Below are 257,834 nucleotides of genomic sequence, written 5' to 3' on the forward strand. Positions count from 1 at the left end.
TTAGAGGGGCTCATCTTCCAGCGTCATAACTTTTATATGCCTGTTGTCTTTGTCCATGGAGTTTTATTGGCAGGGATACTGGAGTGGCTTGCCAGTTCCTTCTCCAGGTGGAGCACGTTTAGTCAAAACTCTCCACTATGACCTGTCCATCTTGGGTGGCCCTGCATGGCATAGCTCATAGCTTCTCTGAGTTATTCAAGCCCCTTCGCCACGACAAGGCATTGATCCATGAAGGGGCACAAGGAGAAGGGGACGACAGAGGACGAGATGGTTGGACAGTGTTCTCGAAGCTACCAACATGAGTTTGACCAAACTGCGTGAGGCAGTGCAAGACAGGAGTGCCTGGCGTGCTATGGTCCATGGGGTCACGAAGAGTCGGACACGACTAAATGACTAAACAACAACAAGAAGCATAGTTAGAAATGTAAGTTAATTCCCCAATTCCATACTTGATTCCCCGAGTTCCAATATGCGTCTGCAGCATTGAAACCATGAAGATCTACATCCCTTTCCTGCCAGAGCATTAAAAAAAAAAAAGCAGGCAGTGTATGCAGTCATTAGATTCCATATGGCAAGAAGCAGCGGTGGGAGTCTCTTTAATATAAAAATTAGGGTTACAAACAGAAGGTGCTCAAAATGTTGCTTGTGCAAGCTGTCTGCTGTAACAAAAATGACCTCGTCTCCTCCACCGTGATCCATCTCACGGGTTTACTGCAGAGAAAGCTTAAAGGATTTTGTATGCTTCCCTTCCGATTTTTGCCACTACTGAAATGAAGCTGCAGGGGGACTGCATGGGGCAATTAATCAAACCCTGTGCCCAGAATCCCACAGATTTAAACTGGAGATCAGCAACTAGGAATCCCCGAGCCAAATCTGTCTTTCTCCTACTCTACAGTTGTAGAGCTAGATAAAGGTCAGAAAAGGGCTGCCCAAAGGATGAAGGGGATGGAGAGGCTCCCCTTTGAAGGAACGTTGCAGTGTTTGGGACTTAATGGTTCAGGGGAAAAGGGAGGCAAGAGGCGACATGCCGGAAGTTTATAAAAATTATGCATTGCACGAAGGAAGTGAATAAATACAAGTTTTACTTCTCTCGTAAAAGCAGAAGTCGTGGACATCCAATGAATGTTGGGAGAGCCAGGGCAGACAAAATACTTCTTCATGCAGGACAGAGTTAAACTATGGAACTCACCTACACAGGAGGCAGTGGGGCCATCTACTTAGATGGCTTTAAAAGAGGATTCGAGTTTAGACAAATTGGTGGCGGAGAAGACTCTCCATGGCCACTAGGCACAATGGCTCTGCTCTGCCTCCACAGCTGGAGATGGTAACACCAGACCCTCCAATAGGAATGTCCTTTTCCGTAATAATATTAAGAAGAATTTTATTATTTACACCCCACCCGTTTGACTGGGTTGCCACGCTGGGCGACTTCCAAGACATAGAAAAACATAACAAAACCCCATACCCTCCAACATTTCTCCAATGAAAATAGAGACGTCCTAAGGAAAAGCGGGACATTCTGGGATCAAATCAGAAACCATGATGGCTTCCGTAAATCTGGGATGTCCCTGGAAAACAGAGGCACTTGGAAGGTCTGTAACACGTCTGAATACCGGTTGCTGGAAGACAGGAAGAGAGAGTTTATATGAGAACAGGATCCTAGAGTCATGGGCCTTTGCCTGATCCAGCAGGCCTTTCTTATGCATTTGTCTAATCCTCTTTTAAAGTCATTCAAGCTGGCGACCATCACGGCCTCCCCATGGGAGCAACTTCCACAGTTTAACTACAGGCTGTGTGAAGAAGTGCTGTCTTTTGTCTGTCCCAAATGTTCCAACATTCAGATTCATCTGCCATGGACCCATTGACAAGAGCGCTGCCGCCCCCCTGGACCTGCCGTCCCTCATAACCAGGGGTCAGCAAACATTTTCAGCAGGGGTTAGTCCACTGTCCCTCAGACCTATATTTTGGGGACAAAAGGAGGAGGAGGAATTCCTATGCCCCACAAATAACCCAGAGATGCATTTTAAATAAAAGGACACTGATTCTCATATCGTCCGCAGGCCAGATTGAGGTGATTGGGCCGGATCCAGCCCCCGGGCCTTAGTTTGCTTTCCCATGCTCATAACCATTGCAACCTGCTCACCTCTTGCTCTAGCCCAGACAACAGCAAAGGCAAAAAGGAGGAGGAGTAGATGCTACTGACCGCTTGCTCATTGGCACCAGGCATGCCAACTCTAGGGGGCCAAGGTGCCTTTGGTCCCCTCAATATTTGTTTGAATGGGGCCCAGGCTCTTCAATGTTGAGGGGGCCCAGTGTGTGTCGCCTGGCGCTAAGTCCATACCCTCCAACATTTCTCCAGTGAAAATAGGGACGTCCTGTTCCATGATGATAATGTTGCTATTTATAGCCCACACATCTTCCTGGGTTCCCCTGGAGCCACTCTGGGAAGGTTCCAATGTATATAAAAACATAATAAAACATTAAACATTTAAAAACTTCCCTTTACAGGATTGCCTTCAGACAGCTTGGGGAACTCCATACCCTCCAACATTTGTCCGATGAAAATAGGGACAGCTATACTTTCAGGGATCATTTCTATAGTTTGTAACTAGAGAAGTGTGCAGGGATGCGGGTGGTGCTGTGGGTTAAACCACAGAGCCTAGGGCTTGCCAATCAGAAGGTCGGCGGTTCGAATCCCCGCGACGGGGTGAGCTCCTGTTGCTCGGTCCCAGCTCCTGCCAACCTAGCAGTGTGAAAGCACATCAAAGTGCAAGTAGATAAATAGGAACCGCTACAGCGGGAAGGTAACCGGCGTTTCCGTGTGCTGCTCTGGTTTGCCAGAAGCGGCTTTGTCATGCTGGCCACATGACCTGGAAGCTGTACTCGGGCAATAAAGCGAGATGAGCGCCGCAACCCCAGAGTCGGTCACAACTGGACCTAATGGTCAGGGGTCCCTTTACCTTTAAGGAAAAGAGAGACATTCCAGGATCAAATCAGAAACTGGGAAATAGGGACACTTGGAGGGCCTGAAAGTTGCATCGGGCTGCTCAGTGTTGGGAGATCGGTGTGATGGCACATGTGGTCCCCCTTCAACCTTGGGGGCACTCTGCCTGGCAGTAAAGATTGAGGAAAAGGAGAAGCAGCAGCAGTAGCAGCAGCAGCAGCTGGCAACAATGGCACCTGGAGCCAACACTGCACTTGGACATTATGGAGGGAATATGGATCTCTCCCAGTTTTGCACTGGACTGGGGAGCAGGGGTGTTTGTGTATTAGATGCTGCTGATTACTTCTCAGTACAAACTCTTGTTTCCCCCTCTAAGCAAACTTGGCAGACAACTAGGAAAATGAGGAGACTGGAGAGAAATGAATCAAGAAGATTGTAAGAGGTTAATTTGCAGGGAAATGAAGGTTAATGCTTCTGGAGAGAGAGAAAATATCTAACAAATGGGCTGCATCCCTTTGGCGTAGCGGCTTGGAAAAGGCTGGAACAGTGTTGAAATAGCATAACTAACAGCATAGCAGCCAAGGCAGAAGCGAAAAAGGAAAAGGAAAAAAAGGCAATTGCCAGACGTATAGTAGGGGTTACCTTGAACCTGCATTGTAGTCTAGCAGCTCTCATTAAAACAGAAGGCAAAACATTTACCAAGGCACATTGTCACATTTCTCCTGCAGTCCCTGATCAACAAAAAAATCCACTTCTACAAATGGCATCACATAAACAGCTTTCTAATCACATGAGCAAAGAAAATGAATTGCCATCATGCTCATTTGAAGATAGTTTAGCACACATCTTTAAGAGATGTTCAGTACAGGGCTGAGGTTGGGCTGGGGTGGGAAGCTTGCATACCTGCCTACCCTCCAACAGCACATAGCCCAAAACAGGGACATGCTTGTAACACCCATATTTTCATAACTAGGGAAATTGCCTAAGCTTTCCCCATTTTGACACACTGCCGGACCTCTATAGCATCTTCCCCAGCAGAAAATTATAGTGTAGAGAGAAGGGAGAGAGACTGGTCTCTTTTTCCATGGTAGCTGCAAAACTAGTGGCCAGTGAAATTTAGTTGGCACTGCCCCAGGTTCAGAACAAAGCACCTCTACACCAAATGCAGAATTAGGGATAGCCTCTTGTGCCCTTAGGTGGCTGTTTAAAAGAGGGTTAGACACACACGAAAGCTCATACCAATGACAAACTTAGTTGGTCTCTTAGGTGCTAGTGGAAGGAATTTTTTTATTTTGTTTCGACTACGGCAGATCAACATGGCTACCTACCTGTAACTAGAATTGTGGTAATTAGACATTCATGTCTAAGAATGAAACCTCTGTGTTCAGAAAGCATCTCTTTCCTTACAAAGATGATGCTGGAAGGAAGACAATGGGATGGCTAATGCTTGTGTCCGGCATGTAAGCTTCCTAGAGGCATCTATCTGCCTGTGCATTGTTAGAAATGGAACAAATGAGATTTGGAACTATTTCTTGCAGGTGGGTGGAGTGTTCCTGATCAAAGCCATGTCCTCTTCTGGGAAAATCCATTCCAGCCAATTCCCCTCTCCCATTCATTAGTATTAAGTGTTCTGTGGCCACTGCACACATTCGTTTCTCATCGGGCGGTTTGTACAGAAACAGAAAACAGAAATCCTGTCCCCAGAGGACAGGATCACACTTCAAAATGACCTTAACAGATTAGACAACTGGGCCAAAGCAAACAAGATGAATTTTAACAGGGAGAAATGTAAAGTACTACACTTGGGCAAAAAGAAAAAAGAAAAGGCACAAATACAGGATGGGTGACACCTGGCTTGAGAGCAGTACATGTGAAAAGGATCTAGGAGTCTTGGTAGACCACAAACTTGACATGAGTCAACAGTGTGATGCAGCAGCTTAAAAAGCCAATGCAATTCTGGGCTGCATCAATAGGAGTATAGCATCTAGATCAAGGGAAGTAAGAGTACCACTGTATTCTGCTCTAGTCAGACCTCACCTGGAGTACTGTGTTCAGTTCTGGGCACCACAGTTCAAGGAGGATACTGACAAGCTGGAATGTGTGCAGAGGAGGGCAACCAAAATGGTCAAAGGCCTGGAAACAATGCCTTATGAGGAACGGCTTAGGGAGCTGGGTAAGTTTAGCCTGGAGAAGAGAAGGTTAAGGGGTGATATGATAGCCATGTTCAAATATATAAAAGGCTGTCATATAGAAGAGGGTGAAAGGTTGCTTTCTGCTGCTCCAGAGAAGCGGACATGGAGCAATGGATTTAAGCTACAAGAAAGAAGATTCCACCTAAACATTAGGAAGAACTTCCTGACAGTAAGAGCTGTTCGACAGTGGAATTTGCTGCCAAGGAGTGTGGTGGAGTCTCCTTCTTTGGAGGTCTTTAAGCAGAGGCTTGACAGGCATATGTCAAGAATGCTTTGATGGTGTTTCCTGCTTGTCAGGGGGTTGGACTGGATGGCCCTTGTGGTCTCTTCCAACTCTATGATTCTATTAAAAACTCAACCCCATGATTTACATAAGAGAGAAAGAATGAGTTCACTATTAGTATATCAGAAGCTGGTGGTCTGATCAAGCAAAGTATGTCTTCTGCTGTGGTTGGCGACTGGCTGTGGTTGTACACCGATAAGGGAAATGTAATTGGATGCATTCTCTTTTTTATAATTAATACACACAAACATGCATACCCTGTGACTAGACTCTGACATTTCAACCTGGGCTGCGTGTTGCACCAGATTGCACCAGCAAAGCAGATTCCCTCCTCCTTTCCCTTTTAAAAAATGCAATTTCTTTCTGTCCCACTCAGTCTGGAGCCCATCCCAGAGTACTGTGGCTTTGCATCTTAACAGAACAATACTTCTTGTCAAACTCTCAGTCCTGAATCAATTATCCACCTAGGAGAGATGTGAGACTCTCTGCAGGTTGGGGAAATGTAATAACAAGGCTCAGATGCACACAGGAGAGCTGTGAAGAACACGTGTTGAGAACCCAATTAATTTTCAGCAAAGAGATTTTTAAATCGCACAGACTGGCCGGGGGGGGCGGGGCGGGGAAGGCTGCTAAGGATAATCCAATAAAAATGGCCACAAAGTTCCCCGCTTGTTAGGAGCCGGCAGGGAGGTGAAGTTCTGCAGCACATCTGTCAATCAGGTCCGGCTGAAAAGGATACAGGATGAAGCCATTCCCATTGTAGTGCCAACTCTTTCCCAGTAGCTCTCATCCTGAATGAAAGGGACCTATGCCAGCAGTCAGCCAGCAGGATTTAAGCTGGTAGAATTTAGCCTGGTGTAAATTCCCCCCCCCCCAAAAAAAGGATGGGGCAAAGAAAGACATCGGTTACAAACCGTTTGGCTCAGCCCCATAACCTGGCAAAAGTTACACCAGCAAAAAGGATGGTGCTAAAGTCTACATTAATGGCTTGTTTTCTCTTTGCCAGGCTCAGTCTGGCTCCCGAACAGAGTATGGAACAGGAGTAACTTACACCATCTTACCTTAAACTGGTTTCCTGTACTCAGGATTGTACTATAAGTCTCTGCCTACCTCTGAGGCTGGAGACAGGAGGGTGGTGGATTTGAGAAGATGAACGGATGCGAATGGTATGTGTATGCCCATCCCACTTTTGCCTCTGGTATGTAGAATTTGCTGGTTTAATTGTATTCTTTCAAAAATATGCAAAACCATGAACAGCACACAAAATGTGTCTAAACACTATAGGAGGAGTGGCCACCTTCATTGAGGTTTAGAATCATAAAATCATAGAATCGTAGAGTTGGAAGAGACCACAAGGGCCATCCAGTCCAACCCCCTGCCGAGCAGGAAACACCATCAGAGCATTCTTGACATATGCCTGTCAAACCTCTGCTTAAAAACCTCCAAAGGAGGAGACTCCATCACACTCCTTGGTAGCAAATTCCACTGCCGAACAGCTCTTACTGTCAGGAAGTTCTTTCTAATGTTTAGAACTACTAGCCATTGTGGCAATATACTGCTTCCAGGATGAAAGGCAGAATGACTGATAGTGTAGCTGGGGGGAAACAAGCAAGAGTGCACTGTTGCAGTCAGGTCTTGCTTGCGGGATTCGCAGAAGTACCTGGTTGACTATTGCGGGAGCAGCAGTATGAGATAAGACTTTGATCTGTTTCAGTAGGGTTCTCTCCATGTGCCTCCAAAACTGCTGCGTTTCCAGCCTAGAAGACATTTAAAAGTTTTTGCAGCAGATTCTTGGCTGTGAGCTGGTATGCTACCATACATTTCAAACTCTGATACTAACCATTTGTGCTGCGGTTCCATGAAGATGTGTTTTGCTGCATTGGATTGTGCAATGGTTGCATTTGGTTTTATGTGGTCATGGACAATGTTTGGTTTGGGGATTGTTGGGTGTGTGTTTTTTTTGGGGGGGGTAGCTGATCTCCGTATAAAAATCAGACATTGCAAAAGACAAGAGGTAGATTCTGCAGCAGAAATAATTCCTGTAACAGAGGGACCCCCCCCCCGATGACTCAAGTCATCTAACTTCAGAAATCTAAAGCCTGATTCATATTGGAGTACTGTGTCCAGTTCTGGGCACCACAGTTGAAGAAGGATACTGATAAGCTGGAACGTGTCCAGAAGAGGGCAACTAAAATGGTCAAAGGCCTGGAAACGATGCCTTATGAGGAACGGCTGAGGGAGCTGGGTATGTTTAGCCTGGAGAAGAGAAGGTTAAGGGGTGATATGATAGCCATGTTCAAATATATAAAAGGATGTCATATAGAGGAGGGAGAAAGGTTGTTTTCTGCTGCTCCAGAGAAGCGGACACGGAGCAATGGATTCAAACTACAAGAAAGAAGATTCCACCTAAACATTAGGAAGAACTTCCTGACAGTAAGAGCTGTTCAGCAGTGGAATTTGCTACCAAGGAGTGTGGTGGAGTCTCCTTCTTTGGAGGTCTTTAAGCAGAGGCTTGACAGGCATATGTCAAGAATGCTTTGATGGTGTTTCCTGCTTGGCAGGGGGTTGGACTGGATGGCCCTTGTGGTCTCTTCCAACTCTATGATTCTATGATTCTATATTGTTCCCTTAATAAAGGACTAGGTGCAACCAGTCCACCTGCCACTGCTTGCAGTGACCACTGAAAAAGGCATCAATAGCCAAGACAGGTGAGAGAGTTTGGGTTCAGTACGAACTCTGGTTGGTCGTTCTTTCTTGGGAGTGTCCAAGTGTTGCTGCCAACACCCCTTCTCTTGTACAATGGAAGAAATCACGTGCCGTTGCCAGCAATCAAGATATGCAAGAGAGAAGAACAGATTAGGAACTGAAGAACAGCCCTGCAGGATCAGGCCCAAGGCCTATTTACGGTAGCTCAGTATCGTGTTTCCCAAAGCTCACAAGCAGGACATAAATGCAGCATCCCTTTCCTGCTCTTGCTTCCCAGTGCCTGGAATCCAGAGCCATGCTGCCTCTGATGCTGGGGGTTGTATGCAGCTATCCTGATAGTCTTATATCCTTCATGAATTTCTCTTATCGCTTTTCTAAGCTGCTGGCCATCACCAGAGTTTGTGACAGCAAATCTCTCCGAGCAATGTGAAGTATTTCCTTTTGTTCGCCCGGAATCTCCCACCATTCAGAGCTTCCTCGGATGGTCCAGCATTCCTAGTATTACGAGAAGATAAAAAAACCTCTCCATATCCATGTTTTTTATTCTGAGCATGATTTTAAACAGCTCTATGATGTCCCTCCTTACTTGCCTTGATCACCCAAATGAAAAAGTGTGAAATTTCTGGCACTTGTGCCTTCCTCCTGGGGAGAAATCAAGAGAGCCTTATCACAGATTCGGTCTATGTACCTACTGCACAAATGTTTGCTTTATACTAGATTACTTGCCATGGCTTTCCCCAAAGAATTCTCAGAACTGTAGTTTGAGGAGGCTACTTAGAATTCTGTTATATCTCTGTTCATCCCTCCCCAAACCAGAGTTCCCAGTGGTCTTTGCAGAGGGAAGGACCGCAAAGAATTGAAACGTAAAGTGTAGATACAGCTGTAACAACAGACCATGAGATTAAAAGCCACAAATCAGAAAATAAGATTCAGGGTCATGCTATCAAAACCTTTAGGGAAAATTCAACTATATAAAGCCTTTCTTGTCTTGGAGAAACAGGTTGTTCACAAGCACCACCTTCATTACCAAGTAGCATTAATGTCTCACGCAACTGGGAATCATGGTGGAAGTCAGATTTTCTCAGTTTAAGAATTATTTAAATCATAATTGACACAGATAAGTATGAAATTAATCAAATTGTAAAAAGGTAGCCAGTGTGTAAACACTAGCTTCCATTTTTAACCCAAATAAGTAACTGAAGTTTTGAGACTAGGATGAAGCCTATTTTTTAGCAACTGCATTTAGAAGCAGGGTATATATCACGACCACAGACAGTTCATCACAGTTACTAGGGAGGAAATCACAGATAAGGGTTCTGTGGTACTGTAATTGAACTAGAGACATTCTGTTTGTTCTCTATAAAAGTAACTGAACTATTTGCCAGTGACTAATTTGTGCTATTTTAACTCAAGGGTATGATTTTGGGATTTGTAGATGAGTTTGCCGCAGAAGTAGCAAGGCCTGATCTACCATCTCAGAAGAGATAGTTAAACATGTAAGTGTGCCTAGTAAGCCAATACAATTAACTGCAAACTGCAGATCAGTCTTCCTCCTCGAAAGAACTGCAAACGCTCTTCACCAATTGGGTGAGGTAGACAAGGACTGATTCAGAAAACAATTACAAATAAGTAAATGTTAGGCGGCAAGCATTCTGCAGTTATTTGATCAAAGTCTATCAAAGAATAAAATCCATGTGGCAGAGAAAACAGGAGAAGGCAAGCAAAAAAGAGCAAGCTGGAACTTGGAAGAGTCCCGGTTTTTGTTATCTGGGGTGTGATAAACTGAAAATCCGACAAGCACTTTTCACACTTGGTCAGTGGCAGCTGAACAAAGGAACTGCATTATTTTTGAGCATGGAAAGGTGACTTAAGAGTGCTCTATAGAATGCCTGGTTCTGTGATGGCTTCTTCACACATCAAGTGATGAACATAACTTATGAACATACCTACATGTCATGATGAAAAAAATGAAGGAACAAAGATGTGTGTGCACCTGAACCCCTTGGCTGCTGTTTGTGTTTTGGTCCCTTTGTTCCATCCAGTGTTCTTGCAATGTGATTAATGTGCTCATCACACGTGTGTAAAGGTAAAGGTAAAGGGACCCCTGACCATTAGGTCCAGTCGTAACCGACTCTGGGGTTGTGGTGCTCATCTCGCATTATTGGCCAAGGGAGCCGGCATACAGCTTCCAGGTCATGTGGCCAGCATGACAAAGCCGCTTCTGGCAAACCAGAGCAGCACACGGAAACGCTGTTTACCTTCCCGCTGGAGTGGTACCTATTTATCTACTTGCACTTTGACGTGCATTCGAACGGCTAGGTTGGCAGGAGCTGGGACCGAGCAACGCGAGCTCACCACGTCACGGGTGTACACACACACACACACACACACACAATCTTCTCAGCATAGTTGTGAATATCCGTATACACCCACCTAACTTTAAGGCATTGTCCATTACACCAGGGTTTTCTAGAGGCACTGTGGGTGAAGAGGCCAACTGCTGCCTTGCATCACAGATAAGCCCACAGAGTACAATGCTTGGCTGGGAATGCAATGCATAAATTAAGCAGGGTCAAAGCTACTGCATGTAGCCTCTCTTCCTCCTTGCCCCCATGCTTTTTTTCAGTCCATGGGGTCCTGCTAGCATTTTGGGATGTCAACCTCTTCACGGACACAGAAGAAAACAAAGCAGGTCATATGTTTGGGTAATAAAAGTAGCAAGAAAGCAAAAGGGATGAGCTTCTGATCTCCCCGCCCAAAATTGTGTAATTTTGATACTGGGTTAAATTGGTCAATGGGACATTTGAGACAGGCAGCTTTGAGGCACCAGAGTGGCCTTGGCTGGCTGAAAGCCTCATTTAATAAGGGTGACGACGAAGCCCAATTTTATCTTAAATAATGTGGAGCATTTATATAACACTTTAGAATATATGAAACACTTCACTTCTCCTTACGACATCTCCGTAAGGCAGGCAAGTAATACTCCTGAATTTCAGGTGGGGGCTGAAGCTGAGAAGTTTGCTTAAAGTCATCCAGCAAGTCCATGGTCAAAGGAAGATTTGAGCAGGTGGCTTCCCAGTGCATGCCATTAGCCACAAAGTGAGACCAGTTCTCTAACTTCAGGCTCAGTTTGCGATCTCCAGACCCTGTGCCCCCATCACTCACCCTCCAGCCATACAAAAAGCACTGACACACAAGGCTACCAAAGTTTAGCTTCCCCGCCCCCCCGTATTTATAAATTCAGAGGTGCTGCTTGTACACATGAAACTGGGCAGCAGCATTTCAGATCTTGCATTGACCTCTCCTGCAACAGGCACAGAAAAGTCTCTGTTCTACTCAGTCTTACGAGATGTTGGATGGCCACTCCTTGCCTAGCTGGGCAGAGTTGTCATTGTTTTCCCCTCCTCTTCCAAGCAAAGAGTCTGACCTCACAGAAGTCCACACTACTGTAAAGGCAGCGAGTGCTTGATTATCACATATACATATACATATATATATATATGGAATTCCCCTGGATGCCCAATGGTGAAGGGCAAACCCAGTCAAATTTCAAAATATGTAAGACGAGGCATGCTTTTCTGCGCTCACAGCAGAGCAGAGAAAATGGCTTAAGACAGGGCACCCGGTTCAGCCCTTGGATTAATGGTGAGGGCCAGGCACTCAAAATGGCTAGGGACGTAGAGAAGTTGGGTCTTGGTAAGTCCTTGCTTGGTTTGCCTTTGATTCTAGACTTATGCGAAGCACATGCTGGCCTTACACCAGTTAGTCCTGAGTTTCTTTTGTTCCTATTGTTCAAGTTGTACTACCGCCATAGGGAGATGTAAGCTGTAGCGTCCAGCAGCAGGAGCAGGAACACACCCGCACTGCTTCTCTGTAGAGCGCACTGTCCAATTCTGCATGCATGCTGCCTTTAAGGCGAGGTCTCGGCAAAGTTGCAGCTGGAGAGGTGTGGCAGCAGGGTGGGCAAGTAGAGCCCTCCTAGCGCTGGACTACAAAGAAATCTCTTATGTGGCGGTGAAGCAGTGCCCCTTTCCTGAATAGGCTAAACATTCATGCACAGTGAAGGAGACAGTGGATGATGTCTGCAAGGCAGGGGGCCGAGGGTAGCTGGGAGGGGGAGCAGGAGACCAGATTATCCATGAGAGGAGAAGATGGGTCGGCTGATGTTGCTGTTTGTCGTCATTGCTGCAAGCTCCCACCTGCAGAGACAATGGGCTAGAATTAAACACAGGTACAATAAAACAATATGTTTCAGCTACTAAACATGGTGGTTGGATGGTGCCGTGTACGCCTCCTTCCGGCAACTCCGGCAGCCAAGCTGGTGCCAAATGTATTGCTCTGCTTTCCTTTGGAACACATCAGTGAGGCTGGGAGAGGGGGTCTTGTTGTCTGGGCAGCCCAGGACCTCCCACTTCGGTGCTGCTAATGCAGCGGTTTGACTTCACCCCTGGAGACGCACTCCATTGCCTTTCGAGACAGACAGATGCCATCAATGACGACAAACATGAAATGGGAAGGCTGGGGGAAGAGAAATCAATGGCACGGTGTGTGCTTTATGTGCCGAAAGTCCTAGGTTTGAACCCTGGCATCTCCAATTAAAAAGATCAGGCAGCAGGTGGTGGGAAATATTCCTAATGGAGACCTGGTACCAGTCAGACAATATTGGGTAGAGGGGGAAATAGTCTGCCCTGGTAAAAGGCTGTCTCTTGTGTAGTATAGAACAAGTGGTTTAGATATATTGAACATCCCTGCATGGGGATAAGTAACTTACCTGATGTCATGAGGGAGGCAGGACTGGTCGAGGTTATACTGTATCACTGCCAGTTTACAGAGTGTTTTTAAGCTGGGACCTGAAGAAAAAGAAGCATACAGTATGATGATAAAACTGCCCTTCTTGGAAGCAGCCCATGAGAAGCATAAAAGGTAAGCCAAATTCATTGTACTAGGCAGCTCTTTCAATGGGACAAGGAGACAGTACAACTATTGCAGCTACTCTGACCAGGCGTTTTAATATGAAGAAAACACACCAGGGGAAAACAACCTAGGGGAAGCAGTTACTAAAGGCAACATAAGGAGGAAATGTTCACATACTGAAGTCTAAGATGTACAGGTCCGAGTGATCCATCAGGTCAAATTCATCTCCCATGCCTTCCTCTGGGGATGGGCTGTGGAAAACAAAGAGAACCCCATCAATCACTGCAATTCACTTCAAATTAAGGCTCTGTTTCGGATTCTTCCAGAGTTCTGAACTATTCCACAGGGCTTCCCTGAATTCAGCGCTACCTAACAAAGTGCAGCTGCTGATAGCAAAGACTCTCTTTAATAACCTCTGTGTTTATTGCTGGCCAAGCCAACGCTGTTTGTTTTCAGTTCCTACTCCCTTTACTACCTTATGTCTAATGCGGTCATCTATTCCTTTAACCTTCAATATTATTTCCTTTACCTCTGCCCTATCCTCTGCAATTCAAAAGGATTCTATCGTAGATGTGGCAGGATGGAAATAGTCTCTTTGCAGCGAAGTCTTATGTGACAAATTGAAGCACTTTTAAAATGTTTATTCCTGCCCGGCTGGCAAAGAGTTAACCCACCTCCAGCCTGACTGGCATAGAACTCTGATGGGGGCGGGACTGTGCCCGGTTTTAAAAAAGGAGGGAGAGTCGGTTTGGTCTGTTAGGAGGGAGAGGGAGGAAGGTGTGGTGTGGTGTTATGTGGTGGCTTGTATGAAGACAGTTAAGAGGCTAGGAAAACTTAAAGTTAAATGTTTGACTGAGTTTATTTTGTACAACTGGAACAAAGCTAATTAATAAATGACACGTTAAAGAATCACTTATGTTTTTAACACAATAAAACTTCATCTCTGTTTTTGCCAACAAGAGGTCCGTCTGTATTTTTCCAGCGAGGTACCAGGACTCACAGCCGTGGTGACTCAAGAGAGGGCCAAACTCACCTCAGGCAGGGAGGTGGTGGTTTGTGTCCTGAAGTTACACGGAGGAGGCTTAGAAGGGTAACCTGAGGTGCCAAGAAGTTGCCAGAGTGCCTAGGGCAAACTCCTACAGTGGGGGAATCCAACTGAGGGAGACCCTTTACTGGAGGCAAAGGGGTTATTCCGTGGGACAGCCTAGAGTTTCTTAAGGTACCAGGTCACGCAAGCTGGAAGGCTCTCCTTACTAAGAAACCCATCAGTAAAAGGGGTTGATTTTTGAGGCGGCAGGAGCAGAGGGTGGGTGTTTTCCCCTCTGGATTCCTGTGTCGCAGTGATAGTAAGGTAGAGTGGGGACCAGGGTTGTCACATTTTTGGTGGCAGCGTCGTGATCGAAATTCAAAGCTCACGCGCCTAGTTTGGTTTGAGTCTGTCAGGATTTTCCTGTGAGGAAAATGACTCACGTAAGAAAACCCAGAGAGGCAAAAGGAGATGAAAGAACGGAAGGGGCTGAGGGAAGCCCAGGTTCTGAGGTAGAACTGATGAAACTACGAATTGAGATGGCCCGAATTGAAGCTGAAAGTGAGAGGGAAAAAGCTAGAATTGAAAGTGAGAGAGAAAGAGCTAGGATTGAAGCTGAAAGTGAGAGAGAAAAAGCTAGGATTGAAGCTGAAAGTGAGAGAGAAAAAGCTAGAATTGAAGCTGAGGAGAGAATGCAGTCCGAGAGGTTAAGGGTTCAATTAGAACAGGACAGAATGAAGCTTGAGGAGATACGTTTGCGATCAGAATTAACTAGTAGCCCAGTTAACAATGATAGTACCGCAATTAATTTAAAAAGGTTCCCCAAATTTGGAAAAGACGATAATGTCGAATCGTTTCTATTTACCTTCGAACGCGTTTGTGTGGAATTTCAAATACCTGAGGAGAACTGGATGCTTTATTTAAGACCTCAAATTTGTGGGATACTAAGTGAAATTTATGCTGACCTGAGGGAAGAAGAGCTGTCAAGTTACCAAGTATTTAAGCAAAGGGTCAGGGTTCGATGTGGACTCACGGCTGAACAAAGCAGAAAGGCTTTTCGTGAGGCAAAAAAGGAACATAAAGAGACTTATGCCCAACTAGCTAGCCGCTTAGATAAATTACTTGACAGATGGATTCAAGGGAGTGGAGTGAAGGACTTTGATGAGTTAAAACAATTAATTTGTTTAGAACAATTTTTTAAGCAAATCCCTAGCAATTTACGTTGGTTCTTGAGGGATAAAAAACTGAAAACTGTGGCACAGGTTGCTGAGGTCTTAGACGAACTACAAGGAGATTTCAATGAAATAGCATTCCCAAAACACTCACAGAAGGGTAATCCATGGAGAAACAGAGAAAATAAAGACAGGCAAGAAAATTTTCCTGTCAGGGAATCAGTTTCTGACAAGACAGGGTCTAAGAAAATCACTTGTTTTTTCTGTAATCGTGAGGGCCATGTACGTGCCAGGTGCCCCCTGCTGGTTAAGTCGCAAACTACACCTTCTGCAGCTAAACAAGTAAAACTGGTAATGCAGTCACAGGAAAATAGCTCGCCTCAGACAGAAGGCTCAGAGAAAGCAGACAGTTCAGCTGAGACTACTTCTAAGGTCTTACAGGTCTGGAGGGCTGAGCAGGAGTGCAACCAAGATTACATGGAGCCAATTGAATTAAATGGTCAGTCTTTTTTTGGTTTGAGGGACACAGGAACAGAAGTCTCACTTGTTAAATCACAATTTGTTCCAAAGGAGCAGTACCTCAAGGGTCAGTCCTATAGTTTAAAAGGCATATGGGGCCCACATTTTGAAGTACCATTAGCTGAAGTTGATATTACCTACAAAGGATTTTGTGGCAAATGGAGAGTTGGAATCCTAAATGAATTGGAGGTACCCTTTTTAATAGGGAATGACCTAGCTAGTCAGAAGCACCGTATTCAAGTGATAACTAGGTCACAGTCTCAAGTCACTGAGAGTAATCCTCCTGCAGTTATAGAGTCACCCATAGATCCTAGTGAGGATGAAGGGCTGATTAGCGTGCCAGTGGTCCAGGAGCACGGTGCCCAATTCTTGAGTGATCAAAAAGAGGATGAAACTATAAAAGAGCTGTGGGGTAAAGCACAAAGTCCTACTGCAGAAGTAACTGTGGAGAACCCCTGCTTATTTACCACCATTGAGGGAAGATTGTATAGAATTTCTAGGAGGAGGAAAACTGCTGCTGTTTGGGAAAGGAAGAAACAGTTAGTGTTGCCAAGAACTTACCGGTTGCAAGTGCTACAAATGGCACACGACGCACCCTCAGCAGCGCATCTAGGCATTAGAAAGACTAGTGATAGAATCCAAGCAAGATTTTACTGGCCTGGGATGGGCAAAGACATCAAAGAGTATTGCAAGTCCTGTGTGATCTGCCAAAAAGCAGGCAAAAGAGCGGACAAAACGCGAGGCTTGTTACAGTCTATTCCCGTAATTACTGAGCCCTTTTCCAGAGTAGGAGTGGACATCCTCGGGCCTATCTCCAGAGTTACAAAAGGGGGGAATAAGTTTATTTTATGCCTCGTGGATTATGCTACGCGCTATCCAGAAGCAATACCTCTAAAGGACATTGACTCAAAGACTGTAGCAAAAGCCCTCATGTCGGTGTTCCTAAGGCTGGGATTCCCCAAAGAAATTATAACAGATTTAGGGACATCCTTCACGTCCAAGACCATGGAAGAGCTTTTAACTCTTTGTGGGATTAAGCATGTTAAAACTACGGCTTATCATCCACAGTCGAATGGCTTGACGGAGAAATTTAATTCGACCCTGAGCCGGATGCTAAAAACCTATTCCATCAATCATCCTAACGACTGGGATGAGAGGCTGCAACACTTCCTATTTGGTTATCGCGAAGTGCCGCAGGAGAGCACAGGGTTCAGTCCTTTTGAACTCCTATTTGGACGACAGCCACGAGGACCCCTAGACTTGATGAAAGCAGCGTGGTCAGGGGAGGAGCAGATCGACAGCCCTGATGTTGTGACGTATCTACAGGAGCTGCAGAGCGACCTTCAAGAGCTACGGGAGCAAGCTGCTCACAACCTGCAGCAGGCACAGCGTCGACAGAAGCAGTGGTATGATGCACACGCAAGAGACAGATCTTTTCAGCCCGGTGACAGTGTGCTCGTGTTAAGAACAAGACGTCGAAAGAAGTTGGAGATGTCGTGGGACGGTCCCTTCAAAGTGGTCGAGAGGATTTCTGCGGTGAACTATTTGGTAGAGTTAGATGGGGAAGGGAACCGATGTAAAAACTTTCATGTAAATTTACTTAAGCCTTATTTTGACAGAAATAAGTTGGTGTTACAAGTAAAGGGGAAGGTGACCCAAGGGATTCATTTAACTGGGTGGGGAGAGCTAAGTAAGGGCACAACTCTAGCAGAGGTGTCATTCGACGAAGGTCTGACCCCAGAGCAAAAGGAGCAGTTAAAAATAGTCCTTGCTCAGTTTGCTCAGATCTTCTCAAACATCCCAGGGAGGACCAACCTAGCAACTCATAAAATAGATACAGGGGAAGCAAGACCCATAGCTACCCCTCCTTACAGAGTGACGGGGGAGCACGCCGACTTGGTCTCTTCAGAGATCAGGGAGATGCTTGCACTGGGATTGATTGAGCCCTCTTACAGCCCCTGGTCATCGCCCCTGCTCTTGGTCAGGAAGCCAGACAATACCTTTCGTCCCTGTGTAGACTTCAGAAAGTTGAACCAGGTGACTGTGCCGGACGTTTACCCCATGCCACGGGTGGACGACTTGGTTGAGACCATAGGAAAAGCGAATTATATATCTACACTTGACTTAACAAAAGGGTACTGGCAAGTGGAAATGGATCCCTTAGACAAGCCCAAAACCGCTTTCATCACTAGAGATGGGTTGTTTGAATTTAAAGTGTTGCCTTTTGGATTAAAGAACGCGGCAGCCACGTTCCAGCGACTCATCGATAGGATGCTAAGGGGTCTGCAAACGTTCGCCCTTGCTTACATTGACGACATAGCGGTATTTAGCCCATCGTGGAGAGATCACTTACAACACCTAAGTGTGGTTTTCCAGAGGATAAAAGCGGCAGGTTTAACAGTAAAAGCGGCTAAGTGTCAGATGGGGAAAAGACAGGTTAAATACTTAGGCCATGTTCTCGGAGGGGGAGTGATCAGGCCAGATACTAACAAAGTGGAAGCCATCAGAAGCTGGCCGGCTCCCAAAACTAAGAAGCAGGTGCGTGCCTTTATAGGAGCTATAGGTTATTATAGGCGTTTTATCCCCCAGTTCAGCACTCACGCGGCTGTGTTGAGTGACTGCACGAAGAAAAGCCGCCCGGATAAGATTATCTGGACCACACAGTGTCAACAAGCTTTTGAACTTTTAAAGGCTGCTCTGATGACAGAGCCCATTTTAAAAGCACCTTATTTCTTTTGCCCTTTTAATTTAATGACGGACGCATCAGGTGTTGGTTTAGGTGCAGTACTGGCACAGGAGGGAGAAGGAGGGTTTTTACACCCGGTGTTATATATCAGCCGGAAGCTATTGGAGAGGGAAAAGCACCTCTCTACCATAGAACTCGAATGCCTAGCGATTTTGTGGTCCGTAGGTAAACTGAAGCCTTACCTGTGGGGCCGAAAGTTTACCCTATATACCGATCACTCACCGCTGAAATGGCTAAACCAAATGAAGGGTAACAACAGCAAGTTAATCAGGTGGAGCATGCAGTTACAGGATTACACATTTGATGTCAAGCACATAAGTGGGAAAGAAAACATCATAGCGGACGCTTTATCCAGGTATTTTTGAGAGGTATAGAATGGTGCAAATTATTATATGAAATGGTGGGAACCCTAGCAAGACATTTGTGCTAAGGAGTTATAATCTAACACATGCCAAACATGATTTATCTGTGTACAAGTTTATGAGATGTGAATTTAGTTGACTTTGTAGTATGGATGTTATAGAATGCATTGATGTATTTTTAACCCCAAGCCCATTGTTTTGGCATTGCTCTAGTTAATTAAGAGCAAGCCGACACAATGTCTTTGTGGTGGGGGGAGATATGTGACAAATTGAAGCACTTTTAAAATGTTTATTCCTGCCCGGCTGGCAAAGAGTTAACCCACCTCCAGCCTGACTGGCATAGAACTCTGATGGGGGCGGGACTGTGCCCGGTTTTAAAAAAGGAGGGAGAGTCGGTTTGGTCTGTTAGGAGGGAGAGGGAGGAAGGTGTGGTGTGGTGTTATGTGGTGGCTTGTATGAAGACAGTTAAGAGGCTAGGAAAACTTAAAGTTAAATGTTTGACTGAGTTTATTTTGTACAACTGGAACAAAGCTAATTAATAAATGACACGTTAAAGAATCACTTATGTTTTTAACACAATAAAACTTCATCTCTGTTTTTGCCAACAAGAGGTCCGTCTGTATTTTTCCAGCGAGGTACCAGGACTCACAGCCGTGGTGACTCAAGAGAGGGCCAAACTCACCTCAGGCAGGGAGGTGGTGGTTTGTGTCCTGAAGTTACACGGAGGAGGCTTAGAAGGGTAACCTGAGGTGCCAAGAAGTTGCCAGAGTGCCTAGGGCAAACTCCTACAGTGGGGGAATCCAACTGAGGGAGACCCTTTACTGGAGGCAAAGGGGTTATTCCGTGGGACAGCCTAGAGTTTCTTAAGGTACCAGGTCACGCAAGCTGGAAGGCTCTCCTTACTAAGAAACCCATCAGTAAAAGGGGTTGATTTTTGAGGCGGCAGGAGCAGAGGGTGGGTGTTTTCCCCTCTGGATTCCTGTGTCGCAGTGATAGTAAGGTAGAGTGGGACCAGGGTCGTCACATCTTCCCTTCCCCACTTTGCTATTCCTGCATTAGCAATGAGACTGTGATATGTATTTATTTCAGTCCATGAAATTTATTTGAAACACTTTTACCTTGCACTCCTACGTACCCTGGCAGGTTACCAAAATTAAAATCAGCACTGGATTCTATCCATACAACTTCCTTGCAGTAGTTCCCCCCTCTCTGCCTCTGCCCAAGACATACAAACTCCCCACTCAGTGTTACTCTGCATCAGTGGTTCCTTATATTTCCCCTGCATGAATTGCTGAGAGTCTTGGAGGACCTCTTAATGACTTTTCTGCCTGTTGTAGCCATTGTAATGCACTGTGCCAGATGCTGTATGATTTTGAATAGTATTTTTACAGACACATTGCAGACTACCTTAATGAAGCTCACAAACTGCTCATTGTCTGCAGACCATAGCTTGGGAATCCCAACTCTACATTAGCTTTGCAATTCCCTCCCATCTTATATGAACTCTATTCAAAGACACACTAGACTCCCTCGGTTCTCCTCTCAGCATTGCCGTTCAGAATCCCGCCATCAAGGCAACAGGTTTGCCTTAATCACTTTGCTTAGTACCAGGAATAATTGTGGTAGCAAATCTCTGCATGCTGCACACAAAGAAATACCCAAGATGAGCATGGAATTGTAGCAGATCTGTCAGCCGTGGTTTAAGAAAGGAGAAACCTGAGCATGTTAGAAAGGGGATACTTTTGGGGGCATGGGCTTGACCTGTTTGTACAAGCTTCTGCCCAGTTGCTTCATTTTTTCCAGCCTCTCTTCTTCCCTAGCAAACAAACAAGGCTTCTTGCTCTGCCCTCGCAACAGCCAGGGCAGGATGTTCCTGCACCATCTGGAAATTTCATTATCACAGAAGGTCACAGAGACCCCTAGCAAGCAGCCAACTTGGGAGCAGTGGGGGAGGAATCAGATTTAGGTTGTGTATTTGATCACTCCACAACACCAGTGACGTCTGAGTTCTTCTCTAAAGTTGAAAGGATTCTTTCTTGCTAGAGGTGTGTTTTTTTTAACCCACCAAATCAACTCGAATAACAGATACCGGGGGTTGGCAGACTCTTAAACAGAATAATAGGCAAGCGACTGGGAGAGAAGCAGATTCTGTGCAAAAAATAAACAAACATTAAGCCAGTCTCTCCCCTTGCTGCCTTACACTAAGGGAGACTCTAGACTGTCAGTATGTCAGTATTTCGTGGAAGGGATTCAAGTGCATCCTTGGAAAGATAGGTTTGGACAAAGTGGATTAAAGCACTCTGTTGACTTAGCACAGCAAATTCATTTTTAAATAGAAATAAGTTCGACAGTGACAAGGAAGTGCATTGAAAAGTGTGGAAAGAATGAGCGATTAATGGGGAGATGCATAAACACCCCACAAGCAAATCAGGATAAATGCTCACTGTTGTGTTGAAATCTAAATTCTCAATAAAGACTGAACATAATCTAGTCTCCATGTAAACCTTATGCAAGCAAGGAAATCTTTTGTAAACCGCTTTGAGGTTGTTGTTGTTTTTTACAATCAAGTGGTGTATAAATGTTATTGAATAAATGAAAAATAAATAAATAAATAAAAACAAATTGGTGGAATGGAAGAGCCATAGAATCAGAGTGGATTATACTATGCTTCATCTGCCTATGGGTACATCACTGATATTACATAACTGTGTAAATGACTGCTTTGTGAAGACCTCACTCAAATCACCAATATTTGGAGATAAATAGGAGGTTTCATCTTTCTGCCTCATACAGCTACCATTTTATGCACTAATGGCCGACTCATTCTCCAAAAGCAGATTCTTATGTAGCTCATCTGGCACCACCCACAAACTAATGGGTGGTATCAGCAAGTGCAGGAATACCTAAATGTTGTTATTCCTGCAGAATGCCCTCCCATCAGGTGTTAAGGAGATAAATAACTATACAACGTTTAGAAGGCAGCCTTGTTTTAGAAGGTTTTTAATGTCTGATGTTTTATGTTTTTGTGTGCATTGGAATCAACCCAGGGTGCCTGGGGAAATGAAGCCAGATATGTGGGGTATAAATAAAATTACTACTACATTTGAGAGAAAGAAAAACCTCTAAGCGGGCGCTCCTCCCCCAAAATCAGCTAATAAGAACTGAGCATTTTCAGTGACCACAGAACACTGACTGTTGGGTGGAAAAAAATTATATGTATTAAAAAATTTGGTGATAGAATGGAATATCCTGTAAGCTGGCACATCTGGCTAGAATCCTGAACTGAAGCATTACACATGGCAACATTTCGTTGAAGGTCCCACTTGTATCTGTGAGTGTTCCTGCTATCTATTCACAATCTTCTCTGGAATCTCTGCTTCCAATCTAATGGCCTGGCATGTATTGATTAAAATACTTTTTCTGCCTGGCCCCAGTGAAATAACACAAATCCCTATCTCTTTATAGAGTTTTCTACATGCTTAATCATTTGGTTTCTCTGCTTCCCCTCAGCCTGTCAACTAATATATATAAAAAAATCACTTTAGGTATGGAACCAAAATATGAAACCATTCTTAATCATCAGAATATCTGACCTTCTGCCATGGTTTTCCACACTTGGTCTTGAAGGGTTTGCTTTGGCAAAATGACAGCACACTGAGAACAGAGCCATTAACTCGGCTTTCCCCAGATACATAGCAGCCTTCTCAAGTAATTGCTAGATTACAGTCTGTAAAGGATGTGAGTAATTCTAAAGTTCCTTGGTACTACATTTTACTGACTATGCAACTGCATTAAATTTCATCTACTTTTGATATTTCATTCATCATGCTAGTGCCAATATTTCCTTTTAGTTATGGGTTGCAGATGTCCGTTGTCTTACAATCCACAGCCAGGATGGCCAACTAGCAGCAGTTGGTCTCCTGAAGCAATTTTATCAAATTTCAAATTAAGCTGTGGTAAAAAGAAGCAGCATTCACAAAGAAAATAAATATTTTCAACTGGCGTTTATGTGGGTGAGAGGAAGCAAGTGTCTTCACACTTCAGTGCCACATCTCTTTGGATTTTTAGAAATGGATATGTCTGAGCATGCATGTGCCCCAACTCATAGAGCACTTCCATCCAATTCCTTTTTATTTTATATATTTAAAATTTTAGCCGTCTCCTTTGTGCTCAGAATGATTAAAAACATTAGTACAATCAACATCATGCAGTAAAATATACTTCTAGCCTTCGCACCTCTATGTCTACTATATATTTTGGGAAGTGGTTCATCTGTCCGTCCGTTTTCTATGGATTTGGACACCTCTTAAGATATCTTTGCCAAATTTGGCACAAGTGTTTCTAAGATGGAAGAACCAGTTTTTGTCTACATTTGGATAGATACCATCAGACACCACTTTGAACCAAGATGACGGACCAAACCATTCCAAACTGCACTGATTTGGACACTCCTGAAGATATCGTCACCCAATTTGGCATGAAAGTTTCTGAGACTGAGGAGCATGTTTTGGTCTATGTTTGGAAACTGTCAAATACCATTTTGAATTAAGATGCTGAACCAACCTGTTCCGAACTGCTGCAGGGGGACCTTTTGCCAGCATGCTACTCAAAGGGAACACGCTGAGGAAGCAAACACCAGGGGCAGGTGTGAGGCTGCAGAGGTCCCAAGGATGGAAGAGGAGACCTAACCCTAGGACCAGTGGGGGGGGGGAGAAGAGAAGAACCAGCTACCAACAATGTGTTGGGCCAAGACCAGGGGTCAGTTGGTAGTTCACCATTGGTTATTGCACCCATGAAGATGGAGTTGGTTGGTGCAGGAATCAGTTTGTAGGGGGTGGCGGTGAGTGAGGTGGGTCCAGCTCAGACAACTGCTTCTCATATTGCATGCTCGGGCTGGTGGAAGCAGCAGCGATAGCAGCTGGATAAGTGCCAGCCATGGAGTGGTAGGAGGTGGCGTTGTTGCCAGTGGCAGGAAGAATGGCTAGGGCATGAACTACACTGAGGGGCAATGACACAGAGGAGTGGGCAAGCAGGCCTGGCATAGTAGCTGAGGATGTGCAGTAGCACTGCAGTTGTGACCTTGTCAAGGATGCAATCCTGCTGGCTGAAGGGGTCTGCTCCACCAACTTGTTCCCCATGAGGAACACACTAGTGAAACAGCACTCAACTGGACTGAACCCTCTGGCCACTTTGGTTGGTATTGGGGGGGGGGGGAGGGCTGGAGATCAGGGACCTGTGCACAGCCCTAGAATCTACCACATTATATTCTATTATTAATTTATAAATTGGTTCCTTAGAATTCCTGAGCAACGCTGGTTATTTTCCACCAGTAGTGAATAAGAACACAGAATATGGTTATCCTTGACCTATTGTTTCTATAGAATCATTCAATTCAACACTGGGTCTACTACAGAGCCTTGAGTATGTCACTGGTGGGTTTTAACAAGATAAATAGCATACTATTCATTTTTACTCTTTAGTTCCCTTTCTTCCTGACAGCTTTTAAATATGAAACAGCACTCTGCCTTGGCTTCTTCAGCAACCAGGAGATATTTTAGTTCCTATTTATATAGTGCTTAATAGATATATTCAAGTAAATTCAATAAAGCTAGGACAGAGGATTCATGTTTTATGTTCTTCGGGACCCAAAGGAATCATTCTTAAAAGAACAAGGTCCTGTTACCTGCCCATCAAAAAACTATTAGCTAAATCAAGGAAGAGTACAATGAAGGAGCTGTGTGTGTGTGTGTGTGTGTGTGTGTGTGTGTGTGTGTGTGTGTGTGTGTATCTGAGGAATGCAAATCAAAGTCACAGAAATATGATCAAGAAACCTACCAGTTCAATGCCAGAGTAAGGGTCTCATGTTGGCTTAAGATACACAAAGCCAGGAAATGAGAAGATAATGCTGATGCCGTAACAGACATGCTCTGTCATTAGTAATGATGTGCAATGTCTCAAACTGTGCTTGCCTATAACTTGCCCTCCATGTACCCACACTTGGTCCTAGTCTTTCAGGTCCAAATCCAGGTGGGGGAAATGAAGTGTCTGGGACCAGTAAAGATGCTCCACATTGTCCTGGTCCTGTATTGCTTTATTAAATGTCTGGAGCTTATTGTATTTCTAGAAAAATCCTCCTGTGAGTTGCTCCATGCCTGTTGCTTAACTGCATGAGGAAGACACTGAGCCCTCTTCTAGTGCCCTTCATCATCTTTAGGCTGGCTAAGCCCAAAGTAGGTCTTTGTGCGGCAGTATAGCAAGACTGAATGACCTGGGAGTTCAAATACCTTATTCTGGATTTGGAACTGCAACATGATGACAGAGATAAAAAATACTCATTCAGAACCTTTTTGAGATTTTCTCCAGCAGGCTTGCCACAAGACATCTGGGACTGCTTTGGAACCTGAGATGCTAGGTGGGGATAAAACAGGCTGGGTGGTATGGTGCTGCAGTTGAAAATAAGTGGTAAGGAGAAGGGTTAAGCAGCCTCTTCCAGCACACCACTTCTTTTCTTCAAATTGTACCTTCCCAACAATGTTATTAACAAACAAGGATGGGTGAAGTCAAAGGAAATCTTTTAAGGTCAACTAGACTGTCCCTGTCCCCCCCAAATTCACTTCCATACCAATAGGTTCCTGGTAGCATGCAAAAAAAAATTAAATAAATGAAAAGACACTAGAGAGAGATGAAACACCACAGGACAACATAATTCTTGAGGATGCAGTATGAAGTTGGTTCAGGTTTGCACAAATATTTCAAACACCACCTAGGGTCCACACAGCCACTCCATTACCACAGGAGGGTTAAGACGGATGCATAACAGCATGTGATACTTTAAAATCAAATCAAATTAAGCTACAATTTCATCCACAAGCTAACAATTTTGTGTCAATGGGATATTCTCACTTACATTTCTTGTTAGAAGAGATAACCTCGTAAACTCACCATCTTCAGAGGCTAGATTAGTTATGTTCCGGGATTTGATCTTGTCCCTACAACCTTATTTGACCCTTAAAAAAACGCCACGCCAATCTCTATTCCCTAATAAATCTAAACCCTGGTTTGACCGGGAATGTATCGCTACGAAGCACCTCCTGATGGATAAGTACAGGAACTATAGATCAGTGAACTTACCCTCGCTCCCGATAGATTGATTTGAGATAAAACATAGTTATAAAGCTCTGATTAAAAAGAAAAAGCTCCGGGCCCAAAGGGAGGAGTGGCAGTGCCTAATAGAGGCCTCCCGAAGGAAAGATTCTGCCACGTTTTGGAAAATAATTGCAAAAAGTTGGAAAGACTCCCCGATTGAAATTGAATATTCTATACCCGCTGGAGCATGGGAGACCCACTTTCTTTCATTATACTCATCAAATCAACAGGCCCCGGCCCGGCTTCCTGCTCCGAGTGATATCGGCACTGAATGGCCCCCTGAAACCACTGAAGAAATTTTTAGACTTATCCAATCACTTAAATCTGGAAAAGCCCCAGGTGCAGATAACATCTCACCAGAACTTCTTAAGACAAATGCTGAATGGTGGGCCCCTGTGCTAGCCGCCCTGTTTACTACCGTAGTATAAATCAAGCAGCTACTATCCCTGAGGACTGGGGTCTAGCAATTATTATTCCAATATTCAAGAAAGGAAATAGAACCGAGCCGGCTAACTACAGGCCAATCAGTCTTTTAAGTATTATTAGCAAACTGTACGCCGCCCATTTATGTGACAAATTAGTTGAGTGGATGGAACGAGATCACATCCTATCAGAAGTACAAGCCGGTTTCAGAGCAAAGCAGTCAACTATAGACCAAGCCCTGATCCTTCAACATCTGGCGGAAAAATACTCAAGGAAAGAGGGCTCCTTATATGCAGCTTTTATAGATTTTAAATCTGCTTTTGATTCAATACCAAGGGATAGACTTTGGGAAAAGCTTGGCACCACAAGTATAGACGCTTATTGCGCCTTATCCGTAGTCTATATGAAAATACTAGGGTCAGGGTAAGATGTGATCGACAGGGACACTTAACTAAAGAAATTCAAACTTATCACGGGGGTCAAACAAGGGTGTGTCCTTGCGCCAACATTATTTAATTTCTATATTAATTCTTTAGCAGAAAATATGGCGAAAGAAAATGCCCACCCACCCAAATTAGCAGGTATGCCCCTCCCGGTTCTCTTGTATGCGGACGACGCAGTCCTACTTTCTTTTTCCTGTGTTGGTTTAAGGAAACTTTTGAGATTACTTGCTAATTATTGCCAAGCTGAACAATTATCAATTAATTATAGCAAATCTAAAATTATGGAGTTTTCAAAAAAAAAGAAGAAAACATAAATGGAAAACTGATAGTCAACCAACTGATCAGGTAGCAACCTTCAAATACCTGGGAATAACTTTTCAGGAAAGGGGCTCCTGGCATTATCAGATGAAAAACACCATCGCCAACGCAGGAAGAGCAACCAAAGCTCTAACAAGATTTTATTGCGGAAAAGGGGGCCAATATATTCCGGCAACCTCCCAGGTTTTCGCTGCAAAAATATTTCTGCAACTCACTTATGGATCCCAGGTTTGCAGTTTCAAAAACTTCGCTCCCCTGGAGGCATTTCAAACTAATTTTTTTCTTTGCCTATTAGGGATCCCCCGTGTGTATCCAATATAGCTGTCCGCTTAGAAGTTGGACAAATACCCGTCAGTGCACGGCTGTGGATTCTAAAGATACACTATTGGTTAAAACTTATTTTTCCCCCGGTCGGGTTGGCACCTCTAACATTGCTAGATACCTATTATTCCAATTAGAAAGACACTTTGTATGAAAAGTTAAGAAGTTTGGGGTTTTCTCCGCAGACCTTGATAGCGGCAGGATATGAGAGAGCTAGAAACCAAGTGCACCAATGTATCTGGGACGTGGAGCTGCAATGTCATATGGGCAAAATGGACAAACATGCTGCAATGAGAGATTATGGGAGAGGGTTCTCTCCTGCAAATTATCTGACAAAATTACAAACACCCAAGTACAGACATTCCTTCACCATGGCCAGATTTAATGTGCTCCCCTCTGCCTTGTTGCAAGGCAGGTATGAGGGTAAACCGCATGAGACACGTGTTTGCCCATGTGGCTCATCGGAAGTAGAAACAAATTTACATGTATTGTTATACTGTAGTTTCTACGAGGATTTACGTTTGACCTTTATTACCCCAGCTGTACAAAAGCTTAAGAACGAACCAGAATCCCAACGTCTGAGAGCCTTGGTAGAAGATAAGGACCCCAAAATTACGACCAATGTTGCTAAATATTGTGTATCTGCTATTAGACGTAGGAAACAAGAGCTTCCCAATGGCAATTCGCAGGGGAATGCTAACACTTAATTTCATTAATGTTTTTTAACTTTAAAGCGTTGTTGTTGTTTTATTTGCATTGAAATTGTCCTTTGTATCTTTCTATGTTATGCTCTGCTGACTCGTTGCATGAGTCGAATTGATCTGTGACCGTTTAATAAATTTGATTTGATTTGATATTCTCACTTTTCTACCAGAAAATGGAAGAATAGTTGCCATTATTAATTTTTGCCCTGAGAAAAGTGCACATAAGGGCAAATATATTCTTCCAATAGCTTCAACCTTAGCAGGGACACCACCTGTTGTAGAGCAGCACTGTCTATCTGAGCTCACGATAAAGCTCTTTCAAGCACCACAGCTCTGCAGTTTCCCAGCCAGGATAATCTAACCTTATTTCACATCCGTCAGGAAACCCTAATGCACCCCTTATCTTTGTGAGGGAGAAAAAAGCAGTGTCTACTGCATTACAGACAAGTCTTAAGGGCTAAAAGATGTCCGAGTTCAAGGCCAAAATGATTGTAGACATGTAAGGCCAGACATGGGGGTGAATGGCTCCCATGAAGGGATAACCTGGGGCACCTACTACTCTGTTATCAGCCAGGCACTGGGGCCAGTCAAGCTGGTAGGTCAGCTTGACTGTTTCACACTGGATGATCTGAGCATCAGTTTATGCTCCCTTAAGAACTTTCCATACACTTTACTCAGCTGAACTTAGGTAGGAGGAGTATTGGCAAGAACAGACAATAACATCTCTCACAGAGCTCCCTAGACAGTAAATGCAAGACCAATAAATTAATTTGAATTCAAATCAAATTTATTTGTCAGCCACCACTGCATATCCTACACACAAAAAGTACATGCAGCACTCCCAGGCATCTAGAAATTTGGAAATGGAGAGCTTAAGAGCATCCAATTACATTCAGAATTCCTTCGGGAAGCATCAAATAAGCAGTAATACAGTTCTTCTAGCAACCTCCATCCATCAACACTATGCTGTACATGTGCAATACAAGTGCCTTTTGCTGAAGTCCTACCAAGCGCTGTTTAGTATTGCATATGGTACAGAACAAATGAAATAGGGAACTTCAGTCCCAAGATATCACACATAGTAATCTCACTGTTTAGGAAGTAAATGCTTATGATGCGGTACCTATTTATCTACTTGCACTGGCATGCTTTCAAACTGCTAGGTTGGGGGAAGCTGGGACAGAGCAATGGGAGCTCATTCCACTGCAGGGATCTGAACTGCCGACTTTCTAATTGGCAAGCCCAAGAGGCTCAGTAGATTAGACCCGCGTCTCTTTTTTAAATCTTTTTTTGCTAATGTTGTTAGCTCATGTTTGGCTAATTTAATCAAAATTATCCTGACCCTATTCTATTTTGTTAGTGTGAAGCTGTGCACTCTCTTCTTCTTCTTTGGGCAAGAGGAGCTGCAGAGGGTCAGCTCCTCCAGGATAGGATCTATTTTAAGAGTTGATTAGCTAAACATTCAACATCCAGCTATGAAGTTTGTATATATGTCTGAATCAAAGTATACATCTGCTAACATGTTTGTGTTTGGTCACTGTAATTATTTTTACACTTAAGCTGTGTTTCCTGCCTTTCCATTTCCCTCTTATCTTACTGCTAACATATTTTTCTCTCTCTCTTTCCACCCATGTGTATGACTATATATCCCTGCCAACTCAAGACAGCATTCCATGCATCAGACAAAGTGGACTCTGGTCCACAAAAGCTTATGCCCTAATAAATTTGCTAGTCTTTAAGATGCCACAAGACTCTCTGTTGTTTTTGCTGAACAGGCTAAAATAACTACCCCTCAGGAAATGGGATAGATATTTATTTAACAGAGCCTGCAGCAGATCTGAGAACACTGATTTGTGGCCTGCAGATAAACTGTTGAGATCTCCTCACTATACTGTATACCAACAGAAAACACCACAGAAACATCTGAAAACAGAAGGAAGTAATTTCTCACCACAGAACTGAAGATGAGAAGAGAGCAGAACAATTTCCGACTGTGTACATTTATCCCACTATTATCTCCAGTAAGTGGCTTTTGTACTGCTTATGCAAAATGCATCTGTCCAGAAAGAACAGAAGAAATGTGTGGGTGCAGTGTGGCAAACTTATCACTCTCACCTCTTTTAAAAGCTTATGTCTATCTTCAGTGGAAGACTGCAAACTAAATGTGAAATACAGGCTATGCAAAAAGCAGGGAGGCAAGGGCTCCTGTGGGTCTGAATAAGAGACAGATAAGATTTAGCTCTCCCTATTTGATGCCTCCTGTCCCATTTTTCCAATGGATCCAGAGACTTGCTGGCTGTTATTTTTCCACTTATGTTCTCTCTAATCCTTGCCCTGTGCTGAAATTTTATCTCTTCCCTCCCCCCTCCTCACCCCCACTTCCTGGTGACCTGTCACCTTCAGGACAATACAAGATGCAGGAACCTCTTCATTTACAACAACTTCCTGGAAAAACGTCTTATCAAGCCAGCCAGCTCCAGAGCGTACCTGATAGCTACTCAGAGGAAGTGAACCAAGCTCCCTCTCCACCCCAACCCCCCTTTCTGGCCTTCTTATCCTCTCCCGACACTATAAACAGAGTCTTATCAAACCAGCCAAAGATGTGGGGAAACTAACATGCAATAAAAGTCCACCCCCCCAAAAAAAATCGGACACAGAATAGGCACTTCAAATGCACTTTTATTGTGACACTCCCAACAGTGAAGAATGAAGGTTGGGAAACCACACTGAAGAAGCTATTGGAACTGTTATTTCATTGCTTTAATATGCTTATAGTAACATGTTACCTTTTCACTTAAGGTGATAAAAATTTGGCAGCATAATTTTGAGAAAAAGTGACTTTTCTAAAGTTTTGAAATGGTGCATACTATCATGATAGACAATCACACTCATTGTTTACAATAATTAGACCTCTCTCTATTTAGATCTAAATGTATTGTACTTAATATAAAATATGTATAAATAGGATACGCATATCCTTCTCTTTTCTGTAGACCTATATTTATAATGGGACGTGGGTGGCGCTGTGGGTTAAACCACAGAGCCTAGGGCTTGCTGATCAGAAGATCAGCAGTTTGAATCCCTGCAATGGGGTGAGCTGCCGTTGCTCGGTCCCAGCTCCTACCAACCTAGCAGTTTGAAAGCACGTCAAAGTGCAAGTAGATAAATAGGTACCGCTACAGCAGGAAGGTAAATGGCGTTTCCGTGTGCTGCTCTGGTTCGCCAGAAGCGGCTTTGTCATGCTGGCCACATGACCTGGAAGCTGTATGCCGGCTCCAATAGCACAAGATGAGTGCCACAACCCCAGAGTCGGTCACGACTGGACCTAATGGTCAGGGGTCCCTTTACCTTTACCTTATATTTATAATAATTAAAAGTAGTGCTATCATTATTTTGTTCAGTAGTGTAAAAACAATGCTGGAAGTTCCCCACATCTTTCCTATATCAAAAGTGACTTCTGTACTATCCTTAGTCCCCCTAGCTCACAGGCAGGGTGTAAGGAAGAAGCATGCGAAGACAAGTAAAACGTTTTTAGATCAAATGACCTAATTAATAATCATTATTAAACATATTTACAGGCAGTCTTGTAGGGTTAGAAACCCTCCCAAGGTAGGTTGCAACAATCAATATACAATATACAATATAATTAGCAGTAAGATTCAAGGATAATAAATAACTGTAATACACAAAGCTAGGAACAGATAAGGACCAGCAATAACACTAAAAACATACCCACCCTGGTAAATAAATAACGATAACTTTAACAAATTTTAAAATCCAAGAAATATTCAAGGTATGAAGGGGGGCATGATGTAGCCCCACTGGCAAGCATTCCACAAGTGAGACCACTGCCAAAAAACGTTCTCTTTCCTTCCTTCATTTGTTAGGCACTTTATTTTGCCCAGGGCAACGCAAAGCAACTTAAAACCAAGCTTCCTTGAGTCTACTAAACTCAGAATACTGGATCAAGCCAAAGGCCTGTTTAAGCATCTTGTACTCACAGTGGTCAACGAGATACCTATGGGAAGCCTGCAAGTAGGACCTGAGTGCAACAGCACACTCCCCACTTCTGTTTGCCAGCAACCAATGTACAAAAGCATGCTCCCTCCAACCATGCAGGTAGAACTTAATTATCACGGTTAGTAGCATTAATAGCCCTATTTTCCATGATTCTGTCTAATTCTTTTTTAAAGCCATCTAAGCTGGTGTTCATCACTATCTACTGGAAGCAAATTCCATAGTTCAGTTATGTGCTGTGTGAAGAAGTACTTTGTCTGTCCTGAGTTTTCCAACATTCAGCTTCACTGTGTGTTCTAGTATCCATAATGGAAATAGGTGTGCAAGCAAGGCTTCGGATGATGATCAGTGTGTAGGCTGAGATATGTGAAGGTAAGGCTGCACATAACTTCATTCCAAACCATTTATGAGGAACTAGACTGAGGAATCTGAAACCCAGAGGTGAAATACAGCCCCACCAGGCCTCCGTGTCTGATCCTTGGGACTTTCTCGGGCCATGCCTCCTCCCCAGCTGTGCTCAGCTTCCTCCTTGAGTACTTTGTGCCTTGCTGGAATGTGTGCTTCGATTCTGAAAATGCCACTTGCTTGCCTGGATGGGGAGAGGTGTATGTAGGTGCAGAAATCAAATTTTGTGGGGCTGGAGTGTAGACTACTGTGCAAAGCTAAGTGTCACATTCATTGCCACACCCAATTTTGCCTTTGGCAATGCCCACTACTGGCATACACACACCAAAGGTTGCCTATGAGGGGATGCAGCCCTCGGACTTTAAATTGGGCTTGAAACAGCATTGGCAACTACTGCATCAGTACAGAATCTGATTGCCTAGCCTCAACATCCAGCTGGCTGCATTCTGTACTAGATGAAGTTTCCAAATCATTAAAGGCAGCCCCACATGGAGGGGCTACTCCAGACATCTGATTAATATTGTGCTACACTAGAGTGGCGCTGTGGGTTAAACCACAGAGCCTAGGGCTTGCTGATCAGAGGGTTGGCAATTCGAATCCCTGCGACGGGGTGAGCTCCCGTTGCTCGGTCCCAGCTCCTGCCAACCTAGCAGGTTGAAAGCACATCAAAATGCAAGTAGATAAATAGGGACCACTACAGCGGGAAGGTAAACGGCATTTCCATGTGCTGCTCTGGTTCTCCAGAAGCGGCTTTGTCATGCTGGCCACATGACCTGGAAGCTATACGCCGGCTCCCTCGGCTAATAATGCGAGATGAGCATGCAACCCCAGAGTCGGTCACGACTGCACCTAATGGTCAGGGTTCCCTTTACCTTACACTAGAGTTCACTCTCAGTGAGTGACTGACTGTGTCAGGCATGGCTAACATATGGCCCTCTAAATGTTGCTGAACTACAACTCCCATTATCTCTCACTATTGGCCATGCTGGCTCTGGCAGGTGGGAGTTGGGAGTCCCAACAACATCTGACAATCCACAAGTTATCCACCTCTGCTGCAGGGCAAGAAAAATTATGGATGTTATCAGAGACTGACACAACTTGACTGGATGGTTTGTGACACAGATGACACTTTGATAGGGAGTGTGCATCTCTGTGTGACAGAGGGAGAGCGAATGAGAAAGATAGATGTGGTGCAATAGCTGGAAGATTGTGCTTCAGGGGGAGGTGTTTGACTTTATGACCTTCTGGTTCTTCCCAATCTCATGAGTTAATGGGGCTGTCTAAATAACATATCAGATAAGTCTTACTGGATCAGATCAATAGCCCAGTCCATCATCCGAGATATCCTGCCTTCAAGAACGGAATGTATAGTTTGCTATACGGGAAGGAAACCGCCAGCCCAAGGCAATGATATGGAAAATTGGTTTGTCATTGCTGGTCTCAAGTTTCTGATATTCTCAATTTTGATGTACGTCTTCAACAGGGTGATGCCTAACAAAGTGGATATTCCTGGCTTCTGAAGCTTTTAAGCTTATGAATCCAGTCAGGCTACTGAGTCCTGTCATAACAACATTAATGAGATGCTTATAAAAAAATTAGGTTATGTTATTATTGACGCTCACTGCAAAGGAAGTTTAAATATTTATAGCCTCTTACAAGGGGGCTTGCAGAGTCTTCTCATGCAGGTCTGATCATATCAACACTTCTGTAGTGGTAGAAGTATTGCAGCTTCAGATACTCCCAAACCATTCATCAAACACTTGTCTGAGCCTCTCGCTCCGCTCTTCTTTTTCTTTAAGACAGACCAGTAGGCGAGACAGTATTTTGTCCTGAAGTTATGTCTGTTGGTTGTTAAATCTGTTTATGGGTTTCTTGAGAACACTCATTTTAGTTTTAGGAGCACCCTAATCTCATCTTGCCTGTCTTTAAATATTGCAAGTTTATTACTATAGAAGGTGTCACAGTGGAAAGAGCTTAGTAGGTTGTGCTTAAAACTTACTTTGAAACTTTCAAAGTAAAACAGGTGAGAAAATAAATTAATTTATAATAAACATTTACTTTGTCTATATTTATAGATTCGTATACTTAACATATGGTTACCGTCAAGAAAAACCTCAGATGCCAAAAGTTCTGCTGCACTCACATACTTCCTGGCTCATAGCAGCTGGTAAGTATATAGATCACTTCTAGCCAACTTGTATCTTGCTGAGGTCACTGCCAATGTTTGACAACTCAATCCCCAACTCCAGCATCTTTCCTAGTTAGTAAACCCTTCAGCTAAATTCAGCTTTGAAGACAGAGGTAATTCTATGACTAATTTAGCTTTCACTGTCACAGACAAGTCCCAAGTTGCTTCCTGGTTTTACATGCCTTTTTGGATTGTTTACGGCGCCCCAAATGTACATTTGTTTCCTCATCTGCAAAGCACTGCCCACACCTTTTCCTTCCAAGCAGTAGTATTTTGTTACTGAGAAAAATGTAATTTTCCTGTAGAGAAATGAACACATTATCAGGCAGCTGTGTGAATGTCAGCAACTGGCTGTTGTTGACAATGTGAAGAGGAATGAGTGGTGTTGTGCAAGGAAACTGCTGCTACGATGCATGAGATTTTCCTCCCTGTCTTGCCTCCCCTGTACAATGATTACATCAGGCCACAACCATTGAATAAAAGTCCAGGGCACCAGACCAAACTGGCAGGTGGGCTCCCAAACACACAGGGGTGGCTTACCACATTCTGAAGTGTACTACACAGTTCCAGCTTATTAGGGCCCCCACTGCATGGCCCTTAAGTCCAGAGTCCAAAATTACCTAATTGTGCTACTGCCCCTGGATGAAATCCAAAGTGGGATCAACACCCCCCCCCAAAAAAAAATCAGCAGACATCCACAGCATAACCCACTGAGATCTCTCTGATTAGATTCATTGATAGGCATAATGGCAGGGAAGTAAAAGTTGAATGGGAAAAATAGGGAAGCGGCACACAAAACCTTTTGGCATCATCACTTAGCACCAATAGACTCACGGGAGCAGTTAATTAAGAGATTACAACAATAAAAATAACATTTTAAGGAGCTGGTTGTCAATGTCAGGGGAAAGCAAATACATTTTGTTGTCTTGAATTTGCAGTTAATGCATGTGTTACTTTAAACCACACAAAGCCACTGTTCTGTCAAGCAATCTAGCCTGCACTTATTTGCAAGCTTCTATGTCTAAGTTAACTCTACCCCAAAGCTTAAGCCATTTTGTTTGCTGTTCTCTCCAGACAATACTTCTGTGGTTTTTCTCTCTCATCACTATTCAGTCTGTAAAGACCTCCTGCATGCATAAAGCCTTTGAACTCCAGAAACTGCAAAGTCATTATTGCAATCTAATTCACCCAAGCTGCAAGGTCTGCCAACAGTCACTATCCTTGCTAAATGTTGCTGCATTTTTCTGAAGCAAGGACTAACATGGAACTCCAGGAAATGGGAGGATATATCCCTTTTGGTTCTTTATGACATTAACTTGCAATGGAATGGAAACTTACAAACCTACAAACAACAAACAGCATAATTTTCATATTTTACGGTATGTTTAATGTACAGTTTTTTAAAACAAACATACTTGTCTCATGATTTTTTGTTATAAAGTAGGGCATTGAATAATTCTATGTTGCAGATGGGGATCCAAATCTAAGACAGTGTGACTTGCATGAAACTACTCAGACTGCCTACAGCTAAGGTGTAATTTGATTTTTTTTTTTTTACCAAGTCCATTACTCTCTGCACTGAACTCAGTGGTTCACGATGCTAGATACAATATAAAACACATCATGCAACCTATGAATCGGGTGAAAATTCTACAAGAGTTCATTACTATTGTACTCTCCAATTGGGAAAGGAGGAAAGGAGAAGCAAAATATAAAATATTAAAAAATCACAAAATGGCAGTAGTAGGCTTCGGAATAGCAGAAGGAAACTCTGGCCTGCATACCTAGTTAGGCTCACTAGGCCTCTGATTTTGGCCTGCAAAGCCATTCTGGGCAAACCACATCCACTTGTCAGTCACCTGACATATGACATTGGGCATGGAGATCTGCTATCTCTGATCAAAACATTGCATGTTAAGATCTCTTATATTCAGTGTTAGTGCTAAGCACCAAAGTGTTAAAACTGGAAATAAGCTTAGCTCCAATTTTAGCACTGTGGTGCTTAGCGCTATTACCAGAGATTTTAAAAATGGCTTTTTTAAACAGCAGGGAGAATTTCTCTTATCTCCAATCTTACAGCAATGGCATTTGGACTACAACTCCCAGTCTTTATGACCAATGGTCAGGGACAATGTAGGCTGGCTTAAGAAATTGGCCTACAGGAGAGACTTGAGGGCTCAGAAGCAATCTCGTACACTAGAAATAGACTGAGCACAGCCTGCGGAATGATCAATGGTGTGTTTGTGGTAGGGCTTGCTTTTGGTTCTTTGTCATTGCTTAAGAACTGAACAGTGAATTTTCAAATCCAAAGTCAAGGCACCAAGAAAGCCAATCTGATATACCACTCACCTTGTGCCTCCAAAGAGGATGATCTTGTCCCCTACTCTACAACAGCACTGCCTGCGGCGAGGACATGGCCCTTTCCCTTTGGGATCAATTTTCTTCCAGGTAAAAGAAACTGGAGAAAACACATACACCATGAAAGCTGAATATTTCACGCAATCCTGGTAAAGACAAGCCACACGAACAAGCTCTAGTTCTAAGAAGTTTACAAATTTAACACATAGAAACAAACCTTTTGCTTTTCAGCACAAACACTTGAGGTTTTTTGCTTGCAAGTGAAAAAGATGTTCAGGTTTTAAATATCACAGTCTTTTCTTTATTAAAAAAAATCTGTTTGCACTCTTGATAGTTTATTCCCAATGGAGCAGGGATCTTCTGGTTAAACAGAAAAACCCTGGGACAGCTCCCTGAAATGCCTGTTAAGGCTATACATTCCTTTTCACCAATAATCCCAAACATGAAATGTATGCAAAGCTGTATGTTTCATTGTACAAGCTGAACATTTCCAGAAGTTAAGGAGGAAGATACAGATTTCACACCTTCAAGTCACACAGGACTGTGTGAAGCAAGAAAATGCTACATTACACCACAACTCCTCAAATAAAGGGAACTCTTCCAAATTCTCTTGGAAGACTAAGGATAGTATAGTTCAAAGCATTCAGCTGTTCCAGTTTGCACTTCACTTAAAAAAAACCGGATATTTATTGCATAAGGACCCTTGAAAAAGCAATTGCTTTAGAGGGCAAATGAGAAGAAGGTGACAACCGTAGAACTCAGAATTAAGAAACCACACAGCATCTTCTGAAAACATTCTGCAGATTGAACTATGCATTAACTTTCTTTTTGGAGAGTACATGTGGGTGCACTGCCATCTATTGGTAACTGCATGAAGTACAGATGCCATAACCACTGAGACATCCCCACAGAGATGCCTGCTACCCTCTCTCCTTTAGAGAGTGGAGATTGGCAAGTTAGTTGTATGAATGTAATAAAGGCAGGACGTACGGTAGTTACTCTCTGGAGCATACACTGCTCCATGAGCATCATACTAAGGTGTGGTGAGATAACTGGAACTGTGTGGCAGTAAACTGAGGACATACATAAGCATCACTTCACATCATTTATGGTGGGGCCTTGCAATCCCCAGGCTGGTGTCTGGATGCATGAGTGGGCAGGTTGAGAGCCAGTAAGGTGAAGCTAAATACTAGGACTCCTGTGCACAAGTGATTCCCAGGAACTAGAGCATATACCTGTTTTGGATGGGGTTGCATTCCTTCTGAGGGAACAGGTACCAGTACAAATTCTGGGAGTTCTCCTTGATCCATCTTTGTCACTGGAGGCAAAAATGACCTCAGTGGCTAGGAGTGCCTTTTGCTATCCTTGGCTGGTTTGCAAGATATGACTGTTCCTAGACTAGGATAGCCTTGCCTAAAAAAAATTGGATCAGGTTTTCTGGAAGAATGCCTTCTCCCACACAGGCCTGCTGCCCACTTATGAAAATATTCAGAGGCGGCCATATTCATTTCATGGCAGCTTTGAGGAGGGCCCCTGCTCTGTAGAATGAGCTCCCTACTCATGTAGTATACACCTACTACAGTGAACTTCCACCCGCTGTTAAAATACATCCATTTGCTCAAGCTTTCTCCAGCCTCTGCCATCAGTTGAACAATTCCTGCCGTACTGTAACTGCCATCTTCTTTTTATTGGATCGTTTTTACTGTATACTGAATTATTTAATTGTACACTGTCTTGTTATTATTGTAATGAGAGACAGTAAATAAATATTTTATACTAATGACATACCTACATATAATTAGTGTAAGGAATTCACTTCCACAAGCTGCAGTGATCAGACAATGGATGTGTTCCAGACAACCATGTCTTCTTCCAGGGTACTCCCATCCTACAGCTCCTAGTTTTTCATGCTCAGTCCTCACTGAGTTGGTGGGTGTTTTATTCCTCCTCTTAGTTCCCCACCTGCTGATTTCCCCCCTACTTCTACAGACCCTGTGTTTCCTTGGGCATGCCGCTTACTTACTGGCTGAGCCCACAGCAATAACATTCAATCAATCCATACAAGCTGAGCAGGGGTAGCGGCGGCGGCATTAGCTTGGAGCTTACAGGTCAACTGCGGCATGGGAAAAGCCAAAGTGAAGGTGGCAGACAGGGGCTGAAACAGCTAGCGGGAACAATCTGAAGTGGTCTCAGCTGCTTTTCAGAAGAGAGAATTTGTCGGCTCTTTGGATGTATGTGCAGAATACAAGGGAAATTTAAAATTCTTTTCTCATTCATTTTTAAACTCGGCCCTCTGAGGTTGAAGAGTAATCTTATGATCTAAAGCAGAGCTTAGCAAGTCTTTGGCTAAGCAGGGATTTGAAGCTAGATCTCCTAGGACTATCTAGTACTCTAGTCTGTAAAATCTCACTGAAGGGTTGCCATTCTTTCTAGTGCTGAAGAAAAGGATGCCCAAGAGGTTTCTGCACCGTTATGGAGGCCTTTGCTATATCCTGCCCTTTCACACCGAGAAGTGGCAGAGCAAACATGTCCATGCACACACAGGAAGGTGGTGGTGGTCATGGCGATGTGTGCACATGTGCATGTGTGCGTCCAGTTCCTGAGAAGCCTGGCCAGGGAGCATCAGCCTGCTGGAGAACAGCAGCTGGCCATAAAACATTTTCTTGAAGAAGCTACACTCTTCTGAATCTCTCATTTGAGAACTCATTAGCAGTGAGCCATATCAGTACCACACAGCCACATTACCAACAGAGAGATGCAAATAAAAGGGCGGAGGGTTTGAAGCTCCTAATGGATATACTCATCCATCAAAGGCATGATCCAAAAGTCTACTGTGCAGTACTGCACAGTCAACCCCTGGCCGCCACAATCCTGAACAGGTACTGATATTGCTGTTGCTGTTGGCAGAGACAGCAACAGTTCATAGCCAAAAGCTGCAGGTCAGGGAGACTCACTCCAGGCTCAGATTCAGGAACCAGTATTTGTTGCATTACCCGGGTCCCATGTGGTGCCCCTGAGATATGCCTGGAGCTTTATGGAGTGTGGCTGTTTAGCTTTCCCTTCCTCATGAGTACAATGTGGCCATTAGTGCATTGAGCTCCAAATCAATATAGCAACTACCACTTCAGCTAATATTGTTCACTGGGTCCAAGACCTCACCACTCCTTACTGATGGAATCTCTATGTGTCTGTGAACACACGCTACGTGCATCTGTTGAACATATACATCCTACAAAACATACGGTGGCATGGAGGAAATGTGATTAATGCATAGCTGTAGCCCTGATCACAGCAGAGATTCTTGGAGGTTCCTGTAATAACAGTAATAAGAAGGAATGTCAATTAAAAATACCTGGATCAAATTTCCAGAGATCGTGAAAGTGTCTGTTCAGACGTGCATTGTAGCCACCAAATATATACAACTCTCCATTGTAGCCAACTGTAGAGAATAGAGAAATTACGAAGCTCAGTTTCATATCAGTTACAACTGAAAAGTTTTTGTGCTGTTCCCCTTCACAGTTTGCAATGAAGCTGAATGTTGGAACATTCAGAACAGGCAAAAGGAGGTACTTCTTCGTACAGTGAATAGTTAAACTATGGAATTCAATACTACTGTATAAGATGCAGCAATGGTCACCTAATAGGATGGAAATTAGACAAATTGTAGAGGATAAGGCTATCAATGGTTACTCAAGTGATGGAGGCAGTATACCTATGAACACCAGTTGTTAGGAATCACAAGTGGGGAGAATGCTGTTGCACTCCTGTTTATGATTTTCCCATAAGCAATCTGGGTGGTCGGTACAGGAACAGGGTGCTGGACAAGATGGGCGTTTGGTCTGATCCACCAGGACTCGGATGTTATTGCATGCCACATTCAGAGCTAAGGTTGTCCATTTACATTAGATCAGGGGTCAGCAAACTTTTTCAGCAGGGGGCCGGTCCACTGTCCCTCAGACCTTGTGGGGGGGGGGGGCAGACTATATTTTGAAGGGGGGAAATGAACAAATTCCTATGCCCCACAAATAACCCAGAGATGCATTTTAACTAAAAGTATACATTCTACTCAGGTAAAAACACGCTGATTCCTGGACTGTCCACGGGCCAGATTTAGAAGGTGATTGGGCCCGATCCAGCCCCCGGGCCTTAGTTTGCCTGCCCATGTATTTAGATTAAGAACCATTTCATATTTGGAGGAACGAGGGAGGTAAGCAACTGACTCCAAATTCTTGTTCTCTGTTTTTCCATCTTGTCCAAAATTGATAATGGGCACCTCTCTCAATGGGAGATGCACAAGACTGATTTAGATGAAAGAAAAGCATGGTGAATGGAAGTACAAGTCAATTACACTTGCTGATTCACTGTTTATTGTTGCTTTCTAAAAACAACAAAGGCCACTTACTTGATCTTTTGAAGACTTGTGCCTGATTGGCTAACTACAACTTTCTCTTTAACCTTAATTAGACTTCTCACACTCGATGGAGTGTAATGATGACTTACATGCTGAGTGGCTCCTTCTGCCTTCAGGAAGGAGGGGAGTGGGAGGCGAGTCCAGCCAAGAGTTTGTGTCTGTGTCAAATACTTTGATTCGGTTACAGTAGATCTCATTGTTGGAGTGGAATGGCCCAAAGCGGTCTGCTCTTCCCCCAAACACATACATCTTTGTCCCAATTATTGTGGCTGAGTGAAAGTCTCTCCATCGAGCTGGTGTGCCCTGAAACAAGAGACTCCTGTTAAGTAAGTCAAAGGGAAATGGAAGTTACTTTAGGACTAAAAGATATGAAAGGGGATGTAGGTGAAAGGGGATTTTGGGTGCTCAAAATTCTGTTGACTACAAACTAAAGCAGACAAAAGTTAAACGGTAAACAGGGTCACATGCGGGACCCAAAGACACACTAACACCAATACTGACCTTTGTACAGATCAGACTCCAAATCATGTTGCTGCTATCCAATTTGTGGATGTCATTTGAAAAACAATCAGCCTGAAAGAAAGAGAACTTATTAAACTAGTGGGGATGTTGGAACGAGCACTGCCAACTAAATCCAGGCATTCTAAAGGCCCTTGGTTATTTTGCTCTCTAAAGATAAAATCAGAGTTTAATTCTTCAGCATTTCCCTGTGGAGCTGAAATATATTACGGGAACTGAAATAGGTGGGTCAGAAAGCAAAGCAGCTGTTCAGACTGACTCACATCAGTGCACACTATCTAAACAACACATTGAATATACATATGCTGTGAAAAAACATCTCCAGTTTATATACAGAAAAAAGTAGTAATGTGGGAGATTAAAACCATGATTTACAGTACACTGGTTCTGAGTGTCTGGTGTGAGATGGCAAAGGCTGCCCTTTGCCCTTCTTTTAAATAAGTGCTAAACATCAGTAGCTCTCATTAACCTCAGCTGGAGTTGTTAGAGAGTCACTAAGTCAGACCAGACAAGCCTTAAGCTAAATGTTCTGAACGGAATGCATAATTAGTAGCAACCTGTAAAAGATACTAGATTGCTGGGTTTGCCAATGTTTTGTAAGACTTGAACCTAAAATGGAGAGAGATAAAATCTTTGGAGTTGCTGGTGAGTCCCTTAAATCCCATCACCATATTTTCGTTTGCTTCAGTACCCTGCCACACAGACTTTAATTAATGCTGTAAATCCACTGAAAACAAACACATTTGCCATAAGATCTCCTCCAGGCTTCCTCAACGAGGCCGAGGTTGAGGAAGCCTGATCTAGTCACTGAAAAAGCCAGTGAGATCCAGCTGCTTGTGGACTGGAAACAGGTTAAATCTCTGCTCAGCCACAAATCAATGAATGGCTTTTGGACACCATCTGTTCCAAATAACTCAGTCCCCACCAGAAAACAGAGGTGATCTATTATCTATTTTACAGTAATTGCAAGAATAAGCAGGAAGGGAAAACATTCTGCACATCTTACAAGCACAATTATGATTGTCTTAGGAACTTGTGGAATCTCTCTCTAGGGATGGTGAAGACAAGACTAGAAAGTCATCTAGGAAGACAACACTTAGAAAGTCTGTCTGCTTCCATGCATAAATTAACATCTGCTCATACTTCTGATGCAACACATCTCTTAGGAAGTTTGAAATTTTTAGTCATCTGATAGGTCAGGGACTTGAACTAGACTCGCTTCGGACTGTTTCTGTGCATATTATTATTATTAATTTATACACCGCCCTATACTAAATTAACATCTATTCATAATTTACCGTCTATTCATCTTTCTGATGCAATCCAACTTTTAAGAGGTTTGACAATTTTATCTAAGATATTTGTTTACTGCCCTTCATATAAATAACCCAGGATAGCATTCAGAACTGCAACCTGACATAAAAAGAAAGAGGAAAATACAAATTTAGTGGCTTGACAACAAAGGCAATAATGCCTGAAATGTCAATAGTCTAAATTGAGTTTTGCTTTTTACTTACCAGTCAACAGTACAGCAGCTTGCTCTCTAAGAGGCAAGGAGCTCAGAGATGCATAAGCAGCAAGCAGACTTTAGCTCTAAATACATCTAGCCCTTTAAACCTAGGTGTAGACTAAGGCTACAGTCTAATACTCTTGGGAGGTAAATCCTACTGAACACAGTGAGAATTACTTCTGAATAAATATGCATAGGACATGGCCTCATGCTTGGAGTTCATAAGCTAAGATGAAAGTTTGGCATTATTATCAGTATGTGACAGTATGGGGTTACAAGAGACAACATTTCAGTAATCTTTAACTTAATTCACAAATGTCTTTAAATATAGTTGTTGGTAAATGAAAGAAAGAAAAAAAGAGGGGGGAAAGTGAAGTGGGAGCAGAGGGACCACTCAGAATTCTCTTTGAATAACTCGATTTGGAAGCAGCATTTCTCATGCAGACCTAAACACCAGAAGCAGAGATCATAGGATAACTTACCAATTGTTCATATCCCCCAAAGATATACATGCTCTTTCCCAAGACGCAAGCCGAATGTCCATCTCTTGCTCCCGGAACCATTCCAGAAACTTTTGGTGTGAACCATTTGTGAGTGCCTAATACATTAAAAACAAAAACAGAGAGATGAGCCATTACCAGCAGACACAGAATGTCATGTTCAGGAATGAATGAATGAAAAATGGCATGGCCCTTGGGGGAAAAATCCGAAGCAAACACATATCTCTCCTTTTAAGGAAGGAACCACTTATACAATCTCTTCCACACAAAGCAGTGGAACAGCAGCTGCCTCTCTAGAAGCTATCTTACAGTTCCTGAAAAACTGTGTAAAGCCACCACTCACATTTTGTGAGATTTCACTATTATCCTACTGTGTATTGCAAAGTAAGAAACAGTTGCAATACTTTGGGAAGCAATTCAATTGTAGGAGAGTATTTTTCTGTACCTGCAAAATATTTTTAATGCAAGGCTGCCTGGTTATCTGTAAAGTTAAAGCAAGCACCTGTCTCAGAAGTCCATAAAAAGAAGCACAGATAATCCTCAGAGAAGCAAGAGATTGCCTAACCACAGTTGGCAGTCAGCTTCAGTGCTTATTCCAGGAAGCAGAATAGAGTGGCCTGTTCATAATCCTCTAGCACCCAAGAATCTCTCACAACCTGGCTTTCATCCACAGCCACCCACCTAGATTAACTGGAGAAGTATTCCAGCCCAACACAAGGTCAATGTAAACTCTGTTGAGATTATTAGCACAAAGGGAAAGTGAGCCTTGCTCCTAGTGGGATGTGTGCCATGCTTGGATTTCTAAATCCAGTCATGTGCTACCCCTAAAGACCTCGGCCAAGAGCTACATATGAAACTAGAGACTGGAGCAGGCTGTGACATCTAATACAGATAGCATTTGCAAGCCAACTAAGGACAATGCCTTGCAGAATAGCTTCAGAGCTTTGTCTAGCCTGAAGTGACTCATGCAAGAGGGTTTCCACCTTTTCCCATGAGAAGGGAAGGATTAGTAGACTTGCTTTCCAGGGATGGTAGGAAATTGCACAAGCAAGTGCATCCAAGGCTGCCTAGGACTCTGGACAGCAACAGTTCCTTTCAGCTTTTTCCACCACTCCTCAAACACAGAATCAGTTTGGCAGCTGTGTGATGCCCGTATGTACAATGGAATTCTATGGATATCTATCTAGTTTTGCTCCCTAGAATGAACTCAAAGATACCGAGAAAGCAAATTTGTTAGAGAATTAGCTAGACCTGGAAAGAGAGCCCAAGAACTGAGAGCCCATCTTCATTGCATGGAGAGTTTGTAAGATACTGGTTCTCTCATTATTTCCTTCCGATTAGTTTCCTTCTTTCCTGTTGAACACTTTCCTCTTTCAACAAACCTTTTAAGTGAAGAGTTCAGATCAGTATCTGAACTGAGCTGCAACTTACACATGCAACTGTTTAGCTGGTTTTATATATACAATTGTTTTGCACATGGCTTCTATTTTATTGAAAATTCACTTCAAAATGCTTCATAGGAAGTGGTTAATAAATGAAATAAAAATATACCAACACCTTCCCTTGATGCAGCATACCCTTTTCCTGCTACTGTACACAGTCCCCCTGCATTGTGTGCTGCCCACAGTAGTGAGAGCATAATTTCCATGAAGCACTGAAGACTGTACAGTGGGTCTCCAACAATTCCCACGTTCTTTGAAAATATTAATCATGTCTCTATAAAAGTTATAATCAACAAGATTAAGTACTTTCACACCTGCTGTTCCCAGTTTAAACCTGGAGAGAAACTGCAATTTTTTAGAATATACACTTTCAGCAACATGTGACAGCCAGAGATATGGGGAACAGCAAACAACACTTACTGACGTCAAAGGCGTATAGGACATTGCAGGCTCCCTCAGTGTCATTGCGGCCTCCCCAAATGTATATGGTGTCCTCAATAAGCACTGCAGAGTGTCCATATCTCATGTATGGAACTTCCCTCACATGGTCCCTGCTGTTTGTCCACACTGGTGGTAGTTTGGTCCAGCGCAGAGAGACTAAAAGGAAAAAGCCCAGAGTGTTACTTGACTGGCTTGCTCTTATGCATCAGGCTGCTATGCACAGATCCTAACTGACAAACAATTCAATTGCTTGGATTAACAAGTCATAATTGTTGGAGGAAATCCAATGCTGCCATGCAGTACTCCCTCTCTCCCTCTCTCTATCTCTGTGTGTTGAGATTGCAAAACATTACTTTACTCGGGGAAAATAAAAAGGAAAGAGAGAACAATGAAAAGTTGCTAAAAAGGTTATACCACTAAGCGAATGTGAAAGATGTTCACCTAGTAGTAATAACAACAATAATATATTATTTATACCCCGCCCATCTGGCTGGGTTTCCCCAGCCACTCTGGGCGGCTTCCAACAAAATATTTAAATACAATAGTCCTTAGATATTAAAAGCTTCCCTAAACAGGGCTGCCTTCAGATGTCTTCTAAAAGTCTGGTAGTTGTTTTTTCCTTTGACATCTGATGGGAGGGTGTTCCACAGGGCGGGAGCCACTACTGAGAAGGCCCCCTCCCTGGTTCCCTGTAACTTCGCTTCTTGCAGTGAGGGAACCGCCAAAAGGCCCTTGGCGCTAGACCTCAGTGTCCAGGCAGAACAATGGAGGTGGAGACGCTCCTTCAGGTATACTGGACCGAGGCCATTAGGGCTTTAAAGGTCAGCACCAACACTTTGAACAATCTGTTGCAAATGTGTTACACTATAGATGCTGGTGCCAGATAAAGCACACCTGATGAAAATAGTATTTTCAACCGTTGCTCCATTAGAAGACATATATTCAAGAGTTCTAAAAGAATTAACACACACGAGTACAATGCAGAGAAAATTAAGTGCTTTGAAGGCCCATTTAGGGTAATGGTTAAACAATGTTAAAAGCACACAGTTTAACAGCTTAAAATAGGGAAATGGGTAGCCAAATGGCAGATTAGAATATGTAAGACAGCGCACACTAGAAAAAGTAAAAATATTCAACTCTTATTAATCATTTAAAAACAGCAGTAATAAAATGTACAATTCTATTGTCTATTTTCACAACAATGTTCTTGGGAATATTGGGCTAAGAATGCTTCATTGCTGAGTATTTGAGCCTGGGTCTCTCATAACTGAAGCTACTACTCTGTCCTGTTGAAACTTACTCTGCCCTACCAGACTCCTGTTTGCTTCCCCTCTTCTGACTCTCCACTGGAATCTGCATATTACACATATATTGGTCTCACCTTTTAAGTTGCATTACTGAAATAAATGCACTTTTTGACGATATTCTAATTTTCTACGTTTCACCTGTACATTATATATCAACCGGCTAGTGTCAGACTGCTATATTATTTTCATATGGTAACAGCAGTAAAAAAAAAAATCAATTTAATAACAGAGTGAAAGATGTATTCATGTCACACAGTATTGAAAACTAAAATATGGTAACAGTTGCTCCATGAATTATATAATAAAAAATGTTTTCAGTTATGAAAGCTATCTATAGATTCTTACTAAATAATCAATAAGGGAAACTTTGACCATCTTGTAATTTCAGCAGATATATACTCCAGTTCAGAATGGTAATTATAGGGAAAGCCCTTACAATTTAAGATGCCATATTTATAGTGTTATTGAAGCTCTACCACTTATTCCAGTGTTCACTGTATAAAGAAAACAAAGCACTGAATACTTGAATGGCTTGTTTTTGGAAAGGGATATTGATCTAAAAAATAAATAAATAAAAATAAATGAAGTTCTGTTAGCCATCAGAAAAATAAATCTAATTTAAAAAGTAATCCCCTTTGCTTTTTTTGCAAATATTTTGATTTTTAATACGGTATAACTTCTGGCTTAAACAAGTAAATAATGTTCCATTTCATATAACTTCTGGCTTAAACAAGTAAATAATGTTGCATTTCTTTCCACAGCAGCAAATTATTTCCCAACCAATGACACATTTTAAGGATTATTCCTTCTCCACGGCAACCTAAAGGTTATAAAAATATCTTGGGAAGGGAAATCATAAATCAGGGAGTTTTTCCTCCCTTAGCACTTCCTACAATGAAGCTTTGCTCCAACATTTGTTCCCCAAGCTTGTCCTGATGATATACTAAAGGTCACTTCATACACAATACTTTTCCTAGACAGCAAATAGCTCCCAAAGAAGTAAAATTTCAGCAAGAGGCATACATGTATGTTTTTAATATAAAAATATTATGCATTGATGTTGATATATAAATGATAAACAACAAATAAATATAATGTTCATGTTGTGTGAAATGGCTGATTCCCATGCTCCTTAAGAACAATTCCAGCTTTTGATACTTTTAAATTCTCATAGACATCATCTATGTTTAACAGCTAACTGAACACTACTGAATAAGTAAGGCAGCTGGGTTTGTTTGCAACAGCACGTGTACCTTGGATTTAAAGATCTCAAAATCTGGAAAACATGCTTTCACAACATTCTAAAAACATAACCATTCAATCATATGAAAGTGCTAGCTGTTCAGCCAGACTCATCTTACCTGCATTGAATACATGAACGTCGATCTGTCGCAGTGTCTCATAGTCTTCCCCAGAACAGTAACCGCCAAAAGAGTAGACTTTGTGTCCAACAGCCACAGCAGCGTGGTTTACTCTCCGGGGCCCACCTTCTAAATGCACTGTCCACCGTAACATTCCCTTTTGCAAGTGCTCAGTCCCTCCAAGAAGGGGGTTGGGGCATTAGAGTTTCATGCCAACAGGGCTACCAACCATGCTGGTATGTAGCCACAGAGCTCTGAAAAAGACAAATTTACAAATCTTCAAAATGCAACTGATTATGCCCACTGTAAAATGAATATGAGTCTTCCTCTATGCAACAGCTTTCCCACTGGACACGGTTTTAACTGCCTCTTTGAATATTGCATTACATTGTTCCTCTTGGGTGGGAGAAAGCAATTGGTTTTTTCTTGTTAGCCTGCTACATATCTAAGATAGGGAATAGTATTTATTGAATCAGAAAAGGTGAACCATGTAATCATTAAAAAAATGGCAAAACAGGAGTGTTAACTATGTCTCAGCAGTTTAGGAGGGCAGCAAGAATAAGCATTTCTCTCAAGTCATCATTTCACAGAATGCTCCCAGTACGTTTCCGAGCACAATTCAAAGTGTTGGTGCTGACCTTTAAAGCCCTAAACAGCCTCGGTCCAGTTTACCTGAAGGAGGGTCCCCTCCCCCATCATTCTGCCTGGACACTGAGGTCCAGCGCCGAGGGCCTTCTGGCAGTTCCCTCGCTACGAGAAGCCAAGTTACAGGGAACCAGGCAGAGGGCCTTCTCGGTAGTGGCACCCACCCTGTGGAATGCCCTCCCACCAGAGGTCAAAGAGAACAACAATTACCAGACCTTTAGAAGGCATCTCAAGGCAGCCCTGTTTAGGGAAGCTTTTAATGTTTGATGGATTTCTGTATTTTAATATTTTGTTGGAAGCCGCCCAGAGTGGCTGGGGGAACCCGGCCAGATGGGCGGGGTATAAATAAATTATTATTATTATTATTATTATTACTATGCCTGCTCAACAACAGTAATGGTAAGAGAAAAGATGTTCCCATCAGGTTGTACAGCAATTATTTGTTCTAACAGAAAACAAAGAGAATGTTCATGGCAAATTAATCGCATCAAATGAATTTACAATTCAAGTCTTTTTTCTCTGTGTGGGGCAGTTCCCAGTCAAGTCACTACAATGCCCCATCCTATATTTGTACATCTGATTATTCCCAAATATAGAACTTTACATTTGTCCATATTGAAATTCATTTTGCTAGTTTTGGCCCAGTTCTCCAATCTGTAAAGGTAATATTGAATCCTGATTCTATCTTCTGAGGTATTAACTACCCCTCCCAATGTGATAACATCTACAGGTTTGATGAGCATCCCCTCTATTTCTTCACACAAGTCATTTATAAAGATAGTTACAGGTAGGTAGCCGTGTTGGTCTGACGCAGTCAAAACAAAATAAAAAAATCCTTCCAGTAGCACCTTAGAGACCAACTAAGTTTGTCATAGGTATGAGCTTTCGTGTGCATGCACACTTCTTCAGATACAGACTTCTGTTTCAGTGTATCTGAAGAAATGTGCATGCACACAAAAGCTCATACCTATGACAAACTTAGTTGGTCTCTAAGGTGCTACTGGAAGGATTTATAAAGATGTTGAAAAACACTGGGCCCAGGACAGAACCCTGCAGTACCCCACTTATTTAATGCCTTAACCAAAGAGAGTTCTAGAACCTGGCATCATCCAATGAAACTGAATGTTGAAAGATTCAAAACAGACAAAAGTGCAGTTTCACACAGTACATAATTAAACTATGAAAAAGGCTACCACAAGATGTAGTGATGGCCAGCACTGGGACGGCTTTAAAATGGGATTAGAAAAATTCATGGAGGATATAGTTAACAAAAGCTACAAGTTATGATGGTTGTGTGCTACTTCCAGTATTGGAGGCGGTACCTTTGAATACCAGTTGCTGTAAGTACAAATGGGGAGACTGCTGTTGCACACACGTCCTGCTTGGGGACTCCCCAAAAGTATTGGGTTGGTCACTCTGAGAAAAGAATGGTAGACTAGATGGGCCTCTGATCCAACCCAGCAAGGCTCTTATGTAATAGGCATCCTCGTAATATTCATATAGTTTTACTTGAAGGGTAAAGATCCTCTTTAATGATTTAGAGTTTCGTGTCTGGCTTTTCATCAAACACAAGCAAGAAAAAAGCAGGTTGCTTATTAAAGAAGCATTTTCAAAAGTCAATCCCTGGGAGAAAATCAGTGGTTAGAGATTTAAACCCACACACGTCTCTCTAGCTACGTGTCCAAAATAGAAGGAAAATCAAGACCTGTCTTCTGCTGTGTGATGACTGTAGTGGGAGTTCTTGAAACCTTGTCAAAAGCCTTCGTGAAGTTGGAATCTTAGAGTACTTAGAGAGAGCTTTTCTCATCAGGTGTTTGAGATGTAGGAGTTTTAAAACCAAGGAACAGAATATTCTCTACTTGGTTAACTGTTCATCTCCTGTCTGTGGCAACAAACTCAGCACCAGTCCAGTCAACTGGAAATATCCATAGGAAAGCAAAATGTTTTCTTTAAGCAGAGGGTCTGCAATGAAGGCCAATTAACTGCCTTCAAAGCAACTGAAATCAATTTTCCAAAAAAATGAAATCAATTAGCATCAGCCAAATATAGTTTAGAGTAGCATTCCACCCCAAACACATAGACCAGATGTTAACACTTGAAAACTTTCCCTTTGTCTAGTGCACTAAAATATATAAATTGATAAAAGAAAAGAGGTGAAAATTCTAGGATAAAATGCATGATGAAAGAAGGTAACATAGTTAAGAAAGAGGCAGAGATCCAACATGTGAGTCTATGATTTTATGTTATATATATTATATGGGACATGGGTGGCACTGTGGTCTAAACCACTGAGCCTAGGCTTGCCGATCGGAAGGTCGGCAGTTTGAATCCCCGCAACGGGGTGAGCTCCTGTTGCTTGGTCCCTGCTCCTGCCAACCTAGCAGTTTGAAAGCACGTCAAAGTGCAAGTAGATAAATAGGTACTGCTCCGGCGGGAAGGTAAACGGCATTTCCATGCACTGCTCTGGTTTCGCCAGAAGTGGCTTAGTCATGCTGGCCACATGACCCAGAAAAACTGTCTGCAGTCAAACATCGGCTCCCTCGGCCAGTAAAGCGAGATGAGCGCCACAACCCCAGAGTCGTTCGTGGCTGGACTTAACTGTCAGGGGTCCTTTACCTTTTTATGGTATATAGGTAAAGGTAAAGGAACCCCTGACCATTAGGTCCAGTCGTGACCGACTCTGGGGTTGCGCGCTCATCTCGCATTATTGGCAGAGGGAGCCGGCGTATAGCTTCCAGGTCATGTGGCCAGCATGACAAAGCCGCTTCTGGCAAACCAGAGCAGCACACGGAAACGCCGTTTACCTTCCCGCTGTAGCGGTTCCTATTTATCTACTTGCATTTTGACACGCTTTCGAACTGCTAGGTTGGCAGTATATGGTATATACAGTATGTTAAAAACACTGACAAAGTGTAACAGAAAAGAAAAAAGTGTGAGGGATGAAGGTGCCTACAATATATATATTTATTTCAAGAGAGACAAATATTGGCTGAAAGTATAAAGTTAGGAACACAACAATGGCTATATAAGATCCAAAGAGGAAAAGCTAGTTTATCCTAGTGCATACAAAAGCCATTTCTAAATAATGATAACATCTATTTTCCATATGCATTTTATAAGCTTCACTATAGTGGAAAATAAAGAATAGGTCAGTTTCCCAAACAAGCAATTGGGGCCTTAGTGGGAGAGCTCCTTCATGGAAAAATTCTACATAAGCATCCATCATAGTTGCCTTTCAAGCATTGAGCACATCACATGCACATCTTTTAACATGCATGCAATTTGGAAATGCAATTTGGGATTTCTGCAGGTAGGGAGAGGTACTGATAATGCATTATCCCAAAAGTTTTAGGTACATGTTAAATTTTAAGGTATATGTGCCTGTGGCCAGGGGTCAAAGACTCTGAATTTTCTTTTTTCTTTTTTAAATAAGTCTCTAGCCCACCTAGAAAGAAAGTTATGGGGCAAAGAATTCAGGTACCATCTAAACAATTACTGTGAAATGAGAGTGAGTGTAACTACCATATATTTCTTCTGGTACTTAGGAATGCTCCCTGTAGACTTGATAGCGTGATTTGGAGCAATGCTGTTATTGTTTAGAGGTTACTTTTTGATAGGTTAAGTGATTGTGACTGACTGCAACTGGAGGTAGGACAGGAGGAAACCTAAGGCAGTGAAGGGTATTATGCAGCCCTCCAGATATTTTCCAACTCTCAACAGCACCAGTCAGAATGGTCATTAGTCAGGGATTATGAGAGTTGTGATAAACTGTTTTAAACTACATTTTAAATTGTTGTAATCTGCCCAGGGACCTTAGGGTATAGGACAGGTGATAAATGAAAATAATAATGGGTGGGATTCAGCTAATGAATCCCATCAATAGAAGGCCTGCAAAAGAACTTCCTCTTGTGCAGCAGGGCTCCCCCCCCCACATGCCCCCCAAAATTGGCTCAAGGAGGTAGGGAGAACCCTTGGACCAATGCCTGGGGAGAGGAGGGGGGGACTGTTCTGTCTGTCAATCCCAAATGCTTGCCCTGATAAAACAATCACCTTAGCATGACACTGAATTCCTCCCAATAATCCAGCAAGATCTGGAGGGTCATAGGTTCCCCACTCCTGCTCCAGGGTAAATAAGAACCTAACCATTTGATTAAACTGAAGTCAGCATCTTGAATCTGTGCCAGAAGACAAAGGATCCGAATGCAAGTGCTGGCACAAGCTCTAACCTAGTATTCCTTTTATTCAATATTTTAAAATGGTTAAAAATTTGCTTGTATTCAAGAGAAAACTCTTTTAAGATGAGTATGTGGCATATCACTTTAGCCCAGATACAAATATTAACAAAAATTATCCTATCACATGTTAGAAATGCCAAAAACAGAGAGGTGATTCCCACCCCCATATGTGGTGCAAATGTGATTTGTCAAAAAACTACTAGAATAAAATTTAAAATTGTATTAAAAAGATCTTAGATGATAAAACTCCTCTCCATCCAGTTTTTTTTGTAAACTGAATTATGCGGAAAGCTGCAGGCATCAGAACTTAACAAATTTGTCTCTTTCATAAAAAAATTCCTTCAGTAGCACCTTAAAGACCAACTAAGTTTATATTTTGGTATAGTGTGCATGCACACGAAAGCTCATACCAAAATATAAACTTAGTTGGTCTTTAAGGTGCTACTGAAGGAATTTTTTTATTTTACTTCGACTCAGACCAACACAGCTACCTACCTGTAACTTGTCTCTTTCATGTTAGCCATACCAATAATATTTTTGGTAAGACATGGGATCAGTTAACACACTATCCAGTAATGAATGTGTGGAGAAACTTCAGGGATTTGCTGCTATGGCCAAACTAACCCATTATCTCAGATTTACATGAAAAGACAAAAATATGATAGCAGTCAGATAGTTTTGTTGACTATAGAAACAATAAACAATTGTGGCCAAATGTAATATATCAGTTTTTACTGTACTAAGAATGATACAAATAGTGTTAATATAAATTATTGCTTTTGTGCCTTCAGCAAAAAAAAAAATTTGATAAAGGTAGCACTGTACACAAGTTTTCAATATTTTAAAAACAGTCTTGAACAGTGAATGGATGTCCCAGAAATCTACAACCAGGAAAGGAACACACCACCACCAAACCCTGCCCAAAACTCATACATATGTTATACTAGAAAGTATAAGATGACAAATCCTTACCCCAAGGAGCTTGCAATGTAAAATATACTAAGAGGGAGACAACCAAGAAAGGGAGAGGGCAATTGAGGCAAGGTAAACAGAGGAAGATTTTGCACTAAGGTATTGCTCCAAAAAGAGCAGAAACACCAGTCCTAAAAGAAACAGACCAAAGTTAGCTTTTTAAGTAAAGCAGTTTTAAATTTTAAGAAATATATGGGTCAAAATATATTTTATGTTTCAGAACAAATGAGCCCAGCAAGAAGCAAACAAAATCTTCATTCATCTTCACACACTGTAATGAAGCTCTCTTCCCCCAAACACCGAAGCAATCTTGCACCCACTATTTCTCAAGTGCATACAAAAGACGTGTCCCTACCATGCTGTTGTCTCAGTCCTTGAGAATATGTAACCTGAAAAGCTGTGTTTCCAGCTACGTGGTTTAGTAGTGCTTAAAAATAGATCCAGTCAGCTTGAGGCAGGCCATATAGACTGTTCTATTTCAGGCACATCCCAACTCACTGTTACATCCAGCAGAATAACAATCCAGCAACTTTTCTCACTCCTGACATTTATGCACTCCATTGGCTATTCATTCCAAGACAGCAGGAAATGAAAGCCAGTGTCAACACAGGCATGGTTAGTGGCCTTTCATAATGAGCAGCAGCAATGCTCACACTTGCGTAATTACTAGGGAGACTAAGTTACTCATGCTGTTGCTAAAATAAGACAAGAAACTTGTGAATTCCTATGATCTCCAAGACTCACAATTTGTGAAACAGTCGGAAACCCAGGGATCATTCTCATGTCACTGTTTTCAGATTGAGGATGCCTTCTGAAAGTCACTGGTATGCCGCCACATGTTCTCAAATGTGAAAGAACAATAATTTTGTCCATGTACAGCAAAAATCTCAGAGCAGTCAGCTTCTCAAAGGGCGATCCAACATCTTAAACTTTAAACAAGGTCAATATGGACTGTACACAGCCAAATTACTTGCTGCAAAAGCAAACTTCTAGAATCTAGTTTGCCCTTATTCACTTTTGGGAGACAGCATAGTACATAAGGGACAAGAAGAACCACCATGGAATAGCACCCAGAAGACAAATGAGAGGTACAAAGTAGTGGAATGTGTCCACAGATGTGAAGCCACTTCATGGTTAGTTTCTCAAAATAAAACGTAAGAGAAGTTTCCTATCAATAGCATAATAACAGGGTAAGGTATGGCATGCCAGAAAAATGCAGAGCAGCCACAAGCCTAAGAAGGGCTTGCTGAAAACAGATTTTCCGAAGGCTGAATGTACTAATCAAGCTCATTCCATGTCTCAAGTAGTGAGCCATTTCCCATTTTTAATGGAAATGGAAATTGCAGGGAAAGTGAGGGGGTAACAACTGCAGAGAGGATATTGCACTGTTAAACCACTGAACTGCCAGAGCAAAACCCAAGCTATTTCTAGCAAAACCTTTATGCATATCATATAGGGGTCGGGGCGACAGCTGAGCTGCTATCCTGTAGCCTCAGCTGTAACTACTGAACCTGCTACCCTTGTAAGCCCCTCGACTTCATTTTCTCTTTGCTATTGGCCAAGGAACAACAGATTTCCTTATGTTTGACAACACACTGCAAGTGTTTTAATCCTTTCTGATTCAGTACGTCCTTTTTAGCAAGACTGAAGTGAGATGCCACAAGAAAGGGATACTGTCCATACCCATTAGTAGGAATACCAGCTGTGAAAAGACTGACATAGAAAAGGTCATACATCTGATCACTTATGTAAGCTGACTTAATAAGATACAGTCCACGCTAAAATCAAAAGGAACCAACCTCTACAGCAAGCTACATTTACACACCACCCACACCGTCTACCCAGTCCCAACCACTTTCCAGCTCATGAATTTAATCTAGCTTCCCATCTCAGCACCTGCCAGTCAAGTACTCATCCTCCTCCTCAGCTGAGTACCTGCAGGTGCCTTGGAACCTTGGATTTTTTTTTTCTCTCTCTCTCTTTTCCTTGGCCTCCTTCCGTTATGCTGTATGGCCATTCTGACATCAGAGATAAGCAAACACTATAGAATTTCAAAAATTTCCAGATTAACATCCAGACTTGATTGCTGCAATACAGTATGTTGTACATGTGCTTGTCCTTGATTGATTTACAGTATTTTTTTGAAACTTCAGTTGTTTCAGAATACAGTATAACAGCCAGATTACCGACTAATATTAGCCATTCAGAAGAACTCATCAGCTTAAAAATATCTTCACCGGCTTCCAATTTGTTTCCGGGTTCAATTCAAGGTGTTTAAGTGATTTTGACCTATAATGACCTATACAGTTTGGCATCAAGTTATCTGAAGGGCTGTCTACTGCTACACAGACCTGCTCACTCATTAAGACCTGTGACAGAGTCTCTGTGTGTCAACTTTAGAAGTTAGGTAGGTGACTACTAGAGATAGGGGTTTTCATTGGTAGTGCCCTAAGTGTGGAATGCTCTCCTTCCAGTGCCACTTTATTGGCACATACTAAATTTGGACATCAGGTGAAGGCAACAATGCTTGCAGATCTTTGGAGATCATTTTGGTTTTGCTGTTCCTTGCAGTCTTAGCTATTATTTTTACTACTGGTATGAGTTTTAATTGGCTTCTGATGTCAACTGCTATATTTTATTTTTTTGTATTATATTGTAAGTTACTGTATTAGATGCTTCAGCTGAGAGGTGACAGAGCTCATTTAGACACACAAAAGATGCCTTCTCCATAGCCTTCAGAGATTAGCCTCCCACTCCATGACATTATGCTGATTTATAGATCCCTCTTATTAAATTACTAATCAGAAGACCACAATGTCAAGATTCCATCACCAAAACCCCAAGAGACCCAATTTGACAGTCATTTGATTCCTCAAGGAAAGATCCTAGGAATCTTAGAGGGATGTGTGTTAGATGCACGTCTCCAGGAGAATCTTGCTATAAACAGAAGTCATGAAGCAAGCCAAAAATTCCATAAACACCATTAGTCATCTGAACAGCAGAGAGAAGGAACTGCTATATTCAAACAGAAGGGCAGCTCGTTTGACAGAAGCACCTGTTCAATCTCAATGCACCCTTTACCTTTTCAACTTGCTCGCACCCCATCGCCATTACCATGATCTTGCCACATAGAAAAAATAAGCCAGGTTATAGGGTTGCATAGACTTCAAGCAATAACCTGAGTAAGGGGGAGCCACAGGAAAAGTTCAGACTCCAGGCATAGAAGGTTGTGGACAAAGAAACAAAGCCTGAGTATTTTCGGCTTCTCTAATGTGGGGGAGGGGCGCTGTGGGCCTCCAGCTGTTGTTGGACTTCCAACAATCTGCCCCAGCCACTATGGACAATGATCAGAGATTGTGGGAGGTGGAATCTAGCAACATCTGGAAGGCCAGAGGTTCTTCACCCCTGCTCTAAAGAGACTTTCCATGAAAATTATCTATGGAAATTCTGTTCTAGTTATCCTGGAAGAAAATCAAACACATTAACTATCACAGAGACTTAAAAACCTTCATATCACAATGTAATGAATTTATAAGGGTCTGGTGACTTCTGTTTCAGTGTATCTGAAGAAGTGTGCATGCACACGAAAGCTCATACCAATGACAAACTTAGTTGGTCTCTAAGGTGCTACTGGAAGGAATCTTTTTATTTTGTTTTATCTTAGAACAATATGCCTTGAGGTGGTAATGGGATGGATGATTGCCAGTTAACTGAGGGTGAATCCTGATTTAAAAAATGGTGCCTGGCATGCTCTGGTCCATGGGGTCACGAAGAGCCGGACACGACTAAACGACTAAACAAGAACAACAACAAAGTAGGTGGTATTTGTGATGTCCCCAGGTTTGCTCTGGACGATGGGGGGGGGGGCAAAACAGATTTAGGGAGCATGCAGGGAAAGAAGGAGAATGTTCTCCTTAGTGTTAAGCTGAATACAACCCTAAGTTTCAGTCCAAACAATTAGCCTATACACATTTCAGAAGTAGCTCTCACCTAACTTTATGCAAAAGGGAACTACAGTACCGCAATTTCCTTAAGGAGCTTGTTTTACAAATTCAGTTCCCTGTCTGCATCTTTCTTCTTCCATTTTACTCCAGCTAACTCCTGCATATGCACACATGAAAAATGGTAGAACATCATAGAAATTATTTAACAAATCTATCTTCTTACAATATGTTTCAATCCAGTCTAACATGCTATTTATGTACAAGGTCTCTTTATGGGCAAGAAAGCTAACTGAATGCAATCAGGAAACTTGCCAAGTACAATCATAATAAGCACAGGGGAAAGTATCTAGCACTCTGCACATTATCTTAAATACTTTATTAAGGTACTGTGTGAAACTCTGTGTGTTCACTGATTTGTGTATCAACTCTGTGTTACATGTAGAAGTGACAAATTTTGATTGGCAGGGGTGACTGCCTACCATGTCTACAAGGGGCAGAATAAAGGTGTGCATTTATCACATAACAAGTGCACGATATTGTATCCCCAAAACCTTTTAATTCAGATAATAGATAATCTATACAAAAGTAGCAAATTAAAAGTCTTGTTTGGCTGATAGCTCAACAGCTGACATGGCAAAACAAACGTGTGATACAGGAACATGTGATTTTATAGAGTGCTTCAAAAATCAGTGAGAAAGACATCTTAGAATCCATTCTGACAACAATAACAACTTCAGGATAAATAAATAAGGGCATACTAACATGAACCAAACAACCTAAATGAGGGAATATGCAGCTTGTAAAGCTGCTTCATTTGCACAGTCTTGGAAAGGCCAAGCACCCCACACTTTGCCTTCTAGCTTAAACAAGGCACACAGCTGCACCTTCTGAGATTAGACAACTGCTCAAAAAGTGAAGTCAGCCTAAATACCCAGAACTAACCATTTTAAAATCAAGCTACAGACAAAATGATGACAGACCCAAATTAGTGATAGTTACAGGTAGGCAGCTGTGTTGGTCTGCTGTAGTCGAAACAAAATAAAAAAATCATTCCAGTAGCAACTTAGAGACCAACTAAGTTTGTCATTGGTATGAGCTTTCGTGTGCATGCGCTCTTAGTGAAGCAGAATGATTCTGCAGTCAAGACAAATACTGTATATTTGAAACCTAGCTGCATGCCCACTTCAATGAAAATAGCACTAATATTGTCAATGTTTCAGTTACCATCCAAGTTACATTATAACGTATTTGGACTGAAGCAGCTGCAACTTCTACAGGATACAGAAACTCTGAACAAAGCTTTAAATGTGAAATCACGGATCCTTGGTATGCTAATTTTGACTTGAAAAAAGAAAATTTTGACTTGAACACTTCTAGCTTTTCCAAAAGTATGTGGGTCTAGCTTGTCATTACGGATACATTATTTTCATTTGCCTATGATTACAGCACTCAAATTTGATTCCTTAAAGCACTCTAATGGTTAATGTCAAAACGTGGTTTTTTTCCTTCCATCAAAAACCGATCACATAAATTCACTGTCGGGCTGCAAAGAATGAACAACCAAATACTAATGTGCTTTAATCAACATCTATGCTAAATAGAAACAAACTGAATACAGCAAACTGACACAGCATGAAATTAAAGTGAATTCTAAGTTGCAGTGCAGAAGGAGTCTTAATGGTGCTACTGAACTCAAGAGCTAAATTGGGTTTAGTTATTAAAATCTTTAATTACTACTAGTACTTCAATGTTGCACAAACATTCTCTTTTTCATAAAAAAAAATCAAAGTACTCCCCCCACTCCGCCTTTAGCCACTCTATGGAGGGTCCGCCCTGTGCTACACCCTCCCATCAGTTGTCAAGGAGATAAATAACTATACAACTTTTAGAAGACATCTGAAGGCAGCCCTGTATAAGGAAGTTTTTAATGTTTGATGATTTAGCATGCCACCCATCTGGGGCATTATTATGTCACCCATCTGGGACAACTCAGTCATATGGGCAGGGTAAAACTAAAGGTACCCCTGACCATTAGGTCCAGTCGTGACCGACTCTGGGGTTGCGCGCTCATCTCGCATTATTGGCAGAGGGAGCCAGCATATAGCTTCCAGGTCATGTGGCTAGCATGACAAAGCCGCTTCTGGCAAACCAGAGCAGCACATGGAAATGCCATTTACCTTCCCGCTATAGCGGTTCCTATTTATCTACTTGCATTTTGATGTGCTTTCGAACTGCTAGGTTGGCAGGAATGGGCAGGGTACGAATACTAAATTATTGAGCTTGGCAGGGTGGCTAAAGTATGCAATGTGTAACTAATACATGCTAAAATCCTGATCTCTCATCTTTTTTCTCCTAAGTAACTGAGTAACTTGTTTCAAATTGTGGTTAGGACCACAGTCTAAGTGATTTTGAGTATGTGCTTCTCAGCTATCAGCCAAAAGGGCATAAGCACATTGGTGTAACTTATCCATGTTAGCATGAGTATGCACCATGCTAAGTCACACTGGGAGTAGAAGCAACTAGGAAAAGCTAAGGTGAGTGGTAGATGACTAGTTTTATGTGCATATGTGGCACATGAGGCTTGTTTACAAAGGGATGAACAGGTTTAAAAGACCCAGGAACCATTGTTTTTGAGTTGTGCGCAGGAATAAAATTTTGAGTTTATTATGGATAAGCTGTTATAAGAAAAAGTATCACACCAAGACAACAGGATCTTGCTTATTTGGCAGATTTGAAAAGTAATCTGGCCTCAACTGGAAACAAACACATGCTTGTTTACCACTTAGTTTTTCTAAACTTTATAACAAAGCCACTGTGTGTACCAATTCTGTTGCTTTTGATTTGATATGAAAGTTCTATTTGAGGGGCTATATCTGTGATGGTCCATTCACATATCCAATGTATACTTGAAGCTGCAGTCACCAAATGACGAACATGCATGTTTAAGCAAGTCTGTGGCTTCCAGGGATATAGAAAATAAGAAAGCCGGTAACATGCTGGCTCCTGAATTTGTTGCCATCCCCAGGATTTGCTGACCTGAATTTTGTTCTGCTCAATGTACAATGTATCTGGATGCTTTAGACAGGACAGGTGGAATATTTTCTCCATTCTTCTGAGAATGTTGATGGGAGTTCTAATCTACATTAGAATTAAGAGTTATTCCAGCATTTCTTGGGAATAAAGAAGAAAACAATGGGAGTTCTTAAATATATAAAAGTACCAAGAGTTGTGTTAAGTGTAGCAGAAAGAGAGAGAAAATCCACATTTTCATCACATATCCATAGGTGAAATGGGGGTTCCAGTCAGTCAAAACACTGTGTCCATAGATGACCACTGACCCAGGGTGCCAGAATTAGTCCAGATTAAGCCTTTGGTTTATCCCTTTATTTCCAACTAATTATAGCAACAGCATTTTACTTTATTCATTCTTCCATGCCCCACTTTCTCTTGTTTTAACCATTATCTGTTCTATACTGTTCTATATTGGGGACACTGTCAATTTTGCCCATGCATCTCAGTTCCATGTATACTGATGGTGTTGCATTATATAATAATAATAATAATAATAATAATAATAACAACAACAACAACAACAACACAGAAGAACGCCCCAACAAAAAAAAGGGAAAAGCAGAAAACCAAACTCCATAAAACTTTAGCGATAACAGGCGTTTATTATTTGATTTTTCTCATATACCATCCTAATGAACATTCATAGAACCCAAAAAAAGAACTAGCACCCCAGTGCAGAAAAACATATGCCTAGAAAATATCACAAAATGCAACTTTACACACTGTCCAGGGAATAAGAGGGTTGCCCTGTTTTAAGACTGCCACGGGCATTTATTTAGGAACGCGGGCTCTACCATTGGGCAGTGTGTGTTAAAGGGCATCCTTGGGCAATCAACGTTTTTTGAGGGGGAGGGGCAGCAAACACCAAACGGTTTAAAAACTATTGTCCTATTTTGACTGCCAGGGCGGGGGAGGGGGTGCAGAGGAAGGAGAACAGGCATTTTGCAGAATCTTCTGTCTCATGCGCCCAAACAACTTGGCATGGCGCTTGAGGACTCTGCACTCTTGACACCGGGACAGGTGGCGATAAGCGGGGGCGCGCGCACGCGTGTGTGTTGGGGGGGGAGGGGAATGCAATTTGCTGCTCTGCCTCAGGCAGCAAAACGACTCGGGTCGGCCCTGGCAGACACATCGACCCCCCCAAAAATAAACAAATGCACCAACCTCCTCTTAAGCCCCTGGGCTCCCCAACGCTCGCAATGCGAGCCTAGCCTGTCACACCCCTCAGCCGCGGATCTCTCTCTCTATATGTATATATATTTTCTCTCTCCCTGAAGGGACTTCTCCCCGCCCCCCATAACTGACGCGTCCCTCATAACAACCCCCGCACCGCACCTCCAACCTTGGCCAGACGCATGACGGCTCTCGGATCCCGGCCGCTCCAACGGTCAGCGCCGCCAACGCGCGCCCGCCCGCGGCAGAACCGCCCCCCGGCCCTCCTCCACAGGGGCTCCCTCCACGCCCCGGTGCCTCAGCTGCATTACCTGCCCCCCACGGGCGGGGGGAAGTTACGCGGGGCCGGCCCGCGGCCCCGAAGGGTCACGCGAACCCGCTCTCCCGGCGCCGTTAACCGGCCAGCCAAGCCCCGAGCTTTCTCCTCAGGCGCCTCAGCCGCTCCTTCCCTCCCTCCCACAGGCCCAGCTTCGGCGCACAACAACGGAGAATGACGCGCCACGCCCACCGAGGGGAGTCTGGGAAATGTAGTCTTGGGCGGGCCCGCGGATACTGTATAGCGAGGGTGTACTTCTTTAACCCGTCACCCTGGACCCCAGCACGCCAGTTTCAAAAAAATAAAAAATAAAAAAAAATGGCCACGAAGTGGGACAGGCAGCGTCTTCAACATACCCACGCTTGCAAAGGGGATTTAAAATAAAAAATGGCCACGAAGTGGGACAGGCAGCGTCTTCAACATACCCACGCTTGCAAAGGGGATTTTTAAGAAGCCCCTTGGGCGCTGTAGCTCTTCCCACCAGCTTCGCGCTGGATGAAGGTTACCTTATTTACATAACGGCTCCAGTTAAACTTGATACGGATTTGGTCAAGCAATTCTGTGCACACGCGGCGGGTGCAGGTAATTTTGGACTCTGGACTGAATGGTCTTAGGTTGGTAGGTGGGTGGTGCGTGCTCCAGAAGCCAGGCTCCAGAAATAAGCCCGGAGGGAGAAAAGGAACCTGGGAGAACTGGCAGAGAAAGAAGATTTAACTACGGCTGCGTATGCACCATTTAAAGCACGCTCCCCGCCCCCCAAAAGAACCCTGGGAACTGTAGTTAAAGGTGCTGGGAATTGTAGCTCTGTGTGGGGCAAATGTAGTTATTCATTTCAAGTAATTATATCCCCGTCTTTCAGGATACAGTACAAACCTTTCCAACGTATCTTACTGGCAAAATTGAATTACTTTTTTTTAAAAAAAACCCCACAATAAACACCATCAGGTAGGAGTTCACCTGCATCTTTCTTATAGGGCACTTGGTGGTAGGGTTGTCACCTTTGTTCGGGCAAAATGTAGGACAGGTCAGGCGAAATATTGGACAAGGGACAATCCCTTATGAGAAAGGACAGGTGGCAACCCTACTTGGTGGCTTTATGCCTATATGGTATACAGTGCCGTTGAACACATACCCCTTACATCTTCTACAGCAGGTATAGGCAAACCAGGCCCTCCAGATGTTTTGGGACTACAGCTCCCATCATCCCTGATCACTGGTCCTGTTAGCTAAGGATGATGGGAGTTGTAGTCCGAAAACATCTGGAGCGCCAAGTTTGACTATGCCTGTTCTACCCTGACCTTCAAATTTCCGCAGATAAAAATAGGATCAATGTTCCTGTACCCCTCTCACACTAAGAATGACCGGCAGCTTCGTCCCTCACTCCATCAACATCGTCGTCGTCATATTGATTTATTTATTGATTGCATTTGTTAGTCGCTTTATCTTGCCCAAGGCAACTCTGAGCGACTTGCAACCAAAAAATTCTAGCCAGCTTGCATTGCATGAAGTGCCATAATAAAAGGTATGTCACAAAATCGGTGAGCGAATTTCTTGCCCAGGGTGTATGTGCGGGTATGAGCGCCTTTAATATACAACCTCTCTAACATGAAGAGAGATTTGACTTTTAGAGCCCCAGAGGTTGCTGGAGCCTGGAAGTCGGGCAATTCTAGTGCACGTGCATGCGCTGTGGGAAAGGTATTGCCATAATTCTCCACGGTGCAAAAGAGAAACATCTTTAATACCTCCCCGTGGTATTAAAAAGGATAAAAACTGGCCTGGTGAGGAAGAAGTGGTTTGGACATACGGTTTTACCTATATGCATTTGGCGAGTGCCTTTTGTTGCACGAGCCTTATGCTTTCACGAAGCGCAAGGCGGCAGCTATTGGCCAGTCCTTCCAACGTGCTTTGTGACCGTATCAAACACAGCCGCCTGTCGACTTTAGAACTGCCAGGGGCCAATGGAGTGGCGAGGGCCGGGGTGGCGGTGGTGGAGACCTGTACCTCGCCCAAGAGGCTGCCATAGTTACGGCTCCACCCGTCGCGCATGGCTATGACGTCATTCCCAGTGGCCCTGCGCGCCTTGTCCTTTCCGGAAGGCTGAGCGGCTGGGATCGGCCTCCGATCGGGAAGGCGGAACTCCCTTCTGGGTGAAGGCAAGGGGTCTTGTTGCTCTGGGTGGCGGGTGCGGCTGTGGTTTGCTGGGCGTCAGGCAGCGATTGAGGGCAATGTGCGAAACGGCGGGAGCAGGCGGTATGGGAAATGGAGGTCTTTGTGGTGGGGGCGAGGACAACAAGGCTCAGCACTATAGTGCGTTTTGAAGGGTCCATAACGACGGGCACATATAGAAACCCGGAAAGACATGTTTTGTCCATCCTTCCATTGGGGTGGGTAGGGGTGGGGAGCCTGAACCTGGGCTGCCTAAGGCTAGTTTGTTTATTTTCCAGGGGGGGTAGCCATGTTACTCTGTAGCAGCAAAAGCGAAAAGGCATCTTGAAGGCAAGTAACTTTACGGAGGTGCAAGTTAGTGTTATTGTATTATTATTATTATTATTATTATTATTATTATTTTAGAAATACTTTGGAGAACTGAGTCGCTGTTAGGGGTTATAGGTGAGTTTGGTCTAAATGGCAGTGGAATTTGCTACCAAGCAGTGTGGTGGAGTCTCCTTCTTTGGAGGTCTTTAAGCAGAGGCTTGACAGGCATATCTCAAGAATGCTTTGATGGTGTTTCCTGCTTGGCGGGGGGTTGGACTGGATGGCCTTTGTGGTCTCTTCCAACTCTATGATTCTATGCATTGTCTTAAAGTGCTTTCTTAAAGTCTCTTCCATGGGAGGGGCAGTCACTGGGTTACATAGAAGATCATGGAGGGGGCCTAAACCTAGCTCTTTTGTTTCCTGTCCCACATTACAGCTTATTAATTTGTCCCATAGAAGGCAATACGAGATACTGAGATGAATAGCTACCTCTAGTTAATGCATTATGAAACCTGGCCCTCAACTGATGTGGGTGAGAGGCAAATGGGATATAGGACTTGGAAGCTAATTTACCCTGAAGAAGTGTCCCTGTTTAGAGAAAGGATGGGGAACCCACAGCCCTCCCAATATTGTTGAACTTCCAACTTCCATAATCTCTGACCATTGGTCATGCTGGCTGGGGCCGATATGAGTGGGACTGCCAACATCTGAAGGGCTGCAGGTTTCCATCTCTGGCTTATAGAAACAGTGACATATGCAGGTTTGACATTAGCCATGGCTATTGAGCTTTGCCGTAACTGGACAAACTAGAATTGAGCCACATAAAAACACTCAACACTTTCCTGTATACGTTGCAGGAAAAACTAAAGCAGTGATGGTAAAGTTGTATTTCTGGGAAGCTCCTGATAAGCTTCCATAGAATCCTGGTGTTTCCTGAAAGGCAGCCTGAAACCCATCACATTACATAGCTCGGCTGGTTAGAACATGGTGCAAGTTCAACCTCCGTATGGGACAGCTGCATATTCCTGCATTGCAGTGGGGTTGGACTAGATGATCCTCATAGTCCCAACTATGATTCTGTGGCATAAGTGTATATTATGTGATGTGAAATGTGGTGATGGCTCTAAAGTTGACTATAATGGACTCACTTAGGTAGGTCTGTTCTGCCTTAGGATGCTTATTGCTCTTACTTCGTGCAATCTCTTTGTAGGATATGCTCCTTTCCCAGTCATTTCTCAGTCAAATATACAACTTTAAACAATAATATTGTTGCGGAGATTTAAGTTCCACGTTTTCCCTGCAGATCCTAGTGCATGGCCTTGGAGCCAGTGGTTACACAGACAATGGGTCCAGAGAGGATCTGTCCAAATGAGCACGAAGAGCTGGGGCTGCAAGAGACACCTGATGGAACCCCTGAACCTGCTGGGGAGTGGAGTGGTGAAGAACCTGAAGAGGAGGAGGAAGATGGTAGTAATGGCTACTTGTACCAGCCACTGAATCAAGATCCAGATCAGGGACTAGCAGCAGCTGAAGAAACGGAACCCAGCACAGAGCCAGCGCCCGATATCAATGAGCGACTTCAGGTAGCACAGTTTTGTTTCAAGTATGTGTCCTGGGGTTCCTAAAGGCGGGGCCACAGATTCTTGCATGAGCATGCCTTTGTGCTATGCTTAATGCTTGTAATGGCTTTATGCACTGCATGCAGGCAATGAGACTGCATCTGCCTGACCCACCTGTGGACAGCGATGAGGAGGAGGGATCTGCAGCTCAAAACTCTCACAGCTCTATCCCTATGGATCCAGGTAACATAATATTGAAGCAGCTTTATTTATTTTAGTCTTCACAGTCTCCAGAGAGAATTGCCAGCCTTAGAACTTGGTGTCTGCAAGTCCTGCCATGTTCAGCCCATGTTATTTTTTCCATTCTGCCTTTTTTAAGGCTTGCGATTATATTCTCTAGGTCTCTAACCTGTTCCATAACCTCTAAATCACATTTCTGCCATTCCTACGTAGAATTGTAGAGTTGGAAAGGATCCCAAAGGTCTTCTTGTCTAACCCCCTGCAATGCAGGAATCACAAATAAAGAATCCCTTACAGATGGCCATCTGACCTCTGCTTAAAAACTTCAATTGAAACTACCTGCCAAGGTAGTCGGTTCCACCGATGAACAGCTCTTACCATCTTGAAGTTATTTCTGTTTAGTTGGAATCTCCTTTCTTGTACCTTGAATCCATTGGCTCAGGTCCTACCTTCTGGAACAGCAGAAAACAAGCATGCTTCCTCCTCCATGTGACAGCCCTTCAGATATCCAAAGATGGCTACCATATCACCTCTCAGTCTTCACTTTTCCAGGCTAAGCATACCCAACCCTTAACTTCTTCTTAAACTGTAGTGCCCAGTACTGGGCACAGTACTCCCAAGTGGGATCTGACCAAGGCACAATAGAGTAGTCCTGTTACTTCCCTTGATCTACTAGGACGCCTAGATCCTTTTCACATGCACTGCTGTGTCAAGCCAGGTGCCGCTGATCCTGTATTTGCGCATCTGATTATTCCTAAGTGTAGAACCTTACAAGTCCTGGCTTGACTACTGTAATTCGCTTTACGCAGGGCTGCCCTTGAAGCTGTCCCAGAGACTCCAGCAGGTGCAGAATGCTGTAGTGAGGCTCCTCACGGGGCCCCTGCCATGGGAGCATATTCACCCAGTGCTTTTCCAGCTGCACTGGCTCCCGGTAGAGTACAGGGTCAGATTTAAGGTACTGGTTTTGACCTTCAAAGCCCTTCATGGCCTAGGACCCTCGTACTTACGGGACCACCTCTCCTGGTATGCCCTGCCGAGGACCTTAAAGTCCATAAATAGTAACACCCTAGAGGTCCCGGGCCCGAAGGAAGCCAGATTAGCCACAACTAGAACCAGGGCCTTTTCAACACTGGCTCCAACCTGGTGGAACGCTCTTGAGACCAGGGCCCTGCGGGACCTGATTTCTTTCCACAGGGCCTGTAAGAGAGAGTTGTTCCACCTGGCCTTTGGCCTGGACCCAACTTTCCCTTTTCTTATGAGGCTGCATTTTAATTTTAATGTTGTATTTAATCTTCTTTTTAAGTTCTATCTTAATCAATTGTTCTATATCTAGTGTTAGCCGCCCTGAGCCCAGTTTTGGCTGGGGAGGACAGGGTATAAATGGAATTATTATTATTATTATTATTATTATTATTATTATTATTATTATTATTATATTTTCATACTGTAATTCATTTTGCCAGTTCCTATTGAACTGCTTTTCATGATTTTTGGTCCTGTTCTCCAATCAGTTAAGATCCTCTTGAATCCTGATTCTGTCTTCTGAGGCATTACATGCTCTTCTCAGTTTGGTGTCATGTACAACTTTGATGAGCTTTTCCTCCATTCCTTCATCAAAGTCATTTATAAAGATGATGAACACCAACCAGGCCTGGGACAGAACCTTGCAGCACACCACTTATCACTTTTTTCCAGGAGGACAAGGAACCATTGGTGATAACCCTCTGGCCTTGGTCTGCCAACCAGCTACAAATCCACCTAACAATAGCACCATGTAGCCCACATAAAGTGCAAGGTGGCAGAGGGGTTATTTGACCTCTGTTCATGACCCCTTTTATGATTAAGTGCTATATAAAGGCCACACATCACTACCCTCTCAACCTAGTCTACTTGCAGGGCTATTGGGTCTAAACCTGGCTTCTCCTTCCTCAGGTCCAAACACACAGTGTCCTCTAGCTTTCATGGCATTTCTCTCTCCATTCTTCCCATTCAGTTTTAGCACTTGTCTGATACTAGTGTCTTATCGGCTGCACAGTTTTGCCTGGTAACTCTGTTTGTGGGTTGGCTATATGCTATGGTGGCCTCTCTTGTTCATAAGATTTGTGGGGCGGCAGCAATTGTTTTTGGCTATCCAGTCCCTAGTTCAAGCTTACCATGGACCCATAAATGCGTCCCTCACTCCTCCCCCCCCCAGGTAAACCTGGGTTGCTTGCTACCTTGGATGAGCTGCCTCCTTGATCTATTCACAGATTGAGTACTGCATGAATACGGAAATCCTTGGAAAGGAGTTGTGTTGAGTCTTGAGGTGTGTGGTGTTGGGCGGCTGGTTTCCTTTTGTGCTGCCCCCCTCTCATTCCTCGGCTGTCTTTGACTCTAGAACACGTGGAGCTGGTGAAAAGGACTATGGCCGGAATCAAGCTCCCCACGCTTGGAATCCCTGCGTGGGCCAACGAAATCTCGGACGACCAGTGGCAGGATATGGTGCAGCGAACCCTGCAAGCCCGGCAGAGCCAGAGCAGCCCCAAGCCAGAATGGAAGTGAAGGATCCTTGCCTCCAGCTGAAAGAGCTAAACATGAAGTGCTGCACTTTAAACCCTTGTCTCTGAACTGGTTGGGTTAGATATTTATCTTTCACCAGCATTGAAACTCTGTGTTCACCTTGTCGCATTGAAAATATGGCTTAATTCATAAGGGTTTGGGGTTGTTGTGGTTTTTTTTGTAACGCCCAGTCATAGCTACTTGAGTGGTGGTGCTAGTGATATCAGGCTGTTTTCCTAAGCTTGGGGAGAGGGAGAAGCCTCTAGGAGAAATAACCATCTCATGAAATCGCCCTTCGACATGCATGATTCTAGCCCTGCTGTTTATACTCTCTCCCTCACCAGCCCCACTCCCTTATTCCAAGTGACACATGGGCTAAAGAGCTAAACATGGCCATGAGGTGGAGTCCAGCGTGTCATCTTTTCAAGAGATCCATTTTATTTAGTTCTGTACATACAGGGACATCTGTACAAAATCCAACACTGTCATACTATGTAATACTCTACTGAAAATAAAGTACACCATATGTACATAATGAACTGTAAAGCAGCTTAATACTTGTGTCCAGAGAGTGAATGCATCACTTAAGTTTTGCTTGCCCCCCCAATACCCTTTGAGAAGGGGCTATGTAAGAAGTGAAAGAGGCAGCTCCAACCCTGTCCATGTAAAAAGTAGGGAAGGTATACAAGCAAAGTGGGAGAAACACAAGGGTTTTTTTTTTAAGTAGAGCTGGATTAAAGTGAATAGTGACCTGAAGCCGTGTGCTTGAGGTGCTTGTTTTGGCTAGAGGCGGTAGTTCTTTCGCCCCCTTTCTCACACAGCTTCTCCCCATCCCTGTTAAGATATATAGGACACCGGAATGAATTGGCAGCAAACTAAACTTTAATGTTAGGTACCAAACACAAGTTCCCTGACCCCAAACAAAGATTAGACAGAGGCTATATTTACATCTAAGTCATACAGCACATGATGCTCAATTGCAGCCCTGCTCCACCAATGCAGAACTCCAGCAGGCAGAGAAGGGCTGTGTTGTGTATGGGGCTGGGTGGGGGAATGTGCCCTATAGTTCTCGTCTGCAGAGCCCAGCCTTGGGTGGGGGTGGGGTGGGGGCACAAATTGACTGAATTGCACTTTGCTTTAGAAGAGCTCCAAGTCAACATCGTCCCTCCAGCAGCTACACTTGAAGCCCAGTGGCTACTCAGTTCATTCTGGTTCCTATTCAATTCTACCACTGAAAAGACAGGCAAATACATTAAATCAGAACTCCCCCTTCCCTTTTGTATCATGGTTTCCTGCTTCCCATCTGTTGCTTCAGTTGGCACATGGCAAGAGGTTTAAGCAGGTCTCACTCAAAGAAGGGCTTTAGTGTTCAGAGAAACTGTTCACCAGTCAGCCAGAGCATCTTCAATAGGTATTGAAAATATTTTTGGCAGCAGATAGTGGAGGAGCTATGATTGATTGATGGGCTGGATGTCAGAGTACTAATAGCTTGTTGTCAGCTGTGCCTCACCTTCCTTTCCAAACTAACTGGCAAATTCAGAAAAGCAACGGTGCAGATCAGTTACCAGTACAGGAAAGTGGGTACCTTCAGTGAGATGCAGGCAGATCTATGAAACTGGGTTTTAGGAAACTTGGGACAAAATTAATCTAGGTACAGAAGAAATAGGGAGAAACACAACAGAAGTGAAGCAGGTGTGTAGATAATGCAATACAGCGTATGAAGATTTAAAGTGTGATGTAGACTGGAGAAAGAGGCTTGCATTCTGAACCTTCTGCACCCTATGGTTGCCTCACTGCTTTCAATGGGATTTACTTCTGAGTGAGTGTACTTGGACTAAATAAAAAAAAATTCCTTCCAGTAGCACCTTAGAGACCAACTAAGTTTGTCATGGGTATGAGCTTTCGTGTGCATGCACACTTCTTCAGATACCCGTACTTGGACTTACAGCCTTAAATTAATTGGAGAAGACTGGAACCTAGAATCTGAGGTGGGGAAATGCAAGTCAGAATTCATAAAACAGAAGGTTGATGGGGAATTGATTAGGAATGAGGGTCCTCCCCTTTTGTGACCTCCCATGATTCTGAAATTCAATCAGCAATCTGTAAACAATGGCAGCATATGAAGCTAATTCAAGTATAATAAGGAGTTGGTCAGGAAACTACCTAGCTACCTCAAATGGAGTTCAAGGCTTCAGGGCATACAGATCACATCGTGGAGTACTGAAAGAAGTCACTAGTTTACTTGCAGAAGCGCTAATTGAAAAAATCCTGGAGAATGGTTGTGAGGCATTACAGGACTGGAGACAAGCAAATGTTGCTCCACTTTGCAAAAAGAAATATCTAGGAAATCATAGACTGGTCAGTCTGACTATGATACTAGAACAAATTATATATATATATATATACACAATCTTGATAACAATTAGTTGAAGTCAAAATGGATTTGTCAAGAATCTCAGACTTTTTTGATCGGGTCATTAGCTTGGAGTGTGGGAATGCTCTGGATGTAATTTATCTTTATTACAGCTAAGCATTTGGCAAAGTCTTTTTTTTTTTGTTGGTGAACTGGTTAAATATAGGCTAGATGAGAAGTAATAGTTCCATTTTACTCTACACAAGTCAGACCACATCTGGAGTAATGTGTCCAGTTCTGGGTGCCCCAACTTTGAGGCAGACCACTTAATGATTTTCCTCTGCCTGTTGTAACGTGCTGTGCTTTGATGCTGTATGGTTTTTACTTGTATTTTTTATTGCTTCTTTTATTTCTCATATTGTACTACAATTTGAATTGTATAGAATTCTATGGAATTCAAATTGTTCTTCAAACACATTTCTCCTGGACCACTGGCGGTCCATGGAACCCCTGATATAGACAACTGGATTAAGCGGAGGCCAACAAACGTGGTCAACTATAGAAAACAAGTCTCGTAAGGATACATTAAAGGAACAGGGAATGTTACAGCTGCAGAAGAAAAGACTGAAGGCGGACATGCTAGCACTTGAAATACCTGAAAAGCTATCACAAAGAAGGCCACCATTTGTCCTTTTCTGCCCCTGGAAGGCAAGAGTAGCTCTTATGGCCTTAAAATACAGGAGGGTATATTTTGGTTCACTAATAGGAGAAAAATTGCGAAGGTAAGAGCAGTTTGACAATTACCTATAGGTATGGAAGGCTGACCCTTACAGGAACTCCACGAGTTGCTGTTGGATGGCCACCTCTAGCACACTCTAGCTCTGGATTGCTTGCATTGAGCAGGGGATTTGAGTCAGTGGCTCACAAGCTAAAACCTATAGCTTATGGGAAATGGGATAATCCTCTCCGGCTACCACCCTAAAATGAGCCTTTGCTATCTCTTGCTCCGAGACTTTCCAAGGTGAGGCCCATGGAACTAGAACGGCTGAAATGAACTTGAGCACACTGAGGCTTAGTCCCCCCCAAGCAAACGAAGTGCAGATCCCTATTAAGAAAACAGCAACAGGTGTTCCCTGGCTTGTGCAGTTAAGTCCCCTCCCGCCCTTGTTCCCAATATGAAAAATGCTTACAAAGCTGTTTGTGTACTGTGAACTTAAGTCAGGAAGCAATTCACCCAGCATTCTCCCAAGCTTAGAAACCAACAGTGGAGAAAGGGAGGTTGGCATAAGTAGGAGAATCTGCGTCAAATCTCGCTCCAGTTCTAGCTGAAACTGCAGAGAGAGAAGCCGACCAGTTCATAAGGGAGGCTCTTGTGCGGTAAATGTGTAGATCAATAACTAGTCTGTATTTGGGACGGACAATCCAAATGATCGAGCAGCAAAAAGCACAGGCCAGACCTAGAACTCTAAGGCTGCCATTGTGCCATTGGGGGGGGGGGGAGTGCAAATAGAACAAATTGTAAATTTGCCTGACTCACCCTCCATTTGCATTCATGATCTCTTTCTTACACTGACACACATACACAATGTTTACATCCTTGCACAGAACCCAACAAAAAAGCCAGTGACCATTGTCCATATAAATCAAATCGGTACTCTCTAATTAGCCATTTATCCCCGGGAGGGGGGGGGGAAGCAAAACTATGTTCCTAAATCTAGCTTGGTCCCCAAGGAACAAGCCTGCCTTGATCCCTAGGAAGCTGGACTGTAGTGAGCAGCTCTGCCAGTTTCACATAATATGTTCCGTTCTTCAGACCTTATCATTGTGTGGGGTGTAGATTAAAAAAAGGGGATATAAACAAGTGCTAGGGGGGCTGTAGTGAATTATTACTGTAGCACCAGCCTTTGACCATCTGGTGCCTTCCAGATGTTCGGGACTACCTGATGGGATTTGTGGTCCAGAACATCTGCAGGGCGCCAGCTCGGGCTAAGGCTGCTGTAAGTTTGCAGCTGAACTCTCGATGCTTTGGTCCTGGGACTGGAATAGATTGGTGGGGAGAGGGGGGGGAACAGGAGGAGGAGGAGCAGGGATGACCCTTGTGTGGAATGACCCCCTCATGGATGGGGCTAGGCTCCCTTTCACACGTGCACACAAAAAACAGCTTTGTAAACAGGAAAAAGCAGGAGGAAGTGACAGTGTCGTGGGGGATATGAGGTACAATGTAAAATCAAATCTAACCTGAAAGAATGAGAATGGAGCGGAGGACAGGCACAGCTCACCATGTTCATTCCCTAGTTATACATCAGAACAAAGTGCATTTCTGTGTTCCCTCCAGGGGCTCCCTAGCCCGTCAGAGCGCCTCCTGGCTCGAGGTGAGGAATTCTTCCGCTCTCTTGTGCGCTTCCAGGGCCTTTATGGTGTAGACGTCCTGGGGAAGCTCCGATTTCCGACGCAGCAGAACCTTCTCCTTCTTTATGTCTTTCAGCATCTAGGCACAAGATCCCGCAAGAAGTTAGCAGAGGCTGCTTCTGGGAGTGGTGCGACTCCTCCTGGCCTGGCCCTCCTCTCTGGGGGGCTGGGTCTACTACCATCTTTGCCAACCGGGCACCCTCCGGCCCATTTGGACTACAACTTCCATCAACCCCAGCCAGCCAGAGAAGAGGAGAAGAAGAAGAAGAGTTTGGATTTGATATCCCGCTTTATCACTCCCCAAAGGAGTCTCAAAGCTGCTAACATTCTCCTTTCCCTTCCTCCCCCACAACAAACACTCTGTGAGGTGAGTGGGGCTGAGAGACTTCAGAGAAGTGTGACTAGCCCAAGGTCACCCAGCAGCTGCATGTGGAGGAGCGGAGATGCGAACCCGGTTCCCCAGATTACGAGTCTACCGCTCTTAACCACTACACCACACTGGCTCTTGAGGGTGACAGGCTGGCAAAGCCTGGCCTACTTTAGAGAGTTTCCTGGAGGTCAGGGCCAAGCTGATCCTAGCCATGGAGCCAGCCCTAGGGTTTGTGTGCCCTCTTGATGCTGCCTACTGGAGCACCGTCTGGGCTTAGCCACCTCTTGAAATGAATAATAGACAAATAAAAGAAAACCAGTGCAAAAATCCCTGTTTGGCTAAGTTTCTAGGCCTTTCTATGTGACCCTTGGGGCTCTCCCTCAAGCTGCACCTCTCACCAGCCCTGCTTTGACCCCTACTCCTAAGTGTTTATGCCTGGATGACGTGAGGACAGAGATGGGTATATGAGAGGGTGTGGAAACTAGCCTGCTGTATGAAGGTGAAATTTGTGTTCATTGCTCCGCCCAGTTTTGCCTCTAGCCCCGCCCACCAATGGTGTGTGGGTGCCAGGAGGCTGCCCAGAAGGGAAAGTGGCACTCTGGCTGAAAAGGGTTCCCCAAGCGGTGCTATGCAGCCTTTGCGCTTCCTTGCAAAGCATCATCCACCAAGCCATTCCAGCAATGCATGATGTCAAGCCCACACACCGCAGACAGCAGCAATGCCACAGCCAGGAATGAGAAACTAACAAAGCTGCACACAAAGCTGGCAAGTTAAGAAAGTGAGTCAAGCCACAGGCTACAGGTCAACAGAGAGAGAGGGAAAGCGGGCAAATCATAAACAGAATTCAGCGTGGAGAAGACAGTCTAGAAGACATCCTATTTTGCAGGTGGGTGACACACACAGAGGCCGAGAATTCTGCAAGCATCTGATGAATCTTAGATTTCTTCATCAGGTAGAAATACAGGGTGCTGTTTCTTTCATCTTTTGTTTTCTGCTTAATAGGCCTGTCTCACAAAGTGGGAACACTGAGGCTCAGAAATTAGCGCTCCAGTGCTCCCACTCACTAACGTATGAGCAAAGGCATTTAACCTGATTGTTAAGCATGCTTACTTGGACAAAACGGGACTCTGTGCCTGGCATTTGCCATCATAACGCAGCTCTGCATATTGAGCTCTGCAGCTGTACTTTCTGCCCGTTTGCATTCCCTTCTAACAGCCACAGGGCTGGCCGGGGGGGTGGGGGGTGGGCATGTTGGGCTGGCAATGGATGGGACTTCTGTAGTGTCCCAAAGGAGCACAGATGTGCAAGCTCTTCCCAATGCTTCCCAAACTTGGGTGTGGGAATTTGCACGGGGAGCAAAGGTAAGCAGAATGGGAGCTGGGGGAACGAGGCTGGTGTGGCTGGGGCGAGGAGTACGGGGGAACTGGCAATCTTTAGGCGCAGAGCAAGTATGCCAGGAGGGAAGCAGCAATCACTAATGGGAGGATCCTGGTGGGTGCCCAATCATGCCGGCCCTGACCACATGGCCATGGCTGATCTGCAGTGCCCTGTGATTTTGTGTAGGCACCACTATCCCACATAGTTCAAGGTGTGACACCGCAAGGAGGGATGATTATTCTGGCTGAAACAGAAAGCATGTGACTTGGCCAACACAACATGCCAAAGGATGGCTTAGCTGCTCCCTTCCTGCCTTCCCTTCTGCTCTTTCTTTCTTTCTTTCTTTCTTTCTTTCTTTCTTTCTTTCTTTCTGTTTTTGAGAAAGGACATTGAAAACAAGCAAAATACACACTAGCGGGGCTTTGGGGTGCGGGTTCTTAACAGAAAATAACACTTGCATGGCAGACAGTTCTGAGGGCATGGGATAGCCGCTTGCTGAGAAATGCAAGGTTTGGCTTGCACTTCAGCGGTGGTTTAATGAAGAAACGGCCGGATCCTTTGCGAACTAACACCATGCAAACATTCCCAGAGAGGCAGCCGTGTTGGGTCTCTTGTAGCAAAAGCAATCGAGTCTTGTGGGACCTTAAAAGACTTGCGGCGTTCGCTACTGCCCACTTCGTCAGCTGCATGAAGTGAAACCTTAGTTGGAAGGTATGTGTTGGGGGAACTGGCATAGTGGGATCAAAATGAGACCAAAAAATAATAATACAGTCTGCGACAATTGTTTAAATCTGTATGAAACAACCACAGCGTTTAGCAGACTGGTGTCAATGACTGTTTCTTGGGACTGGCTCCCTGGCTCCTTACAAGGTGTTAGCTCAGCAATTACCACAGACCTACCACCACAAATCTGTCAAGTCTTTAAGGTGCCACAAGACTCTGCAATGGGATTGACGTCATGCAAGTCCGAGCTGCCGCAAGCTGCAGTGTGCAAAGGCCCTCAAATCTGGGGCTGACAGCAGCCCCTTCTAAACGAGCCCAAGACAACTTAAGAGCCAGGAATGAAGTCCCCGCCCAGCCTCCCCTCCACTGCCCTCTCTCACACAGAGAAACAGCGGAAGGTAGCCTTAAGGCCTACAGCCTGCCTCTGGAGGTAGATGGTGAGGTCTCTTATTAGGGAGAAGAGGCTGCTTGCTCGCGAGGAGTTCTGCTGGCCACCAAGAACCCCTTCTGCTTTTCGCATTACAGGAAAGGACTCCTGACCCACTGGAGGATATAGAGATGAGTCACCTGCACAGCCTCCGTTTCCATCGTTTTCTTCAGTAGCTGTATGTCCTCTGCAGTGGGGGTCTCCGTCTCCATGCAATAAACAGGAGGCAAGGGTGGGGGGGCGCAATACATGGGGTACTGCAAGAACACAGCACATAGAAAAATGGGAACGCAAGCTCAGCAACTCAAGTACTGAAACGCCGAATGTTTAAACACATATATATATGTAGGTTAAGTGTGATAAAGCACTGGGGAGGAGGGGGAAAACCCTTTGCAGCTCACGCTCTCCCTTCTGTGAAAATGGCACAAGGGATTAGAAAAGGTTGAAACTTTTCTCCCGATCCCCTGCAGCTTCCACGTGGGATCTCTCTCTCTCTCTCTCTCTCTCTCTCTCTCTCTCTCTCTCTCTCTCTCTCTCCCCCCCCCCCCCGGCTTTCTGAGTTTTGTTTTGTCAAAATGGCATTGGTGTCAAACTCCGATTAGAGTGGATTATAAAATGCAGCGTGTCCAAGGTACTGAGAGGTCTAAATGACCCCAAAGTGGTGAAAACTCTTGTTTTTTAATATCACCACAGCCGCTTTACATTAAGATAAGAGTTGCTAACCATTATTATTTTGTTGTTGTTGTTGTTGTTCCTATCTTCAGGAAGCTTTGGCTTAAAGGGGGGAAGTGCAGAGGTGCATGAGGCCCTACTGGAATTAATACTGAGGATTTACTATACAGATTCTAGATGCAAGGAAACAAAATGCGTTCTACTGAGCGAGACATCCAGCTCCGCACAGACTGGCTGCAGCTCTCCAGAGTTTCAAGCAAGAGACTCCTGGCAATGCAGAGGATTGAACCCAGGGCCTTCTGCATGCAAAGCAAGTGCTCTAACCACTGAGCGATGGAGAGCCCTTCTGCTGTGGGGATCAGACCAATGCCAGTGTAAGATAGCATCCTATGTTCCTACTACAAGAGCAGAACTATAAAATATTCCTTCATTTAAAATTTCGTATTTATTTTAAAAAACTATGGGAGTCACTCCAAAAATTGGGGGGAATTCCACTACAAAGTCCTGCCAGCAGAAGCCCTCGCAAGGACTTGTGCTTGCGCAACAGGGCCTTTCCCATCTCTTCCCCCCTTCCCACAAACTGGCTTGGTGGGGGGGTTGACAGGACCCCAAGAACAGTGCATCTGGGGGGGGGAGGTTTGTTTCATCTGGAAGCTGAAATGCTTGTTCTGAGGGAATGTATGACACTGAATTCCTCCCTAAGGCAGAACGTATCAATTTGGCTTCCCTACCTGATTTGTAAAGTGTCGCGCTTTTTAAAACCACAGGGCTTTAAAACTGAGTAGCACACAGATGAGCACTGAGCATTTCGAATCTTTCCTAAAGCACGCTCCTTCTGACACAGATGGCTTATAAAGCAGGAGCCAGGAACCTGTGACCCCTCCAGATCTGGTGAGACTCCATATCCCATCAGCCCCAGCCAAGAAAGTTCAAGGATGATGAGAGTTGGGAGCCCCACAATATCTGGAGGGCCACAGGTTCTCCCAGGGCCCTGCAACAGAGTATTTCCTGGCCTGGCCTCACTGATGGTGAGAAGAAAGAGCCCTCTTTTATGTTACTCGAGTTTCGAGGGAGCCACTAGCAGATATAAGGAGCTTCCGATGAGTAACATGCAAAAGGGCACAGAAGATCATCTTCAGGCTGCGCTGTTCCCTAATTATGTTTTCTTGATGCTAACCACTTCTGTTTCCAAAGGTCACTGCTCCAGGGAAGGGCCATAGCTTGGGGGCAGTGGACAAGTCTTCTGTGCAAAGGTCGTTTACATAATAAAAGATCCTGCTTGTTTGCTAAGATCAAAGGCAGAGGCCATCACGGAGTCCTCACAAGAACAGTGAACTGGGTTGGTAAGCAAAAGGGAAAGGGCCTTCTTGGTGGTGGCCTCACCACCAAGTTCTACGGTAGTGGAACTCCACTACTGTAGAACTACTGAGGGCCCCTTTCAGCATTATCCTTCAAACGTGACTCTGCCTTTCCGTAACTAAGTGCTTTTACACCACTGATTCCCAAGGCTTGGTGCTTCCTTACGTTTCCTGAATCTTATGTTTAGTATTCAAAATGGGCATCAACTGGATCTGTTGGGGCTGTGCCCTAAAAGGTAGCATATAAATGCTATAAATAAAGCAATGGTCCCAGGCTGAATTACTCGCCTTTGCAAGTAGGGGTGCAAAATGCTCTTGGCCTGAAACTTTGGAGAGCCGCTTCCAGTACTGAGCTAATGAGAGCTGGCTCAGTATAAGCCAGCTCATGTTTGTTCCAGACATAGCAACACTTACCAATCTATGAAGCAGGCATTTAGTAACCATATTTGAAATGAGCAAACAGAGGTGACAGGAGCTGATTAATACCTGGATGCTACTTTGCCAAAAAGAAGTGAGGGAGAATTAAACTGTGTGTTTTAGCAAATACCTTGTGGAGACATATCTACCGTGCTCAACAAAGGACAAAGAAACCATTGATCTTGTTATTTATAATCTCTTATCTTCTGCATCTGAAAAGAATTGCCATTTTATAGATGAGGAACTGAAGCCAACAGCAACTCGGCCAGGGCCATGCAGAAATTTAAAACCACAGGTCCTAGTGCAGGGATAGCCAACCTGGTGTGGCCCTTCAGATTTTGCTGGCCTCCAATTTCCATCAGCATGTGCAACAACATCTGGAGGGACACAGGTTCCCTGTCCTAGACATAGTTCAATGCTTATTCACTGGAGCAAACACATACCGAGTTTATTGTTAAGGTAACAAGTTTGTGGTCTGGTCACCTAAGAAAGTACACGACCAAAACATCTTCCCTCTGTTGCTAACAACTATTACCTGAGGATTTTGGCGGGCCAGCTCCTCAATCTTGTGCCACATCTCTTCTCGTTCCTTCAACCTGAACCGCCCTCTGAAAAAGAAAAAGATTTTTTTTTAAAGGGTGGGTGTTGTTTTTTCATTTAGACTTTTAACCTGCGCCCTCCCTCTAGAGCTCTAGTCAAGTTATGCCATTCTTCAAAACCCAATCAAATGCTCCATATTAAACAGATATTTTAAATAATTAACTGCCTTACACACATATCAATGTACCCCCCAAAAATTAAAGCAGCTAAGCAATTAAAAACACAGCAAACAGCAGCAGGTGTGTGTGTGTGTGTGTGTGTCAATGCAAAAATAAATAAATTGCAAAGTAGACACCCGTGGCAGAGACCCATTCATCCAGATGGGAAAGCCAATGGGACAAAAATGTCTTCAGTTGGTTTTGGAAACTGCTATATCTCAACAGGAATGCTATTCCCACAAAAACAGGGGCAGCTCCACTGAAAGCTTTCCTCTTGCTCTGAGTTAGTGTGGGCTGGGCTTCTGTTATCTCTGGAACTTGCATGAGGCTTCCTGCAGGCTGCATACCAAGAGGATGCAAATGTAAACACATCTATCCTGCTCTTTCCTTTTCTAAAAAATAAGATGGCTGAGGAATCGCTCAAGCCGTGCCTCAAAAGAGACAAGTTCGTTCCTAGCTGATCCTTTCGCCTCAGATTACTGAGGGGACTGCCGTCACCCCAATTACTCCATATCTCCATGCATAAGAGCCCTCTTAGTCCATGCCCTTTTCGTAAAGGAGGCACAAATCCCTAATCTGTGGTCTTCCCCTCTTTCTTAATCTTATTTGTGGCTTTCACCTCTGGTGAACCACATTCCTACCATCCCTGAGTCTTTCAGCAGACTCATAGAGGGCTGCCTCATTATAGTCCTTTCTTCGGTGTCCCAAGTCTCCCTCTTCCAGTCCCGTCTCCTCGGAGGTAAGTCCCAATCCCCAGGGACAGGCAGTTCCTCCCAGAGCTGAGGCTCTTCCCCAAAGAGGGACACAAGTGCTGTACCCCCCGTGGAAGCTGCTTGTTCCATAGCTTCGAACCGCCGACCTTCTGATCGGCAAGCCTAAGAGGCTCAGTGGTTTAGACCTGGTAGCTGCTGTCAAGTGGGATGCCTCAGTGGCCTTGCCAGGATTAAATCCAGGGCCCTATGCCTCCCCAGGAAGCAGCGGGGCTAGATCAGCATAGGCTGATAGTATTCCCTCTGACTTAGGAGAACAGCATGAAGAGGACTTCCAAAAAGGAATTGCAGCCCGCATTCTCCCAACCTCTGTAGAGTCACATTATTTAAGCATCCAACTAGCCCAGCCTGTCTCCATGGGGCTTCTTCCCTTTCTTCCCACTCTCTGAGGCTTTTTATATCCTCCCTGTCTTCCCAGCCTTCTCCCTGCCTAAGGCACAGCAGCTGGGCTCCTTTCTCTGCCACCAGGCAGCTGATGGAGAGCGTTTTGCTTTCCTTCTCCCACCAGGCAATGTCCAATCGTGATGTGCTTCAGGTCCCATCAGCCCCAGCCAACATAGGCAATGGTCAAGAATGATGGGAGATTGTTCTCCAGCAGTATCGGGTCCCCTGCCCCAACCTCTAGGTAAGGTGAGGTAAAGGACCCCTGGACGGTTAAGTCCAGTCAAAGGCGACTATGGGGTTGCGGCGCCCAACTTGCTTTTCAGGCTAAGGGAGCCGGTGTTTGTCCACAGATAAGATTTCCAGGTCATGAGGCCAGCAGGACTAAGCAGCTTCTGGAGAAACGGAACAGCGTGACGGAAGCCAGAGTGCACGGAAACGCTGTTTGCCTTCCTGCCAGAGCAGCACCTGTTTATCTACCTGCCGTGCTTTTGAACTGCTCGGTTGACAGGAGCTGGGATAGACTGAGCAACGGGAGCTCACCCCGTTGCGGGGATTCGAACCGCCGACCTTCTGATCGGCAAGCCTAAGAGGCTCAGTGGTTTAGACTTGGTAGCTGCTGTCAAGTGGGATGGTCCCACTAGTCGCAGGGTTAGCTGTGGGCAGAGTTTCCCCAGCCACGAGTACTCACTTCTGCTTCTCTGCCTTATACTGCTGTGTGCAGTCGTCAAACAGCTTCTGGTTCATCTCCATGAACAGCTTCAGTGCATTGTAGATCAACCCATGGATTGTCCTTAAAAAAAGAAAAGAAAAGAGGTGGAGAATGAATTAAAGAGCACTTTGGATAAAAGGTGGGGGAACTGCCCTTCCGAAGAAGAGATCTAATGGACCAGGACAGTAAACTTCCAATACCTGATATAAAAAGGAAGAATAGCTTCAAATGCCAGGACACACCCATTTATCCCCCCACTACCCCTAAGAAGACCTGTAAGTTGGGGGTGGGCAACCTGTAGAACTCCAGAGGGTATTGGAATCCAACTCTCATCTGCCCCAGCCAGCATGCAAAAGGAGTGATGGGGGCTGGAGTCCGACAGCCTCTGGAGGGCCACGGATCCCCCATCCCAGTTATAAATTGTTGTCGTTGTTGAGAGACAATGGAGTGCACCTCCAGGGGTGAAATCAAACCACTGCATTAGCAGCCCCAAAGTGACCTCCCCGGGGCACAAGCCTGGGCAGTGTATATGGAAGCCAGTGTGGCATAGTGGTTAGAGTACTGGACGAGGACCTGGGAGACCAGGGTTCGAATCCCCACTCAGGAGTTGCTGGGAGGAGGCGTACAAGGCACCACCCAATCATCCTAGGGAATCCACTCCGGATTTGTGCAAGGTTTATTCCTTAAGGCCTTTTCTTCTCCCGAAGATACCCCATAAGGCAGTGGAGGTTTAGGATCAAGTGTATTTCTTTTAGATGGGCTCCCTTCCCTGGTTGAAGAGCCCCATGTGCCTCTCACAGCATGTGCAGAAACCACCTTCTTGACCGTTAAACCCATACCTGCCAAGTTGCTGTCGAAGAAATAAGGGACCGGGCCGGAAGTAGCAGATCGGAAGTAGCACTGCCGCCATTTTGGAACTGGGCGGAGCATGCTCAGAAGTGACTTTTGATGCTGCTTTGCCCAGTTCCAAAATGGCCGCTGCGCCAGAAGTCGCACTGCAGCCATTTTGGAACTGGGCAGAGCAGCATCAAAAGTCGCTTCTGAGCATGCTCCGCCCAGTTCCAAAATGGCCGTCGCGCCAGAATAAACTGGGGAAAAACAAAAAAACAGCTGGAAAAACGGGAATTTCCTGGGGAATACGGGAGACTTGGCAGCTATGGTTAGACCAACTATTGGTCTTGTCCGCTCAATCTGCCAGAGTCTGTCTTCGCATGCAGAGGAAATCCCTAACTTGCAGGGGTTTGAGACCCATCGGCTACCCTCGCTTGGTTTAGCTGGCCAGTCAAAGCCGTTTCCCGGGATGTGGCCATTACTGCATGCTGACAGCTTCTAGGAGCCACAGGTGAGAGGTGAGTGCAGCGTGGGGACCAATGGTGGACAAACCACATAAAACTCCTAGTTATAAATGTTCTGATAAAAAGAACAAACTCAAGGGGAGGCAACCTATTCCATGCGCCCCCAGCATATTGCTAGCAATCGTCATCATCAGAGCCCTTTTCTTTCTCCCTGTGCCAAACTTTGCATGAGTGGCACCAATAGGCCATGGTGGAAGAGCAAGGCGGAGCTCTATCAGTTGTACTTCCACTCATGCCCAACACACACAGAAATGACTTACTTGTTCCAATGACTTTTGGAATTCTTGTAGAGCGCCGGGAACATGATGGGGAGAATTTTGGCTGCATTGTCACTGATCAAGCTCATGATGTACTCATTGTTCCAATAGTACAACGCCCTCTCGGCCACCTGTATAAATAAAGCAAAATATAACTTCTGAAACAAGGGAGATCTTATTGCAGGTAATGCAATATGAAGGTGAATTAACAGAAACCTAGTGCCCTTATCACAAGCAGAAACAAATTCATTCTATTGCCTGCTGTGCAAGCCACATCTGGAGTACAGTGGCCTGTTCTGGACACCACATTTTAAGGAGGACATTGACAAACCAGAGCACGTTCAGTTGAGGGCGATCAGCCCAACGAAGGATAGCTGAAAAAGTTGGGCGTGTTTAGCAGGATTGAGAGGAGATTAAGGCAAGGCATAATAACGGCCTTCCAATATCTGAAGGGCTGCCACATAGAGGGAGCATCAACTTCATTATCTGTTGCTCAAGAGAGCAGGACTAGAATGTATGGAAATAATTTCAGCTAAATTTTTTTTTGGGGGGGGGGGGACTTCCTAACAGTAAACACAGTGAGATCATCTGAAGTGGGTCACTACACTGATGAGGAAGGTGTACTTTCCAATTGCGCTAGCTATAAAAACTTTCATTGAATAATTGCTCATCTAATAATAATAATAATAATTTTATTTATACCCCGCCCTTCCCAGTCAAGACTCAGGGCGGCTAACAAAAAAAAAAAATCAACGCAGGTATAAAAGAAACAATTCAATTAAAATGCAGATTAATACAATGTTAAAATTCCATTTTAAAATTAAAAATCTACAAGTAAGATAAAACCATTATAAGATAAAACCTTAGGGGGGGGGGGTAACCCCCCGGTGTGAGACTGCGTCAGTCCAAAGGCTAAGCTGAACAGCTCTGTCTTGCAGGCCCTATGAAAAGATGACAAATCCTGCAGGGCCCTAGCCTCCTGAGACAGAGCGTTCCACCAGGTCGGGGCCAGTACTGAGAAGGCCCTGGTCCTGGTCGAGGCCAGCCTAACCACCTTGTGACTCGGGATCTCCAGTATGTTATTATTTGTGGACCTTAATGTCCTCTGAGGGGCATACTGGGAGAGGGGGTCCCGTAGGTACGAGGGTCCTAAGCCGCATAAGGCCTTAAAGGCATGCTTCAAAATTTCAGCGTTTCAGTCTGCATTTGAACAGAGATTAAAGCTGCTGCCAGCATCCTGAGTTTCGAACCTACCTGGAAGTGTGGGCTGGAGACACACTTCGCCAGTTGCCGGAACAGGGGTTCCATAACCTTCACAAACTCCGAGGGTTCAATGACGTCTAATATTTCTTCCAGCTCATTCAGGAACATCACCTCCTTGGGACTGTGTGTTTTTGGCCAAAACTTCAGCAAGCCCATAATCACCTGAACAGATGAAGAAACGAGATTCTATGAGCGTTAGAGAAACAAGCAGGAACATTTGTTGCTGATAGCAACAAGAATTTTAAGTCTGGAAGAAGAAAAATTGCCAATAGTGAAATCCTGAGGCCAAAAGATAGCAACTTACCCCCCAGGGCCTTTATCCTCTAAGCTTGTGCTTAATTAGTCAAAAGGCACAAGATACAGTGTCAATTTACTTAATGTGACATAATTATTGCACATACAGATTTTTGAGAATTTTTTTATTTCTGTTGAAAGTTATTAATCATCACACACAAGGGGAAGAAGGGGAAGAGAGAGGAGGGCACAAGCCTGAGGCTTATTATCTGCCTATCTGTATAATGCCAAACCATTGTTTAGTGTTGCATCTGAGCATATCCTGCATCTTACACTGCATTCCATGAGGAATCCACAAGAAGGGGAGCATTTCATAAGGAGGTGTGCTGGTTTCAATGCAAAGCTAGAAATCTCTAGCTGCTTCTGTGCTGTTCAGCCCTGTAAGCTTCAATTACGTTTCATGAATCAACTATGGTTTTAGTTGTTTATAAATGAAAAGGCTATTTTTCATCAAGGAGCGAAACTTAACCAGAAATCCTAGTAAGATTAATTTAACCAGCAAGAACTTGGGGTATACTTTGTTTTGTTTAAAGAATGCTTTGCTTCTGGTGTGTGTTTGTCACAGGAAATGGCAAACATTCCATATGACCTTCTCATGAAAGTTTGCACGCTTTTCTTAAAGTATCTCAAAAAATGCAGCTTGTATTAAGGTTTTAGAAACCTATAGGTTTCAGAAATTGATTAAATAATGAATCAGTTAAAAGGCAGGTGGTCGTTCACCTAAACCAGGCATCCCCAACCTTCGGCCCTCCAGATGTTTTGGACTACAATTCCCATCATCCCTGACCGTTGGTCCTGTTAGCTAGGGATCATGGAGGTTGTAGGCCAAAACATCTGGAGGGCCACAGTTTGGGGATGCCTGACCTAAACATTCTGCAACTGGTTTACACCCTTAGTGCTTGTCTATGAATGCTTATCTTGCAGTCATCCTCTTGGCTGCTTGGAGGAATCATAGAATCATAGAATCATAGAGTTGGAAGAGACCACAAGGGCCATCCAGTCCAACCCCCTGCCAAGCAGGAAACACCATCAAAGCATTCCTGACAGATGGCTGTCAAGCCTCTGCTTAAAGACCTCCAAAGAAGGAGACTCCACCACACTCCTTGGCAGCAAATTCCACTGCCGAACAGCTCTTACTGTCAGGAAGTTCTTCCTAATGTTTAGGTGGAATTTTCTTTCTTGTAGTTTGAATCCGTTGCTCCGTGTCCGCTTCTCTGGAGCAGCAGAAAACAACCTGCCTTAATTTTTAATCTGGCCCAGAAATTAATATTTCTGCAGAATAGTGTGTGAAGCAAACGTAATAATGTGAAGTCAGTCACACATTTATCACTGCAACTTCAAACAAGGTCTGTGTTATGCAAACGTGATCCTCCCCCAACCCACTTTCAGTCGCTCTACTTATGACTTAACACCAATTCAGTTTCATAGAACCTGGAACAACAGAGAAATCAAGTAATCTAAAGACACTCTGCTGCACTCATTATTACACTTCTCAGCAGCGCTAACTGAAGTATCTTTTTACCTAAGCTTCTATGCTTTCAAAGAACGTGCCAAAAATACTCTGCAGTGGCCCAGCCTGATTTTTCCCAGGGCGTCAGTGCGATCAAAGTTCAAACCATAGATCACCTAAGGCAACAATGCAGTTTCGGGAAGGATGGCAGCATGTCCTAAGTCACAAGGATCCAAAGGGCTTTTGGGAAGTGCATTGCCAGGCAGGGCAAAAAGAAGAGCGGTCGAAGTGTAGCTTGCCTGTTCTAGCTTTCCTGATTTGTGTCCGCATATCAAAATCAGTGGTACAGTAATTCTAATAGAAGCGCATTGGATCTTTCACAATTCAAATGAGAAGTATGAGGAATGAGCCCCACACATTTTTTCTGAAGGGTCCCTACATGAGAGTCACAGCCACATGCTCATCTAAGTTTCTGCAGCCTTATATGGTGTAACTATACAATAGTAATAGTTAGCACTGCAACAATCAATGCAGATCTCCATGTGCTGCTTTTCAGCTGGAAAATGTGCCCTTCTTTCGGAGTGACTTTAGCCGTGTTCTTCTTAAAGTTCTATTGTACTTTGCAGAACTTGCACGCCATTCTTTCGAAACAGAAGCGCCTTGTGTTTTCAGCGCTCCCAAATGCTTAGCTTTCGGAGCACAAAGAACAAGATCCTCTTCGGCGTTCTTCCCAAAGCACCTTCTCCAGAGCGACCCTAGGAGTCAGTTTTCAGCGGCTGACTCTCGTTCTCTTCACTCTGATTGGCTCCCGCCAGCAAAAAAAAAGGTGAAAAGGCTTCTTCTTAGTAGCTAAAAAGCTCCCCTTTCATGCTGATTGATGGCTCTAGGATGCTGGTGACCGGGATGCCCGCTGCAGAAATAGTAACATGTCTCCAACCCCCATTGACACCACACCAATTCACCTCTGTTCAGTGTTAAGTCAAGTTGCCTATACTTTTTATGTTCACAGGGCAAACTACTTTTAAGCCATTCGTGCTGATGGTGAGATAAGCTTGCATTGTTTTGCCACACTCAAAAAAACTCCACAGTACAATAGGTCAACAGTGCAGGAGCGGTTTGAACTTTGAAAAACCAACTTAACTCCTTATATACAGAATGCACACACTGGGCTTTCTTATCTGCCACATGAACAGCCCTCAGAGTATTTACAACCATACAAACAACAAAATAAAAACCAGTAACGCGAAAGCAGTGAATCATGATTACAAAAAAAAATCACCCAGCACTCTCAAAAAATAACCAAAAACAAAATTTAAAAAAATCACATCACTAAACAGTATTCACAACCCTCCAGAATAAAAGAATGCCTCCTCAGATATTGTACCCTGAGCCCATTTATGGTTTAAAACAGTGGTCCTCAACCTTGGGCCTCCAGATGTTTTTGGCCTACAACTCCCATGATCCCTAGCTAGCAGGACCAGTGGTCAGGGATGATGGGAATTGTAGTCTCAAAACATCTGGAGGCCCAAGGTTGAGGAGCACTGGTTTAAAAGATCCATCACCCGCACTTTGAAATGGGCTTAGAAACTAACTGCATACATATATGTATAATCTTATATATATGCCGTTTTTCCAGTTTAAACCATGCTCAAGGCAGCTTACATACAGCGGGCAAAAAACACATAACAAAAAGTATTCATAAACAGTAAATACTGTAAAATATTAAAAGACGCACAACCGAACTGAACGATTTCCATGCAAATCACAAGGATCTAAAATGAAGATACAAAAGACCAATAGCAAATAACCCCTGCCACACAAAAAAAACACCCCCAAACAACACCCCAACCCCAAAGAGCGAGCAGCATCAAGGGCACCAACAAGATCTGCAATATAATGCAAAGTGCTGCCGTTCAAAGTGCCAGCCAGCAAGCTCTCCCTTCTCTAGGCTACTCCATTCCGTCACACCTACCTCCCCCTCACCCCCTTTATTTTCCCTCTCCCATTAAAGTCTGTGCTCAAGCAAAGGCTGGGTTTCCCCCAAGCCTGCTGACAATTCTCTTTTGTGCAAGCGTGGTCTCCTTTGGGCTAGGTAAGGAAAGGCACTCAGAGAATGAGTCTGCTATTAGTAAACAGAAATCTCCAAAGGCCACATGTGCAACATGCATTTAAAGCAATATCATGTCATTAGTTATGGCTTCCCCCTAAAGAATCTTGTTATTGTTTTATTGATTGCAGCTTAGAAGTTATTTACTGTAATTGTTAAGGAGTGGATTTTTGTTTAATTTTTATATTGCTGATGTTTAATATTATTCTATACTATTCTAATGATTGTTGAACGTTACTTTATTTGATGTAGGTTGCTTATTTTTAAAGATATGTGTCACAGTGGCCTGGGTGGGCTACTTCAGAGTAACGACTCCACACGGCTCTGCATTTTATCTTTTTATTGGTGCTGCGTATTTACAGTGCTAAAGGCAGTACTATTTACAGAGACACATCTTATCCGCTTGAGTCAGAACCTCCGAATGGCGTTTGGCGCGTTTTTCTCCAGCATAACAACTTGGGGAGACCCAGCCTCTTCCCCCTACGTTTTCTGCGCAATTCCGGAGTTGGGGGAATGGGTCTGCCCCCCTTGCTTCCCTCTTCCTGTCCCACCTGGGACGATGGCTCCGCTACCCTGCCTGAGCCTCGGACACCACTTCCTGCTTCCCCACTTGAGTCGGAACTCTCCCTGCTTTCCCCTGCGCTCGGGGATGGGCTGGAACTCAGGAGGGGAGGGACTTTGCGATATCCCCTGTCCCTCACAATATGTTTTATTATCACATTTTTGTATTGCATTAGATTGTTATAAGGTGTACATTCTTGTGTTTCTTCATCTTGTAAACCGCCTTGAGTATTGTAACATAAAAAGACGGTACACAAATTAAAAGTGATGGTGATGATTTGGTTACAGGTGCTGAGAGCTAATAGGTTGACCCCTATTCCCCTTACAAAGCTACAATCTGAGGAGTGGTTTAACAATCAATCCCTCTTGGCACGGAATTCTAGTGCTGTGAGGGGACGAGAGGTCATCTAAGAACTCTCAGCACTCTTAATTGTATGATGCAGATGTGGGACTCGGCTATATTCGTAAAGATAGAGCGTTTGTACTGTGGAGTCCTGCCTTTTGCAAACGGCATTTTCCAGTATGACATTTACAACGCGTTTAACTGAATCGCTTTTTTTGATGTGTCCAAATTAACCCACGGTCTCAGAAGCTCCCTCCCCACCCCTGCCAGAGATTCCTGTCTCCTAACGTCTCTCAGCACCCTTAACAAACTATAGTTCCCAGGATTCTTTGGGGGAAGAAGCCATGACTGCTTAAAGTCGGGGGGGGGAGGTAAAGGACAGTTAAGTCCAGCTGCAGACGACTCTGGGGTTGTGTCGCTCATCTCGCTTTACAGGCCGAGGGAGCCAGTGTTTGTCCGCAGTTTTTCCGGGTCATGTGGCCAGGATGTCTAAGCGGCTTCTGCCGCAATGGAACACCAAAACCATAGCAGCGCATGGACATGTCATTTACCTTCCAGCTGGAGGGGCTACCTTTGAAGGTGACTCGGAAACTACAACTAATCCAGAATGCGGCAGCTAGACTGGTGACTGGGAACGGCCGCCGAGACCACATAACACCGGTCTTGAAATATCTACATTGGCTCCCAGTACGTTTCCAAGCACAATTCAAAGTGTTGGTGCTGACCTTTAAAGCCCTAAATGGCCTCGGTCCAGTATACCTGAAGGAGCGTCTCCACCTCCATCATTCTGCCCGGACACTGAGGTCCAGCACCGAGGGCCTTCTGGCAGTTCCCTCGTTGCGAGATGCCAAGTTGCAGGGAACTGGGCAGAGGGCCTTCTAGGTGGTGGCGCCTGCCCTGTGGAATGCCCTCCCAACAGATGTCAAAGAGGAAAACAACTACCAGACTTTTAGAAGACATCTGAAGGCAGCCCTGTTCAGGGAGGCTTTTAATGTTTAATAGATTACTGTGTTATATTTTTCTGTTGGAAGCTGCCCAGAGTGGCTGGGGAAACCCAGCCAGACGGGCGGGGTATAAATAATGAATTATTATTATTATTATTATTATTATTATTATTATTATTAATCTACTTGCACTTTTTTGCATGCTTTCGAACTGCTAGGTTGGCAGGAGCTGGGACAGAGCAACGGGAGGTCGCCCGTCGTGGGGATTCGAACCGCTGACCTTCTGATCGGCAAGCCCAAGAGGCTCAGTGGTTTAGACCACAGCGCCACCTGTGTCCCTTAAAGTGGTATGGTACTGCTTTAAACATACAGTGTAGACAGGGCCTAACAGCAGCAGGAGGAGGAGGAGGAGGAGGAAGTCTCCATACGAAGTTTCCAAATATTCTTCCAAGGCAACCCCACCCAGAGGGAGCACTTACCGGTTCGGTCAGGCTGCTATCTTTCTCCAAGAACTGCACCACACAGTATGCCAACTGCAGGGAAGAGCACAGTACAGTCAGAACTTCAGGCACTATGGAAACGGCAGAGGCAGGCAGAACTTGTGTGTTATCCGAAAGTATTTATAACCAGCCTTTCGATGAGAAGGTGCAGATGCAAGTCAGCGACAGCCAGCTGGCAGCCAGCTGCATCCAAGCCTGCAAGTCCAATGCTGCAAGCCTGTGCGCAATTCCACGAGGGTTCGGTTCCCTAGAACTTGGTGAGATTTATTTCTGTGCCAAGAGAAGGTCGTCAGGTCACACCACTTCCGTGTTTGTATGTCGACTGAAAATAGGTGCCTCAAACAGCTTTAGGAGGGGATTAGAGCCCTCCTTAGAGATTAAGAGTATGGTTTGGGGCAGGAATGGGGAACTGGATCCAGCCAGACCCCCTAAACCCCACCCTGCCAGCTGAAAGTGGGTCAGCCACCTTGGAAGACCATTGACAATGAGCCCCTTTGGTATCAGTATGCAGAGATGAAATCTGGAACGCAGGCACTCATTCAGAGGCCTCGCTCTCAGGGAGCCCCCGCATGCAAAGGAATGACCAGGAGCTCACTTTAAGCTCCCAGTTATTCCTCTGTAGCTGTGTCCTCAGCTGCCCCACACCTGATGTCAGGTGCATGGGAGAGATGAGTGTGATTGCGGGGGGGGGGGGGAGATGCCCTGCGGGCAAGAGGTTCCATGACTTTTGTCCACCACCTTGCAGAAGCTAAGCAGACCTGTGTTTGGTCACTAACTGGACGGAAGACCACAGGTACGTGCCGCTGTGGGTTCCGTGATGGAAGAAAGGCCGGATACGATTGTGTTTTAAAATAAATTTATATTAAAATACTACAAACTGACATGTTTATCAGTATGATTGATATGTCTGTATGCCAACTCCAGGTTCAGAGACAGAAAATCTCTCAATACCAGCTGCTGGGGAACCCACGTAGAGGGAGTGCTGCTATTGGAAATTATGCTATAGGATGCTGGACTAGATGGGCCTTTTACGGCATCCAGCAGGGCACCTCTTAGGGTCTTAAACCTGCCTGTCATTTTACGGCGAGCGCAACGCACATTGACTGAACGTGCTTCTTACCTGGGGGTGGTAGACGCTCAGAGATTTCACTTTGTGCAACGGCAGCAAGACCCGGATGAGGAACATCTTGTGCTCTTCCTTCAGGGGCAAAGCAAATCCATTGATTATACTGAGGAGAAGGGAGAGAATAGTAAACATCTCAGAGTCGCACCGTCTGTGCATGTTTGTATGTGCACAGAGCAGTTCCCAGCCCCCCGCCTTGCTGCTGTGCCTCACTGTCAGGATATCCTGCAGGAAACATCTGCAATGCTCCCAGGGACCCAGCTGCAGGGTTCATATCATGCTTTCTTGACTTTCTTGAAAGACTCTAAGCAGAAGTGTGTGTGTGTGTGTGTGTGTGTGTGTGTGTGTGTGTATAAATGTCACTTGATGGCCCAGCTAGCAATCACCTATTGAGGTTGAATCCTGGGTAAGACAGAAGTACTGTTTCTGGGGGACAGGCAGGTGTGGGGGACTCCCTGGTCCTGAATAGGGTAACTGTGCCATTAAAAGACCAGGTGAGCAGCCTGCGGGTTCATTTTGGACTGACAGCTGTCCATAGAAGCATAGGTTAATTCTGTGTCCAAGGTGACCGTCTACTAGCCCCATCTGGTATGCCGACTGAGACCCTACCTGCTGTGCACTGTCTCGCCAGAGTGGTGCATGCTCTGGTTATCTCCCACTTGGACTATTGCAACATTCTCTACGTGGGGCTACCTTCGAAGGTGACTCGGAATCTACAGCTAATCCAGAATGCTGCAGCTAGACTAGTGACTGGGAGCGGCTGCCGGGACCATATAACACCGGTCCAAAAGGATCCATATTGGCTTCTAGCACATTTCCAAGCACAATTCAAAGTGTTGGTGCTGACCTTTAAAGCCCTAAACATTCTCGGCCCTGTATACCTGAAGGAGTGTCTTTACCCACACCATCCAGCCCAGACACTGAGGTCCACCTCCGAGGGCCTTCTGGCAGTTCCCCCACTGCGAGAAGTGAAGTTATAGGGAACCAGGCAGAGGGCCTTCTAAGTAGTGGCCCCTGCCCTGTGGTAAAAGGTAAAGGACCCCTGGACGGTTAAGTCCAATCAAAGGCGACTATGGGGTTGCTGTGCTCATCTCACTTTTCAGGCCAAGGGAGCTGGCATTCGTCCACAGACAGATTTCCGGGTCATGTGGCCAGCATGCCTAAACGCCTTCTGGTGCAACGGAACACTGCGACAGAAGCCAGAGCGCATGAAAATGCTGTTTACCTTCCTGCTGCAGCAGTACCTATTTATCTGCTTGCACTGTGTGCTTTCAAAATGCTATGTTGGCAGGAGCTGAGACAGAGCAACGGGAGCTCACCTGGTCACGGGGATGAACCTTCCAATCAGCAAGCCCAAGAAGCTCAGTGGTTTAGACCACAGCGCCACCCACATCCCTTCTACCCTGTGTAACACCCTCCCATCAGATGCCAAGGAGATAAATAACCTTATGACTTTTAGAAAACATCCGAAGGTGGCCATGCATAGGCAAGTTTTTAATGGCTGATGTTTTATTTTGTTTTTAATATTTTGTTGGGAGCTACCCAGAGTGGCTGGTTAACCCCATTAGATGAGTGGCATATAAATAATGTTGTTGTTGTTGTTGTTGTTGTTGTTGTTGTTGTTGTTGTTGTTGTTGTTGTTCCTGCCAAGGAGCCCCCTACAGAACAGGGAGGGAATAATATAGAGAAAGGTGTACCCCTTACCTCCCTAAAATCTCTAGCAGTTCTGCAATTCCGTTATGGTGTTCTGTCTCATAGATAAACCTGAGTAGAGAGAAGCAAGTGTCAAGCAGAAAATACAGGCTGGCGTCATGAGGACAGAGGCTTGGTAAGAACTCTCCACCCCCAAAATAAAAATGCTCCACATTCTGTCCCTGGGGGGGAGCAGGAAATCTATAGCCATAAGCAGCACATCTGCGTAGATTTCGTCGCTGTGTTCTGCTTTCTAAAGTGGGGAAGGCAAATAGGCCTGGGTGTTTCTGGGAAAGGAATTCCAACGACTGGGGGAGGGCATGGCGCAAACAGGGTGCAGCAAATAGGAGCTATAGGGAAGGAGAGGCCTTGCAATGGGCCCTGAGATGCTTGCCCTGATCCTTCCATCAGGTACCGTAACACCTAATCTTCCCTGCAGCCTCGTGAATCAGAAACTTCCCAGCCATGATTGAGGATGCTGGGAAGGGCTATCTGACAACATCTGGAGGCTTGCAGGTTCCCTGCTCCTGTTCTCGGTCACTCATAGGTCTTCCATCTATTTATCTAATCATTGTTGGAGTTAAGAGGACTAAATGGATCTCCAAGGAAATGCGGTGCAACTGCTCGAGTTAGGATTGAATCCACACACAAACATTCACAATAGATTAAATATTGACAGTAACCGGGATTTACCTGTAAAATATGTTGTTGATCTGCCGCCTTATATATGCTCGGAGGCCCAAGAATTTCCCATAAATCCTATGCAAAATAGTCTTCAGAAAGTCCCGCTCTCTGGGATCTTCACTGTCAAACAGGTCCAGCAGCTGAGGATGGAGGATTTAATCAATCTCTTGTGCACTCGGATCCAGCACTAACAGATTCTCCCCACACACACACACACACACACAACTTCTGCTGGCGCAAAGGAGGGGCACTGGTGCTTCGTCCATGCTTTCCCCTTCATTTCAGCAACTGTTTCCAGTGAAATAGCTGCTGGAACAAAAGGCGGGGGGGGGGCTTCTTTTGCTGCCTGCTAGTGCTTTGAAGTCTTGACTTTGGGATTTCAAAGCACTAAATGCCCTAATGTCATTTGTGATGCAGCTGATTGCTCTGCCCCAAACTACCAAATTTTGCAGACGTGGCAGATCCTGATAAGGATCCGACCCGTGAAGCCATAATAATTCTCTGCCCGTAGACTCAAAGGAGATAAAATTCATACTCAGAGAGTAACTCCGCTGAAACAAATGGGCGTTAAGTCATGCTTCCTCATTTCAATAGGTCTATCCCAAGTACAGTATGACTTAAGACAGAGACACCACTACAGAGAAGGCTCTCTCCTGTATTGCCATATACGGCACCTCATGAAATGGTGGAATATGGAGAAGAGCATCTGTTAATACATAGGTAATATAGCAGGCATCCCCAAACTACGGCCCTCCAGATGTTTTGGCCTACAACTCCCATGATCCCTAGCTAACAGGACCAGTGGTCGGGGAAGATGGGAATTGTAGTCCAAAACATCTGGAGGGCCAAAGTTTGGGGGTGCCTGTAATATAGCAAGAGGCAATCATATAATATAACGTGTGTGTGTGTGTGTGTGTGTGTGTGTACGTACATACATAGATACACATATATACATCCCTCAATCAAGTATTTGTTCACTATGCATTTAGACACCTCCAAGGGTATCATAACCAAATTTGGTGTGACAGTTGATGAAATTAGCCTGCAGGGATTTGTTTTTTTGGATACAATTGGAGGCCATTTTGAATCAAGATGGCGGCCTGAAGATGGAAATCAACATAGAATTAAAGTCAGTGTTCCATCAGTGCAAGGATTCTCTCTCCTCCTTCCAGTGTACCCCACCCACTAAATCTGGTCTAGGGGCTTCTCCCCCTCAACCCTCCAGAGCAGATTTCTGGGGGAGGGCACAGGGTGTGCGTGCGTGCGCAGGGGAGGTAAGTTCCACTGCACAAACATAAATCCTTGTGGTAACGGAACGAGTGAACTGGGTACCAACCATATCTCTTTGTTCCATTTTCCCCTCTGACCCATGAGACTAGGTCCTGCCATTACCAATGTTCTGTTTTTGTTACGCTGTTTTGCTTCTAATATGGGTTCCCCCAACCTGGGGGGAGATTGCCCAGCCAACTGGATCCCTCTCCAGGGACATCTGTCGGCCCCACCTCTTCTCTATCCTGTCTTGACCGGCCCCCATGCCATTTTTAAATATTAAGCAGTTTGATCTTCTATCAGATCAAAATCACCTGAGAACAACACATTGCCAAATTCATTGATGGTGCAATGAGACTAAGGGCTATCTTTTAAACGATAATCATAGCCATATGACTGATCCTTTTATCCATGTTGTTTTTAACTGTATATTGCGTGTATTCTGTTGCTATGGCTGTCAGCTATGCAAATAAAGCTTATTGATTGATATTAAGCAGTTTAGAAATGCTTTAAAATAAATGCCAAGTTAGGAGGAGGCTGCAGCTACTTACTGACAATACAAACTTCTGGTCAATATATTTCTTGGCTATGTTTGGTTGGAAGTCTGGGGACTCCAGGAACCTCAAAAAGAATTCATAAACCAGCTAGGAAGGGAGAGGAAATAACAGGAAAAGTGTTATTTTTAAGTACAAGACTGGTTATTGCCATTGCGTACCTGCTGCAAACACAGGGATACAGAAGTTGTGCCCCGTCGGACAGTTAAACGACAAAAAAAATGGTCAAACCTATTTGAAGAACAATTAAAGCCCACTGACAACAATAAAAATTGAACAGATTATCCATTGGGTTTGGGTGTGGCCTCATGCCTGCCAGTTAATAGATTGTATGAGAAACTGAAAATAATTTCCAGAATGGAAAGAGGAATTTTTTTTTTAATTGAATGGCTTTAGCATGGCAGTTGTCTTTGTCCATGGAGTTTTTTTTAATTGAATGGCTTTAGCATGGCAGTTGTCTTTGTCCATGGAGTTTTCTTGGCAGGGATACTGGAGTGTCTTGCCAGTTCCTTCTCCAGGTGGATCACGTTTGTCAAAACTCTCCACTATGACCTGTCCATCTTGGGTGGCCCTGCATGGCATAGCTCATAGCTTCTCTGAGTTATTCAAGCCTCTTCGCCACGACAAGGCATTGATCCATGAATGCCAGTAGTGATGTATGGAAGTGAGAGCTGGACCATAAAGAAGGCTGATCGCCGAAGAATTGATGCTTTTGAATTATGGTGCTGGAGGAGACTCTTGAGAGTCCCATGGACTGCTAGAAGATCAAACCTATCCATTCTTAAGGAAATCAGCCCTGAGTGCTCCCTGGAAGGACAGATCGTGAAGCTGAGGCTCCAATACTTTGGCCACCTCATGAGAAGAGAAGAATCCTTGGAAAAGACCCTGATGTTGGGAAAGATGGAGGGCACTAGGAGAAGGGGACGACAGAGGACGAGATGGCTGGACAGTGTTCTCGAAGCCACCAACATGAGTCTGACCAAACTGCGGGAGGCAGTGCAAGACAGAAGTGCTTGGCGTGCTACGGTCCATGGGGTCACGAAGAGTCGGACACGACTAAACGACTAAACAACAACAACAGCATGGCAGTCCTTCTAAATGATAAAGGAGATGACAGAACGGCAGACACAGAATGGGGAAAGATCCTCCCTGACTTGCGAAAGCTAAAGAAAAAGAAAGGAAATATGTAATATCAGAGAGATGTGAGAGCAGGTTGGCACAGGAAAGAGGAGCCAAAATGATGTCTCTAGAGGAAGCTTTCATCTTTATTTCCCCCGCCAGCGGGAGAACAGTCATGTCACAGGACCTCTGAGAAAGAAGACTGCAGAAATGCAGGCAATTCATCTCAGCAGGAGCCTAATTCAGTGATTAAAGACCTACATTATTACGCTGGTTGGAGAAGCCCTTCCACAGCAATACAAAGGGACCAACAGTGGACCCCATGCAGGTTTATTTGGAAGCAAATGTGCTCCTGGGATAGCTCAGTTGGTAGAAGATGAGACTCTTATTAATCTCAGGGTTGTGGGTTCAAGACCCACCTTGGGCAAAATTGCAGGGGGGGATGGCCTAAATGACCCTCGTGGTCCCTTCCAACTCTATAATTCAAGTCTCATCAACATACTGCGTAGGAGCTTAAGAAGTTGCCTTATGCTAAACCTTGGTCCATCGAGCCCAGCACCAACTGGCAGCTACTCTCCAGCGTTTCAGGCGAGTATCTTCCACAGACTTATTTGCAGCTGCTGGGGATTCAACCCGGGACCTTTTGCATGCAAAGCATTGCTCCAGCACTGAGCTCCAGCGCTTCTCCCTAGCAAAAGCCAAGGTGGCCAGAACATCTCAGAGGCAGTAACCTCCATGGGCCCCACCTCCTAGCCACAAAACGTTTAAACAGCAATGGCTGGTGGAGGAAAACCACTTGGAACTTCTGTCTGGGGGGGGGGGATCAGCATGCTCTCTCCTGCTCCCTCTTTCAGATCCTAGGAGCTTATACCAGGGAGCTGCTCATTTCACATATAAGCTAGTCACTGGTTCTCCATCGACCCGAGAAAGAAACCAAGCAGGGCAGGGTGTAAATGAATATGATGCAGCAACTGTGCTGAGGGCAGAGGTGAGTGGATGTAATCTGTCCTGCCTAGGAAATCGACTAGGAACTTTGCTAGAAGCCTTGAGTTCCACCAGTATGGAAAGCAAGATTTTAATTATGATTATTTATTAAACTTGTTAGTCACTTTTCCCCCCTTTTTACAAGTGGAACTCAAGCAGATCCACAATAAGAAGTAAACGACACATCCATTAAAACAAGCATAAAAACAAAATTGAAAAATCTAAAACTCGCTCACATTTTTGAAAGACAGGACTAAAGCAATCCACCCACTCACGGAGGCCGTATACAATTACAAGTCAAAGGCCTGGGCAGAAGGGGAAAAAAATTTTTCTAGCACCTCAAGGTAAATTATGATGGTGCCAGGTGTGCCTCCCTGGGAAGAGCATTCCGCAAGAGGGGAGCCACCACTGAAAAGGCCGTTTCTCGTGTTGCCATGCTCTGACCTCCCATGGAGGGTAGCGCAAGAGGAAGGGCCTCAGATGACAATTACAGCATCCGGGTGCTACCAAATTTTATATAGAATTACCTGGAGGTGTGGCCAAGCAGCTTCTAGCGTAGGTTCATCTTCCTCAGGGTCAAATTCTGCTCCCGTAGGATTGGATGACGGGGGAAGCGTACGGAAGAGATTTACTGAAAACTGAAGACACAATAAGGAAGTTGAGAAGTTTGGCAAAGTTGAGAAGTTATTGCTGTTATTGTTTATTAATGTATTTACAATATTAAAAAGCACAACAATATATAACATAGTTAACAAACAAAACAATACCCCCCCACACACAAAGTTTAAACGGTCCTAAGATTGTTTACTTAGCCAAAGGTCTGGGAGAAGAGAAATGTTTTCGCCGGGCACCTAAAGATATGTAGTGAAGGCGCCAGGCGAGCCTCCTTGGGGAGAGCATTCCACAAACAAGGAGCCACAGCAGAAAAGGCCTGTTCACATGTTGCCACTTTCAGGGCCTCTCATGGAGGCGACACACGAAGAAGGGCCTCAGATGATGATCACAAGTTTAACGCAGTGCCGCTCTATTAGGAGGGCCACGCACCCAACACATAACACCCATCGAAATGATGAGCTTTGTACAGAATCCCACTCTGCATCCCGTGCACATTTGGGAACCCACAACCTCTCACACTCTAATAATAATAATAATAATAATAATAATAATAATAATAATAATAAATTATTTATACCCCGCCCTCCCCAGTCAAAACTGGGCTCAGGGCGGCTGACACCAGTAAAATTACAATAAGACGTAAAAGAAAGAAAAACAATTAATTAAAATACGGGTTAAAATACAGTTTAAATTTAAAAAAATTAAATGCAGCCTCATTTTAAAGTAGCCCAAATCAAAACCATAAGGCAAGAAAACATAGGGGTGAGCCCAAAGGCCAGGCGGAACAGCTCCGTCTTGCAGGCCCTGCGGATAGATGTCAAATCCCGCAGGGCCCTGGTCTCCTGTGAGAGAGCGTTCCACCAAGTCGGGGCCAGTACTGAAAAGGCCCTGGCCCTAGTTGAGACCAATCTAACCACCTTATGGCTCGGTATCGCCAAAATGTTGTTATCTGTGGACCTTAAGGTCCTCCGCGGGGCATACCAGGAGAGGCGGTCCCGTAGGTACGAGGGTCCTAAGCCGCATAGGGCTTTAAAGGTCAAAACACACACCCCTTTCAGCCTGGAAGTACAGAACACGCATTTCTTGACTTTGGAGTGTTGAAGGATTGCCGCCGCCTGAAGCACCACCCAGTCATAAGCTCGGCCTTACCATGATAACAGCTTCGGGATAAATGGCCTCTGTGACAACATCCCGGTTGTGTGTGATGTATTCCACCATCTCGTTGAGGCCCGCTCGCTTCACCTCTTTGAACTTCAAGTCGCTGAGCGGGTCAGAAACAAAGTCGAAGAGGACGCAGCATTGTCGCAGCTTCTGTATGAAGAGCTCTTCCCGTTCGTGAGGAGGTGCATCTGAGGAGAGAGAGAGAGGGCAAAAAAGGGGAGTCCTCTTCTTCCACTGTAGCTCATCAGCTGAACCCAAGGAACTAGGAAGAGCCTGGCAGCTGGCAAAAGGCCCGCCTGCTCCAGCATCCTGTTCTCACAGGATAGCCAACCGGATGCTTACATGAAACCCAAGTGCAAAAGCAGTGCCCTCATTGGTGATTGCTAGAAACCGGCATTCTAAGGCACGCTGGCTTCAACAGTGGAGAGGGAACAAGTGTCATTGTGGCTAGTAGTCGCTGATAGCTTTGCCCTCCGTTAATTTGTCTAATCCTGTGGAAGCGACTCCCATAGCTTAATCGAGCTTTGTGTGAATAAGTACTTTGAGCACCTGACATCAAACTAGGATACATTGGCATCCTTTTGCCTGCTTTCTCTTGCCTCTCTTTGCAAACCTTTATGGTCCTTCTGCTCTGTGCATGCTCACTGAGAGAGACTGGAGTACGTGAAAGAATGAGCAGCAGGTCCAAGTTTTCAATGCACCTTTGCAATGAACCACTGGGGGACCTCAAGCAACCCTCTCTCTCTCTCTCAACCCCAGCCCCTCCCAATCCTGTAGTATGGTATTACGACGACAATGACCTACCTCGCTAGGCTGTTGTAACAACTACAGAGCTAACATACGTGAAGTACTTTGGATATTTCTATCTCCCCCCCCCCCTTTTTTCCACTAACATAAGAAGTGTCCTGTTGGATCAGACCAAAGATCTATGTACTGTAGTCTAGAATATTGTTTTCAACAGCATCCAGCCCAGGGGCCGTCTTTGCCATTCCATTTCCTGTGCCTTGAGCAGTCTTCCCTCCTTCCATATCCTTCAAATCCTTCCCCCAGAGCCTATTCCTGCACTTAACCAAGGAATAAAAGCTTTCTTTTATTACATTTGAGTTGCAGCAGAGTATCTAACTCAGGTCTTTTAATTCCTCTAAATATTTTGGGTAGACGATCTTGTGATCTTCCCATGAAGTGCAATCCCATGACACACCATTTGTAATGTAGTGCAATGTCCTGGAACGTAGTGAGAGAGATCTGCACAGTGTGGAGAGGCAAAAAAAAGTGCCCCAGAGTGTTTGAAGCAAGAACGGCAAGAGAAAGGCAATGCTAAATTAAACCTGCCCAATTCACGCTGGAAGATGTCGAATTATGATGCTTTGGGTGTGGAAAGCCACCTTCCATAGATGGGATTACTTCAGATTTCCTTAAAGCTTGAATTTGTTTTATTCTGTATTGTTTTATTTGATGTTTTAATGTGTTGCAAGCTGATTTAAAATATAAAGCAGTATAGATATGAAACAATTAATTACCATCATCAAATTCACTGGGGGAAAATGTCACCTAGACATTCCATTGTGGCAACCATAACCTAGGGTTAAGGTGCTATTTGGCAAATCGATTATATACCTGGGTTTCTAACATTGTGTGAAGGCAACACAAATATGCCAGATATGCCCAGGTTTGCCAACATCCAATATTTAAGTCCTTCACGCTCTCCACTCTCTGACTTCTCAATATGCAAAGCTACTTCCTTTCCATGACTTGATTCCAAGTACTGTACAAGAGCTGGGCTTCCTCGCTACTGAACCTGCAACGTGATGGCAGAATCTCCTGGCTCTTTCCCTCACCTGAAGGGAGAATAACTGCGGTGGTGTTCCTTAGCATTGTCTTGCAGCGTGATGCCTTCCCCAGATTCAGGAGCTGCTTTCCTTTCAGCACTGCAACTGCTTAAACCAGCATGACTCACAGCTGAATCAATCCTGTTTATACCTGTAGAAACCTTCCTGGGTGTCACGCAGGTTAACTAGCCGCTGCCTGGTAGGCATAAGGGGATTTCGATGAACAGCAGAAAGGGTACAGGCTGTTCTGAAAGTCTCGGAACGTGGTGGACTCCCTTCTTTGGGTTAAGCATTTCTGTTGAATGGCTTTCTGCCCATACGAATGCCAAGCAGCAACAGAATCACACTACTGCTGTTGTAAGCATGTTCACTGTGAAATCTGGGAGCCCAACTTAAAAGAGTGTCTCTGTAGGGCATCGTGGGTTGAATTAAAGTATGACTAGATCTGTTATAGGGACGCAGGTGGCGCTGCGGGTTAAACCACTGAGCCTAGGGCTTGCTGATCAGAAGGTCAGTGGTTCGAATCCCTGCGACGGGGTGAACTCCCGTTGCTCAGTCCCAGCTCCTGCCAACCTAGCAGTTCAAAAGCACGTCAAAGTGCAAGTAGATAAATAGGTACCGCTCCAAGCAGGAAGGTAAACGGCGTTTCCGTGCGCTGCTCTGGTTCGTCAGAAGCGGCTTTGTCATGCTGGCCACATGACCTGGAAGCTGTACATCGGCTCCCTCGGCTAATAATGCGAGATGAGTGCTGCAACCCCAGAGTCGGTCACGACTGGACCTAATAGTCAGGGGTCCCTTTACCTTTACTAGATCTGTTATGGAATCAAACCAAATTGTGTCAAAGCCATCTCTTTTTCTTTTTCTTTTTTGCTTTTGCTTTTTACCTCCCATAGCCTTCCATCTTCCTGTTACCTTTTTAGCTAAAGTAAATGGCCAGATGTTCACCTTCCACCTGGATAATGTTAATCCTAGACCAGTTTACCAGCACTTACTTATCAGCCGCTGCCAAAAATATAACTAAGCCCTTGTGGGAACATCAGTGTTTTAATTATCAAATATGGGCAAGGACACGAGTTGAGTATTGCACTGTTGCTTACAACCTGGACTCTCCTCTGCTGGAGGTTCTTAGCCAGATACTGGATGGCCCATCCCTGACAGGGGCGCTAGAGCAGGATTCTTGGGACTAGGTCAGAGTTCTTCAACCGTGGGCCCTTAAAATAATAAATAATAATAATTTATACCGCGCCCATCTGGCTGGGTTTCCCCAGCCACTCTGGGCGGCTAGTGCTAGTGCAATGGATGAGCCTCACCCTGGGAAAATCTCCTTCATGATCAAGGTGTTTCCCCTGCCAGGTAAGTAAGTAAGTAAGTAAGATGCTGTTGGGCTACAAGCTCCCTCTTATGCAGCCAGCTTAGCCAACAACATAGGGGGACGCAAGGTTAAAAGAATGCTGGGCCAGATGTCTTCCTGAGGTCCCTTCCAACTCTGTGATTTAAAGGCCACTCAACTCCTTCTCACCTTTAAGGGCAGGAAGTTTCTGGAGTTCCCGGTTTTTGCTTAAGTTGAAGCGGGAGGAGCTCTGCCGCCGCTCCTTCTTTACAATCTGGGGTCCCCCTGAATACTTGATCTTGTTCAGCTGGGTTGGTGGGGGGGTGCTGTTGCTGGGTCGCTTATTCGAGGTCTGCTGCTGCTGCTGTTGCTGCTGCTGCTGTTGCTGCTGCTGGACCTGAAGAGAGAAGGAGGCACACAGGCAAAAAACATTAAGTGCTAACTTGACATCAACGCGCCTGTAAGTAGTTTGCTGTAGATAAAAGAGCCGGTGCGCTGTGTTGGTTAGAGCATCATGTGCAATCTTGGGAGACCAGGGTTCAAGTCACCGCTTGGATCTATCAAGTCCGCTGGGTGAACTCAGGCCGGTCACTACCTCTCAGCCTAGCCTACCTCGCAGGGTTGTCACGAGGAAGAACGGGAACCATGATAATTGTGTATGCCACCTTGAGTGACTTGGGAGGATAGGTGGGGTAAGAAATGTAAAAATAAAAATAAATAACAAAACTGTGCACCCGAGTTTATATTACAGTTTATATATTATTAAATAATATATAATATATTATTATATATTATCGAGTTTATATATTATTAAAAAAAGTGTATCCAATTACCGTAAGTTTTACTTAAGAGTAGGCCCACTGAAATTAACAAAGCAAAATCATTTGTGTTCATTTATTTCACTACCGGTAGGTCTTCTTGGACTAAAAATTTTGTTGGATACAACTCTTGGTGCGATCTGTAAAGCAACAATTATATCCTACAGGAAGGACACACTGTAAACACACTATCTAAGAATCACTGTCAAATATTGTCACATTTGATTATCTCTCGTCAATGTGGCTCATCCCTGTTACAGTTCATTCCGTTGTACGGTACCTGTAAACTGCTACTTACGACTTATGATAAGCATTTAACATATCCGTATACCACCCTAGGTAACATTTTATCCCAATGCAATTTTAAACAAAGCAGTAATATAAAACAAACCCGTTAAGAGCAATATAATCAGCACAACACAAAAAATAAAACAGCAATCAAAAGCTTCCAGCTTCTATTCAATGAAAACCATTAAAATGCCTGGGGAGGGGGAGTCGTGTATTGATGCCTAAACAATAATAAAGTGGAATCCAGGCAACTCCCATCGGCCTCAGCCTGCGTGGGCAATGGACAAAGCTGCTGAGAGCGGGGGGGGGGGGGCACAGGTTCCCCATATCTCCCCTACAGAACCCTATGGGCAGTTCAAATCTAATGCCAAACCATGATCTCAATGAGCAGTGAGAAGCCATGTTACTCATGTGCTTCCTCCTCCCCCCTCACATGTGTCAATTCACTCCCTCCAATCCTGCCTTGAGGAATGACAGTATCACAGAATTGTAAAGTTGAAAGAGACCCCCCCAGGGTCATCTAGTCCAACCCCCTGCAATACAGGAATCTCAACTAAAGCATCCGTGACAGGTGGCCACCCAATCATATCCTTCAAACTCTTATATCAAATTCCATTATTCTATCTGCTCTCGGTGGTTTTATAACACTGCTCGAACAAAACCCAAAAGCTGTGGCTTGCACTCACCCTGCAAATCAGGATACAGGCAGCATTAAACCTAAACCACCTCTTGGAGGTGAACTTAAGGCTTGGGGTGTACTCTTCAGCCCCACAACACTTCCCCAAGAAAAGCTACCTCCTAGGAGAAAAGACCCAGGGACCCAGGTGGCGCTGCAGGTTAAACCACTGAGCCTAGGGCTTGCCGATCAGAAGGTCAGCGGTTCGAATCCCTGTGACGGGGTGAGCTCCCGTTGCTCGGTCCCAGCTCCTGCCAACCTAGCAGTTCGAAAGCACGTCAAAATGCAAGTAGATAAATAGGAACCGCTACAGCGGGAAGGTAAACGGCGTTTCCGTGTGCTGCTCTGGTTCGCCAGAAGTGGCTTTGTCATGCTGGCCACATGACCTGGAAGCTGTACGCCGGCTCCCTCGGCCAATAATGCGAGATGAGCGCGCAACCCCAGAGTCGGTCACGACTGGACCTAATGGTCAGGGGTCCCTTTACCTTTAGGAGAAAAGAAACCGGGAACGCATCATGCTAGCTTGACTTTCCTTTATTATTATTTTAGGACTCCTAGGGCACACATACAAACAAAATGTAGCCTTTTCTTCTTCTTCCTGCAAGCCCTTTTAGAAACTGTTCCAGCCATTGATTACCTTGCCATTATTTCACAGTGAGGTCTGTAAGGCGTGGCTGTTAAAATGGAAAAGAAACCCTATACATTTTTAACATAGGGCCCTATTTTTCCATTTGCCTTGCCTTTCTCCTTTAAGAGGCTCCATTGCCATTTACATTGATTTCTTTTTCTTTTACCGTAACACATTCATTCATTCATTCATTCATTCATTCATTCAATCGGGGGTGCAGAACTCTCAGGTCTGGAGGGCCAACTATAGAGCTCCAGAACTCTCTCTGTGGCTTTCAGGACTACATGCCTCTCCTAAGATCACACATCTCACCAGCCCTATATCACCAGCATCCATGACTGCTTTTGCCTTCCTGCAACCTGCTCTTGAACTGTGATAATGCCTCTTGTTCGCCTGGATGGAAAGACAGGTGTGTGGGTACCGAAAACTCTTGACTTCTGCATGGCTGAAATGTAGTCTACTGTACAAAAGGTTAAGATTTATAGCTCTGCCCTCATTTTGCCTCTGGTCAATGTTAGAAACTCAAGATATATAAGCTAAGCTAATCACCACTGAATGGCAACTTAAACCTAGGTTGCAGTCACCACAATGGAATGTCTAGGCCAGGGTTAGAAACTGGGATAGAAAAGCTAGGAGCCAAATGGCTTCTGAGACCTGGGTTGTGGGCGCCATGGGGGGGGGGGACGGGATAATACTTTAATTATTTTGATAAGCATGAACCAATATGCAATTCACATTAAGTGACACACTGTTAATTTCACAATTTTAGCAGAAATTGTTAATACATGTTTAATTTGATGTTTACAATAGCAATATTGGTACCATACTTATGTTTTCAAAACACTCTATTCTTTAATTGTTAAATTATTTAACATATTGTCTATCCTTAACATATACTTCGAGGCTTCAAAGCACATACATTTCAGTAATGCTTGAGTGTCAGCCAGGCACAAAAAAAATTGCACCCAGACTTTTTGAGGTGCTTGCAAATAGAGAATCTTCAGGCGCAAAATGCACCTGGCACCCTGCTGATTTCGAACCCTGGTCTAGGCGCCATTTTTTTTGCAATTTAATTTGTTATTGCTATTCATTTTTATACCGCTTTATTTTTTAAAGAAAAAAAAATCACAAAGCCGTTTACAGCACATTAAAACACCAAATAAAATCCAGAATAAAACAAGTTCAAGCTTCAAGGAAAATATTTCAGATCCTTCTCTAAGTGACATTTTGCTTTCCCCATATTTATTTATTTACCTACTTAATTCATATAGCTGCCCCCATAGCAGAAGGACTTTAGGAAACCAGATTGGTATAGTGCTTAAGAGTGTCGGACTAGGACAGGCATAGGCAAACTCCAGATGTTTTGGGACTACGATTCCCATCATCCCTGACCACTGGTCCTGTTAACTAGGAATGATGGGAGTTGTAGTCCCAAAATATCCGGAGGGCCGAGTTTGCCTATGCCTGGACTAGGAGCTGGGAGATCAGGGCTCAAAACCCCCAGGGAAGCTCACTGGGTGACCTTGGGCCAGTCACAGCTTCTTAACCTACCTCACAGGGTCATTGTAAGGGTTATCTTTGGGGGGGGTTGAACCATGTACTCCTTAGAGAAAAAGGTGGGATAAAAATGCAATAAATAAGCTCTTCTGCTTACTTTCTTAAGAAAACAGGAGGGGCCAGCCAGATGGAGGTGACCTCCACGACGTGGTTACAACTGGACCTGTGCCAGTCGCAAAATGCGCCAGGGGAATTTCTAACACTGTCTCTGGCCATGGCCATATGACCTATGGGAATGCAAACTACCCCCCCCCCGAGACTGAAAATGGTTCCCCAGCTCCACATTAAATGAAAACTGTTTTTTTTAAAATAAAAATAATAATTTAAATGCAGGCAAGGCTGACACCCTCACAGAATCCCCAAAGGACCAGTGTCTGCTCTTCAATAAGAACTAGCTCACACATGCATGTTCACTGCTCCTTATCTACAGCAGCAAGCCGCCACTTGATGCACATGTGAATGAGCCATCACAGATCAAATCCCCCACCCCCGCAGGCAGAACTGCCGTATCATCCAATGTCAATTCAGAACCACGACACTTCCAAATGGAGACAGCTTGCTCATTCTGCTGAGAGTCACCAAGCTTAGGAGGGAGGGAGGGGAAAAAATCTAGTGCCATGCGTGACTCAGCCCTGGGTGTGTTTGAATTCATGCTTGCTGCTCGTTAATAAGTGCCCTGTTATCTTAAGGGGATAATTTCACATTTGCAGAGGGTGGGTCACCTCAACAGTATAATGAAGTGGATGAAGCAGCAGAAGAGTTTTGCGCAAAAAAATGCAAAACCTTTCTCCGTCTGCTCTGAGCACAGCCACCTGGCAGAACTCTGGATGCAAATCCAAAAGAAGACACAATCTAGGCAAGGCTTTCCTCATCGTACAAAACAGGCTGAAGTGCTGGGGGCTGGTGGGTTGTGAATACTGCATTGTGAAGACGCCTGGGTTGGAGCTGATCATCTGGCCAAACTGCATGACACACCAAACTGCAAAATCTGGACTCTGCGATTCTTTGCCTCTTACCGCAACCTCACCCACAAAAACCCTGAAAGGCTGCCTTTCCCTGTGTTAAGAACTTCCTTTTCACCAGTCTCCTTCCCACCTCACCTTTTGGGCCTTCATCTGCTGTTCTTTTCAAAACCTGATTTTATCTCCTTGAGCTGAACTCTCCTTGGTGATTTACCGTACTCTCCCAAAGAGCTAATTAGGAGTCTCTCCATGCTGATCCGGGAGACCGCCCCAAAGCCACTGAGAGGAAATCAACAAAAGGATTGGTAAGCTAGTCACAGTGCAGGATTTCAACAGAGAGCTTCTCCCGCAGCTTTGAAATTGCCTTCCTCCTAAGGTTCCAATGCCCAAGACAGAGTTACATTGGGAAGGGGATTTAAGAAGTGAGCAAAGTATAGATTTGCAGCATAATAATGAATGGAGACGCTAACAATGAGGCTGGAAAGGAGGAGCTGGAGGGGAGGGAAGAGTCCATCGTCCAGACATCAATGCAGTGGGGATGAAATCCAATGGGTCAGAGTTGTTTGCTGAAGACAAGGCCCAGACTGATAAAGAGCTGCAAGAAACAGATAGGCTCGAAACCGGTCAACCTTGACCATGATCAAGTTAACACACTTTAGGAGAGCTTGCACCGCATAACCAAATGTATTTCTGGAACGATGGCGATTCGCTGTGCTCTGGACTGTAAAGTATTGTGGCAATATGCAGCCGTCCAACACCCTTTGGGAGGGAGCGCTGCGAATTGAATGAATTTTATACAGCTATAGCTGCACACTTTATTATTTTGTGCAAGCAATGATGCAACTACTGCCTTTGTACTCAGCAACATTTTAATTTTTTAAAGGCTGCAAGAAACTAGATGAGGAATGGCGCGCGCGCACACACACACACACACACACACACACACAGTATCTCCAGAGCCCTGGCAAATGTGAAAGCAGGAGGAGATTAAACTGGAGCTGGTATAAAGTAAACAAATATATCAAAGGGGAGGGGAGGGGAGGATTCTGCAGGACACCTGGAAACAGGAGAGACAGAGAGGAAAAAAATAACTCAAAGTGAAGCAGAACCCCATTCCTAAATGCTGCCCTCATTTCACCAACACAGGCCAAGTTAGCAAGGCTGGCAGAACTTCTCCCTGGAATCACTCCAAGTTCGTTTCTCGCCTCCCAAATCCAACCCTTAGCAGGTTAATTCAAAAGGTTTCAAAAATGGCATTTTTTAAAAAAAGTTCAAAGAACAGGAAGCTCTCCTTACAGGTTTGTGTAGCCCCTCTTTTCCCTCAATGGGGGAGGAGGGAAAGCATTTTTAAGGTCTGCGATGTGGGGAGGGGAGAGAGAAAGGCTGGGGATGGTAGCTATAAGAAATGGGGGAGGCATTCCCTGGACCAGGGGGAAAGAAGTACTGTGGGAAGCAAATTGGACAGAACAATGCTTTCCAAAAGACATTTGGAAATGGATGGCCCTTTTTCTGCTGCCCAGCCTTCACTCCCCACTTCTCTTACAAGGGCCATGGGGCACCTTGCCAGCCCCCAGCCCCCCCCCCCCCGCTGCCTGCTGCATATTAACAGGATCTCACCACAGCCAGTTCATTATAAGTCTGAAGAGGCCCTGTGCCACTTCTCAGCTCATCCTTCTCCAGAATCTTGAATAGAGTATATTAAAAAAAGAGAGAGAGAAAGGTTGTATTTTTAAAAAAAAAAAGAAGAAAAGAAGAACACACACAAACGAACCTCCACAAAATATAAGGACTAATATGAGCCCTGTTATAGAAAATTATAAGGGGGTTGCAGGACACCATTACTAATGAACAGAGAGGGGAAGATTTCTGGTTTAGAACCACCTGGCGACGGGAGAATAAGCAGAAACAGCCTCTTTATTGTTTTGCCCAGAGGAGATCAGAAGATTTAAAAGGCAACAAGTGGCATTATTGGAAGTTCCTGCAACTGAATTGCTGTGCTTTCATCAGAAACGTGCTTGCACAGAGTTTTCTAGCTTAAAAAACAAACACACTGTCCCGCCCAATTTTTGAGGACAAGAAGAAATAAAAGAGAGTCTCTCTCCCTCTCTGGACTTAAACTACAGTATATGTGATACTTGCTGCTGCCTCTCTCTCTCTCTCTTTTAAGCCACTAATAGCTCACAACAAGGAGGGATGGTTCTCATCAGGACCACAGTGTATGGTTAACCCTTCCCTTCCCTGCCGAAATTCCCCATAAAAATCACCTCCCATGGCTGCTATCATCAGCATGATGAAACATGGTATTTGTTTTTGTCTTTGTTTGGCACCAGTGGAATGTAAGAAGACTCCCCACTGGAACAGACCAATGGCCCAGATCAGGCATTCCCCAAACTTCGGCCCTCCAGATGTTTTGGACTACAATTCCCATCATCCCTGACGACTGGTCCTGTTAGCTAGGGATCATGGGAGTTGTAGGCCAAAACATCTGGGAGGGCCACAGGTTAGGGGTGCCTGGCCCAGCTGGTCCAACGACCTGTTCTCTAACAGAGGCCAACCAGATGGCTATGCGAAGTCCGAAAGGAGGACCTGAGCACGGCAACACTCTCTCCCCACTTGCAATTCCCACAACTGGCATTCAGAGAAACATTTCCTTCCCGAAAGTGGGGACAGAACCTGGTCATCGGGGCTATTAGCCATTGAGAGCCCTATCCTCCATGAATGGGAGCTTCCCTCTTGCAGTTAATAGCAGCCAGAGGGGGAGAAGGCAGCCAAGAAGAAAGGTTTAACCTCTTCCCACGCACTGTAGTTCTGATGAAAATTCCTATCTCTGCCAAGCGGCTGCTTTTTTAAAATAAAGAGGGGGCAGCGAGTGCCGAATTTAGCATCACATCCAGTTTGGGCCTTCTGTTCCAACTCTGAAAATGACAAAGCAATAAACACTTGAAACTCAAAAAAAGAGTTTAAAATATCTCTTTTTAGGATTTCTTTCTCACGTTACATTTTAGCATCCCAAGGCAAGTTGTGGGAAGGGGGCGGCTGGGGTTGGCGAAAGTATCCCTGCATTGCAGGGGGTTGGGCTAGATGGCCCTTGGGGTCCCTTTCAACTCAATGATTCTATGAAAAGTAGCTACAGTAGAATTGCAGGATAAAAGACCGGGCCATTAGCAGCAGAACCTTAGGATCTCCTGCCCTTTTTGTTAGGGTCTTATAAGTGAACAGGTTTGCAGAATCCTTCATTCCTCTTTATGTGGGAAGGAACTGCTGTGACCATTCCTACTCCTTACTAGTGAGATGGAGGAACCACAGCTTTTTAACAGAAAGCTATAGCCAAGGTACAAAATCAGATGCCCCATGCAATGCATCTTTTGCTTGACATCCAGATTGCAGAAGCGATCAAATACCTGAATGATTCCTGCTTCCATATAAAAACTAGCACACTTGTAAAAACTGTACTGTGAACAACTACAAGGCTTGACTATTCAGTAAAGTTGGGTATCTCTTTGTTCTTCTGGCAAAGAGTGCTCTCTCTCTCTCTTTTAATTTACCTACATATTTATAATCCACATTTTTTATATATGTAAAAAATCAAGACAATAGTACAATGCATGAGAATAAAATCAGCATAAAAACATCAATAAATACTGATTGGCTAAAAGATAGAATTCATGTTGTGAAGGCCTGTCTAAACAGAATAAATCTGGATGGGTGGTTTCTGCCAAACCTCTAGTGGCCGTGAGTTCCACAGGACAGGGGCTGCCACGCTTAAGGCTCAGTCCCTTTTCACACTTTAAACAAAATCTCTCATTTCTGAGGTCCCAGCATTACAAGACTTGGGTATCAGTATTGGCTCTTGAAATTGCCTTTGCCATGTTGATCTTTCCTCTTTCAATATTCTCTCTCACACCCCTCTCCCTTGGGTCTTCGTCCACGGTTCTTTTTTAGACCTGCCTTTAAAATGTGTGTGTGTTTTTGTTTCCACTTTGTGAGATTCTCTTCAGTTGTGCTTGCCCTGAAAATGAATAGAGAGCTTTCCTAGTGCTGATCCACTCAAAAGCCACTAAAAGGAAATCAACAAAGGATCTGGGCAACATAGGCTAGAATCCACCTCCCTGACCTGCTAACATCTGAAAGCACAGGAGCTGTTCTGTTTCGTTTTACTGAAAAGCAGGGAGCATCCAAGCATTTAGAGCAATGTGGTTCGGCAATGGGCACCTCTGGGCTGTAGCTCAGCCACTGAGCATCTGCTTTGGATGAGCAGGGCCCCAGGTTTAATCCCCGGCATCTCCAGGTAAGGGCTGGGAGAGATTCCCGGAAAGATGCAGCCAGTCAGCTAGATGGACCAATCCTAAGCAGCCTTGATTCCCTTTGCTTTGTCATTTCCAGGAATGACTCTTTTAAGTCTGCTCACTGTTCCTTCAACCTGCTCTTTCTGAAGCCGGAAGAACAAGCAGCTGCAATGCAATTACCCCTCCGTGTACAACTGTGCTTCAGATTAAGGGGCGGGTGTCATGTCCTCAAGCATCAGGGCCACACTGCAAGGCACCCGCTGCTGCATGGGCGACTTTAAGAGGACTAGGCAAATTGATGGAGGGTAAGGCTATTGGTGGGTAGAGACAGCAAGTGCCTGTATACCAGCTGCTGGAGGGAAGAGCACGGTTGCACTTATATCCTGTATGTGGGATTTCCACAGGCATCTGACTGGTCACTCCGAGGACCGCAGGCTGGACTAGATAGGCCATTGACCTGGCCAGCAGAGCTCTTCGTATGTAGACTTCTGAGCAGCACTTGGCACTGGGGCCTGCCCCCCAAGTGTTTGAAATTCAGAGGCGATTTTCGAAGCCAAGTGAGCGAGCAGCCAGCTGGGAGCTGGGACATGGCTGCCGGTGCCGGCAGGAGCTGCAAATCCCGGGGATTTACGGGATATTTTTCAATTCGGGAGACCAGCGGGAAACGGATTTAAACCCGGGGGTTTCCCGCGAAAAATGGGAGACTTGACAGCTATGTATTTTTGTGTTGTTGGCAAAAGAACTTTGTGGGTTTCTCTATCACCACCTCTGCTTCTCTCTTTGCAAACTGGAGCAGCTCATTTCTAATTGTTCCTTCCGGCATCTTTATTAGGGCTGCCAGTTCCCTGCCCTGCAGAGCTGGAGGATAGGAAACTTCCCAAAATCACATCCTCAATGGTCCATCTAGCTGCGAAGAGTTCTCCAAAGTGTCAGGCAAATATCCTTCACATGTAATAATAATAATAATACCTTTATTGTCAATGTGCAACCTGTGTACAATGAAATTAACTGCCCCACACACACAAACACTCAATCTCATTGCACTCTGTCACCTGCTACATGAGCCTCTCTTTTTTTTAACCTGGGGATCCCAGGGATTGAACCCAAGGCCTTCTGCACTCAAAGCATGAGCTCTACCCACAGAGCTATGGTCCATCCACAGTGCATGTCACCCAGAACAAACAGAGCTTGATATGCTGTTGACCTTGCAAGTGAGAAGAACTTCCTCTGCTAAAGCAAAGCTCCACGAAGGGCAATGGGTGTGATGCAATGCATCAGAAACACAGAACATGGTACTGGATTCAGGATTAACATGGTACTGCTTATTCTGCTCCCACGAAAACTCAGTATGCATAAAAAGGAGCGGGCAAGCTTCCCGTTCTTATGGCTGGAAAGGCATGCTTGAAAGTGTGTGGTTAAAGCCTCCTTAAATCTCAGCAGCCGGAGGAATTGATAAACAAAGATTTCCTATGCTTGGTTGGCAAGGTGGGGGGAGAAAAACAGGATTCCAGTGCCTTCTGTTGGTTTTTGTTCATCCCCACTTCCTAACTAGAAAAACCAGGATAAATTAAGTAACACGGAAACGGGGAATAAATTACACAAGAGAAATTGTGCAAGTGTGCTCATTTTTGCCCTAGCATATGCACATTGCAGAACTGAACTTTTGTTGATGCAGAATTTTAATTTGATTTGTTTGAGCAAAGAGTAAACACAGCCCGGCCCTGCACACTGGAAGCAACTACTAAAGCAATAATTAGTTTCAATGAGAGAACGTATCAGCTTGCACACATGATGATTTTCACACCTCAAATACCTAAATTTATCATTTGCATGGGGAGTAACTGAAAGACAAATTATTTTGGAGGAGAGAGCTGAAAACCTGCAAACTGTTTTGCCGGAGGAAGACATGCCCTGCCAGCCTATGTAAGCAATAAGTCTGTACTTGCAGGAGATAATGGGTGTGGCTTCCATTTGTACAACTAGTGTTGTACCTTTGGCAGCGGCACATCTGACATAGGAGAGGAATTGCAAGGAACATCTTAATGCACATCAGGAATGGTGGAGGGCAGGATTGTTCAGTAGCAACACCAGTCCAGACCTCGGAGAGATTCTGGCAAACGAACCATACCAGGATGCTGAGTGGAACCCTCCAAGCTGGTTGTGCCTCAGAAGGCATCCAATAAAAAACCAACTCATGACTAAATGTGCATTGCGTGAGTTTAGTAACGCATTGGTGCAACAGCTGCAATTGAAAGGACTTGCAGATTTACACCTACAAGGCTGGCTTTGAATTGCATGTAGGGCACAGGGCCTTTTCTCTACTTTAAGCAGGCTTGCTTAAGTCAACAGTTTCAGAGGGCTGCTGTTTCTGCTCTACTCTGCGACCAGAATTCCATCAAGAAGGCATCAAAAAGCAATGCAGACTTAAAATGTGCCCTCGCCTCTATGGGAACGAGACAACGGAGTTCTTGGTTTGTGTCCAGATCTCTGCACATTATATATTTATATATATATTAGCATCTGATTGCTCTGGTAACTGCCATGTTCACCTCTATGTAGAAGCACACCCATTAGAAGGAAATAAAGATCATTCTTTGCTAGGGTGTGAGTGCTGCCCAGCTCCAACATAGCAGGAATAGAGGACAGTTTCTGAGCTTCTCCGGCCCATTTGCTATTCTAATTATTTTCAGACCAAAGAACATCTTGCTAATGGATGCAAGCTGCTGAATAATTTGCAGGTTTTCTTCCATGCCTCCTCCCCCAATGTGGAGGAAGAACTGGATAAATCCCAAGTACGGAAAAATAGGGATTCCTGACCCATATGACTTTGCCATGAGCTTTAGTGCTCGGACCCTAAACAGTTAAGTTAGGGCAACCTAGGAAATCTGGAATATTTTTTCCAGCCCTACTCAAGAGGGTAAAAGCTGACACCCCCCAATTCTTTCATGCTGACTGCTGGGGCATAGCAACAGTTTCTCAGCCGAAACTAACTGAAAGCCTCAAGTTACTTTTACACTTCCTCCCAGGATGCTCACAATTGCTTAGCACATTCTTAGGTGTCACACACTCACAACTATGCTTTCAGAAACTGCATCAGCATTGTTTTTTTTAGCAGGTTGTGTGAAAACTAGAACTGCTGTTTCATTGAATAGTAATAGCCATGCTAGCGCAACAGAACATTATTTACTGATAGTTTGAAAGAATTCCAGCCATCGTCGTTAGCAACTTTTAATCAATACCACAAGGGTAGCTGTATTCTGGTGCAACAAAAAAGATGACAAGCGTGCCTTGTGGCAGCGAAAAAGAATATGGCTGCAATCCTAACCACGTCTACTCAGAAGTAAATCTCAATGAATTCAATGGGGCATACTCCCAGATAAGTGGGATCCATAGCTGCCAAGTTATCCCTTTTTTTAAGGGATTTTCCCTTATGCTGAATAGGCTTCCTCGCGAGAAAAGGGAAAACTTGGCAGCTATGGTGGGATCTGTACGACAGCCTAAAATATTTTCAGCAGCCTGATCTCACTTCGTCATTTTATTCCCTCTCTCTTTGGCCACGTTCACACATTCACATTTAAAGAACTTTGATACCACTTTAGACCGTCATGGCTTCCACCCAAAAACTGTGGGAGCTGTAGTTTGCTTAGGGTGTTGAGAGTTATTAGGAGGCCCCTATTCCCTCACAGGGCTACAATTCTCAAGAGTTCCCTGTGGAGAGGTTTTGACTGCTAAACCACTCTGGGAACTGTAGCTCCTGAAATGGAATAGGGCTTTCCCAACAACTCTCAGCACCCTTAACAAACTGCAGTTCCCATAATCCTTGGGAGACAGCCGTGACTGTTCAAAGTGGTATCACAGAACTTCGAATGTATGCTGTGAATATGGCCCTGGTGCCCACGAATATACATATCTGTGAATGAGCGTTCCTACATTGGATGAAAGAGCCTCTAGTCCCTGAATGTTATGGCTTACAGTAAGTCTTCAAGACAACAATACAAGAAGAGAGGCATTTCCCGGTGCTTGCTTAGTCTCTTTCTTCACCCTACTCTACCTCAAGCCTATAAAAGAAGTCTGTTTCTGCAACCAGAGATGATGATGATTATTATTAAATTTGTATACCACCCTTCATCTGTAGATCTCAACATAAAAACACAAGATAAAAAAACACAAAATGCATAATAACAACAACAAGAGGGACAAACCAATAACGCCCTCTGCCCACCCCAAGTTGAATCTTACTTCAACACTAATTATTATTACTACTACTATTATTATTATTTATACCCCACCCATCTGGCTGGGTTTCCCCAGCCACTCTGGGCAGCTTCCAACAAAATATTTAAAATACAATAAAACATCAGACATTAAAAACTTCCCTAAACAGGGCTGCCTTCAGATGTCTTCTAAAATTATGGGATAGCATATTTCACTGCATCTGAGAGCAACCAGCTACCTTTGGGGAAAACCATAACCCTGTCCTCACTGCCATTAGGAGATGGAAAGCTTTCCACAATACATTGTTTGGTTTAATCCAAAGAAAGGGCACTTGTGGACTCCCAACAAGAATGAGCAAGGCCACAGATGATGGGAGCTGCAAGTCCAACTATTTCTAGAGATTCTTATCTCATTATACATGATAAAGCTTTCTTTAGCCATCTCACCCCTTGCTTTTTCCTGCAAGACCAATTGCAGTCGTCAACAGTCGTCAACAGGTTTACCACTCCTATCAGCCAATCACCCATTCCCACCACCCTTCTGAGTAATACCCCTCCCCACCTTCTGACTATACATATGGGTCTGGTGACTTCTGTTTCAGTGTATCTGAAGAAGTGTGCATGCACACGAAAGCTCATACCTATGACAAACTTAGTTGGTCTCTAAGGTGCTACTGGAAGGAAATTTTTTTATTTTTTTATTTCTAGAGAGCCACAGTTTCTCTCCCCCCCCCCAACCCGGGTGTGATCAATAACATTATCAAAGGGATCTGACCTTGAAAAGCTAATGTTTAGGACTCCTGTGATTCAAAATGGGAAGGAGAGGACTACCACCAACACATTCAAGTAGGAAAATGGGAATCTTCCATTGACTCAGGAAATGCTCGTCTGACTACTCCCTGGGTCATGTCATGGGGAAACCCCCAAGATACCTGCTGACCAACACAGTGGATGGTGTTCCTCTTCCTACTTGGGACACAATGAGCAAATATACACCAGGTGGAATTCCCAATTGTGTTTACATATTTTAGCACTAGAATTTATTTCTCTAGAGTTGCCCTGACTTATTAAAAGCTATTGATTGGAGGATATATCTTCGGAGAACTCTGGACTTCAGGCACAAAAAAACTTATTCCAAACTCACAGCTGATGAAAAATAATTTCAAATCCTAGGCCTCCATTTTTAAAAGCTCATCAGATCCTGCAAAGACCTTTCCAATTCCTAGATGACAGCATCAAGAGTTTAAGAACCCAAGCAACAATGCAGCTGGAATTTTTCCAGCCCTATCTTCCAAGTGACCTTTGTTTCTGAACGGGAAACTTAAATCATTCCAAATTGAGACCACCTCATGTATTCTAAGGAGAGGTGTCAGTGCTAAATGGAAGCAGACCCCAAAGAGGGGAAACCTTATCTACCAGAACCTCATCAAGAAGCCTCAGTGAAGTATTAACTCTAAGAGAACTTCAGTACCACACAGGCAACCTCATCTTTGACAATACAGTACACACATTGTACCATGGGAAGAACAACCCTTGTACTTCGAATCCTGCAGCACTGCTGTCCCTTTAACCCAAACTTCACCAATCTGGTGTCTTCCAGATGTTTTGGACTACAACTCCCATCAGCCCCAACCAGCATGGCCAATATAAGGGATGATGGGAGGTGTAGTTCAAAAACACCTGCAGCCCCAAAAGATGTTTCAGTCTAAATAGAGAAACAGATATTTTTGTTCTAACCTTTTTCCTTTTTTCTATTTACAATACTGCCACTTATTTGAATTTCAAGGAGGGGAAAAAATGCAAAATCTTCTTTTAGATTTTGAAAACAAGTCCACAACCTGTACACTTTTCTACCACAGTCAGTTCCATGAATGCCATCAATTAAGCTAAGCATCCTTCACTTGAATTTCTCTGCCATTAATTCTGTGCACCAAAATAGCATTTTGGTAATACCATCTAGGGATGCGGGTGGCCTAGGGCTTGCCGATCAGGAAGTCGGCAGTTCGAATCCCCGCAACGGGGTGAGCTCCCGTTGCTCGGTCCCAGCTCCTGCCAACCTAGCAGTTCGAAAGCACGCAAAAAAGTACAAGTAGATAAATAGGTACCGCTACAGCAGGAAGGTAAACGACGTTTCCGTGTGCTGCTCTGGTTCGCCAGAAGCGGCTTAGTCATGCTGGCCACATGACCTGGAAGCTGTACGCCGGCTCCCTCAGCTAATAATGCGAGATGAGCGTCGCAACCCCAGTCGGTCACAACTGGACCCAATGGTCAGGGGCCCTTTACCTTTACCTAATCTCCATCTACCCTAGACACACAAACTTGACTAGTCTTCTGTTCGGTTCCTTTCCCACAAGGTTTAGTTCTCACCCCTTATCCGTCTTAATTTAATGCCCCCCCCCATAAAATAGGTTCTGCCTATTTTTCATCTAAAACAACCGTATTTTATAATTAAATAAGAGGGTAAGTAGCAGAGCTCAGGAAATAATCACAAATTACCAAAACCCGATAGATGGAATATACTTATATTCAACACTTATATTTTTTAAAAAAATTGTCCTGTTTTATGTATATGATTTTGTTGCAATCCGTAAAACAACCACATAAGGTATATCATTATTATAATCACCATGTTTCAGATGAGGAAATGGAATCTGCTGAGGCCGTGTGGCTTGAATGGAAGGAATTTCAGGAGGTCCAACACCAACGGTAGATTTGAATTTTATAGTTCAGACACTTAATTATTATGCTACATGCTAAACCACCACATATTGCAGCCTCTCACATGCTTTTTTGGCTTGCATAGAGCTTTTATTTCTACTAGTGGTTTCCATTCTTCCTTTACCAATCCCCTTCTCCCTCTCTGATCCCACAATAACCTATCAGCACAGGGGCTGATATAGGAGCACTGATGGAAGCTGCAGTCCAAAATATCTGGTGGTCCCCAAGTTGGGGAAGGCTCCTCTAAGCCAACCAGACTGCAACAGACATCATGCAAAAGATGACTTCAGCATCCTACCTCTTCTGAATTCTCCGTGCCTCCATCTTTGCCACTGCCACTGCTACCGCCACCGCCGCCACCACCACCGCTGCTGCTGCTGCTGCTACTACTGGCTTTTGTAGTGCTTTTCGTGGACTTTGGAGGCTCCTAAGGAGGAAAAAGCACAGGAAAAAAGCACATTCAGATGCACTCTTTTACCAACAGCTTAACGAAGTTCATGGATCCTGCAAGACAAGCGTCACGAAACCCCCACAGAAAAAGAGGACACCATCCCATAAATAGGCTCCTTTACCATGCTCTCCATGTCGGTGCCCAAGAGACACACACTTCCTGGCGCAAGAGAAAGGTCTGTGTAAGGAAACACGCTGATCATCATCCAAGTGTTCCTGCTAGAACGATCAATTCTCTTCCCTTTAAAAAGGGCACCTGACTCTATTAAAAGTCCCACCCACTGGTGGGGGGTGGGCAGGCAGCTGCCTGTTTTGCAGCCTGTTGCTCTCTCTGCCTTAGCCAGAGCAGCCGGAGTCTCTGCTCCTGCCATCCTCCATGGGAAAGGGCTTATCTGCCAACAGCAAGCAAACGCTAGTACACTTGCTATTTAGAAAGCAGTTTGCAATGCAGGCAGGGAACAAAGACTGGAGGACAAACTGAAAAGAGGTTCTCAAGCTGAGGGGCGGGAGCTCCATTCAACTGGTGTGTGGACAGTCAACAAAATCTGTATTCAGCCTATTTTTTCCTCCCTAACACAGACGGAAGCCCTACTGACCAAGATAGAATTCAATGGGGCTCTCTCTCAGGCAAGTGTGTACAGGCTACAATCTAAAGGAACTTCATCATACCAAGTTCAGATACCTAGGGGTACAAATAACCAAAAACCTCAACAAATTATACCTGCACAACTATAAACCCCTGTGGCAGCAAATAAACAAAGACCTAAAGAGATGGAGCAATATGAACTTCACCCTCTCAGATAAAATGGCCATGATCAAAATGATCATTCTCCCAAAATTAACCTACTTATTCCAAACCCTCCCAATCTGGATCCCCCCAACCCAACTTCGCAGATGGCAGAAAAAACTATACTCTTTTATCTTCTCGCATAAAAAACCAAGAATAAGCACCAAATACCTGCACCTTCCCACCTCACAAGGAGGATGGGGAATCCCCAACATAGAAACATATTATAGAGCCAACCAAATACGACATATAATCCCATATATACTGGAAGATGAAACAAAACAATGGATACACTTAGAAAGGGACACGATTGATAGTATTTGCACCTCAGCATACCCACTCCTCCCAAACAAACTAAGGAAGATACCCGCAACACTAAACAGGTACACACAAACCATGTTCAAAGCATGGAAAACAGAGACAGACAAATTATCCCCAACCTCATCCCCACTAATCCCCCTGGCTTACCATCCGCTATTCCACCATGCAGCACAAAACCTCCAGATAAAAACCTGGCAGACCAAAGGCTTATATCGCCTAATAGACTTTTATAAAAACAACCAACCTATGACAACACAAGAAATACAGGACAAACTAGAAGACATCCAAATATCCTGGTTAGCACAACACCAACTACATGCCCTCTTAAACAATCCAGTTGTAAAATCAGCAGCGACCAGACCCCTAACTACCTTTGAAAACCTCATCCTGACGACGACGGGACAGGGCAAAGGGATGGTATCTGCAATATATAAAATACTGCTCCAAAACCCCACAAGCCCCCTAGACACAATCAAAAGACAATGGGAAGACGACATAGGCTATGAAATTAATCCCGCCCAATGGACCAAAATGTGGTCTAAACCCCCCTTTAAATCCATATCAGCAAAAAGAAAAGAACTCACTCTGAAAATCATCTACAGGTGGTACCTAACACCACGGAAACTAGCGATAATACGCCCAGGAACATCACCAAAATGCTGGAGAGGATGCACCTCAACAGGCACATACTTCCACATGTGGTGGGAGTGCCCCAAAATCCAACTATTCTGGAAAACAACCATAAGAGAAATAGGTAAAATAACCCAACAAACTTTAGAATTCACCCCAGAACTGGCCTTGCTAAACATCTTCCAGGACAATAACGCGCACCTACATCACAAAGAACTCATAACCCACTTACTCTCAGCAACCAGAAGCACCATAACCAGACACTGGAAAGACCTGTCAGGAATAAACATGGACCATTGGTACCAAATAGTATGGGAAACAGCCCTACTAGAAAAATTAACCAATAAGTTGAAACTGACACGGGGACAAATAGAAGAGGATGGCTTCACCCCGGTATGGTTCCCCTTTATCACATACACAGCCCAACAAGATAACGACAAAAACCCACCAACAGCATACAAATCCATATGGTTAACCTGACCCACAACACTCACCCCCTTGCTCACAAACAAAACAAAGACCACCACAGCTAACCACAAAGGAACAACCATATCCTAGGCCAACCCCAGCATCTCTCACCAACAAAGGAAAACAAGCGAACAACAGAGAACCTATGCAAATGTCGCTGACAAGAAAAAACCCACCCCACCCACCCCCCACCCACTATCCTTCCCCTCCCCTCACCAATGTCTCAACAAACAAAACTGAGATTGTAACAATCTTAAGAGAGACATTGCTCTCATCTCTGTAAACCAAGAAAATCCTTAATAAAAATGATTAAAAAAAAAAAGACAAAAAAAAAAATAAAGGAACTTCATCACAGGTAAGGAAAATACATTTACCAGTTATATTAAAACATATTTTGCAAGGGAATTTGACCTGCGCCAAGGCATACATGATGGGCTGCTGCGGAAAATGACGCTTTAGTGAGCCTGTGCAGCATAGTGGTTAAGAGTACATACTGGACTAGGCCTGGGTTCAAATCCTCTCTCAGCCATGAAGCTTGCTGGGTGACTTTGTGCCAGCCATTCACTCTCAGTCTACCTTGCAGGGTTGCTTTGAGGATAAAATGGGGAGCAGAACAGGCTTGTTTGAGGAAAGGTGGGATAGAAATAATAACAAATAGTATCCATGCTGCAGGACCACCTTTTTTCTTCTTCTTCTGTGAAATGCATGTGTTAGATAACCATATTGTGAAGAGATTCTGTGTTGTGCCTTTAGGTCCATATCCACTGCTCAAATAAAATGTGGGAGAGATCATCAGGAGATTTGGGCCGAGTGTCCATCAGTATGTGGAAGATACTCAGCTCTACCTCTCATTTAAAACCAGGGACTACCTCTGAAGGTGACCTGGAAACAACAATTGATCCAAAATGCAGTTGCTAGACTGGTGACTGGGAGCAGCCACCAGGGTCCTAAAAGATCTACATTGGTTCCCAGTATGTTTCCAAGCACAATTCAAAGTGCTGGTGTTGACCTTTAAAGCCCTAACAGCGTCAGCCCTATATACCTAAAAGAGTGTCTCTACCCCATCATTCAGCTCGGACACTGAAGTCCAAGCTCCAAGGGCGTTCTGGCCCTTCCCTCATTGCGAGAAGTGAAGTTACAAGGAATCAGGCAGAGGGCCTTCTCGGGTCCCCTAGTCAGGTGTCAAACAGATAAACAACTACCGGTAGTAGACATTTGAAAGCAGCCCTGTTTCAAGAAGCTTTTAATGCTTGATGTGAGGTCCCCCCCCCTCCCCTCTGTATTTTTCTGGAAGCCGCCCAGAGTGGCCGGGGTAATCCAGTCAGATGGGTGGGGTACAGTGTTAGAAACTAAGATATGAAGCTAGGAGCTAAATGGCACCTTAAATCTAGGTTATGGGCACAACAACGTAATGTCTAGGCACACTTTTTAAATAATAAGAATACAGAGCTGAAAATGAATGAACTGCAGCTAAAATATTATGTTCATTTTTCACACGGTCCCTGCCCACCCCCCTAATATTCTTAAGAGGGTCTCTTATCCAGTCTTCAGAGAGTAGCTGGAAGTGGGGAGGCAGAAAAAAAGGTCTGTATTTCCTTCCACTCCGCAGTTTTAATTTGAAATTTTAGGCACAGTGCTGCATCCAGAGTTCAGAAATTGCTCACACTACTGTAATGAAATTCCCTGTCGCAAAATGTGCCTAGAACAATGGGAGTTTTGAACACTGGTGGGGTATAAGAAATTTATCTGAAAGGTATCTGAAATTTAGCTGAAAGGTATCTGAAGAAGCATGCATGCACACGAAAGCGCATACCAATGACAAACTTAGTCCAGGCACCCCCAAACTGCGGCCCTCCAGATGTTTTGGCCTACAACTCCCATGATCCCTAGCTAACAGGACCAGTGGTCGGGGAAGATGGGAATTGTAGTCCAAAACATCTGGAGGGCCGAAGTTTGGGGGTGCCTGACTTAGTTGGTCTCTAAGGCACTACTGGAATGATTTTTTAAAAAAGAAATTTACTATTATTGTTATTGTTATTTACATGTTCCTGCTTCATGAAGGTGAACATTGGTACACAGGAACTTGTCTTGTTCTAAGTTCAAAGCCATCTAAAGCCTGGCAGCTGTTTTCCAGTGTTTAGAGGGGTCTTTCTTGGCCCTACTGAGAGCATCTGAAAATTGAACATGCAGCCTTCCCTATGCAATGCATGTCCACTTCCACTAGCAGGCATGTTGCACTCATGAGCCTTTAGCTCAGCATGCCAACATACCCCACTTTGCATACTTCCTCTCTGCAACCGATCCACACATTTGTGCCACGTCGTATGTTGTAGAGAGGCACCACGCCTACATTGCACATTACATGGATACACACATTACTTCTGGGGGGGGGGGCAAGTCTTTCAGACTCTGCACATTTGTTTGTGTTCTGCATACTTCTGCAGTGCACAGGAGTTCTGTCTTCTATCCCCTTAAAGCTATGCACAAATGCCTGGGCAATGTTTGCGCAAGGTCCTCTGTTTGCTCCCACTTAGCACCCAGAGCCTCCTGTGTCCCAATATCGGCCCCACCAGGTGCTTACACCAGAGTTTCCCAACCTTGTGCCTCCAGATGTTTTGGGGCTACAACCCCCATCATCCCTACCGTGTTTCTCATATTATAAGACACGTCTTATATTTATTTTTTCCTCAAAAAAACACACTATGGCTTATTTTCAAGGGATGTCTTATTTTTTTCCTCCTCCTCCTGCCACGGCCGGCATTGCTGCTGCGCCTATCACTATGTCTTATTTTCGGGGTATGGCTTATATTCCTTGAATGCTTAAAAATCCTGCTATGGCTTATTTTATGGGTATGTCTTAAAATATGAGAAACAGGGTAGCTAGCAAGAACAGTGGTCAGGAATGATGGGAATTGTAGTCCGAAAACAGCTGGAGGCACAAGGTTGGGAAACACTGGCTTACACTACCTATACAGCCTCCTCTGCATTTGCACATAGCACACACATGAACTCTGTGCCCCGCACAAAGTAACACAATCAAACCTTCCCCTCCCCCCCAAGATTCTCCCTCTTTAGGTGCACACAATCCTTCCTAAATATCATATCGGCAATGCCTTTCTACATGGGCCCTGACTTTGCCCCACTTCCACAGTGGGGCGCTCCTACCGCTTGCCTAAATCTGCATTTGCCCCAGTGCCGGCTTAGGTGTGGTTGCAATGCACTGCGAAAGGCAACGATGACTGTGTACACTTTCCCACAACTTTGTGCTTAAAAAGCAACGGCCCGATTTAAAGGGAGCAATCTGCCCTTAGGCCCCTGCTGCACGGCAAGACAGGTGTGAGGCCTATTGTGCTTGTCTGACCTCCGAACGCAACACACACATACACACAGGGGCATCGCGCACACGCCTGCACAGGGAGCCCCCGAACCGGAAGCGATGGACGCGGAGGAAGCATACAAAGCAGCGCAGCGCATCCTCCGCTATAGATGCGCGCACACTGCATTCTAGGACGCCCAGGCCCAGATCCGTGTTGGGTTCCACCACCACCCCGCTTCCGGCACTGCCACGGAGACCGTCACTACTAGATTCCCTCTTTCTCCGCAAGCAAACAAGCACTCAACCCAACCCAACCCAACCCCCCGTCCGTCCGTGCCATGCAACGGCGCTTGCCTATGCACCATGCTGCGATCGCCGCTTCTCTTCCCTCCCTCGCCTTACACTAGGCCCCTGGATTTCCCCTTCCACCCCGTCTAGGATGCAACGGCCTCTTGCTCGTGAGCACCCTTGTGTTACGGTGCCGCCGCCGCCACCCTCCTCAGCCCGCCTCTCCCCAGGTGCAAGGCTCCTGCACGAGTGCGGACATTTTCTCCCCTGTGTGGGTGCTTGTCAGTCTGCGCGTGTGCGCGCGCGCGTGTGAGCCTAACTCGGGGCCCGTGCTCAGAGGTAGTAACAACAAATAGGCTGTGCATTGTCTAGACCAGGGCGTCTTTCCCTGCAATTAGATCTAAATATTTGTATTTGTGTGTTTTGGGTGTATGCTTAACCCAGGGCTCGTCCCCACGGATAATAACAAATATGCTGTGCATTGTCTGGCCCGTGCGTCCTCCCCCCGCCCCTCTAAATATATATGCATTAGATGTAGATACAGAAATAAAGATACATATGTGTTTGTGTATGCTTAACCCAGGGGGCCCGTGCTTAGAGTGTAGTGACAAATACGCTGTGCGTTGCCCGGTCAGTGCCTTTCCTAAATATATGTGAATCAGATATTGATATAAAGATGTGTGTGCGTGCGCGCGCGCGCTTAACCCAAGGGGCCCGTGCTCAGGGGTAATAACAAATATGTGGTGCATTGTCTGGCCAGTGCGCCCTTTCCTACATAGGATACACACATACGTGTGTGTGTGTGTTGCAAACCTAGACCTGCAGGTGTGTGCACTGATTTGCTCGTCCTGGATGAGAGTGTATGTGTGTGTGTGTTGCACAGGCACACGGATCCTGCGTCGAAGCACCGGGCTGCTGCAAGTGCAGCTTTGCTTCCTGCCTGCGTCCCCGGCCCCCTCGACGCGCGGGGCGGTTCCACTCCCGGCGGAGGCCCCGAGCTCGGATGCCGCCAGGCCCCGGGAAAGGCTTTGGCGCCAGGGCGCTCCCGCCCACCCCACCGACCCGGCCCTGGGGCGGGGTGGTGCGAGAGATGGGGGTGGACCGACCCCGGGGCGCCGCCACCCGCTCGCTCACCTTCTCTTTCTTCAGCTTGTAGGGCATCCCGGACCTCGAAAACGCTCGCTCGGCCTCTCCCGCCGCCGGCCCGGCCTCCTCTCGTCGCCCTCCCTCGGTTTCTCCTCGCCGCCGCCTCCTCCTCCCTCCTCTGCGCTGGGTTGGGTGAGCCCCCGATTGGACCCGCTCGGCCGAACCTGCCTGGCAACCACCTCGCTGCCTCCGCTTCATTGGCCGCCGGCGGCCGCGCCGATTTTTGCCATTGGCGGGCCTGTTTGAAGGACAGCTGGGGAGGGCGGGAGGAGGCCGCTGCCGGTTTTGCAAAAAGGCGCCGCCGTGGTTGTAGGGAAAGCGGGTGGGATTGGAAGAGGAGGAGGAGGAGGGCGGCAGGGGGGCGAGGGGGCTTCTCTGCCGCCGGCTGCTCGAGGTGGGGGGGGGGACCTGCCGGATTATGGATATAGGTCACCATGGCTGCTTCGAATAAGTTGGAAGGGGTGTGGGTGCCGTGAGGATGTGGACGCCGCGACTGGGCGCCCTTTTGTGAAATAAGGGACAGGCCTCTTTTCTTTCTCTCTGTGTGTGTCTGTTTTCTGTGTCATTGTCAAGGAGAAACGCCGGTGGAGAAGGCAACCCCACGAAGTGAAAGGTTGCCATGAATGAAGCTGCTCCCAGAGAATGGCAACTGCATTGCAGTTATAATTCTTTGCACACGCACACACACTTAAAAAGTGCCAGCCATTAATAATGTTTTGGTCACTGCTCCTTCAAGTACAGTACAGTACGAGGTTTCTGCTATTATATGAAGCGGCAAAAATTATAATTAAAAAATTCAACAATAGGAGGAACCGTAAAACAGATTTAACAACAACAACAACAATTGAAGACCGTTCTAGGAAAATAGGGGTTATGCAACCCAACTCCTGATCAAGATCCAAAATCGGTAAGAGAAAACAAACTTGAGACACAGGACCGGAACAATAATTCAGGACCTATCTAAAATTTCAGTAGAACCACATGAGAGAGTTTAAGCGCTGCTTAACATTCCTGTTGAAACTGGTGGGGCTTAAGTTAGCTTATTTTGGCTGGTTTGTGCCCAACTTTGTCAGGAAAGAAAGTGAAAACAAAAAGGCGGAAATCCTAAACACAACTAATGGTAACTAGAAGTGTGTTGGGTATTTAGCTCTGAGCTCCTTGGAGAAAATAACGAATTATTTTTGCAAGAGATACATAAACAAGCAGAGCAATATAAAACAAACAATACTGCAGTGAGGATACGAAATAAACACTGGGTGATCATCAGCAAACTTCTATCACAACTAAAATGAAGAGATCAGAATATCATTATCAGGACTTTCAATAAAGAAAATGTGTTTCTCGTTTTTTTGCTTTAGTTTTTTTTGTTCTCTAACCCAAAGAGCAATGGTGCCTTGGAACTGTATCAAGCCAGATAGATTTATGGGAATCGGGTGGCAGGTTTAGACCACTTTGTTAAACCACATAGGTTATAAATGGATACCATGTACCATCAAACAAGCCCTTTTTATTTCATTCCCCTTAGGTGTCTGTCTGTTGCATTCAGCCAGTTTTTCTCCTACTGCCAGATTAACGCAAATGTATTACAATCTCTAAGCACGCAATCCTTAATTTTAAAAAAAGGATTGAAGGTCTTGTAAATGGCATTCTACATTGTTTCCGGGAATATGGACATGCATGTGAGACTAGGGTCCATCAGAATAAGTTGCTTATTTATTCAAGGAAACACAATACAAACAGAAACCTATGGGCAAGACTGGCCATGGTAAAGCAGTTGCCAGAACTGACAATCTGTACCTCCTGTCTGGCTCTTTCCCCAGCAATCGTGAACTTCATTGGGGAGGTGCTCTCTGTTCTTTGTTCTGCAACATGCAGAACTCTTTGTGCCCTTGGAGAAAAAGGAGGAGGGAAGCGGAGTACAGTAGAACCAGCAGGCTCCTGTGCGTGGCTGGGGAATAAATAACTTCATCATCATCATTTATTACAGTATTATTAATCTGTTGCAGCCTCAGTCCCCACCTCCTCTGCAGCTGACTGTCCTACACCTGCAGTGCTTTCTGCCTCTTCTTCCTCTCTCTCACTCAAGCCTGTTGCTTGTTCAGCATCCAACCATTCTGCCCTACCCTTCATCCTCTGACCTGTCTTCAGTGCCCCACCACCACTCCCTTGGTTCCGAGCCTTCCTCTGCTGAGGCTTCTCTGGTTCTCCCAACACCCCTAGAGCCCATTTGGGGGGGATGCAGGAGGAAGAGAGGAGTAAAAGCCCTATTGTGCAAGGAGTAAAAGCCCTATTGTTCTGCATGGCTTCCATGACGAGGCTCTTTAAGGGAATCCCACCCTTTGGTTCTAGCAGATATTTAAGGCAGGTTTTAGATAGGGGGATTCAACCTGATGTGTCATCCCAGGACAGTGTCTGTGTCATAAATCAGCCACATTTATTTGCTAAAAACCCGTGGTCAACACAAAAATATGGGCATAAGCAACTTGAGAGAGACATACAAGAACAGGTGATCCCCAGCACATTTTACCCCATTTTGTAGGCTACATTTTATTCTGATCTGATTGGTTAAATATGTTACTGTATGTATATCAATCAACTAGTGAACCTGAATGGAAGTGAGAGCTGGACCATAAAGAAGGCTGATCGCCGAAGAATTGATGCTTTTGAATTATGGTGCTGGAGGAGACTCTTGAGAGTCCCATGGACTGCAAGAAGATCAAACCTATCCATTCTTAAGGAAATCAGCCCTGAGTGCTCCCTGGAAGGACAGATCGTGAAGCTGAGGCTCCAATACTTTGGCCACCTCATGAGAAGAGAAGAATCCTTGGAAAAGACCCTGATGTTGGGAAAGATGGCGGGCACTAGGAGAAGGGGACGACAGAGGACAAGATGGTTGGACAGTGTTCTCGAAGCTACGAACATGAGTTTGACCAAACTGCGGGAGGCAGTGCAAGACAGGAGTGCCTGGCGTGCTATGGTCCATGGGGTCACGAAGAGTCGGACACGACTAAACGACTAAACAACAACAACAAAGTGAACCTGAAGGAGCTCCACCACCCCCATTGTTTAGCCTGGACACTGAGGTCCAGCTCAGTGGCCTTCCAGCGGTTCCCTCACTGTGAGAACTGAAGTTATAGGGAACTAGGCAGAGGGCCTTCTCAGCAGTTGCACCCACCCTGTGGAACACCCTTCCATCAGATGCCAAAGAGATAAAACAATTATATGACTTTTCGCAGGCATCTGAAGGCAGCCCTGTTTCGAGAAGCTTTTAATTTTGTTGTGCCCTTTCATATTTTGTTGGAAGTCACCCAAAGTGGCTGGGGCAACCTGGTCAGATGAGTGGGTTACAATAAATACCTACTGTATCATCATTTCCTACTGTCCAATAAAGAAACAAGAATCTCTTTCAAAAACCTACCCCAAGAGGATTACATAGGGAACAATACAATACACAGTGAACAGTATCTTTCACCTTTCCCTGGCCGCAAATGTCCAAACCATGATTTTCAGATATTGCCGTATATTTCCCCCTCTAAATATCCTGTGGTATAGGGTTAGGATCTCAAAGCAGAAAATACTTTCCTTGTTACACCAACATAAAACATTTTAAAAATCTGTGATTATATCATATCAGATTGAACAAAATAATAACATGTTTCAGAAAAGGGCAACCAAAATGATCAGGAAGTGGAGCAATTTGTCTATGAGGAAAGGTCACAGCACTTGGAACTTTTTTGTTGTTGTTGTTTAAAGTAAGAGGCGACATAACAGAAGTTCATACAATTTTGCATGGTATGGAAAAAGTGGACAAAGAAAAGATTTTCTCCCTCTCTCATAACACCAGGACTTATGGACATCCAATTAAGCTAAACGTGGGGAAATTCAGGACAAATAAATTCTTCTTCATGGAACACAGCGTGAAAACTATGGAACTCACTCCATAGTGAGTGAAGGAGTGACAGCCGCCAAATTGGGTGATTTTAAAAAAAAGATCGGGCAAATTCATGGCGGAGAATACTATAAATGTTTACTATTAATGATGGTTGTGCTTTATCTCCACAGTTAGATGCAGGAATGCTTCTGAATACCAGTTGCTGGAAGCTGCAGGAGCGAAGAGTGATTTTGGGCTTGGGTCCTGCTTATGTGAGAACAGGATGCTGAACCCAGCAGGGCTCTTACTATAAAATAAGAAAGGCCCCACTCTTTACTTATAATACACCATGGGTTTATTTTGAGCTACAGGAGTAATAGCCTTATAAGCATAGAGAATCAGTCTGTGCTTCACTTTGTCAGCCCAGTTCTATTGGAAATTTGCTCCAATTTGGGGTGGTTGTTTTCTTTCTCTCTTTCCCCACCTTTCAAGTATTTAAACCAGTACAAATTGAAAACAACACGAAATCTGGACAGTACAGAAGAAAAGCCAACCTAAAATCTTACCATGGAAATAGGACTGCCACGTGGTAGGTTCCATAATGACCTCAATTAGACATTTTGGATAGTTTCCAGTTTCACAATATTTGTCCATCCCCCACTAGCAGACTGTTGGACATCTGCTCTTTTATTTTTGTCCTGCTTTGTTTCGCGAAGATTTTCCCCTCCTTTATTTCCTTCAATTTGGCATCACTACGTATTCTAGTTTTCCTTCCCCTTCCAATTTAACATAATTATGTTTGGGAAGCAAAATGGCAAATGTCACTTCTTGCCAAGACTTGACATGACGTACTGAGCAATAATAGATGGAGCACTGAAGGGGATGGATACAGAGAGCAATGTAGGCAGCTCAGCAACAGAATACCTTAACTGAGTGTAAATGGCTTTGGCTGCTGTCCACAGCCCTTCCAAAAATACTTGCACCTGAATGGCCTTATTTCCTTGGACAGATGCTCAGCTTTATCCTCGGGCATTCTAATAAGAAATGGTGTAAACCTTTTGTTCAGCTTGCCTGGGGCTGGGATGGGGAATCTTTGGCCCTCCAGATGCTGTTGGACTACAACTCCCACCATCCCTGTCCATTGGCCGTGTCAACTTGCAGTGATTAAATATGGAGTTCAACAGTACCTGGAAGGTTGCTGATTCTGTCCCCATTCCCAGCACAGAGCAAGGAATGCAATGGGGAAAGCAAAACAATGTACATGTTAGGAAGAAAGAAGGAAGTGCTTGAACATGGGAAAATCTGAAGCCAGGGACGTGACAATTGATTTGTTCCCTGTACATCCTTTGAGGAGCTTAAGGGAGCATACACTTCTCTCATTTTATCCTTAAAGCAACCCTCTGAGGCAGGTTAAGCAGAGAGATGGTGATTCAACCCAGGTTTTTGCAGTTTGAGGTGAGGCTTAGTCGCACAACACAATGGTTTTGTCATTCAAACTTCCCACTGTCTCAAGGACTAACGAGTTCCAGGACAACCTTACAGAATAATTTCTATTGTAGGGCATAGCTGCCAAGTTTTCCCTTTTCTCACGAGGAAGCCTATTCAGCATAAGGGAATTTCCCTTAAAAAAGGGAGAACTTGGCAACTATGTTGTAGCAAAAGGGAGTACAGGAAACCTGTGTTGTTGTTGTTTTTTAAAAAAACAACCAACCCTATATATTTATTTACAATTGCCTAGGTTGATCAGATGGGCAGCAAGTAGGAACACAGGTGGGCTCTACTAATTCTAAAGAAGCATCAGTCCACAGGAGAAACAGCAGCTCCCTTGGAGCTCTCTTTGGCTAAACTGCACATATATTTTCCTTTTTAGTCCTGGATATACAAGTACCTGAGGTTTGTTACATTCAGCACCTGGTTTTAGATATTCATGATGGGCAATAATGAGCACAGAGGGCAATTATTGGCCTTTATGGTTGCAATCCTATGTTAACTTACATGCTTGTATGTCTCATTGAAATATGGAGCTTACCGCTGAGAAATTATGTACAGGATCAGGCCGCACTGCAAAACACATTAAAGCATTCGGTTCCAATTCCATGAACAATTCACCTGTATTCTCTGCCATTAACAGCAGCATTTCACAGGGATTCAGGTTTGATTCAGCTATTGCTAGAAGTTTGTTTTGGTTTGCCTATCCCCAGCTCAGCTCTTTAAATAACTGCAGGAAACGCTTACAGTGTTATTGGGGGGGAAACATTCGGAGAAAGAGGTGTTGTGGAGAGTGTGGCATACCAAACTAAGATAAGTTTAGTCCATTATCATTTAAAACAGGATCAAGTTAAGTATATATAACAATATTTATAAATTAAAAATAAAACACTGGAAATAAGATGAAGTGGCTGCTCCCCACTGTAAATACCAATCTATAAATACCGGTCTAGCGCTACTTCTTAACAAAAAACCTTAAACAAGAATTTGCTCTTCTTGCATAGAATACTCTACTCTTCCACACTGAGCGAAGGGATGACCCTTTTAATTCCATGGGCCACATTCTTGGACGAGCAACTTCCTGGAGGCTGCACACCAGTGGTGAGCAAGATCAGAGGCAAAAGTGGGCAGATCAATGAATGCGTTTTTTCCCTTTCTACAAGGGGCCACGTTCCGAGCACACAAGTGTCAGGTTTCTTCATGCCCTCTCTGCCCACCCAAGCAAGCAAACAGGAATTAGCATGGTTCAAGGGTGCCTTCGAAACAGACAAAGCCACTTGAGGAGGGTCTAGAGCAGGGCCTGTGGCTTTGGAAGAGGGCATGACCTAGGAAGAACCCCGAGGGCCCCTAAACCCCTTTTCTTTACATGGTGGTGGCTGTGCTCTGCCTCCACGGTCGGGAGGCAGAAATGCTTCTGAGCGACAGTTGGTGGAAACCGCAGAAAGGGGAGAGTGCTCTGGTGCGTCCGCCGTGAGCCCACGCTTGCCAGTGGCGCCACTCTAACCGCTCGTATCTCTAGTTATCCGCACCTCCACTTTCGCATTGGGCGTTTTCCAAACTCGGGCCGGAAGTGCCAGCGAAGGGGCGTTCCTTCCTGCGCCACTCTCTGGGTCCTCCCGGGAAGCTTCCTCCCCTCCACTCTGAGGGCCTCTCTGTCCCTCTCTATGGCGGTGGCGGTGCTGCGCAGCCTGGGAGACCCCGTCCCGCAGGACCTGCCCGCGGCTGCGGGACTGCTGGTGGCCCCGGCCGACGGGGAATGGGCCGCCGTGGCGGCGGCGGCCGGCCCTCTGGTGCTGGCCGTCCGCCCGGCGGGGTCTGAGGCACAGCCGGTGCTGCTGTGCGCGGCGCTGCTGGAGGCCGAGGCGGCCTCGGGGCCGGAGCTGTGGCTGGGCCGGGCCTTCTTGAGGCAGCTGGGCCTGGCGGCGGGGAGGCGCGTGCGGATCTGGCCCGTGAGAAGGCCGCCGTTGCTAGGGTGGGTGTTGCTAGGGGCGGCAGGGGCAGGGCGAGCTCCGCGACCCGCGGCCGCCTCGGGCTCCAGCATCCTGGTGCGGCGCGGGGAGACGCTGCCGGGCTCGGGGCTGCTGGTGCTGGAGTCCCGGCCGGCCCTGCAAGGGCTGCTGGGCACCGGCACCCGCTTGGCCGTGACTGAACTGAGGGGCGGCGGGGAGAGCCGGGACCGGAGCGGGGAGCCGCCGCCGCCGCCTCTGGTATCTGCGTGGGCGCACGGCGGGGAGCGGCTGGTGAAGGCGGAGCGGGGCCACGCAGCCCTGTGGGGAGGCGAGGCCGGCGAGACCCTGTGGGTGACCCGCGGCGGCTTGCGCAGCCTGGGCCTCTTCCACGGGGAGTGGGTGTCCGTGTCGAGGCCGGAAGGCGGCTCCCGCCACTTGGCCACCGTGCGAGCCCTCGACCCCCGGTGGTACTTCTCTCTCGCCGAGGATAGGCGACGCCGAGCCGCCGAGGAGGACGCCTTTCCGCACGAGAGGGCGCTGCTCCCCGCCACCTTGGCCTTCAACCTGTCCTGCGACCCTCTGGAAGGGGCGCTCCTTAAAATCCAGGTGGGTGGCATCAGTGTGGAATGAGGCGGTCAGCTGGGAAAACAGGTGCTGAGCGTGGGAAGCTGCCTGCACTATGCGGGGCAGCTTTCAAACTACCACGGTTCTGCCTGCTGGGACTGGAAGCGACTCACGGGTGTTTCAGCAGGCAAAACTACCGGCTACAGACTTTTAACCAAATGTATGTCCACCTCACACATCTGGGAACTGAATGCGAGACCTCCTGTCTGGAGAGAGAATAATGCCCGTAAATCTGACTAATGCCACACACACACACACAAGGCTAAAGTTATCTTATCCCCTTTGGTGTGGCTTGTTTGGTATGTGGAAATTGGACTAGTAGCAGGATGGGGCTTGTCTGCAATAGAGTTGTGGTTATATAAGGAAAAAGTGTGGTCCTGTACCTTTGTGTCAAATGCCATATAGAGCAAGAAGAGGTAGTTGCCACATCAGTATTACAGCCGTAGTGTAGTTCTATAGCATCTGTGAAGAGTCTTTAGTTATCTGTGGAGCCTATATTGTAAAGGATGTGCTTAGCAGAAAGACTCCTTACAGCATGCTAACTTATAGGCTTGTTAGAAGTCAGTAGGGTCTTAGCTTCAATATTGGGCTGGGTTGAGGGAAGCTGCAGGTCTTTGCTATAGCACCATTGCTACAGCCATGAGGATTAAAAGTGAAAGGCCAAGTCATGAGTTTGTCATGATAGCATGCACAGATCGTTGTGAAGATGTGGTGGTGGACTTTGATTCTGCAAAATAAAAAAAATTCCTTCAGTAGCACCTTAAAGACCAACTAAGTTTTTATTTTGGTATGAGCTTTCGTGTGCATGCACACTTCTTCAGCTACACTTGAAACAGAAGAGTCAGACCCTTATGTATATACAGAGGGTGGTGGGGGCTCTGGGAGGAAGACCTTTCATTGCCTACAGACAGCCACCCAATCTTAAACAACTCCTCACCCACAATAATACAACCACCAGACTTAACATGGACACTGGTACCAGAGCCTGCAATAAACCCGGATGCCAACTTTGCTGCCACATACACCTGGACAACATCATTACTGGCCCCAACAACATCCAACATAACATCTCAGGACTATTTAATTGCTCATCTTCTAACATTGTGTATGCCATCAAATGCCAACAGTGCCCTTCAGCTCTCTATATTGGACAAACAGGCCAAACCCTACGCCAAAGGATAAATGGACATAAATCTGACATCAGGAACCACAAGACAGAACACTTCAATCTCCCAGGACATTCTATACAAGATCTCAAAGCAGCTGTTTTATTACAGAAAAAATTCAGGAACAGACTGGAAAGAGAAGTTTCTGAATTGGAACTCATTACCAAGCTTAAAACCATGGAGCCACCTGGGATGAACAAAGACATAGGATTCTTATCTCATTATGCATGATCTAGCTTTCTTTAGTGCCTCAGCCCTTGCTCCCCCCCCCCCCGCAGGACCAATTGCAGTCATCATCAGTCGTTAACAGCCATCTACAGGTTTACCACTCCCATCATCCCATCACCCATTCCCACCCACCCCCACCACCCTCTGTATATACATAAGGGTCTGACTCTTCTGTTTCAAGTGTATCTGAAGAAGTGTGCATGCACACGAAAGCTCATACCAAAATAAAAACTTAGTTGGTCTTTAAGATGCTACTGAAGGAATTTTTTTATTTTGATTCTGCAGTTAGAGATGAACTGAGAGTCTCTAAACTGGAAGTTTGGGAACTTCTGAAGTGGAGCATGGAGAGGATATCTGTATACAATTTTAAAAAATATTGTGTGATTATGCCAGTGTATAGACCAGAGGTAGCAGGCTTATGGCTGCTTGGGTAAAGTTAGTTCTGTATTCAGGATTGCATAACAAACCCTCATCTTTTATCTCCTTTCCACTTTTTTGAACATCATTGAGCTTTATCTTGCATTAGAGATGGTGTTTCCCCTTCGTCTTGTCATATACATCATTCCTTACTTACTTGATTTATACATTGAAAAGTTCACCCTTTATTCCAAGCTGCAATGCTTCTAGAAGAACTACCACCCCCTAGTTGTATATTTAGAATTGTCAACAGATTGGAGCTCCTTTTCCATACACAGATATTTAGTGAATGAATTAAAGCCACCCAGAATGGCTGGGGAAACCCAGCCAGATGAGCGGGGTATAAATAATAAATTATTATTATTATTATTATTATTATTATTATTATTATTATTATTATTTATTATCTGTCACTGAGATAGTCTAGTGTTGGCATCTGTCTTACTGTGTGGCATCTTAGAAAATTAGCAAACTTATTGTGACATAAGCTTTCATGGACTGGAGTAAACTAATCATATGTATTAAGCATTACCAGGGAATTGGCAGGTATATATACTCATATTTTGTAAGGCAGATGGTAAAAATGTAAGGCAGTGAAGTTAGCAGGGAATGAAATGCAGCAATTACAGACTCTTAACTATTATGTTAAAGCGGGGATAATGAAAGTGAAATGGTTAAAACACCTTTGTGACTGCATACAGAAGGAAAATTGGGTTTTCTTTAACCTATTATGGGACGGGAAGAATTAGGTCAAAGGTTACTGTAGTTAAAAAGATTGTTCTGTCTTAATCTCCTAGTTGTTAATTTTATGTAGTGGAATTAAAATGGAATAGGGTTGTGTAAGGGGGAGACAGTATAGAGAACCTCCCCCTTGTATCAGAAGTAGCTCCTCCCCAAGCAGTGATGGAAGCGAGGGCTCTGAGGAGGTCAGTCAGGAAGTGGAGAGAGAGTGCCAGGGCTCTGGCAGCATGGGAGAGCCCAGGCTACACAGGAGGGAGGAGAGAGGGGGGGAAAGGAACGCATGGAGCACAGACCCTTTCCTCCGGGCAGGAGAAAAAAGGGGAGGAGATTCACTGTCCCGAGACTCTTATGTTGGAGGAAATCACGCAGGGGAGGGGGGGCAGTGCCGGATTCTGCATCGGAATGAGCAGACATGTTTTACACACCTGTCTCACTGTAAATAGAGTGCACTAATAAAAACTGCTTAAAGACAAGCATGGGGAGCGTTGTTACTCTGGAGTAGTCGCAAGAACCCCTGACAGGTTGTTTGTCCTCTGTAGAGATATGGGGAAGCTGCTGGTGCGCAGGAGTTAAAAGGAAGTCGATCCTTGCTATCTGTGCCACCCTTTGCCAAGGAGCTACACATAGAGGTTGTATCCTCACCAGCCTACAGCATCACAGGAGTATATGACCAAATTCTCTACCAACACTTTCAAACTCCCAGGTTAGCGTTTCAGTAAAGACAATAACTTAACCTATGCATCCCTCTTTATGAGATCAAGGGATAATCTTGTTACTGTGCTTCTTATTTACTGCATGAGCACACAATTAGCAGGACATGGGCTTGGTGCCCATGTGTCACATTTGAGAAGCTTGCTTAGGCATTTTAAACATAAGTGCACAAGTAAAATATTGATTCTGGAAATATTTAGAATGTCTTAAATCAGTGAAATATCTTGGTTGTGCCAGCTGAGAGAACTCTTAAAAACCTTTGCAGTAGCAATGTGATGTTAAGCCTGTCTTTGGGAGGTCTGTATGCCAAGTACCTTTTATGGCCTCTCCTAGTCATTTCACAGAATCATAGAATTGTAGAGTTGGAAGGGATCCTGACGGTCATCTAGTCCAACCCCCTCAACTTTCCTCTCTTATTCAGTGGCCAGTGGTGCTAATCACAGCTGAGAGTTGTGGTCCAAAATCTGCACTGAAAACAGGTTAATGCAAAATAGAACAAATTTCCAGTGAAAATTAAGCAAGCTCGGAATCTGATCTCTCTTAAACATGCTTTATACACACAACCGTTAAAGGAAAGGCTTGGGAGAATGAAATGTGATGTTGGGCCAAATTATCAGCTACTGGTATTTGTTCAATGTTAATTTTAGTTTTCTTCATTCATTGAACGTAATGAGATTTTATAGTTTTACTGTAATATTTTACTGATTGGTTTTTTAAATGTATCATTTTATTGTCAATTGGTTTGTAAGACAATTGTCCTAAAAAGCAATATAGATGTCTTTATAAACAAAAATACTGTAATATAAGTAACAAATGCTATCTTAAGACTACACACACACACACCCAGTATGTTTCATCCCCCTTACTTTTTCTGTATGCTTTGTAACAAATTGATTTAAATATGATTTTAACAGGCAAGTTATATATTACTGCATTTGTGCAAAAAAGGTTTCTCCTTCTGGCGATTCCTTTTTCACACCAAATGCTGGCAGTACAGTGAATTGCTAGTTAGACCACATATCTGCTGCAGGATATTAAACACTTGAAATATTTCTGATGGCCTCCCTTGCTTCTTTTCAGACCATTGCATTGTCACACAGATTTTTCTCCCTTCCTTTAGTTTAATAACACATTTATCACCATGACTGCTTTGTTGCAGGCTAGTCCAGGAGGAAGATATTCTGTGTATTCCAACAGTCAGGCATCCTGAGTTCTTAGAAGGAAATTCAGATAAGTTCTCTAGGTATGTTTTCCATTTTGTTAAAGCTAATTGATCTGTTATTTTGCAGTTATCGATCTGCTTACTAAAAAATCTGATTGAAGTAGGAAATAGCCTCTATTGGTTTGGGTTAAATGCCTAGGGAGAGCTGCCCTGGAAAATCAGAAGCTTGTTTACCCTGGATTGATGGTAACATTATTATAGTCTTGCAGATTATGGCTTTGTACCTAAGGAAGTCCTGTGATGTTAGGGGCTGTTATTTAATTTCAGAAAATGGTAAATGCTGATTTTTTGGGAGAAAAATAGCAAAGGGGGGATCCATAGAACTACCTAAAGCTTGTGCTTTTGCAAAGTATGTTTTTTCATTTAAATACTCCAGTTATTTTCTATTGATTCCGCCTTTAACCAATACCTTTGGTACTAGAATTTTAGCTGTTTGCTCTTCATTCAGATGGCCAGACCTCTACTTCAAGGTAAAAAAGATAGTAGCAGCAGACGAAAAAGAGCAGAGCCTGGGGTACCTGGCTGACACCCAGAAGACGTCTTTATTTCTGGTAAGGTATAAAAAGTGTTTTAGATAAATAGCATATTCTAGTGCTGACATCAGAGCTCTTGAGTATAATAAATATAAAAATATAAATAATGGTAAGGGCATTACATACAAAACTCAGGGAGAGATGTACTGTTGAAGTGGGACACATTTCTCCCAACTTTTGAACACCTCTGTTTTCCTTAGCTGCAAAACAGAAATATATATTTATTTCTCTTCTATTAAAATGTGGTAGGGGTTCCAGGGACCTGATGAGTCATTTAAATAGCTACCTTTGTTCTAAAGGGTATTTGAGTGATTTGACATATTCCTATCAGGTAATTTTCAGTTCCCTTTTTTGCAGGTTGGTTCAACAAACAGTGCTGTCCCATCTTTCCCGTCTCAAAATGCTCGTGGGTTTTGGAATAGTTTATCTCCTGCTGGACTCTGCAGCATAGTGAAACAGCTTTGTGATATTCTTGGGCCTCACTTACACAGTAGGTAAGTCAGCTTACTCGACCTAATTCTACCACATAATACATTGCTGCAGATAGCTTTGGGGGCTGGGTCTGTATTGCATGTTGCTGTTGCCATTTACTGATAGATTTTGGGCATTCTGTATTATTACTTTGGTTATAGGGTAGTAGGATTTTTCTGGTTCTGGACCGTGCCACATTTAAGTGTTGTTCATTCAAAGTGCTGTGGCAGTGGGGCCTGAAATCAATTTCTCATTGAACCTTTGGGGCCTCACATTGTGAGTTTATAACAACAACAACAAAACAACAACAACAAAATTAATTATTTTTATTATTTATACCCCACTCAACTAGCTGGGTTTCCCCAGCCACTCTTGGTGGCTTACAGCATATATTAAAACATAATAAAGCGTCAAACATTAAAAACTTCCTTATACAGGGCTGCCTTCAGATGTCTTCTAAAAGTTGTATAGTTCTTTATCTCCATGACATCTGAAGGGAGGGTGTTCCACAGGGAGGGTGCCACTACTGAGAAGGCCCTCTGCCTGGTTCCCTGTTTGTTTATGTTGTGGTGCTGCAGTCTTCCTCTTTTGCTTTCTTCTTTCGTAATACTAATTAATGAAGTTGCTGGGTTTTGTGTTCTAGGGGGACTCTACTAAATGGAGCTGGAAGCATTCTTCTTTCAGGACCCAGTGGTGTGGGGAAACTGACAGCTGTCAGAGCTGCCTGTAGCCGCCTCAATCTCCATTTGTTCAAGGTAGTTTGTCTGAGCCTTCCATTTGATTTTTTATGTCATTTAACATGTGGAAAATGGCCTTGAAAGAATACAGTGCTACTTACAAATACTGTGGCAATGTTCTCTTTTTGCTTTTGTGACCCCAAATTGCCACTCGGGCACAGTGGAGAAAAGTGGTTTCTCTGTAGAGAACTTCTGGCATTGCATATTCATAAAGGATACTTCTTTCTAAATGCATGCATCTCTGAAATAAGAGGCAGTTTTGGACTTCTGGGTCTTCTTCCAAAACTCACACCTTCAGAGGATCAGGATATGTTTATCCACCAATTGATGACACCGCACTGTAGCTCTGTGCTGCTTCCACTGCTTTTTGTTCCCTATGAAGGCATTTTTTTTATCCAGTATTCTGTTTTATTTGAAATCTTGCTTTAGCATAGTGAAAACAACAACACACTGACTGTTTCTATAGCCCTAAAAATTGAAATTACGCCTGTCTGTAATATTGTTCTTCAACTGCTGGGTTGTATCAGTTGCGAGACCACCAAATTGTATTCGTCTTTACTGTTCATGAAAGTTAAATACCAATCATAAGAAAGCAACAATCTGAAAGTGGCAAGAGGGGAGGAAGCCTGATGCAGCTTTTCTTTCCCATATAGCATAGTCTGCACTTGCTAAAATTCTCCCATCCTCACACCTGTTAAAGATGTCTACAGGAAAATGGTGGGCATGTGCAGTTGTAAAAGAGGTTATTGTACAGTTGTGTCCAAGGAATAAACTAGTCTGCAGCCAATTCCCCTGCATGTATTCTTCAAATATTTTTGCAGTGCAGTCCTCAACATATCTTTGTCCTCTGGCTTCCTGCAGGTGGATTGTGTTAGTTTGTGTGGTGACACCAGTGGATCCACAGAAGCAAAACTGCATGCTGCGTTCTCACAGGCTGAGGCCTATAGCCCTTGTGTCCTGCTAATGAAAGATATAGAGCTGCTGGGAAGAGATCGTGATGGACTTGGGGAGGACTCCCGAGTAATTCTTGCATTACGGCACCTTCTCCTGGACAGAGAGGCAAGTACTAGGTATGGATCGCCACACTAGGATTTTCTGGTGTTAGTTTCTGAAGGGTGGCTATCACTATGGTGTGCCTGTTTCTACAACCTAGCAGTTAACTGAGTAGTTCTTCTCTGGCTGTGTGATACTGAAATTTTGGATCACTGCTCCACAAAACACACAGTACATTATCTATATAGAGTGGGGCCTTCTTTATATTCTGACTGCGATTTTCACGCCCTGCTGGATCCAGCATTGTGTTCTCAACCCTGGCTGAAGTATTCATGGCTCATCTGTGTATTTTCTCACTAGTTATCCAGTCCTGGTAGTAGGAACAACAACCAGGCTTGGGAATGTCCCTACGGACTTGCAGACTGCTTTCCTTCATGAACTGAAAATCGAAGCACCGTCTGAGGAGCAGAGGAAGGCCATTCTAAGCATGTTGACAGAGGGCTTGCCTTTGGGGAAAGAAGTGAGCCTGACTAAGCTAGCCCGACAAAGCGCGGTAAGTTGCATTCCACACTGGTTGATGTTACAAGGGGAGCTTAGTTGCCACAGTGTATGATTCCTTCTAGTGCTGAAGGATCACCTTGCAGTAGGAAAGGACAACCAGGCCATTGGTCCCTTTAGCTCAGTGTTGTCTGTCTGGCAGCAGCTCTCCAGGGCCTCTCCCTGCCCTAGCTAGGGGACATTGGGGATTGAACCTGGGAGCCAATGCTCTGCTGCTGAGCTGCAGCCCTTCCCCCAGGAATTGCTACTTTTTTATGCAAGCAGCATGACCCAGATAGGAATGCAGAGTGCTGCATCTCACTACTTTAGGCCCCAAGTCAGAATCCCTGAGAAAGACTTGTCAAAAAGAATTATCTACAGTATGTAAACTGAGAATGTGGTCAAGCTCATGTAGCTATTGGAGTTCAGTTGAGTTGAGTTCTGGCCTATGGATAGCCAGTATTACACAAATATACCAACCAGTAGGTGTCATGGTTGCCTTCTCTAAGAGGGCTTGGAGCCCCTTACAAACCAATATAAACCCACCTGCAGTAGCATTCTCCATTACTTCATTGGTATCCTCACATAGCTTGAGGGAATGGGTACAGGAGGATTTCCCCATATTTTTCTGTATGGAGAATTAAACCTCTTCATCTTTATCCTTAAGGGGTCTTCTTTCATAATGCTTTCTCTGCTTGCCTTGGGAATTGCTCCACTACTAGCATCTTGTTCCATGTTTGCAGGGCTTTGTTCTGGGAGATTTCTGCACTTTGCTTTCCCACAGCAGCCGTGCAGCCTGTGCAAGGCTCCAGAATTCAAGGTACTGGAGGAGACTTTTTGGTGATTTGTAAGCCTTCAGGTGATCGCTGCAAATGTTTTATACACTTTGGAAGATGAGGTTTGGGTTTCCTAACTGTGGATGGGATAAGGGAGGCATGCCGGTTTGTGATCTTCAAAACCTGAGGCGCCAGCTGTCAGGAGGGAGTAGCACAAGGAGCAAGTACAAAGAGTCCACCCGCTCCAGTGTGCATGTGACCATGGGGTGGTGGCTTAGTAAAATGATTGAAAATATTAGTCTCTGGAAGCTTACTGTGGCAGCATTTGATAGAGCCCCAGTGTCTCTAAGACTCTCTGGTGAAAGTATGCTTTAGGGCACTGTTTCCCAACCAGTGTGCCTCCAGATGTTTTGGGACTACAACTCCCATCATTCCTAACCACTGGTCTTGCTAGCTAGGGGTGATGGGAGTTGTAGTCCCAAAACATCTGGAGGCACACTGGTTGGGAAACACTGCTTTAGGGGATAGAGAATCCCCACCCACACAGGAACCTTCTATTTTTCTGTTTTTGCACTGTTTCTCTTCCCTGCTTCCAACCATAGTTCCTTCGCCTACTGCTGCTGTGGAGAAATTTTTCAGCTTTAATTGGGCAACTTAATTCTTTTTCACTATACTATCCCTGATGGTATTGGAGCCAGTCAGATTAGGCTGCAAGGCAATGTAAGTGAAGGGCAAATGAAGCTACTTTGCTCTCGCTCTTAAGGCCTGATTGAGCCTTAGTCATCAAAGCTCATCTGAGAGCAATATAGTGTAGAGAGATAACATCCTGCTCAGATGCACATTTGACTTTGTGCCTGACTTACTTCTCAGTGATTATTTCATTTCTGCAGTACAGCAGAACCTGATTGTCGGGGCTCTCAAACGCCTTTGTGGCGCAGCTAGTTGGTGTGCCCTGCAAATGATCAAAATTGAGGGCACCTGTCTTTTGGCACATCAGCACCAAGCTCAGCCCTATAATTTGGAGACCTTTGGTCCAATTAACTTTTTATTATTATCAAGATTGCATAAAACAGCTTGTTGTTTCTGTTTCCACTTTGCCAGCTTCCTGGGGGGACTGAGTGAGGAGGAAGAACATGATTTTTGTGCTGCAGGCTTCCCTCTTCTAGCAGAAGATTTTGGTGTTGCACTGGATAAACTGCACGATGCTCATTCGCAAGCAATAGGAGCTCCAAAGGTATGACTAATAAGAAGCTTGATTTTATAAAACCGACAAACCACCCTCTGAGATCTCATGCAACTCTCTGCTACCATTAAGTGGAGAATGTCATCATCGCCTCTTGCTCCAATGACTAAACCATACTAAGTGGACTAGATAGCTCAGTGCTTATGCAATCTTTCACATAAGATTTCAGTCATAATCGCAATCGAGTGTGTACATTAGTTTAAAATCAATGGAATATCCAGTCATAAATGTTGAAAACATAATAAAGAAGTAGGGAAGGAGCAATGCTGTAAATTTTCCAGTGTAAAAAACCCGCAAACTTCTCTCCTTTCACTAACAATTACAGGGCCAAATAGAACCCCCCACCCCCAGTAGGAAATTCCAGAGAGATTGTGTCTAAAATGTTGGTGTCCTTGGGAAGGAAGTAAATCTTTATTACCACTATTAGTAGTACTATTAACTGGGAAAAGCTGTGTAATCATGCAGATCTTACTATATTAAAATGCTAGAATCTTCTGCTTCCTTTTTGGACGGGTTGTGGAACACATTAAATTGGTATTCAACCTTGAACCACTTTAAGGCTCAAGGAAATCCACATAATCCCGCTTTACATTCTGATATTGTTGGAGCTAATGGGTGGGCAACATAAATGAGTCTTGCAAGCCCTCATAACAGAAAATCTAATTCTACAACACTGGAAAGGCAGCTCTCTGCCAACAATTGCACTGTGGACTTGGGAACCTTATTGTGTTTTTGATCTTTGAACATGCAACAGTTTGAACATAGACAACAGTTTCCGGATATAGACAAGGACATTTGGTCCATGTACATTGAAATGTATTTTTTGTGGTCAAGTCCATTGTAAAGTACAGAATAACCAGATTTTTGTGTCTGGAGAAACTTTTTGAGCCAGAAAGTGTTTGGAAAATTATGGGTACCGTATTCCAATCTGAACTGTAAGCCCCCCTCTTCCTCTCCATCCTTTACCTATGATTTGGTGTTATATAAATGAATTAATAATGAATTATCAATACATGAAATATGCAGCAGGGCTTCACCTTTTGATATTAAGGTGTAAGTGGGCACGTAAGGGAGAAGAGCTACTAAAGGTAGCTAAAGTGCAGTTAAGGGTGCAACATGGACGGTTCCAGATGAGACCAGTCTTCACTTGCCCCTTGGAGGAGGAGGAGGAGGAGGATGCTGTGAGATGGGGCAGAGGGGAGTGTTGTGGTTTATGGGACTGTGTCTTGAGAGCACCGTAAGAAGAAAAAAGTTCAAGTCTTGGTTTATGAAATAGGGTTGTAGACTTGGTAAGAGTTGCAAGTTTGTCCTGTCGCCACAGATACCTTCTGTCTTCTGGCAAGATGTTGGTGGGCTCCAGGAAGTGAAGAAGGAGATCTTGGACACCATTCAGCTTCCTCTAGAACACCCAGAGCTACTATCTTTAGGTCTTCGCCGCTCTGGCCTTCTGCTCTATGGCCCTCCTGGAACAGGAAAAACGTTGCTAGCAAAAGCTGTGGCAACTGAATGCACCATGACTTTCCTCAGGTGGGCACTGTGGCAGAAAGGGATAAGGGGAGCCTTGGGGCACAGAGCTAGGAATAACCAGCCCTGTCTTTTCCCTTTCTCAGTGTGAAGGGCCCAGAGCTCATCAACATGTATGTTGGACAGAGTGAAGAGAATGTGCGTGAAGGTTAGTGTGGAGCTCCAACATGGAGCAGAGGAATGCATTATGTATGCATTATGTATTAGCGTGACTCTGCAAGATGCATATTAATTTCTGAAGAAGTGTGCATGCACACTTAGAGTTGGTCTCTAAGGTGCTACTGGACAATTTTTTAAATTTCTTTAAAATATATTTGGATTTGGATTTGATATCCCACTTTATCACTACCCGAAGGAGTCTCAAAGCGGCTAACATTCTCCTTTCCCTTCCTCCCCCACAACAGACACCCTGTGAGGTAGGTGGGGCTGAGAGACTTCAGAGAAGTGTGACTAGCCCAAGGTCACCCAGCAGCTGCATGTGGAGGAGCGGAGACACGAACCCGGCTCCCCAGATTACGAGTCTACCACTCTTAACCACTACACCACACTGGCTCTCCCACACTGGCTCTCTATTTCTGCTGTGTCAGACCAACACGGCTACCTACCTGAATCTATTAATTTCTCTCTTTCTCTCATATCAGTGTTTGCCAAAGCCAGGGCAGCTGCTCCCTGCATTATCTTTTTTGATGAACTTGATTCCTTGGCACCCAATCGTGGGCGGAGTGGAGACTCCGGTGGTGTAATGGACCGGTGAGTGCCACTTGTCAGCTGCTAAGGAATGCTGAAGCGTAAGCATCCTGCCATGGCAAACTCTTGATTTTTTCCCCCTTTATCTGTGCTTGGTATAATGATCCAGGCAGGCTGGAAGTATCTACATGTGTTTGATAAAAAATGGACTCCCACTGTCAAATGTATAAACACTAAAAAGGCTGGGTTGCCCCACTCCCTGATGCCAAACAGGTTGTCCTTGGTCCCTGAACCTTAGCTTTGATGATCCTTTTTTTTTCCTGCACCAGGGCTTAGTTCTAGAAGATATAAAATGTGAAAATAAATTTTATCGAAAATCTTAATACCCCACCTTTCAACATACAAACATCCAAGGCAGCTGCTAATGCAATGCAGCAATCTTTCTGTATTTTGATGTACTGCATCTCTGGATCCCAGCTAAAAACTGCCTTCATAGGCATACCAGCTGCCTGGGTATTTGATACCTAATACCTGCCTAGGCATTTGGTGCTTCAAAGCTTGCACTAGCTGCTCTTATGCTATCGGGCCAAGTTTTTATATTGATATGGAAGGCCCTCAACAACTGGTGTCCAGGAGCAGCACATGATTCCTTCTATCCCTGCCCAGTCTTTCCCCAGGACTTCGATGCATGGCTCGTACCTGCCAGGTACCAGGTGCTCAGTTTTGTGGGCCTATTTCTGTCAAATCTCACTCCTGGCTGAGATCAGATAAGTTTCCGCCCAGTTGAACTTATGGCAATTGGTGTAGACCTTTTTTTATATATCTGCTTGCATTTAATATTCTATTTTTAATGGTTAATTTAAACTGATTTTATCTTTTTATATCTTTTGCAACCTTTCTGTACACCACTTATAGAGACTACGGTGTTAAGCAGTATATAACACAAAATAATAAAAATCTCCAGTACGGTTCTAGCACTAACCAAACGTTGGTTTATTCTGTCACGTGAAGCAGAATATAACTCGGTCCTTGAACGAGAAAAATACGGCAATGGTCAGATGAGAAATTTGTAAAGCAGGGTGAACCTTTAAGATTCTTAGAATCGATGTCTGCCTCTTGTGAGAAGCAGGACCTTACAGTTCTAGAGAGATATAGGAAGATACTGGATTTTGCCAATCTTCCAAGACATGTGATGCTCTTGCTATGAGAAGAAAAGTTCTATTTTTGATTCTTACTTCACTCTGCAAAGTTAGTGACTTGTACATCCCCTTTGCCCTGCCTTGTCTGTAAGAACTGTTTCGTTCAAGGCAAGTAGTTTTTCTCTCAGTGGTGTATAGCAGCTAGTACTTTTGAGCTTAGCTGGGAGTTCTGGGCCTTGGTCATACCTATCTGAACCAGTGCTTTGTGTATGTGCTGTTTGGATTAATGAGTTGACTTGCTCAATGGCTGCACTAGGATTTGTGGCAGCATTTTAAAATGTTTTCTTTTTCCCCTTGGTAGAGTGGTGTCTCAGCTACTAGCAGAACTTGATGGACTTCATTCTTCTCGAGATGTCTTCGTTATTGGAGCTACAAACAGACCTGATCTTCTAGACTCAGCATTGCTCCGGCCAGGCAGGTATGATTCTCGCTATTATTGGTTTTACACTTACACACACACACACACACACACACAGCATGTATATACGTGGCACTTTACAAAGAACAGGTAAGATTAGAGTAGTATCCTAACTCCCCACTCCCTCACTTGTTCCATGTATCTTAAAGCAAGTTAAGTTGTAAAGCACTAAGAGAGGTTCCCTGCCCCTTCTGTTCTGTTTGTGTCACATTTTTGGCAGACAAATCTTTTGTCCAAAGTGAGGTCTTGAAGTGCTTTCCCATGAAAAATAACAGACGATTTGTTGCTTCTTCCTTGCCTCTTTGGTGCTGGATCCATTCTTTTGCTCTAATTTAGCACAATAGTTCTCAAAGGTTTTCCCCCCCGTAGACCACTTGAAAATTGCTGGACGTCTTGGCAGACAACTTTATAAAATTTACTAACTTTTTGAAGTACCAACATCATTCTAAAAACAGATGGAAATCATGGGTCATAGCAGGCTACCAAAAAGGGCCCCTTTAACTTCTATGGAAAATGAATAAGACTTCCCCTGTGGGCCCTAGGCATGAGCCCTAATCAAAATAGCCCCCATCTTCATTGTAGAAGGTATCAGTTATGCACAGAGTCAGGTCACGTGCAGGCTTTCTTGAAGGTTGCACTTTTTTCTTATCTTTTCTTTGCACACTCTGAGTGGAGCTACTTGGAGAATGTCTGCTATACTGAATTAAAAGCTCCACAGCCTAACAATAGAAGTCTGTTCTCAGATCTTCTTGGGGTTGTGTGTGTTTTCTGAATAGCAAGGCTGTAGCATGTATGTATGTTGGACAACTTCACTTTGTCTCTTTATTGTCTGTTTCCCCGGCAGATTTGATAAATTGGTCTATGTGGGTATAAATGAAGACCGAGACTCTCAGCTGCAAGTACTAAATGCTATCACCAGAAAGTGAGTGCCTACCATAAAATAAAAGTAGTGACAAAGGGAAAGTAGTGACAAAGTGATTCCCAATATTTCATGGCCTTAGTATTCCTTGTATATAGATGGTTCACTTCGCAGGGGAAAATTAAGTCTGTGCAAAGCGGTACCTCCACTCCTACAAGCAGCTAAGCACAACTGCAACTTGCTGGCTTGCATTCAGAAGATCTTTCACATCATGGGCTACAAGATTGTGAACAAGTGCTGTTCTTGTGCAGTCCCTCCTGCTCTTGAACACGGGGCTTATTTGATTGCTTCCAGTTTTAAGCAAACCAATTTACTGTAACAAATTCATGAAGGATAAGGCTATGTTCTACCTGCACTGTTGGAGGCATCATGCCTCTGCATTCCAGTTGCTGGGAATTGAAAGTGGGGAGAATGATGCTTTGCAGGCTTTTCATAGGCATCTAGGTGGCCATTGTGAGAATTGGATGGGCCTTTGGCTTGATCTGGCAGGGTTGTCTTATACTCTTTGTGGAGTAGTGAAAGCAGCAGAACTGCAGTATAGTTTAAAACTGGATAACAGCTTCTGCTGGTTTGGGCTTAATAGCTTAGCCCACTGCATCAGCATCTGCTTTTGCTGCTTTTGTTAAAAGAAAAGTAGAGCAGACCACCTTGCGCTATGAAGTTTCTGATCTTAGAAAGCTGCAAATGTTAAATTAGCTGCGAATCTTCCCAAGAGAGGTGTGTGCTCTGAATGATAGCCGGACACATTATTGTGAGACCAATAATTCTCATTTGGTGTTCGTCACATGAGGCCTGGATAGCTCAGTTAGCTAGAGCATGGTGCTGATAATGCCAAGGTTGCAGGTTTGATTCCCGTATGGGACAGCTGTATGTTCCTGAATTGCAGGGAGTCGGACTAGATCAGGGTTTTCCAAACTTGGATCTTTAGTTGTTTTTGGACTACAGTTCCCATTATCCCTGACCACTGGTCCTGCTAGCTAGGGATGATGGGAGTTGTAGTCCAAAAACAGCTAGAGATCCAAGTTTGGGAAACCCTGAACTAGATGATCCTCAGGGTGCCTTCCAACTCTACAATTCTATGATTCTATGATCACACTCATTTGAACCTGGGATTTGGGGTTATTTCTTTCTGTCCACAGCTCTCAGACGGGCTGCAGTCTAACAATCTTTCTTTTGATACTAAGCCTTGGATATATTCTTCCTTGGTAGGTTTAAGCTGGATCCTTCTGTCAGTCTCCTTGGTATCCTTGACAAATGTCCCGTACAGTTAACAGGAGCAGACATATATGCACTCTGCTCAGATGCCATGATGTCTGCTATCAAAAGAAAAGTAGCGTGGATAGAGGAAGGTAAGGAACCGGCATAGCTCAGCTAGATTCAAATCTAGTAAGAAAAATGCACAGCAGGCAGTTAAGACAGGATGATGGACAGGTTCTGGAAAGAGAAAAATGTTCTTCATGGGCCATTGTTTCTTTGAAGCTAATTCAGTGAACAAGATAACTGAACTCTCTACTGTGTTCATCCATCTCCAATGATGGGACAGAAAGGCAGAATAAACATTTGATCAAGTGTTTGGCAAAACTATTACTTGCTTTACATCCTTCTGTTTGGACTTGCATATCAATAAGCAAAGATCAGTTCTAAATAGTGGAGTAGAAAATCGGATTGGTCTCAAGTCTTCAAATAAATGCCTCTGAGACACTTGTGTAATTGAGAGGAATTAGCAGGCATTAATGGGAAGGGTAAAATATTCTTTGTTCTTGGGCTCCTTTTTTTGGAATGATATATAGAAAAGCTCCTCCTTTTTACAGGCTGTAGTGTAATTTCAGACCTGAGGGTGGAATATATTATTTCCCCTGTAATGTGTGTCTCAGAATTTTCTGTATTGCTGCTACCTGTGCCACCCTTGGGTCTGTTCTTGAGGCTTTCTTTGGAAAATAGGTTGAGTTACTTGTGGGGGTCTAATTGTGCTATCTGGATTGGACTGAACTGACTTTGCATGAGGTGGGAACCTGTTAAATGCATATCTATGAGAGACTGGCATAAGTGGGTCTTGATTCAGCTGTTAGGATTCTGTCATTTGGTAAAATGTTGTGGAAATGAGATGTTGTCCAGTGCAAAGATTCAGTGCACTGTGAAAACTCTTAGGGACAATGCCCAAGGCTGGCTTGCGCTTTGGAGCACTATTCATAGTTGTCCGAGTTTCTCTCTGCATTTGAAAGACTTGTAGAAGTTTTTGCATGTTTCCACTGCTCCCCACCCCATTTTTCCGACCCAGGAACAGTGTGTGGGTGTGCAGCACCTGAGATGTCTAAAATGAGTAACTTTTTTGGCAACCATTTTGCTCTTTTTCTCCAGGGCTAGACACAGAGACCTCAGACCTAACTCTAACCATGGAGGACTTTGTACAAGCTGCAACAAGGCTGCAGCCGTCTGTTTCCGAACCAGAACTGCTTAGATACAAACTAATCCAGCAGAGATTTGCTGCTTGATATGGATCCAGCAGGACCAGAAAAGAAGGGATACATAGGGCTGGAACTGTATAATTCCATGGAATCTGGAAGAAATTTTTGATGTGTTGTTGTTGGTTCTGCTGGAGAATTGAAAACAGTGGATTCCGATAGGTCAGTGAGAAGAACTGAAAATGGGATCTAGGAACTGAGACTGATGGCTGCTTAGCTGGGTAAGAACTCTCTCAAGCTAGTCTTGGCGCCCTTGCTGATATATGAGAAGTTCAGGTTTCTTGAACACCCAGTGGAAAACCTTTGGATGCTAACAACCTGGGCCCATGAATATTTGGGTGGTGGTACAGTGGCTGTGTCAAGAATGGATAAATAAAAATCCAGTTTCTTTGCCAGAATGACGTAAATGCTCTTTAGTGCCTTTTATGAACTAAGAAATAGAAAACCATAAAAGCAGAGCAGAGCTCACCTTCCTTCCTGTAGGGCACTCTGATGCTTAATGAAATCACATATTTAATTAAGTGTTTTGTAGAACTGGTCTTGTTCCCGTGCTGGCTCCTTCACCATTTTGCCAAGTTTATCTAATCTGACAATTTAATATGGTGTTTACAATTGTAGCAATAAGGGAAAAAATTCCCATTTTGTATTGTTGAGGGGAGAAGAAAGACTGATACCTTTGTACTCTTTGGCTTGCTGGACTTCTGCATTTGCCAGTGGAGGGGATTCAGATCACCTTTTTCCAGTTACGGAGCAAGGCAGCTCAGGCTGACAGCCTAAAGTCTTGTGTAAAACTGCAGCAAAGTGTCCACAAACTTTTATTGAATGCCACAAGAACTCAAAAAAGCAGCTTTTATCATTCTTTTGAATTTCTTTGTCTGGCTGCTCATGTGATTAAACAAGCAATTGCATTCTGAACTAACAAAGATTTCCAGAAAGTTTCCCACATACAACACACTGTAATCAATCATCCAGCCCTGAGGTTACCACTGTTTGTATCATACTGGCAAAACAGTTGTGCTGCTAAAAGGCACTTGTCTTGGCTGCTACCTAAGTTTTCAGGAGCTGTATCAGGTCTCACAGCAACACCAAAATACATAGCTGATCCTTAACAGAGGCATGGCCTCATCCAGGTCCAGATCAAGTAAAATCTCTACCACTAACTTATACTACCATAGTTCATTCGCTGCCTACACCAACCTGTGAAGCCTGTTTTTCTGGTTCTGTTGGCAAGGCGAAATAGAGTATTACCAGTTGTTCGGGAACACTGGGGGAGGAGATGGTGGGGCTCTAGTGCCAGAAATGTTTCAGGGAGAAGTGCTAAAAGTCAAATACATGAAAGCTAATCAGAGTGCCACCATTAACTCTGTCCAATTGTCCCTGATCAAGATCTCTGGGCACAATGTATTTTAAGAAGTGCCCTTAAGTGCCTCCTGAAATGAATGGGAACTCTGCAGCACTCTTCCTTCATCAGAATCCCAAGTGACATTACTGTGAGCATCAAGAGCCAAAGGCAGGCACTTCCTCCCCCAACTGACCCTATAAGAGTTGCATGCCAATGGCTACCCTCACTCACATAAACACTCCAGCTCAGGAGACAATGCTATGTTTTCTTCTTTTCCTTGTTTTTTTCTTCTGCCACCTTCAAAACTAATGAGGTTCCCAAAATGGCCATTACTCCAGGTGTAGCTAAAGCACGAGTATTTGCTCATCCCTCCTCCCCACCTCCAAAGAAACACACACAACCACATTCATCGGAATTTCAAGCATCAGTGCAAATCATTGAGGCAATCTCAATCAAGGCAGAGAAGCAAAAACCAAAAAAAGTTATCAAGAAACAAAGTTTAGTAAGCTCATGTGACCTTGCATATGATTCAGATGCAAAGCAAGCCATTGCTACCACCTTCCCTCAAGAGCTCCCCTCCCCGATTTGAGCGACGGCTCCTCCAGTCTCCCAAAACAGATTAACTAGATTTCCCCCCATAGAAAAAGGCAAGATGGAGGGGAGGGGAAAGACTCCTTCAAGTACTTCCTCTTCTGGTTCAGGTATCTCTTATGCACATTCATTGCTGCTTGCACCCCCACTGGCCACTCCAGCAGCTGAAAAGAAACCGCCTACACCTGCTGGAGTCGTCGGCAGAGTAATTCTCAGCCAGTTTTCTTCACCACGTGGATGAAATAACATGGGCTGTACTGCTGGCCCGGGGTGTAAGGCTTGAAGTCCCCCAAGACGCTGTGTTCACACGGGCACTGGAAAGCATTTTTCAACAGTTCTGTGAAAGGCTCCAGGCGATGGGGGTAGTAGGAGAGGCGGAACTGGCTGGTGAGACACAAACACAAAAGAAATGTCAGCAGCTGTCTGCTCGGCAGCTTCCCCCAGAAATCTTAGTTGTGTAAGGCGCACTACCCATCCCGCATACTCTTGTGCTTTCTGGTTCCTAAATCTCCCGCTACGGATCTTGAGTGCCACACTCATTCTCTGCTGTTTCACCACCAACCTTGAAGCAACTGCAGTAAGTGGGCCATGCAGTCCATTTTATCCCTTTCAGTGATAAGGGATCGCAGTGGGGTGATGGCTCAACCTTGAGAATCGGTGCTCCTTTTACTTTTTAAGCTGCAGATAGGGAGAAATCTCCAGCCCAGAGGCCAAACTCACCATCCAGGCCACACCAATCACTTGCCCTGCTCCACACCTTTCCAAGTTATTTTGCCTTCCTGAAATACTTGTCCCTTGCTTGCCAGGATAGAAAGAAACTTAACTTTTACAGCCCACTGTACAAAGGTAGAAGTCACATTTCTTGCTTTGCCTCTGGCCCCACCACCACTTGGGCTGAAGAAAGTTTGATTTATTGCTAAAAATAAAACATTCAAAGATCTCTGCATCCTCCCTTAGCTGGATAAGCTGTGCTCTAGCCATGCATATTTGTTGGAACACAAGGTATTGCTTTTCCTACGCAAACATCCTTTTCTTAACAGAATGTGATTGGGTTTTACCTTTGAATCGGAACGTGAAGGGTAAAACTAGGGGCAGAGGTGCACACACAAGCATGTTAAACCAGGGGTGAGGGACAGACACGTGTGACTGGCACAAAGGGGAGAAGGCATTCGAAGCACACTTGACGGAACCCAATAAGAAACCTTCCTTGTTAGTTGGGAACCGTGACATCTCACAATTTCCAGTCACAGGGGCAGTTGTAGAGTGAACAAGTCTTAGAAGCTATTTTGAGCTAACTGTGGAAATAGCTGAAGAGCTGCTGGTGTGCCTTGCGGTGTTGCTCAATTTAAGCCGCCACATGTTCAGGTAAGTCCTGGACGTGGCTATAATCTCCAGTGGTTCCATTTTTCAGAGTCAATGTGAAGGAAGAGAATCTTGTTGGTTGGGAGCTGTTTTTTCAACGAGGTTGGATATGGCATGGGTATCTTCTAGTTATAGCCCATTTAATGAATATCTTGCCTTTTCAGGTAACACCCCCACAAGGCAACATGCAACAATTAATAAATGTAATATATCAAACAAAACATTAAACAAAACCAACTGACCTATCTAAAACATGAAGCCAACAAGTAAAGGCAGAGTTTAAAGTGTATGAAAAGCCACCAGTGAGCAGAGCATAAACACCTAGGGACAGGAAGCTGTGGGGCCACCATTGAAAAGGCCCTGGTTCTGATATCTGCCAATTTGATGGTTCCTATTAGCAGGGCCCCAAGAGCAGATAAGCCCTGGCTGATCTGGACCCAGACATCTGTTAGCTCCCACCCAACCTTACCAAATAGATGGATGCTTCCACATTTGCTATCAGGGTGAAGGCTCTGGATGGCATATGAGGTCTGAACAGAACATACCTTAGTTCCGGGCTTCCGTCATTCCCCTCGGGTGGCACCTGCACTGTATAGTCCAGCGTCACCATGCTCGGTTTGTTGTTCACAAGAAGTACAGATGTAGTGATGTCCTTGGTTAAGTCACTCTAGGACAGAGGTGGGGGGAAAAGAGAAAAAATAAAATTCCAGTTCTCATTCCCTTCGTTTGGTGCATTCTTGACTAGTTAATTGTGATTAGCCCGACACAATCCTAGTCCAGGCTATGCAATTGACACATCTTCCCCACAAAACCCCTCCCTTCTCTCTATTGTTGATACAGATAAAAAAATACACATAGGAGCTATTCCCATTCTAATTATGAACCCAGGACAGATGCCGATCCAAATCCTGGCTCAAACATCCAGAGAACCTCATACAGTATGAGACTACACCATCTCAGAATGCAGGTCAATATCTTGTGTCTCTCCTCCACCTGTAAAATTCACCGTGTGTGCTAAGCTAGCCCATTTGGGAAATAACTGCTAGGTGCCTTTTCCTTGATGCACTTTCTTTGCCCCTGAATTGTCTCTTTAGGGCATGGAGATGCATTCAAGGTGGGGTGTACAATGCAGAATGGTACCATGTTCTCTGTCTGAATTGATTGCTGGAAGCATGAAGGTGGGGGAAACTGTTTTTCCTTTATTACTGCAAGGCTTTGGCAAAAGACCTACGGTATTTCTTGGAAGTACCTTGTAGTAAATGTTCTTCCCAGGAGGAGCACAGCCTGTTTCCAGGATGTAGTCATAATTACGGTGGTCAATGACAAGGATTCCACCTGGACGCACCATACTGGCAATGTTCTTCAGAGCCTGTTTATGGGCACCTTGGTCACCTAGGAAAAGAGACAACTACGAATTAAATTCCTTACTGCAGCATCGTAGTTGGCTGTTTTGTTTCCTGCTGCTGCTTCCAGTTTTCCATCTACCGGTAGTTTTTGTTTTAGTGATCAAAAAGAACATTAAAATCAATATGCACACTGCTTATTGCCCCATTGTCAAAAACAGATTTAAACTTTAGTGCAGAAAACCTTTTCTCTCTCTCTAGCGCCATGGATAGTGCTATATAAATAATAAAAGTATGTGCCTCCTTCATGGCTGGCATGCAGCAAACAACTCCCTCTGTCTGATCTCTTAGAGCTGTTGCAAGGGATCTTACAAGTTATAAATCTTAAGTACCGGTAAATGTAAAATTTATTGGCACAGACACACTTCTTCACTGGCCTTACACCCAGTCTAGATCAGATTGGTGTGTGTGTGTGTGTGTGTGATATTCCTTAACTGAGGGTTGGGGGAATCTGCAGCCCTCCATATCTAGTTGGACTTCCACTTCCCATCAAAGTGTAGCCAGCAACATGTGGGTGGTCACAGGCTCCCCACCCATACTGCAACCAATCTGAGGTGTATTGGGTCCTTGCTCAAATGTCAACTTGCTTTCACACATAAAAAGGAGTCCTGTGGCATCTCAAGCACTTTATAAGGGACGCCCCTCTGGAAGCTGAGACCCTGTGTTTTTTTCCTTCTTGGTGCTCCATTAAATTTTCTGTTTTAACAATTTAAACTACTCATTTTTACATCCTTAAGATATCAATGACTTCCCTTCTTCTCTTTCCATGGTTCATTTCACATATAAATCCCTGCATATTTTACAAAAACTATACCATCCAGTATTCCATTATAACATCCATCAAAACTTATTTACACTGTCGGGTTTATCTTAATGCTGCTAGCGTTTTCAGCTGCACACAGTTATTTCCCATATATTCAATAAACGTTTTCCAATTTTCTCTTAAACATATGTTCTTCTTGTTCTCTTATTCTATATGTTAATTCTGCAAGATGCACATATTCTGTCAACTTAAGTTGCCGTTCTTTGGTTGGGACCTCGCTCGTTTTCCATTCTTGGGCTAACAAAACACGGTAAATAACCTTTTGACATCTGTGAATTTCAGTCTGAATTATCCCCAACAAAAAGGACTCTGGTTTTTTTTGGGGGGGGAGTACTTTTAAACATTTTTTTCAATTCATTATGGATCATTTCCCAATCACCCGCTATCTTTCTTAACTATGGGTAGCCTGAGGAAATGGGCTCTGAAGGAAAGTATGCAATAAGAGCCTGGTGGATCAGGCCAATGGCCCATCCAGTCCAGCACTGTGTTCTCACAGTGGCCACCCAGAAGCCTTTGGGGGACCCAAGGACCAGAGCACAAGACCCCTCTCTCCTCCTGCAGTTTCCAGCAATCAGTATACAGAAGCATTAGTGCTTCTGACCATCAAAGGAGAGCATAGCCATTGTGGCTAGAAGGCCCAGTCACTCAACCCTTTCTATAGCACTGGACAATGCTTGCTGACCCCAGGGGCATGTAACCAACCTTGCAACACTCACCTTTAAAATCTGGGAGGTGTGCAAAAGAGTTTCCTAAACAGATGACAGCGTCAAAGCCCTTGCCAGGCTTCTCTAGGTCCTGTGACAGGGTGAGCCAGTTAGCCTCCTCGATGACTGTGGAACAAAAAAAGTACATTGAACACTCTGCCTCCTCACATTTTCTGCAGCTGCAGGATTTTACATTCCTCGTGCAGAAGGACAGTGAAAGGTGCCACCTTGCTGTGTTAAAGAAAAAAGGCACTTAGTTGGGAAGCCTCTTCTCCGTTACGAAATACAATGTGCTAAGCATGAAAATAACCCCCAGGTTTCTCTCTCCCTGCAATTTGCTGCTGAGACTCTTTGATTAATGCAGTGTTTTTCAAACTTGGGTCGCCAGCTGTTGTTGGACTACAACTCCCATTGTGGCTGACCACTGGTCTGCTAGCTAGGGATGATGGAAGTTGTAGTGGTCCAACAACAGCTGGGGACCCAAGTTTGAGAAACACTGTATTCTGGCTTTTTTCCCCATAGCCATTAACAGCCAAAAATGGAAACTTCCAGCATATTCCATCTTGCTGTGGCTATATGAGGTTTGCTGTATTCCTTTTACACCTGGATCAGGAAGGTAGAATATGGAGTCTTTGCACTGGGAATTGTGTTGAGAGACAAACCCACAAGCAGGACTTGCAAGCAACCGCACTCTCCCCACTTGCAATTCCCAGCTGCAAGTGATCTTCCAGCTTTTCCTGTGTGGCATTCAGATCCTCCCATGGGCTCACCTACTTTGATGTTTCAGCATTTAACCAATTCGTACATGCTTTCATTTGCTGCTGTGGTCATAAACAAAATTACTTAATTAGATTAAAGCCAAAGCTTGGCCTTAAAGAGCTAGTCTTTCCCCAGGTGCTAATACCGCTTCTCTTTCCACAAATGCAATTGCCAGAACCCAGCAGCTGGGTTACCCATGTCTCTGTTCTGTTCTGATGACAAGCCCGCTTGGCATCAGCTGGCAATACCCGAAAATGATGCAACTTGCAGATGCCATTTGGCCCCAGGTCAATCTGAGTGCAGGAAGGAACCTGAAAGCCAGCATCACATCTAATTAAAAAGAAGATGCATTGAAAACAGAGCTATGCACTTGTGACCAACAAGGCAAAAGGAAAGGAGTCAGACAATGACATTTCTCTATAGGAAATCTGATTTTAACAGAATTCTAAAGATCACCGACTAGGCTGTTTGAAATCTGTTGTATCCATGCAAATGCAGAAAAGACACTAGCTGTAGAACTCAGGAACTCCAGGTTTTCATAATCAAAAATTTAAAAAAATGAAGTCCTTAGCCCTTGCAGCTCAGATATAATTGTTGTTTAAAATCTCCAAAATCTGGAGAAATCTATGAAGATGGAGTTCAGTAAGAATTCCAGTGACACTAACGCACAGCTTCAGTGCCCTGTATAGCTCATTGCCATGCAGATCACAGGCCCAAAACAAATTATGGTAACACGCATGTAACTTACATGCATGTGTAACTTACAGTTTGGCGAATTTTGCTTATTTCGGTACAGAATTTATTATTAGTGGTAGTTGTTTACACATACAGCCCTAATCACAGGGACAGCATGGACAATTTGAGATGCTTGTACATGTGAGCACCAAAGTTGAAGCAGATGAATTGATCCAGGAGTCAAACTCTTTTCTTAAGCATCAAGGCAATACATACTTCTTTGTGAATTGGGTGCTATTTATTCCCCCTCTCCCTATATCATAAATCACACAAAGACCCAACGGTGTTTACATTTCAGTGATCAGGTTTCAAAAGGCAGAGATATTTTTCTACCCTGTTCTTCTTGCCAGTGCACTTATTATTATTACATGATATTGTGAAGTCAGGAAGGGCACCATACTCTTATTTCAGGTCAAAGATGGGACTGAGATGAGCGTCTCCTTGCGCCCTTTGCAGGTAAACAAGCCAGGCAAAGACACAAACACCCGACCACACCAAGTTTAGTCCTGAAAAAGGGATGTGTCAACAAGGAGCTCATTACGGCACTGACATTCCGCCAGTTGCTTCAGCAGCACCGATCATATTTCAGCCTATATACATAAACTTGCTTGCTAACAAATGCAAGCAGAGCTTTCAAGAGATGCTCAAACCCCAATTATTTGAAGTGTTCAAAACTTTACTCCTCAGCTACCCAGGGCAAGAGCAACTGGAGATGTTACTGGCTTGGGCCACAAGTCTGATGTACATGTTTTGCATCCTTAGCAGGAAGCTTACAGATAATTAAGGCTTAAGTGCAGCAGCAAGCCTTTTTTTGCCTGTACAAAATTAGCAAACCACAAGCAATTACTAAAAAAAATACAGCAGTGTTTATAGCAAAACCAGGGCTTATTGTATGATGCAATAAGCAACTAAAGTTTCAGAAGCTCTATCATTTCAAGCTGCCAAGGCAAATTTTAATAAGTGGGATTGAGATTTAAAGGTGTACATGTTCACTTTGAGGTGATATTCCCCCCCCCTGGTGTGTTACTGCAGAAAATACTCCACTTGTTACAGCCTTTTATTACATTTCTATCTCACTTTTATTAAGGTTATTAATAAGGGCATTATTAATCAAATTACTACCTTGCCTTTCCTCCTATACCTGTGCTATTCCACATGGAACATAACCGAGAAACTATCTAGCAATAGGTTTTAGTAGCAAAGCAAATGCTTTGTACATGTACATGTAACAAAGCAATTGGTAAATCAGCTAAAAAAATTTGGTCAGTTGCTTGTCTTCGCCAGCGATTACAAGATTTTATTTTGTATGCTCCTCTCTGTGAGTTATGAGTAGCTGTGGCCCTTTTCTTCTGGTGGTGACCACCCTGTGGAACACCCTGCCACAAGACGAGGTGTCGGGCCTTGTCACTGTTCTGTTCTACACAGCTGCTAAAAATGTGGCTGTCAAAAATTATTACACACAGAATGCACACAACACAAAAAGAGCTTCAGGTGGTTATTTTTAAGCTCTACTATTATTACAGGTTTATTGGGATGTTTTCATTTTGATAGTTGCTTGGGAACTTTGCAATTGGGGTACTGCTATTTTACGTTAACTTTCTGATCTAATGACAGGTTGGGTTGGGGAATGAATATACACTTCAACATTGCAGCAAAGCTCGGTTTTGTCAGTCGCCTTGAGCTTCTTTTGAAAAGTATGCGGGATGCAAGATTTTAATAATAAAAATAGATAAAATACCCCAGTGGTCGAAAGCGTCCTCTTTTCGGCGGTTCCATCTCTCCTTCAGGGCATATTTGAGCATCTTGTCACTCGCGTCCACGCTAGTGACCCTGAATCCCTCCTCAACAAGCATGATGGAGTCCACACTGTATGAGATAAAAGCGTTCAGGTATTTGGATTAAACAATCCCCCAAGTAAACTCAGAACAGCAGTTCCTTGCATTGCTATCCAGTAGTGAGAGCAGATCATAGAATCACAGAGTTGTAGGAAGGGACCACAGGGTCATCTAGCTCAACCCGCTGCAATGCAGGAATCGAGGTAAGTCGAGGTTACACTGTACTGTAAACTGCCCTGTGATCCTCAAATGGAGAGCGGTATACAAATTTACTAAGTAACTATAAAGAAGAAGAGAGCTGAGCCAGGAGCATGGGAACCAGGGCCAGATTTAGATGAAGAGAGGCCTTAGGCTACTCCACTTGTGAGGCCCCTCCCAATCCCCCATCCTCACGACTAGAAGAAAATGGAAGAGTGTTATAAACAAAATTGAGTGAAGCCAAGGATAATGGATGGGTATTTAAAATTTTGCAATTCACAATTTCTCCTCTAATGGACATCAGAAAACATCATCAAAATTTGTTTCTCTAAGTTTGCCGCGCACAACCTCTCTTGAGACATTGTGGCCCTTAATTAATTTTTAATTCTTTTGAGTCTTGAAAAACTCCTCTCCTGAGCAACTAGGGACCATGAATGCTTCTACATTAGGAAAGGCCACCTGATTTTTCCCCCCTTGTATATAATTTGATAAAGGTCTGTATGAGACAGAGTGCTCTGCTGTAAGCCTATGGCCTTATCTCACATACAGGTAAAAGTGCAAAGTTAAATAAGTTTCAGGTCCATATCTTCTGGGTATGCTTCCATCAACAGTTCCACACCTTGCTGAATTTCTTGCTTAGATGCTTTCAGAATAGCAAGAATGGAAACCAATTGTGCAACACCACTGTAAACAGTACTTCTTTTTTAAATTGGCTTCAAGTGCATCTAATATAGGAATAAAGGATTTTATCCTAAACTTATCTCTTAAAGAAAGTGCATCTAAGGCCTTAGGCTTCAGCCTACTTAAAGGGTAAAGGTAAAGGGACCCCTGACCATTAGGTCCAGTTGTGACCGACTCTGGGGTTGTGGCGCTCATCTCATTTACCTTCCCACTGTAGCAGTACCTATTTATCTACTTGCACTTTGACGTGCTTTCGAACTGCTAGGTTGGCAGGAGCGAGCAACGGGTCGCAGGGGTTCGAACCGCCAACCTTCTGATCGGCAAGCCCTAGGCTCAGTGGTTTAATCCACAGCGCCACCTGCGTCCCAGCCTACTTAGCCTATACATAAATCCGGCACTGACAGGGTGTCATATTCCTAAGAAGGTGGGAGCCTCTCCCACAACAAAGCGACGGGGCCCCTTTCCTTTCATTTTTAAAGCACACCCGACGCGTTTGAAGCGCACGCCTTCAAAGAATCCTGGGAAGTGGTGGTTTGTTGGAGGGCGCTGGGAATTGTAGTCCGAGGGTTGTAGTTCCCAGGATTCTTGGGTGCGGGCGGGGTGTTGAGCCATGTGCTTTCAATGAGGGGGGGGGAAGGTGCCTGGATCCGGATTAGAGCACCCTGAGACACAAACCCCCCTGGGGAGAAGGGAGCCCAGGCCTTCAAGCTGGGTCATGATCCAGCACCCAGCACAGACTCCTCCTCCTGCTGCTGCTGCTGCTGCTGCTGCTGCCGTGTTACTCACCCGGTGCCGCAGGCCACGTCGAGCACCGTGTTGCAGCGCTGGGCGCGCAGCAGCGACACCAGCCAGTTCTTGTACTCGGCGGTGCGGCTCCGCGTGTCGCCGATGTAGAGCTGCCAGACCCGCGCCGCGCGGCCGTCGGCATACTGATCCGGCAGCCCCTCGGCCGCCACGCCCAGCGAGCGGGTCCGGTAGATGCTGTCCACCATGGCGAGCGCACAGAGGCTCCTGCGGGCTCGGACGGACGGGAAACAGCGCGCACCCACGAGCGCGCGCCTGGCTGGTCCTGCTGCTCCTGCTCCTGCAGCCGCGTCTGGGCAGCTGCCGCCAACTGCGCGCAACAACAAGCCCGGCGGCCGGCAGCCAGCCCAACAGGGGCAGGCGCGGCGCCGCCCCTTCGGCCCTGCAGCTCGCCAATCAAAGGGCGCAGCGCCGGGCACACACCCCCAGCCGGGCCCCGCCTCTCTCCTCCTCCCCCTCTTGCGTGCACAGTCCACCAGTCTACTGTTTCCAAGCCGGAGGGCGGCAGCTCAGTGGCTCGTGTTGCTTTGTCACCTGTACCCCTTGCGCACCTGCTCGAGGAAGCCCTCTAAAGTATCTGTTATGTGTGCAGGGGTGTCGACTTGAATAAAATATTTTTTTGGGGGACGACGACGACACAATTTTTAAGAAATGCAGCCAATATCGAAAACAGGAGGCAGCCTATGAACACATTTGCAGGTGGGGGGGGGGGGAGAATAAAATTGTAGAGTTGGAAGGGACCCTGAGGATTGGCTCCTTCAACCACACACACACACCCTAAAGCTGTCCCATATGGGCATTAAACCTGCAACCTTGGTATTATCAGCAACACGCTCTAACCAACGAAGCTATCCAGGTTTTAATCATGTATTTTGTGTTTTTAACTTCTGTTGTTATGCTGTGAACCGCACTGTGGGTAAAGGGAGGTATACAAATTAAATAAACAAATAATTTATCATTATGTATGTATGTGTTCATTTCATAAGATTTCCATACCGCTTGTTGAAAAAAGGACAAAACAATAAAATGATTGCTCATTGCTTATTTAGCCATACAGCATGTCACAACCGTGATAAGAACAAATCAACTCGTACAATTTTTCTAAATTTCCCAGGGAAGGTAGACTCAATTAGAATGTATTCAGCAGGTGCCAAAAAGAATAAAGTGAAGGCACCTGCCAGAGGGATTTCCAAAGTGCCGTTGATCTGAAAATAAAGGCAAAAGTGGGGTGCACCTTCTTTTCTTGACATTGGTTTGAACAGCCATTGTATCCTTTGTTCAACTAACTTACTGAGATCTAGTCCAAAATCGGAACAAGGGGATAAGAATGTGTTGTCTCTGCCTACTGGAAATTGCTCTGAGATTGGAAGCGAGCCCCTCTCATCACAAACATATGCATTCCCATCACTTTCTTTCACAAATCTCCCACCTGCACAGCTTCCTGTGTTTCTCGTTTCTTAGGTGGCACAGGCCTCCTTTGTGTTTTGTATTTTTAAATACACAGAGATCACACAGAATATAGCCTGCATACAATTACTAATGACACTAGAAGTCAATTTGCATTTATAGTCCATGTGTGTATGTCATGCAATAGTAATTGCTTTAAAAAAGGGGGGGGGACACAAGTGTTGCCTACTTCCTTTCGTTTCCAGCCCTGCAGGCTCACTTATTTTTTTGTTTTCCTTTCATGTCGCTAAAGACCTGCTCAGTTCCGTTTCTCTTCTGTGGCTTTGGTTCTTGGAAGAGAACGCTTGAGGAACTGGAGAAACCGAAAGGAAAGAAAAGAAAATATTAGCATTGAGGGAGTGCCTTTGAATGATAGAAATACGAATCAAGAACTGCAAGATCATCCATGAAAGAAGTTGAATAGGGAGGTTATGCAAAACACCAGCTCAGAGTCCTGTTGCCGCACCCTGATGAAGACTAACAAATTTATTATGGCTTAAGTTTCCATGGACGATAGATAGATAGATAGATAGATAGATAGATAGATAGATAGATAGATAGATAGATATAGATAGATAGATTCATTAAGTGCTATCTGGATTTGCAGCTGCATATATGCCTAGTTGGGTAGAGGTGGGGATTGTAAGAAATGAGGTAAGCGAGAAATGGAACACAAGAAAGTACAGACAGTGATTTCTGATGGCAGATATCCCGGCACTGATAAGCCGATTCATATATACAATTAACTAAGAATCCTTTGTCTCAGTTCGGTATACAAGTGATAGCACTGCGACTCTGAGGGTATTGTAGTTTAATGCTTTTACGTGGCAGCCTCCTTTTGAAGTTCCTTTGCTCCAGGATGGCTGCTTTAAACTTATTTAAACCTTAAGGCATAGGGAAGGTGCAAAGCATATTCCTACGTCAGCGAGTTGCTTCCCATGTTAAGATCTCTGAAATAAAATGTATGTTAATGAAAGGAGTCCAGCAATTGAAGAGCAATGGGGGGAGGGAGGTGCTTGTTGGAATGGCACTTGCCCCCTTCCCCCTGCACCCCCCTCTACCCTTTATTGTAGTTCTACTGTTCCCAGGATTATTTGGGGAGCAGCCACGGGCTTTAAATGTGTGGTATATACACAGAGTTGCCAGAGTTGGCATCTGGGCCTGCCACAGGAGCTGTTCCCCCTGCCCATATATCTACGAAAGGGTCTGTCGCTGGTGGCGAGCAATTGTTTTGGGTTTGGGGTTGATGTCGGTCAGCTTAGCATCCAAGGGCTGTGGGAGGCAAATGTGTTGTAATCCAGAAGGCACTGTAGATCATTAGACCACTGCTGATACAATTGAGTGGTTTCATCTGGGAAATGTGAGTGACAAGCAAGTGGTGTTCTATTATGTTCTCTCTTTCAGGCCTGTCCTGTAGCAGCTTATCCCTGGGCACCAGCCCGGCCTTGCCAAACTTTCTTTTCACTTGGGCAAGTATTGTAGCTCAAAGGCTGCCTGATGTAAAAGCCTTCATGCAGGGGTCGGCAAATGTTTTCAGCAGGGAGCTGGTCCACTGTCCCTTAGACCTTGTGGGGAGCCGGACTATATTTTTTTTTGGGGGGGGGAGAATGAACGAGGGAAGATGAGCGGCACGCAAAAGGGGCTGCTTTAAATGGCAGCCACTCAAGAGGGGTGCTCAGCCAACCGCGGCTCCTGTGTCTTGCGAGTGGCAGTGGGTGGTGGTGGCGGGACGGTGAAAGGGCTCCAGAGAGGGGCTGGCACCAACAAAGCCCAGCCCCCTTCCTTCTCTAGGCAGGGCGGGGAGAAGCCAGGAGGGAGGGAGGGAGGAGGCACTGCCGCGGTGTGTGTGTGTGGGAAATGGTGCACCCCAAACTATCAGAATCAGATCCACGCCGATCCACACGGCAATTCCTGGACTGTCTGCAGGCCTGATCCAGAAGGCAATTGGGCTGGATCCAGCCCCCGGGCCTTAGTTTGCTGACCCATGCCTTAAGGTGTATCCTGTCCAAGGAATGTAAACAGGTCCAGCTGTTTTGTAGGCAGTGGAGGTTGTTCCATTTGGGAAATGGTGCATTCCCCCACCAACCTCACTCTGCCTCTAGCCAGCCGCCCTGTGCCTTGCCTTCCTTCTTTCTCACAACTAAGTCATTGGTTTTGGTCCTGTTGGCCTCCCTGCGATCTTCATGTTCATTAACAAAGTCACCACTGACCATAGGCAATGGATTTTGTGATGTTTTTTTGGGAGGACCCATGTAAGTATGCATTGTGCTCAATGGGCTTCCTATAGAAATGTTTATGGATATAAATGCACACACGTACATTGCACTGTATTTTATTTCTGTACGCCTTGTTTGGGTATCCCTTGAATGTACAGTAAAATGTGCTTTACAGTTTCTGCAATGGAACAAATTGAGGGGTGCCAATAGGCCAATTGTTCGCAGTCTTTGGCAGCCTTTAAGGAGCTGGCAAAACATTTGTCAAGCATGGAAGATGGGCACAACGGGAGGATGGCTGGGTAATAGGCACGTTGCTTTTCACTGTCAAGGCTGCATCCAGATGGCAGTTTCTACCAGTGGCTGCAGCGGCAAAGCCCGTGTCTTGCAAGGTTCCATATTACAATTGCCATTGTCAACTGCACCAGCCCTGACGACGCAACAAATGGTTGGGCTGGCACAGCACATGTTCCTTCGATGGCACCAAATCCACGCACTCGACATTTGCAGAAACACTCTTCCTGGAACTGGAAGCGGCTTTTAAAAACAAGGTGCTCATTCAAAAATGGTTAATGCTTCAAGTGCGCACATATTGTATGGAGGTAGAATCCACCTGGCCTTGACCCCTCTCTCAAGTTGATGCCCGCACAGCTCCCGCTGCCTTAGAGACCAGGGCCCTCTTCCAGCTTTGAGAGGGTCAACCTTTGCTCGGTTGGCAGCAACACTTTTGTTTAATATTTGAATGGGGTGGGGGGGGGAAGCTGGGGATCAAGGTAAACCTGCATAATCAAAGAAGAGGCAAGAGCTGGCGAGAACCGGGGGAGAGATGACAAAACCACCAATGCGAAACGAAGTGTGTTGTTTATTTAACAAAAGCAACTGGGCAAAAATGTGCTATGAAACCCAGTGGCCGCTATTTAAACAGCTGCCGGCACAACCCTACCAGTTTCCAATCAGAAAAAGAAGACACATTGGCTGTAGAGATGTCCTGAGAGGTGGTTGTGGGGGCGATTGAGGAGGGATAGGCCTCGTGCTTTTTGCTTCGAAAAGGTCCCCGGTTCGATCCCTGGCAAATCCAGATTCAAACAATAAAATAAAATAACGCTCACATGGCAGGTGATGGAAGATTTGTTATGATGGAAGATTAACAAGGGGTTAGATCAGGGGTCTCACTGGAAGGACAGATCGTGAAGCTGAGGCTCCAATACTTTGGCCACCTCATGAGAAGAGAAGACTCCTTGGAAAAGACCCTGATGTTGGGAAAGATTGAGGGCACTAGGAGAAGGGGACGACAGAGGACGAGATGGTTGGACAGTGTTCTCGAAGCTATGAACATTAGTTTGACCAAACTGCGGGAGGCAGTGCAAGACAGGAGTGCCTGGCATGCTCTGGTCCATGGAGTCATGAAGAGTCGAACACGACTAAACGACTAAACAACAACAGATCAGGGGTGGGGAAGGTAGACAGGCCTCTTAAGACACTCAATGACACACCGTCCCCAGACCACATAACTCACTGCCTCTCTGCTGCACCCTTGTTGACTAATTTTGCCTGATTAGAAGGTACCCTTGAACTTTGTTAATGCTTCTTTGCTTGCCTGAAGGGAGAGGGGTGTGTGTGTGTGTGTGTAAAAGTGAATATACAAAGGTAACCTTTGTCACCACTCTTGCCTCTGACTCGACTCACCACAGGTTGCCCAGAAGGGAGTACTGCAAAACACGGCCATTACCACACTTGGTGGGGATGTAAACCGATAAAACAATTTTGGAATGAGGTATATGAAGAATTGAAAAAAATATTTAAGATCTCGTTTAATAAAAAGCCAGAGGCATTTTTGGTAGGTCTGTTATCTGGAGACATTCCCAAAGATAAAAGAAATGTATTCCTATATGCGACAGCAGCGGCCAGAATATTGATTGCAAAAAATTGAAAGGGCAATAGAACTCCACTGATAGCAGACTGCCAAAATAAGCTCTCCGAATTCTTAGGAATGGCAGAAATGATGGCAATTATCAGGGGTAATTCAAATCAGAGTATAATAAAAGATTGGGAGTGAAGGAATACATGAAAAACATGGTTCTGGAATTGATTTATTATTAGATAATATGTGAAACGCATAGGGATAAATAAGAAAAGAATAATTAAATAAGAGGATGAATTGATAAAGGGAAACAACACAACAATGAGAAGAATTAAGATATTGAGATCACCCACGGGTGGGGGTAGTGACGGGGAGAGGGGGGTAAAAGGGAATGCAGTTATGCGCTGTAATATTAAGTTCAGATATATGTATGAAATTAATTTTGGTGTGTAATGCTTGTATGTGTATATTTTTCTTTGGTGTAAATTTAATTTTTTAAAAAAACAAAAACAAAATTGCACGGCCAAGCAGTTCCACGTGGTGCGATGCAGCCTCCTGTGAAATCAAGTGCAATGGCTTCTCTATTATATGAACCGCTCGAGAGGGCAGGGTATGCATAACAACCCTTCAAGCCTGGTGTTGCTTTTTGGTTGCAAAGCCAATAATGGAATAATAAATAAAACTTAAAGTATATTCAGCCACCAACAGGGTTTCTGATTCACCTCCCTTAAATCAGAGGTCAAGTTCTAGGGCTCCTATATTTGAGATTATGGCACCTGTGGCTTTTTCTTCTTACCCCTGTAACATTTGCTGGGGGGCGGGGGGAGAGACAGGCTGCTGTCAATGGAGTATATAGCTTAAAATCATTATAATAGCATTATTTTCACCTAAAGGCGATTTTCATATATAAATTATTCTTTAAAAAATCAAAGTCATTAACGTAACTGTCATGAACACTACATAATAGTGTTAACAATTCCTTGTGGGTAATGCTTACTTTTTGATAATAAATATGAAAACCATCCTTATAATGAATGTTTCCTCAAATCTACCATGGTTTAATACATTGGGATGTTTACTGGCTCTTCAATTTAATTGGATTTGCTGAGATTTGTGCTACGTTCTTCCTACAGTCTCAGCTTGGCAGGGAGCACGTGCCCGCTTCTGTTGCACCTGATATGGTGACTTTGTCTGGAATTGTACAAAGATAGTTATTTTAATCCATTTAATCCAGTTATTATAATCCATTCTGAAGGAAATCAGCCCTGAGTGCTCCCTGGAAGGACAGATCGTGAAGCTGAGGCTCCAATACTTTGTCCACCCCATGAGAAGAGAAGACTCCCTGGAAAAGACCCTGATGTTTGGAAAGATGGAGGGCACAAGGAGAAGGGGACAACAGAGGATGAGATGGTTGGACAGTGTTCTCGAAGCTACGAACATGAGTTTGACCAAACTGCGGGAGGCAGTGCAAGACAGGAGTGCCTGGCGTGCTATGGTCCATGGGGTCACGAAGAGTCGGACATGACTAAACGACTAAACAACAACAACAAGTTATTTTAAAAACATTTTTTCAACTATTCGTTGGGAAATCTTGATTAAAAAATTTCACCAAAGGGGCATTCAGGAACAAGGTGGTCATCAAATAATTCGAGCATTGCATAAAAAGCTTCCATAAGCTATCTATCTATCTATCTATCTATCTATCTATCTATCTATCTATCTATCTAAGCAGATTTGAGCAATTCAGAAGGCGTCTCCACCACACAAAGTCTCCTGTTTCAAAGTGATCCCACATTTGTTTTCACACAAAGTATTATCTGTGACAAACAGCTTTCACAAGCAAAAGACGTGTCTGTGAGTCAAGCAGCAAAAAGTCTCACAACCGTTTTATATATATATATATATATATATATATATATATATATATATATATATATACCATGTTTCTCATATTTTAAGGCATCCCTACAAAATAAGGCATGGCAGGATTTTCCTGAGGTGGAAAAATATAAGGCATACCTCGAAAATAAGCCGTGCCGGGTGGTGGGAGCAGGTCTGTGGCAAAGAAGGGTTGCTGCTGCCGCGTTAACCCCCGAGACCTGGCTGCAGCCTTTGCCTACCGCGCGCGCAGCCCCAGGACCCGGCTGCAGCCTTTGCCTGCCGCACGCGAAGACCCGGTGGGAGCAGGTCTGTGGTCTGTACAGATACCGGTACTTAATTAAAAAATAAGACATCCCTTGAAAATAAGCCATGGTGTGTTTTTTTCAGGAAAAAATAAATATAAGACGTGTCTTATGAGAAACACGGTGTGTGTATATATATATATATATATATATATATATATATATATATATATATATAACACTTAAGTGTGACGTGATTTTACATGACACTACCTGACTAGCTGGAAATAAATGAAAATGCCCACTGAATGACACATCTGCAAAGCTGGCGTCAAGAGGTGCAGGGTATTACTTGGCTCTTCTGGGAGGGTGCTGTTGTTTTTATTTAACTGAACAGAAATACCAGGAAGAGGAAACTACTGCAGGGAGAGACAAACTAGATAGGACATTACGAGATTCCTTGCACGCAGCTATATGCGGATGCCAATTGTGAAGGCATAGGTTTCTGTTGCTGGGCACAGAATGTTTGTCTTTTGCTTAACCCGTCACACCAGTCTTGACTTTTGGTGCACTGGGAGAGCAGCCTGTTTCATGCTCCAGATTCCTCCCTCTCTGGTCAAGGCTGCACCTGCTCTCGCGCTTCTCTATCTGGTTACCAACCCTCACTCACAGGTGATCAGGCTATTGGTCCATTGGACCCAGGGATGCATTTTCCAGCCCCAAAGCCACATCTTATTCTGGGCAAGCTTGGCTGGCTTGCTGCTGCAAGCTATCTCATTCAGGCACACAGGTGGTTACAGCAGCCTGTTACACAGAAATCTTTCGCTTGATGTGCCAGTGGAAATGTGAGAAGCCATCAGCTGCTTTTTAGACTCAACCTCAAAAATGCTTCTTTTGTGGATACAGATGAAAACCTTAGAATGACCCCAATAGAGAGCTTCTAAAACTGTGAAAAGCCAAGATACGGGAATTTACATGAATGGAGACATTTACCTTTCAAGTGAAGACAGCAGTTGAACACCAGAAGACAAATTTTTGGAGCTACGATTTCCTTGATTGATAAAATATGGGGAGGGGGTTCAACTACCAAGACAGCCACCATATTCTTATACTAATTTATACACAAAGCATTATGTACTCCTAACATTTAGCGGGAGGGAAAGTGCTTTGCTTTCCCCCCAATGGTTTGAGAAAATGGTGCTTTGGTCATTCCCTCGTGTTTTTGTGTTTGAATGCCATATGTTGGCTTACTAGCAGTACCGTACATGTGACAAGGATCCAGGGGTCTTGATGGACCAGAAGCTTAACATGAGTCAACAGTGTGCTGCAGGAGCAAAAAAAGCTAATGCTATTCTAGGCTGCATCAACAGAAGTATAGTGTCCATATCAACGGAAGAAAAAGGTAAAGGGACATGGGTGGTGCTGTGGTCTAAACCACTGAGCCTCTTGGGTTTGCCAATTGGAAAGTCAGCAGTTTGAATCCGCTTGACGGTGGTGAGCTCCCATTGCACTGTCCCAGCTTCTGGCAACCTAGCAGATCGAAAGCACACCAGTGCAAGTAGAGAAATAGGTACCATTGCGGTGGGAAGGTAAACAGCATTTCCGTGCGCTCTGGTTTCTGTCACAATGTTAGAATCATAGAGTTGGAAGAGACCACAAGGGCCATCCAGTCCAACCCCCTGCCAAGCAGGAAACACCATCAAAGCATTCTTGACATATGGCTGTCAAGCCTCTGCTGCACCAAAAGCTGTTTAGTCATGCTCGCCCCGTGACCCGGGAAGCTTGGAATGAGACAGATGCTAGCCGAAGTAAAATGCAGCAAACATTTCAAACACATTTGGCCGCTTGTATTGATCATCTGTTCGAGCTTCTCAAGAGGATAGTTTTAACCTCTTGCCAAAAGAGAAAAGGAGAAGATAATCTACAGTCTGGGAACCAAGGTCCCACCCTTAGCAACACCAAGACTATGGTGTAGGGCTTGCATTTCCGATCTCACCAGCACCATCTGTTGCTTATTCCATAAATGGTTTTATTTCCTTTCCTTTCCCTTCACTTGCGCTGGCTGCCAGAATGCCAGGGAGAGAGGCAGGTGCCACAATGGCCATAGCAGGTGATGAAACCAAGTGCTGAACCTTGCATGCGCAGTCAGGCATCTCTTTTTGCAAGCACCACACCAGCAACACCCAGGAGTTTATCACAGGAAGATGTTCACCCCAAATATGCACAACACACTTACTGGAAATAAAGAACACAGAAGGAGTTTCTGCCTTGATCTCCAAACGCCTTTGGAAAGCGTGACAAAAAGGCTAATTACAGACAGATGAGATAATTCAGAGAACAATGTGTATATGGGGTTAACCTCTCTAGCTACCTTGGAATTGTAGTAGAGCGCTTGATGAAGAGGTTGACCCATAAATGAAAAAAGAAAGTTGACTGATTTTAACAACAAATTCCTGTATCCCTCCTTTCGAAAGGGCACATGGATAATTTGTTTCACATTCATATGATTAGAGAGTTATTTGCTGGATTGCAGTGTTGTTTTGAAATGATTATTTGCCACCATAACGATGTGTTGGTTTCCATTTTTCTTGTTCTGTTTAGAGTCACTTAGAGCATGCTTATATCAAAAAGCAGCATATAAAGTTAAGTACAGCAATGATAAACATTAGAGGACTAAAAAAACAACCCTAGATTGCTCCCTCCTGCCTCTGATCCATAGCTGGCAGGTGGCCACATTACAGTCATACCTCGGTTTAAGTATGCTTCGGTTTGAGTACTTTCAGTTTAAGTACTCCACGGACCCGTCTGGAACGGATTAATCCACTTTCCATTACTTTCAATGGGAAAGTTCGCTTCAGGTTAAGTACGCTTCAGGTTAAGTATGGACTTCCAGAACAAATTACACTCATACTTTGGGTTAAGTACGCTTCAGGTTGAGTACTCCACAGATCCGTCTGGAACAGATTAATCCACTTTGCATTACTTTCAATGGGAAAGTTCGCTTCAGGTTAAGTACGCTTCAGGTTAAGTACATACTTCCGGAACCAATTGTGTACTTAAACCGAGGTACCACTGTATGTTAGAAATGTGACTGCAATTGTAAAAACTTGCAGTTTCTAAAACATATAGGAAATAGATGAGAAAAAAAGAATAAATAGTTAATTGGGATATGCAGGGGGAAAGAAAGAGAACAAATTTATGGAACCGCAGAGAGAGAGGGAGGGAAGTCAAATATTTGAGATATAAGAATAGTTTCTTTTCATTTCTTTTGCTGAAATGTTTATTTGTTATAATTAAAAATCATAAATAGAACTTAAAAAAAGAAAATAAATGTGACTGCAAAATTCAGTACCTTGTATGTCCAAAAGCCGTAATCATACACTTCTGCATTATGTAATATTAAATATGCTCCAGGTATATGGACAAAAGACAGGAAAGGCTGTTTGCTTATGCATCATGAAAAGCACCAATAAGAGGAAGTGCAGAAGAGGAAGCACACAGTGAATTGCAGGAAAGCTCTCCTAAGTCTTCAACACAGATGACCTTTAACTGAACGTCCAACTTTTAGGACTGGCAAGTATTTGCTGGGGACAATGCCTATCCCTTTAAAAAGCTCTGAGAAAAATGAGAATGGACTGAGTTGCCCTTTAAAAAGCTCTGAGACTGCTAGCTGCTGGTCTACTTGCTCAGCCAAGGAATGTAAGAAACTGCTTTATGGAGTCAGACCACGGGTCCCTCTCACAGAGCGCCCATCTACACCAAGGGAAACCAACATTTTAGGCTTGGGGGCACATTTGGATTTTTGAGCAAGGGCTGCAGACACACATGCGCCCGTCGGTTCCCTCTTCACCGGATCAGCCTGGCTCCCCAGAATAGATCGTTTTCCCAGAACCTGGTTCCAGCAGAATTAACCTGAGCCTTGAAAAGCACACAGAGCTGAAAAGGGAAGTGGAATTGAGCGTCACTCTTCCAACTTCCTCCTCCTGCTCCATGTATCTTCCAAGGGGGAAACAAAAGTTATTATGACTGTATTGCAACCTTTCCCTCAAAAGATTCACAAAGGTAAATATCATTCATACAGCAGTGCTGGGAAAGAAAGCCAGAGGAAGGGCCGGATGGAGCATGAACTACTAAAAAACTCTTTTATTTTCACTCTTTGCAGGACTTCAGGAAACAGGAAGAATGTTCACCGCAGAAACAGAAAGCACATGTTTTTTTAAGGGAGGGGAGGAGAGGCAAGAGAAACGCATCATCAACCTGCAAGTTCTCTCCCGACTGGAGCAACTGCAGGAAATGATCCATTAAAGCGAGGATTAATTCAAAAACAAAACAAAACTATAAAAAGATATTGCAACAGAAGCACAGGGCCCTTGCATGAATAGTACCTTCACCCTTATTTCCCTCCAAGCAAACGCAGTGATCTGCATGATGTAAAGAAGGGCTGAACCGAGCCCACTTTCCAAAAAAATCGACTTAGGGAATGTACCAAGTTGAGAGCCTGCTACGCTGGCTAGAGAGAGGTTATCATGGCTTCAGTCAAATGGGTTGGAGAGGCGAGTTGCCTTGCAACCCAACCTTGGATCTCTTACAACTTTCTCCTTACCTTCCACCTGTCCCCCCAGTTGCGTTTAGTGGATCAAAGCTCATGGAGGTGGGGGCGGGGATCAATGGATGAAAACAGTGGGCTCAGTTTTCGAACACCAGCCACGCGGACTTAGGGAGCCAGTCCTTCAGGCCCTCCTCCTGCCTGGCTTGCTCCCCTAAGTAGGCAAGGGGCTAGCTGGGTTCGGCCCACCCTGCACCTGCGATGAGGCACCATAACACTGGGTAGCTAAAGTTCGAAAGGCCACGATCCTTGCCCGTCAAGAACAGCCTGGCACTTCCCCCTGGAGGAAGCTGAGAAATCTCCATCTTGCAACTCGGGTGAGCGAAAGCAATTCTCAGTGGCCTCAGTACAAACTTGTGGGTCCACGCGAGGAAAAGCATGGGTGGCTGGCACCTAGCCTACAGTTCATCCGGCCTGTGTGAAAGCGGAGCCTCCTTCCCAGCATCCTTTGCTTCATCCTGCTCCTCTGATTGGTCAGGGACCTCTTGGGCACTCGGTTTCTCACCCTCCCCTTCTTGCCCTGCTTTGTCCTTGCCGCTCTTTTTGCTTTTCGAAGCCTTCTTGCCTTTGCCCTCCTTCTTCTTAGACTTCTTCGGCCTTGAACTTGCCAAGTCCCCTTTCTTGCCAGCCCACTTCTCTGTCAGGCAGCCTGGAGAGAGGAGAGGGGTGGGAAAAGGAGACTATGGGATTTTGCAGCGCCTCCACTCCTCCCTGAGCACACAATTCCAGTCGCCATTCCCATGCTTCCGCTCGCCACTTAATTTATTTAGATGAAGTTTCCATTCGGTTTAGGTTACTAGTGAGTACATCTGGTGGTAGCATCCAGTTGTTTTTGTTGGACTCCGAGTCCCATCAGCCCCAACCAGCATGGTGGTGGATGATGGGACTTCTAGTCCAACAGCATCTGGAGGGCAGCACATTGACTATGACTGGGTGAATAGAAAACCTGGGCCGAAATCATTGCTTTCAGTCACTCACCTCACAAGCTAGCCTTGGGTCAATCACGACCCCTCGGCTCTCAACGTGCTGTTGTGAGGGTAAAAAAATACAAGGGAAGGAAAGCAACAAGCTGCTCCAGGCTCTGTGGACTACAGGCAAGTTAGAAATGTGATAAATTAATGTGAGGACTACAATGCCCATCATTCCTGACTGCTGGCCATGATGGCTGGGGTTGATGGGAGTTGAAGTCCTGGGGTGGAGGTTCCCCATTCCTGACTGAAAACCATTTGGATGGTTTTGACATAAGCCCAGTCTGCCCAACCCCTGCCCCCCGTTCAACCCTCTTCCACGTCCAAAAGGACCCGCACATCGGCGGCCACACATTAATTGAACGCGCCTATAATGGCCGCCGCCCGTAAACATATCGCTGGATCCCCAACAACGGGGCCGGCCACACCCCAGGAAACATAACTCACTGGTGTCTTTTCCTTTCAAGACGTGGTTTGCACAGAGAAACTGGGAAATGTCTTCTTCCTGATGGTTCCGGTACCAGTCTTCGATCACATCTTCAAATTCCTCCACCATTACCTCACACTAACAGAGACAAAAAGAGAGAGGGAGAGAAATCCTCCTTCAAACATCTGCTTGTGGCATTTTCAACCACACTGGTAGGTCCGCACACATTGCTAAAGCTTCATCGCCACTGCAAATGAACCCTAGCTTGGCTGTGACAAAGCCGCATTACGTTTAGATCTCACCTGGCCTCAGAAGAAGAGGAGTTTGGATTTGATATCCTGCTTTATCACTACCCTAAGGAGTCTCAAAGCGGCTAACATACTCCTTTCCCTTCCTCCCCCACAACAAACACTCTGTGAGGTGAGTGGGGCTGAGAGACTTCAGAGAAGTGTGACTAGCCCAAGGTCACCCAGCAGCTGCATATGGAAGAGTGGAGACGCGAACCCGGTTCACCAGATAAGAGTCTACCGCTCTTAACCACTACACCACACTGGCTCAGAGTCCTGCAATGCCGGGGGATCGGACCAGACGACCCTCCCTTCCAACTCTACAATTTTATAAATTCAAAGTGGTGTGAAAAGGATTCCCCGGCAGTCTCTCATCTAACCACAGATCACCAGACCTGCCTTGCTTCAGCTAGGTCAGGCATCCCCAAACTTGGCCCTCCAGATGTTTTGGGACTACAACTCCCATCTGTTAGCATAACCGCAGAAGACCTGGGCCACCAAGCCCCCCGGTAAGCCTCTGCCGGGTGTCTTCTGCCTCCGGTAGCCAGCTGTAACACGATCCAGGCTCCTTGGAGTCTGGACACGTTATCTGCAGGGTCCATTCCAGCGGTCAGCGTGATTTGGAGGCAACAGCAGCAAGAAAGCAGACCCAGAGAGAAGTCCTTGCATTTTTACAAGCATTTATTCTAAAGCAGCGTTTCTCAACCGCTGTTCCGCGGCACACTAGTGGCTGGTGTGCCGCGACGTGCGGCGACGAGAAGGGCGATTTGCTGCCTTGTCACGTGCCTGGCGGCCGCCATTAAAAACCACTGACCCACCGGAAAGGAAGCCGGCCGGGTCACAACGCGGGGCGAGCGCAGCTCTCAACAGCCACCACCACGGCCTCGGACATGAGAGGCAGCCGGCGGGTGCTGCTGCTGCTGCTGTTTGTCTCGCTCTCGCTGCTCTTGCTGGCGGCGCCCGGGGCTTGGTCGGCGCGAGGCCGCGGGCCGACAAGCAGAACAGCCTCCGGAGGGCAGCCAGCGGCGTCTACGAGGGAGTGAGCGGCCTCCTCGGCGAGGAGCACGTGCGCGCCCTGCAGAAGGTGAGGCGCCTGGCCTGGACTGAGGAGGGGCAGGCCCGTTGCTCCCGGGGGGTCGCGCGGGTTCCAATGAATATTTTTAAAATAAACATCATATTATGTTTCACAGAGAATCACTAACATCTAACTCTCAATGGGTCTAACTTTGAGGCTCTCTAGTCCTTACAACTTAATTAAATTTTCTGTTTTAGTATCAGTATAGTAGATTTTGGGATGCTAATTATTGCCAAGCAATTCACTCTCAGCTCCAGCCGATTAGTAATATGGTGCTGTATCCTCAAGATATATAGTCAATATAGGCACAGAGTTAAATTTTTTAACTTTTTTAATGGTGGTGTGCCTCGTGATTTTTTTCATGGAACAAGTGTGCCTTTGCCCAAAAAAGGTTGAAAAACACTGTTCTAAAGCATCTCGGAAGATAGACCAAACGTCTCTGTCTCCATCAGCAAAGCAAAAGCAAGAGAACTAACATTACAATAGAACAACAAACGGAAGTATACATCATGTGACATATTCAACATCCTCTTCCAAGCCTGTTCCTGTTTAAGGTGGAACACCATCATCCCTGACCACTTGTCCTGTTAGCTAGGGATGGGAGTTGTAGTCCCAAAACATTTGGAGGACAAAGTTTGGGGATGCCTGAGCTAGGTTATGCACTAGTTTTCCACCCCCACCAATATCCATGAAAATGTACCTTTGGAACACACCCTGGAAATGTGATTGACAGGCCTGTGGTTTCAGCATTAGATGCAGAATTCTCGCTTTCAGTTCTTCCGTTCGAAAGGAGAATCCTCTAGGACAGCCTTCACCCATCTGGGGCTCCCCGGATGCCTTGGATTGATGGGAATTGTAGTCCAAAGCATCCAGAGAGGCCCAGATTGGTGAAGATGCTCTAGGAGATCAACCAGGGGCTCCAGTTACTTGGAACTGCTGTGCCGTCATCAGTCAACGTGGCCTTCAATGCCAGAGACAAAGTGTGAAGCCAAGGGCTGTACCTGCTTCTTTAGATCGGCCACTTCCGCAGAGGTTTCATTCCACAGCTCGTAAGGGATGTCCATCACCACCTTCACTCCTTTGTGTACCAAGTTATGCAGTGTTGCAAAGGTCTCAGACATACCCTAAAGGAAGTGAGAGAGTTCAGTCGTGTATCCTGGAAGAGGCAAGACAGGCAAAGAAAACGACAAGCAGAAAAGTAGCTCTTAAAAAAATAATAATCTGGAAACAAGATGAAATCCCGAGACATTGCAAACCTTTGCAAATCTGTTGCTTCCCGTTCTCTCTTTGTGCAGGTTGTATTCCAAAAGCCTCTTGCAAATGTTTTCTGTCACTTCAATAAGGCGAATGTCCCTGCAGGCAAAAAAAGTGTATTTGTGAGTGGCAAGATCTCTGTATGAGTGTCCAATAACACAAGTATAAAATAGCAGCTGGTAGAATGTACCTCAGCACTTTATCAACTCAGAATTTACTGCTTGAGATCAATTTCCATGTGTTATGGGACTTCACTAGTAAGAGCTTATGAATCTGGGATGTAGCTTTCCAGCAAAACTATGAAAATGTGCCTTTCCACAGTCTCAATCAATAGACAATGTATACGCATACACCCCTGGGATTTCACCCCACGTAATCTGTGAGTTACCTGTCCTACCTTCTTCAAAACCCATTGTAACATTGAGGACTAGAAACACAAAACGAACTAGGCACATCTAAGAATTGGACCTAAAGCATCCAATTATGTATGTTAGTTCCACTAAATTTCAATGGGACATAGGGTGTCCAATCTTCACTGAAATGTCACTTTTTTGCCTGCATGTTGGGAGAGTCCTATAAATTGCATACTGCACAACCTAAGAGCTCAATTAATCATGCAGAAGGAATAAGAAACCTTCCTTCCTTGCAGGAACATATGGCAAAGGGCTTATAGGTGTGACTTTTTTGCATTTTATATCCTGGCAGACAAAAATAAGATTCAGGAGAGTTAACCCCCTCTCTGAATTACTTACTCACCAAGATATTGCAATAATGTACAAGGTGAAGAATGGCTGCCCCCAAGGGTCTATCAACAGCCTCAGTCACTTACGATTTTGTGTACTTGATTTTGGATCCCTTGCCATCCAAAAAGCCATACTTCGTGTCAATCACCTCCTTGGTCTTGCCAGTTTCATCGAAGGAGGATTTCAGTTCCAAAGCCACGTACTTGCACACTAAAGACAGAAGGAAACAACCAGTTATTAACCACTCATATATTTTTACTGTAATTGGTGATCAAAAGCTAGTAGGTAAGCAGATCACAGAGTTTACAGTGCAAGCCATATTGATACAAACAATGGTGTATATTTAGAGAAAAAAGGCAGGGATATGGAACCTGTTGGGATTACAAATCCCATCATTCTTGACCACTGGCTGTGTTGGTTGAGGCTGATAGCAGCCTTCCAGATGTTGTTGGACTCATCAGCCCCAGCCAGCCTAATGGTTAGGGATGATCCCCAATAACACTGCAGCAGGTTGGAGAAGGCAGCTCTAACCCTCTACCTAAATACCACTCCGGCTTTCACTTCAGTGAACCTCTTTGCAACTTCCAGCTCATAGTTCTCTCTGTTCCTCTTTAACTCGTTAAGTTCCATTTTTAGTGACAAGGCGCTTTTCAGATCCCCTTTTCACTCTTGACAGCCTTACCTTATATAAGTGCCCCTGCATAAGCTAGCCCACCCGCCAGCCTGTCATTGTTTCGTGCTGGAAGTGCTTCGCCAGGGGAGGGGAACCTGTGGCGCCTCAGAAGCTGCCAGACTCCAACTCCCACCAGCCACAGTATCAAGAAAGATCTGGGATGGTGGTAGTTGTCACCCAGTAAAATACTGAGTGTCGCTGATTCCCCATACTTTTACCTATAACCTTATATAGTGGTGTCCACGGCTGGGCAATGTGGTTTTCAACATAGGAAGCTGCATTATTCCAAGTCAGACCATTGGTCCATCTTGCTCAGTACTGTCTACACTGACTAGCAGCAGCACTCCAGGATTTCAGGCAGGGAGTCTCTCCCAGACTTAGCTGGAGATGCCAGCTTCTGCTGGCAAGGTAGACGCTCTGCCATTGAGCTACAGCCTTTCCCCATAGGAAGCTTCAGCCCCCTGTTTTTGACTACCCCTTTATTTTATTTTGGGCATTTGTGGCCCCACCCTTCAGCCAAAAAGGCTCCCAACTGCAGGCTTTTCATCATCATCATCATCATCATCATGTCCTTTTAAATGTGTTTGTGGGAGGGGTGGGAGTTATTGTTTTGTTTTGCTTCTGTTCTTGCTATTATTATTATTATGATGCTGTGAACCACCCTGAGATCTTTGGATGAAGGGCTGTATGCAAATGTAATAAATGAATAATAAGAACAATAACAATCCACACGACACGAAAGGAAAGAGGAGCAGGGAGGGATGAGGGAAAGCAAAACTCAGGCACCGATTTCTCCCCTCCCCCCACAGCTCTGCAATAACGTTCTTTTGGGGGGGGAGGGGTTCCCTTTCTCACCTTCGCATTTGCTGGGCAGCTTGACCCACTCGCTGTCCTCGGCAACGGCCCCGCCGTGCCCAGGAGCCGGGCCTACCAGCAGGGCGAGCCAGACCGCGACGGCGGGACCCCAAGAAGCCATGGAGGGAGGAGGAGACCCCCGCGAGAGGCCGCCACGCCGCTAAAGCCCTCCAGAGCGCACACCGCGCTTCCGGGAACCTCCCCCCTTTCCCTTTCCCCTCAGCGTAGCTATAACAACCGGAGCCCTTGGCCAATGGCAGCCGGGAACGTGTCACGCCGAGGCCAACGGGTCGCCGCGAGGCGCCCGTTCTTTTGAGATGTCAGCCAATCTCGAGCAGGGATGTGGGGGCGCTCTCTCGCTTCTCCAATGGAGCAACTTCGCTTCCCCCGCAGGTCAGCCAATGGGAGTGCCGCCAGCGCTGTCCTGTGATTGGTGCTCGCCTCCGTTCGTCTCGGCCCTGGAATGCTCACTCCATTCATTTTTGTAAAAAAGGGCATTCACAAATATTGGGCGCAGGTAACGCGCCAGGGTGGGGGGGTGAGGAGTAGGGAGAATGCTCCTCCCATCCTCATTCACATTTTCCATTTATCCAGTTCCAGAGCGGCTGTTCTTTTACTTTGCGTTCAAAGGCCGCGATTCTGTAGTCATTTGTTGTTGTTGTGTTGTTGTTTAGTCGTTTAGTCGTGTCCGACTCTTCATGACCCAATGGACCAGAGCACGCCAGGCGGAACTCCTGTCTTGCACTGCCTCCCGCAGTTTGGTCAAACTCCTGTTCGTAGCTTCGGGAACACTGTCCAACCATCTCGTCCTCTGTCGTCCCCTTCTCCTAGTGCCCTCAATCTTTCCCAACATCAAGGTCTTTTCCAGGGAGTCTTCTCTTCTCATGAGGTGGCCAAAGTATTGGAGCCTCAGCTTCACGATCTGGGGATAAGTTGGATCCAACCTAACGGGATAAGGTAAAGGGTAAAGAACCCCTGGACTGTTAAGTCCAGTTAAAGGCGACTGTGGGGTTGCGGTGCTCATCTCTGACTAAACCGCTTCTGGCGCATAGCTGCCAAGTTCTCCCTTTTTTTAAGGGAAATTCCCTTATGCTGAATAGGCTTCCTCGTGAGAAATGGGAAAACTTGGCAGCTATGTTCTGGCGTGACATATATAGGGTCTGTGCTGTTATTTTTTAGTTAATGACATGCATTCTGTTGTGTATTAAAGTAATAGCACAGCCAAGTATATATTGTAATATAGAGTTTATTGTATTGTATTACAGAGTTTATTTGAATGTACAAGTTCCAGTCTATCATTTGCTGGTAGCAATCCCCCTCGCTGCTCCAAGGCAACCTGCATGCCAAGAGGCTTTCTTGAAAAATGCCAGCAGCCGTCTCTGTGGAGGGAGAGTTTGAAGGGAATCGCTGAGGTGACTAGGATCACCCCTTTATTCTTTTTAGTGCGTGAGCTCATCCCCTGCCAAAATTGTGTGTGTTTGTGTGGTGAGTTTCCCCCTGCGTTACTGGTTTGGGTTCTTTCCCTCTTTTTAAGAGGCTTTGGATTTTTGCGGACTGTCTTCCCTACCCCCTTGCACAGTGCTTTTAACCTGTTGCCTGCTTTTGGTTTTTCCATCTCAGTTTACAGAGCTTGGAAAATATCTGCTCCTTTAAGGAGTTGGCATTGATAACCCACCTCCCTCCCTCTTATTGAGCGGGTGTGTGTGAAATCGTGAGAATCCCCGCCCTCTGGGAAAAGTTTGCAGCTCAAAACTTCCCCCTCCAAAGCGGATTTTGTTAAGAGTTCCTTCTGCTTGGCACCGCATTTGGGGATCCCTGGATGGGGGCAAGTTCTCTTTCGGAACAGCAAGTCTGGGCTGGTGGAAGGAATCCTGCAAATATCAGATGGTGCCACTTTGCGAGGTTCTTTTGTGTGTGTCTGTGTCTATTATCTCTCCCCTCCCGCCTTTTTTCCCTCTTTCCAACCGTTAGTACAAGCCTCTCTGTTGTTATTTATTTAAACGTATTTTTATTAAAGATTGCTGGATGCTCAAGTTCCTAGTCCCTGGGGTTTGCTTGTCTCATGAGTCTCATGGTGGGAAAGGAAGTATGTAGGACAGCCCCAAAACGTTTGCAGGTGCAAATAATATTGATGCATGCATGTCCAATTGTCAATGAATTAGGACGTTCAGAAGCACCTAATGTTCCCTGGACTTTCAGGGCAATGCATGGTGCTTTTGTTTGACACATACAAATCTGGTTGCTCTCAAAGAATGGTCTTTCTGTCTCTGCACCACAGCACTGCTTTGGAGCGACTTCTTTCTGATGGGTGGTTAAAATGACTATTGGATGGTGCTGGTGCTGAATGGATGATGAAAGGTGTTTAACAAAAAAGGTTTTTTTAAAAAAAATTATTGAAAACGGTTATTAAAAAAACTCTTCCCAAAAATTCCTTTAAAAGAATCAAGTCCATATGATTCCCCCCCCTAAAAAGTCCTTAAAATAATCCTTCCAAAAAGTGTCCAGTAGCATCTAGAGACCAACTAAATTTGTTATGGTATGAGCTTTGGTGTGCATGCACACTTCAGACACCTGATATATGAATGTTTTGGACTGTTGGTAGATCTCTGTCCTCTATAAAACTGTTATATTCCCTATTAAAGCTATCTAAGGCTGTATACATATCATACTTTAAAAGCACACAAACTCCAAGAATTCTGGGAGCTGTAGCTTACCCCAAAAGAGCTATAACTCCCAGCACCCTTAACAAACCACAGCTTCCTGGGTGCTGCTCTTTCTAGGTGCTTTAAATGTATAGTGTGCATTCAGACTGAGCCTAGACTCTGCTTTCTTGAGCCTTTTGTCAATTTTTTTTTTGGGGGGGGTGTTAGTGGGGAAGATTCCCTCACTCCAGTTTCCTTCCAAATATTAGAATGCATATCCCCCCCGTAATTTTAGAACAGTTTCCTCCAGTGATGGCTGCTGTGGGGTTTGTGTTTCAGCATTAATATTGCACTGACCGCTCTGTAGACATGGGTGTTTGAACAAGCCGGGCTCTCCCCTTCTTGCAAAGCATCTACAAGCAAGCAAGGGTGCATGGCTAGCATTGTTCCAGGGCATAATTGCATTAAACAGGCTGATCTGCCAGAGAAATCAGTACTCACACCCCCGGTGGGCAGATTGGTAAAAAAACCTATGGTGTTCCCTGCAACCTTCACTAAAAAAATCTCAACAACTTTGGGGTACCCTCTGTAAAAAAAAATATCAGTGGGGGTGTGTGTGACAAAAAAAACAAAAACTGCACCGGGTACCACTTGACCTTCCTACACCTCTGCATGGCTGAACTATGGTTTGGCTTAGCAATACATCCAAACCTATGCTTGTGTTTCCCCCCAGACAAACCATGAGCAGTAAACCAAGAACAAGCATTGTGGTTCGTCTGAAGTGAGGCAAACCATGAGCCTGGCTTTGGATGTGATGCTAAACCAGGCATCCCCAAACTTTGGCCTACAACTCCCATGATCCCTAGCTAACAGGACCAATGGTCGGGGAAGATGGGAATTGTAGTCCAAAACACCTGGAGGGCCAAAGTTTGGGGATGCCTGTGCTAAACCAAACCATGGCCTAGCCCTGGGTAGCGTGGCAGCAGCAGAGTGAGAAAGGCACACTGCTGCCACAATCCGTGATCCAGGAAACTGCACATTTGCCATGGTTTGGTTTAGCTTTATATCTGAACTAGGTCTATGCGTTGTATGTTGTGACCAACATTACCTCTTGTAAACAATGCAGCAGGTCATCAACACATCAAACAGGAGCAACTTGAACAGCAAAATTCTGATAGCCAGAAGAAGTAAGATCTGTGAGCGGCTATGCAGATCTTCAGTGAACAATGATTCTTCTTGGGCTGCCACCACAAAAAGAAGAAAGAAGGCGGCAAGTGTAATATCCACAGAAGAACTATATTCCCAGCCACTTATGTGCTCCCCACCTCCCGTCCCAATACTTTGAATACAGGCCTATGTTACCAACGTTATCTCTTAATTGCTGCCAAGCCCAGTGCGTGATCAGACGTGTCAGGAGAGACAGCAGTAATCTGACTGGTAAGGTAGTTCCAGACAATTTAGAGTTTACACTTTTCATTATTAACTCTTAACAAGAGGATAGCAGATTTTGTAATGCTAATTCTCTTTTCCCTACTTCTACAAGCACTCAAAGGGTGACCAGTCCTTACATTAGCTCTGTCTTTGGTTTTGTTGTTCGTCTCTGGGCGCAAGGCCCTGCCAAGTCTTTTATCCTCAATTTCTCATTCAGTTAGCAAAAATTGATTCCCAGGCACATCATGTCCCCAGAATTGAAGATGGCAGGATCCCCATGGATGTGTTCTGTTGGGAGCATGCTTCAGGCACCAGGCCTGTTGGCGGAGCACATCGGCACTACAAAGAAGTGATATGAAAGCTGGCAACACCAACCCCACCATGTGGGAATCCCTTGCAGATGACTGCAGCACTTGGAGACACACAGTCTGGTTGTGCGTCCATAGCAGTGACCAGAGAAGAAATGACTACTGGGAAAGTGCACAGAGAACAACCAGATCTGCATCTGCACAACAGAGTGCCTTTATCTGCCCCAGCTGCAACAAAACATGTCTTTCCTGTGTCAATCTCTACAGCCACAGCAGGCGCTGTAACCTTCCAACAGGTGCACTGTTCCATTGTCCCCCGAGACAGATGGATGCCAACCAACGCTTGGGGGGTGGAGGGCATGGGCAACACTGTGCCAAAGACCCCCTGACCTCTGGCACCGACCCTGTAGGTGTGCAGCTGTGGCCTTCCTCTCTAATCTGCTTCATTCATAATAGCTCAAATTGTGTTCTGTAAGGATATATGAATCTGGAATCTAGTTGTTCGTCATGGCACAAGGGTCCAAACACTGAGCTCTTAGTATAACTGAGAAAGGAGTGTGCATTCTTGCTCTTACCTCCTGGCTTTTCACTCAGGCAGAGATCTCCCATATTTTCTTCTGTAAGGCAAAATTAAGACTTAGAGAAGACATTACAAGGGAAAGATTGGTAGCATGCCTGCTTTGTTATACAAGCCTTGGTTGTGTTAATGGCCTCATAAGTTTCCAGGTTATTAATTTACTGATTTGAAGCACCTGGAATTTGTGCATAAATGTCCTGATTGATTGATTGTATTAGGACACATCAGTTAGAGGAGAGAGCTCATTGGTAAAAAGGCAGGATTTAAGTGTAGCGGGATAACAGTAATTTAGATAAATGAGGATGCGTTCCAATGCATGCTTACCTGGGAGTAAGTCATTGAACTCAATGGGGCTTACTTCTAATTAGACATGCATAGGGTTGCACTGTTAATTTATGAGCTCCTAAAAGTACATCTACAGTCCATACTCCAATCCCCCCATTCACGAATACCTGAGAGTTGAAGGGAGGTAGTGCTCCATGTCTTTGAAGTTTCATTTGGTGCGACGTAGCAAGCGACTGTACTCCATGATCCAAATTCTTTGGTGCTGATGGAGAGTTGAGAGATACTGCTGAAAGTTCCATCGTCTTCCCGAGAAATCCCATAGGTGAAAGACTCCAGCATGCTCCCATTTCCGTTGGAAAACCGAACAGCCCCCAGTGCTTCCTCGGAGAGATCGTTCACCAGACAAATTACCAGGGTCTTCCTTTCGCCATTTACTATCACGTGGAGCAGAGGTGCCAGTGTTGCATTTAAGCTCCAAGATAAGCTACCTGCTGAGAGTTTATTATAAATGTGCATGAGCAAAACTACTTAGAATCATAGAATCGTAGAGTTGGAAGAGACCACAAGGGCCATCCAGTCCAACCCCCTGCCGAGCAGGAAACACCATCAAAGCATTCTTGACATATGCCTGTCAAGCCTCTGCTTAAAGACCTCCAAAGAAGGAGACTCCACCACACTCCTTGGTAGCAAATTCCACTGCCGAACAGCTCTTACTGTCAGCAAGTTCTTCCTAATGTTAGGTGGATTGGGGAGCTATTGATTTTTATGTACACAAATTATGTAGATAATGTTTTTTGGGGATCTTTCTTCTTGACGGAGCCTTGCTTGGATTTTACTTCTTTTGAGCTGTCTTCCATAAAAACGGGGATTCTTCCCATCCCATGGTTTCTGTCCAATTCAGTAAATGATCAAGGGGTTGGTGCAACTCCCCTAGGCAGAAAGGGTTGTCCCGGCAGGTGAACTTGTGGCAATGATTCCCCTGCACCCCACTCTGCAACACTCTTCCTGCTCACTTGCCTAGCCCCAAAGGTTGTGTAAGACACTTCTGAAAAGTTTCCAAACAAACAGCTCTGTCAGGCCTTAGAGGAGCACCTCTGGTTTGCATTGGTTACCTGTTTGGTTTTATAACATTCCTTCCTGCTGGGACAAACTCTGCTTCCTGCTAACGCCTACCCCCATGTCTGGTTTTGAAGGCTAAAGGATGCAAAATTAAGCTACTACCCATTCTATTGTAATGATTTGCATGGTGGCGCAACAATAAAACTGCTACTGCATTTGCAAAGCTATGCAGGCTTTGGTATGGTTTCAAATTGGATGGGGGATGGTGTGCATTGCAAGGAGTTAGACCAGGCATCCCCAAACTTCGGCCCTCCAGATGTTTTGGACTACAATTCCCATCTTCCCCGACCACTGGTCCTGTTAGCTAGGGATCATGGGAATTGTAGGCCAAAACATCTGGAGGGCCGAAGTTTGGGGATGCCTGAGTTAGACCCTTGGGATCACTTCCAACTCTGCGGTCCTATCATTTATTTTGAGTGCACAATTTTGGTCAAATATAATTTCTTTTGTTTCTGTTTGGACTCTAAACTTTAGTGCAGACTTTAGGCCCCTGTAGGACAATTTTAAAAATTTCCAGATCCCAAGTTCTTTTATTTCATCCTGCTTATTTAAAAACTCAAATAACTCATTGGGCAAATTGACTCCCTCCCATCTCCCGAATGATACTGTCACACTGACCCCCAACAAGCAAGCAAATAAGCTATGGTGTTTTACTCACAGGTCAGAAGCTGGAGTGCTGCACTGGTCAGGAGGTGCTGGAACGTAAGGTAGAGAGCGGCTGACATATTGTGAGGATGAGCAGCTACACAAACAGAGAGTGTGCAAGACTAGCAGGCAATGTGCTCAACCCACCTCTCTTCCTCTCTGACCTCAGTACTCCTTTCCCACACCTAACCGTTGCGCAGCTGCTCCCTAGTAAACCACGGAGGTGTTTTGGTGTGATTTTTAAATTATTTTAACTGTGTGACGGGCTTATGTGAGTACCACCAGAACTTGACATAACAATTGCAGCGTCCTGTGGCACTCCGAAAGCTTGCACATTTATTTGAGAGACATATCTCCTGCTAGGGAAAGCACTGAATCCAGAATGCACCCAAATATTTCAGAGCCAAGGAAGGCACAAAATGGGAAGTCTCTAACCAGGGTCTCTCAGGTGTTGTTGTGCTTTTTAAGTGTTAATGGGCTAGGGGACAGAGTTTTGGATCAAGGCTGAGGGATGGTTTCAAATATATTTTACTCCTGTCATTTTCCTGATTAAATCATCCTACTATTTGCCTGCATCGCGGATGATGCATGTAGCATATTGGTATCCCATAGAACAATCCATGATCATGTGAAATAGGGAGAAATTGAAAAACTAATTATGCAATAACAGAAACTTGTAGAGAGTAGTCCAGGTTACATGAGTCATGCAAGCTGCAGAATTCAGCTTTTCGTGCTGCAGGATTTTAATATTTTTAGTATGCAGTACAGCCCATGTCTTTTCAGAAGTGGTCCCATTGCATGCAATAGGACTGTGTGGTGCAGTGGTTGGAGTATCAGACCAGGTTCAATTCCCCACTGGGCCTTGAAGCTCACTGGGTGACCTTGGTGGGTGAGTCACTGTCTCTCTCTGCCAGCCTATCACACGGGGTGGTTGTGGAGATTAAACGAGGCAGGAGAGAACCATGTATGCCACTTTGAGCTCCTTGGAGAAATGCAATAAATAAAATGAAATAAAATAAAGAAGGTCCCCAGACCAGACCTTCTGAAGAGACTTTTCAGGGGAGGACCTGTACACAATGAGCTGCTCTAGGGACCAGAGGATGCAAAATTTATCGGCCTGAGCTGCTTTCCTTCCACACTATTCCCTGTTAGGGTCAACCCATTGGGTCTTAGTATCCAGTGCTATCAGACCCTCCAAGTGTCCCTATTTTCCAGGGACAGCCCCAGATTTACAGAAGCCGCTCCAGTTTCTGATTTTATACTGAAATGTTACAGGGGTCAGCAAACTTTTTCAGCAGGGGGCCGGTCCACCGTCCCTCAAACCTTGGGGGGGGGACTATATTTTTTGGGGGGGAAATGAACGAATTCCTATGCCCCACAAATAACCCAGAGATGCATTTTAAATAAAAGCACACATTCCACTCATGTAAAAATACGCTGATTCCTCGACCATCCGCGGGTTGGATTTAGAAGGCGTTTGGGCCGGATCCAGCCCCCGGGCCTTAGTTTGCCTACCCATGCGTTAAATGTAAAGGGGCCCCTGACCATCAGGTCCAGTCGTGTCCGACCCTGGGGTTGCGGTGCTCATCTTGCTCTATAGGCCGAGGGAGCCGGCGTTTGTCCGCAGACAGCTTCCGGGTCATGTGGCCAGCATAACAAAGCCGCTTCTGGCAAACCAGAGCAGCGCACGGAAACGCCGTTTACCTTCCCGCCGGAGCGGTCCCTATTTATCTACTTGCACTTTGATGTGCTTTCGAACTGCTCGGAGCTGGGACCGGGCAACGGGAGCCCACCCCGTTGCAGGGATTCGAACCGCCGACCTTCTGATCAGCAAGCCCTAGACTTTGTGGTTTAACCCACAGCACCACCTGGGTCCTTACTCATGCGTTAGGACGTCCCTATTTTCATCAGAGAAATGTGAGAGGGTATGGGGAGGGTAGGCGACCCCCAAGCCAAGGAGATAAGTCGTGACTGTGTACAACATTTAGAAGACATCTGAAGGCAGCTCTGTACAGTATAGGGAAGTTAGAATCATAGAGTTGGAAGAGACCACAAGGGCCATCCAGTCCAACCCCCTGCCAAGCAGGAAACACCATCAAAGCATTCTTGACATATGCCTGTCAAGCCTCTGCTTAAAGACCTCCAAAGAAGGAGACTCCACCACACTCCTTGGTAGCAAATTCCACTGCCGAACAGCTCTTACTGTCAGGAAGTTCTTCCTAATGTTTAGATGGAATCTTCTTTCTTGAAGTTTTTTAAAAAAATGTTTAATGGGTGGGGTATAAAGAATAAAACCATTATGCTGATGGAATAGGACGTCCCTATCTTCATCAGAGAAATGTTGGAAGGTATGGGGTTATGCGTACCCCAAGTAGACCCACTGAAATTAGCAGCCAGGCCTAAGTTGGGCACATTGATTTCAATGGGTTTACCCTGCACATGAAAAACAACAACCCTTTTTTACTTGTTTGTTTGTTTATCCAGTCTGCAGGTGCTGGATATGTAGATTCAACCCCTTCCCCGATTGAAAAGCTCGGCTGGCCGATTTAAATTTAGCTTGCGGGATTTATGGACTGTGAACTGGTCTGTGACTGGCGGGGAAAGAAGTGAGTTAGGCGCAGCTTTCCTCCTAGGCCTCCTCCCCCAGGGACAAATCGCTCTTGGTACGGCCCGGCCTCCCCTTCGCTGGCATGGTGGTGCTTTCCATGACGTTCGTCCGGAGTGGAGCAGCCCGGCTGCGGGGATTCGGCTTGCAAAGGGTAAGGGCGCGCGGGGGGGCTCCTAGGGGGGGGGCTCCGCTTCTCGGCAACCCTTGGCGTTGGGGGGGGAGCGGGGCAGCGGGCCTATGTAAGGGGCTGGCACGTGGCCGCTCCCTCCCTGCAGAGTAGGCCGGTTGAGACCGGCGGGGCGCTTACCTCCGTGTAAACGGGGAGAGAGGGGCGGGGCTGAGAGCCCTTTATAGGCGCTGCGGGTTCACACCCCCCCCCCAAAAAAAGAGAGAGAGCCTTTAGTTTGTCAAGCTACAGGGAGCTGATTGGAGCTGCTCTTTCCAAATACAGTGGTGCCTCGGGTTAAGTACTGTACTTAATTGGTTCCGGAAGTCCGTACTTAACCTGAAGCGTTCTTAACCTGAAGCGAACTTTCCCATTGAAAGTAATGGAAGGTGGATTAATCTGTTCCAGAGATAAAAAAACACCCCCCTAAAACAGCAATCTAACACGAATTTTACTGTCTAACGAGACCATTGATCCATAAAAAGAAGGCAATAATCAATGTACAGTACTATAAAATAAATAAGACAGTATTGTAGATGAAAAAAAATTCCGCTTGCTCCATCCTATAGGCTCCTTTCATCATCATCCTGAACATAAGTCTTGAGCAGGATCAAGTCACCCACAGAAAGAGTGAGCCCCACCAAACAGCATGCTTCTTAAGTGAATGGTGCTGTCCTTTTCCATAAAGGGTTTTAGTGGCATTAAGACTAATGTCAATGAAACAGCTGAACATAAAAGACAGTACAGTGATACCTCGGGTTAAGTACTTAATTGGTTCCAGGGTGCCATTCGCACCCCGAAAAGTACTTAACCCAAGCCAATAGAGCGCTTCTGCACATGCGCGCGCGGCGGAACCCGGAAGTAAACACTTCCGGGTCTGTGGAGTACTTAACCTGAAAGTACTTCACCTGAAGCGTACTTAACCCGAGGTATGACTTTAAAGAGATTTAGCAGGACTCGTTCATTTCCTCACCCAAATTTCACTACAGTATATCGCTGTTAATTTATTAAATTTGTCTCCCGCCCTCCACCCGAAGTTCACAGGGCATTGCCCACAACATAAAAGTACAATGCGCTTTTAGTTTATCCCCCAGATGCTCATGCCCAACTGTTTGATACCCGAGCTTTTAAGTACGTGTAACTACTCCCACTTGCCCACGCCCGTCCTTTCCTGCTCTTGTTCGATCTCCGATGGTAAAGCCCCCTTCCAGGTTTTCTGCAACTGAGGGGAACAGAGAGGTTGAAAAACGCTTTTTGGCTTCAGAGCGGTCTGCTGAAATGCATGAAAAAGGGGAATGCCATCCAGACTTGGGGGGGGGGGCTTTTGGCTGGAGACCGCTTGGAGGGTACAGGAAACCAGGTGCATAAATATTACGCATAAATAGAATTAAAACTATATGTTTGTGTTTGTGTGTGTGTGCATGCATTCATTATAATAAAATAATTTAATAAACAGCACAGCACTAGTACTTTAATTAAAAGCAGTCAGTTCCACCTGCAGGTGGAAGGACAAGGAAGGAGCCAGTCTAGCTTCTCTAGGGAGGGATTTCCAAAGACTCGGAGCAGCTACTAAGAAGGCCCTTATTTATTTAAATAAGCAGATAAGAGTTTGCTTATTTATTTATTTATAAAATAAAATTCATATTTCATTTGTAAAAGAAAATATAAATAAAATATTCCACACTTTTAACATCTATTTATGCACCTCAGGCAGCTAACAAAGTGGTAGCAAGCAAACAAAAATGATGTTAATATTTTAGAATAAAATAAAGATTATGAATTGAGATGAGGTCCAGATGTTGTGGTCCAGACATTGTGGACCACAGCTACTCGCGGGGAAGCCTAATTTAGTCCTTTATAGAATTGGAAAGAACCTGACCTGGAATTTGAATTGCCCTCTTTTTAATTTGGAAAATGTCTCTTTTTCAGGTGTGCTTCCTTTTCTCTGATACCAAAGTGAACATTGAACATTAGACAGCTGGTTCTTGCAGCTGGGCATCAGGTATCCATCCACCAAACCATGGAATCCACAGCATCAGGGACACCAAGCTCACTTCTCAGTACTGTGGAGGATAGGAAGGAAGAACTTCAAGAGCGCCCAGCTGACCAGCCTCAGAGTCCAGGTGCTTCTGTGTCTTTCTCTGAGATCTTCCGCCTGGTCCAGGCTGGGCAAGACATTCCTGGCCTGCAGAAGCTAAATATCACTCCAACAAATGGGAGTCCTACACCATCTCAAATGGCCCGAAGACCCAAACCTTGGGAGAACAAACCATCGTGACTAGAAAGCCCTATTGTCTTATTTCCACACCAGAAGTAACCATCAGTACCAAGCCTGATGGATTTGCGGACTTAAAAGAGCTCTGTGTGTGCGCACTTTTTGGGGTTTTTTAAACTCTGCTGGTTTGCATGGTCATAGATCTTGAGGACAAGAAGCTACTATTGCATTGGATTAGTTCTGCAACTTATAATTAAATGTGTCCTTTACTAAAGTGTGCTTCGAAGGCCGCCAGTCCTTTATTTAAAATCACAAGAGTAGTGTGAAAGAACCCAAAAAATGCTTCTGCACGCAAGCAATCCAAAGATTGCACCCAGAAACGTGGAATTCTGCAGTTTGTATAATTATGAAAACTAAGCAAATTTGTATATTATCTTATTTCATATAATGCATTGTCCTTTTGCTAGTCTGGGAAGAGGAAAGGACACTGAGATACCCACCCCGCCTTTCTGACTTTTGAAGCTTCACCAATCACCCATGTGTTTTCAAGAATACAATTGCAGTTGTGCAGTTCATATTATTTTAAATGAAAGCCTTTTCCTGTAGCCAGAAAAAAGTAGAATCCAATTAACGATGCCTACTTTGGGTCTCACTTGTTGGCACGCGCTATATAGCAAGGGCCTGTTTTTAAGAGAGGTCTTAAGCAGCTTAAACCCAAAATGGGAAGGGAGTGTAGAAAGATAAGAGACCCTCAACTTTCTGCTCAAGCAACCGCTGGTTGACATCTCTTAAGCCACAAAGCTGGCCTCCATCTGGCAGTGAGCTAAGCAAAGGATGCACCTGAGTAACCGACACGCTGCAGTTTAACCAAAAGCACAAAAGGCAATTCATGGAAGTGCACCTGTGGCTGAGGCTGCATTAGGAAATAGCTACTTGTAAAATTCCCACTCTTAGGATGGGTGCAAAGAGGCAGCGGTTTCGGGGTGTATATGAGACTCGGGCGTGGGCATCTCTTTTATCCATAGACAGGCACATTATCGACCTTGCAGGATCCTTGCCAGTATGGCTCCATTGCCATGGTTAGAGGGCAAATTTTGTCCCCGCTCTTAAAACACCGTTTCCCCGAGTGTGGGACTTGACTTGTCTTTATGGGAAAAGTAACTCCATGTGGGAGGGAGGCATGCACTTGGGACACCACTGTGATATTTAGCTGAGATTCCTGCATTGCAGGAGGTTGGACTGAATGACTTTCAGGGTACCTTAAAATCCTATCATTGTATTCCATCAATTTGTATGCCCTTTAACACCATCGTCTCCTAGTGGTGTAGAGTTTAAAAGTTACAATAAAATCAGTTAAAACTACTGTAATAAAAAATCCCACACTAATGTAATAAGAAAATAAATCATGAAACTTAAAATGCTTGCTGCAATGAAAAAGGTCTTCACCGGACGCTGGAAATTCAATACAGCAGAATATCATCTGAAAAAGAGTTCTAGAGGATTGGGCCCACAATGCTGAACGTACAGCAGCTGGTTTGAACTATGAGGGACACTAACAGCGACTCTGCTGAAGACCTCGGTAATAGAGGTTGCGCAAAGATTCCTGTCTGTTCCTAGCTGCAAGGCACCATCCTGAGTTGTTTTGTCTTGGCCAGGCATCCCCAAACTTTGGCCCTTCAGATGTTTTGGACTACAATTCCCATCATCCCTGACCACTGGTCCTGTTAGCTAGGGATCATGGGAGTTGTAGGCCAAAACATCTGGAGGGCCGCAGTTTGGGGATGCCTGGGCTTGGCCATAATTGTGAAAGAATTGTTGGGAAACCTTTTTTTTAAAAAAGTGCAGTTGAAACAATGAAGTTGTCAGTTCTTGCCGATCCATTCCTTAAGAGAAAGCTTGAAAGATGTGCCTGTATCATCATATTGAAGACATTAATGGCTGCATAGCTGGGTGTTCCTACTGATGGAATATTAGCAATTTAGAAGAAGGAAGCATGTAACTAGGGACAATATGCAAAGGTTCAGGAACAGGAAAGAAGGAAAGAAAACTAGTATATGATTCTCGATTGTGCTTATCCAGTCTACAAGACTGAAACAAGCAACTCACCACCCTGGTTTCTTATTAAGGAGAGAGCTGTATCCATTTCAGTATTTTACCAGGCAGTCATAACTTGGTCTTCAGAGGCGAAAGGAACCTTGGGGCTCTCCTGTCGTTTGATGAGGAATTAAGGGACCATGTTGCATGGCTGGTGTGTGGCAGAAGAGGCATTTGCTTCTTCCTGGATGCAGAATAGTGTCTCTGCTTTATTTCAGAAATGAAAGTGAGCTTCACGGGGAGTCAAAGTTTTGAAGCCCTGAATTTGCTAACTCTCATTTCAACCCAGGAACTTAGCCCCAGCCCTGTAATCTTCTACCCCAATTTTAATTCTACTCCAAATGCCAAAGGCAGATATATTGGGTTCAGTAATAGAACATTCTACTTTGGTCAAATTTTGGAGCGTATAAAAATTTCAGATTGTTAAGGATCCTTCCATGTTTTGACCCCAGCCCCTGTGAACTGTCATAAGTAATATGAATTGGCCATTAGCATGCCAACAGAACTTCTGAAACCCATCAATGGATTTCTGCTTTTTGTGTGTGAAATATAATGAATATTAATAAGGGCTGCCAATAGTTTAGGTTCAAGGTCAGGTTTACTTTGCTATAAATCCTAACAAAGCTAAAATATCACCAGAGTAAAAAAAACAACAGGAGCAGTATTTGCATAAGATTCTTTTTTATTTTTTAAGAAAGTATTTTTTTCACAGAATGCAAACAATGGAGCCATGATCAAAACAAGGCAACTTTTCATAAACCTTTTTTTAAAAAAGCAGCAAGTAATATTAGTTGGATCCTATTAAACTGAAAAGGTCTTTAAAAGACAAAAGCAATATCAACTGTAAAACATCTTTTAATGGAAATGTTGTGAGCAACCTCAGGTGAAAATGGAACAGCAACAACAAAAAGCAACATCCTTTGCTTTTGAGGAAATAAATACAGTCGTACCTTGGAAGTCGAATGGAATCTGTTCTGGAAGTCTGTTCGACTTCCAAAACGTTCAGAAACCAAAGTGCAGCTTCTGATTGGCTGCAGGAAGCTTCTGCAGCCAACCAGAAGCCGTGGACGTTCGGGTTCCAAAAGAACATTCGCAAACCGGAACAATTACTTCCAGGTTTGTGGCATTCGGGAGCCAAAACGTCAGAGTTCCAGGGCGTTCGGGATCTGAGGGGATAGGGATGTGGATCTGTCCTTCTGGACCCTAGTATGCAACTTAGAAATGGCACGGTGGGTGTAAAATAACAATGGAGCAAATAGCTTGGCCCCTGCCCTTCAGAATGCAAGGAGGAAGCACCCTAAGAACCTTTTGTTGGTACCCATCATGGGGTGAAAACATAAGAAGTCTGTTTCTGTCCATTATAACTTTCCTTCCTTTTATGGCAATTCTAGTGACCACTTCAGGGCTGTCCAAGGACTTGCTTACATTACTTGAATGGAAAATGGCTGCAAGTTTCTAATACTGGGACAGTATATGGAGGTGTAAAAAAGCACATGTCTCTTTTCTACCGCAAATATTTCTGGTTGTGTGGTCAGCTTTTAAAATTTCTAAGCCTCTTTGGTATCTCTGTTGTCAGCATTCATCATCACAACTGAAAACCCATAGCTCACATACACACACAAAAGTTATCTTGACCTCCTAGCTCTGGGAAGAAATTGCAAATACGTTTCTCCCATGGGACCTGTGGAGGTGGTGAACTTGTGCTTCTTCAGACTATCAAGTCTCATCTGTCTCAGCCAGCATTGCCAATGACCAGGGAATGATGGGAGTTGTAGTCCAACAACATGGAAGGGCCCATAGGTTCCTCACCTGTCCCAGCTGCAGAGCACACGTCTTTTTAAAAAAGCCAGCTTTCAATAATTTACTGAAAGCCCCAATAATTATTCTAGTTAGTCCATTAACTACGTGTGCCCTGGGAGTCCAATTTCTTTGTAAATAAGCATTAAGCAGAGTTCCACCTCACTTTTAAATATATAGGAGACTAATCTTGACAGGTCATAACAGCCCTTTTAAAGACGGTTCCACGGGAGAAACGTACTTTCAATTCTCTCCCAGCGTTAAGGTCGGGACAGTTCACACCACCCTAACTCACACTGAGTTTCACTTTTACATTAATGGAAGCCAATTCCGCCACAAAGACGCGGAAGACATACGGGACGGCAATCGTTTCAATGGTGTCGCTCCGGCCGCAAGTGGTGCAGACGTGTTGCCTGATGCGTGTGGCGGACCACTCGGGCGGGGGCTTCAAGAGGGGAGAAAGCAGGCTCCCACACTCGATGCACACGTGGGTCACCGAGCGATCGGAGCAGTGGAAAAGGCGGTCGTGCAGCAAGAAGGAGGCCCCGTGAGCCAGCAGAGCGTCCCTCTCCATCTCTCCAAAACGGATGCCGCCCTGAACGTTCCGCCCTCCGATGGGCTGGTTGGTGACTTTATCTCTGGCCCCGGTAGTCCTCACCTGGAACTTGTCAGAGACCATGTGCCTGAGGCGCTGGTAGTACACCACGCCGATGAAGATGTCCGCTTCGAGCTCTACTCCTGAGACGCCGCTGTACATTCGCTCCGTTCCGTAGAAGTTGTAGCCGGCGGCCTTCAGCATCTCGCCAAAGTATTCCAGAGCAGAGTTCTCCTCGGAAAACGTGAAGGGCGTGGCGTTGTGACAAAGCCCGTGCAGAGCGGCGGATTTGCCCGCCATGCTCTCAATTAACATGCCAATGGTCATTCGGGACGGAAAGCCGTGAGGGTTGAAGAGGATATCCGGCACCATCCCGCTTTCGGTAAAGGGCATGTCCTCAGCAGGCCACAGTCTGCTCAAGATGCCTTTCTGTCCGTGCCGGCTGGCAAATTTGTCCCCGATCGTTGGATTCCGGGGGACCCTCAGGGTGATGCAGACACACCTGAATTTCCCAGTCCCGGTGTCGTTGCTGCATACTTTGATGTTATCCACAATACAGATTTCCTTGTTCCTGGGAAAAAAAGGAAAAAAAGGTTTGGATCGCCAACAGATTTTGGAGGAAAGTTGATTCCAATTTATTTGAAGATGATGGGGGAGGGGAATGTGTGAAGTATTCACCCAATACAAATACAGAATAAAATGAAGATGGAAACAAATGAAAAGATCCTGCAAATAAAGAAAGCAAGGAAGCAAATGCTCTCAACCCAAACCTTAACACCCAGAGCAAATAGTCCCAAGGATTGCTGCCTAACTGCAACCATTAATAACCACCATTGCAATCAGGAGAGGGGAAGGACGGGTGGAGAACCTTATCGGGACCTGTCTCATGGGCCAAATTTGGCAGCAATCTTAAAAGGGAAGCCAGAGAAGGCTTGCAAAAGGCTTCACAATCTTGTAAAGAGCATTAATTTTTTTCATCCATTAACTTCCACAAATGGGTTTGGCCAGGTTTTGTGGGTATGAGTGACCCTGTGACTCAGCCAAGGCTATCCTGTGAGCATAGCTGCCTAAATGCACTGCAACAGAACTGCCCCCATCCAAAGCATTTTCCAGAGCAAAATACTGCTCTGTTCAACAGAGAACCTATAAAGCAGGGTGGGGAACCCATGGTCCTCCAGATGTTGCTTGGCTCCAACTTACATAAACTCCAGCCAGCCTAAGAATATAAAAAAAACCTTGCTGGATCAGGCCAATGGCCCATCTAGTACAGCAACCTGTTCTTACACTGGCCCACTAGATGCCCAGGGGAAGCCTGGAAGCAGGACTTAAGTACGACAGGAGTCTCCCCTCTTGGGAACCCCAGGAACTGGTATTCAGAAGCACGCTGTCTCTGACAGTGAAAAGAGAACATAGCCATTGTGGCTAGTAGCCTTATCCTCCATGAATTAGTCAGCATGGCCAATGGGATGGGATTTGTAGACCAGCAACACCTAGAGAGCCACAGGTTCACTAGTGTTTCAATAGGCAGTTTATATACACACACACACACACACACACACACACACACCCATCGTCTTGTTGAAAACTGTAGCTAAATAGCAGCATTTTGAACTCACTTGTGGTAGGTCACAAAGCTTTCCCCCGTGTTGAGATTCACGTAACTATAGAAAGGGTCCCCATATTGAAGTCTGGCTCCAATGTGGGGCAAGCCGTCAGGATCCAGATTCTGCAAAGTTGTCAGCTTATCCTGACCAATCCCAAATACCAGATTATCCTCTCCCTTCTTGACTTTTTCCGCAAGGTCAATACGTTGCGTTTTGTAGATACTTCCATGTCCAAAGCCTCTCTCCCATGAAGCCTTGTTCAGGATCTAAAAACAACATGAAATAAAACCCCCACACAAATCAATGTCAAATAAAAACTTGGCCTTTAAGGAAACTTGAAGATCCTTTTATCCCCAAATTCAGATAATCTTAGCTCTCTTATTTAGGAACTGTTTGATCTACTACTGCTATTTTAATGTCATTCTTTGTTTTTAAGCGTCATTTTAAAGTTTGACTTTTAACGCTGTATTGGTTTGTAATTAGCCTGGGGAGGGGGGTATACACTCTAAAAGGCAAACTAGAAATCAATTCAAGCTAAGTAATAATAACGATAATGTTATGAGTTTGAGGAGGGGGATTAGGCTGCATATACCTGAGTCCCTTTCAATTCTAGGATCCAGCAAAGGTTAAAATCTAAAGGTGGATTCAAATGGTTAAAATAGCCAGATAAGCTTCCCTCCAAATATGGCTCATGAAGGTAACAAAGCATGGGCTACCCTCCCTCAACTCCTGGTAGTTAGTTAGAAAAGACAAAGCCAAGCTGAGTTGTATGTATGCAAGCTAGAAGCTGGAGGAAGAAGCAGGCTGAAGCCTGTGAGGAAGAGACATGCCTGATTTCTGCTCACATCCAAGGCTATTGGGGAAGTAAGACCCCTTTGGGCTGTTAATGCTGTGAACTCCTCCATTGTAGCCTCAGGTTGTATTTACATGTAAACAAACCATGTATCATAAAGATACCGGTCTCCACTGTATCTATTTCAAAGGAAACACAAACCTGTGGGCCTGGAACCTTGCAACGCTCAAGAGATTGGGGTGATGTGCAACAACAATAATAGTAAAATCAGAATAAAACGAAAGAGACAAGACAATGCTTGAGCATTTTCAAATGATTTTGTTACAGCGCTTATGGAAAACGCGGTGGTGGCGACTACTGATACCCTTCCACACACATCTCAAGGTGATAATACGATAAAAACAGCTTAAAACGCAGAAGATGACACTTTCCAATAAACTCATGATTTTCAGCTTTCTGAAATTATCACCTCGGGGGACTCAAAAGATAGCCCACCTATCTGGTTCACATGGTAATAGGCAGACCTTCATACATGCCAGAAGTTATAAGTTCTTAAATGTCAAAAAACAACAGGATAAATCAAAACTACTGATTTCTATCTTTAAAGTTATGTGAGGCCGTAGCCAGGGATCGGGAATGTGGGGCCCTCCAGATGTTGCTGCGCTCCCAACTCCCACAGGCCCTCATGGCAAGGGATGATGGGAGATGTAGTCCAGCGTTTCCCAACCTTGGGTCTCTAGCTGTTTTTGGACTACAACTCCCATCATCCCTAGCCAGCAAGATCAGTAGTCAGGGGTGGTGGGAAATGTAGTCTGAAAGCAGCTGGAGACCAAAGGTTGGGAAACCCTGAAGGACCAGATTCCCCACCCCTGCCTTAGGGAGAACCTCCTCTTTCTCTTCCTTATCCCAACACCCAGTGAACAAAGAGCCCCCTCTGTGACCAGAAATACATATGTCCTCCCTTGTGAATGCTTAACATACATTTTTCCAAATCATTTTCTTTTGCCAAATCATTTTTACTGATTTTCCAAATTTCCCTTCATTTTCACCCTAAGGTGTCGGGATTAGGAAGGGAGAACACCATTAATTCGAACGTAAATTTCCTTTTTGCTTTTTTAAAACCAAGGACTCACCATTGCATCTTCCATGTCGTAGCCAGTATAGGAGATCACGGCAACAACTGCATTTGTACCGATCGGGTAGGAGTCCATGTCGTAATGGTCATACATAGCCGGCCGCACCAGTGGGCTTTGAGGGGTCTGAAGTCGGTAGAGTTTATCGTCTGACCGGTATGGGAAGGTCAGAAGCGGGAAACCCATCGTCTGCTTGCCTGGAAGGACAAAATACACACACAGACACAGCAGACGTAAGATGAAATAAGCTCAAAGTATTTCATGTCTTCCATAGGGAAAGACCAGAGTTCAAAGGAAGAAGGCAGGTTTTGCATGCAGACCACAGGCTGGTTCCCTGGCAGAGGATGGGAATTACTTGTGCCTGAGACCCTGGAGAGCCACTGCCAGTCAGAGCAGACAATATTGGGTGAGATGATGAACTAGCCTGATCTCCTGTAAGGCGTCTCCCTGTATTTCCTAAGTATAAAAATAATACAGCACTTAAGGCATTCACTTCCATTTGTTTCCCTTTCTATTTCAAATCCTTATGTGGGGCTGCTCTATGTGCAATCTAATGTTTCCAGCATCCTCAACTCTCCATCTTCTGTTCCACTTAAAGTTTTTTGTTCTGGAGAGCCCCCTCCCTTTTCTGTTGTCTTTCAACAATTCCCATCAGCCCCAACATGCACAGCAAAAAAACCACCCACTAGTATAATCTGTTTAATTCCCCCCACAACCTGGTTCTTTAGCTGCCCCTCATTAATTATCAGTGTTGTGTGCCCCATGACCACATTGTTCTTACTGCACTGTTTTGGCATCCCACCCAACTCCCCTCTCCAAAAAAACCCTATGGTTTTTTTTTGGGGGGGGTTGTTGCAAACTTTGGCATTCCCCCAACTGATAGTTTGATGTGCAGATGGGAACCAATTGGCTACATAAGAATCCATACTTGGAGAACGAGTTTCCTATGAACATTTTTGTTATTTTGTTTTATAGGAATTACTATCTGCCCTTCACCATAAAATATAATACAGTGGTACCTCGGTTTTCGAACGTAATCTGTTCCAGAAGATCTTTTGACTTCCAAACCGTCCAGAAAACTGAAGCATGCATTTCCGGAAGCATTTACGTCCAGAAAATTCAATATGGAAGCCGCGTGGCGTGTTCGGCTTCCGAAAAGCTTTTGAAAACCGAAACGTTCGACTTCTGAGACGTCCGAAAACCAAGGTACCACTGTACATGATTAAAAAGCAGTTAATATGATTTACATCAGAAGAAAAGGGTGGGTCCAAAAAGTGCATCTCGAGCTGTCCAAGGCCAGGGTAAAAAAACAGCCAAGGATTACTTACCCATCTGACACTGGTACATATTTCTTGGACTCTGGTTGTGATCCGAGAAGGGAATAAAACTTGCCACCACACTTAATATGCTGTGGGGAAAGAGCTCCTGGTGCGTGGTCAGTCCTGGCTGAATTTCATCCTCAGACACAGCAATGTTCATGAAGACCTGGGGTAAGGGAAAGCCAGTTTATACCCTTTGCAGAAAAGACTTTTACACAAATGGAAGTCACAATTCTTCAATGCCGTACTATTAAGTCAACACACGCAATCAAAAGAGCGCCAGTTGGCATGATCTGCACCAGATTTTAACAGTCGTGGTAATGGTAGCTCATTTCCTTAAAACCTATTCCTGCTGGAAAGAGCATTTCATGAGATAAGGTGGCATTAAAACATGCTCAGCAACACCATTGCCGACAATTGTGGTTGCAGAATTAGAAACAAGAAGATGCAAAGTAAATGGTCACAGATGCACAGGCAATACCCACTGGACTAACTTGTTAGCAACGGCTCTTCGTATCAACGATTTGTTAATAATATTTTTAAGTAGTTGCACAATCCAAAATTGCAGAGAAAAGTACAAGACTATAGAAACATAGGAAGATGATTGAACCTGGGACCTTCTGCATGCAAAGCACATGCTTTACCTCTGAGCTACAGCCCTTCCCTGATATGAATCCAATCACCTCCCATTTCCCTTCCAATTCTACTCACAGTAACAGCAGCAGAAGGGATTCAACTACCCACTTAGGATACTATTGTTCAAATACACTAAAAGGATTCCCAAGATCATTGTTGCATAATCAACACGTACCTGCTCCATTGTGCCAATTAATTCTTCTTTTCCCAGGGCCAAATTTTGCACGGGACGCATCATCCTACAAGGGGTGGTGAAAATGAAGAGTCCTGGGTAAAGGCTGGGTTTTCCTGTCATTGGGACAAGGACCACCTCCGTCCAAACGGGAATCTTCTTTTCTTGCATTGCCTATTGGCATAAATCAAAGAAGCGTCCATTTTATGTCCTTCAACAAAAGCAAGAGAGCGATGCAGAAATGTCTCTCCTGATCCACAGAGGCAAAGTGAAAAACAAAATATTCAAACAGAGCAAGACTTCCCACTGTCAGCAAGGGTAGGGCCAGGTATTTATCCTATATAATAATGTCCATGTTGTCCCTGCGTCCAGATGTCCCGTGTGTCCCTGGGTCACTGCGCATGTGCCCCAGGGATACAGGGATTGGACAGCAGAGACTGCGCGCGCGCACTCTCCCCCCACTCTGCCTCCTCCAACCGCCGCTCCCGCCGGGGTGGAGGCCGGCGAAGGCCTCCTCACAACCCTCCCTGGCCGTGAGGAGCGGCGGTTGGAGGAGGCGGGGGGGGGAGAGTGCGCGCGTCCTTCCTGTCGGCGGCTGGGGGAGAGGAAGGAAGGAGGAGAAAGCGCCGCTTTCTCCTCCTCCGTTCCTGTCCCCCTGCCGCCGACAGTAAGGACGGGTCCCAGGGTTCGGAGAAGCGCTGCGCAAGCGCTTCTCCGAACCCCGGGATGTCTGCTTCCTGTCGGCGGCTGGGAGAGAGGAACGGAGGAGGAGAAAGCAGCGCTTTCTCCTCCTCCGTTCCTGTCCCCCTGCCGCCGACAGTAAGGACGGGTCCCAGGGTTCGGAGAAGCGCTGCGCAAGCGCTTCTCCGAACCCCGGGATGTCTGCTTCCTGTCGGCGGCTGGGAGAGAGGAACGGAGGAGGAGAAAGCAGCGCTTTCTCCTCCTCCGTTCCTGTCCCCCTGCCGCCGACAGTAAGGACGGGTCCCAGGGTTCGGAGAAGCGCTGCGCAAGCGCTTCTCCGAACCCCGGGATGTCTGCTTCCTGTCGGCGGCTGGGAGAGAGGAACGGAGGAGGAGAAAGCAGCGCTTTCTCCTCCTCCGTTCCTGTCCCCCTGCCGCCGACAGTAAGGACAGGTCCCAGGGTTCGGAGAAGCGCTGCGCAAGCGCTTCTCCAAACCCCAGGATGTCTCCTTGCTGTCGGCGGCTGGGAGAGAGGAACGGAGGAGGAGAAAGCAGCGCTTTCTCCTCCTCCGTTCCTGTCCCCCTGCCGCCGACAGCAAGGACAGGTCCCAGGGTTCGGAGAAGCGCTGCACAAGCGCTTCTCCAAACCCCAGGATGTCTCCTTGCTGTCGGCGGCTGGGAGAGAGGAACGGAGGAGGAGAAAGCAGCGCTTTCTCCTCCTCCGTTCCTGTCCCCCTGCCGCCGACAGTAAGGACAGGTCCCAGGGTTCGGAGAAGCGCTGCGCAAGCGCTTCTCCAAACCCCAGGATGTCTCCTTGCTGTCGGCGGCTGGGAGAGAGGAACGGAGGAGGAGAAAGCAGCGCTTTCTCCTCCTCCGTTCCTGTCCCCCTGCCGCCGACAGCAAGGACAGGTCCCAGGGTTCGGAGAAGCGCTGCGCAAGCGCTTCTCCGAACCCCGGGATGTCTGCTTCCTGTCGGCGGCTGGGAGAGAGGAACGGAGGAGGAGAAAGCAGCGCTTTCTCCTCCTCCGTTCCTGTCCCCCTGCCGCCGACAGTAAGGACAGGTCCCAGGGTTCGGAGAAGCGCTGCGCAAGCGCTTCTCCAAACCCCAGGATGTCTCCTTGCTGTCGGCGGCTGGGAGAGAGGAACGGAGGAGGAGAAAGCAGCGCTTTCTCCTCCTCCGTTCCTGTCCCCCTGCCGCCGACAGCAAGGACAGGTCCCAGGGTTCGGAGAAGCGCTGCACAAGCGCTTCTCCAAACCCCAGGATGTCTCCTTGCTGTCGGCGGCTGGGAGAGAGGAACGGAGGAGGAGAAAGCAGCGCTTTCTCCTCCTCCGTTCCTGTCCCCCTGCCGCCGACAGTAAGGACAGGTCCCAGGGTTCGGAGAAGCGCTGCGCAAGCGCTTCTCCAAACCCCAGGATGTCTCCTTGCTGTCGGCGGCTGGGAGAGAGGAACGGAGGAGGAGAAAGCAGCGCTTTCTCCTCCTCCGTTCCTGTCCCCCTGCCGCCGACAGCAAGGACAGGTCCCAGGGTTCGGAGAAGCGCTGCACAAGCGCTTCTCCAAACCCCAGGATGTCTCCTTGCTGTCGGCGGCTGGGAGAGAGGAACGGAGGAGGAGAAAGCAGCGCTTTCTCCTCCTCCGTTCCTGTCCCCCTGCCGCCGACAGTAAGGACAGGTCCCAGGGTTCGGAGAAGCGCTGCGCAAGCGCTTCTCCAAACCCCAGGATGTTCTAGCGCCCGTTATTGAACGGGCTGAAATACACTAGTACAATTATAACTCATCTTTATCTCTTCACCCTTTTAATTCTGTAGGATAAACATAGCTACAGGCAGCTGGACCATCAAACTGCTGCAAGATGTCCAAGAGCCTGCAGACTTTCAAGTACAGTAGAGATGCACATTGCAGCACAAACAAAACTAACCTTGAAGTGCCTGAGTGTCTCCACAAGACCAGGAGCCTGATCCTTCTCTATCCAGCCTACTGGGGAGCCGTCTAATGAAACTGGGTAACATTCAGAGTAGGGCTGGCTTGGCACAGCATCAACTGGAGTGACACCTACAGAAAGTTGCACAGCAGTATGTGATGCATCAACGCCATCGACTGCAAGCATCCTTCAGAAGGCGAACAGATGTAACATTTTACTACACAAAATTTGCAGCAAATCTTTGTTCCAAATGATGAGCCTCTCTAGGTGGTTTGAAACATACAAACCTGTAATTTCTTTCGGGTTTTTTTTATTTAAAAAAACAAACTGATATGCTAAGAAGGGTTTGTGGCTCATTTTGAAAACAGGGTGGGGCACTGACTGAACAGTGTTTCATTTGAAGCAGGGAGATCATGGCTTCAGGTCCCTGGTTCAGCCACAAACTCAGGAAGTGAGAAGACTCTTTATTTGCATTCTAAAACTATGCTGCAGAAATACATACCAGTAATGCAGCCCAAGAGCTTATTGTTGAAAGTGATCGATCAGGTTTAAGATTTCTCGGGGGAAAGACCAAGCCTGATCACATCCTGTGGCCAGCAATCATATGATTTAGCACAGTAGTTCAAGATATGATCTTGCCTTGTACTGACTCAGTCCACTGTGGCACATCTAGCTTAGTACGGTCTCCCTGGCTGCAGCTATTCAAGATCTGATGCAGAGGTCTTTCCAGCACCTGCTAAGCATGCAGCTGCAGCCCTCATCTTCCATGATTTCAATTTTTTGACATTTATCTTCACATGCGCTTGTCTGCTAAGGGTCTTCTGCATTCTGCCAAAACACTACACTACAGAGGCTTCTGGGGCATGGCTCTGGGGCTACTGCACATGCTGGGCCTGTAGGGCCTCACCACTGCCCAGCACAACTTGAGGGTGTACTCCAGACATTCTTGTGGCTGCAGACTGCAAGGGAAGACCAGCAGTCTAGAAAAGTGCTGTTCAAGGAAGTGTATGTGCCATAAATGATCTTCTCACTGACAAACCCAGATATGTTTCCAAGGAATCCCAGGATTTCCCAGAACCCAATTTGAAACCCACTACTTTGCAACCATCTCTGTGGGCATATTAATTACAGCTCAGTGAAAGGGCAACCCTACCAATCTGAGACTTGCTTTCCCCTGAAAGCATTTCTTATAGATCAAATCAATCCATTCTTACCCACCCAAAGAGCAAAGCAAGGACGGCAGGGAGAATGTGTACGATGCCTGTGTTACTATTTCACATGGAGCTGTCATGTGATTCATCAGACCGCATGGTTCTCCGTCGGGCGTGTGGACAGGACAAAGGAAGCCCCAGGACTCCGGCAGCAGCTTGCGCACCGTGGTGGTTCTCATCTTGAGAAAATCAGCCCCTCTGTGCACACAGCGGAAATGGGAGAGGTAGCGGATGAAGTTCAGCTTGTCTGCTACCACACAGAGACCTGAGCTTTGCAGCATGCCCAGACCTTGGAGAGAGAGAGAAATGGGAAGCAGGGAAAATCAGCTTTGATCCAAGAATTATTTTGCAAGAATAGTTGCTTGGTAGCAGTAGCAGTTTTAACACCACCACCACATGCACTGAGTTGTGTGATGTACGTCAAATATTAAACTACATCAACATCTGAACATCGCGGCAAACAGAGTAAGCTTCCATTAGGACTTCTGATTTTTTAAAAATAGGGGAAGTAAACACAAGTGGGTGTAGGCCAAGTAACAGCTTCTGTGCCTTCAGCAAGGAATCGCTCTAGGAGTGTAGGGCATAATGATTACACCAACAGATTGGCCAATCATCCTCAATACGTTCCCTTGTAATCTGCACTTTCCTTTGCTGTGATCCCTTGAACGATATGGTGTGCATCACCTTTCCTGATCTTTGGTTGCAGCATCCTACAGGCTGGACTGCAATCTAAAGGGGAGTTAATTGGTTGTGGGAGTGTAGTTTGGGATGCAAATGATCCATCTTTAGAATGAGAGAGCATTCTAATCCTACGATTAGGATTTAGTGTGTACACGCTATTTAGTGTGTACACGCTATAAAGTTAAAATTCTGCACCCAAATAATCCTAACTTATATGACAAGGAAGAAACAGTTTCCTGCCCTGTCTACAATGACATACGTTGATCAGATCAGCATTAATTCCTCTTACTCTGTATAACCTATTCTGCCTTGGCTGCTAATGGGAGAGCTATGGAAGTTGCACAACCCCAACCTCTGGAAATGTGTTCCTTGGGTGCTGAGTTTTCATCATGCCTTGTAGCAGTTTTACAAACATAAAGATAAGGAAGTGTTGGGTTACGCCCCCACCCGAAAAGGCAAGAGTCCATGGAACCTGATCTCTGCACCCTAGAATCACTGCATCCGCTTTGTTGTGCGCTTGCAAATTCTCACTTGCAAACAAGCCCCTTGCTTATGATATCCCCAAAATGTCTATAGCAGCCTTTCACAAGCTGGTGCCATCCACGTGCTTCAGACTACAGCTCTCCTCCGTTGTGCTGGCTGGGGCTGATGGGAGTTGTAGTCCAAAGCACCGATAGGTTGAGGAAGGCAGATCTACATAATACAAGCTAAAAAAAGTCAGTGCACCGTGGGGAGATTTCTAAGAAGGCTGCTGCCTTGCTGGAAACGTTTCCGTATTGATAGTTTTGCAATTAGCCTCATTTTCATAGAATCATAGAGTTGGAAGAGACCACAAGGGCCATCCAGTCCAACCCCCTGCCAAGCAGTTGATGAACCGGGAGGAGAACTTAGAAATTCACTCAGACACTGCTGAACAGAAACAGCAAGTAGGTTGGCAGATAATCCAAAGAGCATGAATTATTTTTAAAAGTAGAAGAATATTCTTCTAACAAGTCAGGGTGCATTTGATTTAAATCAAATCAATTTAAATAACGATTTAAATCACTAGTCAGTAAGACTTGATTTAAATCATATTTTTTTTACAGACAGACTCATTCTTGCTGGTATAATCTTAATATTTACAACCAGATGAAGGTTTCATATTTGGAATAATAAATTTTCAGAGTCGTTTTTACAGTTATATTAAAAATTACTGATTTGGTTATACTATTAGAAATACATAGACAGATAATTACAAAATTATTGTGAGGTTTAATAAGTTAACAGTTTATATTTGGACAACTTTTCTGCTGTACTTTATTGGAAGGAGAAAAATAACCATCTCCTTTAAAACAATTTAAACAATTTATTTAAGTAAAACAATAACATTACAGCATATGTTTGTTAACTGATGTGGTTAAACGATTTTTTTTAAAAAAAACCCCTCAGACTGAGTTTTAGCACACATTAAAATCCTTATTTCCTGATGAATAGCCTTTGGACTATAATGTAACTTAAATAGAAAACTACCTTTAGAAAGATTTTTCCTCCAAAAGCATTTTATTTTAAAAATCAGATTTAATTTTTTAAAAAATCAGATTTAAAAGTTAAAAATCCAATTTTTAATATATATTTTTTAAAAAAATCATTGATTTTTATCCACCCTGTAACAAGTACCTATTCACAAATCCAGATTTGGATTTGGTTTAAAGTCACTGAGCATTGACACCAGGGGATCCTAGTGCTGCAATTCTATACAGGTTTACCTAGAAGGGTTTACCCTATCTAACTCAACTGGGGCTTCAATGTCTGTGCAAAATTGTGCTGCAGGTCTCTGACATTTTTACCTGTCTTAGAGCGCAGGTTGCCAGTAGCAAGGAGATACTCAAACATCCTTGTAATATCTGTCCCCATGCCAAGAATCTTCATCATGTTTTCTGCGTTAATCGTCATAGCTGACCTCTGAGCTTTCTTGTCCAAAGCTATTTTCACAGACTGCAACCAAGTTTCCAACTTCTCCTGCGATATAGGATAAGAAAAACAAACAAGAAAAAAGACTTCAAGAACTAACACAGCGCACTTCTATACAAACTGGCCACAGGACGAACTAGTATGTGGGTGGCAAGGAATGTTCCTGTCTCAACACAAGGGCAGAGGGGAAAGTCGCCGTTGGAACTAGGCCTCTCTCAAATTGCCTCCTGATTCATCACAACCGAGCTCCTATTATGTACACCTGCTTTGGAACTTCTACATTGCAAAATGTGTCACACAGAATCAACCACCGGCACAGATTTCAATGCTCTGGCCAAATATGCAGCCACTAGAGGTGAGTAGAGATACCCAGCTTAATAAGGAGGGAAATCAAAGCTGCAGCCGACAACAATTTTGCCCCACTGACTAGGTTGAGAAGCTGTTATCAACCAAACCACAATTTGTTGTGACGTGAACATGCTTTCAAATGACCTTGTGTCCTGCAACCCCCTCCTTGGCTCATGGCAGAAGTTTGTCATTTTAACTGAACCTGAAAAGATGACTGTTCACTTGGAGTCCTTGCAATGGAGAACTGGGGGATCTCGGTTTGCAGGGCAAGAACAAGCCAGGGTTACAAGAATGGAAAACTATGGTTCAGCTGGAGTTGTATTGCACACAGGTCTGAGTCTTAAAAAACTTATTAGCCAAACCATAGCTCCATGTTACTGCTCAACCTAGCTCCTTGGGATACTGCTGACATTTCCACTGCTTTCAGCTATGCAATACATATTCCTGCATCTGAGCTCAAATCTGACCTGTAAGAGGGATAGTACATAGCTGTGAGAAATCAGTGAGAGGCAGGGCAACTGGAGAATAATTTTCCTTCTCCAGCTTCGTCACAAAAAAACCCCCAGAACCTCAGCTCTCCCACCAAACACAAAACTTCCTGGCACAAATAACTCCATATAATAAGAACAGTTTTTACTTAGGATTATCTTATCCAGGGAGAGCAATTTCCTAGTCTACTATTTTCAGCATTAAAATAACCTCCCCAATGAAACCTGCTTGGCACTTACTTTAATCTCTTTCTGATGCCGCACAAAGACCTTTTAATTTTTTTCCAGGTCTTTGTAATTATGTGATGGGCTATACCAGGAGTTGTCAACATAGCACCCTTCCAGTGTTGCGGACTACATCTACTATCATCCGAGGTTATTGGCCAGGCTGGCTGGCGCTGATGGAAGTTGTAGTCCACATAATCTTGAGGGCACTGCATTGGCTATCACTTGTAATTTTGTTGGTTTAAACCCTGTAAGCTGCCCAGAGGACTTCAGTGATGGGACAGCCTATAAATGACATAAAATAGTTATGGTGTTGTGGGTTAAACCACAGAGCCTAGGGCTTGCCGATCAGAAGGTCAGCGGTTCGAATCCCCACGACGGGGTGAGCTCCCATTGCTTGGTCCCTCCTCCTGCCAACCTAGCAGTTCAAAAGCACGTCAAAGTGCAAGTAGATAAACAGGTACCACTACAGCAGGAAGGTAAACGGCATTTCCGTGCGCTGCTCTGGTTCGCCAGAAGCGGCTTTGTCATACTGGCCACATGACCCGGAAGCTGTACGCCGGCTCCCTCAGCCAATAACGCGAGATGTACGCCGCAACCCTGGACCTAATGGTCAGAGGTCCCTTTACCTTTTACACAAAATAAATGGAAGTTTGTGGGAACCACAAGATGCTTGATGTAATCTGAAAAGCTGTTGCCTGTTTCTCACGGCACACAGGCAAAAAAATACAAAGATTTTTGGCAACTATTAAAGAGCATGTTTCTGGCTATATATAGGGGAATGGAGAATAACTCTCAGGGTAGTACCTTTAAAAACATGAGGTAAAGTTGTCCCGAGGTGAGCACCTCTTGATTCATTAAACTGTCTGGATTGTCCTCCATGCAGCCTTCTTTGGCTAAAGTAAAGAGTTTCCGAGTCATGAAGCAAAGCAGGTAGAACTTCTCAGCTTTGTTATTCAGGTGTATGCAGATGCATTGGCTGTGGGAGCAACACAAAGTTTTGTAATAACTATTTCTTTTTTAGCTGAGCATCACTCCAAAACTTAAACATGGCAGTAATTTTAGCCCAATGCTATCTTTGCAACGCCTTTGGTACTTTCAACGATACAAAGCAGCCTAGGATTTCATGGTGGTGGTGACCTTCCCTAAGTTTTGGTAAAGGGCCTATTTCACTGGAAGAAAATTAGTCTTCCGTTGGGGTGGGATAGAATAGCTTTTTTTGGTAATTATTATTCATGCAATGAATTGTAACAAAAAAAAATTCACATTGGTTTTCTTCGTGAAACTAAGACTCCTAACCCCCAAGAAACATTCAAGGCTTGCTCACACATTACACTGAATGCAGGTACAAACTGCTTCTATACACGTAGAAGTGTTTGTGTGAAAGAGTGTACACTCTTTGGGGTTGTACACCCACTGAACATTAGATTTGAATAATTGCACAAGGTTGCATCCTATTGCACAAGTGGAACAGAACTTCCCCTCCCTCTCATCCTCCAAATTTGGGGCTTCTCCCAGCCCTCAGGAACCGATCTGGAGGCAGTGCAGGGGCAGCAGAGGGCAAGGGGGCAGTTCCACTGCTCTTGCAGAAGTCATTCCACTGACGCCAGTGTCTTGCTGGATTCAACCTTTAATATTTCTGAACGTACCTCCAGGTTGGGGACCCCTGCACCAGGGTCTGGTTTGAAACCAGTCAAAGACTGGTTTTGTATTTCAAGAGGAAGATATAGTTTAAGTTACATCTGCCTAAAGACATACTCAAGAAGGAACTCTCCAACTTGTTCACTGCTGTGCCAGTCAGGAAGGCTGAATTTCACTCTGAAGCGCTGCCCCAGGAAGATGAGGACTTGTTTCTGCGTCATGCAGCCATCCTCTGCTACCAGCCGCAGCATCTGAGACATACAGTTCTTGTAGAAAGTATCCTCTTCTTTTCCTTTAATCAACTCCTGAAAAATCTGGAAATCTGAGAAACTAACTAATGCCTAGAGGAGAGAAAGAAAAGGTTTGAAGAAATTAGTTTGGGGGGGGTGGAGAACACATTAGGCAGGTATCGCTAAAAGCAACATGATTTTCAAAGCCTGCAATTCTGTATATAGCCTGCTACCATGTATACTGGGGTCAGGCAGCCTTTTTCTTATGATGTTTTCCCATTTTCCCAACATGTCCCTGGAATGTGGGGACAGGAAGGAATGAGGTGAACCATACTATATACAGTGGTACCTTGGGTTACAAACGCTTCAGATTACAAACTCCGCTAACCCAGAAATAGTACCCGGGGTTAAGAACTTTGCTTCAAGATGAGAACAGAAATCGTGCTCCAGCGGCACGGCGGCAGCAGGAGGCCCCATTAGCTAAAGTGGTGCTTCAGGTTAAGAACAGTTTCAGATTAAGAACAAAGGCTTTCTTTTGGAAATTCCACAGTAATAAAACAAATAGTTACAATAATACAAAAATAAACATCGCTATTACATTTCATTAATTACATTCCATTTATAATTGACCCGCCTAACGACAAAAAATTACAACAAATAAAGGCTTGGCATATTTTGCTTTGCATGTCATGCATCTATCTCATATTTTGGTTTCACCTTTTAAGTTGCATTATTGAAATAAATGCACTTTTCGACAATATTCTAATTTTCCGCGTTTCACCTGTATATTCTCTACTTGGTTTAAACAATCCATTGTTTGCCATGTTCATACAGGGCAAAAGGTTTGCCTCCAAGCCGGAATTGGAAGCTCAGCTTTTGCTCTATTTGGACATCACAGCAAAATATGATTTAGGAAAGAAGGGAGGGGTGCAAGCGGAGGAGAAAGTTTGCAAGTTTAAAGCCCGTCCATGAAAATCATGGCTCGACTGCTACATTTAATCTAAGCTAGTGACAGGCTTGTAAATAGCCACTTGCCTACCTCAACCTGCCTTGAGTAGAAATGGACTCTAGGCATCCAAGCACAGAAAGACTCTGGAAACTGGAAGAGTGTCTTCACTCTCCTTTCAGGCTACTGACATACCATAAATGGCTTACACTAGTGTGTGAAAGCAGGTGGGCTATTAACTTTGAGCGGCTTATTTGCAATTGTACGTCTCATGGTTCTTGGAAAAGTAGTGTGTAAAATATAACAGGGATCCTACGGACAGAGCACAGCTGTAGTACCTTCAGTACAAATCCGAGTGGAAGAAAGAACAGCTCTTTTTGATGAATGAAGTTCAGCATCACTGTGCCATTTTCAAGGTAATGAAGGGTCATGTTAACCGCTGTGTGTTCATCTCTAACGCAGTGTATTGAGACACCTAGCACCATCCAAAGGAAGCAAACCGTAGCATATATACCAATTAATAAACAAATAAACCTCTAAGAGTTGCTGTGTCATTTTGTCATCTAAAAATACCAGCATTACTGTTATAAGCCAAAGAAGAAATACGGTAATGCATTTACCTAATACTCAACCCTAGCAATCACCAAAGAAAGGACATTCATTTGCACCTCTGTACTAACATTATAGTGCCAAACTACTAGTTCCATTAAGCCTAGCAGAATTCAGCAGTGCTTAGTGCTTTTGGTGGTTAGCTTGTTAATGTTGTTCATATTGTTTTGTGGATTATGAGTGCTGTTAATGCTTTGTGGATTTTATAATACAGTGGTGCCTCGCTAGACGAAATTAATTCGCCCTACGAAAATTTCGTCTAGCGAGGCACCGTTTCCCATAGGAATGCATTAAAAGTCAATGCGTTCCTATGGGCTCCGGGGAAACTGGTGGTGGTGGCAGCGCTTGCTCTCTTGGCTCGGGGAAGGCAGGCCGGCGCTTCCCCGAGCCAAGAGAGCAAGCGCCGCTGCTGCCAACGACAGAGCCGGATCGGACGAAGCTTCAGAAGCTTCGTTGGATCCGACTCTGTCGGGAGGGGTGGGGGAAAGGCGAAGGAACGATCCTGCGCCTTTCCCACACCGCCTCCAAGCCAGTGCCAGAGCCGAAGTGCGGCGCTGCAGCCGGGGGCTTTTCGCAGTTTGCCTCCCCCTTGGCTCGGGGAAGGCAAATGGCGAAAAGGCACCGCAGCGCCGCACTTCGGTTCCGGGGGGGTGCTCTGTCGGGCGGTGGGGTGGGGAACGGAGGATCCTCCGCTTTCCCACACACACATTGCCTTTCCCCCACCGCCGCCAAGCCCCATGCCGGCTTTTCGCGGCGACAAGCGGTGGCAGGGGAAAACCTTCTCCCGCCACCGCCTCCCGCCTGCCTCCCCGACACGGAACGCAACTTCGGAGACGTCCGAAGTTGCGCTCCGTGCCGGTGGTGCGGGGCGTGAGGAGGCGGCGGGGGAAGACCTTCTCCCGCCGCCGCCTCCCCTGACACAGAGCGTAACTTCGGCAAAGGCAAGCGGGGGACACCTAGCCTGCCCTCTTGCCTTCGCCGAGAAAGCGCCCAGCTTGCTCAGGGAACGCAAGCGGGCGGGCTAGGTGCCCCCCGCTTGCATTCCCTGAGAAGGCACCCGGCTTTCTCGGCGAAGGCAAGCGGGCAGACACCTAGTTCCTCCCCCGCTAGTCCCTCTTTGTGTTCCGCTGGTCTCTGCCGGGGCAGAGACCAGCGGAACACAAAGGGGAACCAGCTGCAGCGGGGAAAGAAGGCAAAGGAAGATCAGCTGAGAGGTGCTGACAGCTGTCAGCGCCTCTCAGCTGATCTTCCTTTGCCTTCTTTCCTTGCTACAGCTGGTTCCCCTTTCGCTAGATGAATGCCCTGATTTTCTGATCAGAGGTTTTTATGGCCACGCTCGCAAGACGAAGCGGTGGCCATAGAAAACCTCGTCGTATAGCGAGGCAACCTCCGATCAGAAAATCCTTTCGTTAAGCGGAATTTTCGTCTAGCAGGGCATTCGTCTAGCGAGGCACCACTGTACAATTTTTCTTGTGGTCGTGCTGTTTGGACTGTTTTTTTTAAAGTTGCTTTATAGAAGGTGGTTGTTTTCCTGACGATTTGTAATTGTTTTATATGGTTTATGTTACAATTGTGATGCTCTACTTATTATGTATTGTTACGTAAGCCGCTTTGTGACTCATGTGAGTGAAAAGCGGCATAGAAATATAATAAATGAAAATGAAGTCTAGCATAGCTTATTTTGGTTGGAAGGCTCTCTAAGACAAGAGCAGGGAGTCTGATTTGGCCAGGAGACAGCAGGTGATTGATGGGGCATAGGAATCTGCCTTATACTGAGCCAGACCATTGGTCCATCTGGCTCAGTATTGCCTATGCTGACCGACGGTGGATCTCCAGGATTCAGGCAGCAAGCCCTACCAGGTGATGCCAGAGATTGAATCTGGGACCTTATGCATATGAAGCAGAGGCTCTACTATTCAGCTATGATCCTTCAAGCGTTGAATTGCAGAGGGTTGGACTAGATGATCCTCAGGGTCCCTTCCAACTCTACAATTCTATGACATGTGAAAGCATGGATGCTCGAAGCGCACCCAACTCTTCCCTTACAACCGCGGCTTCAATTCTTTTCTGACTTTTCTCAACCTGACCTTCCCTGTGCCCGATGGCATATGGCATCAGGTGAAGGAAAGGTGGCTATGATCCACTCTAAACAGCCTGGGGGACCCAGGTAAGGAGGGTTCCAGCCATGCTCCAAGGCTGCAGGCAGACTTCTATTCCAGTCTGGCTGCCCAAGATGCTGGGTCCTGGACTTGGGCCCCCCACTCTGCATTCAGAGCCCATGCTCTGCCACTGTTCTCTGGCACCCCTTACATACTTTACTCCAGCATTTGTGGAAGTGGGCAGAGCAACTCAACGGCATCAGGGGAGGAAGAATCAAAGGTAGATAGATTGCTAAATCCAGAGAACAGCAAGAGCAACAGCATATGCTGTTCATCATCTGATTTATTTATTTTAATGCAGGATTATTTTAAAGTTATTTTACGAAGAACAACATTACCATATTGTGTGTAGCCTGGACCTCTGGATTTCCATTTTGGTTTAATCATTGCAAGGGGAAAGTTGCGCCTTGGCATAATCACCATTCTGATCACCTTTTCTATACCGTTAACAATGAAATAGCCTCCCATTTCCTGCCAAAAGGTGAAAAAAAGGCAATTAACAGAGCTGCAAGATTGAATTGGTTGATCCACTAAGACTTCAGTGCATTAATCAATAAAGGCAGATTTTATTAGGTCTGGAAGTGGAGGGTACACTTACTCATTTTTTAATATCGTTTTTGTTGCAAAGAACGACCAAAATTTTAGTAAGAGGAAATTTAATTTCAACATAATCTAGTTTATTTTCTTTATTTGGTCCACCCTGCTCCCTATTTGTAGCCTGCATTTTCCATTCCACTTAGGGAAGTTATCAACTTTACCTTTAAAATGATTGCACTTTAAAAAGCAAACTACAACCACGTAAGATAAAGGTAAAGGGACCCCTGACCATTAGGTCCATCTCGCGTTATTGGCCAAGGGAGCCGGTGAACAGCTTCCAGGTCATGTGGCCAGCATGACAAAGCTGCTTCTGGCGAACCAGAGCAGCACATGGAAACTCCATTTACCTTCCCGCTGTAGCGGTACCTATTTATCTACTTGCACTTTGACGTCCTTTTGAACTGCTAGGTTGGCAGAAGCTGGGACCGAGCAACGGGAGCTCACCCCGTCACGGGGATTTGAACCACCAACCTTCTGATCGGCAAGCTCTAGGTTCTGTGGTTTAACCCACAGCGCCACCTGCGTCCCCCACAACCAAGTACAAAGCTAAATATTAATAATAGCACCCCTAGGTCCTCACAGAAGTCAATAGATTGTTTTCTCCAGAGGGAGAGAAAACAATCTTGGTACAAATCACTTTTGAAATGGACATGGTGAAACTCATTCCAAGCAATGCAACATTCACTTTCTTTTGCTTCATATAAAAGGAGGGGTTGTAGCTCAGTCGTTAAAGCATCTGATTTACATGCAGAAGGTCAATCCCTGGCATCTCTAGGTAGGTTTGGGAGCGACTCCCAATCTGAAACCCCATACAGCTGTTGATAGTCAGGGTGGACAATAGGGAGCAGGGTGGACCAATGATATGACTCAGTATAAGGCGGCTTCCTACGTAGAAAGGCAAATCAATAAAATCCAGCAATACCTCTTCCTCCTCATGGTGTTTGATGAGCTCTTTGGGAGAGAGACCGTGGAGATTACAAAGTTTGGACTTCACCATAATTGGAGCATTTCCGAGGGACTGTTTTATAATCCCTTTAGGGGTGCCATTCAGTGCCCAGCTGATATCAGCCTATATTGGAGGGGAAATAATGATTTGAGAAAAACAGATCTATATTATCTAAATCACTGAAAATGTAGAAGACTCTCCTCTCAAAGAAATAGCTACACTGCAAGTATCTTACAAAGGCACAAAAAAATGTGCCTAGAGGAAAAAACTGCCAGCAGTGTGCTTACTTATTAGGTCAAATTTATAACATGTCCTTTCTCCCCAAAGGGAATTCAGGGCAGCTGAGAACAAGAAAACTCCTATTCATGAAAGCAATTAGAACATCCACATCAATTAAGAGCATCCACAGCAGGAGACAAAAGTGTTCCTGAACTATGTTACAAAGGCCTGGGCAAAAACAATTCTCAACATCCCACCTGCATGACTCATTTTCCTTGGGGAGTTCCTTAACTGGGGCACAAGCACTGAGAAGGCCCTTTCTCAGGCCCCCATCCTCCTTACTGCTCCAACTGATGGACAGGACCTCAAACAGGCCCTCTCCCTCAGATTGCAAATTTCAAGCCAGAAGTTACTGGTAAAGACGTTCCTTCAAGATCTTAGGTACCAAGTAACATAGGGCTTTGTGCACTAGTAGAAACCCCTTGAATAGGGTCTGGATACTCACAGGCAGCCAATTTTCTTTCTGAAACCCCGGAGAGCCGCTGCCAGCTTAGGTAGACCAGCAGTAGCCAACATGGTCCCTTCCAGATGTTGTTGGACTACAATTCCCACTATCCTTGACCACTGGCCATCTTGGCTGGGGCTGATGGAAACCGCAGTCCAACAGCATATGGAGGGCATCACATTGACTATCTCTAGTGTAAACAAGCTAGATGAATCAATAGCCTGCCATGGTATAAGGCATCTCCCTACAATGTCTAGTTAGATTCCAAGTATGAATTCATCAGATTTTCTGAAAGACCAGAGTGTGGTCCAGTTCAGCGCTGCCTGTTTTTCTAATCACAATCAAACTATTTTAATGCTTAACTTGTAGCCTCACATGCTCTCTTCCCATCTCTCCGCTTGAGGCAAATCATGGGTTGGCTTACATGAGCAAACCCACCTATCACCATGCTTGCAAACTGTTCTTAATGGAAGAAAGTGGTAGCTGACAAATTATTTGGAATCGTAACACCCACATGCTGTCTTAACAGTTCACCTTATACGGCAGCTAGGTAAAGGGACCCTTGACCATTAGGTCCAGTCGTGACCGACTCTGGGGTTGCGACACTCATCTCGCTTTATTGGCCGTGGGAACTGGCGTACAGCTTCCGGGTCATGTGGCCAGCATGACTAAGCCGCTTCTGGAGAATCAGAGCAGCACACGGAAACACCGTTTACCTTCCTGCCGGAGCGGTACCTATTTATCTACAGTGGTGCCTCACTTAACGAATGCCCTGCTTAACGAAATTTCCGCTTAACGAAAGGATTTTTCGAGCGGAGCTTGCCTCGCTAGATGAATGCGTTTTACGAAAAATTCGTCTAGAGCGAATCACGGTTTCCCATAGGAATGCATTGAAATTCAATTAATGTGTTCCTATGGGCAAAAAAATTTCAATGCATTCCTATGGGATTCGCTAGACGAATTTTTCGCTATAAGAAAAGACCCGTGGAACGAATTAATTTCGTCTAGCGAGGCACCACTGTACTTGCACTTTGACATGCTTTCGAACTGCTAGGTTGGCAGGAGCTGGGACCGAGCAATGGGAGCTCACCCCGTCACAGGGATTCGAACCGCCGGCCTTCTGATCGGCAAGCCCTAGACTCTGTGGTTTAACCCACAGCGCCACCCGCATCCCTATACACCAGCTGGGAGTGTATAAATCTCCAAAATAATGTAGTGCCAGGTCTCTACACACCTTGGATTTCTAAAGGTCACATGATTCCACCACACTCCTTTACACGTCATTCCATTTGTTACTTACAGTTATTTTTCCGCGGTAGGTGCTTTTGCGACCCCTGCATTCTGCTGGGTAAACTTTCAGCTCGTTACATATACTTCCTTTTGGTACCATAGGAGGGTTGATGGTGGCCCCCACAATGGCCAAAGTGATCCGATCATTCTTGTAAATAAATTCCAAAGGTGGAATGGCCTTTAAAAAATGAGAGAGAAAAAGAAAAAGAAAACCCACAGGTTATCACAGCTCACCACCAAATCCACTGCTGGTCATGACTGTCCTGTACTATAATAATAATAATAATAATAATAATAATAATAATAATAATAATATATTATTATTATTATTTATACCCCACCCATCTGGTCGGGTTCCCCCAGCCACTCTGGGCGGCTTCCAACAGAATATTAAAATACAGTATATTATCTCTCCAGGATTAGAGGCAGCAAACCTCTGAGCAATAGCTCTTTTCCTTACCTGCTCACTTCTTTGTGACTTTTTAGTTGGTCCCAATAAAGGCACTACATGTTTTTTAAAACCCACAAATCCCTCTTACTCTTAGAATATTAATATTATTATTCACTTTGATACCGGCTAATGCATGCTCCCTGCAGACATCTTTACTGTATTTTTTTCCTGCATCTGCTGAAGGTATTCTTACTTAGATGCGCCTTAGCCAGATGTCTAGAAAGCCTGAATGAATTTTGATTTGCTTTAGTCTACACTATGCTGGTTTTAACCTTTTTGTATGTTTTAAAACACAGCCATACTTTTTTTAAAGCAATGGTTTTACCCTCTTCGCAAACTGCTCTGAAGGTTCTTTCCCTTCTACAATCAGGCGGTACATAAATATAATGAAATGATCGATCAAATGCCAACTGCCACTTCCTTTCCCCAGTACAATTTATTCTTTGTGAAATACATTTCTGAGGAACAGGTAGGTAGCCATGTTGGTCTGCCGTTGAAACAAAATAAGAATAAAATAGAAAAATTCCTTCCAGTAGCACCTTAGAGACCAACTAAGTTTGTCATTGGTATGAGCTTTTGTGTGCATGCACACTTCTTCAGACACCACACTTCTTCAGATACACTTCTTCAGATACCTACAGTATCTGAAGAAGTGTGCATGCACATGAAAGCTCATACCAATGACAAATTTAGTTAGTCTCTAAGGTGCTGCTGGAAGGAATTTTTTTTAGTTTGGTAAGAAAGTCCAATACAGTAAAGAAGTAGCAGTAGTAGTAGCAGTAGTTGCTATTAAATACAGTACTATCAACTGACTTCCCTCGCATCCCCTTTTACTGTTCTAGTACAACTGCACCACCACCACCACCACCACTACTACTAGTAATATTATACCCGCTTCCTTTCCTTGACTCCACTCCCCCCCCCCCCGCCGGCTCCTTCCCCTCCTCTCGCCCCTCCGGCTCCACCTGCACGGCCCGCTGCAGCCCTTCTCCCACGGCGTAGTTGAAGGACTCGGTGTGCGCCCGCGCCACGTTCTGCAGGGCCGGCGTCTGGCGCTCCTTGGGCAGCCCGTAGTCCGGCGCCGTGAGGTTCCTGAGGCTGGGGCCACTGGGCAAAGCCCGCCACTTGCACGCGCTGTCGCCCATGCTTCTCCCTCGGCAGCCGCAGGACACCGCCTCTGCCGGAAAGACACTTCATGTTCCGTCACTTCCGTCCCGCTGCTCGCTGGGAGTTGTAGTTCTTTCGCCTCGGCGTTCTAACGGCGGCACTGAAAGGGAAGGCATAGAGCTCCCGGAGTGCATTGCGCCCACTCTTCCTCCGGGCAGTTTTTAATCCGCAGAGATAGAAATAATCTAGAGCTATACTACACCACGAACTCTTTTCTGTACAAAGTGATCTGTTTACGTCCAAGTTTAACACGCCTAGGGGTGTCACAATTGCCACAGCCAATATCTAGAGCGGCTCTAGGGAGGAGCATGGCCCAGCGGCGGATTTAAATTGTCACCATAGATTCAACGCAGCGTATCACCTCTGTACATTTTACTACTGCCGTATTCATTTCCAATCTCACCAACGGGCTCCCCGCCACCATCTTTCTCTCCTGCGCGCGTGCGCACTAGCGCGTGTAGCTTGCTAGCGCCGCCTAAAGGTTGGGAGAGGGCACTTCTTTGGAGGGGAAGGTTTGCTGCTCTGATGGCTCTCCTTTTCCATCCATGGGCGGGACATCCGGTCCGGCCCTATCGTCAGCCAGGGTGAGGCAGCTGTTTTAAGGGTGCAGTATCAGATTTGTCATTTATCGCTGCTGCAGTTTGTACTCCCAGCGAGAGATGGTGGTGGGATTTTCTGCCTCGGGTGCCAAAATAATCTGGCCAGTTTTGGATAATCTGTGCGCCTTGATTTGGGTGTGCAAAACATTTCCTGTTTTTGCATCAGGCAGCAGAATGTTTTGGGTCGGTCCTGCATGTTGTCTATGCTAGGATAAAGGCAGGAAAAGGGAAGAGGCCGGGTACTTTTATGGGGAATGGGGTGTGCTTCAACCTACAATCTAATCTGAAATGAAATTGATTTGAACCATGATGACCATGTTCTACACATGGGTGGCGCTGTGGTCTAAACCACTGAGCCTCTTGGGCTTGCCAATCCGGTGGTCAGCGGTTCGAATCCCTGCAACGGCGTGATCTCCCGTTGCTCTGTCCCAGCTTCTGCCAACCTAGTTGTTTGAAAGCACACCAGAGCAAGTAGATAAATAGGTACCACTGCTGTGGGAAGGTAAACGGCGTTTCCGTGCGCTCTGGTTTCTGTCACAGTGTCCTGCCAGAAGCGGTTTAGTCCTGCTGGCCACATGACCCGGAAATCTGTCTGTGGACAAACGCCAGCTCCCTCGGCCTGAAAGCGAGATGAGCGCCACAACCCCATAGTCTCCTTTGACTGGACTTAACCGTCCAGGGATCCTTTACCTTTTACTTCTGCTGCTGGAGGCAATAGATAGTATTCGACTAACTTTCACTCAGACCCATTGAAATGAATGAACATGACTAAGTTACGTCCTTTGATTTCAGTGGGTCTGTCCTGCCTAAAAGCTAGTTGAATGTCACCCATAATGCCTCTGAATGCCAGCTGCTGGGAATTCACATGTGGGCTTCCCATAGGCATCTGGTTAGTGTCGTTTCGAGGTTACAATTTAATTACAGTTACCTTCTGGTAACTGCCAAGGTCTAGCAGTGGAGAGAGAGGAGGAGGAGACAGGACCAGCCCACCCATGAGGCCAGGTGAGACGGCTGCCTTGGGCGGCAGGAGCCACAAGGACAGCAGACCCAGCCTCCAAGGATCACATCCCCTCTTGTGCTCCCTGGCAGGCTGATCTGCCTCCTCTGCAACCCCCTGCAAGTGTACCAGCACTATGGTGGCTGGCCTGGAGTGTCACCAGGCTCAAAATGCCTGTGCTTCAACAAGATGAGTTATGGGGAGAGGTGGCAAAATGGCGCATAGGGCCGGTGCGCTTGTGCATGGCAGTGGTGGGGGCTGCAGGGGAAGTGCCGTTGTCACCAAAAGGCAGCACTTTCCGTTTTGCCTCAGGCTGCAAAAACTCCTGGGCCGGTCATGTTTTAAGGGGATACTTATCAAAAAATGTGAGAAGTTGCTGGACTACAACTCCCATCATCCCTGGCCATAGGCTATGTTGGCAGGGCTGATGGGAGTTGGAGTCCAGCAGCATTTTGAGGGCCACAGTAGTAGTAGTAGTAGTAGTAGTAGTAATAATAATAATAATTTATTCATACCCCGCTCATCTGGCTGTGTTTCCCCAGCCACTCTGGGCAGCTTCCAACAAAATAGGTTCTTCATTCCTTTCCTAAATGCTTACTGTATTTCCCTGCGGATGCATAATCCTCTCCCGTATTTAACCAGGGAAATGTGGGTTTATGGCTAAATACTGAAGAGGAGGGGTAAGGATCCTGCCTTAGCCTCTCTGTTCCATTAAGAATATGCCCCTTGCTGACTGAGGGACTTCAAAACATTCTTGAAAGCTAAGCTGTTTACCTCCTTCTTTGTATATCCCTGTGCGCCCACACATTTTAATCCTGCTTTTTCAAGAGAAAGAGACGAACGCACAAGTAAAATTAGGTTTTATATCTTTAATTCGCTTATATTTTTAATTTGCTCGGGAGAGGTTTGAATACGAATGTCAGCAAACCATGCACTGCTTACAGTCACATAATTAATCAGACACAAAGATCCACACGCTACAATATTCTGAAGACAAAACAAAAGATCCGTATGATGTAACTTCAGACACTCTGTACATATATGACATGGTTTCAGAATCTTTTTTATTTTTAAACAGACAAGGCTCATAGAATGAGACATGCATTGACCATTCATACACATTCAGTACTGAGGACTCTCAAATACAGTGCAAAAATGCAAGGCTCCCGACATGAATGAAACTGGTTTCGGGGTCAGGAACACCATTAATGTATTTGTAATAAATTGCATGCCAACTACTTAAATTGTAGTAGGAGCACATTTTAGAGTTTTTAGCAAAGAAGGGATAGTTTTATATAGGATATTTTTCCTATGAGCTAAAAGACGAATCCACTTGGAAAAGAAAATCCTGATGGGAAGAAGGGGGGGATGTCTCCTTTCCCTGATTCTAATCAGATCCTGTATATAAAGGGCTGCTATTTGCTATAAGGGTTGCCACCCATTTCCTAAAAGAGCCTCTGCTGTTCCTTTAACAGTTTCACAACAGGCAGAAATTCAATAGGAGCAGAAATTCTATAGGCACAGTGTCACTGTCCCAGGAGTAGAAGTGGCCAAGTCACTGGTTAAAAAGCCGTCTTTGTCAGACAGCTTTTCCAGTTTCCTGCTGTGGCCATTTTACCCTTTTTTGTTTTCCAAAAACTGCTTTTGAGATTTAGGCAGAGCCTAAAATACCGTACCTTGTAAGGAGAGTGATAGAGGGCAAAAGTCAATCATCAGTGGAAACCATCTGAGAAGGAAACCCCTGAGTGACAGTTTGATCCTGTGCCTGTTTTATTTCAGTAGCAAGTCTCACTGTATTCAATGGGGCTTGCTCCCCAAGTAAGCATGTTTAGGAGGATAGCCTAAATGTTTTTATTTTCTTACCTGTTGTTTCTGGCAATTGTTTCTAAAAGTGCTTGCATTTAAAAAGAGCTTCTACTTTAACACCGCCATCTTCTAAGTCTTAAATTACTGTTTGCCGCAGAAATTGAGTTTTCTAACTCCTCAACAGTAAAAGTACATATTCTGCGCAGGATGCACCACCTGAACAAATCCTTTTAAAAAACTCAAAACTTTCAGAGTAGGCCTCACCCAGAAATTAAAGCAAAAGAGGGCAATACTATATGTGTCTACTCAGAAGTAAGTCCCACTAAGTTGAATAAGGCTTTATCCCCAGGTAAGTGGATACAGGATTGCAGGCTGAGCAGCAATCCTGTATCCAATGCAAAATTAAGACAAATCGCACCGGGAAAGATTACACTAAATACTGTATTGAATTGACAGATTACGCCACTGACTAACTTTAAAATGAAAAGATGTCAGTCTATTCACATTGGGCTTTTTCGTGGAACGGTTGGGCTTTTTATTTATTTATTTAAAACTGGGCAACATGTCTCTCCACCTGGAGAGGGGCACAATGTACGCATTTTTCATTTTTGCAAAAGTGATGCTTCAGATCATTCGTCCATTCACTCAAGTCACAATCACGTCCTGTATTTAAGTCTGTCTTGTCACTATCTACTGTACGTTTTTTAGTCATTTTATGGAACAAATGTACATGATATTTGCACTAAGAACGTGGGTATTTACACCTTAGTACTTGAATTTCCATTCTCTTATTGCTTTGAAGGTTTGGCTGAGCAGGAAACCATTTCCTAAATCCTACTGGAAAAAGATCTGCAAAGTCATTGGATTTTGACAACACAACAAGGTTTCTAGTACCTGTATGCATGATTCCACCACAATACAAAGGACACACAAATCAGTTACAGCGTAGAAAAGATATCCCCAAATATCAAAAGAGGCCATACACATAATTGTCTTACATTGGAACACAGCCCTTTTTTTTAAGAGAGATCTTTTTTCTAGAAAAAAAGCAAAAAAAACTTATGTGCTATATTTGTGTTCCTAAACAAGGCTTTCCCACAGAACATTACAAAGCTGAAAAGGACTTTTCATAGCGATGGGCAGAAATTCTAAGTCCACAAGTAGACACTTTTAAGTGCTGTCCTGTTATTCTGCATTTGTTAAACTCGTAAGTGTCACAATGTGCATCACATTTTGTTCGCTGCGTTTTGTCATACAAACTCTGCCTGCGAAGGTAGCTTCAGGAAACTCTCCAAAAGCTGCTAAAGTGCCCATCATCCAAATCTCTTATTATCCAGTTTTTTACTTTCTAAAATTAAGAGAACTGTATCCCACAGTCATGTAAATGCATTTTTAACTATTGTTCACCTACTCTAGTCATATCAGCAGTGAATTATGAATGTACTGGATGTTCAAAAATTGTTTGAATACCCGAATATGCATTATACATTCTTCTCCTTGCAAAAAAGGGATTAAATGCAAACAATCCAAGGAAATTTTAACTGTTCCATCAACAGTTCACATCTTGTCTCCTCAGCTATCAAATTACATATTGCAATGATTTTTTTTAATTTTGGGGTGGGAGGATCCAGTTAGTTAATGGAACAACATACACTGTGTTAGCAATTAGATGGTGGGGACAAATGACGATGAATGGAGGAAAAATACAAAAAGAATGTTTAAGTGAAGACATCAACAATAAAGTCTCGATAGACAGAAAAATAAAGCAGAAGTCATGGGCTTAGAGCCTAAGATAAATTAAGAAAGACTGTAAAATGAGTTTCCTGTTTCCTCCCCCCTCTACAACTATCTTGAAATGTTCAGGAGAATCTCTGAAACAACCAGGGCTCCTGGAGGAAAGGGAGAATTGTCTGAAATTGGGTTGACCTCCACCTCCACCTAAGTTTGGGTATCCTGAAGCTGAGGCTCCAATACTTTGGCCACCTCATGAGAAGAGAAGACTCACTGGAAAAGACCCTGATGTTGGGAAATATTGAGGGCACTAGGAGAAGGGGACGACAGAGGACGAGATGGTTGGACAGTGTTCTCGAAGCTACGAACATGAGTTTGACCAAACTCCGGGAGGCAGTGCAAGACAGGAGTGCCTGGCGTGCTCTGGTCCATGGGGTCACGAAGAGTCGGACACGACTAAACAACTAAACAACAACAACAAGAAGAAGTTTGGGCAATTCCCTGCCCCCCACCAGTCCCCTTTGCCCAATTCCACGAGGCCTTTCAGAAGGCTGCAGGAGAGAGGAGACTTTCCTTCCATGTACTTCTTAGCTTATCATGCCATGATCCTAAAACCATTCACTATTTGTACACCCCTCACTATTACAACCTGAGTGGCTGAATGTCTAATCTGAGATCTGAAAATTTCCCAGTGCCTTACAGCAGTGGTTTCTTGAGCATTGTTTTGGGCAGTACTACAGTAGGTTTGCTGAGGTCTTCCTCCATGAGATGATCAGTCACCATGGCGGACAAGCTTCTGCAAAAAGAAGTTTGCATGCCACTCTTCACTATACAAAGATTCCCCTGCAATATTTGCCACAGGAAAGCACTGGGCGAGTGTCGAGGTGTGCTCTCTGCTCTTGCAGATTCAGAATGTGTGGGCCTAGCACCCTACATGAACTGACTCTGCAACCCAAAAGGAATCCTCTGCAGGAAACAAGAGAGCCCATAACAGCTTCTGTATAGGAGAAGCTCCATAGCTCAGATGCCCAAGACTGTGGAAAGGCACTGTCAACCTGAATACACAATACCAGGTGAGACAAATGTTCTCAGGGTTCAGTCTGCCCTCAAGCTCAGAGGAAGACAAGGATGAAGAGGAAGCGCCTTTAGGGAAGTTATCACCCCCCACTTCCAGACCTTCCAGGCCAGAAGGTCTTGCTTTGATAGACTAACCAGACTCTGAAGACAGAGCCCAACACAATTCTCATTGCCCCCTCATTCCATAAGCGAAATCAGAAAATAACCCTTCAAGTGGAGGCAATGTGCAATCAGACCACCCAGCCTTTGCAAGGCCTCCCCATCTTTCCGAGCCAACAGCTCTCCTCTAGCCAATACTTTCTAAAGTGGGTTATGGCATGTTCTGCCTTGGTGGATGCGAACCTGTTTTGACTCTGCTCTTCTATATTAGGGAAGCAGAAGAAACTTCCCACCATCTTTGCCTGGAGAGCCATTTTCCATTCAGAGGGGCGGCCATATTACCACAGGAACAATGGCCTCACACTGACACGGAGCAATGAAGCAGAGGCAACTGGTCTAAAATAGCATGCAGTCCAATCCAAAATCCAGCCGGAGCTGCCAACTGAATAGCAGGCAGGGGGTGACTGTCTCGGTCTGGCCTATCCTAGTAAGCTGATTTGCAAAGGCAGCATGTTTACAATGCAGCAGTAAGCGTTATCAAGATGCTGTTAAACCTCAAGAACAAGGGCTAGTTAAAAGTTGCCCCTCTTGACCCCATCTAAGCCAGAGCGCTTGCATTTAGTTCCAAGGGGGAAGCACTACATTAACCTAAGTACGTCGGAAGCACCTTTTTGCCACTGAAGAACTTACAAATTTGTCACCCGGACGAACATTTTAATGAGAAGCTTGTCGGGCAACTTAATCTGGTTTCATAAAATGTAGAAGGCATGCTTCTGTAGCCAAGTCTGCAAGGGCAACAAGAGTCATAGATGCAGAGCAGTTAATGTTTGCTTTAAGTGTTCAGTCACAGCCGAACCCCAAAGCTGAGCATTCTTAAGCACAAGTCTGAGTACAAGACCTAATAGTTTATAGAATGTGCTTTGCTCAAATATTTTTGCAAAGCTTTCTTGAATATTAAAGCTGAAGTTTTGATCCTAAGCTCCCAAGCATGAAGCAAGTTCCACTGAAACTAGCATAATTTATTTCAAAGTAAATATGTATAGGGCCAGGTAGTATGTTTTCAGTCAGCATCTCATCTCATGCATTCTGAGGATACCACAAGTGTGGCAGATGATACATGAGATCTAATTTAGCCTACCTCTTGGGTTCCTAAGAGACCATAGCAACTACCTTAAAAACATGGTTTTTTTTCTATTGCACTCAGCCTTATTTACACGTAAGTATGTTTATGGTTGAATCCAGAACTTTAAGATAAGATAAGATAATCTTTGTTGTCATTGCCCCCCTGCAGGAACAACGAAATTACTCGGCTGCTCCTTTATATAATAAACTGAATCTTAAAATAATTTATTTTATGGGATGGTCTTGTGGATGCAATGTTGTTGCTACTTCTAGCTATACAGAACTGTTTCAGAGAAATAATGGAAGAGAAAAATTATTTCGCGGTTGTGAACGGGCTTGCCACCCTCCATACCACCTAGTTCACAGTAGACTTAATTTGCCATAGGGTCCAAATTGGGCAAAAACGGCTTTATCACAAACCTCCTAACCATGGTTTGTTTCAATACTGGTTGAGACTCAAACCAATGGTTGTGGTGACCATAGTTTGCTCATTGGGCAATCATTGGAGAACTATAGTTACCGCAAACCAAAAGGATGGCATTTATGAGGGAAAGGAGGAAGCATACCGTATTTTTCGCCCCATAGGATGCACCTGACCGTAGGACGCACCTAGTTTTAGAGGAGGAAAACAAGAAAAAAATATTTTGCTTTCTTGAATTGTCCTAGGCATAGCAGCCAACTCCTAAAGGCCTAGGTGCCTTTGCCCCCCCCCCAATAAATATTTGAGGAAACATCTTTTGCAAAGGGGGAAAGCTCCATTTTTTTTAGGATCAGCTCAAATTTGTGCAGCTTTTTTTGCAAATGGGAAAAGCCCCATTTTGGGGGGGGGTCAGCTCAGAGTTGTGCATCTTTTTCGCAAAGGGGGAAAGCTCCATTTTTTAGGATCAGCTCAAAGTTGCTGAGTTTCCTTGCAAAAGGAAAAAATCCTGTTCAACTCACAGTTCTGCAGCTTCTCTAGGAAAGGAAATAAACCCATTTCTACAGTTTCCAGACAGATAGTCTAATCAGCCAGTCACATGTCTCCCTCTGCAGACAACAACTGAAGCCTAGGGGCCGGGAGGGGCCGGGAAGAGAGCTAGCTCTCTTATCTCCCTCCCCAATCTTTTGCAATCAGCTGCTGAGCTGGTTCCTTTCAGCTCATTCCCTCTTGTTAGCCTTTAGCTCTTTCTTTCTTTCTTTCTTTCTTTCTTTCTTTCTTTCTTTCTATCTATTTTTTTAAAAGCAGGATCTGCCTTTAGCCCCTGGGCAATTCGGCCCCGGGGACCATGCACTCACTCCATAAGACACACAGACATTTCCTCTTACTTTTTAGGAGGAAAAAGTGTGTCTTATGGAACGAAAAATACGGTAATAACTTCAAGCCCGTTCACAACCACCAAACCGTGGTTTGGCTGTGACATCTGAACCAAGCCACATCTGTCAAAGAGGAAAGGAATCAGTGGCCTGTATTTTGGGACCTCAGAAGCATTAGAATAAGATGAAGAGATATGCAAAAGGGTGGGGTTTTTTAATGCAACAGAAGAAGATGGCAATGTTCCTTTCCAGTGATCTCCCTTCTTTAAGAAATATGAATAAAACTAACCAAAAGAATAAATGTCAAAGGGGGGAAACAGTTAAAACACAGAAGGGGGTGAAAAGGGTTCTGCAGCCAATGACACACAAAGCATTGGAGTCTAAAGGATGTGAACATTTTTTGGGGGAAAGGTCCTAAGGCTAGGGCACACGTGCTATCGTTTCAGTGTCATTTTTGCTATTTTTTAAAAAGCAATACCAGATCCTGAGGAATAACGGATGGAAACTACATTAAGGATGGCCTGCAAAACCTCTGCCTAACCTCTCGGAGGCATACAGCCCAACCCTTTGCATGTTCACGTAGAAATCAGTCTCAACGAGCCTTACAGGTAAGTGAACATAAGACTGCAGTCTTAATAAACCATTCATTTCAAAGCTGCCTGCCTGGGTCTGCAAACAGAGAGAGATTGTCAAGGGTCTGCCAAGCCACAGGAACACGGCTGGTTGCCCTGACTTGTTTAGGTCACGAGTTTCGCCGGCTTGTATTAGAACAGGGATGACGGAACTTTCAGCTGAGGTTGGACTCCAACTCCCATCCGCACCAATCAGAATGGCCAACAGCTAAGGATGATGGGAATTGTAGTCCAGCACCATCTGGACGGCCAAACAATGGCCACTCCTGCATTATTGGGGTGGGAGTCTAAAGGGAGATAGCAGTCCTTCGGGTTAGTTTTCTGCACATTGTAATGTTCAGTTTAAAAAAACAACAACAGGTTTTTTTAAACTCAACACACACATATATAACAGTTTTTAAAGGAACAGTTTATACCCCACAGCTTTAAAAAAGAAACAAGAAAAGCAACAGAATAAAGTAAGAATAAAATAACTTACTTATTGGGAACAAAGCTAAGGCACTAGAACTGCAGCAGGTGAAGGAAACAAACAGAACAGAACAGAACAAAACAATACCCACATAACAGTATGTCAAGTTGACAAAACCCCCAAGCCATGGAATCCCTGGAAGAATGCTTTGCTAAAATAATTTATTACATTGGAGGGGTGTAAAAAACAAAACGTCCCTGTTTTTGCTCACATTGAAGCAAAACTGTTGCGCTGTTCTCCTACAGAATTTCCTTCCATTGCAGGAATCCTTTCAAAAGCAAAGGTGTTCCAAAACAACACACACACACACACACACAGCATTGATGAGACAGCTTTGGTTCATTTTGGACTTTTCTTGGAAACTTGGCTTCCCTTCTAAATTTCCGAGACATCGTTCGGTATCCTTTCTGCTTTCAGCCTGGTGAGCAAGTGAAATGATCGATCCAAGCTTCCTCTTTGCCCCCCCAAAATCCATAGGGGGCAGTTCTCCCATGTGTTTTGGGTGGACGGGTGTTTTTTTTTTTAATGTGATCATCATCACAACTTAATAAATATTGGTTCCTGGCTCTGCTTCTGTGGAGTGTCACAAAGAGGAAAGACACTAGAGATGGCTACATCCACTATACCTTGGCATAGCTCTGCATAAAGTTTCCTAAAAAATCAAAAATGAAAAGAGAGGGGTTTGAATTAGAAATTTAAAGTGGGGGGGGGGGAGAAACCAAGTGTTGACTGAACATAGTGTATGTACAGTGGTACTTTGGTTTTCGAACGTAATCCGTTCCGGAAGACCGTTTGATTTCCGAAACATTCGAAAACCGAGGTGCAAAGGGCGGCCTGCAAATTCAATTGAGAAAGTTGGAAAAAAAACCTCAGCAGAAGCCGTTTGACTTCTGAGGCGTGTTTGAAAACGGAAGCATTTACTTCCAGGTTTTTGGCGTTCGAAAACTGAAACTTCCGATACCTGATCAAAACTGAAACTCAGGTACCACCGTACCTGAGAGTAAGCTCCCCTGAACAAAATGGGACATAGGAGTAAACATGACCAGAATAGCACCGTAAAGCAGTTACATTTTTCAGAACATCAGATTTCGTACCATTTCCTCTCTTGGCAAGGGACAACTGAACCCCCTTTTATCTAACCCCACCCAACCCCTTTTTAAAAAATCACTCTAAAACTGAAATTAATGATGTTCTGTCATCAGTGTGGCTAACAAAAGCAGATGTGAGGGGGATTAGAAAGAATATTGTGGGTTTGAGGGGCCAGTTTGCATCGTAATGTTGAAATGTCATGTCATCACTAAAAATATTTATTTATAACTTGTCTCAACCTAAACAAAGGCTCAAAATAAATCCTCAGCATTACTGCCGGAAGACAAACAGGCTTTCTCCTTTGATATTGTGGAGCCGGGAGAAACAGGAATCTGAATCGTAGCTAAGATCCCTCATGAATACAGGCCGCTGCCACCCTCATAAGGATATTAAGCACACAGCTGGCCAAGGGTCTAGGAATGCAATAAGACACCTGTTTTTTTAACCGCTAGCGCACTTTCCCTTCTGGTGTCATTTTGCACGGATGCAAATGTAGTATCTGGCGAAGCAACAGTGGCACAACATTTTCCATGCACCAGCTGATATCTTTGGCAATTTAATTTCCAAATATTAAGGTCTGCTGGGGTTCCTCTTGCAGGGGCAACCGCGGCTACCAAGCCTGGTCTTGCAAGAGATGGTGGTGGGATCAGCGCCCCAAAAGGCTGCGCTGCGCCTCTCCCAACGGCAGCTACCAAGCCTGCTCTTGCGAGTGGGCCTTCGCTCCATTAGACACACAGACATTTTCCCTTCCTTTTTAGGAGGGAAAAGGTGCGTCCTATGGAGCGAAAAATACTGTACAGCAGCTTTACAGGGGGAAGGAGAAATGCTCGTGTGTTCACGACTGCCATCTCCCCACAAAAAATGCAAAACAGCAAGGGTCTGGAATTTACAGGGTATTCTATATTGCGACACAGCTCACCCACATGCGGGGAAAGCATGCCAGCATGCGACAAGAACTTACTGGGCACACGCAGGGGCACCATTCACTTCGATCAGCCAGACCTTCAAGTCTTCATCCACCATGAAATCGAAGCCAAAGAGCTGGAAACTCTGGTAGTGAAGGTGTTTGGTGCTGATAGCGGGTTCTATACACATAAGGCAGCTTCTGCGGAAAAAAGGACAGAGTACACCTAATATCAGCCCAAAACATTATTATTATTATTATTATTATTATTTATAAATTTATTTATTTGGTTTTCCAGATTAAAATTTCACAGTCACATATTCAACATGGAAACAAGATCCCAAAGAATCTCATGAAATTCCCTCCTCCCCTTTGTGGATCCTTTTGTTAATCATTTCCTCCCACATCTTTTATAATAATCCAAAACTTTTACCTCTCCATTGTGTGCAAGATTCACAATTAAACTACAAGTGTTATTCCGATCCTACTAACAATTTTAACTGTTCACAATGGTTTTTAAGATAAATTATAAATTTTCCCCATTCCTTATTAAAAATTTTGGTCATCGTGATTTCTGATTCTTCCGGCAATTTTAGCCATTTCAGCGCAATCCATCAACTTGATCTGCTATTTTTCTCTGGTAGGGACTTTACCTTCTTTCCATCTCTGGGCCAATAACATCCGCACAGCCGTGGTCACATACATAAATAGTATTTTCTGCTCCCTTGGGATTTCAGCACCCCAGCCGAAAATCATTATGTTAGGTTGTTATCCATGTAACTGTTAAGCTGAGGTAGAAAGCAGCTGCCTCTCTGACTGGGTGCCAGAAGGAAGTACAGTATTAAGGAATACACCTAAGTTAGTCATATCCATTCATTTGAATGGGCTTATTCCACCATTGGGTATTCACGACTAGGACAGCAAATGAAAGCATTGATTTGCTTTTAGTCTGGCCTGGATGGCAGAATCCACTCACTCTTCACAGTGGCCCATCATTAAAAGTCTAATTTGCTACACTAGGGTCAGGGAATCTATTATTATTATTATTATTATTAAACATATAACACACAATGATTACAGAACAGCAAAATCAAAAATAAAACAACAACAGTCTGAACACAGCGGCAAATCTTTGTCACACTGTATATGCTAAAACCACCCCAATTTTAACAAACACCAAATAATGCATACTAACATCCGTTGCTGGGACTGTCAGCCATAAAGAAAAAAGATATATTCAGGGCCATCCTTCCTATTGCGCTTACTGGCGCCGTGCGCCAGGGCGCCCACCCAGCAGAGGGCGCATCAAGGAGGCACATGGAGCTGCCCTGGGCCTCCGCCTCGCCCGCTCCGCTCCTTTCCCAGCAGCGGTGGCTGAAGCGAGGCGGCAGCAGCGGAAGCGGAGCTGCCTCCGTCGGGAGAAACATGAACCTGGACCTGGGCTACCTTCCACCCACACACCTTCATACATGCATGCAAATGAGGTGCCGTGGAGCATTGTGGGGCAGCGCTGTCTGTGCTCGCTGTGAATTGAAGGAGTATAGGTGGAAGATAGCCCAGGTCCAGGTCCAGGTTTCCCTTGACAGAGGCAGCTTTGCTGCTGCTGCCGCCATTGTGCTTCATCCGAGTAGGCAGAGGTGGAGCACAGCTGGCAGCGTCCCTGCCTGTTGCACCCTGTCCGCTGCGCCTGGCCCTGCCCGGCGGAGCGCGAGGGGCGCCGCAGGGATCATTGCGCCATGGCGCCTGGTACACCTAAGACAGCCCTGGCTATATTGTACTGGCAGCAATTATGGTCTACAGGACTTTATACAAAAGGAGGGAGAAATAACATTAATTAAAATACGTGCTTTGTAAATGCCAAACTGCTGTAGACCATAGGTGCTTTTATTATTTCATTATTATTTATTAAATTTCTATACTGCCCTTCATCCAAGAACCGTTTTTGGGTAGATTCCTTTGCAGGATCAGCCTCATGGGCTGAGTTTGACTCAATCAGATGATGTCCTTGGGCCATCACAAAATTGGCAGGCAGGTTGTCCCATTGGTCTGATCTAACAAACCCTTCTTAAGTTCTTGTGTTCTTCTATGGACTAACAGTGACATTAAAGTACAGTCGTACCTTGGAAGTTGAATGGAATCCGTTCCAGAAGTCCATTCAACTTCTGGAATGTTCAAAAACCAAATTGCTGCTTCTGATTGGCTGCAGGAAGCTCCTGCAGCCAATCAGAAGCCGTGTAAGCCCCGTCGGACGTCCCGAAAGAACATTCACAAACCGGAACAATCACTTCCGGGTTTGTAGCTTTTGGGAGCCAAAACGTCCGAGTTCCAGGGTTTTGGGGATCCAAGGTACAACAAATTAGCACAATACCCTAATTCTAAAAGCATCCGTAAAACATCAATCAAACATAAATTGATTAATAATGGTAACCTTTGTCTTGGAAGAATCCTCAGGGAACAGTTTACCTTATTATATTTTTGACTTGCAATAAGATTGTGTTTTCCAGAGTAATGTTCAAAGCACTCATCAGATACTGATTAAACTCCTCAAAAAACATCTCATTCCCTTCTTCATATCTCCCATAGTTCTTTGAATATTCCTTCTGTATGCAGTGATTGGTCAAATGGCAGGTTTTGTCTAGGAAATTAGCACTATTGTAAGGTTCTGAAGAGGTCCGTAGAACGCCTTCTCTGTAGAGGTAGATATTATACTGGTGATCCACTAGCACCCAGCTTCTGGAAGTTGGAAAAAATAGAGAGGTGGTGTTTTTTAAAACCATTAAGAAAATTTTCAGTTCAGAAGAATCAGATTTAATGACCAGCCTTTCACAACCAACTTTCACTTCATTAGGTTACTGAGCTGAAATATCAATATGAAAAGGATTAGCTTACCTAATATCAAATTTGCGATGACCTGGTTCTAAGAGCATAGGCTTCTCAAGGTATTTCTGAATCACATGCACTTGTCCTTGATTATCTATGAAGTCCAGAAGTTCAGTAGCCTCCGAAGAAATCAGAATTCCTTCACCTAACCAGGAGGAAAAGATGGAAGTGGAAAAGTTGGACAGGAAGTACATGCCTCCCCCTCAACAAAGACGTGACAAGATAAAAAGAACTGTGACTTCCCCATCCCCCTCCAACCCTGTTCCATTGTGTGCCATCCCTTTTAGATTGTAAGCCTGTGGGAAAGAGCAGTTATTACTGCTCATCTTTGCAAGCTGTTCTGGGAGCCATTTTGGCTAAAAAGCAGGGTAGAAATATACTTTTTTATACATCTTATACATGTACTAGTCAGCTCCGTGCGGCGCTGCCAGGCGCTGAGTGCAGACCGACTCCTCGATCCGGTGCTCCGCGCAGCGCTGATCAGCGTCAACCCGGCAGGCCGCCGGATCAAGGAAGCGGCCTGCCGGGTCGGCACCCAGCAGCACTGCACGGGGCACCGGTCTGCAGAGTCAGCGCCCAGCAGCGCCGCACGGAGCATCACCTCCTCAATCCAGCACGGCGTTGCTGGGCACTGACTCTGCAGACCGGCTCCTCGATCCGGTGCTCCCGGGACCTGTCCTTCCTGTCGGCGGCAGGGGGACAGGAACGAAGGAGGAGAAAGCAGCCCTTTCGAACGAAGGAGGAGAAAGCAGCACTTGCGCAGCACTTCTCCGAACCCCGGGACCTGTCCTTGCTGGACGCACACACGCGCACGCTCTCCCCCCTCCCCCGCCGCCGCCAACGCTCAGTCTGGCCGGGAGAGGTGTTTGGCGGCCGCAGGGAAACGGTAGGTGGAGGTGGGGTGGGGAGAGAGCGTGTGTGCGTTCCAAGTCTCTGCGTCCAATCCCTGTGTCCTTGGGGCACATGCGCAGTAGCGCAAACCCAGGGACACACGGAATACAGGACGCAGAGACACTTGCACTTTATTATATAGGATAAGACTGAATCAGATAAGTGTTGGAGATGCAATGAGGTTGAGGGTACGTTCTTTCATATGTGGTAGACCTGTAAAAGGGTAAAAGAGCATTGGGAAATGATTTATAACGAATTGGGGGAAACAATGTTAAAAGTACTTTTCAAAAACAAAACAAAACAGTGTCCTTTTGCTTGGGGATAATTCCGATAGAAATTCTCAGGTGTCAAAAAAAGGCTATTTATGTATGCCACTACTGCTGCCAGTGTTTTGTCAGCCCCCAAATGGAAAAAGAGCGAGGTCCCAGCCAAAGAAGAATGGCAACTGGAAAATGTTTATTGAATATGGGGGGGGGCACTGTGCACACTTTAATGTTGGCAGCATTAAGATAAATTCAACAGTGTAAATATGCTTTGATGGAAGTAATAATGGAATACTGAATGGTTTAGTTTATGGAAAATATGCAGGGATTTATGATATGCAAACTGAACCATGGAAAAGGGGAAGTCACTGGCACTTTAGGGTTGTTTAATGAATATTTTAAATTGTAAAATAGAAAACTTAATAAAAATCACACACACACACACACACACACACAGAGACATAGTTTTTTTTTTAAAAAAAGCACATAATATTACGTCTTTGCTGTAAGATACTAAGACCATGAGTGGGTCTGTGGCTCTTTGGATTTGCGGCTCAGCCTCTTAGCTGTCACACTGATCTAGCATCTATTGGATAAATAGCTCAATAATTCGAGACTCTCTTTGCTAACCTTTGGCCCCCGCCGAAGATTTGGCTATCCACACACTTCCCTCTCCGCTTTCTTTCCTCTTCTGATAGGATGCCAGGAAAACTTCCCTTTCATCCGTTCTTGGGTTGTTTATCAAATGATGGGTCCCATTCTGCGCTGGCGCCACTGGAGTATTGAGATTAGTTGGGTAAATCACATACGACTCCGGGAACCACGTGCAAGATTCTGCTAATTCAGGACTTGTCTTGATTAGTCTAAAGAAAGAGACAAGGATTTAATTGGAGTTGGGGTTTTCCCCTCCATAGGGAACGCTGCAGTTGAAAGACCTTTCAAATCACCACCACCACCGTTTAGTTCCTTTATGAAACCTTTCTCACGAACCAACTCAAAGCGATTTCACACTACAGCAACTGCATATATAAACACAATTAAAATGCATGACATATTTAAAAGCTGTTTATATAGACACATACACATTTATACCCAATGCAGATACTAAGGGACCCAGGTGGCGCTGTGGGCTAGACCACTGAGCCTAGGGCTTGCTGATCAGAAGGTCGGCGGTTCGAATCCCTGTGATGGGGTGAGCTCCCGTTGCTTGGTCCCAGCTCCTGCCAACCTAGCAGTTCGAAAGCACGTCAAAATGCAAGTAGATAAATAGGAACCGCTATAGCGGGAAGGTAAACAGCGATTCCATGTGCTGCTCTGGTTTGCCAGAAGCGGCTTTGTCATGCTGGCCACATGACCTGGAAGCTATACGCCGGCTCCCTCGGCCAATAATGCGAGATGAGCGCGCAACCCCAGAGTCGGTCACGACTGGACCTAATGGTCAGGGGTCCCTTTACCTTTACTTTAAAAAGCATGACATATTTAAAAGCTGTTTATATAGACACATACACATTTATACCCAATGCAGATACTGAATGGGGGTGGGGGGGTGGAGATCTCCACTTAGAAGGCTTCCTGAAAGAGGAAAGTCATTATCTTCAACATCTCTCTGCTGCAAAATTTGGAGGCACTCCTTAGCCTTTTCTTCTCCTAACGATATCCCTAGATGGGCTACCTTTCCAGGTTGAAGAGCCCCTGTGTCTCTCACTTCCTTCTACAGCACATGCAGAAACCACCTTCTTGACCGTTGGACCCACTATTGGTCTCGTCCACTCAATCCAGCAGAGCCTGTCTTCGCATGCACCCACCTAACTCACCGGGGGTTTGAGACCCATCGGCTACCCTCACCTGGTTTGGCTGGCCAGTTGAAGCCATTTCCCAGGTTGTGGCCACTGTCACACGCTGACAGCTTCTAAGGGCCACAGGTGAGAACTGAGTGCAAGGTAATTTTCAGGTTCCCGAACCCTGGCAGGGTAATTGCTGAGCATCTTTACTGAGGTGGTTCGGGTCGGAATCTAGGAGGATTAAGATCAGTTTTGGTCCTGGAGTTAAACTGAGCTGCAGTTGTAGAATAATAATAATAATAATAATAATAATAATAATAATAATAATAATAATAATAATAATATTTTATTTATACCCCGCCCATCTGGCTGGGTTTCCCCAGCCACTCTGGGCGGCTTCCAACAGAAAAATAAAACACAGTAATCTATTAAACATTAAAAGCCTCCCTGAACAGGGCTGCCTTCGGATGTCTTCTAAAAGTCTGGTAGTTGTTTTCCTCTTTGACATCTGTTGGGAGGGCGTTCCACAGGGCAGGCGCCACCACCAAGAAGGCCCTCTGCCTAGTTCCCTGCAACTTGGCTTCTCGCAACGAGGGAACCGCCAGAAGGCCCTCGGTGCTGGACCTCAGTGTCCGGGCAGAATGATGGAGGTGGAGAAGCTCCTTCAGGTATACTGGACCGAGGCCGTTTAGGGCTTTAAAGGTCAGCACCAACACTTTGAATTGTGCTCGGAAACGTACTGGGAGCCAATGTAGATCTTTCAAGACCGGTGTTATGTGGTCACCAGTCTAGCTGCTGCATTCTGGATTAGTTGTAGTTTCCGAGTCACCTTCAAAGGTAGCCCCACGTAGAGCGCATTGCAGTAGTCCAAGCGGGAGATAACTATAGCATGCACCACTCTGGCTAGACAGTCTGCAGGCAGGTAGGGTCTCAGCCTGTGTACCACATGGAGCTAGAAGAAGGCACTCTAGTGATTCCAGCTTGATTTCTAGCACTAAAGGGCAAGCGGAATATAATTTTGGAAAAGGTCAAGAGGTGGGTTTTGAAAAGGCCATACAACCATGGCAGAATCGCCGGGTAATTTATTTCGCCTTCAGAAGAAAAGGTCAGGGTTTTTAACGAAGGCTCATCTGAAATTAACGAGTCACACAGCCTCAAGGCTTATCTCCGTATGAAAATACAGGCAGCATGAAAAGGCCTACATAATGCCGCTATATAAAGATAAAGGACCCCTGGGTGGTTAAGTCTAGTCAATAGCAACTATAGGGTTGCAGCGCTCATCTCACTTTCAGGCAGAGGGAGCCGGGCGTTTGCCCACAGACAGCTTTCCAGGTCATGTGGCCAGTATGACTAAACTGCTTCTGGCGCAATGGGACACTGTGACATGTGCCAGAGCACACAGAAATGCCATTTACCTTCCCACAGCACAGTACCTATTTATCTACTTGCACTGGTGTGCTTTCGAGCTGCTAGGCTGGCAGAAGCTGGGACAGAGCAACGGGAGCTCACCCTGTTGCGCAGATTTGAACTGACAACCTTCCGATCGGCAAGCCCAAGAGGCATAGCTGCCAAGTCTCCTGTATTGCCCGGGAAACCCCCATTTTTCCAGCTGCTCCCAGCCGAAAAAACAGATATTTTTGTTTTTTCCCTGTTTATTCGGGCGCGGCAGCCATTTTGGAACTGGGCGGAGCATGCTCAGAAGCGACTTTTGATGCTGCTCTGCCCAGTTCCAAAATGGCTGCAGCACGACTTCTGGTGTGGCGGCCATTTTGGAACTGGGCAAAGCAGCATCAAAAGTCACTTCCGAGCATGCTCCGCCCAGTTCCAAAATGGCGGCAGTGCTACTTCCGGTCTGCTACTTCCGGTCCGATCCCTTATTTTTCAAGAAGGAACTTGGCAGGTATGCCCAAGAGGCTCTGTGATTTAGAACACATCAAAACAAGCCCTCAAGCATTTTTCACACAGAATCAGAGTGGCGTGTCGGGCGGCTTCATGGAAATCACACCGCAAATCGTGGGGTCTGCTGCAGGGGAAAAGGTGTGATTTGTTGCTATTAGGAGGAAACAGCAAAAAGGGAGAGGAGGAATCTGATGGAGTGAGCTTGAGTTCACGGAAGCTTACACGGTAATAAATTTGTTGATGGCAGCTCTCATGTCCTATGAGCCACAAGGATTTTGTTGCACAATGGGACTTTCCTCCCTTCCCCGAATCTGTTCCATGGGACTTGGGAGAAACGCAGAACAGATTTAGGGGGTGCGTAGGCGGAGGAAGTCCCACTGCACAAGAGAAAAATTCTTGCACTGACAGTACAATTACGGGGTGCAAACCATTGTCTTTAAGGCGCCACAAATCTTTGTTGTTTACACTGCATTTTGCATGTCAAGTGCCTCCCTCCCAGAGCTACTACCTGCCACCATTCTCTGCATGCATCACCAGGTGTTTCAAACTGGCTGGGGTCAATATATACTGCCATAACATACAGCAAGGAACAATGATTATAAACATTGTTTTTAGAATACAAATGTCAAGAGTGTAAATATCCTCGGGGCAGGATTCACATCTGTAGCAGCCCTGCTCAAGGACTTTTGCTTGCACAACGGAAGTTTCTCCTACCTACCCTCCCCTCACGTGCTCCCCCCCCCAAGTATCCTGCATCTTAACTGCCCCCTCCCATGTAACTTCAGAAAAATTGACAAAAACATGGTCCCTTATAACCCACGGTTACAGGAAAGAAAATAAAGAGCCAAACCTACTTCACTAAAGAAGCTTTGCGACAAAGCTTATCAGCTCCTCTATAATAGTTCACCAGCTGCACAAGTCCAGGTTCGTGACCTACAAAAGAGAAAGAGAGAGGGTTTTTTTAAAAATCTTAACCTTTTCTTTTTTTGAATTTGGAAGTGTACATGTGTGCGCACAAGAGAGTTTTTAAAAAAGAGATAAACATTTATCCAGGCAAATGATCTCCAATTATTTTTTTAGGCGGAAAAGTATTTCAGTGGAATGTGGAAGTAAAATTTAAAATCCCAGCAATTTTGCTTGTGCCCAAGCCTCAAGGAAATACAGTGGTGCCTTGGTACTTGAACGGCTTGGCTCCCAAACAAATCAGCTCCCGAACGTCACAAACCCAGAAATGAGTGTTCCAGTTTGCGAACGATTTTCGGAAGCCGACGTGGCTTCCGATTGGCTGCAGGAAGCTCCTGCAGCCAATCGGAAGCCACGCCTTGGTTTTCAAACGGTTCCAGGACTCGAATGGACTCCCAGAACAGATTAAGTTTGACAACCAAGGTAGCACTGTAACATCAATTTTTTTTTGTACTTAAACACACATTGCTGAAAGGCAGGGTGATGACTCTTCCTGATTTCATTTGGGGTAGCGAACAGGATGTTTTGGACTACAAATCCCTGGCCACTGCTCATGCTGGATGGACCAGACGGGAGCTGTAGTCCAACAGACATCTGGAAGGCAGGATTTTAACTGCAGTTAGCACCAAATCAGAAATGACACCTTCCTGAAGAGGTATAAGCAGTCATTGTGGGAAGAACAGAAAGCTCCCTCACCCCATCATTGTGCGGCTTAGAAGGTAGGGTTTTTATCTCTTTACAAATCCATGAAGACTGAAGTCTCAGGTACACATGCAGAAGGTGGAGGTGATTATATAACATTTCTAATTGCAAGCGGGTCTCAATAAATACATTCCAGTTAAAATTTTGAATGTTTCTCAGGAGGGGAACAACCCACAAAACTCCTGCAAGTAGAAAAGTAGCTCAGAAGGGATCAGACTGGCCTAGAACCTCTCCCTGCAGTGTGCTAGATTTATATTTGCAGGGAATATTTTACACAGGGAGCATTCACAAGTGTGATTCATCCCCCCACTCCCACCCAGCTTTCAGTGTGAAGTAGTAGTTCAGAAGTGGGAGAACAAAATGGTCAAGGGGTTGGAACAACTCCCTTATGAAGAAAGGTTACAACATTTAGAGCTTTTTAGTTTTGAAAAAGGTGCAGGGGAGGGGAAGGGAATAGAGGTGTATACAATTTGGCGTGGTGTAGATCTGGAGGTAGGCAAATGATAAGTCAGGTGAGCCAGGCGTAGACAGTTGCCCTAAATTTGGGTTAATATTGCCACAGTGTATTGAAACAAGCCAGCTGAATAAACCAAGGTTTGAAGTTGGCTCATTCAAGTAAAGCTTCTGTGTTCAGACTTGATGCTAAACTGTGGTTAGTTAAAAACAGAGCTGGAGGAGGAAACGGAGCAAGGGTGTAGGAAGGTAGGGGCGGTAGGGGTGGGCCGCCCCGAGCGGCAGGCTCCAAGGGGCGCCATTGTGGGCACCCGTCCTGCCCCCAAAACGCACACCCCGCCCCCGGAACACATGTCATGCCCGTCCAGGAGGCGTGCCACGCCCCGGAACGCAACCACGGCCCTCTGGGAGGCGCTTCCCACCCCCAGAATGTGTGCCACACCCCTCCGGGAGGCACGCCGTGCCCCCGGGGAGGCGCACCACACCACGCCCCCAGAACGTGTGCCACGGCCCTCCGGGAGACGCGCCACAGCCCTGGAATGTGTGCCCCGCTCCCGGAACGTGTGTCCCACCCCTCCGGGAGGTGCAACCCGCGTCCAGAACGGGCGCAAGCCCCGCCCCCGGTGCATGAAGCTCTGCCACTGACAGGGAGCGTATGGGGGCAAGACTTAATCCTGGCTCATTCGCATAACAATATAAGGTCAAAGTGCAGCCAGTGTATGAGCTAGGAATAATGAACACAGATACAGACAATAAGAGATGCACTACTGTGTACAATGCTCACATTTATGAAGAAGCCAATTTGGGCATATGCAAGGAGAAATTTGGGCATCCCAACATCTGATAATAAAAAGGCTGCAATTTCCCAGACAGACTGCTTAAATCCCATTGCCTTCTGTGAGACGTAAGCAGCTTAAGTCGTTTCTAGACCTACACAGCAAGGGTCAGCAGACGTCAGGCTTGCGGGATCTACTTTCTTTTATATAGTACTAGAGCCCGAAGATTTGCTAAGCAGACCCTGGTGCAAAAGATATTCAGAATTAAAGAATTCAGAGCTCAAGAATCGGTTCTGAGTTTCAGAACTGAACGCAGGCCAGTTCTTTCTTCACATAGAAATCCATTCCCATGCTTTCTTCTGTTCAGCAGTTCAATTGAGGGTAGCTGGGCAGTAATTTTTGCTGGTATTGTTAAATTTTTGGAAGGCAGGGTTTTCCCGTTTACTACAAATCACCCAGCGGTCTACCTTTTGCCTAGAGATGAGGGAGAACGTAGATTCAGTTCACACTGAAAGGCAAACCTACATAATTTGCACTTTCCAAAGCAATAAGAGAACTGAAATACAGCCAATTTTTGAAATTCACTCTTCAGTGAATTTTGCAATGAAGTTCACCAGCTGAGCAATGTATGCAGAAACAAACACGAGGGCTCCAATTGGAGCACAGCCTTTACAGAAGGCATCAAGGACTTTGAAGAAGCATGAACTCGGGGTGAAAGGGAGAAATGAGCTAAGAGGAAGGCACGTTTGGCAAAACCTCACCATGATCAAATCCCACCTAGAAACCTATGTCCCCACTGTGGAAGGATGTGTGGATTCAGAATTGGCCTCTACGGTCACTTACGGACTCACTGTCAAGACCACATTCATGGAAGACAATCTTACTCAACTACGAGCGATCGCCAAAGAAGATGACAACAGAAACAAACATACTATGGGAAAGTGTGCATAACAATTCTTTCTCCATATATAATGCATTTTGTATGTTATTTCCACCAACATACAAAATGCATTCTATTAGGCTAAAACTGCTTTGTAGAAATGTCTGTCTTGGGCAAAATTGAATCATTAAATGTGTTCATTAAGAGAAATTAGCTGATGATTTTTTTAAAAAACGAACTGATGAATTTTTATGGGAACGTTAAATAAAGATTCACAAAGTGATGTGGAAATGTAATAATAATAATTTACGGTAATAATTTAAATAATTTTCTGTATGGTGTGTAGTGAGCAGAACTTCAGTTTGGAATAATGAGGAGCTGGAAAAGAGACACCCACCCTGACTTCTTCTCTACCGTGACTTAGGCTCCATCTGCACTATACATTTAAAGCAGAATCATTCCTCTTCAGTGAGTCATGGCCTCGCCCAGAGATTCCTGCGAAAGCTTACAGGTCCCCTCACAGTAGTAGGGGACCCATAATGAAGCAGAAGTAGATGGTTTTTTCTGGAACTCTCTAGCTTTCTCCATAATCCAGCGCATGTTTGCAATTTGGTCTCTGGTTCCTCTGCCCCTTTGAAACCCAGCTTGCACTTCTGGGAGTTCTCAGTCCACATACTGCTTAAGCCTGCCTTGTAGAATTTTAAGCATAACCTTGCTAGCGTGGACAGTAGCGCTTTAAATGTATGGTACGGATGGGGCCTTATAGGATGGGAAGAGCCGTAACTCAGCAGTGGTAGAGTACATGCTCTGCGTGCAGAAACAAGCCCCAAATTGAAATCCTGGCACCTCGAAACAAACAAAGGAAGAATCGGGTAGCAGGTGACACGGAAGACCTTTCTCCGCTCCAGCTCCCTGGAGAACTGCTGCGAGAATAACATTACTGAGCTAGACGGACAAATAGGCTGACACTGTGTGCCTACGTTATGCAAATGCGCATTGGAAACATCTAGCAATGCAACAAGATCACATTTGAGCATATTTAAAAAGAAAAAAAGTTTTGCTTTTGTTTTTTAAGGTGCAGGAAACAGAGGAAGGAGTGAGAGTTGGTGTGAATTGTCCCGAAGTGTCAAACTGCATGAATGTAGCTTTTCAACTGACCTCGGGCGAACTTTCACTGGGCTTCCCATGTGTAATGCATGAGGCTAGCATCATAATAGCTTCTCGATGAATTGGTCAAGGTTCTTGAGCGATATTTTTGCAGGGCGCACTGCACAGCACATTTGGCATTAGAACCAGGCTTAGCCACACCAAGGTTTGACGACGTTTGTTGAAATATAAGAACCTATAAGAACAATTCCAAGTGGGGAATGCTTGCGAAAGTGAGGCAGGAATAGGAAAATGTTCTGAAAACGCTAGCCTCCCTCATCAAATGTAACCACGTTGAAAATTGTATCAAAGACCATTGACAAAGGAGATTCAACGGAGATCTTGGCTTTCCTCCCCACAGATGGTGGTGAAGGGCGATCAGAAAGCTCTTTTTAATGGCAACAATGGGGGCATTGACAGAGCTCAAGTGCTGGTGCTTAAAACAAGGAACAAAATGAAAAATACGCCACTGAGCCCACACAGTAGTTATCCAAGTGTTTTTAATTGCCGAAGGAGAGGCGGATCTTAACAAGGGTTTCTGCGAAATCTGCCTTTGGATTTAGCTCTGCAAGAGGCCAGATGTCAACATGGGTTATTAAACTGTTAGGGTAGAACTAAACTTGGACAAATCGTGAAGGAGCAGATAAAGCAGATGACGCAGCAAGTGACGAGAGTAACAAAATCCGGATGCAATTCTGCAGACTTGCAAGGGAATGATCTCAGGCTAGACAAGCAGGAGAATCTCAGATCGCTAGGGGGACACAAAGTTCATTTTAAGATGCCGTTTAACATCTACATGAAACTGCTGAGTGAGGTCATCTGGAGTTTTGGAGTACGTTGCCAGCAATAGGCTGATGACACACAGCTGTATTTCTCCTTTACACCTGCAGGTGAGGCATTGGAAGTGCTGGACCAGTGTCTTGGCTCAGTGATGGACTGAATGAGAGACGTGGGTAGCTCAGTTGGGTAGAGCATGTTGCTGGTAATGCCAAGGTCACAGATTCGATCCCTGTATGGGATAGCTGCATGTTCCTGCATTGCAGGGGATTGGACGAGATGATCCGCAGGTTCCCTTGCAACTCTACAATCTATGATTCTATGATTTAACAAACTGAAGCTCTATCCAAATAAGATCGAGGACCTGCTAGTGGAAAGTAGTTACTGCTACTGGGGGTACCTATTGTAAATTGCCCTGTGATCTTCAGATAAAGAGCAGTATAGAAATAATAATAATAATAATAATAATAATAATAATAATAATAATAATAATAATGGATCCATTACCATCACTTGAGCTCAAGGATAGTTTTTGTTTGTTACTATAGTATGTATTTTTGTGTTTTTATTTTGCAAACCACCCTGTGATCCTTGGATGAAGGGCGGTGTAGAAATTTAATAATAGAACAATAAGAATACTACATCTCCCCACATCTGTTGGAGAAACATATGGTACCCTATTTTCCTGACCGTCCGGATGCCTCGGGTTGCTTTCTTATCCCAGGATAGCATGTTGTATTTCAACCTCTGATATAGGGTAAAGCAGTCCTAGGTGGGGACGAATATCCCTTAACCATATTAATAATTCATTCTCTCTCTCTAATTACATCCAAGTTGAACTTCGTGTTCCATAGAGATTTACAGATTCCGCTGCTTATCTAAGCCTGAGATGATTCCCTTGAAATTCTGCAGAACTTCCATCCGGATTTGATTACTCTCTCTTCACTTGCTGTGTCACCTGCCGTTCTTGCTCCTGCACGATCTGCCGAAGATTAGTTTCATTCATACGGCTTAATCATGCATCTTGGCATATGGCCTTGCACAGAGTTGAATTTAAAGACAGATTTTTCAAGGCAACCCTTGTTATAATCTGGGGCTGATGGGAATTGGAGCCTGACAACATCTGTGAGGCGGTGATTCTATACCCTCAGGCTCAAGGAATAAATCTGAGCATGGCTAAAAATAAAAACAACCACTCTGATACATGCAACTAAGATCAAAAGATGAAATGGGGGGAAGGGGAGGGACAGCAATTTTAATATTATTATGCCAATCAATCATACATCCCTGTTGGAGATCCTTTATAGACCATACTGGTGCAAATTTCAAACAGAAGGGGTTCAGCAAAGGAAAGTGATTAAACCATTTTTTTAAAAAAATAGTATTGTTTACTGCTGAAAATATGAGTAAAAGGAATGTGCTAACATATGAAATGAAGACCCTTGATCATCTTGCTTGACCTCCTCTGCATACGCTCCAGCTTGTCAACATCCTTCTTAAATTGTGGCATATTCATGCAATCACTTAATGCAATGTTTAAATATAAAGGTAAAAAGGTAAAGGTAAAGGACTCCTGGATGGCTAAGTCCAGTCAAAGGCAACTATGGGGTTGCGGCGCTCATCTCGCTTTCAGACCGAGGGAGCCGGCGTTTGTCCACAGACAGCTTTCTGGGTTATGTGGTGAGCATGACTAAACCGCTTCTGGCGCAACAGAAAACTCTGATGGAAACCACAGCACATGGAAACACCATTTACCTTCCTGCCGCAGCGGTACCTATTTATCTACAGTGGTACCTCGGTTTAAGTACACAATTGGTTCCGGAAGTCTGTACTTAACCTGAAGCGAACTTTCCCATTGAAAGCAATTGAAAGTGGATTAATCTGTTCTAGGAGGTCCACAGAGTACTTAAACTGAAGCGTACTTAACCTGAAGCAAACTTTCCCATTTAAAGTAATGGAAAGTGGATTAATCCATTCCAGACGGGTCCGCGGAGTACTCAACCTGAAGCGTACTTAACCCGAAGTATGAGTGTAATTGGTCCTGGAAGTCTGTACTTAACCTGAAGTGTACTTAACCTGAAGCGAACTTTCCCATTGAAAGTAATGGAAAGTGGATTAATCCGTTCCAGACGGGTCCGCGGAGTACTTAAACTGAAAGTACTCAAACCCAGGCGTACTTAAACCGAGGTATGACTGTACTTGCACCGACGTGCTTTCGAACTGCTAGGTTGGCAGGAGCTGGGACAGAGCAACGGGAGCTCACCCCGTTGCAGGGATTCCAACCAGCGACCTTCCGATCGGCAAGCCCTAGGCTCTGTGGTTTAGACCACAGCGCCAACCCTTAAATATAAATAGCTCTCAAGTTCATAGGTCGCGTTCTGCCATATGGCCTTCAGAGCAGCTGAGAATCATAACAACCTGAATTGCATGTTCTGTTAGCACAATTTTAATGCTGCAGTGGCAAAGGCACATGCGCAGGGACACCTACAACTCATTAAGATAAATCCAACGAAAACACCCAGGGCATTTAGGGAAAGCGCACTCCATTAATGTGGCCTGGAGACAAACTAACAACAATGAGGTTGGCACAAGGCTGGTGTTAAGCAATCCCTGTAGTTTCCTCTTGTCAAAAGCTATGCTACCACATTCTGTTCCAGCAGCAGCAGCTTCCAAGCTGTCTTCAAGAGCAGCTCCATGTTAAGCGCCTTCCAGGAGTCAGGTTTATTGCTTTGCCTGCAAACTCCCACTTGAAAATATAGCTATACTGTACTTTCTTCATTATTTTAACCCAGTCTGCCCTTCTATGCTGCGAAGCACACAACTTGCTTCTTTTAAAAACAAAATGGAGCTAGCAAGAATAGCCTGACCCTGCCTCACCCTCTTTATTTTACACAAGGCCACAATGTAGCCCTGTTGGAACAGGATTTGGGCTGGGAAAAGTCCCAAGGCTACAAGGCAGATTTGTTTATAATTGTGGTATCCAGAGCTTTACAGAGTGCATCAGCTGAGAACTCATCAGAGCCAAGAAAATCAGCATTGGTTCCTGAAATTTGGACATGAAGCTTTCTGCTAATGCAGTCCATTAGCATTTATGCAACCATCCTTAATTGCTGACTCATGTTCCATTATCAATCAGTCCCAACTGCCTTTGTCTGAATTGTTGCTCACCAGTCCTGCTGCCTAGCCAGCTATTCTGACTTTGCATTTTGTTTGTAATCATTCCATCAGTAATGCTTTTGAATCCTAGCACAAAAGCAGTTGTAGTTTTGCAGAGGTGTCCAATCCACAAACAGGACAAAACATGCTTCTTTCCTTCCAGTTAGAAGGCCACACGAGGCGAGTTATGAGAATATCCTCCATTAGCTGTCCCGAGCTCTGAAACTGTCCTTCATGCAGACCAAGACGGAGGTACCATGTGTGTGTACATGTCATCAATCTAGATGGAGAGGTACAACCCAACTTGGATAGGGAACTCCTTGAGTTGGTCCTAGCTTATGGGTTCTCTTTGAGTTGGTGCAGCTGCTGGTATGTCACCTATCTAGAGCAGCTGAACCTGGCTACAGTGGTACCTCTACTTACGAATTTAATGCGTTCCGAACACACATTCGTAAGTAGAAAAAAAGTGTAAGTCAAATCCCATAGGAATGCATTGGGAGAAAAAATTCGTAAGTAGAAGCAACCCTATCTAAAAATTCGTAAGTAGAAAAAAATCCTACCTAAACCGCATCCAAGATGGCGGACGGAGCTCCATTCGTAAGTAGAAACATTCTTAAGTAGAGTTATTCGTAAGTAGAGGTACCAGTGTATTACTACTCTTCGGCCTTTGACAAGGTGCCCCACAATATTCTTGTAAAGAAGCTGGTAAAATGCGGGCTAGACAATATTACCATTCAGTGGATTTGTAACTGGCTGACTGACCGGAACCAAAGGGTGCTCATCAATGGCTCCTTCTCATCCTGGAGAGTAGTGACTAGTGGGATGCCACAGGGTTCTGTCTTGGGCCCAGCCTTATTCAACATCTTCATCAATGACTTGGATGATGGGCTTGAGGGCATCCCGATCAAGTTTGCAGATGACACCAAATTGGGAGGGGTGGCTAATACCCCAGAGGACAGAATCACACTTCAAAATGACCTTAACAGATTAGACAACTGGGCCAAAGCAAACAAGATGAATTTTAACAAGGAGAAATGTAAAGTACTACACTTGGGCAAAAAAAATGAAAGGCACAAATACAGGATGGGTGACACCTGGCTTGAGAGCAGTACATGTGAAAAGGATCTAGGAGTCCTGGTAGACCACAAACTTGACAGAGTCAACAGTGTGATGCAGCAGCTAAAAAAGCCAATGTAATTCTGGGCTGCATCAATAGGAGTATAACGTCTAGATCAAGGGAAGTAATAGTACCACTGTATTCTGCTCTGGTCAGACCTCACCTGGAGTACTGTGTCCAGTTCTGGGCACCACAGTTCAAGAAGGATACTGACAAGCTGGAATGTGTCCAGAAGAGGGCAACCAAAATGGTCAAAGGCTTGGAAACAATGCCTTATCAGGAACGGCTTAGGGAGATGGGTATGTTTAGCCTGGAGAAGAGAAGGTTAAGGGGTGATATGATAGCCATGTTCAAATGTATAAAAGGATGTCATATAGAGGAGGGAGAAAGGTTTTTTTCTGCTGCTCCAGAGAAGTAGACATGGAGCAATGGATTCAAACTACAAGAAAGAAGATTCCACCTAAACATTAGGAAGAACTTCCTGACAGTAAGAGCTGTTCGGCAGTGGAATTTGCTACCAAGGAGTGTGGTGGAGTCTCCTTCTTTGGAGGTCTTTAAGTGGAGGCTTGACAGCCATATGTCAAGAATGCTTTGATGGTGTTTCCTGCTTGGCGGGGGGTTGGACTGGATGGCCCTTGTGGTCTCTTCCAACTCTATGATTCTACTCATGCATCAGTTAAAACAATTACTGTACTGAGATTCATGATCCACACAGGAGATGAAATGGCAAAGCATGGAACTCATAACCTTGGAGAAGGACTTCCGTATGCTGGGAGCAGAGCAACTGCAGAGCCTGTCCTACTGTCACACTCCCCCTCAAGGCTAGTTTCCATGACGTTTACATTTCCGTAGGATCTGTCTGCAGATGGAACATATGGATTTGTTTGGTTTGCTTAAATAATGACCCTGTTCATGTACCCATGAATGTACCCAATCCTATATGCACTTACTTCGGAATAATCCCATTGAGTAGACATGCATAGGCCTGTTTATCATTATGATTGTCCATTTATCTCAGAAAGAAACACACAGCTTAGTGTGTGATCTTCTACCTTGTAGGGTGGCAGAAGGCTGGGACTCTTCTTTCCTAGTTTGATTTTCTGAAAAACCTGAGATTAACAGAATCATAGGAGTCGAAAGAACCCACCAAGTTCACCAATCCAACCATCTGGTGCTAGCAACCCAACATCCCTAAAGGGGAACCATCCAGCTTCTGCTTAAAACCTTCTAATGAGAGCAAAGTCACCCACCTTGTTCCATTATCAAATGGCATGCAGCATCAAGAGGTTCTTCCTAATACTTAGCTGAAATCCCCTTTCTGGCAAGGATATTGCAGAGTTGGTAAAAAGGTTCAGGAAAGGGCCACCAAAATGATCAAAGGGATGGAGAGACTCCTCTGTTAGGGAAAGTTGCAGCATTTGGGAATTTTTAGTTCGGAGAAAAGAAAGAGGGTTATAAAATTCTGCATGGCATGGAGAAAGTGGGCAGGGAATTTTTTCCCCTCCCTCTCTCATAACACTACCGGTAGGACTTTGTGGGCACCCAAGGAAGCTGAATGAATGTTGGAAGATTTAGGAAAGTACTGTACCTCTTTGTGCAGCGAATAGTCAAACTATGGAACTTGCTCCTGACTCAGCTGTTTTAGCTACTGACTCATGCTTAGCTTCAGGCCTACTAGAATCCTTGATGCACTTTCCAATGCTGTTACGAGCTAGCCATCTCTGCAATTCTTCCCAAGTACAAAGCGCTCTATGCTTTTTTTATTTTATTTTTATTCCAGGACTTATTCCATCCTCCCAAAGCTCATCCTGCCCCAAAGTCAACCAATGAAGCTCATCCTGACCTTCGCCATGTGCCTTCCAGGTGTTTTGGAATACAGTTCTCTCTGGGGTTGTCTCCACTATTCCTACATCCCCCTATTGCTATCCTCTCCTCCCAGGAATCCATTTCTCGGAGAAGCCACCTGTTCCCAAAGCACATTATTCTCTCTTGTCTGAACAGGCTCAAATGTCTTGTCAGCCTGACTCACAAGAGTCCGCAAATGGCATTTTAAAAATAACCCCACTGAAGAAAATAAGACTATTGCACAAAATTAAGAGGCAGCATGGAAATTTGCAGTGTCATTCGTTTTTGTTCACATAAATAATAATAATAATTCACATAAATAATAATAATTATTATTATTTAAAGCTTATCCACATTGAAAGCTGATCCACAGACCTCTGGGTATAGGGTGGTATATAAATTCTTCTTCTTCTTCTTCTTCTTCTTCTTATTATTATTATTATTATTATTATTAGAATTAATATACCACCCTATACCCAGAGGTCTGTGGATCAGCTTTCAATGTGGACCAGCTTTAAAGTTAGTCAACCAGTAACCATGAAGAACTCAGATAGAGGAGGTTAGTGAACTTAACTCTTTTTGCCAAGTGTTTGGGTCTTTGAATTAAACATATAGATTCATCAGTCTTTTGTGCACACCATAATTACTACAGTATTTCCCAAAAACTATTCCCAACTTAGGAAGTCTTCCCCATGTCACTTCAAAAAAAGGGCACTTTTGTTACTTTTATCTTACAATGACACACGCACAACACTTTTGTTGAACACCTGGATTTCCAGCAGTCTTTAAAAAAATATTGGTCAGCATAAGACAAAGCCTGCCAAAGGGCAGCTTGCTGGAAATCTGTGGTTGCTTCTAACCACCGTCTAATATGAAAAAGCAAAAATGACATATCAGTACCTAATAAGGGACTGGCTGCCATATAAGTTTGCTCTCCTGTGGTTCCTTTGGGAATGGGGCGTAAATCTAAGTATCCCTATACAAATGTGATTCCCAGCATTATGTTGTGATTGAGACCCAACCAAATGCATCATTATGGTTACCAAGAGGAGCACCCCAGTTCAAATTAAGTTTCACAATTGCCACAATCCTTTGGTTCATTAAAAAAACACTGATAACAAATATATCAGGTTAAGGTACAAGGGATGCCAATTTTATGACGTTGTGCCAGTACAGTGTATGGTTTAATCCGGCTACTTTCTGTCCTCCAACCCCGCCCGCCCGCCCGCCCCCCCTCCCGAAAAAGCAAATCCCCACTTGCCAGTCACTCCCTGGTTGCAGTAATCAACACCCAAATCTAGTTATATGCGCCACGAGCCAGACAGACCCTCTCCTTCACTCTCTCTCACGCCCCTCCCCTTGTGCACCCAAACTTAAGCAGTTGCATACACAAGAAGCAGGTCTAGGGGGAGGAAACCCGGCGCCGGCTGCCTCCCCCGCATGCCCATTCATACAACCAAGCGCATCTTTAGGAGCGTTGCGCGGAAACCTGATGCTCGAGAGCGCAAAAAAAAAAAAAAACCCAAACCCAGCTCGTTTGCCCGGATGACTGTCGGCCCCATTACTCGCTTACCTAGTCTCCCAAATGGCAGCCTGTTCCTCTCCCCCAGCATGAGATTAAACCTGGGGTTGTCCCTTTTCAGCCTCTTCCATTGTCCGGTGGAAAGCAGGATTTTGGAGACTTCCGCGTAGACGCTGCTGTTCTCATCCCGTGCCACAAACGTGTACATCTTTATATATGTACTGTATATATGTGTGTATATTTAAAAATGAACCATAAATAAATAAATAGAGGCTCAAAACGCGCCGCCACTCCCCCGCCCCACCTGGCCGGATCAAAGAGCAAGCCTTTGACCCATTGATTAAAAAGGCGTGGGGACCCCGCCGTCTCTTAGCCCCCTCAAAATAAAAACCATCTAAACCGGCATTGCAGGAGACGTATCCACCCTGCCAGGCTCAAAAACGAGTTAGGGGCGGCGGCGGCGAAACCAAGCGGACGCAGCGAAGGAGGCTTGCCGCCAGGTCTGACTCCGGTTCCGGCGGCACCGGGGGGTGGTGGCCGGGGGTGGGATACGGGCGCGCGCCTTCCTTGGATCAGAGCCCCGGCACCTTCCCTTCTTCGAGCGCTGGACTCCCGAGCATTTCCTGGAAGCCTCTGCAGCCCTTCCTACATACTCGCGAGGAAGGCGCCGAAGGCAGCAGCAGCAAGCGGCAGCAGCGCCGGATCAAAAAGAAGCGGCCGAGCGGTCCCCAGGTCCCTCCGGCGATCCCCGGCGGGCCATGGTCGTCCCTGCGGAGGAGGCGTTCTCACAAGCCCGAACTTTCACTGCCGCTGCCGCTTGCAGAGAGGCGCACGCCTATCTCTGGAGGAGGAGGAGGAGGAGGAGGAGGAGGAGGAAACGCCTTCTGGGAAGACCGAGGCAGCCTCTCCCCCTCCGGCAGCGGCTCCTCTTCCATCTTGGCTCCACCCCGCCGTGATACGGGGCCGCGGAGCGCAGGGGTCAGGGAGCAAAAGGGGGCCGGGCTCCGGCAGCGCCGGGGAAAAAAAAAAGCCTCGCCGCGTCTGCCTGCCTGTCCTTTCTGTTCCCAGAACACTCTTTGGGTGCGATTGATTCGGAGCGGATTCGGTGTGTGGGTGCGCGAGCGTGTGTTTCCGCTCCGCATCAGAAGTGCAAAGGGGACTGATTCTCTGCGCCGGTTCGAGAGGAGCAGTAGCAGAGGCCGCGCACCGCACCTCCAAATATGTACCCTGCGGCAAACTGGGTGCAGACAATGGGGTTCTGGGACTGGGCCCGCCTCGCTACACACGCATTCTCTCTCTTTCTCGCACGCACGCACGTGGATAATCAATCTCATCCAACTCCCACAAAATGTTATTGTTATTATAAAATTTGCAGATCACCCTTCATCCAAAGATCTCAGGGCGGTTCACAGCAGAACTGGAACAGTGACCTGGGAGGCCTCAGTCGGTACAGCATGAGACTCAATCTCAGGGCCATGGGTTCGAGCCAGGGCCGTCTTAAACCTATCCAGCGCCGTGGTTTAGAGATCCCTCCGGCGCCCCGCCCCCCTTTCCTAGCCGGAAAGCTGGAGCCACGCGCTGCCCTGCGGACGGGCGCGCATCTCCGCGCGCTTCGTTCGAGCAACTGCGCCTCTCGCGGCGCTGCCTGAGGCACCAGACCTGTTGCCTCGCTTTCCTGCGGTTTCGCAGAGCAGCGGGTGAACGCAGGGCTGGCTCTGGTGTCTGCGGTGCCTTCTTCCGCGCAAGATGCCGTGGAAGGTTTTTTGCAGAAATGGTACCGGTAAACAGACGAGCCGAGGTGGCTGAATGCTTACTCCCCCCCCCCAATTGTGGGAGAAATAGTTGAAGGACTCAAGGGAGTCAATGGGGGATCTGCAAAGAGAAAGAGGAGGGAGGGGGGCTTTGCAAGAGAGGGGGAGTCTAGGATGGGAAGCTAGTCCCCCGCCCCTATAAATGTAGCTTTCCTCTCCTCAGAGCTTAGTCTTGTTTGCTGTAATAAAGAAGTGTTACTAGAGAACTGTCTCCAGCATATTATGTCAAAAGAGCTGAAATCACGAACCCCACGTCACAACACTCAATTTCTCTTTTCTCCAGCCTAAAGTTAGGTTCATCACCACATTTCCACATCAGTTTGCAATTTTTTGGGGAAGAAAAAAAAGAAAAGCCCCAATGAAAACTCGCCAGCATTTCAGTGAGAATTTCTCCTAATAGAAACATTATTGCACGCAATTTTATGGCGTAAACACATCTTTGCAAATCTGTTTTAATTTTCGTATGCAGTTTTCACCAACATGCCTTTTCCTGAAACACTTTACTCTA

The 257,834-nt window shown here is 45.0% G+C and overlaps 9 protein-coding genes and 1 long non-coding RNA gene across 26 annotated transcripts; 3 read left to right on the forward strand and 7 right to left on the reverse strand.

Annotated features, from left to right (window-relative positions):
* Window positions 1–11,009: 11,009 nt before the first annotated feature.
* On the reverse strand, window positions 11,010–63,653 carry KLHDC3 (kelch domain containing 3). 10 transcript variants are annotated; one of them, XM_088666775.1, is made up of 12 exons: window positions 63,032–63,180; window positions 61,512–61,608; window positions 48,680–48,933; window positions 45,991–46,167; window positions 44,111–44,226; window positions 42,101–42,172; window positions 41,689–41,902; window positions 40,541–40,627; window positions 37,180–37,288; window positions 13,217–13,290; window positions 12,897–12,975; window positions 11,010–12,324 (listed from the first exon to the last, which is right to left on the reverse strand). In XM_088666775.1, exons 3-12 carry the CDS (start codon window positions 48,831–48,833, stop codon window positions 12,258–12,260), a joined length of 1,149 nt encoding a protein of 382 aa, XP_088522901.1. In that variant the 5' UTR covers window positions 48,834–48,933; window positions 61,512–61,608; window positions 63,032–63,180; the 3' UTR covers window positions 11,010–12,257. The 10 variants fall into 10 exon arrangements, with proteins under 10 accessions (XP_088522901.1, XP_034967021.1, XP_088522900.1 ...); XM_035111130.3 differs by having other exon boundaries at window positions 61,512–61,613; XM_088666774.1 differs by having other exon boundaries at window positions 61,512–61,613; window positions 62,890–63,180.
* Window positions 63,654–65,121: 1,468 nt separating this feature from the next.
* On the forward strand, window positions 65,122–70,383 carry MEA1 (male-enhanced antigen 1). 5 transcript variants are annotated; one of them, XM_088666784.1, is made up of 5 exons: window positions 65,122–65,286; window positions 65,481–65,532; window positions 66,815–67,094; window positions 67,217–67,313; window positions 69,688–70,383. In XM_088666784.1, the coding sequence occupies exons 3-5, from the start codon at window positions 66,825–66,827 to the stop codon at window positions 69,849–69,851; spliced, it is 531 nt and encodes a 176-aa protein (XP_088522910.1). In that variant the 5' UTR covers window positions 65,122–65,286; window positions 65,481–65,532; window positions 66,815–66,824; the 3' UTR covers window positions 69,852–70,383. The 5 variants fall into 5 exon arrangements, with proteins under 5 accessions (XP_088522910.1, XP_088522909.1, XP_088522911.1 ...); XM_088666783.1 differs by having other exon boundaries at window positions 65,122–65,189; XM_088666785.1 differs by lacking the exon at window positions 65,481–65,532.
* PPP2R5D (protein phosphatase 2 regulatory subunit B'delta) lies at window positions 70,264–127,657 on the reverse strand. 4 transcript variants are annotated; one of them, XM_035111121.3, is made up of 16 exons: window positions 127,551–127,657; window positions 120,455–120,583; window positions 104,199–104,406; window positions 100,839–101,038; window positions 99,602–99,712; window positions 96,969–97,061; window positions 95,158–95,288; window positions 94,477–94,536; window positions 92,770–92,878; window positions 91,629–91,682; window positions 85,442–85,612; window positions 84,191–84,318; window positions 82,555–82,656; window positions 80,490–80,562; window positions 77,648–77,764; window positions 70,264–74,689 (listed from the first exon to the last, which is right to left on the reverse strand). In XM_035111121.3, the coding sequence occupies exons 1-16, from the start codon at window positions 127,575–127,577 to the stop codon at window positions 74,552–74,554; spliced, it is 1,851 nt and encodes a 616-aa protein (XP_034967012.3). In that variant the 5' UTR covers window positions 127,578–127,657; the 3' UTR covers window positions 70,264–74,551. The 4 variants fall into 4 exon arrangements, with proteins under 4 accessions (XP_034967012.3, XP_088522906.1, XP_034967014.3 ...); XM_088666780.1 differs by lacking the exon at window positions 127,551–127,657 and adding an exon at window positions 120,729–121,730; XM_035111123.3 differs by lacking the exon at window positions 77,648–77,764 and having other exon boundaries at window positions 70,709–74,689.
* A 5,734-nt stretch (window positions 127,658–133,391) lies between these two features.
* PEX6 (peroxisomal biogenesis factor 6) lies at window positions 133,392–152,876 on the forward strand. The gene is made up of 17 exons (XM_035111118.3): window positions 133,392–135,476; window positions 138,586–138,749; window positions 139,917–140,000; window positions 140,428–140,530; window positions 140,870–141,006; window positions 141,627–141,738; window positions 142,582–142,790; window positions 143,074–143,266; window positions 143,994–144,070; window positions 145,128–145,260; window positions 146,591–146,796; window positions 146,880–146,941; window positions 147,435–147,543; window positions 148,981–149,097; window positions 149,942–150,019; window positions 151,226–151,365; window positions 152,375–152,876. The coding sequence occupies exons 1-17, from the start codon at window positions 134,586–134,588 to the stop codon at window positions 152,506–152,508; spliced, it is 2,949 nt and encodes a 982-aa protein (XP_034967009.3). The 5' UTR covers window positions 133,392–134,585; the 3' UTR covers window positions 152,509–152,876.
* Window positions 152,877–153,277: 401 nt separating this feature from the next.
* GNMT (glycine N-methyltransferase) lies at window positions 153,278–164,009 on the reverse strand. Its single transcript, XM_035111120.3, has 6 exons — window positions 163,698–164,009; window positions 161,936–162,063; window positions 158,716–158,829; window positions 157,023–157,165; window positions 156,319–156,440; window positions 153,278–154,795 (listed from the first exon to the last, which is right to left on the reverse strand). The coding sequence occupies exons 1-6, from the start codon at window positions 163,901–163,903 to the stop codon at window positions 154,624–154,626; spliced, it is 885 nt and encodes a 294-aa protein (XP_034967011.1). The 5' UTR covers window positions 163,904–164,009; the 3' UTR covers window positions 153,278–154,623.
* An 11,477-nt stretch (window positions 164,010–175,486) lies between these two features.
* On the reverse strand, window positions 175,487–182,445 carry CNPY3 (canopy FGF signaling regulator 3). The gene is made up of 6 exons (XM_035111117.3): window positions 182,247–182,445; window positions 180,805–180,928; window positions 179,978–180,074; window positions 179,723–179,845; window positions 177,380–177,497; window positions 175,487–176,613 (listed from the first exon to the last, which is right to left on the reverse strand). The coding sequence occupies exons 1-6, from the start codon at window positions 182,365–182,367 to the stop codon at window positions 176,363–176,365; spliced, it is 834 nt and encodes a 277-aa protein (XP_034967008.2). The 5' UTR covers window positions 182,368–182,445; the 3' UTR covers window positions 175,487–176,362.
* A 3,547-nt stretch (window positions 182,446–185,992) lies between these two features.
* Window positions 185,993–189,355, reverse strand: PTCRA (pre T cell antigen receptor alpha). Its single transcript, XM_088666787.1, has 4 exons — window positions 189,267–189,355; window positions 187,657–187,980; window positions 187,203–187,244; window positions 185,993–186,129 (listed from the first exon to the last, which is right to left on the reverse strand). The coding sequence occupies exons 1-4, from the start codon at window positions 189,331–189,333 to the stop codon at window positions 185,993–185,995; spliced, it is 570 nt and encodes a 189-aa protein (XP_088522913.1). The 5' UTR covers window positions 189,334–189,355.
* A 2,605-nt stretch (window positions 189,356–191,960) lies between these two features.
* Window positions 191,961–194,516, forward strand: LOC148686386 (uncharacterized). Its single transcript, XR_015949168.1, has 2 exons — window positions 191,961–192,012; window positions 193,957–194,516. It is a non-coding gene; the product is annotated as an uncharacterized LOC148686386 (long non-coding RNA).
* Window positions 194,517–197,000: 2,484 nt separating this feature from the next.
* On the reverse strand, window positions 197,001–222,679 carry POLR1B (RNA polymerase I subunit B). The gene is made up of 15 exons (XM_035111116.3): window positions 222,445–222,679; window positions 221,039–221,206; window positions 218,991–219,137; window positions 217,810–217,942; window positions 215,042–215,178; window positions 213,645–213,868; window positions 212,694–212,865; window positions 210,702–210,873; window positions 208,202–208,483; window positions 206,981–207,114; window positions 204,389–204,559; window positions 203,587–203,743; window positions 202,259–202,455; window positions 200,345–200,598; window positions 197,001–199,299 (listed from the first exon to the last, which is right to left on the reverse strand). Exons 1-15 carry the CDS (start codon window positions 222,622–222,624, stop codon window positions 198,420–198,422), a joined length of 3,408 nt encoding a protein of 1,135 aa, XP_034967007.3. The 5' UTR covers window positions 222,625–222,679; the 3' UTR covers window positions 197,001–198,419.
* Window positions 222,680–231,232: 8,553 nt separating this feature from the next.
* Window positions 231,233–256,472, reverse strand: TTL (tubulin tyrosine ligase). Its single transcript, XM_035111113.3, has 7 exons — window positions 255,567–256,472; window positions 243,033–243,111; window positions 239,129–239,361; window positions 237,354–237,489; window positions 236,928–237,197; window positions 234,522–234,665; window positions 231,233–233,123 (listed from the first exon to the last, which is right to left on the reverse strand). The coding sequence occupies exons 1-7, from the start codon at window positions 255,721–255,723 to the stop codon at window positions 233,009–233,011; spliced, it is 1,134 nt and encodes a 377-aa protein (XP_034967004.1). The 5' UTR covers window positions 255,724–256,472; the 3' UTR covers window positions 231,233–233,008.
* Between the last annotated feature and the right edge of the window lie 1,362 nt (window positions 256,473–257,834).

Source organism: Zootoca vivipara, chromosome 3, assembly GCF_965207765.1.
Source record: "Zootoca vivipara chromosome 3, rZooViv2.hap1.1, whole genome shotgun sequence".
Classification (NCBI taxonomy): domain Eukaryota; kingdom Metazoa; phylum Chordata; class Lepidosauria; order Squamata; family Lacertidae; genus Zootoca; species Zootoca vivipara.

Excerpts from the sequence above, each read along its gene's own strand:
- MEA1 (XM_088666784.1), top strand. The coding sequence starts at position 66,825 with ATGGCCTTGGAGCCAGTGGTTACACAGACAATGGGTCCAGAGAGGATC. Across the intron at positions 67,095-67,216 it reads ATATCAATGAGCGACTTCAG|GCAATGAGACTGCATCTGCC; the intron begins GTAGCACAGTTT and ends CACTGCATGCAG. Across the intron at positions 67,314-69,687 it reads CTCTATCCCTATGGATCCAG|AACACGTGGAGCTGGTGAAA; the intron begins GTAACATAATAT and ends CTTTGACTCTAG.
- GNMT (XM_035111120.3), bottom strand. The coding sequence starts at position 163,903 with ATGGTGGACAGCATCTACCGGACCCGCTCGCTGGGCGTGGCGGCCGAG. Across the intron at positions 162,064-163,697 it reads GACGTGGCCTGCGGCACCGG|TGTGGACTCCATCATGCTTG; the intron begins GTGAGTAACACG and ends TATCTCATACAG. Across the intron at positions 157,166-158,715 it reads ACACCTCCCAGATTTTAAAG|GTGACCAAGGTGCCCATAAA; the intron begins GTGAGTGTTGCA and ends CTCTTTTCCTAG.
- KLHDC3 (XM_035111135.3), bottom strand. The coding sequence starts at position 48,833 with ATGTTACGGTGGACAGTGCATTTAGAAGGTGGGCCCCGGAGAGTAAAC. Across the intron at positions 44,227-45,990 it reads CCTATACGCCTTTGACGTCA|GCACTCACAAATGGTTCACA; the intron begins GTAAGTGTTGTT and ends TTAATGTATTAG. Across the intron at positions 37,289-40,540 it reads TCTCTGGAAATTTGATCCAG|TTTCTTTTACCTGGAAGAAA; the intron begins GTATTTTTAATT and ends TGTTTTCTCCAG.
- PEX6 (XM_035111118.3), top strand. The coding sequence starts at position 134,586 with ATGGCGGTGGCGGTGCTGCGCAGCCTGGGAGACCCCGTCCCGCAGGAC. Across the intron at positions 143,267-143,993 it reads AGCTAGCCCGACAAAGCGCG|GGCTTTGTTCTGGGAGATTT; the intron begins GTAAGTTGCATT and ends CCATGTTTGCAG. Across the intron at positions 144,071-145,127 it reads GCAAGGCTCCAGAATTCAAG|CTTCCTGGGGGGACTGAGTG; the intron begins GTACTGGAGGAG and ends CCACTTTGCCAG.
- POLR1B (XM_035111116.3), bottom strand. The coding sequence starts at position 222,624 with ATGGGCGACAGCGCGTGCAAGTGGCGGGCTTTGCCCAGTGGCCCCAGC. Across the intron at positions 215,179-217,809 it reads TCCAGGCTACACACAATATG|GTGTCTCAATACACTGCGTT; the intron begins GTAATGTTGTTC and ends GGATGGTGCTAG. Across the intron at positions 204,560-206,980 it reads AGACACTCAGGCACTTCAAG|GCAATGCAAGAAAAGAAGAT; the intron begins GTTAGTTTTGTT and ends TTATGCCAATAG.
- TTL (XM_035111113.3), bottom strand. The coding sequence starts at position 255,723 with ATGTACACGTTTGTGGCACGGGATGAGAACAGCAGCGTCTACGCGGAA. Across the intron at positions 237,198-237,353 it reads CATCGCAAATTTGATATTAG|AAGCTGGGTGCTAGTGGATC; the intron begins GTAAGCTAATCC and ends TCCAACTTCCAG. Across the intron at positions 233,124-234,521 it reads GGTGCCCCTGCGTGTGCCCA|GAAACTTTATGCAGAGCTAT; the intron begins GTAAGTTCTTGT and ends TTGATTTTTTAG.
- PTCRA (XM_088666787.1), bottom strand. The coding sequence starts at position 189,333 with ATGTCAGCCGCTCTCTACCTTACGTTCCAGCACCTCCTGACCAGTGCA. Across the intron at positions 187,981-189,266 it reads AGCACTCCAGCTTCTGACCT|CAGGTAGCTTATCTTGGAGC; the intron begins GTGAGTAAAACA and ends ATAAACTCTCAG. Across the intron at positions 186,130-187,202 it reads CCTGAGTGAAAAGCCAGGAG|CCCAAGAAGAATCATTGTTC; the intron begins GTAAGAGCAAGA and ends TTGTGGTGGCAG.
- CNPY3 (XM_035111117.3), bottom strand. The coding sequence starts at position 182,367 with ATGGCTTCTTGGGGTCCCGCCGTCGCGGTCTGGCTCGCCCTGCTGGTA. Across the intron at positions 180,075-180,804 it reads AAAATCAAGTACACAAAATC|GGACATTCGCCTTATTGAAG; the intron begins GTAAGTGACTGA and ends TTTTGCCTGCAG. Across the intron at positions 176,614-177,379 it reads CTTGAAAGGAAAAGACACCA|GCTGCCTGACAGAGAAGTGG; the intron begins GTGAGTTATGTT and ends TCCTCTCTCCAG.
- PPP2R5D (XM_088666780.1), bottom strand. The coding sequence starts at position 120,977 with ATGGCAGGAGCAGAGACTCCGGCTGCTCTGGCTAAGGCAGAGAGAGCA. Across the intron at positions 120,584-120,728 it reads GCACCGACATGGAGAGCATG|GAGCCTCCAAAGTCCACGAA; the intron begins GTAAAGGAGCCT and ends TTTCCTCCTTAG. Across the intron at positions 82,657-84,190 it reads TCCAAAAGTCATTGGAACAA|GACAATCCATGGGTTGATCT; the intron begins GTAAGTCATTTC and ends TCTTTTTTTAAG.